The sequence below is a fragment of the Vulpes vulpes genome, chromosome 9 (genome assembly GCF_048418805.1).
Source record: "Vulpes vulpes isolate BD-2025 chromosome 9, VulVul3, whole genome shotgun sequence".
Classification (NCBI taxonomy): Eukaryota; Metazoa; Chordata; class Mammalia; order Carnivora; family Canidae; genus Vulpes; species Vulpes vulpes.
This window is the reverse complement of record NC_132788.1, coordinates 40,491,196-40,779,553: the sequence shown is the minus strand read 5'-3', so window position 1 is coordinate 40,779,553 and position 288,358 is coordinate 40,491,196. Positions and strand designations below refer to the sequence as shown.

General features: G+C 41.3%; 3 protein-coding genes and 1 non-coding gene across 8 annotated transcripts; 2 read left to right on the top strand and 2 right to left on the bottom strand.

Moving 5' to 3' along the window:
• Positions 1-16,179: 16,179 nt before the first annotated feature.
• On the top strand, positions 16,180-16,394 carry LOC112918722 (small nucleolar RNA U3). The gene has a single exon (XR_003234754.1). It is a non-coding gene; the product is annotated as a small nucleolar RNA U3 (small nucleolar RNA).
• Positions 16,395-91,434: 75,040 nt separating this feature from the next.
• On the bottom strand, positions 91,435-136,922 carry LOC112918637 (protein POLR1D-like). 2 transcript variants are annotated; one of them, XM_072719884.1, is made up of 4 exons: positions 136,789-136,880; positions 109,432-109,944; positions 108,014-108,088; positions 91,435-92,508 (listed from the first exon to the last, which is right to left on the bottom strand). In XM_072719884.1, exons 3-4 carry the CDS (start codon positions 108,028-108,030, stop codon positions 92,241-92,243), a joined length of 285 nt encoding a protein of 94 aa, XP_072575985.1. In that variant the 5' UTR covers positions 108,031-108,088; positions 109,432-109,944; positions 136,789-136,880; the 3' UTR covers positions 91,435-92,240. The 2 variants fall into 2 exon arrangements, with proteins under 2 accessions (XP_072575985.1, XP_025852496.1); XM_025996711.2 differs by lacking the exon at positions 109,432-109,944 and having other exon boundaries at positions 136,789-136,922.
• Positions 135,246-136,922, bottom strand: LOC112918636 (DNA-directed RNA polymerases I and III subunit RPAC2). Its single transcript, XM_025996708.2, has 2 exons — positions 136,789-136,922; positions 135,246-135,822 (listed from the first exon to the last, which is right to left on the bottom strand). Exons 1-2 carry the CDS (start codon positions 136,812-136,814, stop codon positions 135,447-135,449), a joined length of 402 nt encoding a protein of 133 aa, XP_025852493.1. The 5' UTR covers positions 136,815-136,922; the 3' UTR covers positions 135,246-135,446.
• Positions 136,923-138,259: 1,337 nt separating this feature from the next.
• LNX2 (ligand of numb-protein X 2) lies at positions 138,260-217,045 on the top strand. Of its 4 annotated transcripts, XM_072719881.1 has the most exons (12): positions 138,260-138,456; positions 170,554-170,631; positions 172,570-172,778; positions 179,677-180,190; positions 192,164-192,411; positions 194,333-194,532; positions 199,532-199,900; positions 203,429-203,569; positions 206,017-206,194; positions 209,039-209,270; positions 212,746-212,904; positions 214,726-217,045. In XM_072719881.1, the coding sequence occupies exons 4-12, from the start codon at positions 179,784-179,786 to the stop codon at positions 214,859-214,861; spliced, it is 2,070 nt and encodes a 689-aa protein (XP_072575982.1). In that variant the 5' UTR covers positions 138,260-138,456; positions 170,554-170,631; positions 172,570-172,778; positions 179,677-179,783; the 3' UTR covers positions 214,862-217,045. The 4 variants fall into 4 exon arrangements, with proteins under 4 accessions (XP_072575982.1, XP_072575980.1, XP_072575983.1 ...); XM_072719879.1 differs by lacking the exon at positions 172,570-172,778; XM_072719880.1 differs by lacking the exons at positions 138,260-138,456; positions 172,570-172,778 and adding an exon at positions 157,181-157,861.
• The last annotated feature ends 71,313 nt before the right edge of the window (positions 217,046-288,358 follow it).

Sequence of the window (288,358 nt, the reverse complement as noted above, 5' to 3'; positions counted from 1 at the left end):
CAAGAAAATGCTGACATTCTGGCTACTGCTACGCTGTCATTATAAGTCCTTTGTCTCAGACCCAGGAGTCTCCTGCCTTCTCCCAGCATCTATGATACTGTGGTGCACTAACTTACTAGCTTGCATGTAGAGTAGACCCTCAGACCCCACAGATATCTTGACAAGTCTCCCCTCACTTCTGTCTTCCAAATATTAAGGAAGTACATTTAATCTCTGGAACCTTATATATAACCTGAACCTTGACTGCAACAGAGTCTGAATCATGTGGGTTTAACTTTCCATACTCTGTAGCACAGAAAAGCACCATGTGGACCACACTTCTCTCTAGGGCCTTGTCATCTAGTTGGGATTTATAATAATAGCTACCATTTACTGGGTTCCCACATCATCTGGGAGCTGTGATGGGGGGTGAGTTACAAAAGTTATTGTGAATCCTCACATCAGCTCTACAAGATGGATATTATTTTACTCCTTTTCTCTATGGAGAAACTTCCACAGGGATTCAGAGATGTGCAGGACCATACAGTTCTAAGTGTCTGAGTCAGATTCAGACTTGGGTCTGCCTGACTCCTCTGCCCAGCTAGCACAGATGGTAAGTACCGGTGCAGTCTTGGTGAAAGTTTTGTTCCAGAAGCGTTCAGAGAAGAGCTCTCACTACCCTGGGGCAGGGAGAAGGAGGGGAGGCTCATCTGGTCTTTCAGGAAGTGTAGGATTTAAGTTAATAGGGTGCAAATGGGTGGATAAGATGAGGAAGAGAGAGAAGCTGGGAAGGGGGCATTGGACAATGCACAAGAGTCCACGTTGGGAAGATACTGAATCTCGGGGGCGGGGGATAGAGGGCTAGTGTAAAGGTCTGGTGTAAAGGCTGGTGAGTTTTAGAATAAGACTTAATCCCTACAGATAGTGGTAGGAATACCAAATTGCCATTACATGTCTCCCATTACCTTCTTTTTGCCACCGACTTGTCTTTCAACCCCTGGGAAAGAGAGCAGCTCCTCATTTCTCTAAGCCAGGCCATTCTGGGAGGGAAAATGGCTGCCGGTTCAGCCACCACTGCAGCCTGTCTCCAAGGCCAGGGAGGCAGCCTCTTGCCCAAATTCTCCAGTGCAGGACCAGCACAGGGAAGGCGTTAGCATAAAATGGAGAGAGAGCATGGAATGTAGCTCACATTAGCAGACAATATTGCTTTGATTGCAGACAACACACATGAATTGAATTGATAAAGGAATCTTCCCATCAAAGCCAGAAATGAGTGGAAATTAACTTTAACAAAGTAAGCAACCGTGCTCAAGAGACAGATAGAAGAAACCTACCGCATTCCTTGTACATGTCAGAGACGTCGAGGAGCAAAGTGTTCAGGCCCATCAGCGAGCGCAAGAGTGATTAATAAACACTTACACGGACATTCATCTGACAGGCGACTGACAAAGCCCCACAATGATGGGGAGAAGGGGCATTTCTTCTTGATAGATGTATCTGAAATGCTCATTTACTCCTTTTTGATGGATTTAAATGTCCAGGTATTCTCTCTCCATAGAAATTGATTCTGAAATGGTGCTGGGTTAAAAATAAGAGCTAGAAATTTAACTACGTCGAGGTGGCTGAAAATGCATTCGTCCTCGTCATCGATGCACAGATTGAAATGTGCTGTGCTTTAATGGAGGTTTGCGGGGGTGAGGTGGGGGAGGGCTGCTTCTCCTTATCCTTTTTTAGAGTATAACGTGAGAGACGAGTACGAAATCGCTTTGCCTAAGATTCTTTGAACAGCTTTAGAGACTACATACTAGTCTTTTTCTCTCCATTCTGCAACACTTTAAAAATTATCTACTGGAAACCAGTTCTCAAAGAATAGGCTTAAATTTGGGCCTGCTAAGATCTGCACTAGGTCTGAATTTAACGTGGTCCCCAGGAAGTAAAGAACCTCATGTCTTCGGGGCCCCCCTCCACTTTCCTCTTCCCAGATAACGAGGCAGGGTTGGGTTTGGCAGATTGTATTTACTCACCACTGATCTCAACGTCCCTTCCTCTTGCCTGTGAAGCCCAGCCCCAAGCAGGCTCCTGGCATTTCCACTTGGAATTCTCTTTTGCCTGCTCGGGCAGACCTTATGGAAGTGTGTGTCTGAGAGGAGTCCTATTTACGTAGCAATTGTGCAGTTTCTACCCACACCAATGGTGTGATGATGCAAAAGGTACTCTCAGGTACAAGTCTCCCTGGAAGTCAGTATGTGTCTCCATCAGTCTCCAAACTCTCTAAGGCAAGAGAAGTCTGGCTTTGGGCTCTATATAGAGCAACGGTAGCTGATTTCGTCATTCCCATTCCCAAAGACTCAGATACCATAATGGTCTCATGAACCTTAAAGTAAAGGAGGCACTCTTAAGGTCCTAAGACTCTATTTTTTGGAATCTATACCTGGGCATCAAAGCACAATTCATGGTCCCTGTCAGCCCCACTCTGTCCCTATAGAGATTAAACAGACTGTAGTGAGCAAGACCGTCTTCCTTTGGGTTTTCATCCCTGAAAGAATCAAAAGAATTTGATAAATTAAGGAATGTTGTCCAGTGCTCTTAGAAAGTGGCACTGTATCTCTTAGGAATTCTCCCAGCTGCAAATGACAGAACATTTGACTAATAGTTCTTTAAATACATAGGACATGATTTCTTTCCTAAAATTTTCTTTTTTTTTTAAGATTTTATTTATTCATGAGAGACACACAGAGAGAGGCAGAGACACAGCAGAGGGAGAAGCAGGCTCCATGCAGGGAGTCCGATGTGGAACTCGATCCCAGGCCCCGGGATCATGACCTGAGCTGAAGGCAGATGCTCAATGATTGAGCCACTCAGGCGTCCCCTACAAAACTTTTTTAAAAAATCAACAAAACAAACAGCTATGCAGCAAAACTCCTAGGAGACTCGGCTTCTCTTATCTTTCCTCTCTGGCATCCCTAGTCTATTGTCTTTTGTCTTTCTGTTCCTCCATGGTAGGTAGAAGGCTGCTATGTTCCAAACTTCCCATGTTCCAGGCAGGAACAGTAGAAGAGAGATGGACAAAGTTGTGGGCCACTACCTGTTCATTAGGAAACACAGCTTCCTGGGAGCTCCAACCCTGTCAATTTCTGCTACATGCCACCCTAGTGGAAGGAAGGGAGCCATGGAAAAGGGGAGAGGGTGAGAATTAGGTCCGCCAATCAATGGTGTCTACAAGTACCAGTAGCAATGACCGCACAAAAGAGAATTAGAGGGCACCTCTGGCATGGAAACTGTGATCAGGGATGTCTTGATCAGCTTGGGGTGCTATAACAACCACCATACACTGGGGAGCTTAAGCAATGTACATTTATTTTCTCACAGTTCTGGAGGCTGGAAGTCCAAGATCAGGGTGCCAACAAACTTGGGTTCTTGGCTAGTGCTCCCTTCCTGGGCATCTTCACATGTCTTCACATGGCATGTCTCTCCCTTGAGTGGAGAGAGAGGGAAAAAGAGCAAGCTCTCTCCTGTCTTTTCTTTTAAGGGCACAAATCTGACCATGAGGGCCTCACCCTCATGACTTGATTACCTCTCAAAGCCCCGCCTCCTATTACTATCACCTTAGAGGTTAGGGATCCTAACCAACATATGAATTTGAGGGATGAGGGGCATAAACATTCAGTCCAGAAAGGGACGATGGGAATTGTGGGACAGGTTGGGTTTTTTTGTTTGTTTGTTTGTTTTGTTTTGTTTTATTTTTAGAGAGAGAGAGTGGCAGGGGCAGGGTAAAAGGGAGGGGGAGAGTGGGAAAATCTCAAGCATACTCCTCAATGAGTGGGGAGCCCAACATGGGGCTCAATCTCACAACCCTGAGATCATGATTTGAGCTGAAACCAAGAATCGAACACTTAATTAAGTAAGCCACCTAGGTGCCCCATGTAGGGTAGGTTTTTAAGTGAGATTGACTCAAGACTTGACACCTCAGGGTCCTGACACTTTGCCGCCTGCCAGGCTCACCTTTTCATTTCATATTTGATTGTAATAGCTTGTCTGCCCATCCCCTCCCAGGAACCATGGGAAGGCCAGTGCCTGCCAAAGTTTCTGGGGATCCCTGCATCCTGCTTCCACTGAAGCCCTCCCCTCCTCCCTGCAGAATGACTCTCATGCTGAACTCCATCCTTCCTCCTTTATTCTCCAATGACACCATTGGGCTCTTGAATGCTTGTGATGTTCTCTTTTCAACTCATCAAAAAACTAGGAGTATGCAAATATCTTTCATTCATTTCAGTTGGCTGGTGTTTACTTATCAATTTTTTGCTAAGAAATTAAATAGTATTTAGGAAAAAATCTTTCTCAAAATGGTGAGTCTGCATTTTTAAAGAATGATTTCTGAAGGATGATTTACCTTTTTTTTCATTTTTGATCTAATTTTCAAGCCTTTTCAGAACAATGTTGTCACCTTGAGATACATTTTTCTTTTCTTTTCCTTTTTTTTTTATAGAGGGGGGAGGGCCAGAGGGAGAGAGAGAGAATCTTTAGCTGGCTCCACACCCCAATGTGGACCTCCACATAAGACTTGATCTCATGACTCTGAGATCATGATCAGAGCTGAAATCAAGAGTTGGACACTTAACCAACTGAGCCACCCAGGTGCCCCAAAGTTTTCTTTTTTTATCAAGTTTTTTTTTTGACTGTTTTTTTTTTTTAATTTAAGATTTTATTTATTCATGAGAGATGGAAAGAGGCAGAGACACAGGCAGATGGAGGAGAAGCAGGCCCCGTGCAAGGAGCCCGATGTGGGACTGAATTCCAGAACTTTAAAATCATGCCCTGAGCTGAAGGCAGATGCTCAACCACTGAGCCACTCAGGTGTCCTGACTGTTGTTTTTATTGTGAACTAAATACATAACTGAGCACTAATTAGTATCACCCATTTTAATGGACTTTATGGTCATTCATTTCCTAAGACCCAACCATCATATTTATTTAAAAAAGAGTGAGAGGAAAAAAGCTGAAGTTGGTTTTTTTGTATGTTTTAAAAAATTTTTTTGCCCCATCACAAATACGAAAATGAACCTATTCTAGTTTCTTTAGTAATAGCTAAGGGCAAAGACCACAAATTAAATTAACCTCCCTCCATTAGGCACAATCAATGGAGATTTAGGTTTTTTTCCCCCTAGTCTAGACTCATATTTGAAAATGAATGTTAGAATGAGGCACATTTCCTGCAAAGGCCTGAGGACAAAGGGACCTGCTGATTGTAGTCCATGTGACTCCGGGAAATGCCAGTCCTGGAGCTCAGGTTTGGGCTCTCTCATGGCCGGAGGCAGTGATGGATGGAGTTCTAGTTTGAAGGTCTGAGCTGCCATGAATGAGACACTCCTGCTGTGCCTGTTGGGGGCCGAGTTTTCTCAACAGCCACATTTGGCTGTCAAACCCTGTGCTGTTTCTATGACAGGCAGAGCTGGGAGCTGCTGCTGATAGCGTGTTGGGTAAACACAGACCCCCACGTCCGAGCACACTGAATTGGTGGAGAGACAGGCAGTTGGAGGATGTTCAAAATCAAGCCATCAGGGATTTGGTAGAGCTCTGAAATGAAGAGGGGACGTAAAGCTGCTTCCCTGGGATGGGTTCCCCCAAGACAGCTGGGACTTATCTTGAGTAGTTTGAAGTACAACCTTGAATGCTGTCACTTCCATGTCTTGCTGTATAGCCCTAGCTTCAGCTGAGCCCCTCCAAAGAGGGAACTTGAAGTTGAGAGCATGTAGCTGCCCTTGGGAGGGGACTCGCCTCTAGGCTAAATCACCTATGTCTGCATCATCCAAGATTGTAGTCATTTGGAGAGGGGGATGAAGGGGAGATGTCTTTTAGTCCCAGGAGCCAGAGGCCTCTCCCAAAGGATGTGGGTGCAGGTGCTTGAGACCCTTTGGAAAGAGAGGGAACAGGGGAGATTGTGGAACCAGAATGGCAGCTGGGGCTGGAAGCTGAGATCCATATGCCCTTGTGTTGGTCATTCATTCTCCCATGGGGAGCTCCTACCAGGGCACAGGCCTCATATGACATTCTCACAATCACTCAGGCTTCCTCCTCAGGGGTCCTGCAGGGCAGTCACAGGCACCTGCTAGAAATTGAGGTCACATAGACATGTCTAAGACACCATCTGTGCTGCCGTGGAGATCTGCACATGTGAAAGAAGGGTGGGACATCACCACACAGTGGGCCCAGGGAGGACATGGGGAATTTGTCAGGGTGGGTGATTCTTGAGCTGAGGTTTGAGCAATGAGAAGGTGGTGTTCAGGTGGACAATGAGGAAATATGTCTCAGGCAGAGGGTGCATGTGAGTGAAGGCACAGAGCAGAAACAACCTGGCCTCTGGGAGAGACGCAGGGAGTTTTATAGGACTGGAGTACAGGGCTAAAGCTGGAGGAAAGGTGAGACCAGAGTCATAAATGGGGTTTAGATCAGTGCTGCCCCATTGAAATATTACATGGGCCACATATGTGATTTTAAATTTCATTGTAGCCATATTTAAAAAGTAAGGAAAAAAACAAGTGAAAATCATTTTAATAATATATATTTTAAATCTAAAATATTATCATTTTAACATGTAATCAGTATAAAATTATTAATGAGATATTTTATATTATTTTTCTAAATCATCAGAATCTGGTGGGTATTTCACACTCACCCGCATTGTAAGAGTTTCATAGTCACGCACGGCTAGTGGTGCCGGTACTGAACGGTGCTCGTCTGTGTGAAGGGCCTATTGGGTAGCCTGGGGAGTGGATGTTGTCCTGAGAGCAAAGAGGGGGTCATTGAAGAAGGGAATAGCGTGGTTACTTTTATGTTCTAGAAAGATCTCTGGCTAGAGTGGGAAGGAGAACCAATTGGGACAGAACTGCAATAGACCAGGCAAAAGGAAATGCCCCAAAATAGAACACTGTGCAAAAATGTGTGTATGTGTGAAAAAGAGGAAAAGTTGAACATGCACATATTTCTTGGGAAATGCACCTAATAGTAGCATTACAAAGCAACATTTCTTGTAATAAATGTGGCTGATTTAACCACGTGTTTTGTTTGTTTGTTTGTTTTTGTTTGTTCGTTTTCCATGCAGAAACTTTCTTGTGTTGGGATAGCAGAACTCCCCGTCCCCCTTGTCCAGGCAGAGGCTTTCTGGCCTCGGGTACGTGGGGCTGCAGGTAAGGGCCCTGAGGTGGGAGCCAGTGTGGGCAGGCAGGAGGTTGGCAGTGCAACCCCGCTTCTCCTTAGGGCACAGAAAGATCCCAGAATCTCAGGACATGTGGAGCTGCATTTTCCTAGCCACTTAGGCTTTGTTCTGTGCACCTTCTTTGAGCCTTGCCTTCCTTATCTCCAAGATGGACATTATAGCTCACCTGACAGGTCTATTTGGAAAAGCACATGGAAAAATAATATAGGAAAATAGCCTGGAACAGAGCCACAGATGGCTGCCACCCAGTGAGCATTTGGGGCCATCTCATTCTGCCACAGGCTCCCATGCATGTCCAGCAACCTTGCTGCCCCTTCTCCTTTTAGTTAGTGAATGGTGGCTGAGAGGTACGAAAGGGACCAGTGTGCAGCCATTAGGCCCTTGATTGCAGGCACTCCATAAGAGGGAATACTCTTCCCCTCTCTTCCCTTCCCCTATCTTTCCTTTCTTTACTTCTCTTTCTCTTCCTTTCCCAGTAGTCTCTCTGCCCTTTCTCCCTGTTTCCAGAATCCAGGCTTCCGACTCTGCTTCTCAGCATATGTGAGCCTCAGTCTTCTCTGCAAGCGTGCATAATTATAGCTGCCTCCTCTAGGGCGATTGTGATGTTCATAAACTCAGGCCTATGAAAGCTCCTTGTTGATTGCATATCACCAGAGAAAATGACTCAGGATTTGTTCTGTCTCACAAGGACATCCAGAGGATGGTGTCTTGTCTCAGCAGTGTTGGTAGTGCTACAGGGTGTGTGTGTGTGTGTGTGTGGCGGGGGGGGGGGGGGGTGGTTAGAAGAGGCTGGAGAGGCTGCAGGTCTCAAGGAGAGAGCCAAGTGTTGGAATGGTAAATACACTTGCATATTTGTGGGTGTTAGTATGTTCTGGGTGATCAGAAAGCTGCTTTGGTATGTGTGTGGTCATCTTCCTTTGTTCTCTCCTTGGGTTGGGTAGAATCAGCAATCATTACCATGCTTGTTGGAAGCATTGTTCGAATCAGGTCTTGGTGCTACACGAGTGCCCCAGACACTGAAGGTAAATGAGAGACCGAGGAAACTTCCTGAATACAAAATCCTGTCCGGAGAAGTCTTGGAAATGGTCTGTTTACATAAGTGCCCATGAGTGTAGGCAGGAAGCAAATTGTAAATCTCCTGCCTCAGCTAGAGCTGCAACACGGAGCCCTTTGGCAGAGCTGGGTCCCTAGTGCAGCCTCAGCCCATACGGGCATCTGCACTAGTCTGTTCTAAGGGGGTAGTCACACCCTCCAGGCTGACCTACTGATACTTGGACACATTTCTGAGAGCCCATCTGGTTGAACAGCAGTTCTGTGTGTGAAGAAACCTAGGGCTTGCAGTCCTTTGGGTCAGGGTCAGGTGCATGTTCCAGGACTATGAACAGTGTGAACTTGAGCAAGTCATTTACCTTCCCTAAGTCTGAGTGTTCTCAATGACAAAGCAAAGCTAAAAATACTTAGTTGCTTTTCTGGTGTAAGACACAAATGAAAGGATGTGAAAAGTGCTTTAGTAAACAAAATCTCTGGGCCAGTGTGTGGTACTATTATTATTATCTGTTCTGTGAGGGACTTCTCAAAATGCCCTGCAGGACCTCTGAGGAGGAAGTCTGAGGTGATTGTGAGAATGTCACATGAGGGCTGTGCCCTGGTAGGGGCTCCCCATGGGTGCGCCGGTGCCCAGAGCACTGTATCTGGGTCATGTGGCACACCTGTCCCTGGTTGATGGCCCATGCATCAATATCAAGCCTCTTGAGACCTCAGGCAAATCCAGGTCACTACAGTCAAGGAGTCTGGACAACTTGGACTTCATCCAACTGTCAGTGGTCTCCAGAGGGCTGCAGGCTGGTGAGTGCAAGTGGTACAAGGTCAAGATGGGAAAGCTGACCAACCCAACTCCCATGGGGTGATTGTCACCCAGGGTGGGCCTACCAATGACCAGGAGCTGGTCCTCTGCCTTGCAGGACTTATATTTTCCTTCAGAGTTAATTACACTTAGTAGTTCAGACTCACCTTCCCAAGCTCACAATAGGCTAAGGCATGAGGCTAGAATACCAATGTACTGGGTTACAGTGAAAACATAGTGGTCCAGTTGACCAGGTCAACTCATGGTTTCCTATTAGATGGGCTATGTAAAAAAGCAGAATTGTCATAATTAACAGTATTCATATCAGATCACCAGATCAGCTTGGAATTGGAGCAAAGGGAGTTGCTTAGATGAATTCAGTAATAATATTAGAACAGATATATTCTTTTTGCTACAAGATAGCCCAGTCAAGGGAATAAGGCAGGATCAAGTTCTTAGTCAAACTGCTCAATTTCCAGACATCAGACGGGCACTGCCAGCATTGGTCTTGGGACTGTACTTTTTCTAACCTTCCATTATCAATCTGTCTGTCTTTTCATTGGCATTTCCTCTTTTCTTTTTTTTTTTTTTTTTAAAGCTAAGGTTCACATCCAGTTAGGTTAGAGTGGGACCTGTGGGCCCGGGATCCATTGATTTTCCAGGTCTCTGCCTGCCTCCACTTTGTGTCAATTGCACAGTTTACCTCTACAGAGCAGTCTTATTCCTTATTTCCAAATGTTTTGAAAAGAGAGGCAGGTGGAGACCAGGCTGGGGTTGGAGGGTGGAGTATAATGATTCCAGGAGGTCTGTCCAACTTGGAGTGAGATGCCCACCTGCAGCTAGTGGACACTGGGCTCAGGGCTTAGCCACTGAAAAGAGCTAATTGATTATGAGGGTGGTGGTCAGGCAAATAGATGGGTCAGACCTCCAGTACAGCAGAGCCACATGACTCACCCAGGAAAGCAAGGCAGAAACCTGGTCCTGAAGCCTGAGCAGGCCGAGGCAGGTAGTGAGAGGAGAAGACAGACAGCACGGTCTTGACTCTCCTGTCTTCCCCCCAGGGCTCACCAGTTACAGAGAGAGCCACAAAGCCTGTACCAGGTGCCCCATGCTGTTGGGGACTGGATTGGGTTGGTTCAGGGACTGGAAGAGGTGGGCCCTGCCTATGGTCTCTGAGAGCCTGATACACTCAGCTGCACGGCACCAAGACTAGCAAAAAAGGTTTGGAAAGAGGGTCATGTTGGCAAATGTGGGGAGAACTAATGTTAACCTCATGGGCCAAGTAAATGTTCTCTGATGTCTTTTAGAAATCTATTTGCCACGTCACAGTGAGATAGCGACCTCCTGGTGATCTTCTCTCTGCCTGAGGCTCACCCCCTAGCAGCTTGCTTTGGGGACAGGCCTGTGTTGCCTTTTCCAGACTTTGAACGACCACTTGCCACTGTTACCCACATCACTGTGTCAAAGATTCTGTGCCAGGGTAAGTGGTTACAAGCACTGACTTTAGAGAGAGATGTGGTTTGAATCCCCGCTCTGCCACCTGCTGGCTGTGGGACATTGTGCAAATCAGTTAACCTCTACACCTCCGCTTCCTCTCCGGTAAGATGGGAGTATTCATTTTTACCTCATCCCTTTGTCATGAGGATTAAGTGCCAGTTCCTGGCCTGAGGAAACTCTCAACCAATCTTTGTTGACTGATAAAGTGAGGTGATGCTTGTGAGGTTCTTAGACAGTGAGTGACGCTTAGGGTAAATATTCAACAATAATAAGCAGTATTAACATTGTCATGTGTGGGACTTCAGAGCTCAGGGCCCAGGCACAATGGGCCACCTGAGCTTCCAGGCATAGCCATTGAGAGGAGAGTGATGGTGTCCATCGAAAGATGAATGGATAAAGAAGCTGTGGTGTATGTACACAATGGAATATTCCTCAGCCATTAGAAACGGCAAACCCACCATTTGCTTCGACGTGGATGGAACTGGAGGGTATTATGCTGAGTGAAGTAAGTCAGTCAGAGACGAACAATCATTATATGGTCTCATTCATTTGGGGAATATAAAAAATAGTGAAAGGGAATAGAAGGGAAGGAAGGAGAAATGTGTGGGAAATATCAGAGAGGGAGACAGAACATGAGAGACTCCTAACTCTGGGAAACGAACAAGGGTGGTGGAAAGGGAGGTGGTCAGGGGGTGGGGGTGACTGGGTAATGGGCACTGAGGGGGGCATTTGATGGGATGAGCACTGGGTGTTATGCTATATGTTGGCAAATCAAACTCCAATAAAATAATATACAAAAAAAAAAAAAAAAAAAGAAAGGAGAGTGAACATTTCCTGGTCCCTGGCCATGTGGCCATAATGCAAAACTCCAATGTGCACAACCAGAGGCAATTTGAAATTATGATAGCTTGTTTAAAGTATGTCTGGTCAGGAACCCACACCCACCCAGGGATGATGTCCTCTTTCGCACCTCCCCTTGAAGGAGCACAAGGGTCCATGGAAGGGGCATGTGCCTTGACTCATTTTTCCCATGCAGTGTCTGAATTTACTCCCTCACAGAGGAAGCCAGAAATGGAGTCCACATTGTTTTTTTTCATGGCTAAAGGATAGAAGCATATGTTCTTCTCTTAATGCTGCACAGATGGCCCTAGGAGCATCTGTGAAACAGCCATTTCATGTTTTGATGAGGCTTCATGTCCTCTAGGCACTGACATGCATGGAATCCACACAGAAGAGCTCCCAAGATAGGGATGCCTGGGTGGCTTCAACTGGTTAAGTGTCTGCCTTTGGCGCAGGCCATGATCCTGGGGTCCTGGGGTGGAGCCCCATGTTGGACTCCCTGCTCAGTGGGGAGTCTACTTCTCCCTCTCCCTCTGCCCTTCCCCCTGCTTGTGCTCTCTCTCTGAGAGGTTTATTTATTTAAATAAATAATTTTTTTATTTAAATAAAATCTTTTTTTTAAAAAAAAAGGAGTTCCCAAGATAAAATAAATGGCAGCTGCTTGCCTTGGGGTTAATTCTATCCAGTGCCATACCCCCACATGGTGCAAGTCCCCACCGTGTCCTCAAATGGCCTTTAGCCTGAGAACCAACACAGCTGGAGAAAGATGCAACTTTGGGATTTTCAGGATCTATGAGATGAAGAAAAAGAGCGCTCAGCCACCCTAGCCCGCTGTTATGTCCCACTCCTCTGCCTGATTAGTCTTCCTCTGTGGGGACCCCCCAGGTCAGGGAAAGATGGCTGTGATCTAGAGAGCTTGGTACCCAAAGGCTGCCTTGTCTGTCCGTATCATGGTGGAAGTCCATCTGTGAATTCAGAGCTTGCTGGCCTCTCCACCTGTGCCCCACTCAGTGTCACACAGTGAGGAGAATCGAGGGACGGCTTCTGGTTGGAAAGCACCCTGCCTCACCTGTTTTAGACCATGAATTTCAGAGAACCTCTTTTTGACATCAGTTGCCCAAGAGGTGGCAGATAGCATTGGAAGAGAGTTCAGGCAGGGCTTTCCTGCCTCACCCTGACTCCCATCTCCAGCCAATAGAGTCAAGAGCATGGCTGAAAGTAGTTTTTTAAAAATTATTAAAAGTTAACTCATCATCAAGCCAGGATGCCAGGCAGGTCCTAAGATCATGACTAGTCTGAAATGTCCAGAAAACAGTGGAGTTTCAACTTCCAGTTACTTCTGAAGCAAGACCTCGAAAATGATTCAGTCATAATTATTTTTCCAACTGCTTTATCAATAGAGTCATTCACTGTTACCCAAGAAACCACATTTCCCACACCTGGCCTTACAGAAGAGGTGGGAAGGAGCCATCACCCTCTCCCCAACCTCACTGCCAGATCAATATTCCACTCCCTTCCAGACCTATGTCAGCATCACCGAGAACAACAGCAATCGTGGTGCCCAATGGGTGTCCACCGTGTGCGGGGCTCCTGCAATCTTCACAACAGCGCTGTGGTTAGCGTTGTTTCCCACTTCACAGGTAAGGAAATTGAGATCCAGAGATTTTTTTTCATCACTGAACTAAGACCTCCTGATTTTCCCCTCTGTCCTCAGTTTCCTTTCAAGAAAATACTGCCAGAAGGAGAACAGGACACAGACTCCTTTCTGTCTACCCTCTCCACTTTCATTCTTCTTGCTTTCCCCTTCAAAAATAAGCATCGTGTACCTACTGGATGTCAGATACAGTCCCAAGCTGTGGGGATTCAAAGAGGAGTAAGAAAGACTGCCTCTGGCCTTAAGGAGCACATCCTTTAGACATCATTCCAATAGAACGTGATCCATGCTCAAATATATATGTACTTGGTGCTTCACAAGGGAGATGACAGATTGAGTCCTTCAAAAATATTTTTAAATTGCTGGAAGTAATAAATATAATAGAAAATATTATTCTACGGCTAGAATATTAAAAAATTTTAAAAGACATGCATTATTCATATTCTTTTTCTTCAAAATATTTTCAAACAGAAGTAGGATCATGCTGTATTGATTTTTGTTTTCTTTAATTGACTTAATAGTTTTTAAAAAATATTTTATTTATTTATTCATGAGAGACACACAGAGAGAGGCAGAGACACAGGCAGAGGGAGAAGCAGGCTCCATGCAGGGAGCCCAGTGTGGGACTTGATCCCTGGTCTCCAGGATCACACCCCAGGCTGCAGGCTGCACTAAACCACTGTGCCACTGGGGCTGCCTAGAAATGGAGTTTCTAGATAAAAGAATACTTATGTTATAGCGCATTTGATATATATTCCTTTCCAGAAAGCTCATAACAGCGTACACTTCTGCCAGCTCTATATGCATGCCTATTTGCTCTCTCCCTCAATCTATACTGATATTTATATGGATTTTGGATTTCTTTGATTACTATAGTGATTGAATACTTTTGTGTGTTTACTGATAATTATTTTTCTTTTTTACTCATTATAGATATTCATCCTTTAGGTACTGAAAACTAACCATTTGTTACAGGAAATCTTTACTACTTTGATTTGCACTAAAGTACTTAATAAAATAAAAAAAATATTAAGAAAAAGACAGAAATGTAGAATATAGATAGTGCAAATCCCCTATATGGAAGGATGGAGTTGTAGTGTCCTTTTCACCTCTTTTCCCCCATTTGGTCATTACTATTAAGGTCACAGTAATTTTGGTATATACCATATCAAAGTTATGCTTTGAGAAGTGGTCAATTTTAGCAAATCCAGAAGGAAGACAAGACCAATCTTTAGTTACCAGAATTGGGATGGGTGGAGAAGTAGAAAGGATCAAGGGGAGGTTGTGTGGAGGAGTTCAGAGATCAAGAGTACAAAGGAAGGAGGGACTGTCAAACGTCCAACTGAGATAAATTCCACATGGACTGAAGGAAAACAGAAAGATGTGTTTGCGTCATCCTCTGTATGCCATGTCTGCCAAGACTGGTTTGACAGCAACCTTGTTTTCTTTCTGATAGCTCTTGACTTTGTGCCCTACCAAACAAAGCAGGTATAATCTCAATGCCACTTCCTAGAGAAAAGTGCCATTAGTGGTTGTGGTAGGCTTACTAATGTCACCACAAAGACATCCACATCCTAGTACCTTGTATGGCAAAAAGAAATTTTGCAGATTGATTACAGATCTTGAGGGGAGAGACTATTCTAGATTATACAGGTGAGCCCAATATGATTGCAAGTGTCCTTATAAGAGAGAGACAAGAATCTGAGTTAGTAGTAGAAGTGAAAGTGGAAGCAAGGAGTTAGAGTGACAGATGGAAGGAATGCAAGAATGCAGGTGGCCACCTGCATTTTTCCACAAACTGGAAAAAATAAGGAAATGGTTTTTCCCCCAGAATCTCCTGAAGGAACCAGCCCTGCCAACACCTTGATGTTAGCCCCAGTGAGAGTTCAGACTTCTGATCTCCAGAACTAAAAGAGTAAATCTGTGTCATCATAAGCCACTAAATTTGTGGTAATTTGTTATAGCAGTGAAAGGAAACTAATAGAATGGTAGACATTTATTCAAGCAGATTGGTTGTATTTTTTTTTCCTTCTACATATATTACTAAATATGAGTGTGTATATGTGTGTATCTTAGATGTGGTCTATTTGTGTGTATGTTTATGTATCGATATCTATAGCTCTCTATGTATCTATATCTACATCTATGACATCTTTCTATGTCTGTGCATATAAATTTACCTAACTTAAAAACAATAAACAGTGTGGTATTCTAATATCTAAATGGAACATACTTTATTCAGCTAATTCTCTCCAGAAGAATTTTTAGGTTGTTTTTAGTTTGCTTTACCACCACAAATAGTCCTATTGCTAATACTCATACATGGATCTGTGTGCACTAGTTTGTGTATTTCTGTAGACTAATAGAAGTTCAACTGCTGAGTCACACATTTTTAAAAAAGATTTTATTTATTTATTTGAGAGAGAGAGAGGAGGAGAAGAGGAGGGGCAGAGGTAGTCAGAGAAACAGACTCCCTGCTGAGCACAGAGCTGACATGGGACTTGTTCTCAGGACCTTGGGATCATGACCTGAGCCGAAGACAGACACTTAACCGACTGAGCCACCCAGGCGCCTCTGAGTCACACATTTTAAACTGTAATAGAAAATACCTGGGTGGCTCAGTCAGTTAAGCATCTGACTCTTGGTTTTAGCTTAGGTCATGATCTCAGTGTCATGGGATTGAGCCCTGCTTGGGCTCTGTGCTCCGAATGGAGTTGTCCTTGGAATCCCTCTTCCTCTGCCCCTCCTGCAGCTTACACATGCTCTCTTTCTTAAATAAACAAACAAACAAACAAACAAACAAATAAATAAATAAATACATAAATAAAATCTTTAATAAAAAAAAACCCCAAGATTTCTTCCAAAAATTTGTTTTAGGCTTTTTACTTTTTAATTCTGGTTCAGGCACTTTTCATATACAGAAGTTTTAAACATTTGTGAAATCAACTGCCACTCCTCTCATTTAACATTTTTACCTTTGCTATTCCACTTAGACATGCTTTATCCATTAGCAAGATCACAGAATTATTCATCTGTACGTTTTATTCTAGTTTTAGGATGGACACTGAAGAATGTCCAAGAGTTTGCTAGGAAGACAAATGGACTAGACTAGAGTGAAACTAGCAATGACTCAGTTAAAATATTCCCTGACTTAAGACTATACTTTTAGGGATCATTTCTATAATTTGTTACTAGAGAATGTTTCTCTAATCATGTCAAGTACCCAAAACCATGAGAAGGAGACGCCATGTTCTCTCCTGAGCATGAAGCTGGCCCTAGGTATTGTTTCTGCAACTGCCTTTTGCCATTGATGATTGTTTTTCTCCTTCTTTGGGGCAGTAAGAGGGAGAGGACACAGTCTGAGTGCTTTCTGTTTTATTTTAAAAAATAGATTTCCTAACTTGACACACTGAGATTATAAAACAGATGAGCCCAGTAGCTGTCACAGCCTATTTTTGTTCTCTGAGGAAGCACCATTAGGGTTCTTCCTCTGTAGATGATATGTTGTGCCCCATATATCACCACCATCTCCCAGCCTCCTGGCCCACTATGTGCCAGCCAATTGATCTGCTTGCAATCTCCAGAACACCTACTTATTCTTTCTCATCACCTGGTTTTCATACATGTCCCTAACTCTGGTTTGGGTGTCATTATTCTCCTGATTATAAACTATTATTTGGGCAGCCCGGGTGGCTCAGTGGTTTAGCGCCGCCTTCATCCCAGGGCCTGATCCTGGAGACCCGGGATCATGTCCCACATCGGGCTCCCTGCATGGAGCCTGCTTCTCCCTCTGCCTGTGTCTCTGCCTCTCTCTCTCTCCCTCTGTGTGTCTGTCATGAATAAATAAATAAAATCTTTAAAAAAAAAACATTAGTTCTGGTCTCAGTGCAAGCATCACTTGCTCCAAGTAACCTTCAGGACTAGCTTCTTTCCTCCCGCCCCCCCCCCCCCACATCCAGTCTGGATTATGTACCCCGTTCTATGTGCTTCCGAAGCACTCTTCACCTACCCACCACAGCACCAGTCTCACTGTATTATATTTTTCTATCAGGGCTGTCTCCCTCAATAGCAGTGACAAAAGGTGAGCCATTTTACCTCCTTATCTCCTTTGACTTACACAGCACCTGGCACACAATAGTTACCCAATAGGTGTTTAAATATCTGTTAAATAGGTGAATGAAAAAAGTAAATGAACCAAGACTGATATAACTGATATTTATAAATTCTTGTGTGAATTACCGTATTCTAGTTAATCTTTTTTCAATAGATAGCACAAAAATAAACTCAAGTTTTGACTCTATGAGAAGTATAAAATCAAAATAAGGTTTTCCTTGGTAAAGGACTACTACAATGGCTATTAAAAAAACACCTTGCATTATTGTTCATCTCTATTTGTTGGACTTATTTTATCATAGACCTGGAGACTTCCACTTCCAGCCAAGATAGAAGAATAGAACCAGACCTACACTCTCAACTAAATTCTTCTGCCTCCATTGCCCAAAATTAAAAGATAAGATATTTGAAACAGTGGTTTTTCAAGATACTGGACATTGGGCAATAAAGGACAGTAATCCTCAAGAGTCAGGAAAAAAATAAGCAACAAGGTGAGCTCTATGGCAGAGTAATCTGCCACAGATTACTACCATGAGAAGATATTGAGACCATGGCCCAGGGAGAGGGAACTCAGGCAGAGCCCTAGGGACCCCTGAGTTGAGCAGATAGACCTGAAAGTCTGGGGAAACCAAGGTTGCAGTGGTTCACATAGAAGAAAATTGCATAGAGGAAAGACCCAGAGATCTGCAGAGGATTCCCTTGAGTATTCAGGAGACTATTGATCAACATATGCATGTAAGGAAACAACATGAAGTTGGGGAAAGAACTATCCAAAAGGATGAGAGGGAACAGCATTGATCTCATTGTACTACATTTTTCAGTACCTACAAAAGGCCAGGAATAGTACTCACTCCCACCAGCAGTACTGGAAGACTCCACAATTCTCTGGGTGATGGGTGCACTATTATGAAGGGTCTTGCTCAGTAGTTGAAAATAATTGCCTTTTGATTAAGGATGACTATGGTCCTGCCTAACAGATCTTAAAGCAAGACTAAAAGAACCTACTTGTAAATAAGTAACTTAACTGCATCCCAAAACAATGCTTGAAAATATGTACATTAATGAAAACATACCCAGCACAGAACAAGGAAAAATTTACAATGTCTGGCATCTGATCAGAGATTACCAGGCATACAGAGAAACAGAAAAATATGACTAATAATGAGGAGGAAAGTCAATTGAAGCAAAACTCACCCAGAATGGGCATAAATAGTAAAATTAGCAGAAAAGAATATTAAAAACAATTATTATAATTGTATTCCATAATTTGAAAAGTTAAGTAGGGACATGTAAGATATAAAAAATATCCAATTCAAAATTCTAGATATGAAAACTTCAATGCCTGAAATGAAAAATATGCTGAAAGGTTAAATGGCAGAAGAGTTAGCTCGGAAGAAAAGGTTAGTGAATTCAAGGACACAGCAATAGAAATCATCTAAAAGGGAACTAAGAAAAATAAAAATTTGGAAAATATGAACAGATTATCAGTGAACTGAAGGACAAATTTAAGTGGCCTGATATACATGTAGTTGGAGTTCCTGAAGGAGAGATACAGAAGAAATATTTGAAGAGACAAAGGCTAAAAATTCTCCAAATTTGCTAGATATAATGATCATCATAAAGTTTGATGAAATACAAGGAAAAGAAACATGAAACAAACTGTGCCATAACGCTTCATATTCAAATTGGTCAAAACCAATGATAATGAGAAAATCTTAAAAGTAACCAGAGAAAGAAGTCATATTACATACAGCTAAAACAAGTATAACAAATTTTCTCATAGAAAATAATGAAAATGAGATGATGAAGCAATGTATTTAAAATATTCAAAGAAAAACATTTTAAAGATTTTATTTTTATTTTCTATTTTTAATTTTTGAAAAAGATTTTATTTATTAATTCATGAGATACACAGAGAGAGGCAGAGACACAGGCAGAAGGAGCAGCAGGCTCCATGTAGGGAGCCTGATGCAGAACTTGATCCAGCATCCTGGGATCACAACCTGGGCCAAAGGTAGATGCTCAACTGCAGAGCCACCCAAGTGTCCCTTATTTTATTTTATTTTTTTAAGATTTTAATTATTTATTTGAGAGCGAGTGAACGAGCCAGAGAGCACAAGGAGAGGGGAAAGGCAGAGGCAGAGGGAGAAGCAGATTCCCAACTGAGCAGGGAGACTGATACAGAATTTGATCCCAGGACCCTGAGATCAGGACCCAGCTGAAGGCAGATTATTAATTGACTGAGCCACCAAGGTGCTCTAAAGATTTTATTTTTTTAAGTAATCTCTGTCCCCAATGTGAGACTCAAACTCACAACTCCAAGATCAAGAGTTACATTCTCTACCAACTGAGCCAGCCAGACACCTCAAGAAAAACATTTTATTTTATTTATTTATTTTTTAAGAAAAACCTTTTAATTTACAATTCTATTCACAGTGAAAAGACCTTTCAGGAATAAAAGTGAAATAAAGACTTTTCAGAGATACAAAAGCTGACAAAGAATTCATTATCAATGTTTGAACAATGTTCAGAAAAGTTCTTTGGTGGGCTGCCCAGGTGGTTCAGCGGTTTAGCACCACCTTCAGCCCAGGGCCTGATCCTGGAGACCGAGGATCGAGTCCCACATCGGGCTCCCTGCATGGAGCCTGCTTCTCCCTCTGCCTGTGTCTCTGCCTCTCTCTCTCTTTCTTTATGTCTATGATGAATAAATAAAATCTTAAAAAAAAAAACCGGAAAAGATAACTACATAAATAAAATAAAAACTCTTTCTTCTTATTTAAATCTCTTTTTAAAGTAGTCCACCATTTTCAACAAATAATAATAACATGCTGTGGGGTTTATAACATAGGTAGAAATAAAATGTGTAGGGCACCTGGGTGGCTCAGTTAGTTAGGTGTCTGCTTTCAGCTCAGGTCATGGGTCTCAGGTCCAGGTTATGGGGCCCCATGTTAGGCTCCCTGTTCAGTGGAGAGTCTGCTTCTCCCTCTCCCTCTGCTTCTCACCTCTCCTCCACCCCTACTTGTGCCCATGTGCATGCTCTCTCTCCCAAATAAATAAATAAAATCTCAAAAAAAAAAAAAAAAAAGACTGAGAGGGGAGAAATGGAAGTATACTATTGTTCTTTATTTTTTTAAGATTTTATTTATTTATTCATGAGAGACAAACACACACAGAGAAAGAATGAGAGAGAGAGAGATAGAGAGAGAGAGAGGCAGTGACAGGCAGAAGGAGAAGCAGACTCCATGCAGGGAGCCCAATGTGGGACTCAATCCCAAGACCTCAGGACCACACCCTGGGCTGAAGGCAGGCACCAAATCGCTGAGCCACCTAGGGAATGCCCAGTATATTTTAGAACAAAGAATAGTACTAGGATAAACACAGTAACTACCTAATCATATAGGAACTGATTCATCCATAGGATGTAACAAATCTAAATGGATGCATCTGATAGCAGACCTTGAAAACACATGGTGCAAAAAATTATAGAGTGCAAGGGGAAATAGAAAAATCCATAATTATGTTTGTAGATAGAAACAAATACACAGAAAATCAGTAAGAATATTGATGCCTTGGGGCACCTGGCAGGCTCAATCAGTAGAGTATGCAGCTCTTGATCTTGGAGTTGTGAGTTTGAGGCCTATGTTGGCTGAAGAGATTACTTAAATAAACTTATTTAAAAAAAAAAAAAAAGACTATAGAAGACTTAACCACCACTATCACCCAGATTGATCTCACTGACGCTAGGACACTCATAAAACAAAGGTAGATTAAACATTCTTTTAAAGTACATGTAAAATAATGACCAAGACAGATCATATTATGAAGCGATAAGTGTCAAAAAATTTAAAGCATTCAAGTAAAACAAAGTATGTTCTTGAACTGCAATAGAATTAAATGAGAAATCAATAATAGGAAGATATCAAGAGAATTTCCAAATACTTGGAAACTAAAAACTACACTTCTAAAAAACATGAGTCAGATAAATTTGAATGTATTTTTGAGATGAATAAAAATGAAAATGCAAAAAAAAATGAAAATGCAACATGAAAGAATTTGTGAGATAATTGTTAAAGCAGTACTTGGGGAAATTTGTAACATGAAACACCTATATTAGAAAAAAGAAAAGTCTCAAATCAATAACTTCAGTTTTCACCTTAGGAAATGAAAAAAGGATGAGCCAATTAAACTTAAAGTAAGCAGAAGAAAGGAAATAATAAGGATCAGAATGGAAATTAATGAAACAGAAAACAAAATAACAATAGAGAAAACTCATTAAACCGGAAGTTGGTTTTTATTTTATTTGGTAGAGGAAAATCCATTTTCTATTGGTTTATTTAATTTGCTGTGTGTGGGGAGAAATCAATAAAATTGATAAACTTCTACCATATTGGTAGAGAAAAAAGAAAATACACAAATTACCACTCTAAAAAATGAGATAGGTGACACCACTACAGAGTCTACAAATATTAGAAAAGATAATAAGAGAATATTATGAACAACAGTATTACCATAAATTTGACAGATTAAGTATTGTTCAGTTTCTGGAAAGTACAAATTGCTAAAACTCACTCAACAAGAAACAGATTACCTGAATATATCTATGAAAGCAATTAAGTTTGTAATTAAAATTCTCCCTCAGAGAAAACTCTAGGCCCAGATGGCTTCACTGGCAAATTCTAGCAAGCAGTTAAGGAAAATATATTACCAATTCTACACAATTTTTAAAAGTCTAAATAAATGATGAGGGAAACAAACAAATAAGGATTTGCTGATGTTTGGAGAGCACTTGAGGGACCTCTTGTCACTTGATGAGCCAGAGGACTTCTCCTCCCTAGTCCTGGAGGAGATAGGAGTCTTATTATCTGAAGCATGTATGGACTGGAGGCAGCAATTTGACTGATAGTCATGAGATGAGATGCCAGAGCACTTGCAGCCAAGATTTGGTCCTCTAGCAGGATATTTGAAAAAAATTTTTCTAGGGACTCCAACACACACATAGACATAAAGATACTGATGTTAGTGGCCCTGCAAACAAAACAGTCTAGCAAAGAAGACTTAGACTGTACAACCCTCAATCTTATGTTGAAAGGTTCTAATGGGCTTTTCAGCTTCTTTAAATGTTAAGCATATATATTTAAATATATGTGAATAGATCTTTCGTGATATAAAAATGTTTTTTAAGCTTCTTGGATGGGTAGATTCGTGGTTTTCCTCAGTTAGGAAACTTTAGGCATCCTTTCTTCAAAAGCATTTTCCCCCTTTCTTTCCTTCTGGAACTCTTTTTGTTTGTTTGTTTATGAGAGCAAGAACAAGCAGGGGAGGGTCAATGGGAGAGGGAGAGAGAATCTCAAGCAGACTCTCCGATGAGCATGGAGACCCACATGGGGCTTGATCTCATGACCCCCAAGATCGTGACCTGAGCTGAAATCAATATTTGAACGCTTAACCAACTGAACCACTCAGGTGCAGAATTCCTGGAATTCTGGAACCACACAGGTGGAAGAAATATTTCTCAAGTTTTCTGAGCCAGAATTCCTTCTGGAATTCTGTGCAAGTTATGCTTGATGGTTTCCCACAGGTCTCCAAGGCTCTGTTCAATTTTCTTTATTCTTTCTGTTTTCCAGATAGGATAATTTCTGTCATCTTATTTTCAAATTCACTGATTCCTTCTTCTGCTCCCTTATATTTTCTGTTGAGGCCTTCATTTTCCAGTTTCAGTTATCTTACTTTTCATGCCCAGATTTACCACTTGTTTCTTTCTCTCTTTCTCTCTCTTTTTTTTTTAATGAGTTCTAGCTCCAGGTTGATATTCTATCTTTGATGAGTCATTGTCATTATACTTTTCTTCAATTCTTTAAACCTGATTTTCTTTAGTTGTTTGAACATATTTATAATAAATGCTTTGAGATCTTTGTGAAAAGTTCAGCATCTGAACCCCCTCAGAGACAGTGTCTATTGACTGCTTTGCTTCCACTGACCCAAATCTTTAAAATTTTTGTTAGAGGGCAGCCCCAGTGGTGCAGCGGTTTAGTGCTGCCTGCAGCCCAGGGTGTGATCCTGGGGACCCGGGATCAAGTCCCACATCGGGCTCCTTGCATGGAGCCTGAGTCTCCCTCTGCCTGTGTCTCTGCCTCTCTCTCTCTGTGTGTCTCTCATGAATAAATAAATAAAATATTAAAAAAATAAAATAAAATTTTTGTTAGAAACTGGATACTATATTACAGCAACTCTAGCCTGAGATTCCACTCCCTACGTAGGCCTTTTAGAAGTTATTGCTGTTGCTGACTGTTTCTTTGGTGACTTGCCTAGACTAATTTAAAGAGCTCTGTTTCTCTTACAGTGTACAGCTCCTGATGTCCCCTGTCCATTTTATTTAAAGTGTCATTTTGATTTTTTAATACTGGTTTCCTAGAGATCATCTCTATCTCAGTGTGATTTAGTGATCAAAGATTGTGCTCACTTAAGATAGTAAGAATTTCCAACCTTGGCTGATAGATCTCTATGGGGTTGGGGAACACACTCAAAGTTCAGGTCATTTACAAGTCTTCCTTGGATTTTGCTTTTCACCAGCTCCCTGTGTGTCTCTCTGTGTGCATGCAAGGCCTGTATTCAGCCAGGGACAGATGGATAGCTAGACCACACTCTAATCTCTCCTGTACATGCACATAGCCTTGGAAATGTGTGTAGCTTTCCAGACTGCCAGGGACATGTAAGAAATGACTGAGACCATTATGGCTATCTCCTTCCATGGGTCTTCCTGCTACATTTCTGTTATTTGGCCCAATATGAGGTTAGCTGCAATGTTGGTCTTTCCTACTTGTTTGTAACTACAAAATTGCTACCATTTCTTTTTTTTTCTTTTTTTTTTTTAGATTTTATTTATTTATGACGCACACACGCAGAGAGAGAGAGGCAGAGACACAGGCAGAGGGAGAAATAGGCTCCATGCAGGGAGTCTAACGTGGGACTCGATCCCGGGACTCTAGGATCACGCCCTGGGCTGAAGGCAGCGCTAAACCACTGAGCCACCTGGGCTGCCCAATTGCTACCATTTCTGACAATGCCCAGGGTATGAGAGGTTTTTCTGCTTCTTCTCCTCATCAAGTCAGCCTTGTCTGGTGAAGCTGCTGGGTTTTTGTGGCCTGCTCTGCCCTGGTGGAACTACCAGACTGGAGCCAGGGGACAGAGAACAGACAGATGGTAATGGGGATCAATCCCAGGCTAAAATGACAGCAGAAAATAAATAAATAAAATGACAGCAGTCCATGGTTCTTACCTGAGGTTCGGTAGTCTTTCTTGAAGAAATATTTCTCAAGTTTTATATGCCTTGGGTTGATTTCCAGCATCCTGAAAATGCTTTTGGCTCTTTTGCTGAGTTTTGTCACTGCTGGTTGAGAAGAGGGCTTGCCAAACTCCCTACTCTACCATTCGGCCTTGTCATAACAATACAAACACTGAGTTCTGTAGCCAAAGCGTCTAAGACATGATATTGAGAGGGTAGAAGAAAAGAGATTGAAACCTTTATATTTTCAAATTAAGGTTCAAATGATAATGCCTAAAGCTGAAAAATTTTAAAGTAGTACCATGAACATATTTTTTTTAGTGATACAAATATACGTATAAGAGAAATCAGTTAAAATAATTTAAAATAGTTACATGGAAGGGGAAAGGGGCAGAGGGGCATAGGATATGCCTTCAGCCTTGAAGAAGTATATTGATTCAATAAATGGTGTCTATATATAACTTTGATAAAAAGTGGAAAAAATTTAAAGCTAACAGGAAAAAAAAATAAACACAAGCCTTTAATGTCAGTCATACCTGAACTTGAATTTGGCTCCACAATGCTAGCTGTGTGACTTTTTCACAAACTTGATACCATCAAGCCTCCATTTTGTCTTGATGAAAACACGTGGATGATGGTTGTTTCTAAGAGTTATAACACTAGCACATACTATGAGCCAGGCAGAAAATATTACAAAGTAGAGAACAGACTTTGTTTCCCTGTCTGCAGGTAGGGCCATATGTCCATCACCCTTCTTGCCAGCCCAGAGCCTGTGTGAATGGATTTTTGTATCTGTCTAGTTAATGGCTAACGTAGGCCAAGCGTGTGAGGTACTGTCTCAGTGACCAGCCTGGCTATATCTGCTTCTGTCCCCCACTAGAATGTAATCTCCAGAAGGGCAGGAACTAGTCTGTCTTCCTCCAGAGTGCCTGACAGTTCGTGGATAACCAATAAAATTTGTTGAATGAATCAATGAATCAGGCAATCTGACAGGGGATTCTATTCTTCAATTAATAATGTTTTCATTACCACAGCACAGGCTGCTCTCCATTGAATCTGTGCCACAGGGCAGCCGGGGTGACTCAGCGGTTTAGCGCTGCCTTTGGCCCAGGGTGTGATCCTGGAGACCCCAGATCAAGTCCCATGTTGGGCTCCCTGCAAGGAGCCTGCTTCTCCCTCTGCCTGTGTCTCTGTCTCTATCTCTCTCTCTCTGTGTGTCTGTCATAAATAAATAAATAAAATCTTTTAAAAAAAAAAAAAGGAATCTGTGCCACATATGGACAAACAACTTAAGGACAAGATAGCTTCCAGGGAACATTCCAGAACATTGTTATCCTTCCCAAGTACAGGATGCTAGCTTTGGCTTTTGCTTTTGTTTTGCCTGGCTTTGTTACTTAACAGAATTCTATTATCTTCTCCTCAAAGGCTTCAGTTTCTCTCCCTGAAACAGTTTTGTCTTTTTTTTTTTTTTTTTTTTTTAATTTTCATGAACCTCATCCTAGTACTTTATATTGATGTCTTGGGTTACAGTCCAGCTTTGAACTCAAGAAACTAACAAATAGTTCGTATTCAATTCAGAGCTTGTGTTCAATCAATTCGATATTCTAAAATACAAGTTTATAAAAACCCTATAAATATAGACAGGAGCACCTTGAAAGGTTCTGAACTTGCAAAAGGAATCATCTATGAATTCTGGTAAAAAACCAACCCACTGATATACTTAACATATCATTCAATTTATAAAATCTTGACATAATCACCTGAGGATATCTAAAGTGAAGTTCATAGGAAGTGGGATGTACTCACATAAATATTTTATGCCACTGTTAGTGTTAGTGAACCAGTGTGGCCACATAACCCTGATTTCAGCTTCTCTTCTTATACAACACTGAAAATTGCCATTTTAACTTTGAGTAGCATTCTGTAGGCTAAAGGAAGAGAGAAAGGAATACAAGATGAATGGTTTGGGCTCAAGTTGGCTTTTTCCAGGCCAAAGTTTATTGTTTACATGAAAATCCCTTCATGTTGGCCAAGAGTTCTCAAAGGCAACTGCCAGGCTGCTGGCACCATCAAAGGACCTATTCCCTGAAGAAGGCCAAAGCATGTGGAATTCCTAAAGGGATGCCTCTCTGGTTGGGCACCAGGGGACAAGCAGATGAGAATCTGGCTTGGATGACAAACCATTGCCTGTACCAGCATCTTGAAGGGGCCAGAAACATTTCTGACTTGCAACTGGGTCAGATGTGCTGGCAAAGAGCCATCTACATGTCCCATTGTCTATAATTTGATGGCACAGGACAATGAGACCCCCTCCCCACCAGCCTGGGTAATCATGGAACAATGCAAAACTTATTGGTCTGGGGTGGGTGGATGAGGAAGGAGTGAAAAGCCCTGATCTTCTTCTAACTTCCACCCAAGAGGAATAATGTGCAGATCAATCCAATAGCCCTAAGACTTACTTGCTCCAGCCACCTGCAAGGTCACGGATCATGGTCTGCCACATAGGCCAGCCTATCTCTTCCAACCCCAGGACTTGAAGAGAATTACTTATCTTCTCTGGTCATCTGTTCCTCTCTGACACTAGAGATAATAATGTCATCCTTTCTGAGGCCTTGTGGCCAATGATACGGGCAGCAGAGCAGCAGAAACTGCTGGCGAGGTCACCTCTGAGCAAGACTATGATTTTCACCGGCCTTTGATACTTTTACTTTTGTGGGCCTCTTCCTTCATGAAAAAAAAATTTCTAATTATACTTTATGACTGTATTATTATAAAGGTGAATATATTAACACATAGTAAAATATTTTTTTTTAACTGTGAAGTTAATTTTTTCTTCTGATGTTAAAAGCAATTAAAATATTTTCATGGGTCCCTAAAAGTACTGTGTTCCCAGACACTATACCTGCTGTGCCCAGTGGAGAAGTTGGCCCTGCCCACGAAGGGACTCTAAGACATGAGATTCCTTTTACTACACATACTGGAGGTCACACCTAAGGGCTGGGACTTGGGGATTTAGATGTAGATTTGTACTGTGGCTCCATACTATAGTGGCTGTAGAGCCTCAGGTATGTTGCCTAACTTCTCTGAGTCTCATTTTTCACCATATTAAAAGGGAGGAAATGACACTTTCTCAGTAGTTTTGATTTAAAGATTAAATACTTAACATAGTGCTCATCAACTGGGAAATGCTCGGTAAATGGATGAGAGCAATGATAAAACACTCCAAATGAGCATTGTTCTTCAAAGTGCAACTCGCCAGGGATTCCTTCTATTCCCTAAAAAGTGGAAGTGGATCTGAATCCACAGTTCAGAGGGTTATGGGGCCATTCCAGAATCTATAAGGAGTGGGAGGGCAGGGAGCAGGAAGACTGTCATAAAAGTCAAGAATTCATCTCCTTCCCCATCTTGCTAAATGCCACCAAAAAAGTGGCCTCATGTAGCCCAACTGTTATTTGGAGATTTTCTCTTCTGGTTCAGGCAAGGATGGAGCAAGGCAGAATGGATCTAGATCTCCCTCAGTCTAGTTCTAGATTTGCCAGGGTCAAGCATGAGGGCTTGTTCGTCTCAACAGTTTGCTTTGCCCAAAGCAGGGCCCAGCATAGTATTAAGCATATGACCATAAGAATAATAATGCGGGTCCAGTGGTTTTAACTAATCCAATGAAGTGATTATAAATGACAAGACCTGACCTTTAATAGGACAGGTTCCAAGTCGATCATGTGGTAAAGAAAAACAAAATATAAAAAAATCTCTGCTTCCCTAGCTCCAAATGCATGTAAACAGAGATTTAGTTCCATGCTTAAGATCCTTTAAAATGCAAATAACTATGGGAGGCTTAGGGGCTATCAATCATTCACATCTTAGACTGAATTATTTTAGTGAGCCTGATTTTTCTTCAACATTTAACTGAGATTCTCATTGCTGCTGAACAGGAGTTTAGATGGGATGAGGAGAAAGAGGAAGAGCATATTTAGTTCCCTGGAAGCACCAGCTAAGTATTGGGACCTGGAGAGGACATGCGCATGGGGTGACTAGGAAAAAGGGAATAGAGAGATGGGGAAGGGAACCTTTCTAACTTGGAATTTAAGCAAAATGGTGAAATCAGGGTCTTTAAGTGTTTTATGAAAGAATAAATTTTCATTTCCTTGGATGCATGGGTTTGAATCTCAGATCTGCTACTACTACTGAGTGCCTCTGAGTCTAGTTTTCTTCAGTCCTAGTTTGTTTTTTGTTTGTTTTTAACTTGTAATAGAGAAAGCAAAAAAAAAAAAAAATACCCACTTCACAGGATGGCTGTGGGGATGGCTTGAGATAAATCCTACAGTGCACATTTAAATCTTGTTAAAATGCAGATTTAGATTTAGTAGGATTGGGGTGGGCCCAAGATTCTACTTTTCTAACAAGCTTCTAGGTAATCGGACCAACTGGTGCTAGACCCAGTACATGTATCCTCTACTTGTTCAGTCCATAGGACAGTTGTACAGTATTTAATATAGTGCCTGGCATTTGGTCAGTCTATCATTTTTGGATAAATGGGAAAATGTATCCTTGATATAGTATAGTTTTATTTCCTATGATGCAAGCTGGGACAACAGTCGATTCTCACCATTGAGGATGTGATCATTGATGGCCCTCCAGAGCTACTGTGGGGAGACAGGTCACTTCAGAGTCAGCCGTGGTCATCCTCCACAGGCTTGCTGGTGAGAGGCAGTCAGGTATATGACAGTAACAGAGCTATGGCCTGGCCTGCTGGGTGGGTCCCTGGGATGGCCTGGGTTGCAGAGAAGCTCAGAGAAGCTGATATGTAATTCTGAAGTCTCATACCATGAGACCATGGGAGACCATGTCCCCACTGAGGGCACAGCAATACTCAGTGGAAATGGAGAAAACATTAACAGGCCTTTATTCTTTCTTCTAGCCAACTTACCTTCTCCTTTTTCTGGGGTAGACATCATGTGAGGCAGCACAGGCTGTGGCAGGTGGCATCAGAGATAAGCCCACAAGGTTGCTAAATGTCTTGTGTGTAGCTCCCACGGGTTTTACTTCTTTGAGGGACATCATTGCCCCACATTTGAACCAGAAAGAGGAAAGGTGTGACCTATGTGTTATGGAGAAGATAGGAAAGTGCATCGGAAGGAATATGGACTCTAGGGTCAGTGAGAAGCTGCTTCCAGGCTCAGTGTTGTGGTAGTGAATACCTGCATGGCTACAGACCTCACAGTGATTATCTGAGCCTCAGTTTTCTGATCTGTGAAATGGGGCTGCCCACACATAACTAGCAGGGTTGTTGGGAGGAATCAAGGAGATGGTGTGTTGTTAGATGGCACCTTAATAAAATGGCACCTTTAAACTATTTTTTAATTTATTTTTTATTTTTAAATATTTTATTTATTTATTCATGAGAGACAGAGAGAGAGAGAGAGAGAGAGAGAGAGAGAGGCAGAGACACAGGCAGAGGGAGAAGCAGGCTCCATGCTGGGAGCCTGACGTGGGACTCGATCCTGGGACTCCAGGATCATGCCTGGGTGGAACGTGGCACTAAACCACTGAGCCACCCAGCCTGCCGTAAACTATTTTTTAAAAAGATTTATTTATTTATTTTAGAGAGAGAGAGAGACAGAGAGAGAGAATGCTGGGGTGGGGGGAGAGGGAGAGAGAGCCGTAAGCAGACTCTCCATTGAGCACAGAGCCCTACAGGGGTCTTGATCTCATGACCCTGAAACCACAACCTGAGCCGAGACCAAGAGTGTGATGCTTAACTGACCCTACCACCCAGGTGCCTCTAAGATAGCACCTTTAATGTTACGGGTTCTGGCTAGTTTCTGGAAGGCAGCATGCACTCAGAGAGATAGGCAAGCTCACTTGGGTTTTCCATCCCATCATAATCTGCAGTCACCCATCAGACACTGTCTGGACTCTCACACCTAACAGTCCTATATTGTGGCCACAGGAAGGTGGCTTGGGCCCGGCTAGCCCTTTCTGGCTTGTTGAAGTCTCCTTGCTCCTGTACAGTTACAAGCCTTACGGGAGTCAGGAACATCTATAGCTAAGCAAGCTGAGCAGATCTGACAGCCATTGTGCACAGTCCTTAAGGATGGTCACTCAACCCTGTTCCACCCATACCCTCCTGTTGGCCAGCAGAAGAGGAAACAAAACGTTTTCATTAACAACCAGGGAAATCTAAGCCAACCTACAAAGTAACCAACCTGCTGAGTTATTAAACTAGCCCTAAAAGAAAACAGAATGTATGAAAAGATTTTAATGAAAATTATTGAATATTAGAACACTTAGCATAGAGACTGTGAGCAAAAGATTAAGATAGTTTCGTAGACTGGTAAAGCACTGCAACAGGTCCAACATTGTTTACTGGTTTAGAAGATGTTTTCTGGAGTGCTAGTGGTCTCCAGCATGCACTGAAGGACACCAACCCATTTACCACATAGAAATCCTTGCACACCGGTACACTGGCTAAATGTTAACCAGAATCTTAAAAAAAAAAAAAAAAAAAAAAGAGCTTCAGCCTTTTCATTCATGTAAAAACATCACTCATCACCCTGATTATTTATGATGCTTGATTTCAAAGCCCTCTCCCTGGCTATAATCCCAACAGGGTCAAAGAGGTAAGGTTTTGACCATGATTTTTCATGGGGCCCGGGGGGGGGGGGGGGGGGGGGGGGCGCGGGGGGGCAACCAGAGAATCACAAATAAAAAATGACTTCTTCTCTCCTCCTGAATTTCATCTCCTCTTCCCTCATTCTCAATTTCCAAAGATCCATGCCCCTTATCTGCAGTGAAGCAGGGTATATCTTCTGCAGACATTTTCTCAAATGATAAAGGAGGAGGGTCACAGTCTTGAGTCCTCCCAGCTTGACAGTGAGCAGATCATTCGGCCCCATGAAGACCCCACAGTTACATGAAGGCTACTGTCATATGTTTTCACATGTGATTAACGGATACAGATAGAGGAGGGACACTGAACTTCAAATGCTTTGAAAAAGGAGAAGGTAAGATCGGGAAACCGTGCACCGGGCCAGCGGTCTCTGCAAAGCCTGTGCCCAGATGAGCAAGCTTTGCACCGACCTTGTGAGCTGTGGCAGGGTACACGGTACCTCCAGATCTGGGAATCTTCCAGACCAGTAGCCTTCTCATAGACCCTACTTCCCAGCATCCGCAGAACTTGACTTTAGGAATTCCTCCCACGCTCACCCCTACCTCTTCCTGCACTGGGTGCCCCTGTGCATTTGGAGGCTGGGGGAGGAGGATGGAGGGATACACACTTGTGAAATAAACATTTTTGGGCAACCTCCAAATTGTTTCAAAATCAGCGGGACACATGAGCCAGCCACAATAGGTTCACTTTCATGTGGATGCTGGAGCAGGCAAGACTTCCAAGTAAAAACTCTGAATGTGAATTTAGCTAGTTTTGGATAAAGACGCCTTTCAGCGTCAATAAACACCATGAATGCAGCCGTGGTGGAGTTACAACTTAATGAGATGAGGGGAAGTGCACCGGGTCAGGCCTCATCTCCCAGCTTCTGTCATGCTAATCAGCTGGGCAGCCGGCAGCTGAAAAACTGCTGGAATTTTTATTTGCATTTCATTTACTTGGAAGGAAATTGACCCAGATGGTCCACAAAGACTCTAGAAGGCTGGCAAGCAGTGTGGGGCTGCACACTTCTCAGAGGGCCTGCACTTGTCTGCCCATCCTTTTTTGAGCCTAGGGCATAAAAGATTAAAACAGCGTAAGGGAATTGATTTCATGATTTTTAGATAATTTCCCCAAGATTTCAGAAAGGACCTCAATAACTAATTTAATCAGCCAGGAGCTCAATAGTAATTAAGAGGAAGAAAAGCCAAGATAATGAAAGAGGTGGTGAGGATTTTTGCTGTTGCTGGTGGGAACCTTTCTTAATTAGGGAAAGTCTAAAATTTAAATGATGTTAATGGAGACAGGCATAGGCCCAGGGAGCCAGCGGCTGGCGCCACAGTCTCCCTGTGATGGATTGCCCACGCAGTTCATCTTCTGCAAAGAGCCCAAACAATTGACCATAGAGGTGCCCTGCTTGGCATTTCCGTGGGTATTTGCCTGAGTCTTGAAGGTTGGGACCTCTGGCAGGGACTTGTCTCCAAGTCCCTTCCAAAGGGGTGGGGGTGGGGGCTCCTTCCCATCAGGTGAGACTCATACCTCATGGCTCTGTGAAAATGTGGGATTTGGGAGTACAGGCTGTTGGATCAGGCTGTCTGTGTCCAAGGCTGGGCTTTGTCAGACGTCAGATGGAGATAATAATAGCTCCCTATAGGGTCCTCGTGCACTGAAATGAATGTAAGGCACGGAACGTGCTTAGCCCAGGGCCACAAACGTAAATATAGCCGAATAAGTGGCAGCTCTCAGTGTCTATGTTACATGGACATTGTCTTCAGGTCTTTAAGTAAAAATATCTCCTGGATAGATGCAAAACGGCTTGATATAAAAGATGATACCCTCCCCATTTTATTTTGGTGGCTATAGACACCTGGCACATAGCAGATAACCAGTAAATGTTGCTTGAATAAATGCATGAAACATCAAGTGTCAAAGAATAAGCACATGCTCTGGATTACACAACAGGGAAGAGGGAAGGAACCAAGGATTTGTTTCGTGGAGCCATGCCTTCAGAATCCACCTACCAGTTCTGGCCCCGCCTTGATTCAGTCTGTATCAAAACTCCCCTCAAATCACAGGAATTCTCTCCAAAGAATGGCTACCAGTCCTTAGCTCAAATGAATCAACTCAGGCTTACCCATGTTCTGATCTGGTCTTCTGACCTGAAAGCAAGTAGAGAAAGGCTACATAAATTAACAAGTCGTGTCTTTGAGGATATTGAATGCATGAACTGAAATAGAGTGTCTGATGGCCAGTGCTGGCATTTGCTTCACTGACTCTATATTTTGGACTGTCTGCCCTGGGTGCTCATTCCTGGGAACTGAGAGCCCTATGCTCGGCGGCTTTTAGATTCACCACCTTCCCTCTGATTCTCACCTTTCTCTGACCTCCATGGTCACCTGCTTTTTCACCTCCACCCTACCTCTACTCCCAGGCTTATAGCAAGACCCCAGTCCTGGTCTCCCGCAGAGCCTTATTTGCTTGTCACCTTTACTCCAGAGATTTTTGCTTCTGCTCTTACCTAAAAGGACAAGAAAGAATACCAGGCCTCAGCTCTCATGGAACGCATCCTGATTTATGTATAAATCTTTATCTTAGGTGTAAATATAAGGGTTTCTGTATAGTGGCAATGAGAAACATTTATTCTACCTGAGTGCCAATAAATGGCACTCTCTTCACTAAAAAGAATGTCTGTAGATTGGCTTTAAGTAACAAACATTATCCCATTGTCTTTCAAACATAAACCAACTTAAACCATCTTACGCAAATTATGAGAGTTTCTTGTGAAGATCCCAGAGTGGGCCAGGCATCCCAGAGACTAGGATGCATCCTGCTCTTGGGGATGTGCTGGGAGTTGGAACTTGAACTTGAGGCCTCTCTCTGTCACTCACAACTGCTCTTCCCTAGGTATTTCTTCATTCTTCTCTTGCACTCTGCACACTGGCTTCTTCTGTTGTTTTGAGTCCAGGGTGGAACATGGCCTACAGGGATGCCAAGTTGATATGTTACAGATCCAGGTACCCAGAAAGAACCCCAATCTCTTGATTCTAATTCCAAATTCAAGGGAAGGGAACCTTGAACAGCTCTTTTGGGGCAAGTACTCACCTCCCCATCTAGGGAAGGGATGAGGTCAAATGGCTGTCAGAGTTAATGAGTTAATATTTGTAAGGTAGCCTTTACTTAGCAGACAATGAGCATCATAACTAGTTGAAAATAGAGGCTCAATTGATTGTAAAGAACCTAGAAGAGAAAGTGTTGCTCCTCACTCTCATTCATCAAGAATGGCGCAGAGAAAGGGTCCAGGCAGACCTTAGAGACTGGGAACCAGCTTCCTTTAGACAGTTAGTGGGGCAGTGGTACCAGGAATTGCTCTCCACTGAAAGTCAATGGAGAAAAGAAAAAATACCCCAAAATTACTCTTCCCTGCCTCCTGAGGATGTGTTCTATAAGTAACCTAGCATTCTAGATCGGAAAGGCAGAATGAGCTGTCCTAAGGGATGGAGGAATTTCCCTCCTGGAAAGCTTGGGTTGGGGGAGGAAGGGTGAGGTGGGGGGAGAGGGTGGGGAATTTAGGTGCTTACTCTCTTGAAAGGGTGACTGGCCAATGATTGAGCTAATTCCCTTGGGCCATCTGAGTTCCCCAAGAATGAGCTTTATAACACAGAGCACAGAGGACAGTGTAGGTTGGAGGGAGCCTGGGCAGGCACTTGTTTCAAAGAGAGTAATATTTCAAAGTGTCTTGGTGAAGACAGGCTTTGCATTAGAGACTTTAATGCCTCAGGAACTGTAGCTCAAAAGCAAGGAGGAAGCTGACAGAATGGGAACCCTAAGGCATTTGCTCTCTACCAAGAGTGATTTTGCCTGCCTCCCCATCCTCACAGGCCTGCAGGAGCCTTTGGCAATGTCTGGCGATATTTTTTGTATGTTACACTGGGATGGGGAATGCTACTGATCTAGTGTGTGGAGTCCAGGGATGCTACCAAACATCCTGCAGTGCCCAGGACATGCTCCCACAACAAAAAATTATCTGGGCCAAATGTGAGTAATCCTAAGGTTGAGGAACCCTGGAGTAGGGAAAGTCTTTCTTATACTTGAAAGATTGTCAGCTTTCAGTCGTAGAGGTGCCTGGTGGTAGTGTTGACAAAGGATGCTGACAAAGATGGTGAAGTTAGCATTGGCTGAGGGGTTGGCCAACGTGGTGGCCATGTTGTTAAAAGCATACAGAACTTGTAGGCAGTCATTTGGATTTTATATCCCACTTTCATTAAATAGTTAGTGACCTTGGGAAAATTATTTAACCTGTGTGAGCATCAGTTTTCTATAAAATGAAAGTGATAGTAATACTATCACACAGGGCTCTTGTGAAGAGTAAATGACATAATGCACGGCAGTGTGTTCACCACAGGGAACCTCTACCTCTGCTCGAATATGCAGTGGGGTTTCCTTCGGGAAGCAATTGCAGGTGGTAGAGCAGCTGGAATTGGGTGCTGAGACTGAGTATAGAAGATGGAACTAACTAGAGTTTGAGAAAGAGATGCTGGAGATACATTCTTTTCCTTGTTGGCCTACAAAACAAGAAATGGGAGAGTGGTAAGAGGACTTAGTCACTGTCCTCCAAAGGATCAAATTGTCCCAGTTGGGTTCGACATCAAGGCTGATCAGTGAAGGCATCATTGTGAGATAGGGACTCATCCAGATATCCAGATAACAGTAAGAAGGGACCATTGGTAGCACTTTACAATCTCCTCTGTGTCTCTCTTGTTCCAAGGAAATTTGAGGTACCTTCCTAGAGCTCCACTGTGCTTCACCTTGCATTGGCCCTGCACTTACCTAGTGAGCCACCTAGATGGTATCTTAAGTGGGGTCTAGATACTTCCTAGTGAGGAGCATCTGGGTGGCTCAGTGGTTGAGTGTCCCTGCCTTTGGCTCAGGTTGTGATCCTGGGGTCCCGGGATCGAGTTCTGCATTGGGCTCTCCACAGGGAGTCTGCTTCTCCCTCTGCCTATGTCTCTGCCTCTTTCTCTGTGTCGCTCATGAATGAATGAATGAATGAATAAATAAATAAATAAATAAATCTTTTTAAAAAAGATACTTCCCAGGCAGGCTGCAGGTGATGTGGCTGGAGCACAACCCTGAAGTAGAAAAGAATGTTGGAATTACTTTTAGAACCACTGACAGAAGCCATTTTTCATTTCTGGTTGCATCAGACACAAAGTCCAGCATGTATGAACAAGAGTGGTGCATGTTTTTCAAGTGGTAGATTGTGGAAACATCCCAAAGAAGATGTTAGAAGTTTTAAAAGGTACTCCATACAACTTTGTATGCATCTTCACATAACACATTTCTAAAGAAAGTGGGATTTTTCTTCAAATAAGAAGAGAAGGTCTATTCAGACTGACAATGTTTGCTGACAGACGCTGCCAGCTCCCACATCTCTGGCAAGAGGCCTTTGGAACAAGGGAGCAAAGGTCCAACTACTCAGCAGAGGTCCCCAGCTCTTGTGGAAACCAGTGCGAGGACAACTCCAGAGAGGAGGATTTGAATTGTGGCTAAAACATGTCTCTGCATCGGTGAACTTTACAAAGTTCCAAGTCATCTGTGCTTTCAAAGTCACCAGTGACCAGCAACTCCAAAAAGGTCCTTGGCAATGCAGAGAGAAGCAGAGACTTTCATATTATAGTTATGAAAATGCACCCAAACACCCACAGAAATGTTGGGGTTAAGAAGCTGCTGAGGTCAAGGGAAGAAGATGCTTAAAGCAGTGAGTCTGGCAAAATAGGCTCAGGTGCAGCAAATAACAGCACATCATTTATATTGAAAAGCTGTTGGGGGGCTCAGACCACATGAGAAACAGGGAGACCTCTTGAACTCTTTCTGTTACTAATGCCAATTTTGGAGAAGGACTAGGAGGAGGAGAAAAAGGAGGTAAAGAAAATGAAGGAGACAGATTTCTACAAGCTTGTAGAAAAATCCAAGGCTGATGACTTAGCAATTAGATCCCCACATCTGGCTTTGGTGGCAGATGCTACTGCACTGAGGCAACTTCTGCTGCCCTTAAGAGATTGGGAATTCCCCGGGTCCCAACTGCCAAACAGTGCCTCTCTGCCAAAGCTGCAGGGGCCAGCAGAGCATGCTTGTCCAGTGTTTTGCTGTGTGCCAGAAGATGGGCTGAGTCTCCAAGGAAGCACAAATCCCAAAAAGCCAAGAGTTTGCAGAAGAAAAGATGGGAAATGACCCTAGGGCTTTATTTTTTTATTTTTTATTAAATTATTTATTAAATTATTTATTTATTTATTTATTTATTTATTCATTCATTCATTCATTCATGAGAGACACACAGAGAGAGGCAGAGACATAGGCAGAGGGAGAATCAGGATCCATGCAGGGACCCTGATGTGGGACCTGATCCCAGGACTCCAGGATCATGCCTTGGGCAGAAGGCAGATGCTCAACCACTGAGCCACCCAGGTGTCCCTTTAAATCGGCTTTTTTTTTTTTTTTTAATTTTTTGACCCTAGAGCTTTAACATGAGCCACTTTATCCTTGTAGAAATCAACTCCACTTAGATGGGCAAACTGATTCTCTTCCCCAGGAGCAGTAAGGGCACCAGACCAATGTGGTGATTGATGTAGAAGGATGACATGCTTTGTGGTCATAAAATATATGAGAACTGGGTCACTAAAGTGCAATCAAGTTTTTTTGTTGTTATCATTTGTTCTACTAGTCAATTTAAGACCTGGAAAGGCCCGCCCCCTGGAGCACAGATGTTTTACGTGGTTCTACAGTAAGCAAGTTAGGTGCTGTTGCTGATAGAATTCCTTAAGAAGACCATGTAAGTGATAGATGAGAAGTATCCTGATCTAGCAGAAACAATGGAGGTGGTGGCCTTTGCAAGAACTGACCTTGTCTCTTACAGGTTCTGTCCCTTTATGGCTGTTAGGAGGCTGTCTAGAACCAGGTAGTTCACTGGGATCCCCATTTGATGGGTCTAGAGACAGAGAAGCAAACACACTCCAGCCCACTTCTCTCTTCCAGGGCTTTACTCCAGGGAACTCCACTGCCTGAGCCCTAATTTTATTTATAGGATCCTCAGTATCTGAGAAGCAGAATAAAGTTTGAAGGAGAGCTCATTGACTAAGGCAAAAGTGTTTTCTTCACATGAGTGGGATGTCCTATTTGTTGATGGCATCATCCTCGAGTTTCTTTATCCTTATGCTTCTCCAGTTATAACACTGAGTATTGGTAGGAATATTTGGTAGGGATAAAAGAAAAAAGTCAAGTTTTGCTTGCTTGTTTTATCAGCTAGGAAGGCTATCCCACGTATACCAGGTGGTGGGTGCATTTCAGTGTCATGGAGGTGGTATTTAGAGCCCAGAGTGCACTAGGGGTTCTTGTGTACCTTTGCCAAGATACTAGATGAGCAGCAGATATGCTTTAAGTCCTAGGCCAACTGGATGGAGCTGGTGTCAAGTCTCTTCCAGACAGCTGGTAATGCTGATGGGTCTCTGTCACTCTGCTCCACGAAGAACATAAATCATGAAGGATCTCAGGAGGGAATAATCATATCTAGAAAAGATAATAAGAGATATTTTTAATTGCTCAAATTTTCTGTTAGCATTCAATTTGTGTTATATCTATCATCCCTCCCAAAACAAGGCATTTTTTTCCTGTTACCAATCATTGTTGAATTTTTCCCATACTATTTAACAAATAAAAATAATCTGTTAAGTTGGGGCCTTCCTGTGGACTGAATGCTTGTGTCCTCCTCCAAATTCATATGTTGAAGCCCTACCCCCCTAAGTGGGATGGTATTAGGAGGTAAAGCCTTTGGGACATAATTAGTGTTAGGTGGGGTCATCTGGGTGGAGATCTCATGAATGGGAATTATGAGAGAGCTTGCTTCCTTTCTGTTCACTGCCATGTGAGGGTATAATGAGACATTGATGGTCTGCAACTGGGAAGAGAGCTTTCACCAGATTCCTACCTTGTTGGCACCCTGATCTTAGACTTCAAGCCTCCAGAGCTATGGGAAATAAATCTCTGTGGTTTATGAGCCACCTTGTCTATGATATTTTTGCTACAGAAGCTTGAAGGGACTAAGACAGGCCTCTCATAGGGGTCTGTAGTGGGGGCCATTGGTCCTCTTAATTTATACTGATAAGCTGAAGGCTTAGAACCCATTGGAACCCATCCTAAATATATCTCTTAACTCTTTGGTCCAGGCCTTCATTTTCTCATGTATAAAATAAGGTTGCATGACCTTATGGGTATATTGTTTTGAAGCTTTAACAAAAAAGATAGGAAAAAAAGAAGCAGAATGGTGTAGCAGAAAGCACTGGTTTCAACGTCAGACCTGAACCTCAATATATATGTTTTCTTCATTCAGTTCTTTTTGTCTGCCTATCTGCCATATAGCCATCTTTCTTGCCTTATTCCCTCTTTCTTTTTCACTCTTCCTTCTATAAATATTTATTGAGCTTCATAATATTAATTAATTGTACTTCCTTCCTCTTCAAATCACTGCTGGTTTCTACTCTTTCTCCCTCAACTTGTTTTATTCTGTCTTGTAGTCAGAAACCTTTGAAGTTCCCAACATAAAACGTAATGGCTCTAATATTCCAGGACCCACCCTGGACAAAGAATACTGAGCCCATGCCAATTGGTAGGACCTTATTATCTGTAGAACTTTCTGCTTTTTACTGACTGGTGGCAGACTACGAGAAAGACAGGAGACAACAGGAATTTTTGTGCCTAAAATGGTCACTTCTCACCTGAAAAAAAAGAAGTTACTCCTCCTCAAATGTGCTTATTCTTTAGAAGAAACCCAAGAATCACACTGGACATGACCATTTTGAAATTAAGGGGGATGTAAATAAATACTTGGGCTTTCCCAATGCCTCTTCAATGTCTCATTGATGTGGTGATCAGACCTCTTCTTGTTTCTTAACCAGTCTCATCAGATCACCCTTCCTGGGGTGTGTACCTAAAGTGGCTCCCTTTTTTTGGGTAAGATTTATTTATTTTAAAGAGAGAGAGTGTATGTACGTGAGCTGGAGGGTGCAGAGGGAGACAGAAAGAGAGTAGAGAGAATCCCCAAGCAGACTCCACCTGAGCATGGAGCCCAATGAAGGGCTCCATCCCAGGACCCTGAGCTGAAATCAGGAGTCAGCCACTTAACCAACTGAGCCACTCAGACCCCTTTTTATACACAAGGTTCAAGGTACTGCCCTTGTATATTCCATGGTGGGTAGTGAACATTGTCAACAGGAAAGGAGCACTGCATTCTCACCTGCTGACAACCAACATTTTGTGGGACTAGTATCATTTCCTCTTAGATACTACTCTTGAGCTGACCGTAAGAGGATGCCTCTGATGCAAAATAAGTAGGATTCAGCAAAGGTGCTCATGCTGTTCTTAAAGGCAAGATGCCTGGATAAAACTGAATAATAATTGTACTGTTAGGCAAATTCACAGCTGCATGAACAACTGTATCTAAAGAGCATTAATTAATGGATCCATTTATTCGTAATTATTTGTGGATGAATATTGTATTAGTTAGGATTCTTTGCTTGCAAGTTAGAGAAACTTACTATGGCTAACTTAGCAAAAGAAGAGTTTATTGGATGACTAGTGAATTAATGAAAGAATAGAAAAGTTAGACCTCAGGTAAGAAAGGAACAGGAAAGTGCCAAAGATTTTGTAGCAGGAACTAAAGGGCATTATCTTCAGGATCTGTCCAGGAAATGACTCTGCTTTAACCATTTTCTGTATTCCTGTTCAAGATTCAAATTCCCCAGGAATAAAGTCTCAGTTGCCAAGCTTAGAATAGGAAGGGGGCAGGGGCAGGGTGATTAATATAGAGGGCTACAGGGAATGAGGAACGATAGTTCTCCAAAGAAAATGTGATGCTGTTACCAAAAGAATAGAGGATATAAAAAAGGCTAGGTAGGTAAAAACAAAGTCCACTTCGAAGGATTTTTTTTCTCTGACAGACCATTAAGTCTCTGTCTTTGACAATGACCTGTTCAACATTTTAAATCAGGGCCTTGGATGGAGACACTAGTGGTAGACCTAGAAAATAGAACATGGGGGCACCTGGGTGGCTCAGTGGTTGAGCATCTGCCTTTGGCTCAGGTCATGATTCTGGGGTCCTGGGATCAAGTCCTGCATCAGGCTCCCCACAGAGAGCCTGCTTCTCCCTCTGCCTATGTCTTTGCCTCTCTCTGTGTGTCTCTCATGAATAAATAAATACAATCTTAAAAAAAAAATGAAAATAGGACATGACCCAAAGCTGAAGGGAGAGCTAATGACATGAATGACTGGGTTGAGTAGTGGAAGATATATAAGCCATGACATATGGAAAAGTCCTAGATTAATGTCAGTTATTCCATGTTCTCTCAAACTCCCCATCAACAGTATCCTTACTGGTGAAACACTGGAGACATTCCCATCAAAACCAAGAATAACAAGCAAAGGCATATTATTATTATTTAACTCTGTTTTGAAATTTCTGGCCAACAACTTTAGAAAATTGGAAACTGCCAATATGCTACATTACACAACTCCAAGGAAAATTATTCGTATTGGTCTATGTGAATGGCACTCTTGGAATTGTGTAATTGTGCCTATTCATGGCAGCCTTGGAAACAAAACTACTGTTGGAAAGGAGAAGGAAAATTATTATATGTAGATAGTATAATTTCTACTTAGCAAATGCAGGAACTGAAAACTATCAAAGTTAATAAAATAATGCACCTAAGGTGGCAGGCATGATATGTTATACATAAAAAAGAAAGTGAGTAGGGGATGGGTGAAATAGATAAAGAGGATTAAAAGTACACTTACTGTGATGAGTGCTAAGTAATGTAATAGAATTGTTGGATCACTATATTGTACACTTGAGGCCAAGGTAGCACTATATATAGGTTAGTTACACTGGAATTTTTAGTTTTAATTATTATTTATTTATTTATTCATAAAAATTTTATTTATTTATTCATGAGAGACACAGAGAGAAAGAGGCAGAGACACAGGCAGAGGGAGAAGCAGGCTCCATGCAGGGATCCCGACGTAGGACTCGATCCTGGGACTCCAGGATCACGCCCTGGGCCAAACGCAAGTGCTAAACAGCTGAGTTACCCAGAGATCCCCTCAAGAGTATTATTAATTTAATTTCTAGGAGTCTGTCTTCAGCAAAACTGGTAATCAGAGATGCAAACAAAATTTTCACTTATGTAGAAGGCTGTTCCAAATAATCCTAAATTGTGGCTTAGATTCTGGCATTCTGCTGAACATCTAGCTATAGTTGGTGTCCTGATCTTTCCCCATATATAGTTTGCACAAGTTGATGTGGTGGGGAGGGGTAGTAATTCTTGAGAGATTGAGTGCTTTGGTGTCTGGGCCAGAGGCTGACAACAGGGAATATGGAAGAAGACATGCTTTCCCTTTCTGCATGAAATGCGTGCCCTGGCATCGCTCACAGTGAAGGGGACCATTGCCATGTCTTGCAATGGATACATTGAGAACTAGTGGCTTTGGCAGGGGTCCCCTTGTCACTTAAGACACCAGCAACGGTGGTCATGCTGATGACTCCCTCTGAGGATTTATGAGTAAACAGTCATCCTTCAGGAAGATAAAAAAGGAGAAAAGTGGCCCCAAGCACATTTACATCACCTCTGGAGTCTCCCAGAAGATGTTAAGATTTTTAAAAGTAATCTCTATACCCAACGTGGGGCTCGAATTTACAACCCCAAGATTAAGAGTTGCATGCTCTACTGAGTGAGCCAGCTGGGTGCCCCTCCCAGACTTTAAGAAGGGTTCATAGCTGAGGATCAAGCTGATAGGGGCTCTGCAGCTTCCAGAATGAGGTTTTGCTATTAGCTAGGGTACTTGTGGCCATAAAGAATAAAAAGCTGGGGATCTCTGGGTGGTGCAGCGGTTTGGTGCCTGCCTTTGGCCCAGGGTGCGATCCTGGAGACCCGGGATCGAATCCCACGTCGGGCTCCCGGTGCATGAAGCCTGCTTCTCCCTCTGCCTATGTCTCTGCCTCTCTCTCTCTCTCTCTCTCTCTCTGTGACTATCATAAATAAATTAAAAAAAAAAAAAAAGAATAGAAAGCTTGTTCTAGCTGGCTCTGACATTAAGGACACCTCAACCCCCAGCCCACCACCCTGAGACCAACCCTGGCTTTTTCCTCTCCCTTTCTCCTCTTGACAATGGGTTAACTTGTTCCTAACTATCTGAAAGCTCCCAGTGACTTATCCAGTAAATCTACATAAGCATAGTGAGGAACGGATCACAGAAGTGGAACCTGCGTATGATATCTCATTAACAAACTATAGGGAAATAAGCAAGTGGCTGCTCCTTTGTCCATCCAGATTAATAATATCTGCCTTTTTGTAGAATGATTTGAGATTACGTGAAAGATGCTTCTATTGAATTTTTAACAAAGTGGAAAAACATTATAATAAAATGCTGAGTGAAAAGTGACACTTTACAAATCCAAGTTATGGTATGATTCCTATTTGTTAGGTAGGTAAATAGATGAGAGGACTCAGAGTGAAGTTTAAAAGTGGCTCAGTCTTCTGGGATTATAACTAATTTTTTTGAAAATTTTATTTATTTATTCATGAGAGATGGGGAGGGAGAGGGACAGAGACACAGGCAGAGGGAGGATCAGGCTCCCCGCAGGGAGCCCGATGCGGGACTCGATTCCAGGTCCCCAGGATCAGGCCCTGGGCCGAAGGCAGACACTCAACCACTGAGCCACCCAGGCGTCCTGATTATAGCTAATTTTTATTTTCTCTGAAATATTTTCCTATATTAAAAATATTTTCTGCAAAAAGTATGTATAACTTTATGATCAGAGTAAATTATTAATATTTTCTTTAAGATTTTTAATTTATTTATTTATTCATGAGACACGCAGAGAAAGAAAGGCAGACCCATAGGCAGAGGGAGAAGCAGGCTCCATGCAGGGAGCCTGATGTAGGACCTGATCCTGGAACTGTGGGATCATGCCCTGAGCCAAATGCAGACGCTCAATTGCTGAGCTACCCAGGCATTCCATAAATTATCAACATTTAAAAAAAATTAACTGCATAAATACTGGTTGGGGATATCCTGCCTTTTAGGCTATAGTACTACAATGTAATTCTAACATTAACCACCGAGAGTTAGTGCAGACTCAAGGGTTCATCAACAAGACTACCCTTGTTTCAGATACCAGTTGCAAGTTTGGAGGTCCCCAGGCCACCCACACTTCTGACCACAACTGGCCCTCAATTTGAGGCTTCTCACAATTTCCTCAGGTTTGAAAATTCTCTAGAATAACTCCCAGAACTTGGGAAAGTCCTATGCTTACAATTACAGTTGTTTTTTTTTTTTTTAAGATTTTATTTATTTATTCATGAGAGACACAGAAAGAGGCAGCGACATAGGCAGAGGAAGAAGAGGATTCCCTGCAGGAAGCCCAATGCAGGGCTGGATCTCAGGATCACGACCTAAGCCAAAAGCAGACACTCAACCACTGAGCCACTCAAGTGCCCTACAATTATAGTTTTCTTATAAAAGACACAAGTCAGGTCCAGTTAAAGGAAGGGTTAAATACAGTGAAGTCTTAGAGGGTTCTGAACACAGAGCTTCCATGTACTTTCCCTGTGGAATTGCCATACATCACCCTCCTAGCACACTGATGTTCACCAACCACAAAACTCACCCAGGTTGCAGTGCACAGTGATTTTATAATGTTCACAGTTTTCATTGGGATTTCATTATGTGAGGCATGATTGATGGACTCATTGACTACAAAATGAATTCAGTCTCTAGGCTCCTTCCCCCAGGAGGCGCAGGTGGCTCAAGATCGGAACCCTCTAGTCATATGACTGATCTTTCTGGCAGCAGCAGTCCCATCCTGACTCACCTCACCAGCATCAATTCAATTGCGGTTGAGGGCCCACCGTGAACAAGATACTTCTGTCACTGAAAAAATTCTAAGATTTAGAGGCTATCTCCTAGGAACCAGGGTTAAAGACCAAATTCTCTATACTACAGTATAAATGCATTATGTAAAAAGTTCTTAGGGTTTTCAGGTTCTCAGTGGGAGTCTGCAGTGTTTTTTGGCAGTCAAAAACAATAAAACCAAAACAAGCTAACATTGGCCTGCAACGTTGGAACCATAGTGTGTTAGTTTGTTGGGGCAGCCATAACAAAGTGCCACAGACAGGGTGGCTTAAACAACGACACTTATTTTCTCACAGTCATGGAGACTATAGGCTGAGATCAAGGTTTTGGCAGAGTTGTTCTCTTCTGGCGCCTCTCCCTGACTTGTAGATGGCCATCTTCTCTCTGTGTCTTCACATGATTTTTTCTGTGTTTGTGTCCAAATTTCCCCTTCTTATAAGGAAACCCATAATATTGGTTTAGGGCCCATCCTAATGACCTCATTTTAGCTAAATCATCTTTTAAAAGATCCTGTATCTGAAATACAGTGATATTCTGTAGTACTAGGGGTTAAGACTTTGACATATGAGTTTGGGGGGAGGGACACAATTTAGTCTAGAACACTCTGCCCTCTAGTCCCTCCAAACTCCCGTCTTTCTCATATGCAAGATATGTCCACTCTGTCCCGACAATCTCAAAAGTCAGCCCATTCCAGCATTAACTCTAAGTCCAAAATCTCACCTCAGTATCATCTAAATCAGGTGTGAGTGAGCCCGGAGAGATACGATTCATCCCGAGGTAAAATTCCTTCTATCTGTGAACCTGTGAAACCAGACAATAAGCTCCCTGCTTCCACAATGCAGTGGGGGATAGGCATGAGATGGATATTTCTCTTCTAAATGAGAAACATCAGAAAAAAGAAAGAGGCCATCATTCCCAAGTAAGCCCAAAACCTAGCAGGGTGAACTCCATTAGATTTTAAGGCTCAAGAACTATCCTGTATGGCTCCATGTTGCATCCTCCAGGCCTACTGGGCTGGTCTTGCTTTGGGGCAGACAAGGGCAGTAGCCTGGCCCCTCTGAACCTGAGGAGATAGTCCTAGATAGTCCTAGATAGTCCTAGCCCTGAGTTTTTTGAATTAACAATTAACAAGAAAGGATGCCAACAAATCCAGAGATTCTCTGTGTTTTCCTTCAGCTGCAGGAAGAGAAGAAACTGCCTTTTTAAACACAAGGTCCTAAGACTGCCCTGGAGAACAATAAACTAAGACTCAGTGTTCTCTAAGCTTCATTCTACGAAAAACTCAAAACTGTTCAAGAAAAAATAGGATCTGTGGGAAAAATATAAAGGCAGGCAGTAACTTTCCAGAGATGTTAAATATCAATATGGTTTTTGTTCTAAGAGGGGATTAAGAGACTACAGTTCTCAGGTAAGCAGAGCTAAACAGGCAGAGTGAGGGAACAGGATGGAAGCCATGATCATGCCCCTCTTGGCTCATCCAGTCCCTTTTGTCCAGTCGTAGGGAACATTCTCTGGGGATAGCATGAAGAAGGGGCATGAGGCACGGGTGTGATTTCTGTGAGGGCGAGCATGGGGTTAACAGTTCACTTTCTTGGGCTACCTTCATGACTTCTACTATTTACCTCTTTCCCCCAGAGATGTATTTTTATTCTATTTTAAAAGCTAGCCTCAGGAAAATATCTCTTATCCTACAACAATAACCCCTAATGAGTGCTTGTGCTTTTGTACCACATGCTCAGCCGCATCTGCAGATTCACAGACCTGGTGATTGGGAGGAGCTTACACAAAATTCCCCTCAGAATGTGGGCTTTGGAATCACACGGATCTGGTTCCATGCCATTCTTTGCTATGTGGCCTTAGAAAGCTACTTGACCTTTGAGTTTCAACTCCTTCACTTATAAATTGAGGATACAGGGGCTACTTTAACAACGATGCTGTATTATTATACTGTCATCGTACCTAGCAACAGTTAGAAGTGAGCTTTCTGGGCACAGATATATTTTTCTATGACTTTGGAGGACTCTGTTCTGGAAGTTTTGAGATTTCTACAAGTATGTTCACTCACTGGTCTTTTTGCATCTTTCTGAGTTTTACATAGAGCCTCTAAGTAACTCTTTTTCATTGGGAAATATGGGAGAAAAATAAGACTAAAAATGAGATCGAGAAAGAGCAGGCTAAGGTGGATGTAGCTAGAAGGCACTTCTCTGGCTTCTTGTTGACGATTCTTCTTTCTCCCTTGCCTCCCTACCCTGTTAAATGAGCACTGTTTGTGACCATTTTTGCCATATAAACACTCACAAGAGAAACACTCACAGACTTTTCAAAGCGGATATTCCTAAATATGTCAATAAGAAAATCCAAGCTTGTTTCAAGTCCAAGAGTGCATATTTGCTAAAAGCACGACATTTCTGAGCAAGAGCAAATCCGCAGCCCAGAGCGATGGGCCAGCCTCAGTGTGCAAGGCTGCTCTGTAAGGTGGACAAAACCACCTCTTGGGAAGAAACCCGAGTTCAAGGGAGTTAACTTCCTTCAACCCCGGCATTTGTTTCATCCTTGCATAAAATTAGAAACAAGCCCCAGTTTTTCTCCAGAAAGCTCGTAGAGCTACAAGCCAGACTTCAACAGCCCTAAAAATGTCCTTTGCCTACACACCAGATAGTTCAAGGAAGCCGAAAAGTGCCCAGGAGAAGATTTTGTATGGGAACGTTAACTTCCCATTCCATTTGACTTTTGGTCTTTAAAATACAGGTCAAATCAATGAATTTAATGAAGGCCGTTTAACACAATGGCTTCGCCTTGCATTTTGACCCACATAAAGGGGAGGCAGTCCAGGTCACAAAGCTTTAGCAGAACTTTAAGTGGTTAGTACACAAATGTGACAGAACGTTTAGAATCTCAGGGACTTGCAAGGCCTATTGACAAGCAGTTAAAAGTATTTGAAATAGCTGCATGAATGAACTTTGATAAGGTAGCACTATTGTCTTCCGCCGCCTCTTTCTCTTCATAAGAAAACTCCCCCAAAAGAACAAGAGTCAATGAATGTGAAATGTAGTGTCAGTTTTACTGGACTCTGGACGCCTTTCAGCGCTGTGGACTTTTTGTGGTGAGTTCATGCTACTTAAAAGTATTCTTCCCTCAGAGTTTCAACTCTTGCAAATGGCGACGTTTCAGTCAGCTACCCACCCAAGTCTTTTCCAACTGTTTTCACACCATGAATAGCTCTCTGAGTTAAAAGAAAAGTGAAGATTAATTTCGGTATTTTTGCCTCTTCTTGACACTTGGATTTTTCGAGAGAGGACGCATCATCGCTCACCCTCTGGCTCAGTGGAAGGGGGGGGTGGGTTAATAAGCCACGGGGGTGGGGGTGGGGGTGGGGGTGGGGGTGGGGTGGGAGGAACAAGCTATGTTCTTCTGCAGCTTAAAGATGATTGATTCCCTCACACCAAGGGCATGGGCAGGAAGCTCCATTTCGGAAAACTGCCCGTCACCTTAAAACTGGGAGAGATGAGGAGACGCAAAATCTGACTGAGTGTTAAATTTTCAAGAAATATGTAGGGAAGTGGTGGGGGAGGTCTTTTCAGCAAAAGTGCCCTAGGACACTGTGGGGCCCAGTCCCTCTATGCCAAGAAAGGCTCCTTTCCAAGGATCCTCTAAACCTGTCTTTATATCTCTCTCTATATATTTATATATATGTATATGTATATATATATTAAAATCAGAAAACATCCGTTTTTCCAAGCTGTGTCTGAAATATCAGTCCCCAGGGGGGCTCCACCATTGTGTGAAAGCCTCCTGGGCCCGTTGGGAAGTTGCATGGAGATAGTGGTAGGATGCGAAAAGTCTACAAAGACCCCGTCTAAAGGGCCATGTGTTGGTTTCACAGGGTTTCATGGTTCTAAGATTGGCTAAATATGCTTTGGGGGGTTTTCTCAGTAAATCTCTATAGATAGATTTTATTGTATTTTACCCTTTTGTCTGTTTTTTTGTGTTTGAAATTTCTCCCTTATTCATTGACCAGTAACTTTCTGTCACCCATCTTTGACTTTTCTCCTTACATCTGCATTTAAGCTGTCATTTACTTCTGCTGTTCCCTCCTCTCAATATCTGACAGCCAAAGCCTTCATGTGCTTTTATCCCTTTGTGTCTGCATTATGACATAACCTGTGCAAAGTGGCCCGGCTCCCCAATTCTTGTATGTAAAATTTGCAACATTTTTTGAGACGGGTCAGTGCCCATTTTTGGGATCCTTTTCTTTATCTGAGTACCGTGTTAAAACTTTTTGCAGATGTGGCCTATTCAGGAGCAGGCCGAGGCTGCATGCAGAGATGGGGAAAAGAAGAAAAGGCCTTCCTATTTTGTGATTGCCATAGTAACTCAAACATTGCCAGTGTGTCTGCTGGTCCGGCGGCCGCAGTCTGCGAACTTGATTTCCTGTGCAATCAAGCCCTCTACTGGAGATCATGGCTCGTGTGACATGGGGCTATGCAGAGGACAGTGTGCTTGTTAGGCCTGAAATTAAGCATTTCACTTTAAAATAATACCCATTTGTATCCATTTTGTTCAACATAACAACAGCTGCTGTCCCTGGAATGACAGACTTGCCTTTTTAACCAAAGCTTCATATGACATTTATGAATGAGGCCGGTTCCATTCACTTGCAGTCTGAATTCACAGTAGTTATTTTTGCTGGGTTTTTTTCCTTGCCCAGCATATGGGTGAAATTCAACATGATTCAAGTAATTATATACACAGTTCACGAGGAGGAAAAAGCCTGCTTTGTTTGTATCATCCCTTTTAAACTAGTTAGTGGGCTTTAGTCCTTTTTTTTTTTTTAAGGCAAAATATAGAAGATGAATTAATGCCAACTTTAAAAGATGTTGATAGCCTCGAAACAGGGAATGATAATGAAAGAAAGGTAATGTTGTCACCGGGTTTTGTTTATTTGTTTTTGGGTAAACAGCTTAAAACATCAGTCTGAGTTTCTCAGTGGGAAAGGGGCAGAGAAATCCTGGGCAGGGCCCTCCTGCTGAAATCATTAAAAAAAAAAAAAAAAAAAGACCGTTCCGAATTCTTGTTTTGCTTGCCAAGTGCTCAGAGTCCAGAAACATGAATAAAACTGCACAAGGCGTTACCCAGGTGAAAATGCCCGGTTTGGCACAAAAGGCCAAATGGCTGTCCTCTTTCAGAATGCTCTACAGTTCCACGGTATCACTGGTATGAAGAAAAATAATCAGCGCTGTCACCGCGTTAACCAGAAAATGCAGTGCGAGGCTGACCCGTGACCAACAGCACTGCCAGTAGGTCCTCTCCTCCCCCGCCCTCTCCCTCTCCGTTTTGATTCACCAGCAGCTGTGGCAGCAGCAGATTTACTAAGTCTGACAGAACACACCGTGCTTCGTATCTTGGCACCAAAGGCTTCCCTTCCCTTCCCTTCCCTTCCCTCTTCCCTTCCCTCTTCCCTTCCCTCTTCCCTTCCCTCTTCCCTTCCCTCTTCCCTTCCCTCTTCCCTTCCCTTCCCTTCCCTTCCCTTCCCTTCCCTTCCCTTCCCTCTCTCAGTTGTCCATGGGCAACTTGACCCTGTGAATTCAGCAGCACCCAGCAGTGCTCCCGAACCTGAAAAGGGCAAGAACCTGAGAGGATGACTTTCCCAGTCGGGGAGTTTCCATTGCTCTTGACACGTACAAACATTTAGAAAATTAAAACACTTGTCTCTGTTGCTCATGGAGCTCGGACAAGTTATTCTAGCCTCCCCCTCCTTACCTCAGTTTGTAGAAGTAACATTGAAAGGCAATAGCAGGTCCAATTTCAGTGGAAACCATCCTCCTGCAGCTCTACCCTGCTTGTATTCCAGCCCTTTCAAAGTTTCCTATTCCACCGAAAAGTCGTTATATGAGTGTAAGCTGTAGGTTCAGGCAGGAAAACTTCTCTTCCTAAACATGATGGGTTTGATTTTTGTGTTGTATATTAATATATATTGATATAGTCAATTGCATATATCAGTTAATTGTATATTAATATATTTTAGCAATGATGAATAATCAAGATTCCACTCATCAGAAGGGGTGTGTGTGTGTGTGCACATGCGCGTGTGCCCGCATGCACACAACATATCCAGCCTATAGTTAGTCAGGTAGAATGTCTGGAGTAGAAAATGTTCTGTATCTGGGACGCCTGGGTGGCTCAGCGGTTTGGCGCCTGCCTTTGGCCCAGGGTGCGATCCCAGAGTCCTGGGATTGAGTCCTGTGTCGCGCTCCCTGCAGGGAGCCTGCTTCTCCCTCTGCCTGCGTCTCTGCCTCTCTCTCTGTCTCTCTGTGTGTGTCTCGTGAATAAATAAATAAAATCTTAAAAAAAAAGAGAAAATGTTCTATATCTAAAGTGCTTAGAGATGAGTTTGGCACATGATAAGCACCATCATCTGCTAGTCACTTTAATTATCCTGGTAATTGTATCCATTCATGTATTCAAAATTCACTTGAAACCAAAATGGATGGGCAACACTTACAAAAAGTAAACTCTCCAATAATTTCCTTATGGAAGAACCAATGGGATTCTGAAATTAATTTTTAATTGCACACACACCCTGATTAATGGATATTTCTTCATTCACTCATTCATGTATGCAGAAACTTTATAGACTAATTGTAGCCCAGTGCTAGGCATTGAGGCCAAAGATAAAAATAGCCCAGAGACTCCCGAAGCCTACCCTTCAGTGAGAAGACAGCTGCACAAGAAGATACTTCACATCAATCTGGCACCAACAAGTGGAGTGTGTTCAAGGGTAGAGGGAGTGTCTGACCGTGAAGACAGGAAGAACATCAGTCATCTACAACTAGAGGGTAAGTGCAGTGTAGGATTTTGATCATCTCAGAGGAAGAGAGGAGGAGCAATGATGAAGGAAATTATTCTAGGTCGATGAAATCAAACAGAAAAACATGGAGATCTAGGTGGGAGGCTTTGTAGAAATAAAGAATTTGGATAGTTGGAATATTCCTTAGTTTCCCCCCAAAGGTTTCTGAGTAAGTAAATCCTTTATTTAATTTGTGTAGCAAAGATTTATTAGATGCCTGTTATAAGCAAGTTACTTTGTTATTGGAATAAAAATATCAGTCAAAGTATCTGCCCTCAAAATGCTCCCAATCTGTCCTTGTAAGTCCAGTAGGGAAAAACAAATGCATCCCAAAACTAGATAGAAAATGTCCATGGAATTTTGGTAGCCTGGCTTCCCTGCACTCATTTAAATGATAGAGGATGAATTATGGTCACTCCTGAACACTGCCTCTCTTTTGCTATCTGCAGTTTGAAAATGTGTTGTGTCCCTGTGAACTGTCCTATCTATGTGTCACTCTGTGACACACTAGCACAACAGCCTGTGTGGCTCTTATGGAAATTATCATTTATTTATTTATTCATTTTTATTTTATTATTTATTTTTGAGAGACAGAGAGTGCCTGTGCACATGCGTGGGGTGGGGAGGGTCAGAGGGAGACAGAGAGGGAGAATCTTAAGCACGCTCCATACTCACTGTGGGACTTGGTCTTACCACCTGGAGATCATGACCTGAGTTGATTTCAAGGGTCGGATGCTCAACCAACTGAGCTACCCAGGACTGCCAGAAATTATCTTTTTTTTTTTTTTTTTTAAGATTTTATTTATTTAGTCATAGAAGACATAGAGAGAGAGAGAGGCAGAGACACAGGCTGAGGGAGAAGCAGGGTCCCTGCAAGGAACCCCAACATGGGAGTCAATCCCGGGTCTCCAGGATCACACCCTGGGCCGAAGGTGGCGCTAAACCAGGCTGCCTAGAAATTATCATTTAAATGATGATTTGTGTCATTGCTTGTATAATCTCTGTGTCCCTTGCTAGAATATAAGGTTTGTTCTTACATTCCATGTTGGAGGACTGTTCCCTGCTCTATCTCCAGGGCTGAGCAAAATGCCAATAAGACAGTAATCGCTCAGCAAATGTTTGTTAAATGGCCAGGTAAAGGCATCCAGCAACATGACTGCTTCAGATTCTCTGGGATCCTCCCAGCAGCAGTAGGGGCACCTCTTACTCCCATTGAGATTGTCTCTAGACATGACAGATGCTTGCCCAGGCCTTTCTTGCACTCCCCAAAATGCCTGCTGTAAGAGAAAGGCAACATCCATATCCATTTCCTATTTGAAGGAGAAAACAATATGGTTTTCCCCACTCTGCATAATTGCTAGACCCCTCTGTGACACTGTTCCCAACTGTCCTAAATGGTGATAGGCCGGTGGCTATGACATATGAGGTCAAAATGCTTTATAAATTTTGACAATTTTGATGCATCTGCATTAGCTCTTACCAGGGGTTCTCAGTCCTGGCAGCACATTAAAATCAACTAGGGGAAATTTAATAAACTCCTAATACCTCAGTTGCACCCCAGGCCAATCAAATCAGAATTTCTGGAGGCTAGACCCAGTACTAAATATTTTTAATGTCCTCTAGATGATTCTAATATGTAGCAAAGTTTGAGAACCTCTTCTCTGGAGGGTTGTCATAAACTCTCCTTACTAGGTTTGAAATTCTAAGAATTCTGTGATCAAAGCCCTCAGTGGATTGGGATGGGAGGGGTCATTGGGTTTGTACCTTTCCTCCCCACCACCTCCCAGAGGAGCCGTGAATTGGGCCTTGTCTCTCTGATTTGGATTGACTTTGGGAAGCAAATGATCATGCCTTGTAAAGAGGGAAACCACTTCTTTGGGATAGTAACTGGAGGTTTCCAAAACCATAGTGGGGGAAGAAGCAAATGAGGAAGGTAGATCCAAAGGGTAAATTTAGAGGGCGTGGGGGATAAAGCCAGAGAGGCAACAAGATAAGCAGCCACAAGAGAAAGGCTTCGTAGGAGACCAAGACACAGCTTGGACCTGCCTGACCTTGGTTGACCAGAGGCAGCTATAATTGTAACCCAGCATACCTGGACTTTGCAGGCTGTGGGTACTAATGAGGTCACTAGAAGAGGAAATGGCTCCTTGCCTCTACTTGCTTTCAGGGATGTTTGGGCACAAGGGTGGGAGAGTCTCACGTGGGCTTACAGGCAAGTCTATCCTTTCTGGGGCACCTGCTCTGTCAGCTACCCCGTCCACCATCCCCCAGGCTGCATGCTGTCCATGGCACCTTCGTCCATATGCTGACCCTTTATGTGTCAGAAGTGCAGGATGCTTACGGCAAAGGCAGGTGTGGGGATCTAGGTTGAGGGTGGTGATTTTCAACTTTGCAGGGGGCCTGAGGGTCCACTGTAGTTTGGGGGAGCGATTGCTGGGGGAGGGCTAACTGAGGAGAACCTCAGCTCTGTGTTCAGCATCTGCTGATTTCACATTTACAGAAGCTTCCTCTGCCAAGCACAGGTTTGTAATCCTGCAGCACCCTTTCCACATAACTGGAGCAAGGTCAGGACACTGACCTTTATTTTAGCTTCCAGGGAAGCCCCCTGCCCCCAAAACTTCCCAGATTCTATTTTCCATCTCTGTGAATTTTACTACTCTAGGCACCTCATCTAAGTAGAATCATAAAGTGTTTGTCCTTTTGTCCCTGGCTATCTCACTTGGCACGATGTCCACAGGGTTCATCCATGTTGTAGCACATCTCAGAGTTTCTTCCCTTTTTAAGGCTGAATAGTATTTGATTGTATGGATAGACCACATTTTATTTCTTCCTTCCTCCGTGGACACTTGGGTTGCTTCCAGCTTTTGGCTAATAGTGTTGCTATGGACCTGGGTGCACCTATGTTTGAAGCTCCACTCTGCACCTGCTCCGTGCAGAAAGACAGCAGCATTTGCTGTGGCCTGACCGACTCCCCAGGCAGGAGGATCCCATAGAATTCACATGTACAAGCAGAGTTTAAAAAAAACTCTAACCCTAAAATGATCATAACTAGATAAGGATGAGAATTCTTTTTTTTTTTTTTCCTCTCTCGCTTTTTCTTCTTTGCTTCTGCAAAAAGCCACAAAAGGGTTAAATACTTTGCCACGAGGTGGGAGAAACTTCTCAAATCTGTGGTGTGCCTGCACTGTGTGAGGGATGCCCCGGCTCCTTTGTTGATTATAATGGCACATCTTCATTATTGTTCTAATACTCGTTTAAAAAAAACCACCCTAATCTTTCTCTGGTGCCAATGACTGCCACAATGCCGGGATGTTTTATTTCTCTCCCCTCTGTCCTTGCCTTCACCCCCTATTGTTGCCATAGTCACGATGGGGTGATAGCGCGGGTGCAAGGCCGTTTCTGTACTGTACCGCCCCGAGCTTATTGTTTAAATCTGTATTATTCCACTGTTCTGAAGATTTACATTTTTAATGGCTCATTTATGTAATCCCATAAATAAAGTAGCAAAAAAAGCATCCCACACAAATGAGTGAATTGGAGTTTGAAAAAGGCTCCTGAGGCAGGTCAGCCAGGGTCTCAGCTGCGGGGCCTTGATTGGTGTGGCCGGTATAGCCAGGGTGGCAGTGGGCTTAAGACCACCCAGTCAGCGCCCAAATGGGGCATTACCAAGGAATAGCAGGATGGTGCTGGAGTTCAATCTCCCCTATTTATCAGAGAACACAGTTCTACTGCAAAATCCATTTTAGTCTGAGACTCATTTACCTTATTGCTTTGACAGCTGCACCTCTCGGCAGAGAAGTTTCTACGATTAGCTTTTTCCCTCCAAGCAGCTGATGCTGTGTGTTTCCACCCCCCCATGTACCCCACCCCCGCCCCTCCTTTCTTCTTCTTAACCAATATATTCCTGGGGCTGCTAAATTCTCTCTAAAGAGCCTGTGAATTCGAGCACCTGCCTCAAGAATGTATTCGACACGCTGAACAGAGATATAGTTTGAACAATTCACTGTTAGGCTTCCCTCCACCAGTTCTCTCTTCGTACTCCCTCCCCTGCCAATGAAAAGCCTTAGTGAACCTTAGCTCCTTTGGGGAAGTTTGTACTAATTAGGCACAAATGAAGAAAATGGCTCAAATGGATCCAGATTAGCACATACCTCACCATCTTCCCAGTCCCTGCCCAGCTTAGATGCAAAACCATAAGGGTGCTGTTGGTGGACATCTTGGCTCTGGAATATGTGTTTTTAACAGCCACTATTTTATGTTGTCGTGTGAAGCATTTTTGCCCTGGGATATGATTGCAAAACATGACCACGAGTTGGGTGCTCTATCTTCAGCTGTCTCTAGCTGCCCTCAGAGGCCACTGCAAAGACTGGGATGTCTGTGTGCAAGTCTGTCACCTGTCCACAGTTTTGTGTCTGGGACTGAGTCCATGTTAAAACAGAGGGACAGTTAAGTGCTCTAAGTGCATACAAATATCACAGTGTCGACAAATTTGGTAAAAATGTAATTGATGAAAACAGTAAAGCAAGAAAGCATTGGAGTCCCATTGTCTTATTTCCCAGCCGTAGCAAAAAGGACTTGTAAACTTTGCAAGGTGAGGATTTTAATCTGAGATCCCCAGTCGGTTGGGTGTCTGTCTTCGGTTTAGGTCGTGGTCCTGGACTCCTGGGATCAAGCCCGGCACTGGGTCCCTCCTGAGCAGAGAGCCTGCTTCTCCCTATGTCCCCCGCTCTCCCCCTGCTCGTGCGTGCTCTCTCTTTCAAATACATAAATAAAAACTTAAAAAAAAAAAATGGGATCCCTGGGTGGCGCAGCGGTTTGGCGCCTGCCTTTGGCCCAGGGCGCGATCCTGGAGACCCGGGATCGAATCCCACATCGGGCTCCCGGTGCATGGAGCCTGCTTCTCCCTCTGCCTGTGTCTCTGCCTCTCTCTCTCTCTCTGTGACTATCATAAATAAATAAAAATTAAAAAAATTAAAAAAATAAGAGCTTTGGGCCAAGCCACACAATTGTGTCACTTTTTAAAACCTTGTATTTATGGAGATCGAATTCATGGTCATGATCTCTTTCCACTAAATTCTGACTACTAGAACTAAAATACCCAACTTGTCCGTACAAGATTAGCATAACCTCAACCTTGCATTTAATAGGTTGGAAAAATGAATCAGTGCATTTATGTTGCTGCTATTCCTGGATAACTTCTCTCTTTAATTAATCATGATGACATAGTGCCAAGCATTTCTTGAGGTTTCTGTGTTGCCAAAGCCACAGATTATTTCACTGTGTTCCTGAGATCACCTTTTCTCCATGAAGATTTCTTGGATGAAGTAAATCTCAGCCTCATTCCACCTAAACAAACCCTCCAGGACATGGGTGTGCCTCATGCTGCCAATACAGCTGTCTGAGCTGAAAAGAGGCATTCTCTACCCTGCATGACTGACCAGATGCCAGGAGCCTTTATGTCACCTCTGTATGGTGTTACTCAATCAGATGCTGAAGCTGTTGCATGAACTTGGGCCCAGGTGAGGGACAAACCCTGAACAAGTAACCAGAGCCTGGGGCTTTAGGACTCAGTTTCCCCTATAATGCCATAGATAATGGCATTAATCCCATCGTGCCTCACTTCCCTTCCTATTTCCAAACCAATCGAGGTCATCCATCACCATGAAGAATCTTATCTCCATAGGGTTCTACAGTCACCTCATGCCATGGCTTTCAAGCTTTTTTCACTTCAACCTGCAATAAAGATTATATTCTATGTCTATATCTAGTACACACACACACATACACTACTCACATACACAATTTTATTAAACAAAAGAATTTACAGAACAGTGCTTATCTAAAGTTTATGAGATAAGCTCTTATATTTTCTATTCTATTATATATCTTCTTTTTCAATTTTGTTAAAGTTTAATCATGCCTCACTAAATTGATTCATAACTGATGAAGTCATCTTCTAGCTGTAACTGAAGCCTGGCTTTCTCCTAAGGACACTGCTTTCACTCTGCCTCTTGAATGGAAACTTTTTCTTCCCACACTCCTTCTTGACCTTGCCAGGCTCTTTCCTCCGTTTTCCCTCCAACTTCCCCGCAGCTTTGACTTGCACACCCTCAGCCTTCGCTTCCACTTGTACCAGAACTCCTCCCCCTCTCGCCTATTAAGGTCTTGGCTCCAGAGCTTCCCTCTTTTCTCTTGTGCATCATCAATTTCTCCTTCTCTCCTGGGCAAGTCCCTTTAACCTACAAATATGCTGTGATATCACCAATCTTAAAAGAAATTATTTGACTCCATGTTTCTTCCAACTATAACCCAATATTTTGGCTTTCCTTTATGGCAGTCCTCAAGTTTTCAAATATTCACTGTCCTTACTTTCTCAGCTTGTATTTTCTCATTAAGCTGCCCCAACCAGGCTTTCATCTTCACCTGTCCACTGACACTGCTCTCATCAAGCTTACCAGTGGCCTCCATCATGCCCAAGTCCATGGTCTAGTCTCCATCCCCTGGAGAACAGGCTTGTCACATAATAGGTACTCAATGATTTTTGTTGACAGACTAACTGAATAAATGACGGAATGACTGAATATACTCCCATCCTGGTAATTACTGGCTTCATGGTTGTACATTACAAAAATAGGTGAAATGTAACTTTTATACCAGGCAACGGAGCTTCTGTGTACTTATTCACTTCTTATAATGTCTTGTAGATGCTTAATCCATGTCAGCTTTTTACATGTAAATTTCTGGAGCTATGATTTCTCAGTCTTGCAAAATTTCAAAAAGCTTTTTTCTTTTTAACTTTTTAACAAAAATGCTCAATTTTTAGGGTGAAGGAATTCTGATTGAACACATATCCACGGGTAATTTTATGTTGGACATCAGGTACACAGACTTGTACTAATCATCATCCAGAGTTCAAGATAGTTGTCATTATCCACCTATGGCCTACTTTAATTAATTAATCAAATTTTAATAATGTAGCAATCATTCATGAACCTGCCACCCAATGTGAAGGTTATTGCATGCTAATTTGACATATAAAATGTACCAGTCATGGATTATAAGAGGATAAGAAAAATGAAGGGAACTAATATTGCCCTGGTACTTGCCTTATACTTTCTATCACACTCTATACTGGGAAACCATCTATTACTTAATCTTTGCAGTAACTCTGAGGGTAACTAAGCATTATCCTTATTTTCCAGATTAGAAAAGTGGCTCAGCAAGATCATTTGTCCAGGTTATCACAGAAAGTACTGGAATTCAGAACTAGGTTTTTCCAGCTCCAAAGTGTAGGCTCTTTCTCTGTTGGCACACTGTTTGGCAGCAAAACACAGAGGATGGTTGACCTGGCATGTCTGGGACTCAATCAGTTCTATATCAAAGCCTTGCTGGGATTTAGTTATCTTAACTCCAAAAATTTAGGAAGATTTTTAAAAGTATACTTTTATAAGGTGTGAATGTAATACAGCACCTAATATGTAGGAAATTAATGTTTTAAAAGTACATACATTTTAGGAAACTTTCGTATTATAAATAATTATTTGAAGAAGTATTGGCTATTTTGCATCAATCAAAATCATTTGGGGATTTCTGGAAATGATAAAAAACTTATGCAAACTTCATATTTTCAATACCATAAAACTCAACAGTACAGTTTACACCAGAAATCCCAATTTAGGGGCGACTGGGTGGCTCAGTTTGTTTAGCATCGAACTCCTTGGTTTTGGCTCAGGTCATGGTCTCCAGGTCGTGGGATGGAGCCCCTGGTTGGGCTCCACACTCAGCTCGGAGTCAGCTTGGGATTCTCCCTCTGCCCCTCCCCTCTGCACTCTATCTCTAAAATAAATGTAAAAGTCTTTTTAAAAAAATTCCAGTTTGCAAGTCACATTCATTTCCTCTACATTGCCCGCTAAAAGAGTTTAGTGCTGTAAGAAAATAAAACACATGAAAATTATGTCGTACTTATGGGAGAATGTTTGTTGATCGCCACGTGGTGTGGTAGCTTCACTCCAGTCTAGACTGTCAGCATCCATGAGCTGGTGGAAGGGGTGATGGGATAGCTCTCTGGAAAACTCCTCTGGTGTCCCGACCTGTGTGTATCTTTTCTTGTCACTTCCCTGCTCAGCCTGTGTTTTGGAGGATCTCTTGTTCAGTACTCCATGCCTTTTCTGTGAAACTCACAGGTTTTTCACTACATGAAATTGCCTCTGACAAAAACAGTTTTTGTTCTGTTCTTTTTGATCTGAGTGCATGTGTTGGAACAGCATTGATTGGGGTCACTGTAACATCATAAGCTGATGCGGTAGACCAGACTCTGAAATTCTCTGAGTTCGAGTCCCTGTATGAAATGCAGATGATAATTTCCAGAATGAATTGCATTTAGTTGTCATGTGTTTCATCTTCTCTAATTGGTAACCATTCCAGCTGATCTTTTTTTTTCATGACACTTTTGAAGATTAGAGGCCAACTATTTTTTAATCTTTAAAAAAATATTTATTTATTTATTTATTTATTTTAGAGATAGAGCATGTGCATGAGCAGGGGGAGGGGCAGAGAGAGAGAGAGAGAGAGAGAGAGGAAGCAGACTCCCTGCTGAGCAGGAGGAAGCCCAACATGGACTCGATATCAGGACCCTGAGATCATGACCTGAGCCAAAGGTAGTGCTTAACCAACTGAGCCACCCAGGGAGCTCCCCTATTTGGATTTTTCTGATGTTTCTTCATGATCAGATTCAGGTTGCACACTTGTGATATGACTATTGCAGAAATTCTGTGTCCTCAGTGTGGGTCCTTGGGGGCACACTATTTTGTTCCCTGATTGGTAATGTTAACTTTAACCTTTAGTGAAGGTGGTGAGGCCAGGTTTATCCACTAGAAATTTAACTGTGTTCCCTTTTGTAATTAAGTATCTCATGGGGATATATTTGTAAGGTGCAAATACAGATCATCCTCGACTTACAGTGGGACTACATCCTGATAAACTCATCATAAGTTGAAAATCTCTAAGTAGAAAATTCATTTAATACACCTGACCTACTGTATATCATACCTAAGCCTAGCTCACCTTAAATGTGTTCAGAACACTTACTTTGGACAAAATCATCAAACACAAAGCTATTTTATAATTTGGTATTGACTATCTTGTGTAATTGATGGAATACTGTACTGCAAGTGAAAAACAGAACAATTGTCTAGGTACAGAGTGGTTGTCAGTGTGTGGGTTGTTGATCCTGGTGATCCTGTGGTTGACTGGGGGCTTCATGGGTTGCTGCTGCTGCCCAGCATTACAGAGAGGATGGTTTACAAATCACTAGCCTGGGAAAGCATCCAAATTCAAAATTCAAAGTATGGTTTCCACTGAATGCATATCACTTTTCCACCATTAAAGTACAAAAAAAAAATCATAATTTGAACCATTATAAGTCAGGGACAGTTTGTGTCTTTTTTTCTCATGTGACTTTTGCCCACAGATTTCAGAATCCATTGATGATTCTTCACCCAAGACAATTATTGCTAAGTAATGATTTTCTAATTCCAGTATTCTTCTTACAGATTTTCTAATTCCTGAAATTTTCCAGAGTCTATAAGTTTTTTTTAACTCAATGTTTAAATGACTGAGTTAGTGGATTATTTTAATTCCTTCTGAATATTTCTGAGTACAACCAGCTCTACCAGCGTCTTAGACACCATTGTACTTGTGAGTCAATTCAGCCACTGAAGGGCTGCCTGAGCCCACCTCTTCCCAAGCCCAACTAAGAAGGACCTTCTCACCTAGTCTCCCAATTGTTTGATATTGTTGTCATCATTTGGGGAAGGGTTGTTGCTGAACAGGAACTACCAAGTTAAAGGAAGACTCCAACCTCATTTAGACTGGGCCAAGTTTTCTTTCTGTAGTCCAAATATAAAACTCAGCCAAAGAATGAAGTCATCACAAAGAATAAACTTAACAGAGTCAATAAATTTATGAAAGGGACAGAATGAAAGGTCTAGAGTTTCTCCTAAGGAAAAAAAAAGTTGGAGTATTTATACTTTAAAGTCAGTCATTTCATATTAATTAGTAAGTCAGTAGGTAGATGTCATTAAAATTTTAAAAAGATGTTTTCCTTTCTGATCTTGCCCTATTCTTTTTCTCTTCATTGCACGCAAAGAGACAATTACAAATACAATCTTGAAAAAAGTTACAAGCGAGGAATCAAATCTACATTTTCTTGCATAAAAGGGTTTCAGATAATGCAATTGTATTTTTGACACATTTTCATTCCTATTCCGGACATTTCTCGTTCATTAAACAAATACTTTTTAAGAGGTTTGCACTGAGAAGTGGCTATTTAGTCTTTCCTCTTTAAAATAGCCAGCCTCCTAAAGCTATTATTTAGCTGACCATGTAGTGAAGTCATTTGAATGATTACTGTAAAACAGGATTTAAGAGGAAAATAAATGAAAGGGGAAAAGTAATTTTGTGATCATTTCAAAGTTCTAAACACACAGGGCTGGGTGCCATGACACAATTATTCTCTCTTGCCTTTAGACACAGGAAAAGTGGATGGATTTCCTTTGAAAAACGAGCTCCTTCTAAATCAACAGTCAGTGGTCAAAGTAAACACCCTGTTGAAGATTATGTTTGAGAAACTGCTTACAAGAACTGGGAAGCATTCACAAAGCAAGGATCAGGGCTGCAGATGCAAAGGGAAGGCATGAAGGAGTGTGTTGACAAAATGTCCTGCTCGTTGCGCCATCAATGGCTGAATCCAGACTCTTCTGCAGGGATGTCCCACACCCTACCTGTTTTGTGGTTCTCCTGAAAAATAATTATTAGGAGCTACTCTGATGGAATAAAATAAGTGCTCTAATCAGTAACTAGCTTGCAGACAAACACACACAAAACAACGATTCTATTTGTTGAGAAAAACGCAACCCCCTCCTGCTACATTATTCCATTGATGGAAAAACATTTACATCTCCTTTGTTAACTAGTTTTCTGTAGAAAGTTTATAATCACTGGGCAACTCTATTTCTCTACTCAGAAGTGAGTCTGAGTGGCCAGACCCATGTTTTTATTCCATGGCCAAAAAGAAAAAATCTTTTTCTGGTTTTTTTTTTTTTTGAAATGTTAGTCTATCATACATCAAACCTGTCAAGCTTTTTCATAAAAGTTCATGGTTTTTAAGTTCATTGTAAATAACTCAAATTGATTTTACAAAAGAGAAAAAAAAGTCTTGCCCTGATGTTGGGCATTACAAACTGTAATAATGTCCCTTGTCAAATAGGATTTCTCAAGTGGCTTTCTAAAGAGGGGGATAAAAGGGGGAGATTTAGCTAGATACAAATAATATGAGATTGAAACCAATGTCCTACTTTGATTGTGGGTTGAATTATTTTATTAAAAAACCAAGATTTTTTGCAAAATACTAAAAGAAAAGCCAGTAGCTATGTTTATCAAGACATTAAATTTCATAGTTCGAGGTCCTGAAAAGTTATTTTGTGGGAGAGAATACCAGTAATAAGAAAGAACCATTTACTTGCTGATAGCTCTGTATATTTGTAACCTAAGCAATCTCTTGGATTTTTTTTCCCAAAGTAATGAAAAAAGGCATCTTTTTTCTTTTAATCAGACATGGTCATTGCAGCAGACTGCTGCATTGCTCAGGGTTCAGTTGGGGAAGCAGAAACATTACAAGTGATATGGAACAAGGGACTTTTGTAGGCATTTGCCTTTTCACACTTGTGAGAGCTGGTGAAGATGTCCATGGAGAAAGCTCTCACCTCTGTTGTCTGATGGTGAGCATAAAGTTGCTGTAAATCAGCAGGGCTGGAAGTCAGGGAAAAAAAAACCCAGATAGAGCAAGACAAACCAGAACCTGTAAGGATAAATCAGAATCCACAAGGACAAATTGGAACGCACATCTGTCTCCATCGCTTCCTGCTTGTCTCGCATAGGTGGCTGATAGAAGAAGCCAGTATTCTTACTGAGGTGCACCTGTGCCTGCCCTGGCACTCAGAATTGCTGTGGAGACCTGGCAGGAGCTGGAGGGCCTATAAGGGGTTGGCACATCAACCATGTGCATAATCTGCAGTGGTACCTGTAACTTGCAATAATCTAGAGTTTAACAAATACTGCTTTATTTTCACCTTTCAAGTCACAAATGTTCCCTGTGGCCAACCCTAACCTGGATTCAAAGGGAATTCTGGGAAACACAGCTCCGGCTCAGCTAAGGTGATTCCTGGGAAACCAGTCCTGCCATTTTTCTCCAATCTTGCCAGTTGCCTAATACCTTTCTTCTCCTTTCTGCGCCCCTCACCCCCAGAAGTTCCTGACGTTGCTTCTGTGTTGGGCTGTCAAGAAGCAGCTTAACGTTGATACAACTGAGGAAATCATCTTGACATTTTTCTTGTAGTAAAATTATTACGATGGGCCCCAAGTTTTAGGGACTTCTGCATTTGAAAGGATACGTGGTCAACCTCCTGTTTATGCTTCCATTGTAAACATTTGAAAAGGCTTAAATTCAAACCCCAGACTAAATATTGATTCCTTTCATTAAACTTTTCCTGCTCTCCATGATCCCTCCCTCTTCTATATATGGACTTTTCTTGCACTTAGCTTATTTTGCTTTCTGTGCATCATTTCTGAAATGTAGGACATTGGGAGCTGGGGCCTTGTCTTAACCATCTTGGTTTCCCTCTACTCACTCCTACCTCCACACCTGATATCATGCCTTTCCATAGTAGATGCTCAACAAATGTTTGCTTAGCCACTAATTAATTCACTGCTGTAACTGACCTTTCTTGTTTCATATTTTACTTTATTTTTTTTTATCTTATTTTATTTAAAATCAATAAATAAATATAGTGTATTAGTTTCAGAGGTAGCATACTTTACTTTCATGTTGGATCCTACTAAGCCAGATGAAGATTATCTCTAGCATGAGTGTATGGCTTCCTTTTATAGGATTCCTATATTTTCACAAATCATCCCAAGGATTCCCATCTTTACCTGGTACTAGGAATTCATTTTTTAAATTAAATTTAATTGATCAAAAATTTTTCTGAGGTGGGTAGGCAAAGGGAGTTGGAGAGAGAGAATCTTAAGCAGGCTCCATGCCCAGTGAAGAGCCTGACATTGGGGCTAGATCTCATGACCCTGAGATCATGACCTGAGCCAAAATCAAGAATTGGACCGAATGAGCCATCCAGGCATCTCAGATTCACCTTTTAAAAAGAATAAACCTGGGCAGCTTTGGTGGCTCAGCAGTTTAAGTGCCTACCTTTGGCCCAGGGCATGATCCTAGTGTTCCGGGATTGAGTCCCACATCGGGCTCCCTGCATGGAGCCTTCTTCTCCCTCTGCCTGTGTCTCTGCCTCTCTCTCTCTCTCTCTCTATCATGAATAAATAAATAAAATATTTTAAAAAATAAAAAGAATAAAAATAAATAAATAAAAAAAATAAAAAGAATAAATCTTTTCTTAATCCTTGGAACCTGTGAGCTTTATTTTATACTATAGGACAGAATTTGTGGATGTGACTATATTAAGAACTTGAGTGGGTTAAGTTATCCTGGATTATCCAGATGGCCCCTAAATATAATCACAAGAGTCCTTATAACAGAGGCAGGAAGAGAGAAGGAGAAGGCAATATGATGGTGGAAGCCAGAAATGGAGTGATGTGCTTCTTTTAGAAGATCAAGAAAATAGACAAAGTTCTAGCCCAGACTGATCAGATAAAAAAGAGAGGAGACATAAATTGCCAAAATCAAGAATGAGAGAAGTGACACATTACAGCTTGTACAGATATTAAAATATCATTTAGGAATATTATAAACAACTTTATGCCAATAAATTCAACAGATTAACAAAGCTCACTCAAGAAGAAATATTTAACCTGAATGTCCCTGTATCTATTAGGTTGAACTCTTAGTTTAAAACCTCCTGGGGTGCCTGGGTGGCTCAGTAGTTGAGTATCTGCCTTTGGCTCAGGTTGTGATCCCAGGGTCCTGCTTCTCCCTCTGCCTATGTCTCTGCCTCTCTCTGTGTCTCTCATGAATAAGTAAAATCTTAAAAAAAAAAATTAAATAATTAAATAAAAACTTCTCACAAGGAAAACTCCAAGTCAAAATGGCTTCATTGATCATTTGAAGAGGAGATAATAACAAGTTCTGTACAAATTCTTTCAGAAAAATTTTTAAAAAGGGACAGCCTTCCTACCCATTCTATGATTCTAGCATTATCTTATTACCCAAGCCAGATAAAGACATTACAAGTAAAGAAAACTACAGACCAATATCCTCCATGAACATGAATGCAAAATAATATAAAAAATTTTTAGCAAATCAAATCCAACAATATATAACAAGGATAAAAATATCAAGACTGAGTGAAGCTTATCCCAGGTATGCTTGGTTGGTTTAGCATGCAACAGTCAATTTCTTTAATCCATCATATTAATAAGCCAAAAAAAGAAAACCATATAATTGTCTCAATAAATGTGGAAAAAGCATTTGAAAAAAATCTAACATCTATTTCAGATTTTTAAAACTCTCGGCAAACTATAAGTAGAAAAAAACTTCCTCAAACTGAAGGCATCTACAAAAAACATAGCTAATGTAATACTTCTGGTGAAATGCCTAATGCTTTCCTAGGGTTAGAAACAAGAAAAGTGTGTGTGTTCCCCCTTCTATTCAACATTATACTGGAGGTTCTGACCAGTGCAATAGGGCAAGAAAAGTGAATAAAAAGCATTTATATAGGAAATAAAGAGTTATAACTGTCTTTATTTGAAGATGACATGATCACCTATGTAGAAAATCCTACTGAAATACAAAACAAAATAAAAAATCCCCTACTAGAACTAGTAAGTGATTTTATTTTAACAAGGTTGTATATAAGACCAATATACAAATCCAGTTGTATTTTTATATTCTAGAAATATAGAATTTCATGGCTAAATCTCATAGCTAACATTAAAAAAGACATATATCAAGTGTTGGTGAAAACGTGGAGTAATGTAGTTCTCATACATTGATGGTGAGACTGTAAAATGGCACAATGATTTTGAACATCAGCTTGGCTATTTCTTAAAAATGTTAGCATACATCTACTGTATGTTAGAGATATATTTACCTAAGGTAAATGTAGGCATATCTTCTCACAAAGACACACATATAATTTCTCATAACAGTTTTATTTATAATAGCCAAAATCTGGAAATAGTCCATATTGCCATCAATAGGTGGCTATAAATAGTTTATGGCATATGCATAGGATCAGATACTACTTAGAAATAAAATTAATGAACTATTATTGCACACAACAACATAGATGAATCTCAAAATAATTATGCTGAGTGAAAAAATCCAGACCAGGAAAAGGAACAGATTATAGGACATTCATATGAAATTCTAAAAATGTGATTTATAGTTATAGTTATGAAAAGTTATTCTATAGTTATAGAAAGGACATTAGTGGTTGCCAGTGGATAGAGTATAAGGAAGGATAGAATGGTGGATTAAAAGGGACATGAGAATAGTTTTATTTGTAATGGATGTGTTCATTATCCTGATTGTGGAGTGAGTTTCACAGGTGTAAACATATGCCAAAGCATATCAAATTCTACATTAAAATATATGTAATTTATTGTATACCAATTATATCTCAATAAAGCTTTTAAATCAATGGAAACAGACTTCCAACTCTAAAATATGTATCTACTAAAAATATTCTTTAAGAATAAAGTTGAAGTAAAGATATTTTCAGATATAGGAGAACTAAGAAAATTCATTAGATTGGATCTACACTATAAGAAATGCCAAAGGAATTTCTTCAGTCTCAGAGAAAATGATACCAAAAGATAACTCTGGGAAAGAGATACAAAATATATGAAGCAAAAATTTACAGAATGAAAAGAAGATAGAGACAGTTTCAAAATCATAGTAGAGGAATTAAATACTCTTCTATGAGAAATTGATAGACCAAGTAGGCAAAAAGTCAAGACACAATCTGATCTATTACTGTTTTACCTAATAATGTATCTCTACTACATATTTGTAGAGTATTATATCCCCAAAGTTGCATGGTATATTTACCAAGATAACCATAGACTGGCTTTTTTGAAAGTCTCAATACATTTACCTGAAGTACTAACAAGAACTTACTATAATACTGCTCTGCCACATATAGATCTGAAAACACCAGTTCTGGGCAAAGAATTAACAAAACAACAGTAGCTTTCTCTGGCTATAGCAACTGAGTTCTCTGCAAACCATCTAACAAGACTACTACAGCAGAATGAATGGTCTATGTCATTTCTAAAAGAGTGTGTACTATATTTTTATTGAATGTTTATTGAAATGTGTTATTTATCTCTTGCCAAAGAATGATTAACACTTGACTCATTTGAAATCCTAAGTGATAGGGCTGCCTGGGTGGCTCAGTTTGTTGAGTGCCTGGCTCTAGATTTTCGCTCAGGTCATGATCTCAGGGTCCTGGGATTGAACCTCATGTTGGGCTCCCAGCTCAGCAGATAGTCTGCTTGTCTCCCTCTCCCTCTGTCCTTCTCCCCACTAACACATTAGCTCTCTCTGAAATAAATATATAAATCTTTGAAAAAATAAAAAATAAAATAAAATACTGAACAATAGACATATATCTCTATGACTAAACAAAATGTCCACAGAATTAGTATATTTTCTCTCTTTTTACTGAAATAATAGAAAATAATAGACTATGTTTTACAACCATATTATGATTAATTGGAAATTGATTAAAAGGCCCAAATATTTGGAAATTAAACAGTACTCTTCTGAGTAGTCCAGAATCAAGGAAGAAACCAAAGAAAAATTAGAAATTATTTTGAACTAAATAATAACAAAAATATAATGTATGAGTTTCTGTTCTGGCATATAAAGAGCTTGGGACTTGTTACTCCTACCTTTATAAAAAGAGGAAAAGCTGAACAAACTAAAAATCAGCAATTCTTAAATTCATTAGAGAACTGAGGTCATGGAGCAAACCATGCCCCCAAAGTTAGAGAGAAAACAGGCAGATACAGAGAGTCTCAACTTACCACAGCAAAAGGCCAGGAGCATAAACTTTCCTTAGGACCAGTAGCAGAGTAGAAAGACTTAATGTGGGGGTACCTGCGTGGCTCAGAGATTGAGTGTCTGCCTTTGGCTTAGGTCGTGATCCCAGTGTCCTGGGATCAAGTCCATCATTGGGCTTCCTGCGAAGAGCCTGCTTCTCCCTCTGTCTGTCTCTGCCTCTCTTTCTGTGTCTCTCATGAATAAATAAATAAAATAAAAAAATAGATAGATAAATAAAATACACTTTAAAAAAGAAAAAAAAACAATGTGCTTTTTTGAAAATTGCTGAAGACTCTATATGGACACTTATGTGAGATTTAAAACTCAAGGAGCCCAGTCGTAGAGGAATGCTCACATTTTTGAGTGTTTACCATCAGGTTCTCACAGTGAAGACTGGAGAAAAATCTCTTTCTACTTCTGCTAGAAGGAGACGAAAAGTAGACCTGAAAAATGCCCAGAGCATTTTGTTCTTCTTAGGAAGACCTGCCACAAGGGGAACTATTTCACCAGAGCCTAACCCAATGGAAGTTTTGCCAAAGCCCAACCAACCTAGGGAAGGGGAAATACTCAACTCTAGACTCCCCAGTCATTCAATGTAACTTTTGAAAACCAATGAGCCAACCAACCAAACAAGCAAACAAAACATAACTGAGTGGCTCTTGTGAATGTCACAGCTCAGGGCACAGGATCACTGAAAGAGTGAAACTTAATCATACAACTATAGAAACTTCCCCTCCCTCTTTAGCTTACTACCACATCAATAGGGTTCCTGTATAACAACAAGAATACAACAGAAAGAACTGCACACTTCAAACTTTATTTAAGGAGTCTCTAGAGAAATTCCAAGATTCTCTAGAGAAATTCCAAGATAACAGAGGAGACAAAAAAAAGCACCAGAGGAAATTTTAGCTCCAGACACCTACAAGTACAACTAATATGAAACACAATCTCACCCCTGGACAGATAAACATAAAACCTCACACTAAAAGCCTCAGTTCCTTTTACCCAGTACATCATGTCTTGCTTTCAACAAAGGATTACAAGGCATATTAAAAGCTTAAAAACATGATTTGGAGAGACAGAGTGAGCATCAGAAAAAGACTCAGTTATGGCAGAGATGTTGGAATAATCAGACTAGAAATTTAAAACAACTCTGATTAATATGCTTAGGATGCCAATGCAAACGGTAAACAGTATTCAAGAATGGATGGTTATTTAAACATAGAGATGGAAACACTAAGAAAGAAATGCTAGAAATAAAAAGAACACCAAAGAGAAATGAAGAATCCCTTTGAAGGGCTCTCATCAGTAGATTGGACACAACCAAGGAAAGAATCAGTGAACTTGAAGAAATGTCAGTAAGGAACTTTCAAAACTGAAATGCAAAGAGCTAAAATCAATCAATCAATCAATCAGTCAATCAGAATATAGAGGAACCGTGGACAATTCCAAAAGGTATTACATACATGTGATGGGAGTACTAGAAGAAGAAGAAAGAGAGAAAGGAATAGAAGAAATATTTGAAGCAGCAAGGACTGAAAATATTCTGAAATTACTAATAGCACCAAAGTGCAGATCCCGGAAACTTTAGAGACACCAAGGAGGATGAACATCAAAAACCCTACATCTAGGCATATCATTTTTAAACTGAAAAAATCAAAGGCAAAAAGAAAACCTTGAAAGAAACCAGAGAAAAACAAAACCTTAGCTATACAGGAGCAAGGATAAGAATTATATCAGACTTCTCTTCAGAAACCATGCAAGCAAGGAGAGAGTAGAGTGAAATACTCAAAGTGTTAAAAGAAAAAAAAAAAACCCACCAACCTAGAACTCTGTATCTAATAAAATTCTCCTTCAAAAGTGAAAGATAAAAACCTTCTCAGACAAACAAAACCTGAGGTAATTTGTCATCAATAGACTTGCCTTACAGGATGTTAAAGGAAGTTCCTCAGAGAGAAGGAAAATGATGTAGCTCAGAAACTTGGATCTACATAAAGAAAGGAAGAATGTTAGAGAAGGAATAAATGCAGTAAAATATATTTTTTTACTCTTAATTGATCTAACAGTATATTCAAAATACTAAAGCAACAATGTATTCAGTAATTGCAGTTTATGGATACAAGAAATAAAAGACAGCAAAGTTATAAGGGATGAAGAGAAATTGAAAATACTTTGTTATAATATATTTGAAGTGATACAATGTTATCTGAAAGTGGATTTAGATTAATTTATATGTGTTTTGCAAATTCTAGGACAAACACATAAAAAGGTAAAAAAAAAAAAAGAATGGCGGGGGAAGACAAAAGTAAAAAATCACTAACATAAGCTTCTGTGTAAGGAAACTAGAAAAAGAAGAGTAAATCAATTTCAAAGTAAGTAGAAGGGAAGAAAAAATGAAAATTGGAACAGAAATCAATGAAATTAAAATCAAGAGATCAATAGAGAAAACTAATAAAACTGAAAGCTTGTTCTTTGAAAAGAATAATAAAATTGATAAACTTCGAATTGGACTGATGAAGAAATAAAGAGAACACATATCACTAATATGAGAGGAAAAATGGATTGTTACTACAAATCCAACAGACATCAAAAGGATAATGAGAGGACATTGTGAACAATTATTCCTATAAATCCAACAACTTGGAGATATATATATATATCCCAAAGTTATCAATTTATATATATATATATATAATATATATTTATAACATATATATTATATATATATTTATAACATATATATTTTTATATATATATGTTTATAACATATAAACATATAACATATATATTTTTTCAGATATTGCATATATATATATATATATATATACCATCTGTGTAGAAAATATGAAGACTAGATAGACTTGCTGGTGAATTTAATAAAAAGTGTATTAAAAATCCAATTTTGTACAAAAAACTTCAGAAAATTGTGGAGGAAGGAACACTTTCCAACACTTTCTGTGAAGCTGATATTATAACTAAGACCAAAACCTAAGGCATTAGGTAAATTAAAAATCGCAGACTAATTTCCTCATGAGCAAAGATATAAATTCTTAAACAAAAGAATTTGGCCACATCCAACAATATATACAAAATCATCTAAGTCAAATCAGGAGACAGAAATTACATATGTGAACAGGGAAGTTAATATATAAGAAATTATTAAGGTAAAATAGGAAAGTAACTATATTATGTAAAGAAAAATTTCAAGGATATCCCAGGAGTGAGGGGGAAATATGCAAGGGCACCTGGGTGGCTCAGTGATTGAGCATCTGCCTTTGGCTCAGGGCATGATCCCAGGATCCTGGGATCGAGTTCCCCATCGGGCTCTCCATGGGGAGCCTGCTTCTCCCTCTGCCTATGTCTCTGCCTTTCTCTGTGGGTCTCTTATGAATAAGTAAATAAAATATTTAAAAAACAAAAACAAAGTTCCTGGGCAAGCAGAAAGTTAGCTTCTTGGGTGAAAGTGAGCTGGGACTGGCAGGTGGGCATACAGAGGGAGTCAGGATACCAGTAGGTGCACAAGGCCGGAATTGTGCAGTATTTACATTGGGAGGCTTTGGGGGCACAGATGAGTTGTCTCCAGCTGGTAGGCTAGCAGAGGGAGTTGGGGTACCACTGCAAATGCAAGGCATGGCGCACATGGTGTCCATGTTGAGACCACTGAGGGACGGTATGCCCCAGTCTAGGCAGGGCCTTCAAAGCACTATGGGACCACATGTGAGCATGCACTTTTTGGGGTTTTTTCACCTTTAAGTTTTGAGAGTTCTCTGTGTAATTCTGATACTAATTTTTTTGGATATGTGGTTTGCAAATATTTTTTCATACTTTTTAGTTTGTCTGTTCAACCTTTTAACATGGTCTTTTGCAGAGTAAAAGTTTTCAATTTTGATGAAGCCTACTTTTCAATTTTTCATTTAATGGATTGTGCTGAAGTATATTTATATGTTAGGGCTTAAGTCTCATGATTATTTTTTTCCATTTGTTCTGGTTTTCATTTCTCTTTGCTTTTTACTACCTCCTTGCAGGTTGTTTGAGCATTTTTTAATTTTAATTTTTTTAAAAAGATTTTATTTATTCATGAGAGACACACAGAGAGAGAGGCAGAGACAGGGAGAAACAGGCTCCATGCAGGAAGCCTGATGTGAGACTTGAACTTAGGACTCTGGAATCATGCCCTGAGCCAAAGGCAGATGCTTAACACTGAGCCACCCAGGTGTCCCATGTTTGAGCAGTTTTTTAAAGTAACATTTTGCTTTATATATTGTATCTCGTTACATAACCTTTTTAGTAGTTGCTCTGGGTGTTGTATTGTGTATATATATATATACACATAACTTACCACAGTCTGCTGATAACATTATTTTACCAGTTCCAGTGAAGTGTCATAACCTTACCTCCTTTACATCCCTTCATTTCCCCCCATTTATAACATATATATTTTTTCAGATATTGCATTCTCTTTCACTCTTCTGAGTGTACTGGATCCAGTGACATTTGCTTAGGATACATGTGGAATATATTGTCTTCAGTTTTCCCCAAAGCAATGATACGGGGGTGGGGGGGGATGGTTTCCCCTCAATGCACAAATGCTATGGTGCAGGGATAGAACCTGTCTATAATATAACTGTTTTAAATATTTATACTACATACCTTTAGAACCAATCAAGCTGTGTTTAAATTTTTGCTTCAGCCATCAAGTATAATTTAGAAAACTCAAGAGGAGAAAGAAAATGTAATGTATTTATCCATAATTTTACTCTGTCCATTGTTCTTTGTTCTTATATTCAAATATTTCTTCTTTCATAATTTCCTTTCTATTTTGACAAGTTGTTTTAGGGTAGATCTGCTAACAACAAATCCTCTTAGTTTTCTCCCCCCTCTGAGAATATCTGATTTTCCCTTCATTCCTGAAGGATATTTTTGCTAGGTATAAGATTCTGGGTTGACTGTTATCCCCTGCCCCCCTCCCCCCCCCCCCCCCCAGTATCTGAAATATGTGATAATACTTGCTTCTGGTCTCCACAGTTTCTGATGAGAAATCCACTATCATTAATTTTTTTTTACCTTTATAGGTGAGGTGTTGTTTCTCTATAGCTGTTTCAAGGTTTTTTTTACTAGTCTTTAGATTTCAGAAGTTTGACTATCATGTGTCTGGGGGGGGGATTTTTTTGTTTTCCTGTTTTGAATTCATTCAGCTTTTTGAATCTATAAGCTTATATCTTTTGCCCAATTTGGAGTGTTTTCAGCCATTATTTCTTCAAGTACCCTTTCACCCCATCATCTTTTTCTTCTCCTTGTGAAATTCCATGGATTCATTAATTAATTCCCTGAGACTGTTCATTTTCTTCAGTGTTTTCTCTTTGTTGTTCAGATTGGGTGATTTATATTGTTTTAGCTTCTGGTTAGCTGACTCTTTCATCTGTCTCCTTCATTCCGCTGTAAAGTCTATCTGTTGAGTTTTTAATTTTTTAAATTTTAAGGTATTTTTAAGAAAGATTTTATTTATTTATTCATGAGAGACACAGAAAGAGAGAGAGATAGAGGCACAGGCAGAGGGAGAAGCAGGCTCCATGCAGGGAGGCTGATGTGGGACTCAATCCTGGACTCCAGGATCACACCCTGGGCTGAAGGCAGGTGCTAAACTGCTGAGCCACCCAGGGATCCCTTGTATTTTTCCATTTGGTTCTTATTTATACTTTTTTTTTTTTTTTTTTTTTTGCTGAGATGTTCTTTTTTTTATTTTTTTGAAAGGGTTTAAAATAGTTTCTTGAAACATTTTTATGATTGCTTTAAAATCTTTAAGATGATTCTAATACCTATGTTATCTTGGAGTTGGCATCTATGGATTGCCTTTTTCACTCAGTTGAGATCTTACTGGTTCTTGGTATAATGAGCATTTTTTTTTAAACTAGAAATTTGTGGTATTATGAGACTCTGGAACTTATTTGAATCTCATATTTCAGCCCAGATTGGTGGTTTCCTGGAGGTGGTGACGTTAAAGTGAGGGACAGAAAAAAAAAAAAAAGTGAGGGACAGATGTACACGGACAAGGGAGAAGGAGGAAATGCTAGGGAGTGATAGATATGTTCATTAATTTAACTGTAGTGATGATTTTATAGATGTATATACAATTAAAACTTACAAAGTTTTACACTTAAATATGTGAAGCTTGTTGTATACCTCAATATAGCTATTTAAAAATGTTATCAGGAAAAAAACTAAAGTAAAGTAGATACCAAACTATTCCTTTTGACATTTCCTGTATACAAATTTTTCTAACAAGGAATTCTAAGGACTGAGACGCCAAGATTTTTCTTAAATATGACTTTTACTGCTTGTTAGAAAATTTTGCATGACAATCAAGGTGATGGGTATATTGCTTGCTTCTAATATTTCTTTATTCTGTCTTGTCTATGTACATCTGTTTCTTATTTTACTATCACCACCCCCAGGAAACCACTGATCTGCTTTCTGTTTCTACAGGTGTTTACAGTTTTTATAATTTTATATACATGGAAGGAAGAATTATGTACTTCTTTTTTGGTTTCACTTCTTTGACTTAGCATAATATTTTGAAATTCATTCATCCATGTGATTCATATTATTATATGAATCAATATTGACTTATTTTAATTATTGAGTATTAGTCCATTGTGTAGATATATCATAATTTGATTATCAGTTCACCTTTTTTTTTTTTTTTTTTGGAGCTCTGTTCACCTTTTGATACACATTTGTATTGTTTCCAGCTTTTGACTATTGCAAACAGAGCTGCTAGGAACATTCATGAATAAGCCTTGAATAGACATATTACTTCATTTCTCTTGGGTAAAATACCTAGGAGTGCAATGATTTGATCATATGGTAAGTCTATGTTTAACTTTTTAACAACATGTCAAACAGTTTTACAGAGTAGCTATACAATTTTATATTCCTATGATCAGTGTGTGGGTGATGCAATTGCTCCACATCCTCACTAATATTTGATATGGTCAATATTTTTAATTTTAGATTTTTAATGTATTGATATCTAATTATTTCATATCTGACCTATTTGTTGAAAAGACTCTCCACTGAATTTGTTTTTAAATTCTTTAGTGAGTTTCATTCACTGTATTTTTAAAGACTTTTCTTTGTAGTTGCTCTAGGGCTTACCATATATATCATAACAGAATCAATTTAGATTTTTACTAACTTAATTCTAATGAGATATAGAAACATCATTACTTTTTTGGGTCTGTCTCTTTCCCCTCACCTTTTGTGGTATTTTAATATAAATATTACATCCATGAATGTTATAATCCCATTGTTAAACTTATTACTTTATGTAATTATGACTTTTAAAGAGCTGAGAGAAGAAAGGAGAACAAGTGTATATTGATGCTTTTGTTATATTAATATTCTCATTTACTATTTCTGTCTCTTTTCATATGTTCTTATGGATTCAAGTTATCATCTATAGTCATTTTTTTGGAGTCACAATATAGCTTAGTTTCCATCTATCTTCTCTGTGCTGTTATTGGGAAAATTATTACATTTCTATGTGTTATGGGCCCAACAATATATTATATACATATTGTCTTAAACAATTACTTTTCAAATAAGAGGAGAAAGGAGAAGAAATATACACTGTTGATTTCATACTTACCTAAATTGTCTTTACCAGTGCTCTTGATTTTTTCATGGAATTTGAATTATCATCTGGGGTCACTTGCTTTCAGCCTGAAAAACTTCCTTTACTATTTCTTGTAAGCTGGATCTGGAGGCAAAAAATTCTCTTGATTTTTGTTTATCAGGTAATGTCTTCATTTGCCCTTCATTTCTGAAAGATAGCTTTGTTACATATAAGATTCTTGATTAACAGTTATTTTTTTCTTTGCACTTTGAATATGTTACTCTACTGTTTTCTAGCTTCCATTGCTTCTGATGAGAAGTAAGTTCATCTTACTGGGGTTTCTTATAAGTGATGAGTTGTTTTTCTCTCGCAACTTTCAAGATTTTCTCCTTTCAACCTTTTAACTATGATGTCTGGTTATGGATTTCTTTGTGTTTATCCTATTGGAATTTATTGAGCTTCTTAGATATGTGGGTTAGTGTTTGTCAATAAACTAGAAAAGTTTTTAGCCATTACTTCTTTAAATATTTTTTCTTTTCCTTTTTCTCTCTTCTTTCCTTCTGGTATTTTTATTACATGTTTGTTGGTTTGCTTAATGTTATCCCACATTTCTCCAAGGCTCCACTCATTTTTCTTCATTCTTTTTTTCTGTTCTTTGGATTGTATAACCTCCATCACTCTATCTTTAAGTTTGTTAATATTTTTTTCTTCCATAAGTTGAGATCCTCTAGTAAATTTTTCTTTTTTAAAAAAATATTTTATTTATTTATTCATAAGATATATGGAGAGAGAGGCAGAGGCATAGGTAGAGACAGAAGCAGGCTCCCTGCAGGGAGCATGATGCAGGAGTCAATCCTAGAACCCAGGGATCAGGAACTGACCCAAAGGCAGATGTTCAACCATTGAGCCACCCAGGCATCCCTCCTCTAGTAAATTTTTCATTTCAATCATTATATTTTTCAACTTCAGAATTTGTATTTGATTCTTTTAAAATAATTTATCTCTAATTCATCTCTTTGTCAAGACTATTTGATGAGACATTATCAGCATACTTTATTTTGTAAATTATGGTTTATTTAGTTCTTTGAACATATGTATAATAGCTACATCGAAATCTTTGTCTGTTAAATCCAATATTTATCTGGTCATTCTCAAAGGCAGTTTCTGTTGCCTGTTTCTATCAGCGTATAAGTTATATTTTCCTATTTTTTTCTATGCCTCACACTCTTGTTGGAAATGGGACATTTTAGATAATTCATAATAGTAACTCTGGGTTCTGGCTATCCCTACCCTTGCCCCTCAGCTCTGATTATTGTTATTTGTTTGCTTGTTTTGTGACTAGCTTTTATTTTAGTGATGTATATTAGCCAACACACACACACACACACACACACACACACACACACACACAGTGTTAAGCCTCTGATGTTGGTGTGCAGCCCCCTGGTGTGCAGGGGATAACAGTTTAAAGTTTAAAGAGACTGCCAGCAGTCTCTTTAGCTATCTCTTCCCCTGACCACACTCAGCTGTTAAGTGCCACAAATTGTGGGATGATTGCTCTATTGTTTTGAACAATGTTCTGGGGCATGAATTGTTCCACAGACTAAACCAATCAAATTCCAGCTTCTTCGAAGGACTGGTTCCTGAGGTATTTGATAAAATAGGAGGGCTACTGCCAGCTATCGTTTCCGGGGGCTCTCTGCTGCAAACTAGCAGTCTTAAGTTTAGCCTATGTTTAACAAATCTACCAGTGTTTTCCCAATTTCCTTTCAACACAATTTCCACTGTTTTTGAGTGCAACTTTACCCTTAAATTTCTCCATGTTTCACTTTGGGAAAAGATTAGGGGCTATCTATTTTATGGTCTGCTACTTCCTGTAGGCAAAATCTCTGAGTCAGGACTTTGGTGTTAGGATGGGGACAATAGTGTTCTTCTCTCTGAGTGACACTTCCACTTTAGGAGCTCAGCATGAGGTAGAAGGGGGAAGAGTAGCCTCAGATCTTCTTGGCTTGCCTCTCCTGGCATAGAACCATGACCTTACGAACCAGCATGAGGGCAATGAGGAACCCAGAATTCTCAGTGGCACTGTGCCCAAGGTAGAGTTTCTGTCTCACCAGTAGGAACTAGATGGGAGAAGGAAGTGCAACCTCTCAGACAATTGGCTCAGTACTTAGTCTTAGCAAAAGGTAGCTGGGACAGGCTGAAAAATGTTGATATCCTATTCCTCCTGAGAAAACAACTCACTTACTGGGAGCTGGAGTCAAAGTCAGCCCTGTGTTTTTGTCTTCTGCATCAGTCTGAAGTGGAGTTTCTGTTTTTCTGAGCTCCAAGGGAGGAAGGAGAGTGTGGTCTTGGTTCAGAAACTACAGGGTCTCACTGGTCTTTACAAATTTTGTTGATTAAAAAAAAATGTTTATTTGCTATTATGCCCTTAAACTATTTCTGGGGACTTTTTAAAAAAAGATTTTTAAAATTTAACCATGAGAGACACTGAGAGTGAGGCAGAGACACAGGCAGAGGGAGAAGCAGGATCCCTATGGGGAGTCCAATGCAGGATTCTATCCTAGGACCCTGGGATCACAACCTGAGCTGAAGGCAGACACCCAACCAACTGAGCCACCCAGATGTCCCTATTTCTGGAGACTTTAAATAGTTATTTATTAAGTAATTTTCACTGGGAAAAATGTGCTAGTTTTTTTTTTTTTTAAATTGGGATTGCATTGGACTTACATACACATTTTGAGAGACTGATATCCTAAAAATTTTGAATCTTCCAATCCATGAACATAGTATATATCTCCATTTATTTAGATCTTCTTTCTCTCAGCCATGGCTTAAACTTTTCAGTGTACATGTCTTGCACATATTTTGTGAGATTTATCCCCATGTATGTCTCTTTTTTGATGTAATTTATATTTTTTGAAATTTTATTTTCTGATAATTTGTTGCTAATATTAGGAATATAATTAATTTTTGTATGCTCATTTTGTTTCCTGCCTCCTTGCTCAACCTACTTAATAGTTCTGGTAGCTGTTTTTAGACACTATAGGATTATCTATGTAGAAAAGCACGTCATTTAAATATCAAGAAAGATTTAATTCTTCCATTCCAATCTGAATACCATATATTTTTTCTTCAGTTATTGCACATGGCTAGGCCCTCTAGGGTACTGTTGAGTAGAACTGATGAAAGTGAGCATCCCTGATCCTACACTACAGATTTTCACATTAAGTAAGGGGAGGGATGCCTGGGTGGCTCAGTGGTAGAGCATCTGCCTTTGACTCAGGGCATGATCTTGGGGTCCAGGATGGAGTCCCACATTGGGCTACTGCAGAGAGCTTGCTTCTCCCTCTCCCTCTGCCTTTGTCTCTGCCTCTCTCTCTCTCTCTCTGTCTCTCATGAATGAATAAATAAAATCTTTTTTTTTTAAAGTAAGAGTAAGGGGAGAGTATAACTTTCTTTTCTTTTTGTGCACTCTCCTAAAAAATAAGCAGTGTATAACTTTTGTAATAAAAAAGTGCCAAAAATGTGTAAAAAAAATCAAAACCATAGTGCCTCATCCTGACCCTGCTTCATTTTTTTCTCTTACATGTGCTCACAAGGGACTCGAGGAGGTGTCAGCTGCAGCAGGGGCCTCTGATTCCATGGTCCTGAAACTCTCTCCTGGAAGACCCAGTGTGCAAAGAAGGGCACGACTGGTGGTTCCCTGACAGAGTGAGGATGAGGGGATTGACAAGGATTTTTCAGTTTTGAAAGATACTTTAACTGGGTAAAGAATTCTAGGTTGACAATTTGTTTTTTTCTTTCTGTATGTTAAAGATGCTTCACTGCCTTCTAGCTTCGTTTCTCCCTGAGATCTGCTTTGGACATTATAATTATTTTTCTGAATGTGCTGTGTCTTTTGGTGTGGGTGGGAAGGCTGCTTCTGACATCATGTGTTCATCACTGGTTTAAAGCAATTTCATTTTAATGTGCTTTGGTGTGGTTTTCTTCCATTTATTTATTTATTTATTTATTTATTTATTATTTTTAAAGATTTTATTTATTTATTCGTGAGAGACAGAGAGAGAGAGAGAGAGAGAGAGGCAGAGACACGGACAGAGGGAGAAGCAGGCTCCACGCAGGGAGCCAGACGTGGGACTCGATCCCGGGTCTCTAGGATCAGGCCCTGGGCTGATGGTGGCACTAAACTGCTGAGCCACCCGGGCTGCCCGGTTTTCTTCCTTTTAAAAAAATTCTTGGAATATGTTGAGTTTTTTGTGTCCATGTGTTTGCAGTTTTCATTATATTTGGACACTTTGTGGACAGTATTTCTTCATGTATGTTTCTCTACCCCTCACCATCTTTTAGGATTCTAATTACAAGTGTACTTGGTCACTTGAGTTTGTCTCAGAGCTGTGTTCACTTTTCAGTCATTTTTCTCTTTGTAATTTCTTTCCTTTTTTAAAAAAAGATTTTATGTATGTATTTATTTATTTATTTATTTATTTATGAGACAGAAAGAGAGCATGTGCACACACAAGCAGGGGGACAAGCAGACTCCTGCTGAGTGTGGAGCCTGATTTGGGGCTTGATCCCACAACCCTGAGATCATGCCCTGAACCAGAATCAAGAGTCAGATGCCTGGGGTGCCTGGGCTTAATTCTTGTTTCTGCTCAGGTCATTATCTCAGGGTCCTGCGATTGAGTCCCCCATGCTCTGTGTGGAGTCTGCTTCAGTTTCTCTATCTCACTCTGCTTCTCCTCTCCACCTTCTCTCTCTGAAATAAAAATAAATACATCTTTTTTTTTTTTTTTAAAAAGAGTCCAACACTTAACCCACTGCACCACCTAGGTACCCCTCTTTGTAGTTTATTTCAAATAGTTTCTATTGTTACATCTTAAAGTTCATTAATCTTTTCATTTATGTCTAATCTGCCATTAATCTCATCCAATGCATTTTTCATCTTAGAAACCAGTTCTAAGGCAGCCCGGATGGCTCAGTGGTTTAGCGCCGCCTTCAGCCCAGGGTGAGTTCCTGGAGACCCGGGATGGAGTCCCACGTCAGGCTCCCAGCATGGAGCCTGCTTCTCCCTCTGCCCGTGTCTCTGCCTCTCTCTCTCTCTTTCTCTCTCTCTCTCTTTCTGTGTCCCTCATGAATAAATAAATAAAATCTTAAAAAAAAAAGATACTAGTTCTATCTCTATTTGAGTTGGGTCTTTTCTGTATCTTCTGTGTCTCTACTTAACATATTCAACCTTTCTTATAGTGTCCTGAACATATTTATTGTCCTTAACTACTAATTCTATCATCTTTGACATCTCTAGGTCATCTTCCATTGATTTATTTTTCTCCTTATGATGGCTTGTGTTTTTCTGCTTCTTTGCCTGTCTTAGTTTTTTATTAGGTGACAGACATTGGAAATTTTGCCTGGTGGTACTATTTATCTTTGTATTCCTATAATTGTTCTTGAACTTTGTCCTGGAATGCTATTAATTTGCTTGGAAACAATTTGATCCTTTTGAGTCTTGCCTTTAAGCTTTGGTGGATTCAGAGCACTATTTGGTCTAGGGCTAATTTTGCTCCAGCAATGAGGCAAAATCCTTTTGAATACTCTCTATCTGATATCCTGTGAATTGTTGGGCTTTCCACTATGGCTAGTCAAAACAGGTACTATTTCTGACTCTGTGAGCTCTGAGGATTGTTCCCTTTAACCGTTTCATGAGGTTCTTTTCCTGGCCTCAGGAAGTTTCCTTAGACACATGAACTGATCAGTATTCAGTTGAGTATTTGAGAGTGGCCCTTTGCTGATCTCCAGACTTATTTTTTTGTCTAGCTCCTTCTGCTTCAGTGCTTTCCACTGTGAACTACAGTTCACTACAGCTGCCTTGTTTTCCCCAGCTTCCCTATCTGTCACCTCAACTCAGGGGAATCTTTAGGTTCTGCCTCATCCCCAACTTCCTGCTCTGCAGCATAGTAACTTTTTCCATGCAGAGGCAATCATAGGTCTCACCTCATTTGCTTTCTCTCACTCAGAGATCACTGTCCTTTGATGCCTGCTGTCCAATGTATTAAAAACTGTTCTCATTCTTTCATGTATTTGGGGCTTTTAAAAAATTGTTTCATGTGTATGGTAAATTCCCTATTATTCCATCTTGCCCAGAGCAGAAGTTCACTTCAGTTCTTAATATATTAATTAATTCTTAATATACTCATTTCACAGCCCTTTTTTACACATGAGTAAGACTCAAGATCCCTATCCCACCTTTCTAAAGGCAAACCAACTCACACTTATATAAACTTACAGTATAAGTTTGGAAAGTATTTGATTGTGTGTTTTTGAAAACAGAGAGAATGATAACAAATCAGATGAAATGTGTTCTTGCAAAAAAAGGGAATGACAATATTCTTTCAAAGTCTTTAGCTTTTAGAATATCTGACATAATTTTTTCCTTCATCATTTTTCTCCCTGCAGATATATCAGTCCATACCCTTATACATCTACATTATTGGCTATAATAATACATTTCCCACACTGTAATTGCCCATCCTCAGTGTGAGAGAAATCTCTGGGAATTAGATGAGGCAAGTGGAAAAAGCAGGATCTTCTTACCAGGCAGCAATGAACTTCAACTGTAGGCAAGAGAAAGACATATATATCTTGCAATTAATATTAGCCAAGTGATTTTCAAGTTCATACAAGTAGTTACAAGATGAGGTTATTTGTCCTGCATCCCCATGCAGTTCTTCAAGATTTAATGTTAGTCTTCACTCACTCATAGATGCCGCTAGGTAACCCCCTTTACCCTTCGTACACGAACACTGCATTTATCTTCCTGCAGGGGAAAGGCTGGAGCCAAGGAGAGAATAGGCAGATTATGACTAAAATGGGGACACAGGCCATTGACATAATAGTTTGCACCCCCTACCACTAAAGAAAAGTCAAAATGCTTGGTGGGCTTCTTTGAATCATGGAGGCAATATACATATCTAGAGTAACTTATTTGTCTGGTACAATCCAAGTTTATGCCTGCTGTCCTGATACAATTTTAAATAGGACTCCTTTCATTTAAAAGTGCCTAGGCTTGGACAATATATTATGTAGTGTCCTACTCGACTATATGTGAATGTGCTTCTCTATTCATTCACTGAGAAATCTGTAAAGCTAGAAAGTCTTTGTGGTGCCAAGGGCAAGAGATGCTTTCTAGCTAGTTTAGGCTGCAAGGCGGCTGTTATCCTTGGGCCCTGTGATCTAGCAGATTCATTGATAGATACTCAATGTGTCTGCAGCAGATGGAGATGCTCTGTGAAGCCTGGGGGAAATCCGTTTGGAAGAATTATAGTTCAGATCATAGTGTTTAAGAGAGAAGCCACACTGTCCCAGGCAAATAGCTAATCTTCTATTGGGAAAAGGCTTCCAGATTGCAACTGGGTCTGGGTAGACACTAAATACCTAGAACACTAAGTGACCATATAACCTGAACTGCCCCTTATGAACTGGATGTCATCCACAAATCACACATTTGGACCTGTGAAGCAGCCCTTCAGTTTCCGGAGTGGGGAGAAAGAGGGAGAAGCAGGCTCCCTGCTGAGCAAGGAGCCCGATGCAGGGCTCTATCCCAGAATCCTGGGATCATGATCTGAGCCAAAGGCAGACGCTCAACCACTGAGCCATCCAGGTGCCCCTCAACTGCAGTATTAATATGAGGTCAGGCTCAAGCAGATCCTGAAGCCTTAGGTAAGATTGTTAGTGGCTTAGACTTCCCATGTGCCTACTCCTGCCTCCCGCCACTCTCCTTCAATTACATGCCTCACTCCTCCCCCCAACTTTCTGGCCCCATGACAAGCTCTCTCTGCTGGTCATAGGGATTCCTGCTGCCCCACTGCACCCTTGTAGCAATACTTTTGACTTCATTGTTGAAGCAGTTTGTCTGACCTACCCAGCCTTGCTCATGTACTCACCCCCGTGGCTGGGGCAGAATCTGTCACAAAGCCAAGACTGCAAAAAAGTACTGAGCAGAGGAAATCATTTCAGTCCTCCTCTGGGTTGGGAGGACACACACACACACAGTTCCAGAAATATCCCAATCTCTCCCAGTGTAACTGCCCTACAAAGCGACCCACTCACTTCTTTACCGGTAGAAGTACCAGCAGTGTCACACCCAATCATTGCTTCTGGAAGCGATGTCATGGGGCCAGCGGGCCCCAGGATCTCCAGGCCTTTTCACTTTACCTCCAGCTCTGTCTTAGTGTTCCATACTTCTGCAGACTCAGGGATAAATCCAACCCCCAACCAAGACACTATATACAATAGGAAGGGAAAGGAAGAAGAAAGAGACAAAACTCATTGAAATCATAAAAAGGAATAGTCTTTGTTTCTTCCTCTGGTCCTTCCTACTGCTCCTTCCATGATCGGGTTGCTTTTAGCCAGCACTGTAGCTGGTCAGGGCTCTTTGTCTAGTGGGATAACCTAAAACTTTGTTCATGGGGTGTCAGAGTCCTTGGCAGGACTGCTGCTTACAACTCTAAGTGACATAACACACACAGGGGAGGGTTTGTGAATGGAGGCAAAATCCAGCTGGCCCTCAGCTCGCCAATACACCATCACAGACATCCAAGATACTTTGCTCTTATTTATGCAGAGGCACTGTACGTACTAGGCATGACCCTAGCCCATGTGCCCATGGCTATTTAAAGCTTTAGTAGTCTTCCACTAACCTTTATGGCTAAGCATGATCACTCACAGATGTACCAGGATCCCTCTTAAACTTCCTTGAGTTCCCAAGATATGGTGCCAATTTGCTTTTAATATTGATGATCAAACTCCCAGTTCAGCAGTTCCATCTAAGAAGAGGCGGAAATTGCATGGGACAGTCTTAACTTCCAATTCAGTGCAATCACTATCATGACCCTGGTAGTACTCTTTCTCCACTGGATCTGAAACAGACTCAGAGATTTAGGGATAGGGAACACATGTCTCTAAGAGTGAATTATTAATCTTGATTTTGAGGTTCGTCACTCCTTCCTCCTCGTTTCCAGACCTGTTGTGTTCTGGCTTTAGGAGAGAAAGAGTAATTTATTGTTTGCTAATTCAGAGCAGATATAACATCCTGCAAAAGAACATCCCAACCTTATAATGAATGGGAAAATGAACATAATTAACAAGCAAGAAAAGAAGATTGTGATTTAATTACATTTTTACATTGATATTATTGCTCTGCTTGTTCATATGGTTCTAAAGCAGCATTATTCAAACCAGGGAAAGAACAAAAAGCCAAGCAATAACTAGATAAGAATATATACTAAATTGAATGCAAAACCTCACTATGTAACTTTTAAAAGCACGATTTCTTTGTTTTTAACAGAGAACATTTCAATGATTCCTGGAAATACTGAGCCATTTTACCCACTTGCTAATTGTTTTCCAAGAGTATGTGTATCACCATACTCTGGTTAGCAGAATTCCCTTCCAAAAAACACCCCCAAATCCAGCAATTTAAAAAAATCATTTTAATTTGCATTTTTTCTTTGCTAGTAAATTGAACATTTTTCATGTTTGTATTTTCTGTGAACATATCATCTATTTGTAAATTTTTTATCTTGTTCTTAGTGTGTTTCTAATAGTTTTACATGATCTAGTTATATATTATATATTGCCTTGTGTTTATTTTTGGGATTCACACAACTATTTTTAAGAATGTGTGATACATAGATACATATGTACATACATACATAGGTACATATATATACATATTTCTAGAACTCATCAAAATGAAAATTTTGACTGTTTTTTTTTTAATTGAAAATGAAAGCACCTGTGCTGTTTTTGTGCTGATGACCACCCACCAACTGCTTCCCAAATATGGAAAACTGCAATATTGCAGGCAGGGCCAAAAAAATATTTGAGAAGTAAACATCCTGCTGGCCAGATACTCTCTACCTTTAAATTTGGCAGACATGAACATGGCTTAAAAGATTCTGAGGCCAGGAGTTCGATTGTTCCAATCTGGGCCCAGCATGGTACCTGTCACATTTGCTTAGCTCTCTTATGGAACAAGTGAGTGAGTGAGTGGATGGCTTGTTCTTCACGTAGGAGATGGGATTAAAAAACAGTTTTGCAGTTTTTTTGTTTGTAAATCGGCACTGAGCTTTGAAAGACTATTCATCAGACTGACAGGTCTGTAACTTGGAGTAAATGGAGGCTTGTAACTGGGCAGTATATACTAGCTTGTCTTGAAGGAACTAAACCTGAGGAATTAATGAGAAAGAACCATTTAGGAAGGATGGTGGACAACCATGGAGGGCGTGCTATATACCTACCTGGTGGAGATAAATGTCTCTCAGGTATTTCATCAGGATGTTATATTTGGAGTTCATGTTGCACATAGGGAGTTTTCATAAGTCAGGAAGAGTAAAGGTGCAAGTTACAGGGCTAGATAGATGGGAGAATAGCTCAACTATTAATGATGCTCCCAAATCTGTTTATTGTTGGTCATTTCATGATAATGCCCAGGGCCTTCTACTGAGATTTATAGCATGGTAATGCAGGTCGAAATTATTTATTTATAAAATTCCTCTGAATTCTGCTTACTATGTTGTATTGGCAGTTTAATGCGGATTAACTAATTTACTTACTTCTTTATGTGTTCACGTGGGTATGAGCGCACACTTCTTAGCAGTCTTTTCAAACCTGAGGATGTTCGTTGCCTGGCTTCTCACTATTGTGCATCGGATGAGGGAAGGGCTTATCCCAGCACCTGTTGACCCACCTTTCGAAGGGGGTCGAGGTGGGGGCAGCGTGCTCTCTGTGGGTCACAGGATGATGTTATTTAATGTACCAGAGAGGTCCTAATGCTAATGCTAGGATTTCTTAACTCCAAAACCTTCTATTCTTGTGGATGGAAAAAAGCAGAGGCTGAATATGAAAATCTTTGCTTCACGTGGGAGTTTAAATTCCCTTAGATATTCCAGCAGCTGCCATTTAACCAGAGAACTGTTAAGAGCTTTCCTCCTGGATTTGGATGGCTAAGCTGGCCCAGGGGAAACACTGCTCCTGGCCCTGTTCCTTGGGTGGGGCTTGCCTAGTCAGGTCTCCAGAAGTACACGGTAACCAATAAAATGCATTAGTTACACAAGTTCTTTAGCCTCTTAACTTGGAAATCCTTGGCTTATTATACACTGAGATATCCTGGTCCTGTGTGTTTTCTTCTTCTTCTTCTTCTTCTTCTTCTTCTTCTTCTTCTTCTTCTTCTTCTTCTTCTTCTTCTTCTTCTTCCTTCTCCTCCTTCTCCTCCTCCTCCTCCTTCCTCTTCCTCTTCATCCTCCTCCTCCTCCTCGTCCTTCTTCTTCTTCTTTCTCTCCTTTTTTTTTTTTTTTAAGATTTTATTTATTTATTCATGAGAGACACAGAGACAGGCAGCAACATAAGGCAGAGGGAGAAGCAGGCTCCCTGCGGGGGGCCTGATGCAGGACTTGATCCCAGGACCCTGCGATCATGACCTGAGCCAAAGGCAGACGCTCAACCCCTGAGCCAACCCAGGTGCCCTCCGGTCCTGTGTTTTGAGGGAGTTGAGTTTGGATCCAGGTTGGCACAAAGTTCTGGAAAGAATATAGGTTTGTAGATTCAGACAGCTTCAGACAGCATTCCTGCCACTTCCCATCGCTGTGACCTTGGGCAAACTGTTTACCCAGTCCTGTTTCCTTATTTATATAATGGGCATAATACTACCTTCTTCATAGGGTTGAGATGACTATATGGACATAGGTGAAGGCCTATCTTAAATATTCTCACTACTCACAAAAATGGTAACTGAGATAATGTGTTAACCTTACCATAATCATTTCACAATATATACTTACATCAAATCACCACATTTTACATCTTAAACTAACACAGTGTTATATGTTAACTGTATCTTAATAAAGCTGAGGAAAAAAGGCCTAACGTGTTTGGCCCATTGATGATACATCTTAAGTGTTATTGTTCACACAGTTTTAGTATAGCCAACTCATCCCTCCCGGTGAGAATACTTACACGTTTAACACTCCTTAAGGGAGTGTGAGGCTTCACTTCATCAGGAATTCACCTCACATAATGTTTATTAAGCAAGCACTGATTGTGGGCCAGATACTCTTCATGATTCAAAGACAATGGCATGACCTCTAAGAGGGATAGGGATTATGTAAATAGAAAAAATGTGAGTGCCATGCTGAGTCACATCGATAATCCATGAAGGAATGATTAATAGTACCAGTAAATTTGAGGCAGACCTGTACCACCTCTTCCACCCCTATCCCCCCACCCCAACCCCGCCCTGGGAGGTGGGGGGTGGGAAGAAAAAACAGGCAAATTCAAAGCTCCACAGCCACCTTCCAGAATTAGATTTGAGGAAGTGTCCTTCAGTGCTCAGCCTACTCTAAGTAAAACCAGCTGCTCGGTCCCTTCCCCATGACCTGTGGGCCATTTGCAAAGACTAACATAACACTAAAAGGTCACTGGCTGAGGGTGGAGGCCATTGCTTTTGGCTTACATTTCTCAGAGACTATGCTTTCTGAAAAGAGGTAAAATGGAAAATGAGTTTTTTCTTTTAAAGATTTTATTTATTTATTCATGAGAGACAGAGAGAGGGAGAGAGAGAGGCAGAGACACAGGCAGAGGGAGAAGCAGGCTCCATGCAGGGAGCCGGACGTGGGACTTGATCCCCGGTCTCCAGGATCATACCCTGGGCCAAAGATGGCGCTAAACCGCTGAGCCCCCTGGGCTGCCCCAGGAAAATGAGTTCTGCTGAGTCACACTTGTGCTCAAGTCTTAGAGCTTTCTAAAGGAAGCCTGAAGAGCAGTTCCTAAAACTGAGGGCTGAGCATTGGTAACTCTATCTCTACTGGCTAAATTAGAGACTCAGTCCAAAGAGTTTGGTTCCTGGATGGGGAAGATGCGTCCAGAGGAGCCACCAGGCAGGGAGCCCCGGAGCCCGCCAACGGCAGAGGTGGGCTCCCATTCAACTTCTCCAACACCTTGCTGGGCTATGGGAGCTCCACAGACATTTATATTGGAGAGCAGCCAGGAGGAGGAGACTGAGGAAGCTCTTGGAGGGGCCTGTTCTCTAAGTGCAGAAGCAGGTGGCAGGTGCATGTGAGATCTCAGGACTAATCACCTCCTCCAACATGTACTGTATAGATGGAGAATCAAAATGGATAATCTTTTTTTTGTTGTTTTGTTTTTACATATATTTAATTGGAGTTCAATTTGCCAACACATAGCATAATACCCAGTGCTCATCCCATCAAGTGCCCCCCTCAGTGCCCGTCACCCAGTCACCCCCACCCCCCACCCACCTCCCTTTCCACCACCCCTTGTTCGTTTCCCTGAGTTAGGAGTCTCTTATGTTCGGTCTCCCTTTCTGATATTTCCCACTAATTTTTTCTCCTTTCCCCTTTATTCCCTTTCACTATTTTTTATATTCTCCAAATGAATGAGACCATATGTTTGTCCTTCTCTGACTGACTTACAAAATGGATAATCTGCTCTTGACATTTATATACAGGAAAACACGGCTGCTCTTGATCAAAATTTTAAAGATTCTTTTTTTTTTTTTAAATTTTAAAGATTCTAAATCAAGTTTTTAGGAATGGAAAAATTCTTTTTTTTTTTTTTTTTTAGTTTTAAAATATTTATTTATTCATGAGAGACACACCACAGGGAGAAAGGGAGAGACACAGGCAGAGAGAGAAGCAGGCTCCATGCAGGGAGCCCGATGTGGGACTTGATCCTGGATCCTAGGATCATGTCCTGAGCCGAAGGCAGACTTGAGCTCAACCGCTGAGCCACCCCAGGCTTCCCAGGAATAATTCCTTTTTAAGAAGAGAGTGATTCTGTAGAACACTCCTTCGTCCTTTAACACAATTAAATAAGAAAGGTTAAGTGTAAGGAGGTACAGAGACTTCCTGTACGTATTAGAATGTGCTCATTATAATAATTTTCTTTTGGGACACTTGGGTGTCACAGCAGTTGGGCATCTGCCTTTGGCCCAGGTCGTGGTCCTGGAGTCCCACATTGGGCTCCCTGCATGGAGCCTGTTTCTCCCTCTACCTGTGTCTCTGCTTCTGTGTCTCTCATGAATAAATAAATAAAAATCTTTAAAAAAAAAGTAATTTTCTTTTAAAGAATAACGAATTTGGCAGTTTGCTCTAAACACAAAGAACATAGACAATTGATACAATCCAACTTTATTTTACTTAATTATAACAAGAATTTTCAAAAACTCAGGACTCTATTTCTAGTATTTAAATACAAAATGTTCCCAATTTAGCACAGTGTAAGCTAATGCATAAATGGATTTGGATAAAGTCATATGAGCCAAACTATTCCTTTTGTACGTCTGAAAGCGAAGTGTCTTGCTATGTCGTTATGAAGTCACAGGGGCCCTGGGGTCTTCGGGAGACGGGTGGGTCTAGTGAGAATGCCTGGGCTTCACTCCTGAGCTTTTAGCTCAGAGCAGACCAAGGGTGTGGCCAGCGGCTTGATGGTCAAAGCCAGTGCTTGGTCTATTACGGTTTCTCTATAAACACCCCGAAGCTAACTTTTCGGATGTGCTCCTTTCTAAACATTAAGAAAGGGCTTTTCTTGGCTGCCAGGAAGCAGGGAGCAGGCTGTGGCGAGTGATTATTTGGGAGCAGCCAGGCATAAGCTTAGATGCTTTGGAAAACTGGGGGTGGTGGTGGTGGTGGGGGGACAGAGAGAGATTCTTCTTCCTTTTGTGGACCAGGGAAGAGGGTACTTGGTGACATTTTCCTGAGTATGAAAGGAAGAATACTGGTTTGAAAGGTTTGTAATTATACATTAAAATCTCCATTAAAATGGAGATACATCAATATTGAAAAAAAACAAAACAACAGAAAACGGTCTTGTAAACACACTTTAATTTAAAATTAAGATTTCTGAAACAACTATACTAAGAGTGGTATTATAGGTCTGCAGCTAAATAAGACATAGTACTAAAGTAATTATGTTAGTTTTAACTTTTGAGGGTTCTTTTAAAAGCACCACTTAAAACTTATATATTCCCAAAAAATTAAATATAGAAAGCTGTTCTACGTCAGGAATGAGTTTGAGAATGCACAAGGAAACAACAGAGCCAATTATTTAGCCTCTGGTTATTGATATGGAACACTGAATTCAAAGCCATCTTGAGAATTTTCTACATGGCTCCCTTAGAGGAAAACAAACCTATCAAAGAGTTTCATGGTAATTTTCTAGCCCTTGAAGGGCTACATCTTTTCCTGACTGTGGTTACTGGCCAGATGACTTTTGAATTTTAAATTCATCTTCCAAAAAGATAACATAGAGGATTTCATTTTCTGAGAAAATCTGAGGACCACAATCGTTAACACGTCGAAAAAACTGGAATTAGTCGTTACAACCTCTGAAAACTTAAGTTTTAGATTTATTTTGAAACCAACTTCCAAACAACAGAGAATGAAAACATGACACGCTATGGGAGGCCACCGCCAGAAAAGCTGGAACTTGCCTGGACACCTGCAGAGCAAGTCCCTTTGCACTCATTTCCTTGTCATAGCAACTAAGGACTGACTGTAAAAGTCACTCCTAGGTGTCTGCTCTCTGGCTGCAGGCCTGTCCTCAAATCCTCGTGGGCACACCCCCTGTCCCAGACGGATCAGCGCAGGTGGCTCCTGCCCATCCTCTTCATCGCCTGTTGGAGCGCTTCCCCGACTTGTCCCGGCCGCTGGGCTTCCGGTGCGGAGAGTGGCCCTCGGGGGCCCGGGCCTGGAAGCTGTGCTTGTAGGGGTGACCTCTGTGCTTCTTCCGCTTTTCTTCTTTCTGGCCCTGGCTTTTTGTGGCTTCCTTGCTGCCCTCCTTTTGCTCAGGGTCTTGCTCTTTATGGGAGGGCAGCGTGTTCTTAATTGTGTTAATTAGGAATCTTTTATTTGTGCCAGCGAGAGGACACTTCATCCTGGGGAGGAGAAAAAGAACAATCTCAAACGAGATCACTGGCTCTGAAGCTGCACCCACTGGTCAGGGTTTGTGCCAGAAGAATTGGGTGTGCACAGAATTAAGTTTCCAAATGTGTTCGGCTTTCCTTGCATGCCACCTAGTGTAAACTCTGAGTACAAGGGGGGAAAAAAGCAAAACACTTGGAATTGCAGACTGCAGACTGGGCCTCTCTGAATACTTCACCCCCTTCCTTTTTGGACTAACTCTTCTACTGCTTGCTGTACATGTGCAGGTATTGGCTAGAACCTGGAAGATGGGAATTGCTTATGTTTTCTGCTTGAATAATAAATGCCTGGTTTGGCTATCATCTGCACTTTGAGCCAAACTGATCATGGCTTGTTTTACTTACCAGAGAGTAAAAAGTTGAGTCCCTCTCTAAGGAAAAAAAAATTATTTTGCTATATCTTGACTACTGGAGCTAAATGCTCTCCTCTAGAAATAAACATTATCCAAAGAATCCATAAAAATGCAATAATCACATTTTCCCTTTATTTTTTTTAAAGAGAGAGAGAGAGACAGAGACATAGGCAGAGGGAGAAGCAGGCTCCATGCAGGGAGCCCGATGTGGGACTCCAGGATCATGCCCCAAGCTGAAGGCAGATGCTTTAACCGCAGTCACACCCAGGCATCCCAACACATTTTTCCTTTAAAAGACTCTCTTACACTTCCGTCTCAGGACTCTAGTCTATGTTCGGAGCACTCCACCCAGGTGCACCCTCTGGGTCAGTTTCTGTGCACTGTATATTAAATCAGCTGGGTATTCAAGTTCACCCAAGAGACAGGATGTAACTAACGCTTAGGTATACACCTAAGCATACATTTGTTTTCTTTTTTAATTACACTAAAGTTTTCGTTTTGGGTAAGAAAACCCCATGCAGGTGAGAACCTGCATGTTTTTCTTGGCTTTCAGCTGTCTGTCCCATGATGGGCTATTTTAGGAGGATGCTGGTCCCCAAAATCATGTTACTCAGAGTGGCTGGTATTAAGCAAAAATGAATGTAGGATTCTATAATCTCTATCTTCAGATCAAACTTTGATAAAAAAGAGAATCCCACACAATACTTCCAAATCAACCCACCAGCACCCCACTGGATTGATTTTATACTCTAGTACTCGATAAGTGAAACATGAGCAGATATAAGCCTAGTGCCACTTATTATAGGGAGGTCAGAGAAGATCAAGCAACTAGAATGGCATTGAATCTAGAAGATAAAGGTGGAGAAAAAATAAAAGAAAATGTCTCCTGCAGCCAATAAGCAGCTCTTGAGCCTACACACGGATGGAGAAAATATCTGAGAATCGAAGGTGGTGTAGGCACTCCATATGCAGTGTATGCTTAATGCTCAGGCCAGGAGAGTTGACAAGGGAAAGAACTAGAACAAGGAGAAAAAGGAATGTAGAGAGAAAGGTGAGTGGAGTGTAGTAGGGCCAGTACTTCTTTTAGGTCATACTCAGAGGTGGAAGCAACACCAGATATTTTGTTTTATTTTTCTTTGCGGCTAGAGTTTTGAAGCCACAGTGAATGAGATGAGGAGCGAAGAAAAAAGGCAGTGACAAAGAGTACAGAAAATCCAGACCTGAAGTACCGGGGGACCGGGGGTACAACACCACGTAGCTGCCTGGAGCCCTGTGGGGCTTCACTGAGCTCCTGGAAAAGGCACAGCAACCAGCATTCTGCTATGTCAGCAGTCAGTCCTAAGGCAGGGCCACCTGCGGGGACATCAGTGGTGTTAGAGGCTCTCAGGACTTCAGGCACCACTTTGGTGAAGAAACTCGAACCCCTGCAAACTCAGCAAAGATTCAGAGGAGTACCTCACACCGATGTCACCAAAGAGCACCATTCAGCTGGTCTGCAGGAGAAGAATGCCCCTCAGTGCAGAGTGTAAGAAGCTGAGAGTGCCCCCCCTCTGCCACCTGTGGCCCAGTGCTTAGTGCACGAGCAGCACCAGAGTACAGAGTACAAGGAAATGTACCACACGTGTGTCCTGGCTCCAGAAGAACCCTGGGCTAGCTACTTTCCTTGGAGGGGGCCAGCTCAGTGCTGGTAAACCTGGTCAGTTCTTCTCTGGATCAGACAAATGAGGAAAGGCGAGGATGGCCCGATGGGACAATAGTCAAAACAAACCCTTTGGTAACTCCTGATGAATTCTGCTCTATTTTGCTATCTTCCACGTAAGATCATCTTTACCCCCATATGCTCGTCAGAGATGAATGAAGCTCTTCTGCTAGAGACACAGGGGTTCCTGCTGAGAGTGGGGACCCTGCTGGAGGGGATGGTTGCTAGCTTCTAGCGGTGGGTGTGAGCCACCGACTCCACAGGCCACCAAAAGAGATGTTCAGAGAGTGAGAGGACTTTCTAGACTCAAGCCACAAGGAAACTGTCCTTTACATCTCTTTTTAACATCAGAGATGTGATTTTTTAAAAAGATTTATTTATTTATTTATTTATTCATGATAGACAGAGAGAGAGAGGCAGAGACACAGGAGGAGGGAAAAGCAGGCTCCATGCCCGGAGCCTGACGCACGACTCGATCCTGGGACTCCAGGATTACGCCCTGGGCCAAAGGCAGGCGCCAAACCGCTGAACCACCCGGGGATCCCCAGAGATGTGATTTTTAATGTTGGCTGTGCCTAAGAGTCTACTCTGGGTACAGAGTTAAGGGCAGCATTTGCCTACCTGGGGTAGGGGGGAGGGGGGAGGGGAGGGAGGAGGAGGGAAAGGGAGAAGGAAGGGGGAGGCTTTGCGAGTGACTTCTCCTGAACGTGCTAGGATATGCTTTAGGTCATGACAGTAAGTGCTCATTTATACCTGTAATAAGTAAGGCAGGGCAATGAGATAGAGGGGTAGTTGCCAGCAGATGTGGAGGCAAATGTAGTAACTGATTCCATATAAAGAAATGACAAAACCTGCAGTGAAAATATCATGGTTTAAGGAGTATAATGATGCTGCTGACCTGTGAGGAAACCCACTAGCCTTCGGTGTGGTAACTCATCTTGTTGAACCTAGAAGCCAGTTGTTTCATTGCTATAAACTCATAGAATGTGGTACTGGCTGAGCACACATGCTCTGAAACCACACCATCAGACTGAACATGTTATATAATCTCCCTGTTGCCTCTTACCTGTTAAATGGAGAATAATAGCAGTGACTATCTTAATGGAATGGTTGCAGATCAAATGAGGGAGTGCTTAGAGTAATGCGAATATGTAACAAGTGTTTGGTGAATGTTAACTCTGCTTTATATCCTAGCTCTACTAATTAGCTGTGCGACCATGGGTAAGTTACTTAACTCCCCTGTGCATTGGTTTTCCCCATTGGTAAACAGGAGTAACAGAAGTATCTACCTACCGGCAGGATTTATTGAGATAATACATAAAGAATTTAGCACAGTACTTGGCACATGGTAAATCTTCAGTGTTACCTATGGGTTTATAATTTCTTCTCTACAATTCTAAAATGTTAAAACCTTTGAAAATCAAGGTCTTTATATGATGTTGAAACTTGTTTGGCAGCAAAACCTGGCCTAACCTGACACTGGGCTATTTATGTCTAGTCTTTATCCCATTTAGTGTAAGCATTCATATGTGTGGGGGCAGAAATAATCATGTGTTGAACAAGTACCCCTGGGGGCGTTCATGGTGTATACTGGACATGCTTATGTACCTTGCTAAAATGTAAAAATATCTCAATTTAGACACTTAGCAGGATTCAAGGGTTTAAACAAGGGACTGTGGACCTATATTAGTATTCACTCTCTTCACAGAAGAAAAAAAAATAAATATATACATATATGTAAGTACATACAGTACTCACATCAGTTAATATAGTAGGGATTTCTCCTTGGTGGCAACTTGTGATAACATCCTAAAGTCCCAAATCACCTGGGATAAGAAGCTAATCAAGAACAGAGCAGGCTATCTGATGTTGCTCAATGAAAAAACAAAAAACAAACAACAACAACAAAAAGCAATTAAAAAGAAAAAATCCTGAGCCATCAAGAAAAAAAATTTTTTTAAAGAAAAAAAAAACCTGAGTTGAGCCAAGAAAAAAAAAAAAAATATATATATATAAAAAGAAAAAAAAAACCCAGAGTCATCAAGAAAAAGTTAATGAGATTTCATAGAAATTTTCATAAAAATGGTTAACATTTAAAAGTGTTGGTACTTCAGGGCACCTGGGTAGCTGAGATGATTAAGTGTCCCATTTTTTGTCTCAGCTCAGGTTCCGATCTCATGGCTGGTGGGATGGAGCCTGCTTGGATATTCTCTCCCTCTGCCCCTTCTTCTACTCATGCGCACGCACGCACATGCTCTCTCAAATCAATCAATCAATCAATCAATCAATCAATCTATCTATCTGAAACAAATAGTTCTGGTATTTCAAATGGTTAAACTTGTAAGTTTCACTTCCCAGGACATTTCAAGCTGCCCCAAAGTATTACCTCTGAGCTTATACTTTGCATTTCCTAATACTGTGAAAGCTCTGGAGATAACTCTTCAGATAGATCACTGAAGGCTGAGGTATATAAGTGGTTTCTGAAGTTCCAGTCTTAAAATTCTCTGCCCGTGTTCTGTATGTTAACCCCTTTCAAAAATTACTCTCCTCTCATTCATCCCATCAGAAAATTCATTTCTGGGGCATCTGGGTGGCTCAGTTGGTTGAGCCAGGGGCTCTTGATTTGGGCTGGGATCATGGTCTCAGGGTTGAGAAAGAGACCTGCATGGGCTCCATGCTTGGTGCTGAGTCTGCTTGAGATTGTTTTTCCCTGTCCGTCCCCCTGCTCAAATAAATAAATAAAATCTTAAAAAAAAAAAAAGAAAAAGAAAACTCATTTCATTGATTTGTCTTGTTTCTCAGCTCTTTATTAGTGCCATTTCCCCCAGTATTTGAGATGATGTGATAAGCTAGCATTAGGAACCAACGATTCCAGAGCTTTTCATATCTGCACTGAGGTAAAACCTGAGCCCTCGAGTGAGGGCAGTCTGCTTGCTCCAGGTGTCTGCACCACCTACGTCCTTGGTTACATCCCAAGACATGCTACTGGGGTTGGAGTGGCTGCTTCCCTCTCTGTTGCTCTGAGCCACACCATGTCAGCTTTTTCAGCCTGGCCAGCTTCTATTTTTGCTTTTAGAAAGGTATACTAGCTCATGTGGGAAGAAATGATTTAAGGTGCTAACAATATAAATGGATATAAAACTCTATATACAATGCAACTGGTTATGACTGCATTGGGAGAGTACCCACGACAGCACTGTCAGACTTAAGATCTGGCATCCTCACCCTGGTACACTTTAAAAGCGAAGTGCTTTACTTCACTTCCAAAACTGTCAGCCCAGAAGCTGTGAGGGCTTCTGTATGCCCCAGGAGAGGTGGATTTCTGAAGAATCTGCCATTCAAGGGACCTATGAACTGATTAGGGGGATTGTAAGCTTTTCATCTCTCTATTATTTTGAGTGGGCATAACGTATAACAGAATTTGTAAAAATAAGGACTTCCTCCTTGCAGTTATCATGCTGGACTTCAGAAAAATAGTAGACTGTAAAACCAACAGAAAATAGAAAGGGGAAAAGATATGTAATTTTTTTTCTGATTTGAATACTTTTTGTCTTCACTGCTTGAAGGATAGAAATAGTTATATCTATCATGCTACAGATTCAGACCTGCCACTTTAAAAAAAAAAAAAGATGTTATTTATTTTAGTATACGTGCTGCCGAAGCGAGCACAGATGTTATTTATTTTAGAGACAGAGGTGAAGAAGGGAGAGAGAGAATCTAAAGTAGATTCTATGCTGAGCTCTGAGCCCAATGAGGGGCTTGATCTCATGACCCTGAGATCACGACCGGAGTTGAAACCAAGAGTCAGATGCTTCACTGACGAAGCCACCCAGGTCCCCCACACCTGCCACTTCTGGATTCTAAAATAGTTCCATGAATATGACCCACTGGACAGTGGCACGCAATCACTAGCCAATTGGGAATAGTAACAGTGCTGACACTGACTTCCATGAAGTAATCACCCCATGCCATCGCATCATTCTATTTCTCCAACCACTGAACACTTTATGGGTGGACAAGAGAAGGAAAACAACTTATTTGAGATCCCAAGTTGGAAAGACTGGAATCAGGGCTATGATGCCAAGGTCTACCCTCCTAACATCATCCCAGATCAGGAAGGAGTAGAGAGAGAGACAAAGACACACTGTGGTGTGACCAGGTGGCCAACTGCCAGAGCAGTTGGGGAAAGAAACCACAGGTGAAGAGCCTGTTGGCACTCTTGCTGGCAAGGCTGCTTCGTCCTGCACAGGCACCAAGAAGCAGATGTGTATGTGGTGTCAAGTGGTGAATCACTAACATGGACAAGGCTGGGACAAAGTCACGGAATTCCCCAAATGCACTTAACTTTGAGATTTGTGAAGTATAACAGGCAATGGGAAATTACATTTCTTATTTTTATGGTTAGGGAAATAGACTCCCTGGAATCATGGGAGCAAGTTTCCATGTGATGCTCTCCAATTCACTCTTTTGTTCTATGGCCACACTCACTCCCACATCAGCAAGCAGCACTTTAACTTCCATTCTGTATATTCCTTTGCCTTACTGTGGATGTGAGTAAAAAAATAACACCCATAGAAAGAAGCACAACTACACCCCAAACACTCCATGAAACATGGGTAAGATTTTTCATCTTGACACTGTGGTTGATTACAGCTCATTTTGTTGTTTGATGCTGCTACAACCACCACAACCACCCACAGTGCTTACAGTTTATAATTTGACAATCAAATGCCTCAGCATGTGGCCACCTGAGAGATTCTTTTATGGTGTTACAATTGCCATTGCTGAATTGTTAATCCTTAATTACTCTGTGGACAACAGTCCTGAGGCCCCAGGTAGGTTTTTGGTGTACTGTGGCCCTGACACTATACCTAAAGGTAATGTGCAACAGTTGACACATATGTACATATATACTTATATTATTAACTGATTCTTAAAGTCTGAGAATATTTCATATGTAAGGCATTAGGCTGGATCCTGCAGCAAAGATAAATCCCAAGCTACCTGTCTATACATTCGTGCTCTTTAGGAGACTACTGAGAGGAACAGAGGATGTGTGAAGATAAAGCTCATAAGCAAATATGTGAATGGTGGTATCCTGGGACAGACGACAGGGCTGTCATCCTTGGCCTCCTGCTCTGTTAGCTGCACACATTATTTTCCATAGCCATATGATCCAGTGGTAACATGTGCAAGGCTCTCCAATTTACTTTCATAACTTGATCTGGAAGGCATGTGGGAAGCCGGGGGCAGGAAGCACTGACATGCCCGCAAGCTATGGGACAATAACAACCAGAAGAGAGCTGGTGTAGCAAGGAGTGTTAGACTAGGGACAAGAAAGCAAATGATCCATTCAATTTGCTAGCTGGGGCCTTCGGGAACCCATTTAGGTCCCACGTTCTTTAGCTATAAAGCCTTTGGATCTCTGTGGCCCTGAAACACTGCCAAGAGCCTCGTTCAAGAGTCACTCTGAAATGGGAGCCCTTCCTTCCCTGCTGGTTGGTTCCAGCATGCTGCTTTGTGTTCACCTGCTCACCTGTCCATATCCACCAGTGGATTAACAACTTTAAGGCCAGGACAGAAAGAGTCTTCTTTACTGCTGCCTAAGCCTGGCCTCTTAATACACCTGCTGGTGCTCAAATGAATAAAAAATAAAATATCTGCATAAAGGTTCGAGAAATAACCAAATATATAATTATATACAATGGAAGAACAATGTGGATGATTTTTCCCCTTATCACCAGAACTGCCACGCCAAATAGAAAAGCACCCCAAAATGCCATTCTCCTTAAAACTGGGTTTAAAAAAAACTGAAGAATCGGGGATGCCTGGGTAGCTCAGTGGTTGAGCGTCTGCCTTCGGCTCAGGACGTGATCCCGGGGTCCTGGGATCGAGTCCCACATCAGGCTCTCTGGGAGGAGCCTGCTTCTCCCTCTGCCTCTCTGTGTCTCTCATGAATAAACAAAATTTTTTAAAAAACCACAAAAAACTGAAGAATCGTTTTCTGTCAAACTCAATCTTTGTTAACTTTTCCTACCAGAATATAAGCCTTTCCAAGTATAAGACTGCAGTTCTGAAGGCACTAGACTCAAAAAATTACATTGGGCTATAGATCAGCTGACGTAAATGTGACTAGAATAAAAACAGCTTTGTGGACAACGTAGCTGGGCAAATTTCTGAAATTTGTGCTTATAAATTCCTTTATGTTGACTAAAAGGAAGTCATATGGGCCCACATTCAGCTTCCTTGAGGCCTCTATAAAGAACAGCCTCTGAAGAGATTCTTTTGCTGAAACACATCCACGGAAATACAGAGCACCAAATGGTCTCTTTCTTTATAAAATAAAAAATGCCATTCCATGGCATTTTCTTAGTTCAGCAATCTCTTTCTGGCAATGGCTCAACTACCTCATTAAGATCTTTTCATGGAATACCCAAGAGGAAAAAAAATGGTACTCTGGTTCTATTTTAAACTTTAAAGCAAATATAAAGGTCTTCTAGATGTTTAGAAAAACAGATCATGGCCCACTAGTAAGCCACAGACTGTCTACTCCTTTAAGATCTGTCCAAGAAGGTCTGCTTGACAGGGATGGATCTTGGGCCTGCCGTGGCTGGGCCTCTGGCTACCCAAGTGCTATGGAGCCGTCTGCCCCTGGGAGAGGTGTGGGAATGCTCTGAATTCTGCAGAGCAGGTTGGTTTTATTCTTTATAATATGTAGGTATTGTGATAGTGGTTTTCAAATTTGTGTGCGCTTTAGAATCACCTGGGTATCTTTTTAAAACCCCAAAGCTCAGGCTATCCAAACTAATAATCTTTGATGGTGGGACACAGACATTAGTATTTTGGGAAGCTTCCCACATGATTTCAAATGTGAGAACCACTGGATTAGTGGTCAGAATTTTTTATTTATATACACGCATGCACGAAAACAGATGGAAAAACAGATGGAAAACCCCAGAAGGAGCATGATGGTGAAGATGTTCTTGTCCCAGCCTCGGGAGCAGAAGCAAGTCATGGCTGTCCTTTAGTCAGACCTGTTTGCACAGCCCAAATGTGTCAGAGTGTGCTGACCCACAGGAAAAGACCTGTATGAATGTTGGAATTGCAAGTGAACCAGCTGGTTCTTCAGATGTGAGTGAGCCTGTCACTTCAAGGAAAAGAGCTCACAGTCCTCACTGGCAATGATAAAACTGGGGTTTTCAAGTGAAAGAAAGTGAGACTTGGAAAACTGTGCGCTTGACAAGTTCCCATCCCAACATTTAGAAGACTTTTCTGATGGGATTAGTGGTGGTATTTACAAATGGATTCTTTTAATATTATATAATGAAATGTGTCAACATTTAGAGGATGACTCTGTGAGCCAACATTTCTGAGATGACCATTGCGTGATGTTACAAAATTACATATGAGAAGACCCAATCAGGGTGCAAGGTAGATGAAGGGATTTTTATCCTAACAGCTTATGAAAAGTCTATGTTATTAAAGAGGATGTTAAAGAAACTACCACTTGTTGAGGTTATCTGCAAAATTTTGATGAAGGGTTATAGAATACCACAATTTTCTGTAAAGGCTATTGAAGTACTTCTTCCTTTTCCAAATATATATTTGTGAGATTGGATTTTCTTCATATAATTCAACCAAAACAACAGACTGTAGGAGCATATATGAAATTTCAGGTGTCTTTTATAAGCCAGACATGAAGGAGGTTTGCAAAAATACTAAGCAATATTGCTTTAACTAAGTATTTTCCCCCACAAATATAGTTATTTTTATAAAGGGTATATAATTTCCTTTAACAGGTAATAGGCTTATTATTATTATTTTTAAATGAATTTAAGAATCCTTTAAAATTGCTTAATTTTAATTTCAAATACAATAAATACTGATAGACATAATCCACATAAGAAAAGCTCTTTGGGGTCATCAATAGTTTTTAAGCGGGTAAAGGACCCAATAACCCAAATGTTGGAGGACCACTATTACAAGACAATTGAGAGAAGGAGCAATGGCAGCAGGAATTCTTGTCTTGTAGGCTAATGGGAACTTGGAAGTTTCATATCCTATTCTCCTAGGATCTGCCCTTACAAGTCTGGAATGCTTGACTTTGCCTGCCATCTTTTATTTTACTCCCTTTCGACATGATTCCCTCCTTCATGGGAAGAGGCTGCCAGGTGTCCCCGGATATCCATTCTTCCTTTCTTTAACAGTAAAAGAACCCCAGATATTTGTCTGGCACGTGGCTTCCTGGGGAGAAAAAAGACTGAAATTCCTGACCTTGTAGCCAGGTGAAGACATGGAAGGAAATTCTGGCCAATGGAGTATATATGGAAATATGTATGGAAATGGTGTATGCAACTTCTGAGCAGTGTCCTTAAAGGAGGGTGCATGCCTTCCTTCTCCTTTTCTTCCCTTCTGTTAACTGAAATCAGGATTGAATGGCTGTCACCCTACTGGACCTTGTGGAAAAGAATCACACCCTATGGCCACAAGATGTAGCACACTGGAAGGGACCTGGGTCGTCGGCAACTTGGTGGAACTGCTGACACTACTTAGATGATGCCCAGTGAGGACATCAGCACTCCCATGAATGTCAGGATGACCTGGGCATGTGGTAACTCTCTGCAGGGGAAACAGAGCTGACACTGATAAACTAGTTCTTCCACTATCAGAAAGTTCGACCAAGCCAGTTAGCGGCAGAAAGATCATCAGGATAAATGTCTTCCCTCTGGAGAGCTGCCTAGATGCAACTGATCTCCTTGAGCACTCCTAACATAGCAGGACCCTGACATTTTCTTATTCACTTGTCAAGCCATCTGCATTCATGATTTAGCTCTATGCCGATTCTCTCACATTCGGTAGTAGCTGACCAGTGGCTATGGTCAACCTGATCCCTGAACACCAAAGCGGCCTGCTCCTAAGCAAGTTTGTACTAATTTGATTCAAATGGGTAGAGGCACCTTCATCTTGGTAAAGGACAGGGAAGGGCTGAAAGGAGATAAGAGCAGATCTAATTAACTCTGACCCACTGCTCCATTCCAGGAACCACATCGAATGTTTTGCATACATCTTATCTCACCTAATTTGTTTAAGTATCCTTCCAGGAGGTGGGTATTTTATTGAATCTAAGATGATTGCATATGTTACATACAGATTGACTCACACCAGATTATTTCATTTTGTATCACTCTATCCATAAATACATCAGAATGAATTTCTGGAAGATAATACCTTTAAAAAATGAAATAACAGCAAAACCATGATCACACCTAAAAAACTAACATTAATTCCTTAGTATCACCAAATACCCCAAATGTTTCATAAACATCTTTCTACAGTTAGTTTGGAAAAGATCCAAATAAAGTATATATTTTATTTGATGTGTCTCAAATCTATTAATTCATAGGATACCCCCTCCTTCTTTTCAATTCATTTGTTAAAGAAACTGGGTTGTTTGTCCTGTTGAATTCCCCACATACTGGATTTTTGTGGTTTTATCCCTATGGTGTCAGTTAAGGTGTTCCTCTGCTCTCTGTATTACCTGCAAACCTGTAGTTCTAACTGGAGATCTAATCAGATCTGGGTTCAATCTTTTGACAAGGATGTCTCAGAAATGGTGGTCTGCTCTACCTACTGCAACTTTTCGCGGCATGAAGATGGGTCAGTGAGTTCAGGTGTGGTCAGCCTGACCTGTCCCAGAATGGTCCCCACCAACTCCTTATCTCAGTTTAGTGGCCACTGACCTTTGCCTGGGTCCCGTGTGTCCTTAGGGATTGCAAATAAGGACATTCTTTTTATTTTAAAATTGGTTTTATGAGGTATAATTCATATAGAGTAAAACTTATCCTTTTTAAGTAAAATAAATGTACCAAGTCATGTAATCACCACACTCATCATGATGTAGACTCCTTCTGTCATCCACAAACATCTGCAGTAAATCCATTCCTTCTGTCCCCATTTCCTGGCAATCAATAATCTGCTTTCTCTCCCTATGGTTCTGTGTTTTCTAAAATGCCACATAAGTGGAATCTTAGAGAGTGTAAGGTTTTGTGTTTGGCTTCTTTTCACTTAGCAGGGCACCCCTGAGATTCTTCCGTGCAGTGTGTCTGTACTTCTTTCCTCTCTACTATTGAGGAGCCCTGCATGTATGGCTAGAACCACAATTTGTTTATCCATTCATCAGGTAGCGGACATTTGGGATGTTTCCAGTTTTGAGCTATAATGTATAAAAGTGCTATGCATATAACTGTACAGATTTTTGTGTGGGCTTACTTTTCAATACTCTGGTAATTGGTTGGAAGAATTCTCTCTGGTGAATGTATATTTATAAGAAACAGCCAACTATTTTTTAAAATGACTATACAATTTTACATTTCTGCCAACAATGTGTGAACATTGAAATTGTTCTATATCCTCATCGTTATTTGGTACTCTCAGTCTTTTTAAGTATTAGATATTTTAGTGTATATATAGTGGTAACTATGTTTTTTTTTTTTTTTTAAAGATTTATTTATTCATGAGACAGAGAGAGAAGAGGCAGACACATAGGCAGAGGGAGAAGCAGGCTTCCCACAGGGAGCCCGATGCAGGACTCCATCCAGGATCCCAGGATCATGCTCTGAGCCAAAGGCAGACGCTCAACTGTTGAGCCACCACCAACTCTGGTTTTATTTTGTATTTCCCTGATAACTAATGATTTCAGCATCTCTTCATATGCTGATTGGCCAATCCTACATCATTTTTAGTGAAGTGTTTGTTCAAATCTTTTGTCCATTTTTAAATTGGATTGTTTGTTTTCATATTGAATTGTTAAGAATTCAAATGATGATCTTATTCTATAGTCCTTGTACATTTACCAGATGCAGTTCTACAAGGAAGTTTCCTTTCATCAATTATTTGGTAATCTTTAGGTATAATTTGCACAGGGAGCAAGATAAATGTTCCTCACTATTTGCCAATTTTATGAATAATGATTTGGTTCTATAGTATTCTCCAAAAGGGACCACTAAGCTTCTTGTGGTATCCTTATGACTTTATGGATTTTAACATGTTTCAGGTATCTCAATCATTACAGCTTTATTCTTCTTGGGGATCAAATTATCCCATCCGGTGGGAGACCTTTCAAGTAGTTTCCTGAGTCTTCCTGACATCACTTTCTTCCTCCTCTTACACATTTCCTGTCTGTGTAGTAAGAGTATGGCCTAACCCATAGAGAGGTCTGGCTTCTGGGAGGTAATCTCAATTCTGGGAGGTAATGCCATATCTGACAGAAATGTCTTTGTTTAGGGTAGATCTTAGGATGGGGCAGGTCCCACTTGATGGTCTTAAAGTGGGAGCTGCCCATGCTAAAAACAAACAAAACCAAAAACCCCAAACATGTGATTTAGGGTGGAAGCTTTGGGTCATGTGGTCTTGGTCAACTTGGAGACTGAGATCAACCATGTGACCAGTCGATCAATCATCCTTAAGTACTGGAATCCCAATAAAAACTTTGAATACTGGCAGCCCGGGTGGCTCAGCGGTTTAGCACCACCTTCAGTCCAGGTTGTGATCCTGGAGACCTGGGACCAAGTCCCATGTCAGGCTTCCTGCATGAAGCCTGCTTCTCTCTCTGCCTGTGTCTCTGCCTCTCTCTCGCTCTGTGTCTCTCATGAATAAATAAATAAAATATTAAAAAAAAAAACTTTGAATATGGAGGCCTGGATGAGCTTCCCTGGTTGACAATATGCCACGCATATTATCACATACTGATGCTGGGTAGGTGATGGGTCCTGACTCCATGGGGAGAGGACAGCAGAAACTTCGTGTCTCAGAGAGATAGCCCTCTCAGACAATGCCTTTTAAGCCTCTTATTGTGGCTGATTTTAATCTGTATCCTTTCCTATAATAAAGTGTAACTGTTCATATCATAGTTTTCTGTGAATTGTAGGAATTTGTCAGTGACTTAAGGAAGCTGAGGGTACTTTTGAGAACTCCCTGAATTTGCAGTTGGTGTAAGAGTGAGGGCAGTCTTGGGGACTGTGACCTCTAATTTGCTGTCTGGTGATCTCCAGGCACTATCTCGGATGTGCAGTCAGTTATTTCTCTAAGGTTTTTGGTCTTTTTTTCAGTGAGAAATGGTATTTATACACCACAATATGATGCCAGGGGCACTCACTGCTACTGAGTGGGTGGTCATCATTTCTAGCACTTTTCTATGAACAGAGCTGGAAAAAGCTTTTCTTTCTTTCTTTCTTTCTTTCTTTCTTTCTTTCTTTCTTTCTTTCTTTCTTTCTTTCTTTCTTAAGAGAAAATCTAGCATGGCTTTGTATTGTTATTTCCAATTCCAATTTAGGATTATAGGTTTTTACTTTGATTTTATATCTGTATCTCTTGGACACTGGAAATCTGGGTGTTTATAGCAAATAAATATTTACTTTGCTTTATCCTGTTATATAATATTTTCAGAAAAACATTAGTATTATTGACAGTTATGATGACTGCAAACAATTTAAGATGATGACTGCAAACAATTTAGTACTTCTGGGAGTTTTTTTGGAAAGAGTGTCAAATTTCAGATCACATGAAGGAGTTCCTTTATGTGCTGCTAAACTGTCCACTAAAAGGCTTTTTAGATCTATTTGTTTTATTTTGCTTGATTTTTAAGGATTGCCTAGTCCTTCTATTTATTTAATTTTGTTTTGTATTTTATGTAAACGATGGTTTACATGGTTCTAAGAATCAAAGCTATAGAATGAGGTATACTCTGAAACCTAGTTTCCACTCCTATCTCACTTTTACATTTTGCTCTTAATCATCCACAACCCTCCATTGTAGTGGATTCTAAATTCTAGATTAAAGATCTAAAGTCAGGATATTTATTGAATGCGTGTGTTATTGCTAAAGTAAAGCTTAATAATGCTTAAGATTAAATTCTTAAGGTTAAATTCTTCCTTTGTTTCGAAACTTTAAGTTTTAAAGCACTGCTTCATATGTAGAAACTGCTAAGGCAAACTTTAGTTCTACACAGCTGTCACAGAATCAAAATACTTCCAAGTAGAATTTTAAAAAGAAATTTCAATTTACTAAGACTATAATTAAAACAGATGCTGAAACAATGGACACTGCTACAATATTCCTCTCAGGTGGTACCTTCGGGAGTCACATCTACATTATCTCCTGGGATCTGTGAACTTAAGGGATGATGACGCCTTAATGGCTCCTCTCCATCCACACCCTCTGCCTAGAGCAGCACTCAGCAGGGCTCCCACTCTCACACTCTCGGCCTCTGGGTGATTTCCTCCACAGCCACGGTTTTCCCTTTCTTTTACCTTCCCTAGTCTGCTAAAGATTTCCATATCCACTTCTCCAGCCAAGAATTCCTCTATACTGTTTTTTGAAGGAAGAGTGCTCTACTTAAGGAAGCACTTACCAACCCATCGGTCCCATTGTTTCTGCTCTTGTTTTCCCACGTTTTGCCTCCTTAAGCAGTTCTTCAATTGCCTTCCTGATGGGGAGAAAAAGAGATTTGAGAGGGAGTCACTCCTTTAAATTCTGAAAAATCAGTTCATTCTGCATATATGATCTTGCAGAATGAACAGCTTTTGAAGCATAAAATTTCAAAATTGGGGAGAAATTTTTAAAATTTAAAAAACACGTTAAATTGTTAAAAACATGTTAAAATGTTAAAATTTAACATTTTGAATGTTAAAAAACATTTGAAAATGTTTTTAAAACAGTTTTTAAAAAGCATTTAAATGTTATTTAAATAACATTAAAAAGAAACTTTTTATATGAAGGGGAAAACACTGAAAATTATAGATGGTCAAATACATTATTATTCTAAGAAATAATAATGAACCCAACAAGGATAAATATGTTTCTGCCCACTACTTAGTGAGAGAGAAATGAATACTCTTTGCTCTACTAATGGGGACTGAAGCTGATATAACATTTCTGGAGGGCAATCTGGCAACATGATAAAGAGCCTTCAAAATAATACATACCTGCTGACCTAAGAATTCCACCTTGTCTTAAGGACCTGGGTACAGTGTGAATTGGATAATTTTTTAAAAAAAAAGATTTTACTTATTTGAGACAGAGAGCACAAGGCAAGGGAGGGCAGAAGGAGAAGGTGAAGCAGAGCCCCAATGTGGGGCTCAATTCCAGGACCCTGGGATTATGACCCGAGCTGAAGGCAGATGCTAACCAACTGAGCCACACAGGTGCCCCTGGATAATTTTTATTTCAAATTTATTTGCATGTATGTATTACATAGGAAAACATTTGGAGGGGTAGTATCAAGATAGTAAGATGAGTTTCTGGGTAGTTAAAAAGGTTTTTTTTTTTTCTTTTCTTTTGCTTTTCTGCATTTTCTATTTTTTCTAGAGTGAATCTGTATTATTTGTGCAACTTTAAGATTGAAAAAAAACCCCAGAAAATGTACTTATCAATCATATTCTGAGATTTTACTATGTCTAAGATACTGTGCAAGGTGCTATGGGTAGTAAAATAGGAAGATGACCATTCCTGTCCTGATTTTAATATTATTTATGACATATAAGTAGTAAAGAAAAGAGAGTTATTAAGTTGGAAACAAATATAATCCAAAGACACAATTATATATCTAATCACAAAATTTTGAAACTGGTAATTATACATTGATTCTATATAAAAACATTTAATCATGTTATTATAGCACTACTCTAGATACAATTTACATAATCCTCAAATGATGTTAACATTCTATGACTATTTTATAATGATTCTTATTTTATCAAAGCACATAGCTTAAAACAGCAAATATTATTTAAAGACTTATAAAAAAAATCTGTTTCTCTTGGTACTCACCTCCATATTTCTATTAGTATGCTGTCAAACTATTTCACCATCCTCTTGATCTTCAATAAATGTATCTGGCTATTTTTGTATCATTTACATATTTTTTAATAAACTCTCATTTTCAAAAAAAAAAAAAAAAAAAAGGTCTTTTCAGCTGACTCAGCAGCTTGACACTTTGTGCTCCATCCCGGAGAGCACACTTGACCAGGTCAGCAAAGAACCAGTGACAAACTTATGTGCCCTCTTACCCTCTGAACTTGTTCAGGCAGACTGTATTTCACAGTCCAGCCTTCTGGCATCAGGAATAGGTGAGTGCATCTACTTACTACTTATCATCTGTCAGGGAGGGAAGAAGACCCTCCTTTACCCTATGTTCCCTCTCGCTGGCCTGGGAACCACACTGACTTAAGACCAATTAACAGGAGAAAATCAAATCCAGTAGCGTTCATAAGGGGAATCCAGGCAGAGAAGAAATTTCAAAGACAGTGAGGCCACGTGAAGCTTCTAAGAGCTGAGGAGGGCCTGAGGATATAGAGGGGAAGGAGACCATTAGTAGATAGGTGAGAGGTGATGTCTGGAAAAACAGTTTCCCTATGATGCAAACCAGTTACCTAAGTAAAGGAGAGTCTCTGAATGACTCTCTTCCCGGTACTGGCTCTTCTTTCCAAAGTAAATTCAGGCAGTTGAGGGGAAGGCAGAGAGCTTTTCCTGCACTGGTTTGATTAACTCAATCTTTATGCAAAGTGGCCCATCTTGGGGCAGCCTGCCCTTCACTCCTACACATTCTTTCTCCCATCTCTTTACAATAATAATAGTAATACATCTGTTTGGATGTGATCTGAGGGCTTTGTCTCATCTAGTATTTCATGAAAAATGTATCCTATCTAGCTCCAAAGATCTTTTTCACTCTCACAGATGTAAGTTAAAAAAATCAAAGGGTAAAAATATTCCAAATACACTTCCCCCTCTTTCCCATTAGTTAAGTGTGGTAGTATCTAAATACAAACAGGTTATCCATCATACTTAGACCCACCCATAATTAGATCTTTCCTCTTGATAACAGAAAGTTAAAAATCTTCAGGGAAAAAGCTTGTTTGGGCAGTTCTCCAATTATGAACAACTGTATATCAAGTCAAAATAAACTAGAATGCATTTGCCCATTAGACCCATATTAAAATGTTTACCTAGCTCTCCTGGACCAGCCCACAAAACCCTATTTGTGTCATAATATTGTTGAAATGCTGTACATCTGCAGACGTACAATACTCAGTCCAAAGAACCTTGCAGAGATTCCGAGCCCATATTCTAGGCACCTTCAAGAGTCTGACATTGATTTTTATATAGTTCTGGTTTCATGTAAAACCGTCTCCAGTACTGTCATTAACTTCATCTGCCACGATTTCAGAGATCTGACTTACAGCCACAATCAAAGAGAAAAGAAGGTACAGGTATGAGAAAGGCTGCTGAGGTAGAAGGAATTCACTTGTGGCTTCAGATGGGGGATACACTCAGTCCCCAGTTAAGTGTGGGAGGCAGGACCCCACTACCAGGGGCTGGGGTGTGACCACGATTGGTATCTGTAATTGGTTTAACACCAGCGAACGCTGTTGTGGAGCTTTACCATTGGCAAAGCGTGGTGGTACAGGAACACGACAACATAGTTCACAGATGAGGAAAGTGAAGTGGTACACTGCCTAGCTTCGCCCAAGACAGCACTGCTAGTGATCTGGAAGAAGAGTAGGGGACAGGGGTCCAGGGAGGGAGAGAGGGGGCAGGGGAGGAGGACAGGAAGTAGGGGAGGGGGGCAAGAATTAGGGGAGTGGGACAGGGAGGTGAGAGGGCAGGGGGGGTAAGGGGGCAGGGAGGGGGACAGGAACAGGGGAGGGGGAGAGGGAACAGGGGAAGGAGAGAAGGGGCAGGGAAGGGGGACAGGAACAGGGGAGGGGGAGGGGGCAGGGGAGGAGATCAGGGAGTAGGGGAGGGGGACAGGGAATAGGGAAGGAGGAGAGGAGACAGGGAGGAGGGAAGAGACAGACAAACAAAAGGACCCCTGCGCATGTTTAAGGCTACATATCCTCTGGTCTTCCGGTTCTACCACCTATCTTCTCCACAAACATTTGCACAAGTCCAGAGGAATCGTTTTCCCTTTATCATAAAAGGCAAAATATAAGATAGAGGGGAAGAGGGAGGCCTAATGGAGCACCCACATGCTCAGCAGCCGCAGCACCCACGGAGAAAGGCAGGACCGCGTACTATTTCATCCTGAGAATGTACAGCATTTGCTGCCTCCTACCCCAAATTCTCCTGCACGAGGTAGCTCGGTCTGCAGGTCATTACTTCCAAGTAGGAAAAGAACAATTCCTAGCAATTGCACATCCTGCCTTGAAATAACACCACCACCCTCAAAATTCAGGGGAGAAGACTAGAAAACCAGGTAGTCTTTAGGGATCTTTACTGTGGCCTCTATCGTTTTTCCTGTAAGTCTGTCTACTGACTCCTGGGTAAGGAAAGAGCAAAGCCAGCTTCTACTGCACATTGTCCCAGAGGTGTAAATCATCAAAGATTATGAAACATCAACCTCAGGATGTTTCAAAACCTCCTTATTTATGGAGCTGCTGAAACGAAGCAAGCGAAGCAAGCGTAAGCTGCATTCAAACACAGGAAAAGCAAACAGCAGGAGAACATCCATGGAAGCTCCAAGTACAGGGAGAACATAGGCAAGTAAATAATTATTCCAGACACAAATTTGGTTCTGAGTAGTTTTTAAACTTGGATTCCTAAACATCTCCTAGGTGTCTTTGTAAAATCAATTTATTATATTAGAATATACAGTTGAGTGCAAACAAGAAGTCCAAGAAAGCCAGCTCACTATGCAGACTGTTTTCTGGGCACAGGAACCCACTAACATCAGTTTTCAAGGATTCACGTGTGTAGGATCGTCTCCACCCATTTTTCCATCCTTTCCGGGCTCCCTGAGGCCTGCCTGTTCATTCCATAAGCCAGCTGGTACATGCTGAAGGAATGTTAACGGATGATAATACCAGCTGAAATAGAACCCAAGTGGGAATGCAAATCTGGTCAAAATCATCTTAAATTCCAGGGTCAAGCAAATTAGTTTGGAGTCATCTGGGTATTATGTTTCTTTAAACTCACTGAAATCAACCGAGAGCTAACTGGCTCCATCAGTATACAGAAAGGGTAGCATGAAAACCAAGGTACCTGAAATCAAACCACAGATTGAAAGTTGGCAAATTAAATAATGGAGAACATGAGAAAATGAGAGCTTTCAAGGAATCAAATCAGAAAAGCTACACATCAAGTAGTTGTACAAAAAAGAGGGGAAAAAAGACAGAGTCTGATGAATTAGTACAAGGCAGCTGCTGTGGTGCTAATGTTCCATTTTGTGATTAAGGTGCTGGTTTCATAGGTACATTCACTTGACTACTTATCAGGCTGCATGTTTAGGATTTGTGCACTATTCTATATGTATAATTATAGTTCAAAAAAAAAAAAAAAAAAAGAAAAGATGGGACACCTGGGTGGCTCAGCGGTTGAGCATTAGCCTTTGGCTCAGGGCATGATCCCGCAGTTTTGGGATCAGTTCCCACATCGGGCTCCCTGTGAGGAGCCTGCTTCTCCCTCTGCCTATGTCTCTGCCTTCTCTCTGTGTCTGTCATGAATAAATAAATAAAATCTTTAAAAAAATTACTAAAAAAAAAGTTACCTTTGACCAACTAAATGTACAGTATCTGTCACATCATGGATGGGAAAAGCGGTTCAAATATGGCAATTAAGTCATGGAAGACAGGCTGAGGGTCTTGTGTTCAAACAAGTATAACTTGGTGACAAGCATGGACTTGGAAATTGGGCACAAAGGAGTGCAATGACAGGCTGCTGCTGACCAGGAGGCCCCTGCCAGACCCAGCGTATCATCATCCATGCTGCAGGCCACCAGTTCATCCCTGAGCCATCCACATACAGCAGGGCACTGGGCAAAATTTAAAAGAAACTCAATGTCTTCCCATGGAGTGGTGTTTTGAAGAAAAAAAAATGGAACAATTTACTTGATCTTAAGTAAGGATTTGATGTCAGACCACAGAACATTCTGATTTAAAAAAAAAAAAAACAGGGACAGATGATTCAGATCACTGCTGGACATCTGCCTACAGGCTCATAACCACTCAGCAGTAATTAGCAGTGGAGTGACCATGTGGATTGGGAGAAACCATATGACAAAGTATGGGTTCTGTATTATTCAGTAATTTGATCATAGACACAGATGAAGAAATTCAGGGCATCTGTATTTCAGAAAACATCAAATTGTCTGGGTTCACCTATCAGCTATACAGAAAGGTAGGAAAATTCAAATTGTGGGAAAGGTTTTTAAAGGTAAAACTCAAGAGTGACATTGAGATCATTTGGGATATGAAAATAATTATTTATAGATAAAAGATGAAAGCACAAGAAGTTAATTCTCAAGATGATGTTAAATTTGGCCAATCTCTCTTACATGCTCTGTATGATGATTTATATGGTGAGCAAGGCCTTTCCCTGGAGAGGCTTATAGTAGACTCTGTATATCAAATAAAGACCTGTATGTATATATTAGAAATAAATATTGAGAGTGCCTGGGTGGCTCAGTCAGTTAAGCGTCTGCCTTAGGCTCAGGTCAGGGGCCCCACTTCTCCCTCTCCCTCTGCCATTCATTCCCCTTGCTTGTGCTCTCTGGCTCCAACTCTCCACTAAAAAAATAAATCTAAAAAAAAAAAAAAGAAGAAGAAGAAGAAAGAAAGGAAAAGAAATATTGGATTACTTAGGGGAATGTAGAGAGGGAGCCTCAATATATCTGACCTAGAGCTCAGTAGTCTGGTCCTCTTCACCCTAGTTTTCTCTATGTCTGGCGCATGGTAGGTCCTCAGTTGAGATCTGGTCAATGAATGGATTCTGGGTGTGAGTAGGACAGGACAACGATGCACAGATTTACAAGTAAAATTGCTGTATCTGTAGCTGGAGGAGGAGATACTGGGAGAGATGGAAGATACAAGACAAGGATGGTGAAGACACAACAGTGAGATCATGTGTCACAGGGCAAAGAAATGCGATGAAATAAGCCAATGGCCCTGGGCAACTTGGGCCATCTTCTGCGGTGGCCAGACAGGAAGGAACAGCAGTGCCCTGGCACCGCAGCCCCGGTAGCATCAAGTATCAGGCCATAAGGGGAAAGCCTAGACACGAACTGAAGACGCCAAGTCAGTGCTAAGAATGAGGGACAGCTGGAATCTGGCCAGTCTGGAGGGAGGTCTTTCATCCTCTAGGGCTGCTTGAAAATCTCAGCAAGCTTTCATATCTAGAAAACACTTTTCTCTTTGTGGATTACCAGAGATAAATGACCTTTGTTCGGCTTCTGGTATCATTCTTTTGAGTCATTATGCGAATGAGTAAAGCCCACTTCACTCTGCTCCTTTCACATTCTCTAAACTCCATCTCTTAGTAGAGATGCTAAGTGCACTCTGAAATAAAAGTACTCAGCGTTAGGAGTCTGAGAATACTAATGGAGACTGCGGCGGTGGCTTACTGGCCTATGTCTGCAAGACCTCACCAGACAATATGTGCCCCATGGGATTACCACATTCTTGGGTCTTAGCTTTTTGCAAGTCCAGGAGCCCAGTTGGGCTAGGTGTCCCCAGCATTCTATCTGCCATTACATGCACAGTGGAGCTCTGGTCAGGTCACATTCTCTGTCTAAACTGCTCTGTAGTCCAGCCACATACTTGTCACCAGACATCCAGATCACGTGTTACCTTCTCTGCAGGACTTTCCTGATTTCCTGTTTGCTCCATATCAATAGATGTTACTACCACTCTTTTCTCTTAGGCCCACCAAAGGACAAATAAAGTCCCACAGACCATATTTCTTAATATTTACAAGTATTAAAATAAGCTAAAAACTATTAAATAAAAAATTCATTCCTCCTACCATGATAAATATACCTTCATTACAATAAAAATAAAAAACATGTGTAAAGCTGTTTTTTAAAATGACTGGAAGTCAGCAAAACACCAGAGGTGACGGTATTAACTTATTGCACACACTGAGAACTGTTTATGAGTTGGTAATATTGATGAATACAGAAAGATACAGAAAGACAAACATTCATATGTATTTATTCCATAAAATTTATTTTCTTGCCTTGATTTCAGCAAAATCATTATACTTTTAAAATAAAGATTTTTACATAAGTTATGTATTTTTAAAAGAATTTATTTGTTTGAGAGGGAGAGAGAGCATGAGAGGAGGAGCCGAGGAGAGGGGCATAGGGAGAAGTAGAATCCCCATTGAGTGGGGAGCCTGACATGGGGCTCTCTCCTAGGACCCCGAGATCATATCCTAGGGCCCTGAGCTGAAGGCAGATGCTCAACCAACTGAGCCACCCAGGCACCCTCATAAATTATGTTCTAATAATCTAAAGTATTAAAAAACAATATGTGATTGCATTTAGTATGGATAAAATTTTAATATATTTGCCAAAAGGTTAATTACCTTAAACATAAAAAATTGAAAACCTAAGTTTCAAATGTTTTAAAATTTCCCTATAAAATAATAAAATGATTATTGAATAAGCATTGAACTTCTTGTATGCTCTCTATAAGCCTACATATTTACATATATACAGTAATAGGATTTAACACTACAAATGTCATTCTGCCTCCACGTAGAACCATTCCTAATAGTGTGCTAAGCCACGAGAACCTCCAGAGCCACGAAGTAAAACTCTAAGACAAGCAGAGAAATGGAAGCTCAGCACTCTTGGGAAATATCTTCTTATGGTACAATCCACTGCATTCACACTGAGATGGCTCAACAAGTTAATCTATCTTTTCTGACCCCTCTGCAGCTCAAATCCTTCCTGTATGCTCAAGTAGTATATGCCTCAAAGTCAACAGTGGTACAACCCAGCGATATCTATTTGAGGATGCAGGTCAAAACATGAGGGGGTGGAGCGCCAGACACCTAGCGACAGAGGGACCTATGTGTGTGTTATGTGGGGCTGCTGTCCTGCGCAGGTCACAGAAAATCTCCTTTGAATACTGATATAATGAGCACTTAATGTGCACCTTTGGGGCTATGATGAAATGTAATAATGGCAACAGTACCTATATACCATGTATCTTATACCTGATCCTTACAACTCCTCTACGTAACGCTAGTTTACTGAGAAAGAGGTAAGGAGAAGAGCCACAAGAGCTAGTAAGTGATGGGGCTAGGATGTGAACTCTGGGGCCTGGGATCTTATTAGCTAACACTACTGTATTACAAGGTATGCTCCCAACCCTCAAGAAGCTCATTCTAGTGAGAGAGAGGCATTTAAGGGAAGGTAGCAATTTTTTACAATAGTGATTTGTATCCATGACAAGAACAGTTCTAGTGAAGGCAATACTCCAGACCCTCTTCCTAGATTCTGACATTCTCAAATCTCCACAGCTTCCATGACAGGTGACTTCTGAGTGTGGGGAGATGATCGCTTCAGTTAGTAGTTAATATGTGGGCTGACTCTTACTAGTTTAGCTCTTAGAGGGAAGACTTATTGCCCAGTTCATAAGATGCTTTGCTGTAGGAATGGCCTCAAAATGAAATGACCTCATTTTCAAAGTAATTAAGTATCTGGATCCCTGGGTGGCGCAGCGGTTTGGCGCCTGCCTTTGGCCCAGGGCACGATCCTGGAGACCCGGGATCGAATCCCACATCGGGCTCCCGGTGCATGGAGCCTACTTCTCCCTCTGCCTATGTCTCTGCCTCTCTCTCTCTCTCTGTGACTATCATAAATAAATAAAAATAAATAAAAAAAGTAATTAAGTATCTTTTTACAAATATTTATTCTTAAATCCTGATTAAGGAGCCACATACAGAAAACACAGGGATCCATTTTCAGTTTATATCATAAGACCTAATTACCTGTGCCATGGTAAATTGTATATATTTCAAGAAAAGCATCTCTACCTTTTAAAAAAATTAATTAACTAATTATTTGAGAGAGAGAGCATGAACATGAACATCAGCAGGAGGGAGGGGGAGAGGCAGAGAGAGAAACAGACTTCCTGCTAAGCAGGGAACTTGACTCTGAGCTCGATCCAGATCCCCATCCCAATCCCAATCCTGGGATCATGAACTGAGCTGAAGGCAGATACTCAGCTGACGGAGCCACCCAGGCGCCCAAGTATCTCTTCCTAAAAAAATTTTGAAGAGGTGGGGTGGGGATAGTGGAAGATGAACTTAGAAAACAGAAAACTCTAAACAGAAAAGCCCATGAATTCTACCATTCCAGTACAGCTGCAAATCTTGTTGGTAGGGCAAATGTTAAGTTAAAACATACATGCATGCTCTCCTGAAATATCAGTGGGGAGAAATAAACCCAGACAAAGAATCTAAGGTCAAGATGATTATTGAGGGATCCCTGGGTGGCTCAGCGGTTCAGTGCCTGCCTTTGGCCCAGGGTGTGATCCTGGAGTCCTAGGATCAAGCCCCACATCAGGCTCCCTGCAGGGAGCCTGCTTCTACCTCTGCCTGTGTCTCTGCCTCTCTCTCTCTCTCTCTGTCTCTCATGAATGAATAAATATTAAAAAAAAATGATTATTGAGCTCTTTTAATCAATGAAAGAATTTTGTTATCTCCTTAAGAAAGCAGATGCTTTGAGAAATAAAACTGATGAAAAAAAAATTGCAAGAAAAAAAGCGTTTAATGCCTAGAAAGATGGCCATGGAAGGGAGTCAATATGAGAGCAAAGAAAAGCTGTAACATGGCAGCTGCTGGAATTTGGTAAATAGGGAAACCTGGCTGAAAGCTTCAAAATGCCAAAATGTAAAATAAAATTAAAACTCTCACCAAATAGTCACTCAAAATGCAAAAAAGAAAAAAAACTGCAACAGCTGTACAAAAGAAGAAATTACAGTATAAAGCCTCTGAAGTGTGCCTGCACAGCTTTTTTCAGTGAGGGCTGAAGTTTGGCATGCTGCCCTTTGATAATACACTGCATACCAGGAAAACCACCTCATCACAAGCGTGGTCTGTAAATCACTGTCTTATCCTAAAGGAGCTTCAGTTCGCGCAAGTGATCTGCAGTTCTCTGCAAGCTGTCCTGGATAATGCTTCCTCAGCAGGAAGTATGGTCAGCCTGTTGAAGCTTTTTCCTTCAGTTAAGTCAGGGCCGCAGGAATCTGCTGGAGAATCAGTTGCCCCCTCCTTGTAGATCTCGGTGTGTGATTCACCACGTGATTATGAACCTACTTAGAGCCAAGAGCCAAGGGATGCAAAAAAATGAAGACAGAAGTTCCAGAATGCATAGGATTTCCAGTCATTTCACGATCTTTAAAAGTATTTCTACTTTTTTTTTTTTTTAACATTTTATTTATTTATTCATGAGAAACACAGGGAGAGCAAGAGGCAGAGACACAGGCAGAGGGAGAAGCAGGCTCCATGCAGGGAGCCTGATGTGGGACTTGATTCAGGGACTCCAAGATCACGCCCTGGGCCAAAGGTAGGCACCAAACTGCTGAGCCTCCCAGGGATCCCCCAGTATTTCCACTTTAAAACACACTTTAGAAACTATTCTCTTGAAGTAGCATTTTAAGATAAAAAATTTTCCTGTCATCAACTGATGTAAGCAATTTTTAGGAGCTGAACAGGAAAAAAACATACTGATACATCGAATTCTCAGAAATCCAGCAATGCACAGTGAATTGAGAAGAGAGTGTGTACTTCAGGGCACCAACACAGCCTCATCTTGACAGCCCCTATTCCCTTATCTTTCACAGTAGGTATCAAAGTGTATTTGAGAGATGTAGTAGTTTCCCCTATAAAACTGGCAGAGAGAGTTTCTGGGGGGAAAAAAGTACATGTACACACAGGTGATATTTTCTACATCAGTAATTAAGTACAAGAATCTACCATACAAATATAATTTACTGAAACCAATCAGTGTGTTCTAGACTCTTTATAAACCCTCCAGGGTTTCAGGTTTCAAGCTGTCTTTCAGGGGCTAATTTATATAACAATGAATTTAAGTAGAACAAGGCGATTTTCAATCCCATTTTCTTTCTTTCTTTCTTTTTTTTTTTTTTAAAGATTTTATTTATTCATGAGAGAGAGAGAGAGAGAGAGAGAGGGAGGCAGAGACATAGGCAGAGGGAGAAGCAGGTTCCATGCAGGGAGCCTGATGTGGGACTCGATCCCAGGACTCCAGGATCACGCCCCGAGCCAAAGGCAGGTGCTCAACTGCTGAGCCACCCAGGTGTTCCTTCAATCCCATTTTCCAATTTAAAAAAATTCTCAGCTAATGTACATACAAGTGCATTGGGGAAAATACTCCATACTTTCATAATATAGTGGTTACTGGAATTAAGCAGGTAGGCACACATATGAGTCTAAGTTTGGGAGTCATGTGCCTCTGAGGAAAACTTTTTAAGTTGTTCAAAGTACTCAACTTAGATGGCTTACCAAACAAGTCAGCCTGAAATGCACACCTGAGCAAATGAGGTTTTACATTTCCTTCTAAAGTCCCCTCTCCCCCAGACTTCCCTCGCAGCTGGCAGAAGGTGCAGAAGTCCCCAGCAATGGCAACGCAAACACTACAGCTGCTGAGATAAATGGCCAGGGACGGGGCATCAGAGAGGCTTCAGGGATGGACCCAACCAGCGCAGGAAGGCTGAATGCTGCAGGAGAAACACCCAAAGCAGGGAAAATTCTATCACCGACGAATCCAACCTTTGGGTTCATATTGTATCATACAATTAGATCAACAGCCAAAAGAAAGAATCCATACAGGGTGATACAACCCATGATTTGGGTAGGAGCTACAAGATACTTAAGAAAGAGTGGACTCTGAAGTAGTATGTCATTATTCAGGCCTACAAAGTACTTATACGTTCGCTCTGGAGTGAATGTTTCAGTACGCATTTTACAAATAAATGTCAAAAACCTTAAAACACAACTAGTCTTGGCCCTTTATTACTACTGTGCTTCTAAGTAGCTGCACCTACTAGAGTCCTGGTGTCTCTTACTGACATATAATCCATCCTTAGGGATGGAGCAGCAGCTGCAATTTCACAGGATGGAGCAATGCTAATGAAGAGTTTAGAACTGTGTTAAAAATGGAATAGGTATCCAATTGAGACTGCAGGGGAAAATTCTAGGAGAGAGAGATCATGCTGATTAACCAAACAGCATAATTTGGCCCACTCCCAAGGTCTGATGTCCTCTTATGCTTACAAAAAAGAGCACCGTGTGTTTTCAATACAAAGGCTCAGAACCTAAATCCACATCTCACTTGAAGAATCAAACCTCCAAATTCACAGTTTTTCCTTAGTATTTGCTTGATAATAATTGGGCCACATACTAAATTTCTACATTACTTTCTAAACAGTTTTTCCAGAGAGGCCAAGTATTTACAGAACTCTTTTTACTGTAATATGGGAGAATGAAACCAAAATGAATTAAAATGCTCAGGTAAAGATCCTTTTCTTGGGAAAATTTAACTCAAAATCATCAGTGTTTCTATCCCTCTGACCCCAACCTAAGATGACATTTCCCCATCTTGGTAGGAACTTTAAGGGGATAGACTATAATTACAATATTTTAGCCCAAGATCATTGCCTTTAGAGACCAGCACTGCAAAGAGCAGTACCAATACCATCCCAGTGCTACAGTGTGTCCACAATCGTTTTCTGAAACACATGCAAGAAGCAAACCCTACCCAGCAATGGCTTATGGGTTCTGGCTAAATTCAGGAGTGGTACAACTGGAACTCACTTGGCCTGGCAAATGTTTCTTAAAGTAATTTACTATGATTGCTTAATCATATAAAAACAAAAACCTACATAAAATTACCTAAGTTAACTTCAAAGCATGATAGATCAAAATCTTTTTTAAAATGCAAACCTATGTTTTATGCTGAAAAACACTGTGGTACAGAGGGAGCCAGCTCCACCAGCCAACTGGGTGTTCCTGGGCAAGTTATGTACCTTCTCTGAGTGTGTTTTCTCTCTATAAAATGAGATTAAGCCCTAGCTCACAGATGCATTGTGAGGAATGAAAAAGATGAGAGGTATAAAGGGCTTTCTTTGCATTGATGTTTCTTGGGAGGGACAATGTAGTTCACTTGCGGATCTGAATTTGGCAAAGCAAAACATTTTTTCATCTCAATATCTCCTTCTTTTATTTATATTCTGCAAAAAAAAAAAAAAAAAAAGCTTCCAGAATGTTCATTTTTATCCCTTGTATTATCCTGTTTTGATGAAAAATGGAAGGATTATATTGGTCCAAATAACACGAAGGAAATTCTTTCTTGCTATATATAGCCAGAGGAAATTTCCTGTGTACAATGTACTTGATATTATAATAATCAGCCTGCTTGACAGAGCTAATCGAGTCCTCTGGGGACACCAAATGAGATTTTAAAGGCTGACATGGAGACGGGCAGAGAACCAGTTGGAAGAGAACTACCTCAAATGGCCAGGACCCATGAAATACATGATCAGAAACAAATCATATGAAAGCCCCCTATCCTATCCTAAGTATAAAAAGAAAGCCAATGGTCCCAGTTCTTTAACTTTTCAAACAGTTCATTGGTTTCATTCTTGAACTAGGCCTGCTCCAGACAATATAGGCAGGTAGGTAACTTCCCAGTGACTGTGTGCAACACAAGAACACAAATTCTGGATAGTTCAAGCTTCAAAGCAGGATTTCTTGCCTGAAAAATCCAGATTGAGTAGTATTTCCAGGTAATTGTTCTATCTTTATACCTTCCCTACTCCATCCATCTCTTGATACTTTTCAGAGAGGGATTATGCAGTTCTTACTTTCTAGATCTGGATCAAGGACATGTTCAAGTCTCCTTAAGAAAATGACAAAGCAGCTACAATAGAGAAGAAGCAATCCTGCCACTTACTAGCTCAGTGATCTTGTGATCTTGGTTACCTTATCTGTAAAATAAGATACTTCCATTGTTCTTTCAGAATTCTTATGGGGATCAAATACAATCATACATAGAATTACTTTGTAACTATAAAGTACTAAATATAAGGTGTTAAGAAATTTAAAAAATGGTTATATAGTATGGAATATTGTATATTTACTAAAACACACAAATATTATATATAATATTTATCATGTGCATAATGATTAACAGCATAATACATTATCTCATTGACCCTGAGAAGAGCCCTTTAAGTTATTAGGCAACTAGTCTTTAGGCAACTAGGGCTGACTTGTCCAAGGTCAACTGGTAAGGGGTACACCTGAATCTCCCCCAGATCTTTCTGACTTCACATCCAGAGCCCTTTCAACTAACATACACATTTACTCAATCTTTTAAGATGTTTTCTACATTTTCAGGATGATAAAGTGCTGCTTTGGTACAGCAGAGATTAAACAGTTAAATTGAATGTACAGATAATGCCGATGAAGTCTAGCAATATGGAAAATGATATTTCTCATGAACCAAGTATTAGTAAATCCATAACTGGTTTCCTAACCAGATACGCTCTAACTCATTGACTCTTTTCATGGTTGAGATATACAGAGTAGCCTCATTTCCATCATGTTTCAGCCTGAACTCTTGGAAATAAACAAGAATTACTGGTCCACAGTTTTGTCTGTGAAATTGAACTCTTCAGAGCATATGCTCTGATAAAGCTTTATCTTCCAATACACCCGAGGGAGGCAACATCATGGACATTAGAGGCTGAGCCTAAGGAGTAGGCTGTCTTGGGTCATACCCACATACTAGCCTTATACCCTTAGTCTGGTTATTTCTCTGGGCCTCAGTTTCCTTTTCTGTAAATGGGAAAAACATTCTCTACCTCGAAGGAGGAGTAAATTGGTTTTCCTATATGGCTAGGCAAATCAGTCATCCTACTTTACAGTCACAGTTATGTGGCTGCTTGGCCATCTGCTTTTGGCTAGGGATAAGCCCAGTTGGCTTCCTCCTGTCCTGGCTTGTTCTGAAACACATTGCTCTCAAATGGGGACCAATTTATTACAACAGGAAAAGGCAAGGGAACCCTTGGCTTGCTTGCTGCAAGTCTGGGCAGCAGGCAGTGACACACCTGTAGGCTGACACTTCAAAAGACAGACATTTTCAGAATAGCATCTAATCAGAAGGCCCTAGAATCTCCAACTTTCTCCATCCATTTAAGAACAAAGTACCATCTTTGCCATGTAAATAAAGAAACAAACAGGATACATTTGTAGAACCAACTTCAGAAGGCTTAGATGATCAGATCTGATGCAGAACATAAGTCCATTGCATTTACTCTGACACACAAAGAACATGATGATTATACTCTTTATTCTTCATTTTCAGGAAATGAAATGATAATTGATACTTACATTTTATATTTTTTTTCTTTTTTTATTTTTCTTACATTTTATATTTTATATTAATCGCTTTTGAATAAAAATCCTGTTAAGTATTCCAAGTCCCAGGATTTATGCATAAGTATGCAGAACAGAATAAGCAAGCAAATCAGGATCTGAAATAACTTTAGCTACGGAATCTCAGTGATGTGTGATGTTTAACTTGAAATCTGAGTTCCTGAAAAAATTGATTCTGAGATCCCATATGTAACTTAGCCAGTATGGTGGTGAGAAATTAACAACTACTCATGAGGATGGAAGGGAAAACTGCAGAGTCCACTCATCTTATTGTGGAGCTAATATGATAAAAACGACACGTCAGATGTCATATTGGAGAATGCTCCATTTATTCTTTGTTTTGGCCTTGTGATATCCTGATTTATAAGAAATATTTAGTCTTTATCCTTCCGGGCACAGAACTCCTAAAACCCTTAGTTTCCTAAATGAAGAGAGCAATAAAGGTGTCTTTTGTTAATGTTGAGGAGCTAACTTTTAGAAAGCCCCTTGGTCACCAAAGATGGGGGCTCGTTGTCCCACCCCCAGACCTCTGGAGCAGGGAGGGGAGCTGGAGATTAAGCTGTCACCAAAGGCCAAGGATTTAATCAATTATGACTAATGAAGTCTCCTCGAATACCCAAAGGACAGGTTTCAGACAGCTTCTGGATTGAACATGTGGAGATCAAGGGAGACAGAGGATATGGAGACTCCACGCCCACCCAACACGCCATACACTACGTACTTCTTCATCTAGCTGTTCTTCTGTGTCCTTTATAATAAACTGATAAACCTAAATAAATGTTTCTCTGAGTTCTGTGAGCTGCTTTAGTAAATTGAGTCGGGGGTTGTAGGGACCTCCAACTTATAACCAGTAGGTCAGAAGCACTGGTAATAACTTGTACTCATGGTTGGCATTGCAAATAGGGTGAGGCAAGGGTGCACAGTCTGTGGGACTAAGTCCCAACCAGTGAAATAAGACGTATTTTCAGGTAAAGACTGTCAAAACGGAACTGAGTTCATTGCTTGGTGGTATTGGGAAACATACACTGGAAGCCTTCATATGCTATCAGGCCATATAGAGACTAAGATCTCTGACACTTTTCCACCATAGCAAGGGAAAGTCCATTTTCAGTGGCAAAATGAAACCTTAGCAACCTTATATTATTTCACTCTATTAGATTTTATTGTCAGGAATATTATTAATCTGTGAACTCTCTAAATCTGAAACCATGCAGTAGGTATATAAGGTAGTGCACGTGCTTGCAAAATGGACAGTGGCTGCATTGGGGGCCAATTCTCACTAATATAAGATGCATTCATTTGTCAATTTGACTTTCCATATCCAAAGCCTTACCTTCTTAGATGTATATAAATAACATGACTGGTTCTTTTTAGCTTAGGTGACCTTTATGGATCTATCAACCACCTGGTAGATCCTCGATAAGATCGGCTTGATTCCCACTGTGCAGGTTACCCCCTTTGGCACTCTATCTTTGCCTGCTCTACTCATGAACATCTTTTGCCTAAATGAATTCCTAGGTTTCTGTCTATCTCCTCTGTGACAATCCCAAAGCTTACGGGATAGTTATTTTAGCCATTCAAATTAAAATTAAGCTTTTAGAATAGTCAATGAAAAAAATACAGAGTCAATCTTCTGTTTATTCATTTGATAAGTATTTTTTTGAGCATCCACTATGGGCCAGTGTCTATAGATACAGCAATGAATGTTCAGACAAAACATCTGCTCTCATGGAGCTTATGTTATAGTGGTGGTGGTTGGAGGAATAGACAACATAGAATATATACAATATAGTGGTGGAGGAATAGACAACATAGAATAGATACAATAAATAGGTAAATTCTGTATATGCTAAAGCATTAAGTGCTATATAAGGAAAATGCTGAGGGTAAGAGTGTTGGAGGAGGGGCCACAATTTTAAACAAGGTGGAAAATTAGAAGAAATGATTACCTTTCTTTCAGGAGTTCAGTAATACATAGCTCAGGAACCAAATGAGGTATGTCTTTGCATCCTGGTATATAGTTGGACTTAAAATAATTGCTGGAAAAAAATTTGTTATTCTGTATTTTGCCAAAGCAATACTATTTGTAATAATGGCATAGATTTATCAGGCAGCCAATCAGAAAATGGATATAATATCTGGTATCCACAAAACAGCATAGCATGGAAGCAAACCCTTTGAGTTCTATCTCACAGTATCCAAAAAAATAATCCTACAACTTTTGGCCCCACTAGAGTTCTGTGGACACAAGATCCCAAGGATAATCAGGACCATTCTTCCAATATTGTTGCTGCTGCAAAATAAAAATGTTCTCTCATCACTTACAAGTGGGAGATATGCTATCTTTTCTTTTAGATCAATAGGAGAAAAGAAAAATGTAGCATGGGATAGAGGTGGTAAGGGATGGTAGTATCAAAGCTCTTGGGGATAAGGAGAAGACATAAATGAAACAGATTATAAAGCACAACCACCATTATTTAGCCTAAGATGTTAATCACCTCAGCTCTTCGTCCCATTGAAACCAAGGACAGGCATGCTTCATCGCCTCACTCAACAATCTATCTAACTTTTCTTCCTTCCTTCCCTCCTTCCTTCCTTTCTTTCACAATCTGTCCGCCTAATGTGGGGCTTGAACCTGGGATCAAGAGTTGCATGTTCTATTGATTGAGCCAGCCAGGTGCCCCAAGAATTTTTTTTTTCTCAAGGCTTGTTACTGCAGTGGCTCTCTGAGTATGCAAGTGTCCACTGATGAGAGTACAAAATAATGTCATTACAAACCCTTAGTTTTTCTCTGCAGTTTTTCCTCCCTGTTATGGCAGGCACATCGACACTGACATACAATCATACATGGTCATTCACTTATTAAATAAATATTAATGGATGTCTATATGTGCCTGAATGATTTCAAGTGCTAGCAATACAAAGGCAAACAAGGACAAAGCTATTTCCCTCAGGGAGCCTACATTCAAGCGGGGTTAGACAATAAGCAGATAAATACATCATACAATGTCTGTTAGCAATGAGTACTATGAAGAATGATGCAAGTCAGGACAGAAAATGATGGAGATTTGTATACAGGTGCACAGGCTATTTTAGAGAAGACAGCCTCTAGAATGCTCCTAAGGATCTCCACCTTCTGATAGTCACTCCCTTGTATAATCCCACCTTCAGTGTTGGCTGGACAGAATTCTAACAAACAGAATTTGGGCAGATATGTGACAGATGTCACTTCTGAGATTAAGGTATAAAAAGACTGTGGCTTCCATCTTGAGTTCTCTATTTGGATAACTTGCTCTGGGGGAATCCAAGTGCCAAGGTAGGAGGCAGTCCCAGGTGAGTGAGTTTGGCAGCAAATCATCCCCCATTCCAGCCTCGAGAACTGCAAGCCCAGATGACACACTGATTGCAGCCTGTGAGTCAGATTCATCCAGCTAGGCTCCAACCAGATTCCTGACCCATGTAAACTCTAAGAAACGTACTTTTTCAACACTCAGTTTTAGGACAATTTGTTATACAGCAATAATACAGTGGTCAATGATGTTCCTCCTGAGTAAACGACCTTGAAAAGAACCAGGCTATGTGAAGATTTCAGGGAAGAAAGTCTAGGTAAGTAAAGGGCAAGTGCCAAGGCTCTGAAAGAGGAACCAGCTAGGCGGATTTGAAAAAAGTAAGGCTAGTGGGGCACAGTCACAGATGATGTGGGAAGACAGGGATCAGTTGGTGCATGCCAGCTTTGAGGTCTCCCACGGATGAGATAGAACCAATACTATGAAGGTCACTATTCTATCACCACTAATTGGCTTAAACAATGACCAATATAACAACAATAGTAATAGTTAATATTTTTTTTTAAAGGAGCTCTTCTTTATTTATTATTTATTTATGATAGTCACAGAGAGAGAGAGGCAGAGACACAGGCAGAGGGAGAAGCAGGCTCCATGCACCGGGAGCCCGACGTGGGATTCGATCCTGGGTCTCCAGGATCGCGCCCTGAGCCAAAGGCAGGCGCTAAGCCGCTGCGCCACCCAGGGATCCCAATAGTTAATATTTAAGTATACTAGGAATTGTGCTAAGTGCTTTTTTTCATTCATTCTTCACAATAACCCAAAAAAGTCGGTATGTTGCAGATAAGGAAACTGAGGGTCAGAAATATTAAGACGCTCCTGTATTCACAAGTTAGAAAATGACAGAGCCGATATTTAACCAGGCCTCTGACTTGAGAGTCCTCATCCTTCACTTCTACATACTACTATCTTGAAAGAGGCCTCTAGAAAGAAAGCCTCTTTGACCCTTGGGAAAAAAAAAAAAAAAAAAAAGAAAAGAAAAAATAATGCCCAAACTCCAAACTGTCACGCCAATGGTGCAGTCTCCAACTGATACATGTTCTAGAAGTCTGATTTTCTTGTGGAACCCTTTTAATAGAATTAGTTGAGGCATTATCTATAATTTTTTTTTTTTGAGGTTTGACCCAAGTCAGCATGGTCAACTTAAAAAAACACATGGGTAGCTTTTCTTTTTGACATATAGCAAATTGTCTTGCCTAACAAATATGGAATCTGAGGATTAGTACAGTATCAATATATTCTATTTCACACAATTTTATGCTTAGCCTTCCTGTCAATATTCATATACCTAGCACCAAACCAAGTGACCATCTCCTACAAAACTTACTTTCCTTCCTGCTTAACCTTTGTCTTGAAGGTTAGGAAAGATTATGAAGGTTCTATCTTGCTAAGAGGAGAAACACTATTTCCCTTTGAATTTTATCTACATTTTGTAAATAGGAATGCTATTTAAAAATATCCCTCTTGGGATGCCTGAATGGCTTGGCGGTTTGGCACCTGCCTTTGGCCCAGGGCGTGATCCTGGAGACCTGAGATTGAGTCCCGCATCAGGCTCCTAGCATGGAGGCTGCTTCTCTCTCTCTGCCTGTGTCTCTGCCTCTCTCTCTGTATCTCTCATGAATAAATAAGTCTTAAAAAAAAAAAAAATATATATATATATATATATATATATATATATATATATATATATATTATCTTGAAAGTAATGGCTCTAGCAGACTGATAACCTTTCATACACGGGGCCCACAAATTTATATTATACTCCTGCCCTGGGCTAGAGGAAACAAAAATAACAGAGGTTCTTTGCTTTCAAGTTTTCACCTGGAAGAAATATGAATGAAACCAGCTTCTTCGATACAGTTCATGATACTACAATAAGACTAATAACTAACTATGGTCCTATTGATTAGGACCATAGTCTATGGACCAGATACTGTCCTAAGCACTTTGAAAATATTATCCGATAGTCATAATATCTCCCTATGACAAGTATTATTGTTACCCCAATTTTACAGATGAGGAAGCTCAGGCACAGAGGTCAAATAGCTTGTCCACGGTCACAGAGCTAAAAAACTTTACAGTCAATACCAAGAGCCAGGCAGTATGATTCCAACACTGTAACCTCTTAACTCATACACACTAAGATATTCAGGATCCCAAATACATCAATTTCTGCTCCAAACATACACTTTTCTTAAGAATATTAAAAAAAAAAAGAGAAAAACAAAGGGAAAAGAAACAAAGGCCCATTAAAATCAACTCCTCTAACATACATACATATATTAGCCAATCTAAAACTTTTACAATAACCAGTTCCAGTAACTCAGTATTTTTTACTAGGATTATTCTTTACTGTATATTATAAACACATATACAGATTAAAGATAAGTAATGTAATTTTAGGCACAGATTAAAAACTAGACACACACAGTGCTGAAAGTTCATTCCTTTAAAAAGGTTCAGAGGGATCCCTGGGTGGCGCAGCGGTTTGGCGCCTGCCTTTGGCCCAGGGCGCGATCCTGGAGACCTGGGATCGAATCCCACATCAGGCTCCCGGTGCATGGAGCCTGCTTCTCCCTCTGCCTGTGTCTCTGCCTCTCTCTCTTTCTCTCTGTATGACTATCATAAATAAATAAAAATAAAATTTAAAAAAAATAAAAAAATAAAAAAAAAATAAAAAGGTTCAGAATCTTGCTTTTTCATTGCTGAATATTTTTACAAAACTCTGGGTATAATCTCATTTATCCTTGGTCTCTTATATCTCTCTCCTCAAATGTTACCTTCTCTGAAAGGACTTTCCTAACTACTCAATCTCTCACCCTTCTTATCCCCATCCTTCTTTTACTTCTCATTTATACCACCACCTTACATCACATCACGTATTTATGTATTTTATGTATCTGCTGTTAGAAAATTAACCACTTGTGGGACAATTTGTTCCCTGCTATATCCTTACTACCTAAACTGTGCCTGTATATAGTATGTGCTCAGTAATATTTATGGAACAAATATGAATGAATGAAATGTTCCCTTTGAGGAGAGCAACGTGGTTGAGGGCAGACAGCAGCAAGATCAAGATCCTGCTCAGGGTCCGGACCTCAATCTTCCCACCTGTAGCCCTGGATTCCCAATCTTTGTTAAAGATGGGAATTCTGACACAGGTGAGGGAAGGAGGGTACTGCACGCTGGGACACCTAGAAGTAAGGACAGGTTGGGGAGGAGAGGAGATGGTCAATCCTGCCATACTGGTTTTGGTTGTGAGGGAGTGGTAGAAAAACAAAGGGGTAAAGGACAGGTATATGGGCCATTTTCAATTCTTCTTTTACCTTTACTACTACACAGAATCTGTCTCCAAGTATTTTAATTCTTATTTAGCAGTTTTCGAGTGTCCATCCTCCTACTTCCATTCCTACACTTATGCCCTCCTCACATTACACCTGGACTGTTAAAATTCCACCTAACGTGCTGTTCTCTTGCAATGTTTCCTTCCACTCACTCTGTGCAGGTAAGGGATGAAAAAAATAAAAACTTTGGGGCATTAACTATCTCAGGAATCTTTACTGGCTCCTTAACACTGGGAAAGAAAAAACGATTTATTCTGGAATACTGTATTTATTTTACAAGTTGGCCAACTTCAGTGCTCCATGACTTACTAGAATGCAGACTATGCCCATATTAGTTGCTCTCTCTAGTGCCTAGGACAGTAGCTGCCAGAGTAGGTGCTCATGGAATAATCCTCATTTCACGAGCATCTCTCACCCATCCTGGTCTGTGTTTAGCACATAATACTCAACACTGCATGTTAGGGCACCTCATTGTAAATACTATTTTTTCTTTTTCAAGTGTATGATTGTTGCCTGCCCTCTCCAAAACCACAGAAGGCTTTTTACAACAGACCCGTATTATATTGTTAATCTCCATTTCTTAGGGTTGTGCCGGTACTAGGTTCATATTTGCTGTACAGAGATCTAATAATCTAGGTATGGAGATAGTCTTTTTTTTTTTTTTTTTGGAGAGAAATCATTTTAAAAAAATCATAGATCAGGGCAGCTTGGGTGGCTCAGCAGTTGAGTGCCTGCCTTTGGCCCAGGGAGTGATCCTGGACACCAGGGATTGAGTCCCATGTCAGGGAGCCTGCCTCTCTCTCTCTGTCTCTCATGAATAAATAAATTTTTAAAAATCTTAAAAAAGAAATCACAGATCACATAGTAATTGTATTAGGACAGTTTATAAAGTTTCAAATAGAGGAGAAAAACAAAAACAAAAACTAAGAATCTCAGGATAAAAGGGCTAGATTTGGGTTCTTTGAAAGTATTTGAAAGCAGACTAGTGGATTTGGGTACACTTCCTAGAGGCCCAGTCTGAGGGATGTTACAAAGATCGTCTCTGACTTTAAATTATGCTAACCAAAAAGATGACTTTTGTCTAGTGATCTGGGGACTATGTACAATCTTAATGTCTCAAGGAAACAAAAAAAGGGTGGGGAATGGTGTGCCATAGAACTTGATATGCTTTCACATTTCTTGTAATGCAAGACACCCTGGTCAGAATGGTACTAGATGGTCCATCTTTTGTGTAGACTTTTTTTTTTTTATCACTACAGAGATTTTGTAGGCACTTGTGTGTTATACCAATTAGAGCACTTACATGTTACAGCTATATGCAATTTATAAATAATTAGTTTGTAAAGTGCTTTGAAAATAGAAAGTGCTGCACAAGTACTCAAATTATTATATATTACAAGCCTTTGGTATGTAATCATTTTATTTAATGATTGGCTCTTTAAAAGGTCTAGTACTTTATAGCTGAACAAGATGTCTAATTTTAAATAATTAATATTAGTTTATTTAGAGTGAAAAGCTATTAGAGAGTAAATCAGAGGTACTGATCAAGTTATTTCTTCACAGTTTATATAAATGCATTTGACTCCTATTTATCTCCCTCATCCTTTTACAGACCAGTTCAAACTTCAGGTTCCACAGACTTCATGTACGGTTTCCTCCCACTTATACATGACTCTTGGTTATCCTGACTGTCCTGCTCAGTTTTTTCCTTCTCATCTGCCTTCTGAAGGTGTTTTGTATGAACCTGTGAGTTTATAGCCACCCTAAGAGATTCAAGGCAGCAAGTCAATTACCAGTGATGATAAATTCTCTTAAGAGCAATGAAGCAATGAGCTGTGGTGGTGGTCACCAATGGGTGCATTTCCCACATGTACTGCTATTATTAATTACTTCGGTTTACTATCATTATCCTACGCCTCTATGTCCACTAATTAAGCTTCTCTTTCATCTCCTGAAGGTCTTGGTTTCTTGGTTCAGAGGTATTCAACATCATTTAAATAATCCTGTTTACCCTCCCCACAGGAATACTCAGAGGCAAAATTATAGATGAGGCAAAGCCATTTTTGATCCTTTCCCACCTATCCCTTTAGGCTTTCCTTATATCTTCAAGTGCTAATTTCCTTCCAATGACACTGGCTTTCCAGCTTTCCAGAATCTCTTTAAAATCATTCTAGAACACTTCCTAGCCTAGTACTAGGACTTTGACCTCCGTCATCCCTGCTCCCACTGACATTTAGCCCTCCAGTGCTGGACAGTATATTTTTTTGATTAGAAAACCCAAACTAAGCCCTTTTTCTATACAATGAGTGCTGATGTTTAGCCTTCTTGGGCACTAAACTAACATGCCCGGAGCTCGACAACCTCCTTGTTAATGCCAATCAATACTTTTCTGTCCTCGTGTGTCCCTTTCAACATTTTTCCCCTCTCTGAAAGCACTGGCTTCCAAAACACCACTTTCTACACCTCACGGGTTGCTACTTTTGTACCCAATCTTTAATGCCGAGCTTCTTCAGGGCTTGGTTTTGGGCCTACTTCTTTGACCATACTCCTTTTAATGGATTTACATCATCTTTATGACAAGAACTCACAAAGTTTCTCTCCAGCTCAGATGTTTTTCATGGCCTCCAACTCACATATTCACCATCTACCACAGTCAAAATGGAACTTTTGATTCGTTACCTTTTCCACTTTCCAACCTATTTTTCCCCGTAAGCCTCCCATTTGGCCCCAAACCGAAGTTGAAGTCCTGTTTCCTCACCTTCCACCACCAGTACCTGAGGACTACCAATTCTGTACCAATTCAGTTTTTTTTTTTTTAAGATTTTATTTATTTATTTATGAGAATACACAGAAAGGAGAGAGGCAGAGACACAGGCAGAGGGAGAAGCAGGCTCCATGCAGGGAGCCCGATGTGGGACTCGATCCCGGGTCTCCAGGAAGACACCCCAGGCTGAAGGCGGCACTAAACCGCTGAGCCACCCGGGCTGCCCCTGTACCAATTCAGTTCTAAAATATATTTCAAATCAACCCTTTTGTCCATCACTAGCTTGCTGCCCTTCTAGGCCAATGACACAGTTCCTCTCGATAATTCATCCCTCCACACTGTCATCAGAGTATTCAGATGTCATTCCCATTGTACTTAAAATCCAAACCCTTACCACCCCAACCCTTCTTCCCACCATATCCATAGCCTAGGCCCTTCTCTTCCTTGCTTACCATGCTGCATATAAGCAATTTTTCAATATCTTTAATTTCTCAGACCACAGGTTTTCAGCTTCAAGACCTTTACAAAGCTATCCTGCCAGAATACTTCCTCTCCTTTGGGCAGTTAGCTCCTTCTCTTCCTGTAATCTCTGGATGAACCTCCCTGACTTTCATACCAAAAGCAATTCCCCTCTCATGTTTTCTTTCTTGATCCTTCCTATGTTTTCAAAGAATTACAACTTTAAAAAAATAACTTCAATCCTATTATAATGTATGTTCTATGAGAACAAGACCCATGTCTCATCCAATAGTGTTCTATCCAGGGCCTGGTATGTACCAGGTGCTCCATAAATACAGAAATGTATTTATCCAAACACGTTGACTGAGTATAGGAAATGTAGGTTCTGTGGCAGAGTAGTAGAAAGAGGTCTGATTGGAGTGAATAAAAGGCTACGGGCCATAACTACCAATATGGATTTAGCCAGTATTTTCTAATTGCCTACTACCCACCAGGCATCGGGTTGCAAGTCAGTATAGTGGGTAGACAACATAAGCACTAACAACAGCATAGTAAATCCAAGACCATGAAACACAGGAGTAAAATGAAAGTACATGCAAGTCCCCAAACCAGGGTGGGAGTCTTGACCACTAAGTTCTCACCTACCCTAGAGTGTAGAAGAGTAAGGGTGTTCCAAGAATATGGAACAGCAAAAACAAAGACCCCAAAGCACAGAGTGCTGGGAGTGAGGTGCTCAGGTCAAAGGTTAACGAGATTTAAGAGACAAGTTGGTGTAGCACAGCTAGCAGACAAGGCTGATGAGACTAACAGGACACCTTGAAGAGGTTCACTAGTATTTTAAGGTCAAAAAAAAAAAAAATCACTTTCCCAACTTGGAAATTTTTTTCTTCATCCTTATTGTAACCCTGGGCTATATACTTAGATACACACCTAAGGACTGAAGATGTTCCCTGATCATCCCAGTTTTCTTCTTTTACAGTATAAACTCTCGACCTACTCAGGTCGTTTCTGACAAAATATTTTATTAGTGTCCTGAAATTAAAGCAGTAAACTGGCATCCATCCTATATATGCAACCACAAAGGTAGAACTAGATCCTAACTCTCCTGTGAATCCAAAATTCTCACAATTCTTTCAAATTATTCCCCACGCTTGAACCCAGCAGTTCATAGTAAAAGATGCAAATTCTCTCATGAATTACTAAAAAATATCTAGCAAGAAGCTAAATCCTCCTCCCACTTCCACCTTTCTTTTTTAAACCCACCACAGTCTGTGCTCACGCTCTATTGCATCTCTCCCTCTTCCCCAATCATAGCCACAAGTGCACATTCTTTTGAATTCTCTTGATCAAAGTCTTTGTCTAGGTCTCTAATATTCTCCTAGCTTTCTTACGTTCACTGTTGGCTCAATTAAAAGAAAAAAAAACAAACCAAATAACCCCCTAAAACAGTCAATCTACCAGATGAAGCAAGAGAAACCACTCAAATTAGTTTAAATAAAAGAGGGAATTTATTAGATGAGTACAAAGGTTCTTGCAGGGATTCCAGCAGCTGTAATGGGTAATAGCTAGAAGCACGCCTTTGTGAAGGGCAGATGGAGTTGTAATCACAAACTTCTACTTCTGGTTTTGCAAGATCACGAAGAGAATATCCTAGAGGATAGTCCTCCCCGTATAGTGCATAAGGGACTAGAATGTGGATTCATTTCTGCTTGCTTTTTGATCCTTATATTCCTTTATGCTGGCCTCAAACTTGTCAAGCACATGTTGGCAGACATTCATGAGCTCATTCAAGCCTCTCTGAAATGGCTCAACAGCTGGAAGAGCACCTCGAGTCTGAATGCGTAAATTAATTTTGCTCTCTGAAGGATGGGTTGTAGTGTAACCACAAAATTCCACTTCCGGGTTCTTCATGATCATGTAACGAAGAGAATTTCCTAGGGTATGGTCCTCTTCGTGCAATACAAATGTCACACAGTGTCTATCTGTTCCAGCTGCCTGGACCATTTCCAGGGCTGTCTTCCTCTCGCCTTCAGCCATTGAGGTCTTCAATCCAGATATTTTTCTACACACATTTTTATAAAAATTTTTATAAAAATGAGATCATACTGAATATGGTTTTGCAACTAGCTTTTTTTTCATTTACTATATCACAATCGCAACACATTACTGCACTCCAATTACACTCAACTATTTTGTATTAACCCCTCATTTTCCTGCCTCCACATACTCTATCAATAAATACTTAATTATTGCCTCCAGTTTCTCCCTACCCCATTTGACACCGTCCACATGGCCACGAGGGCACAAACGTAAATGTTAAATATTTAAAGCTAAAATTTTCTCTTGGTAGAATCACAAGAAAGGAACAGGATTAGAGTAGGGTGGGCTCTGCTGGAGAATGAAAGGGTATTTAAAGGCACACAAAAACACATCTTTTCAAAAATAGAGACTGCAGATTATCATCGTGCAGGCCCCACTATGGTTTCCATTTGCAGGAGATAAACTAGAGAGGAAATTCTGAGAAGTGTCAATCAAGCAGGAGGGAGACCGAGGACTGAGCGCACCAAGGAGCGGCTTCATTAGCTGTCTACACAGAGCTGTAAGTTGGGCCGCAGTCACAGGGGCTTAGGCCTGGCTGGACGCACCAACACGAGCACTCGGCGAACACTGGCCCGGGCGCGGCCTTCCGTTAGTTTTACTTAGTCCTGCTGTTCTCCCTGGGACGGGCGTTGTGGGGACTTAACTCCGGCCTCGTAACTTGCGCTCCCTCCGGGCCGTCTAATTGTACGGGGCGCCTCTATCACACACGTCCGTGTGTCCTCCCCTCCCTTCCCAGCAGGGGCCCTCTCCCCGCTCAGGCGCCCACCTCCCTCTCCACCGCCCTCTCCTCCCGCGTCCTCCCGGCCCGGCCCCCGCTGCCCCCGCTGCCCCCGCTGCCGGCCCGGGCCCCGCAGGCGGACGCCCCTCGGCTCCCCGCTCCCCGCGCAGGGCGCGGCCCGCTCCGCCCACCCGCCTCCTCGGCCGTTACCTCTCCAGCTCCTGGTCCTCTTCCATCGCGGGGACGGCTTCCGGGATCCTCAGGTGGTGCGGGCAGAGCGGAGGCGCTAAGCCATAGCGCGAGGCACGCGGGCGGAGCAGGAAGGAAGGAACGACGGACGGAAGGAGCCGGGGACGGAAGGAGGGAGGAGGAGCCGCAGCGGCGCGGCGCGGAGAGGCCCAGCCGCTGGGCGGGGCGTGTACGTTCCGCCCGCAGGCCCCGCCCACAGGCCCAGCTCCCCGCGCGGGGAGGGCGGCTGCGAGGCCGGGCCCGCTCACCTGGAGCTCCAGGCGCCAGTCCGCCCGCTGCCCTCGCGGGGACAGGGGGGGCGCTCTCCCGTCCCACCTCGAGGGCGAGACCCGCCTGTGGGCGCTCCGGTTCAGCCCTCGGCACCTTCGGCCAGGTGTTGGCGAAGGGGGCGGGGCCTTACCTGCCGCCCCAAGCCACCGTCCTTCTTAGGGCGGAATGGGGCCTCTTTCAGACTTGCTGCTTGACCCGTGGGGCAGGGTGTCACTCCCCGGCGGGACCCCAAGCCTGACGGGGGTGGGGTGATGGTGTTCGGGGGGATGACAGGTGCAAACTACAGGTGCTCAGTACACCTTGATGAATTTCACGACAGACGAGGATGAGTTTAAGGTTGTGTGTGTGTCATCCGGGATCTTGCAGCCGCACACCTCAAACGGGTCAAAAAAAGCCTTCGTTCCTATCTTTAGGGGGAGGAGCGAGAGTTTGCAAGGAAACTGCTCTTCTCCCCCTTGCTCCCCCGTCCTTTCCGTCAGGATCTTTTCTGCACCTGGAATACGTACACCCTCTCTTGCTCCGGATTTCCTTTTCCTTTTCCCCTTTTGGTTCAAACCTCACCGGCGGAACCTCCCTCTCACCTTTGTTCCCAGGTGCCCCTGCCCCCGCCTCGGCAACCTGTCGCCACCCGCACCCGCTCCCCGCCCTTTTCCCTCCGTACCCCTCCTCTCTTCGTCCCCCCTCCTCCCTTCCTCCACCTCCTGCCCTCGTCGCCCTTCTCAGCCCGGTCAGTCCCGGTCCCTCGCACCTTGCCCCAGAGTCCTCTCACCCCAGCACACCTATATTCCTGCCTTCCTGCGCCACCTGTGCTCGTACCCACACCCCGGTTCCCCCAGATGGTCACTGCCTCCCCAGCTGTTCCACTCTGCTCGCGGCGGTCGGCGGTGAGCGCAGATCCACTTTCCTAGCGCGTCTCCAGCGGGGGGATCGGGCGGGCGGGGGCAGCCGAGACCGAGTGGGGGAGGGCAGGCGGCCAGGGGCGGAGTGGGCTCACTCTAACCCGGGAGTGACGGCCCCGGCCTGGCCCGCCCCCCGCGCGCTTCGATAGGCGGAGCCGCGCTCTGGCCCGCCCCCTGCCCGCCCTGCGCCGCAGCCGGTTGGCCCAGCTGCTTGTCGGGTTGGGCTGCTGGGCCCTGGCGCTCGCCCCCGGGAAGGCAGCAGGGGCGGTTGAGAAGTGAAGTCTTGGCCAGAGTTTGCTTCTTGCCAGGAAATCCGCGGTGGCGGCGGCGGCGGCGGCGGTTCCCGGCGGAGCGGAGGCCGGCGGGCTCCCCGCTCTCTCAGCGGGCCGCGGAGAGCGGAGCTGGCGCTTGGCTGCGGCGCCGGGAGCCGGTGCGCGCCCCGGGCGGCCGCGCTTTCCCAGTGAGTAACTTTGCCCCGGCCGCCTGGCCCCGCGCCCTGCCCGGGTGCCGGGCAGCCGCCTCAGGTGCGGGCGTCGGCGGGCTGTGGGGGCAGAGCCGCGCCCGGGGAGGCGGCGACCCCGCGGCTCTGCGCCCGGCTCGCGGCGGCTGTGGGGGACGTGGACCCGCGCCCGCGGTGGGGCTGGGCGCGCCGGTCGGGGGAGCGAGGGAGGGACGCGCCGTCCTGCGCCGGTGCCCGCCGCCCGCCCGGCGCCCGGGGAGGCGCGAGGCCCCCACCCCCGGCTGTTCCCATTTGGTGGTTCCGGCCACGGGGCTGCCGCTCTGCGCGTCGTTTGCTTCTTCCAGGAGGGGAGAGGTGGGGTGAGTTTATTTTCTGTGTGTGTGTGTGTGTGTGTGTGTGTGTGTGTGTTGTAAATGAGTGGCACTAGCTGCCTCACGTCGGGTCTTGTCCTCCAGGGAAGGAATAGGCAGAGACCCACGGCCCCAGCCTGTTGCCCACGAATTCTCCCCTTTCCCTCGAGGCTGGAGAGGTGGGAGATCTCACCTCTGCAAGGGGCTAGTTTCAAAATACGGATCTCCAGGTGGAAGCAGTTGCACACAAAGCACCATTCGGGAAAGACCTCCCTCGCTGTCAAAGCTCTATGCCGTATGTTTCAGACGACGGACTTTTGGCACAGGTGGGGGTTTCTCCTGAAATTTCAGTTTGCAGTGAAGGTCAGGAATCAAGACGTTCTTATCTGCCAGGAGCTACAGCACGCTCAGGCATGAGCTTAACTGTGTAGATGTTTCTGTTTAAATCGCAGAAACCAGAAACGAAGTTGAGTGTGCAGCCGCGGCAGGAGGAACCAGTTGTGAGCTCAGGTTTATAGGAACTGCCTTCACTTTCAGAATTTCGCGTTCTTGCAGCAGTAGTAATATTTATTGTCAATTGGCCTTCCTCCCAGGACAGATTTTTTTTTTTCTTCTTGCATGTAGTGTGACGCATCGCTGATGAAGTGCGATCTCTTAGATAAATTTTATTTTCGTTGATAGATTTGATTCCCATCTCCACAACCTTCTAGCAAATGGACTTTGTTTAATCTAGTATCCTTTTCGGCCTGTCGAAGCTTTGTTGAGCCGTGAAAAACAAAGTTTTGCCTTTTTAGCTTGTCCAAGGCCCACATGGGAGTTTTCCCAGAGGTGTAAAATGTAGGCCAAATCAGAACCAAAGTACAAGAACACTACTTTTAATTTGGCCCACTTGTGTGCTAACGTTCCTAATCCTGCATCTTGTTTCTCCTCATCAAGTTAGAAAATTTTCATTATTTATTTATTCAGCATGCAATAGAGTGCCTACTCCCTGCTGCATGCCAGACATTGATGGCAAGGGTTAGTTCTTTCCCCAAAGGTGATGATGATCATAGTCTTACTTAGAAGCTGATCCATACCTGTTCCCTTAGCTACCTGAAAGTTAATTTGAGCAAAGTGCTGTGGGGACTTAAAAAGGAGCATTTCTGCCTGGGGTTTGCTAAGGAAGACCTAATCTCCAAACTGCTATGGAATTTTGCCCTGTTTATTCTAGGCAAAGGGACTAACATCGACATGTAAAGTGTTGCATTATGAGATCTACATGGAATTACTACTGCTGAGGGGCACAGTTGTTTGGGGTTGGAGTAGTTGGAGTAGTAGTCAGGGGTTGTTGTATTATGTATTTCAGAGTACTTAGCACTTTGCTTTGGTTACATTAGGCACTCAAATACTTGTTGAACTGACGCGAACAGAAAAATGAAGGATTTTGTGTGCCAGATTAAGAAAATTGGACTTTATCTACTTAGTGATACAAAGCTATTAATTCTATTTTTACATTTTTAGAAGATTTTATTTATTTATTTTAGAGAGAGAGAGTGAGTGGGGGGCAGGAGAGGGAGAGAGAATCCCAAGCCAACTCGGAGCAGAGCAGGGAGGCCTGCACCAGGTTAGAAACCATGACGACCCCCCCCCCCCCCCCCGCCAGATCATGACTTGAGCCAAAATCAAGAGCTGGATGCTCAACTGACTTAGCCACTCAGGTGCCCTCAACTGCTAGTTTTAAATAGAATGTCATGGGGGACTTGAGTGGCTCAGTCGGTTAAGAGTTAGATTCTTGGTTTCAGCTCAGGTTATTGATCTCAAAGTTGTGGGATCCTGTCCTGTACCCCGCCCACTGAGTCTGCTTAAGATTTTTTTTTCTCTCCCTCTGCCCTTCCCCTCTGTGCGAGCTTGCGTTCTGTCTCAAATAAATCTTTTTTTTTTTTTTTTTAATTTAAGTTAAAAAAAGAGAACATCATGATAACATTTGCTTTCCAGAAAGATAATCTGCAGTGGAGAATGGTGGGGGTCCAGATGAGAGACAGAGTGTAAGCTGTTATATTGTAGAGGTTAAGTGCTTAGGGATTCTCAATTCACATTGTCTGGGTTTGAATCTGGTTCTTTCACTCAGCTATGTAATCTTTTTCTTTCTTGTGTTTTTCATTTTATAGGGTTTGGGGGATAAAAGTAAAAAAAAATATGTGTATTAAGCCCCCAAATCTGCTAATTTTAGATAGAATGTCATGGGGCGCCTGGCTGGCTCAGTTGGTTAAGCATGGGACTCTCGGTTTCCACTCAGGTCCTAATTCTGGAGCCCTGGGATGGAGCCCTGAATCAGGTTCTGTGCTCAGTGGGGAGTATGCTTGAGGATTCTCTTCTTCTGCGCCTCTCCCAACTAGCTTGTCTACTCTTTCTTTCTCAAATAAATAAATCTTAAAAAAAAATAAAAATAAAACAATAGTGTGTGGCATATAGTGAGGACTTGATAGTTGCTAGTTGTTATTCTGAGTGAAGGCAGTGGAGGTAGAGTTGTTGTGGCATTGAGGAGGTATATTTGGTTGGACTAGGTAAGTGACTAGATATGATTAATGAGAGCAGGATGATTCCTAGGTTTTTTGACGTGAAGCATTGGACAGTACTGATTAAATTGGCTGTAGAGTTAGCACAAAAGTTGAGGTCCATTGCTTACCCGTAGAATTACCATCCTGAGCTTTGGTTTCCTAATATTTGGGAATGATCATAGTACCTGTCTAGTAGGGTTTGAAGATCAAATGAAATTACGTATAAAATGCCCTTTGGTAGAGTACCTAGCATGTTACAAGTGCTCAGTAAATATTAGTTGTTCCCTTAGTAATGATGATATTAATGAGCTAGTAGAATGTTGGAAGATACGAAAAGGAGCCATTAAAAGCAACTAAAGTTAGAAGAGGAAGAGAAGATAATTAGTTTTGTTTTTGTTTTTAAAGATTTTACTTATTTATTCATGAGAGACAGAGAGAGAGAGAGAGAGGCAGAGACAGGCAGAGGGAGAAGCAGGCTCCATGCAGGGAGCCCGACGTGGGACTTGATCCCGGGTCTCCAGGATCAGGCCCTGGACTGAAGGTGGTGCTAAACCACTGAGCCACCTGGGCTGCCCAGGTAATTAGTTTTGGACCAGTCTGATGAACTGCCAATGAATGGTTAAGATGTCTTTGATGAAGACATGGATAGATGTGCTGGGCAGGAGCTAGGAGTTCACATAACGCCTTTGTGAGTGTGGTTAGCTTTTTGGAAGATTTGAGAAATGGGGAGGAAAAAGAGAGATTTATATTATAGCAGTGCCAGGAATGTTGATGTTGAATATGAAGCTAAAATGCATTTTGGCCACCATGACAGGGGAACTCTAGGCTCATATAATCTGATTGGCTCTGTGCCCATCTCCCCCTCTTTCTTTCCTCTCTGACTGCTCCCAAAATTATTTTTTAATATCCAGTGTCGTTTAACTTTTCCAAGCTTATGGGGTTAAAGTTCACTCCAGACCCACCTTCCAATATCAGAATCTAACAAGGTCTTTAGAAGACCTTTTGAAGGTAGAATAGTCAAAGGTCTTGTTTCAAAGGTTCCACCCAGGAAGCAATGTTGGTTGAATCAAAGATGTATGTATGTATGTATGTGTGATATTTATGTATATATACATACACATATATTTTGACATGCAGGGTTTATGTACATATATACATGTGTATATACACATCTTGCATATTGAATTATGGTTGCAGAAGGCTTGGCCAGGCCTCCCTTGACCCTGTTATGGGGCCTGGGAGATTTTCAGTTTTCCTCTCCTATGTCTCTTCCTCAGTGAGTACAAAACAGTAGAAAAATCTGTGATTATGTAAATTTTTTGGTTGGTTAGAGTTAAAAGAAATGGCTATTTTGTATGTTAGTCTAATGAAAATTTGAGGGAAATCTTTTAAAGCAAGTGCTCATACACATCTTAATAATAAATTGTCATCTGATTAGTATGCTTTTAAAGAGGCAGGTGTCATAGGATCTGTTCTTTAGAATGTATGCTTCAGATGAGCAGGGGGGGTTCATATCAGTTTTGCTCACTGGATAGTTCCCAAGTGCTTAGAATCATAAATAGTAATATTTATTGAAATATTACTAATATTTGAATGAATGAAATGGGTCCGTTGGTTTGGATCTCTTGGCTCACAGATTTTTCTAACTCTTTGAAACAATTGTTGGTCAGGGAAAACAAAAGAGAGAATTGAGCCAGCAAGGAAGCTTCAAGCTTTTTGAACCGACAGGAAGATAGAGCAACTATAATAGAACTTAATGGTTCTTCCAACTCAGTCATCGTAGTACCTACTGCTGTAATTATTTACATGATTCCCTCCTTTTTCACATTTTCCGCTGACAGTTGTGAGGGGTGGTAGGAACAGACTTAAGTAGGGTTGTTGCTTTGTTCAGAGTTGAACAGACAATAGCTATGTCATAACTTTGTCTTTTCTTGATTATTAGCAAAACTTTGGAAGTCTTGCTTGATTAGGAAAGCTGAAAAGATAAAAAAAGTCTTGTGGGCAGAGAGAGTTTAAGCATAGCTTACACCTTTATCTTTCCAGCCTTGAGGGATTAGGACTATTACTTCTGACAATCAGAATCCCTCAGTGGAATCCCAGAATTATTTGGGGGAAAAATTATTTTTTTTCTCAAAATTGGACTGGGTAAGAGAAATGAGAAATAGAAAAATTACAGGAAATAGGCAATAAGGAGGTAAAACTATATACAATATACACACAAGTATATATGTGTTTTTTTATATAGAATATACTGTAAATTATGTATCTACTTAAAGAGTATACCATTTCTATAAGTAAAACAAATGAGGTTTTAATTTTTTCTCTTTATTGTAATCTTAGAGTTCTTTTAAATAACAAATTGCCCTAAATTTTTATAAAAAATGTTTATAACCAAGTTATGAGGACTTGTTTCTCACACAAAAATAAGATGTACCTGGCTATAAAAAAGCTAAAGACTCTGTTGGCTATTCCTTTGTTTTATAAATAAAAGTAAAGTAAGTCTGGGAAATATTTATACCCTTTCCTCTACCCTCCCATCCCTCTCCCCCAAAGTGAGAATTCAGCTACCAATCTGAAAAATTAATGCATCATTCAGAATTCTTAATACTCTTCAATCAAACTACATAAACATTGAACAAATAAATGGGAGTCCTTCCCTTATCTCTTACTTCATTATTGTGACCATTGCCACTTTTCTCCCACATGATTTTAATTTTTGAACTTTTACTTTCAGTTGTATTTATGTAAGCATACTTGATGTGATCAACATTGGGCTGTATGGACCATGAAAGATTGTCCCTGCCTTTGTACAGCTTAAAATCTTAAAAGACGTTCAGTCAAGGAGTAGGAGGGTGACTGATGCCTTCCACTGCTAGTATCTTTGCTCACCTCCAGTGATCATCACTTCTATTGTATTTTAATGTTCCTCCAAATTTTCCACATCAGAAATCCTAAATTTATATATCCAGTTCTCTGACCACGCTTCCTATCCTGTCCTTCCAGCTCGCTCACACCAACACTTTATATTACCGTGCCCTTCCTCTTGACAGAGACAGCTTGCCAATCTCTTTATTGTGCCCCCTCTCCTGTTCCCTGTTACATTAACATCTGTTGGCCTGGAGGTCTTCTTCCCCATCCAGTTTGGAAGCCATTGTTAGGCACCTGGAATATGCTTTCACTGGCACCTCTGCCTCTTGAACTTATTTTTGTGCTGTGTCTGCCGGATAATGTCCCTGTTCTGATTAACTCTACTGTCTCTCCCTGAGGTGCTCTGGTAACACCAGTGAAAGACCAGGCCCTCAGTGCAGGTAATTATGTCTCAGACAACCCCTCCTTACCATCCCTTCCAGTCAGTTATGTTAATTTAGCACCTATGGAGTGTGCTCTGGCACTGAGCTAAGAATACTGGGGTATCCTCATAGAGCTTATATATTTCAGGGGAGATAGACATTCATCAAGGAATAGTGCACACTGTAGTGACACTGTAGTGACAAAGTGCTTTGGAGAAATAGAATAGGGCCATGTTGTCCAATACTGTAGTCACACATGTGGCTATTGAAATGAGGCTAGTCTTTTGTTTTTTGGGTTTTTAAAAAAGATTTTATTGATTTATTTTTTAAAGATTTTATTTATTTATGTGAGAGGATAAGAGAGCACAATGGTGGGGAGGGGCAGAGGGAGAGAGAGAAGCAGACTCCCTGCTGAGTGGGGAGCTCATCATGGGACTCCATCTCAGGATGCTAAGAACATGATCTGAGCCACCCAGGTGCCCCTGATTTATTTATTTTATTTTTTTAATTAGTTTATTTATTTGTTTATTTTAAAGATTTTATTTATTCATGAGAGACACAGAGAGAGAGAGGCAGAGACACAGGCAGAGGGAGAAGCAGGCTCCATGTGGGGAGCCCGATGTGGGTCTTGATCCTGGGACTCCAGGATCACGCCCTGGGCCAAAGGCAGGCGGTAAACCTCTGAGCCACCCAGGGATTCCGATTTATTTATTTTAGAGAGAGAATGTGTTCACTCCAAGTGGAGGGAGGGACAGAAGCAGAGGGAGAGGGAAAGCATCTCAAGCAGCCACCTTGCTGAGCCTGGAGCCCTGCTTGGGGCTGGACAGGGCCTTAACTTGGGGCTCAATCCCAGAGACCCATGAGACCATGACCTGAGTAGAAATCAGGAGTCAGATGCTTAACTGACTGAGCCACCTAGGCACTCTGAAATGAGGCTAGTCTGAATTGAGATGTGCTTTAAGTGTGAAGTACACACCAGATTCTAAAGATTTAGTATGAGCATAAGGTGAAATATCTCAATTAATTTTTCTATTTGTTTACATGTTGAAATAAGATGATAAATTCTGGGTATATTGGGTTAAATAGAATATTAAAAATATTCATTTGTTTCTTCTTTCTCTCTTTTTTTAAAATTGTGCCTACAAGAACATTTAAAATGACCTGTGTGGGGGATCCCTGGGTGGCGCAGCGGTTTAGCACCTGCCTTTGGCCCAGGGCACGATCCTGGAGACCCGGGATCGAATCCCACATCGGGCTCCCAGTGCATGGAGCCTGCTTCTCCCTCTGCCTATGTCTCTGCCTCTCTCTCTCTCTCTCTGTGACTATCATAAATAAATAAAAATTAAAAAATAAATAAATAAAATGACCTGTGTGGGGGGGAGGGGGATGCCTGAGTGGTTCAGTGTTGAGCGTCTGCCTTTGGCTTGGGTCCTGGGATCGAATCCTGCATCAGGCTCCCCAGAGGGAGCCTGCTTCTCTCTCTGTCTGTGTCTCTGCCTCTCTCCATGTATCTCTCATGAATAAATAAGATCTTAAAACAAAAAATGACCTGTGTGGCTCATACCATATTTCTATTGGGTAGCATTGGTATAGGATATTGTCTGGAGGTAAGATGAGGGGAACTAGTCTTTGGGGAGCTCGGTGTCCCTGAAACCTTCCCTGAGGAGGTTGTCTTTGAACAGGTACCCGGCTGAGTAGGTATTACACAGATAAACTCCCCTCAGAAGAAGCAGTCAGGTGGATGGCCCTTTGAAGGAGAGTGAGACAGATGAGAGAGCTGCGTGAGAGAGAGGCCTGGGATGAGGCCTGGGAGGAAGGCAGGGCCAGATCACATACGCCTTGTTGGCCCTACGTAAGGACTTTGTTCTTCATCTCTTTTGGGTTATTCCAGACCCTTAGCATTGATAAACCCTTTTGTCCAAGCCCCACTTCTACAGTCTGCAAGTAATCGGCCACTTGGTGATCTGATTTGATTTCTCAGATTTCTGTCCCTGCCTTTCCCTGCTTATGTATGTAAGTTTCAGATCCTTGGAAGGCTAGCTTTTCCACACAGTGCTCTAGATCCCATCCTTCAAAGTCTCTCTCAGGAGAGTTAACTCCCATCTGTGTTTAATCTCTTTCTCCCTGCTGGCTTATCTGTACCAGCCTAAATATGCTCCAGTCTTAAATCTTTAAAACAAAGCTTCACTAACCCTACATTCCCCTGTAGTTATTCTTAAATAATAAAACAATAGTTTTTTGGTTTAATATTAAATTTTATTTAACATGTTAAAAGTGTATTAAAAGTAAGACATTTGACTTTTTTCTTATTAAGTGTTTGAAATCTGGTTATATTTTTACATTTACTATATATCTCATTGCAGACCCTAAATTTTCAATGGGTAAAGTACAAGAAATCTTATCAAAATAATAATACTTTTTTAAATAATAATAATTTAACAAAAGCATTTTATACTGCTTCATTTTTATTGTGGTAAAAAAATATAACATAAAATTTACCATCTTAACCATTTTTAAGTGTACAGTTCAGTAGTGTTAAGTATATGCACATTGTTGTACAGCAGATGTCCAGAACTTTTTCATCTTGCAAAACTAAAACTTTACCAGCTAAACAACAGTTCCTGTTTCCTCTTCCCCTTAGGGCCTGGTTTCTATGGATTTGATTACGTTAGATACCTCGCATAAGTAGAATCATACAGTATTTGTCTTTTTGTAACTGATTTATTTCACTTAGTATAATGACCTAAAGGTTCACCCATGTTCTAGTATGTGACAGGATTTCTTCCTTTTTAAGGCTTAATAATATTCCATTGTATGTATATATACCACATTTTACTTATTCATTCATCTGCTGTTGGGCATTTGGATTGCACCTACCTTTTGGCTGTTACGGATAGTGCTATAGTGAGCATTGGAGGTACAAATATCTTTTTGAGACTCTTTCAATTCTTTTGGATTCTAGTTCTTTAAAATAGCAAAAGTGGTATTGCTGGATCATATGGTTATTCTATTTTTAATTTCTTTTTTTTTTTAAGATTTTATTTATTCATGAAAGACAGAGAGAGAAAGGCAGAGACATAGGCAGAGGGAGAAGCAGGCTCCAGGCAGGGAGCCTGATGTGGGACTCGATCCCGAGACCAAGGATCACACCCTGAGCCAGGGGCAGGTGTTCAACCGCTGAGCCACCTAGGTATCTCTCTATTCTTAATTTCTTTAGAACCTTATACTGTTTTCCATTGAGGCTATACCATTTTACAGTCTCACCAGTGGTTGGTATACAGGGGTTCCAATTTCTCCACATGTTTACCAACATTTGTTACTGTTGTTTTTTTCATTGTAGCTTTTGATTATAGCCATCCTAAGAGGTATGAAGTATTAATTCATTGTGCTTTTTTTAAAAAAAGATTTATTTCTTTATTTATTTATTCATGATAGACACAGAGAAAGAGAGAGAGAGGCAGAGACACAGGAGGAGGGAGAAGCAGGCTCCATGCCAGGAGCCCGACGTGGGACTCGATCCTGGGACTCCAGGATCGTGCCCTGGGCCAAAGCCCTGGGCCAAAGGCAGGCGCCAAACCTCTGAGCCACCCAGGGATCCCCTTCATTGTGCTTTTGATTTGCATTTCTCTGATGATTAGTAATGTTGAGTATTTCTCATTAGGTTTGTTGGCCACTTGTAGATCATCTTTGGAGAAGTCCTTAGCCCGCTTTTTTTTTTATTTAAATTTTTTATTGTTTATTTATGATAGTCATACAGAGAGAGAGAGAGAGAGAGAGGCAGAGACAAGGCAGAGACATAGGTAGAGGGAGAAGCAGGCTCCATGCACCAGGAGCCTGACGTGGGATTCGATCCCGGGTCTCCAGGATCACACCCTGGGCCAAAGGCAGGCGCCAAACCGCTGCGCCACCCAGGGATCCCCTTTAGCCCGCTTTTTAATTGGACTGTTTGATTTTTGTTGTTGAGTAGTAGAAATTCTTTATATGTTCTGGTTATTAACCATTTATCAGGTATATTATTTGCAGATATTTCCCCTGTTCCTTGGGTTGCTTTTTCACTTTGTTAATCGTGCCCTTTGATGTGATAATATGTGATTGTCTGTCCTATTGTCTGTTTTTGTTTTTGTTTCTTATAATTTGGGTGTTGTATTCAAGAAATCCTTGCCAGAAAAAAAAGAAAAGAAGAAGAAAGAAATCCTTGCCAAATCCAATATCATAAAGCTTATCCCCTGTTTTCTTCTAGGAGTTTTATAGTTTCAATTCTTTAATCCACCTAAGTCAGTTTTTGGATATGGCATAAGATAAAGGTCCAAACAAAATATTTTGAACATATTTCTAAGACTTTGCTTATGGAAACAAAAGTAAAAGGTCTGAAATATATGGAATAGTTTTAATTTGGGGGGACTGATGACAGTAATGAAGTTAGGACACAGTTCTCAAATGGTACTTAGTAATCTATTCTAGCATGAATTTTTCTGTCCTTTTTGTTTCTTATAGTTGTGAGACACCAATAAGGAAACAATCAGTAGTTTAGGGCTAGCTGAAGCTAAAACATAAAATGATTGGGAAGAAGCCAAGTATCAGAGTGCAGGTAATTGCTTTCTGTGCCTCTTTTTTATAAATATATAATGCATGTGGTTAGTTGCTGAGCATATTTTTTAAGGCCATTCTGTCAGGGCATTTAGTAAGATTTCAAAAGCATCCATAGCAATTAGATCTCATATGAAATATTTATTAACCTCATTAATTTCTCTAATTTTAGGCTTTGTGCTTTGGTACATTAATTGAGACTTCAATAGACTAATTTCAGTTTGTTAAAAATTAAAAATAATTTTTCTAAGTTTCTAGCCTTTTCTTTTTCCTGGTATATTGAGTACATTTGTCAACACATTTGAATGATTTTTCTACCTTTGAAAGGCATATTATAACATTAAGAAAGCTTTCAAGATTTATTCTGTGAGTCTGGATATTTTTAATAGTATGGTAGCTATTTACAGAAAGTACTAAAAAAATTTCATTGAATCCATTTTGGAGGATACAGAAGGATGATAAAATCTATTAAACGCCAAAATTAACTTTCAACTAATGTATATTGTGTTCATTTTTTTATTATAAAGGGTTTACATGTTATGAAGTTGTTCAGTATGATTTATGTCTTTCTAAATGTGACAGTGTGACTGAATTTTCATTATGCATAGTTTGGGTGCACCAAAGGCAATAAATCAAACTTGGTGCTGGAGAAAGCAGATTATTAAGTAGTTCTTAAAATGTTTATTCATAGTGCAGCATTCTTTATTTCTCCATTAAAAATTACTTTTGGTACTTGAACCTTTTGAAAAGAAAAAAGTTGTTAATAAAAAACAAGTTGTTCTCAAAGTATAGTAGGGTTTATGAAAGGCTGTCTTTCTGGAAGATAAAGTTAATATTCTTAAAAGTAATATTTCTAATTCACTTTTAAAATAGTAATATTTTTTTAAAAAGAATATTTTTCTGATAACTCCTAGGAGGCAAGCAGTACATCTGTTTAATTTGCCTTGTTAAACATCAAGACATGAGGGCATAATTAAATAGTGGTTTTCCTTTTTTCTTTTAACACTGTATTTTTTTTTAAATTATAGAAATGCTAGGTGTAGAAAATTTAGGAAATCCTAATCTATGCAAAGAAAATAGAAAGTGGCAAATAATGCCACCAGTTACCATTCTTTTAAAATCATTTATTCAAATATTTGAATATCTGCTCTGTGCTTGTGTACCATTATAGATATTTGGGTTATGAAAGTGAATTATGAAAGTTCTTGTTCTCAGAAATTGAGACTGGTCAGGTAAGAGTGTTATCACAATTACTGTATTTTGATACAAATATGATATTTAAATAGTAAAACTTAGGCATAGAGGGAGAGTCTTGTGGCAAGGCAATAGTGTAATTATTATTATAATTGTAAAGCATATTCTGAAAAGTAATTTCAGGGGTTTTGTGAGTGTCTAAGAGAGTTAAGTAATGATTATGCATCCCTCCCCCCGACTATTTATTGAATGCCTGTTAGGTGCTAGGTGCTGTTCTAGATGGCCACAATATAGCAGTGAACAAAACAAGTGGGAGCCCTGTTCTTAAGGAGTTTACATGCTGTGGGGGCAGTGAGGAGAGAGAAACAATAAACAGGTAAGCAGATTTATGAAAAGGATGATGACACTCAAGAAAGAAAATAAGATGATATGGTCAGATCTTAATAGTCTGTTGTACTGGTGACTAAAATCTGCAACTGATCCTCACATTTCCATTTGGCCATTAGTTTGTCTTCACCAGGAAAACCTTTAACTAATAACTGCCAAAGAGAAACAAATAGTGGCATCTCTGGTTATTGCCCTTTGCCTTATCCTTTCCTGGAGGTGTCTCAATGAAATTGCTAAACAGCAAAAGTAAAAAGGAATTTAGAAGAGAAGCAAGGCATTTATCTGGCAAATTTTTGTCTTCGCATGAAGCTGAGAGTTTGTTGAGTTTGTACCTGGCAGTATCCCAGCAGAACTTACTATTCGTATGTTTTGTTAACAAAAACAAACCCTGCCAGTTATTAGGAGGAAACAAGGGTAAATGCTTTTATCAATCCTTATGGAATTTTCAGTTTTATTTTAAACGTCTTTCATATCTCTTCAAAAAACTATCATCTCTGTCAGTTTATAAAGAACTCTTGATTTGTAACTTAGCTGATTCACCATTTTTACAATTGGTGTGTAAGACTTTTGTGCCCTGCTTTCTTTGGTACATAAGAATTTGGAGTGTGACTCATGACTCATCAGTTGACGTTGTGGTGCATTTTTAGAAACAAAGAATGCAACAGCAGATTTCCCTTAAGCAGCAGGAGTGGAAGTGAATGCAAGAAAACACAAATATGCCTATCTTTGTGGGTGTTATATGTTAAATTGATTCTTCAAAGTGTGTTACAACACTGGACATTTCAATGATTAGAATACATATAAACTGTATGTGTCTTGCAACAAAATTCTTACTATTTTTATTATGTGGTAACTGCATTTCTCCCATTATTATGGTATGTACTCGCTTTGCAGATAGATACAATACTTAATATTTAGGCTTATTTTTGAAACAGATGAGGCAATGAAGAAAAAGCATCTTGGGCATAACACTTCATTTTTAGTGCTCCATAATACTGTTATTTTTTTTCATAATGTTATTTTTGATGATGATGTCTTGTTTGCTTACTTTGCTTTTTAATTTTAATCATGTATAATCATAGCGAAGCTTGGCTGTATTCTGCTTCTACTTTATTTCCTTTAGTACATGCTCCTGCCATGGTCTGCTTCCATACACATAAAAGTCAATCTGCACAGGGGTACCTGGCTGACTCAATTGGAAGAGCACGCAACTCTTGATCTCGGGTCATGAGTTTTAGCTCTACATTGGGTGTAGAGATTACTTAAAAATAAATAAATGAACTTAAAGTCAGTTTGCACAAATAGATATTTTATGAAAAACAAGCCTCCCAATCCTGTACCCCAGCCATTCAGTTTCTTCAGAGTTGACTACTGTTAGTTTTTTGTATATCCCTCTATTTTGCGCATATAAACTTATGTGTATCTATATGAACTAATATTTTTAAACACATACTGTTCTTGGGGTGCCTGAGTGGCTTAGTTGGTTAGGTGTCTGACTCTTGATTTCAGTTCAGGTCTCAATCTTAGGGTCATGAGTTCAAGGCCGTCTGATTAAAAATAATAAGTATATACGCACATACATACTGTTCTGTACTTGATTTAAATTAGCTAAAAATTTGTTTTAATTTGTTCTTCCTTTTGAAATTCAGTTTTTAATGTGTTTGCTGATCTCACCTGAATTGTATTACCTTAGAAAAAGTGTTTATCTCTTGAAGACCTGTATTACCATGTAGGGATTTACTCAGCTGGTTACATAGATTTTTGTTTAAACCATATAATTGACCAAAGAATAGGTTTCAAGTGTAAAAAAGGTCATAGTCATATTCTAGGACTCATAATGAGATAATTTTTCAAAAGGAACTCAGTAGGATTGTTTTGTTAGAATGCAGTTGAATGATTTTACAGAAATTGTGGTTTTAATTCTAAAACCTGAAAGAACAGCTAATTGCTGGCTTATAAGTGAGATCATACGGTATTTGTGTTTCTCTGACTGGCTTATTTCACTTATTGTAATACCCTCAGGGTCCATCCATGTTGTTGCAAATGGCAAGATTTCATTCTTTTTTATAGTATTCCTGTGTGTGTGTGTGTGTGTGTGTGTGTGTACACGTGCATGCACGTACAGGTGCATTTTTCCATTCATCCTTAAGTAGATACTTAGAATATTTCCACATCTTGTCTATCATAAATAATACTGCATAAACATGGGGTGCATGTGTATTTTCGAGTTAGTGTTTTTGTTTTCTTCAGATAAATATCCAGAGATGGAGTCATTTTTAACGTTACACTTGGCTCCTTTGTCATAAAGTGATTGAACATATATGCATGGTTTATTTCAGAGCCCTCTTTGTTCCATTCATTCACGTGTCTGTTTTATGCCAGTACCATACCATTTTGATTACTGTAACCTTCTAGTATAGTTTGAAATCAGAAAGTGTGGTACCTCCAGCTTTTTCCTTCTTTCTCAAGATTGGTGTGGCTATTCAGGGTTCTTTGTGGTTACACATTTTAGGATTGTTTGTTCTATTCCTGTGAAAAATGGCATTGGAATTTTGATAGAGATTATGTTGAATGAATCCGTATGTTGCTTTGAGTGGTATGGTCATTTTAACAATGTTCTTCCAACCTAAGAGCATTGAATATTTTTTCATTTATTTGCCCAGTAACGGTTTCATCAATGTCTTATAGTTTTAGTTGTGTATGGGTCTTTCATTTCCTGGGTTAAATTTATTCCTAGGTATTTTATTTTTTCTGTTACAATCATAAATGAGATTGTTTTCTTAATGTGTATTAATGTATGGAAACAAAACATTTTTGTGTATTGATTTTTTTATCTTGTCACATTATTGATTTTGCTTATTCTAACAATTTGCTGGTAGAATCTTTGAGGTTTTATATAAGAACTATGTCATCTGCATTCAGTGACAGTTTTACTTCTTCACTTCCAATATGGGTGCCCTTTTTTTTCCTTGCCTAATTAAGTGCTCTGGCTAGGAGTTCAATACTATGTTAGATAAAAGTGGCAAGAATGGGCATCCTTTTTTTGTTTCTGATTTTAGAGGAATATGCTTTTAACTTTTCATGGTTGAGTGTGATATTAGCTGTGGACTCGTCATATATGGCCTTTATTGTGTTGTACATTCACTCTATTATCCCCTTTGTTGAGAGTTTTTATTGTAAATGGATATTAAATTTTGTCACATGCTTTTTCTGTATCTGTTGAGATGATCGGGTGATTTTTACCATTCATTTTGTTTACATGGTCTATCACATTGATTTGTTGAGTGGAACCATCCTCACATACCTGGAATAAATCCCATTTGATCATGATGTATGATTCTTTTAACATATTGTTTAATTTGGTTTGCTAATATTTTGCCGAGGATTTTTGTATCTGTGTTTATTGGGGATATTGTCCTCTAATTTTCTTTTCTTGTGGTATCCTTGTCTGGTTTTGGTATCAGGGTAATACTGGCAATGAAAAGAAACAGATTGCTAATATATACTACAACTTGGATGCTGAGTAAAAGAAGCCTTCCACAATAGAGTACATAATCTATGTTCCCATTTATATGATGTTCTAGAATAAGCGAAACTAATCTGTTGTAAAAAAAAAAAAAAATTGGACCAGTGGTTGGAAAGGGACACAAGGGAACTTTCTGGGGTGTTGATTATGTTCTATATCTTTATTACATAGATGTATGCATTTCTCAGGAATTCAATGAATATATATTTTAATTTAACCAATGCACAAATACTAATTTTACCTCAAAAGGAAAACATAAACAAATATCAAACTTCAGTTAATGATATGCGTGCTGTAATATTTAGAGAGAAATGTGCTGACTTCTGCATTATACTCTGAAGTGCCTGAAAAGCTAAGATGGAGGGAGGGATGGGTAGATATGTGATAAAGCAAATTTAGAAAATGTTAACAGTAGACTTGTAAGATATACATATTCACTGTAAAAAAAAATGTTAAACTTAGAAAATTTTCATATTAAATTGTTGGAAAAATATTGATAATGGAAATTTTACGATGCATGATTTGTTATATAAACTATTTTTTTCTCTTTGCTTTGGTGATATTTATCTATATAGTTAATTATATTAAATCATGTTCTTATTTTAGGAGTCAGGGTACAGAGAAGTACATTCCAGCTCATTAATACACTTGTCTTTCTTTGGGATTGTTTTCACATTTTCCTTTTTTTTTTTTTTTTTTAATACAAAAAGTAGGGGATGATTATGCCTGGGTGGTTGAGTTGGTTAAGAGTCTGACTCTTGGTTTTGGCTTGGTCATGATCTCAGGATTGTGGGATTGAGATCTGCCATGCTGGGCATGGAGCCTTCTTGGAATTCTCTTTCTCCCTTTGCCCCTCCTCCCTCAAAAAAAAAAAATGAGGCAATGTCTTTAGATAATTATAAATTGTGTGGTTTCTCTGGGATTCTACTGCATTTTGCTTATATAATGCTTTTTTGTTTTTTCTTTAATTGCTGGAGAAGAGGGAAGGAGTGGTAAAGTTTCCCAACTTCAGGTACCATGGATCGTGGACTTTGAAACTGGTTGTACCAGGGTTTGAATCCCATTGTGGGCACTTACAGCCTGCTATTATAACCTATCAGATCCTCATTTTTCTTATCCATAAAATGATAGTGGTAAGCACTTCATCTGCTTCAGAAGGTTTGTTAGGAAAAGTAAATGAAATTACATTTGTGAAGCAATTAGTATATAGTGTCTAGCATGTAGTAATAGTAATAGAGTTATGAAGCAATAGTGAAATCCTTGGAAATGGACTTTAAGACTTCTGGGTTGTTTGAGGAGGAAGTAAAGCTGTAAGGTGGTATGCTTAGATGAATATCATTACATGTTTGATTGACTCTGAATGAACACTCGTGACCCAGGAACAATACCAGGGACATCTATGGATAGATTCCTGCCTAAAGACGTTAAATTGGTAGGCTGCTCCCAAATGACCAGTATGATAAGGCTTCAGCATTCAGAGTGGTGCTTGAGAATGAGAAGTTCAAGTAGCACATACTCTTTTTTTTCTATTGGTGCTCAGTGTCCATTCTCCTTACTTCTAGCCACAACCTCTAATTTCCCTTGTTGGGATCTGCTTTTTCTTCACTTCCGTCTATGTGCTTCTGAGAAGTTGACTTAGCGCCTTGTTTCAGGAATATAGCAGATCTGGCCTGTTAAAGGACCACACATCCCTGGCAACCTCAGTTGGTTCAGAATGGGTAGGACCAAAGACTAATAGTCAGAGATAGGAACATGTAATTCGGGGGCTCTCATTGGCAATATCATAGAACTGAACAAGGGCTATGATTTTGCGACCCTAGAACTGCTGGGAACCAGCTGCCACATACAGCCTGTGTGTGAGCCCAGTCCAGAGGAAGCAGAGTGGGAGAGAGTCCTGAGTCCCATCACCAGACTTGTTTTTTCACTTAAGCCAGTTTCAGTCAGATTTTCTATCATTTGCAACTGGAAGAATCCTACACAGAGCTGCTCATTGAGTTTGTATCTATCAGTACTGTTGCTTAGGGGTTTTTTTTACGTAGTGAATGATCCTGTAGTCAGGCTTTTATGTCTCTATGTATGTGTATTTTGCTTGTATAACGGCTGACTGCTGGTTAGATTGGAAGTTCCTTGAGAGAAGAGACTATCATACTCCTGTTAAATACACTTTCCATACTCATATAGATATGTAAACCTCACCTAAATTCTTTCTCTCTTTTATATATCCTGGGTAATTTATCAGTAACTTTGAATTAATGATTGACTTAAAAAATATTGATCTTCTGTGTGCTAGGTGGTATGGTTGGGTGCAAAGGTTGTAATACTGAACAGAACACAGGTCCAGCACTCTCAGAGCTTCCATTCTGGTGGGGGAGATATATTAAATAATGATACAGAATAATAATTACTGTGATCAGTACTAACAGGGAAACACATAGGGTGTTATAAGACCAAGTAATGGGAGATCTGTCCTAGTCTTGGGTGCCTTCTGGAACTTTTTTTCTTTTTTAAGACATCACACTTTATAAAACAAGGAGTTATCTAGAAGAGGATAGTGAGACAGAGTATTACAGGCAGATGGAACATTTGCAAAGGTCTTCAGTCAAAACAGGGCATGACATTTTAAAGGAATGAATAGAAAATTTGTGGAGTAGAGAAATGAAAACGATGAGGACTGTGGGAAGAAATAAAAGTTGGAGAATGAACTCAGGCCAGATTTATGCAGAGTAAAATTGGTAAGACTTTATACAGGGTTAGGTGTAGGAAGTAAGGGAGAGGAATATCAAAGGTTACTTCTGAGTTTCTGGCTTTTGTGCCTGTATGGTGAGTGCACTTTTTTGGGGGGGGGGGGGGGGAACACATGCCTTTTATTGGTCTAAGGAGCATAACTAGTTGATAGGCTTGGGCAGAGCTCCCCTATCTGTATGGCTCCCATCTCCCTCTCCTGGGAGTTTGTGACTCACCCCCAGGGAGAAAAGTGTTCTGGACAGGGGTGGCAGACAGAGCCAGGATAAAAAATACAGAACTGGGGTCTGAAAGGGTATCATGGTGAAGTAGAAAACACAGGGTTATGAGATCATCCAAATAAAAAGTCCACCCGGGCAGAAGAGAAGTTTCTCCACGTGGGCCCCCCAACTGCCCTTGCCAGGAATGGGAGGGGGCAGGAAGCTTCGGCTGGAGATTTCCTATTGTGCCCTTCGTGCCATCAGCATCTCCCGGATGTTGTCCTCAGCTTCCTTCACACTCCGCTCCAGGTAGGATTTTTTCTGTTCTAGTTCTTTAATTTTTTCTTCTGCTATTTTCTGTTTCTCTAACAGCTGACTGTGAATTACCTCCTTGGACTGAAGAATAAACATTCTTCCTACACCTTCATACATGTTAGTCTCATCTACCAAAGTCATAATCTCTGTATCTGTAAGATGTGCGTGCTTTTTCGTTTGTTTCGTTTGAGCCCATTCTCTAGGGGAAGACCAGGTTTTGGTGGAAATGATCTTGGGTTTGATTTTGGACCTGTTATGGTGTCTTTAAAACAACCAGGTATGTATTTTGTTTTATCATGCTATGAAGGATGACACCTGCCCCCAGACAGTTTTCATTTTGTGGCTTCTTATCTTGTAGATATAATATAACGTGGGAGTCTCTTCAGTCTTTAACTACCTGATAATCATTCTCCCTCTATAATGCTAGTGTCTTAATTCAAGTTCTCTTTTTTTCTTAGACTACTCTCAGGCTTTTTAACTGGACTCCCTCCATTCTTCAAACTTCCCCTTAATTCTTGTTTCACAATGTATCCAGAATAAGTTTTTGAAATTATAGATCTCATCTTGTCATTGTCCTTCTTAGAACCCTTCCATTTCTTCTTCTTCTTCTTCTTCTTTTTTTTTTAATAGAACAAACATCCAAATCCTTGACATTGTCCCTAGTACCTTGTGAATTACTCTCACCCCTGCATACTTCCCAACTTTTCTTCAGGCTCACTGATGGCTTTTCAAAAGCTGACCTTCCTCAGATATCAGCTAAAACGTCACATTCTCAGGGAAGCCTTACTTTGAACTTCCTTGTTAGGCTCTTCTAATGATATATCATGTACTCGTGTTGTTTCATATGTATTTGTGTCACTGTCTAATTAAGACCTGTGTACTAGATTAAGATCTGTGAGGGCAAGGGACTATCTGTTTAGCCTTCCTTAGTAATCCTTTCCTTGGCATGTAGCATATGACCATCAAATGTTTGTTGAATGAAATCATGAGCTTTCTAGTGCTTAATTTATGTACCTGTTATGTACCATGTTAGTTAGCTGATAGGGGAAAACAAAATAAAGTGTTTTTTTTTCTTTTTAATACATATGTTTTACTGTTAGGTTTTCTTTATTTGGACTATTTCCATGGGAACAGCAACCAAGATTGTTGGAGATACTATAATACTCTATAGGTGATATTTGCTGCTGCCATTGTTAACCAAGATGCAGAAATTTAAATTTTTAGGTGAAGATTTCTTGAATCTGAGAACCAAGTATAGAAATTTCATTGAAGGGAGAGTTGTTAAATATTTTTTTTCCGGTACTCTTTTGAAGATCTTCCTTTCCATAAAATAGTTTGCTACAGAGCTCCAAGAGTTGGTAAATGATGAGTGCTGTTCTGTTTCTGCTGGATAACTTTGTTTTCATTTTGCTGTCTATCACTTACTGATTTTCTTTCCTAATGAATGCTTTGTTAATAAATATTACTAATAAACCTTTACATAGTTAGGACATAATTATATAGTCTGTAACATAAGTGAACCTCTCTTATTAGGAATCATAAGTTAAGACTGTTGGGGTGCTTGGGTGGCTCAGTCAGTTAAGCATTTGCCTTCAGCTCAGGTCCTGATCCTAGGGTTCTGGGATTGAGCCCTGTGTCAGGTTCCCTGCTCAGCAGAGTCTGTTTTTTCTGTCTCCCTCTTCCTCTGTCCCTCCATCCACTTATGCGATCTCTGTCTCTCCCTCTCTCCCCTATTGTCTTTGAAATAAATAAAATCAAAACAAAAATAAGTTCAGATTCCATTGAGGATGCTAGTAGAGATAGTGGCATTTATATCTAACATTACTTCTATAACTCAGAGCCACTGACAAGAAAAAACAGGTGGGATTCCAGATCTTGAGACATTAATTTATGAGGTAGTAGTTGATGGCCTTGGGTGGACAGCATTGTTGTAATGAAGAAAATAAAGTTTCCTTTTATACCTTAAAGGCCCAGGAAGAAAGCTGTAAGCATGGTTGAAACATTTCTTTATATACCCTTTTATGTATGAAGGTTAAATTCAGAACTTTGAAAAAATTTTGTGCCCTTTGGCATATATGAGTGAATGTTTTCCAAGAAGCTTTTAGAGATTGATGGACAGTTCAAAAATTGAGATGCTATACAGTTTTATGTTCATTTCAAATTGATTTTTAAAAGATTTTATTTATTCATGAGAGACACAGAGAGAGGCAGAGACACAGGCAGAAGGAGAAGCAGGCTCCCTGAGGGGAACCCATGTGGAACTCAACCTGGGGACCCTGGGATATGTTCTGAGATGAAGGCAGATGCTCAACCGCTGAGCCACCCAGGCATCCCTCATTCAAACTGATTTTGATATCTGAATGCAGAAGTAGAAAGTTACTTGGATTTTGTGAATGTAAAAAGGAATGTTGATTTTGAAGGCCCCATTTTATCACAGTTAAAAAAAATGCGAAATTTGGGGAAATAACCTTGAGACTAAAAAAATGAGGTCTCTGTAGTGTTTTGGTTCTTTTTTTTTTTTAAAGTATTTTGGTTCTTATGCAAATAGCAATATCTGTTTTCTTCTGGAAGTTAGCTTCCACAATGCTAACTAACAACAGAAGATAAATAATTTCCCTGCAGGTCTAGCATCCACTTATTTATATGGAGATAGATAGATAGATGATAGATAGATAGATAGATAGATAGATAGATAGATAGAGTGTGTGTGTGTGTATACATGCCTGTATATGAATGTGTGCATGTTTTGGCTTGTGCAACCTCTACATATTTATTTTAAGTGTATGTACTTACAAAATTAAAGCTCTGGAATCAGACTGCCTGATTTGAATTATGTTCAATCAGCTATTGGCTTTGCCATTTTGGGCAAGTTACTTAATGTTTCTTTCTTTCAGCTTCCTCATCTGAAACATGAAGTTGCTGCTGCTAATGATATCAAACTCATGAGGATTAAATCTGTTAATGCCTCATCTCAGTTAATGCCATGCCTGACTGACACATAGTAAACAGTCTGTAAAAATATCAGCTATTATAATTATCTCCTCAGTCATTCCTTTTATATGTCAAAATTGCTGTCATGAGTTAAACCCTGTTTAATTTACACTCTCTTCATGACATCAACCCTGTGGCTGTTGTCTAACAACAAAAATCCTAATATTTTGTACTCTCCCTGTGTTCTTCTTGTTCTTATTTTAGTTGCCTGCCTCCCAATCTTTTTCTGGCTATACTGTGTTTTTAGTTTATTGGGCATTGATACTTCAGACAGGATAGGCCATAGGTGTTGGCCATAGAGGTTTCATGTTTTACTTTTAAACAATGGCGAGACTTCCTTCCTCCAGACTTCCCCCACTCCCTTCCCAATGCTGTGCTAGAATGTTTGAGCTGGAAGAAGCTTTGTTGATTGTCTAACTCAGTGCCTTTGTTGTTCAAAGCAGAAGGTTAGAGCCTGAGACTACAACTCCTTCAGAGGATGGGCAATTTTTGTAAATATGACAGGACATTTTCCTTCTTTTTTTTTTTCTTTTAAGATTTTATTTATTAGAGAGAAAATGAGCAGTGGGGAGGGGCAGAGGGAGAGGGAGAAGCAGACTCACTGCAGGGAGTCTGCACTGGGATGCAGGACTTGATCCCAGGACTGGGAGATGGTGACCTGAGCCAGAGGCAGATGCTTCTTAACCAACTGAGCCACCCAGGGGCCCCAAGACATTTATTTCTTAACAGAAGATAAATTACAGAATAAAATATTAAATGGGTTATTAAATTTGGGCTTTAGGAAATATCTAGAAATTCTTCTATTTATGATTGAGAAACTAATCTTGAATTATAGGGAAAAGTAGTTGTATTTTGGTGGGAAATATGAGGAAAGTTCACTTATAGCTCTTTTTCCTTTGATATATCTCCTGGTTTTGATATAATGACCCCTTACGCTCTTGCATCTCTCTTCTTTTTTATTCAAACATCCTACAGTGTTGCTCAAATCCACCCCTCTTTTAACTATTCCTACTCATTATATTAGTTCAAGTTCTCATTACCATTTTGTTGACCATCACAGGAACTTCCCAGTTTTACCTTCCTGCATTACTCCCCCAACAAGCAGATCTGTTCACATCATTTCCCTCTAGCAATAATCTTTCTAATGATAGGGAATTTTACTATTGATAATGGAAAAAAAAAAAAAAAAACAGGAAGGCTGACAGGAAGCCTGATCATTTTTAAGGGAAAAATGTGTATTTAGTTAGGGGAGGAAGGTCTGAATCAGTCTGTTAGAAACTCTCCTGCCATCAGGTTAAACTTTATAAAGAGGCATCTATCCATGTATTATGATACTGGGAGTATGGGAAAATTTCCTTCTTAGAAGTTAGTTCCACTCATATCTTTCTTTGGCAGTATCTTAAAGATTTGTTCCTTTAATGTTTCATTTTGTCTTCTGTTATATACAGATGTCCTTAGAACAGGTAGTATATTAAATTTCATAAATCGTATATAAATCACTTTACCAAGATTGATTTCCTTAGAGAAATTTTGTTTAAAAAAGAAAAGGCAGGTAAGGGTAGAGAATGTAATATTGAAGTAGAGAAAAGGGAAGAACTTAGATGAGAGAAGAAATTAAGAAAATAAAATTTATGAAATAGCATTGATCTAAGGGCTAGTCCCACATTGAAGTTTAACATCCCTCCAGTGGGTCCTTTCCTTTCACCATCTTTTCTATGAGAATTTGTCTTTAAAAATAAAGTTCATCTAGCTAAATAATGAATCTGTAAACTCTCTGAGCTAGATACTTCACTATTCATGTAGATTAAAAGGCATCCTCACAATTTATAAGTACAAATAAGTATGTAAATCATATTTAGTTGAAAATATTTATTTTTGTGTAATGGATTTCTGACCTGTTTTAAGATTGTTCTCTAGGCCAAAGGATTTCCTTTTATAGGCATTTAACATATGCCTTTATTCTCACATTCCAGTGAAATGAATTAAAATAAAGAGAATGTACGTTGAAAACATTTTATCTGCCAAGAGCCACAAATTAAACTGAATTTTTCTTGTTATTTCCAATTTTGTTCTCTTAAAAACTATTGTGAAATATACAAGTTGAAAATGGAGACATAAATGTGTTCAATTAATAGAATTGTGGATTAGGTACTCCATTTTCTTTTCCCAGTTCCCAGACTAGCACATCCTGGGCCCTCAGTAAATATTTGTGGGATGCAATTTAATATGTTAAAGATTAAAGTAATTAATGTAATTAAAAGTTACACTAAAGGCTACAGTATAATATCTATGACCATGAAATTCTAAATCCATTCAGGAGCAATATCCTGAGATAATATTTTGAAAAGATGAATAAATTTCTTAAAAGCCATAAATTTCCTTGTTTTCTGTATGTTGGTAGAATTATTTAACAATAAAACAGGCAGCCACCATTTTAACACCTCTGAAAATCTGGCTCTCATGCTTAACTGAAGCTCTCAGTAACTTTGTATATATGTGTGTATATTTTATTAATAAGCGTAGTTAAAGAGACAAAATTAGAGGCACCCCTGCTTTTCAAAAGTTTGTGTTCCACCACTTTGCTTTTTCAAAAGACCTACAATAGTACCTGTTTTTACTAACTGAAAGAAATCCAGAGAGGATTTTTGGTTTTCTTATAAAAGCTTTTTTCTTATAAAGGCCTTTATAAGAAAACCAAAAAGCAAAAATAGCATTCAGTGTTTGTTTTGCAGTCAGCAATGAGAGACATCGTAGCACACATCCGGATTGGCTGGAGCAGCCCGACAGCCCTTTCTGGAGAGCTGCGCTCAGCATCTCGCCATCAGGCCACCACAGCTTTGAACTGTGGCTGTGAGCACCTGTGCTTTATCTTGATTTATTTTGTGTATCTGTTGGAAAGATGTGTCCTAAGGTATCAGAAAAGCTTAAGAGAGGTTATTTTTTGTGGTCTGGGAATGCTCAAAAATTTTTCCATATCAATTAATGATGATTGCTTCTTTGCTTTATGCCATTTCAACCTACAAAAGATTTTATTGGAATGCTCTGCTCTCAGATGGTAGGGGAAACCTGTATTTGAGGAGGATTTGGGAGGAAGGATCAAATTATGGGTCATTAGATCTCTGGTGGTGAGCAGATTGGGATGGGCACTAAATGGACTAGTCTGGTCCAAGAATATTAACAGTAGGTGTTTGCAGTTATACCCAAGATGTAAAGAGGCTGAAAGTTAGTTGGTGTATAGGATTATAGGGGCAGAGAATAACAGGGCTTACTTGTTTTGAGTTGATCAAAGACTTTTTGATTTATTAATCTCTTCATTGGTATGGAGAGGGTCAAAATAGGACCCTTTGGTCCTCAGGACTTCTTCACAGATAGAATTACATGGGCTAATAAGCCCCTTTCATGCAAAAAGATCACATACAACTGAATGAACTCTTTTGTACTCTTATGTGTGTTAATCTTAAAAATAAAGCAGTTACTTTAACAGCCAAAATGGGCTTATTCAGGAAGAACAGAGAATTTTAATTTAGGACACAAGGTTTGGCAAAACAATAGGCAAGCCCCACAAAGGAGAGGAATGTTATTTTATGGAGAAGAAGGCGGAAGTTGGGAGGGGTTGTTTTGAACAAAAGTCCGTTGGAGAGAAGTAAGAGTTCAGGGTGATGACAGTTTCTCATTGGTTGAGTAGCAGGAGTAGCTGATTCCTTGTAGGAGATGCAATATCCATCTTTTCCTGTTGTGGCCTGTAACTGAGGAGTCTTTCCTGTTAAGGATTCTTCTGTTGTAGTCTGTAATTGACGGTTCTTCCTGTAATTGACCATTGAGTGGTATGGCTCCTACTTGTAGTCTCCCCCTCTGTTTAGTGAGTTTTCCTAATTTCTACAGGTGTTTGACTGTCTGGGCCTCCACAATTATTTATCTTGGGGGGCATGGAAGGATAGGTCCTGTTCAGATTCACATGCCTGGCTTCATTGGGGTGGTAGTCTCTGAGTGAGTGCATTTTCGTAGGTAGGGAGTTCCCTATAATAGAAGTTGCTGTTTTATTTGATCTCCTTCCTCTGGAATCCTCTTGGTCTAACCAGTCCCCTTTTATCACCTCATTGGGATATGTACTGAAATCTTCCACTTTTAAGAAATTTTAATATAGGCATTTATATTTAGCATATGGAAAGAAATAGTAATGCTAAAGAGATGCTTAAGATCTTTATACTCCACTCTTGTAATGTTCCCACCATTGAATTGTAGGAAACCTACGAACTTGGTAAGAAGCTAGGGACCTATCCTATGCCCCAAGCCTATGTAGGTCCTCTTTTATTTTCTTTCTTTCCCTTCTTCGTTTATCAGTTTCACACACTGTTTTGTTCATTTAAAGAGGATGTGTTACTTCTTAAATAAACAAATGAGCTTGATTTTTATCATACAAGTAGTACATGGCCATTTTAGAAAACTTTGAAAATATAGGTAAGCATAAGAAGAAAGTTGTCACCTGGGATCCCCATCCCAGTTAGTACTGCTTTTAATGTTCTGTATGTTTTAAGTTAAAGAACAAATATATTAAGTCTAAAGTAGCTATTTTTTATTAGACTAGTTGGCCAATGATTTATAATTCACTGATGTAAATTAGTATAATAGATAGCTTAAAATGTTTTAAGTGAATATCTTTAAATGATAAACATATTTAGTCTCAACACCCCCCACCCCTGCCAAAAAAAGAAAGGCAATTGCCTAGGCAGATGGTAGTTAGAAAATGATAGTGTTTGAGAGAAAATATTTTTAAAATCAATAATTAACTTATATTAACTCCTTTTCTATCAGAAGTTAATAGACTCAGTAATATCTTTTTCATTCCTCATTTAACTTTGAAATTTGGTATTAGAAGTCTGGGGCATTTGTAAATTATATGGTATAAAGACTGACTCATCTAACTGCCCTTTTCAATTATTAAGCACACTAAAGCTAATATTTGCTGTTTACATTTGAGTAGTTAATAACATTTCATCTACTTTAAAAATAGTATACCTATCCTTAATATAATTTTATTAAGCCTGACTACAAGTTGTTATATGATTAAATAATATTTTATATATCGTGCATTTCACTCCCACATATATATAATACATATATCACAACACAACACTTTTCATGTGTATTACTGTACTTCTCCAACCACTGCAAAAATATAGATAAAAGGACACGGTCATGGGACACCTGGGTGACTCAGTGGTTGAGCATCTGCCTTCGGCTCAGGACGTGATCCTGCGGTCCTGGGATCGAGTCCCACATCAGGCTTCCTGCATGGAGCCTGCTTCTCCCTCTACCTGTGTCTCTACCTCTCTCTCTGTGTCTCTCATGAATAAGTAAAATCTTTAAAAAAAAAAAAAAAAAGAAGGACACAGTCATCATCCAGAAGAGTAATAACCATATGGTAGTGAACTGTTTATACCATATGTTAAGATGTACTTAATAAGAATTATAAGTATAAGATATTGGTAACTACCTTATAATTGCCTAATTATTCATGTGAATTCATTTAAATTAAAAGGAAAGTATGATTTCAGGTTTCTCTATTTCTTAAGTAAAATAACTAGGAAATAGGGATATTTTTCATATTCCCTAAACTACTTTTCCTATTGGTCAGAACACTATAAGCATGCTTAAAAGTGAAGAAGCATTCCTAAGGTGTTGTGATGAACTCTGAATATATTTAGTACATCAAGGGAAATGATATAAGCCTCCATAATTGTGGAAAAGTTGTTGTTCTGCCTGTTTTGTATTAGCTTGTCGACATCTATCCTGATTTATGGTTTTCCTTTCTGAAAGTGTTAAGATTTATGTATATGTATATGGAATTGTTCATAGATTTCTTCAGATTTAATTAGATAGCTTCTAGAAACAGAATAAGTGGGCAGCCCCGGTGGCGCAGCGGTTTAGTGCCGCCTGCAGCCCAGAGCGTGATCCTGGAGACCCTGGATCGATCCCACGTCGGGCTCTCTGCGTGGAGCCTGCTTCTCCCTCTGCCTGTGTCTCTGCCTCTCTCTCTCTATGTCTCTATGAATAAATAAATAAAATCTTTAAAAAAAAATAGAAACAGAGTAAGTTCTCGTATTGGACTACTAAACAACAGATATTTTAAAGTAAAAAATTCTAACTCCACTGTCAAATAAATTTGAAGAAAGAAGCAACAATATAAAACATTGAAGTAGAAAATGACTATGTCAGATAGGAGTGTGTGTGTGTGTACATACATAATTCTAAATTTTCTAGAGGTTTTTTTTCTACAAGACCATTAAGTGTCTGTGGGTGTGTTACTTAGGACTTGGATATAGGAACCATTCATTATAGATTTTATCCTACAGGACAAAAAAATCACAATATTTAAGAACAAGTTCAAGAACTGTCAGTCTTTGAGAAATTGAGCAAGTATCTACATCCCATATTTAAGAATAGGTGTTCTACAAAAAATGTTCCAGAAGTAAATAACCCTATTCTATAGTATGATTTATGATTTGATTTTTTTTCTTTTCCCCATAATTCCTCTCCATAAATTGTATCTGAAAATGGCAAATCTCATAGGTAAAAAACATTTTTAAATAATTTATTTATTTGAGAGAGAAGGCGTGCAAGTACGGGGAAGGGCAGAGGGAGAGAGAGGGAGAGTCTCAAGCAGACTCCCTGCTGAGCATGGAGCCCCACAGAGAGCTTGAACTCAGAACCCTAAGATCACAACCTGAGCCGAAACCGAGAACCCAACACTTAACCAACTGTGCCACCCAGGCACCCCTCTTAGGTAAAATTTATAGGTAAAACCTGTAAATTTGTAAAGTGTAAAATGTTATAAAGATAAGTTGTGGAGATGCATTGTGATGGCATCGTGGCAAACACCATCAAAGGCTATACATACGTATATATATATATGTATGTATGTGTATATATATATGTATGTATATATATGTATGTATATGTGTGTGTGTGTGTATATGTAGTCCAGAGAAGATATATGTACATGTATATAAAATTCGGAGTGAGAGACTCCCTAAACAAATGAAAATCTGCTCCCTTACACCTGATCGGTTTGGCAGTTATATTTTATATGATACCTTAAAATGGCATTTTGGTTTCTGAATGACCCACTTACATGTTTGGATAGAGTGATTTAGTTCACTGGAACCAACCATTCTTGAGTAAATAAATCCAGTTGAGTTTTTACATTGGCAGAATTATAATGCAGCTCTGGTAACTGTGCTGGGTCACTCTTGAGATTGGCTAGAATCCCTGACCAATCTGAGCACCTTTTACTCCCATCAAGTACGCTCATTTAGAATTTAGAAAGCCACCTTGAATGGTGAAATACCAGACGTGAAAAAGACTAATGAGCACCATAACTATTTGTGTCCAGTTTGCTTCACTTGAGTTCTTCCAAGCCTCACTAAGCCTGGCTCCTGGTTCCAAGTTCCTAATAAATTTGGGTATGTAAATGCCCAGGCTAGAGCAGATTAGCAACAACAAACTATGAGTGTGTGTGTGTGTGTGTGTGTGTGTGTGTGTGTGTGAGAGAGAGAGAGAGAGAGAGAGAGAGAGAAAGAGAGAAACAGATGACAAGCATTAAGGGAGATGGCAGAAAAACTAATAAGTTGACTCAATTGTAATACTTTTATGTGGAAGAATCATGAATATAGAATAATAATCCTTGGATAAAAATTTATGGTTAGTATTTTCTATTTAAGAAGATAAGGAAGTATGTAACAGGGAAGAGATGTAGGAAATTGCTGGGAAGAGTGATGGGAGTGTGATGTTGAGGGTACAGAGAGACAGAGTAGGTGAAAAGAGGGGGAAGTAAGGGAGAAAAAGGGAGGAGAGACCCAGGAAGATACTGTCAGAGGAGAGTGATAAACCAGTCCCTGGAAACCTAGTGGAATGAGGTCTGTCTTCAGTGAGTGGTTTGAAGCAGCATCTGGCTAGAACACAGGGTCTGGAGGCTTGGGGTAGGAATAAGAATCAGACATAACCTGTAAAGATATCAGGTTTTTCTTCTATAAACAGATTTTTTTTTTTTTTCTGGAGGGAAATGGTAGAATCATAGTTGTTTATCATGGCATCATCTTTTGTGATGGTGAGGTGAAACGAGAGACAGGTAATCAAGGAGTAACAGGAACCTGATTTAGAACAGAGGCAGCAGGAATAAAAAGAATCCAGAGAGCTAGAATCCAGATTTGGTGAGGCAGGTGAAAGCAGAGGACTCATTTGTTCATTCATTTTCTCTCTCAGTCTAGAGATTGTTATTAACCACGTGCTGTCTCAGGCATGCTACAAGATGCTGGGCCTCTGAATGTAAGACATGCTACCTGGCTTTTAAGGGATGCCCAGTAGGGAAGACATCCAAGCGAGTGATTTCTCAACTACAGCAGTGAAGGGCATAATGAAATAATAATAAAATGGTGGCTCAAGGGACAGAACGAGTGATTTTTGGGGGGCAGATGAGAAACAGCTTTGTAGCAGAGAGTTCACTTGAGCTGGCCTTTATATGGACAGGGGATCTGCAGATCAAGGTTGGAGATGACATTCCAAGCAAAGGGAATAGCATGCTGAGGTCAGGAAGTTGTAAGTAGGTTGGCATAGCCAAAGGGTGGAATGTGTAGAATTGTGTCAGGAAATGAAACTAAAGGAGCCAGATCTGGAAGGTTTAAGTGCCAGGCTGAAGAATTTGGCTTTCCTTTCGTAAAAGCAATTGGGGACTGCAGAAAAATGTGAAGAAAATAACACCACTGTTCTGAAGATGCTGGTGTTGTACAGGGTAGCTAGGAAAGGAAGAGCATAATGGGAAACCCTTTTGAGTGATGGCTAAAAGAATAGGTGCTACAAATAACTGCAGCCTAATTTGGGAGCAGTGGTGAGATGGAGGTTAGAGGACACACAAGCAACATGTTCTGGAGGGGGAGTCAGTGGGAACTTGGTGACTGGGTGTTGAATATAAGGCAGAGAGTGAGAAAGAAACAGGATTCTCTGGTTCTAGTTACAGGGTGCTGGGAGTCTAGAAGTGCCATTAGGAAGTGCTGTAATAGGATCATTTAGAGGGAAATAATGACATGGTTTTTGAATGTAAGTATGAGTCAGATATATGGGAACTGGGACAATTATCTAATAACTATTGGGAGAAAAAGGTAGATGTTTTCTCATATTACATACTGACCAGAACAATGTGATAATTATTGTATTAAAAACTATACAAATAAAGAAAATGGAGGCGCACATCTTTATCATCCTGTTATAGAAGAGCAGAGTAGTGGAAGAATTTTTGAAGGGACAAATGAATGTATTCATGAAAATGGACAACTTCTTTATGTTGGTGGACACACAGGTACACAGGATGCCTGGGGAAAAATACAATCTGATAAAGATCTTTCATACTTAATATATTAAGCTCATGTCAAGAAAAATGCTGTAATTCAAAGGAAAAAAAAATGAGCCAAGGATATAGAGGCACTCATAAAAGACATAAGGATAGTAATCATATAAAGTTAGAGTCAGATGCAAATTAAAGGAAAAATTTAGTATTACACTTGTGTTTTCAGTGGTCAGGTTTATAAATGTTAAAAAGAATAAAATTAACCAGGATTAGAACCTGGGAGAAGTTAGCATGTATACCCATTGCTTATAGGAGTTAGAATTTTGTTCATCATTTTGGAGGGCATTTTGATGGTGAGTAGGATGAGAACCAGAGTGGGTATAATTTAAGTCCAGGGAGCAAGGAGTTTTAAGGAGAGAAATTAGTTAAGGGCAGGGAAGTAAAACCAGCTGGAACTGAGAAGTGGCCATGAGATTTAGCAGTTAGATACTTCTGGCCATGACAGAACCAACCTGGGGCTGATGAACATGGAAGCCCTTTGGGTAAGGAATTGGAGACTACACCTATGATCTTATATTTCAGAAATAAGGGGGAAAGGGTAATAATTGCAGACAAATCTTTTGTTTTCATTTTTAAAGCTGTCAAGACATGAACTTCATGTGGAGCGGAAAGAGAGGTTGAAGAAATATGAGGAACATGACAGAGGTTGCCAAAAGGTATGGGACACTGAGCCCAGGTCGGGGAGGGGACTCACCTTCATATGGGGAAGGGGGATATTTGTTGGAAGAAGAAAAGAATTAAGGATGCATATAAATACAATAATAAACTTATACATACACACGGAGGTAAAAAGTGTTTTGTTAAAGGGGTGGGGTGCTATCACCTCTGATAGTCTCACTTCTCCCAGAATTCAAGACCTTTTCCATATAGCATAATTTCTCAGAAGAATTGTCTGTGCTCTAATGCCTCTTTTCCAGTTCTCTCTTGAACTCTTTCCAGGAAGCTTTGCTCTCATTTCACCAAAACTCTGTATCAAGGTCACTGGTGAATTCCATGTTGCTGAATCCAAGGCTTATTTCTCAGTCCTAATCTTATTTTACTTGCCTGCAGGATTTGACAGTCAGTTTGTCCCTCCTTCTTGAAGCACTTTATTTGGTTTCTGCACACCGTACTCCTAATTTTCTTCCTACCACAGTGTCTATTCCACCTCAGCTTGCTTCCTCCTTATCTCACACAGACTTTGTAATGTTGGACTGTCCCAAGGCTTGGTCCCCTGACCACTCTTCTGCTTACACTTATCCACTTCCTTTGGTGATTTTTTCCTTTCGACACACTGATGCTTCTTAAATGTATACCACTAGTTCAGTCCTGTCCCTTAAACTGGGATGGGATATGTAGCTGTCTGCAGAGTCTCACTTGGAAATCTGATAAACCATTTTGACCATAAGATGTCCAAACTTGAGCAGAGCCATTAAACCTACTCTCTGATAGATTTTTACATCTCAGTTATGTTAATTCTATTTTTCCAGTTTAAACCAGAAACCATGTGTCATCCATGACTTCCACCTACCCCCTGCTCCCATCAGCCCATGCACACATTTTCCTCAGCAGCGGATCATATTGGTTTGTCTTCAAAATACATCCAGAATTGAATCTCCTCTTGTGATCTCAGCCATATCCACCTGGTTCTTTTCAACTGTCTTCTCTTGCTTAGCCTATTATAGTAGGCTCCTAATTGCTTCTGCCTTTGGCCCCTTCACCGTGTTCTCAGCTCAGCAGCCACAGTGATCCTGTGAAGTACCTTCAGAGTAAAAGCCAAAGTTCTAAAGCCCTGCAAGATTTAGTTAGCCACAGTGACCTGTTCTTTTTTCTCTGCTTTTTCATTTCTTCCACACTGGCCTCTTCTCTGTTTAGTGAACGCACCAGGTACCTTCTCTCCCCTGGGCCTTTATACTTATTGTCCTTGTTTGTAACAAACATTTTTATGCCAGATACCTGTGTGGCTTCCTAGTTACTTACTTTTGGTTTTCACTGAAGTGCCCTTTCGCAGTGAGTGTTTTCCCGTTCACCCCACTTAAAAAGCTGCCTTTCTGCCAGTACTGACTTCCCTGTTGTACTCTCTTTTTCCTTCCAGCTGTGTAATGATTTTAGCTTCACAGTAATCCTTTGTAAGAAAGAAACCATTGTTACACGCAAGAAAGTTGAGACTTATAGGTGTTTAGGTGCCGTGCACATCACGGTGTCACCATTGTTAGTAAGTAGCAGGGCCAAATTTTGAACCCAGGTCTCAAACTCTACAACCACTAACTCCAGGGGCTCTTTCGATGCTTTTCACTCCCTTGGCTAATTGAGAGTTAGTGGAGGAGTTGTGACTCACAATCATTGAAACTAGAGATTTCTGAAAAGGCCTTAAAATTAAGAATTTATCAATCACTTGAGAACAAATGTTTTCTGTTTGCACTGTGCAAGAAGTTAAATGTTTGGAAGTTTTCATCCTTTAGGAGAAAACAGATGATTTAATTTATTAAAATCAGAACCCTTGCCTTTGAATGTAATAAAAGCATTTAAATACTATCCAGCAGGTAAACATCTGCAATAAAACCGAACCAGTGAAAACTGTATTTCCCTCTCACCACCCACCCTGCATCCTTTAGGTGTATGTAACACTTAGAATTTGCGACACTCTTTGAGACATTAAAAATTGCCCCAACTCAGCTGGCTGATGAGGAGTGCTGTTGGGAAGAGCCCACGTGCTGCTGGAGCCTGTCTTTCCTGGAATAAAGTTCTTGCACAGAGGTCTTTAATTATTGGCAGAGGCTTGTCTGGATACTTAGCTGTCTAGACATGTTTAGCATTCCATATGGTATGTTTCTTTTTTGAAATAGTTTTTTATCAATTCTATTTTTAAATTACTCTAAGGTAATATAATTTAGTATGACTTCTAAAAATACAACTTTGTATCACTATCTGAATCTATAAGACATGGGAAGGTAATGCAGTTTGGTTTTTGGCCTTTATCCTTTTGCATTTAAAAAAGTTTTTAATCGTAGTTTAGTGGTTCAAAATTAGGAGGACATTTCAGATTGGTTATTTCTCTGCTCACCAAAATTTAACTTCCATTTTATAGAATATTTAATATCTCGAAGTTAATAAAAAACAATAACAAATGTTGAGACCAACAGGTAAATATGATATATCACACTGAGTATTATCTATAAAAAGACAGAATCATAAGAATTTTAGAGCTACACTTAACTCTGTATGTAAGAGAGAGAGATCAAATAGTATTTAGGCAAACTGATAGTTTATACACAGGAAGCCAAAGAGAATATATATGATATACTAGCATATAGTAGACATTGGATAAGCATTTGATGAATGAAAGGATTAATTGTATAGTGACCTAGTTACCCAGCTGGCTAGAGCTTAGAGCCTAAGTTTCATAGCTTCTAGCATTTTTTGCTTAGCTTACTAATTTTCTAGATTATGAAATATGGTACATGTTACTACAAGTAGCAGCTTAAGAATTTTAAAATGGTTTTTCAAACACCATAAGAAGGAATAGACAAATAGCTAAGTGTGCTGAATTACAGTTTTATGTAGAAAAATGAGAGAATTATGTATGTGGAATTGTTGGAAACTGCTCTTCGGTAGTTTTCTTAGTGACATGCAATAGGAAATAAGTTTTGATTAAGAATAGAATTTATAGGGGATCCCTGGGTGGCGCAGCGGTTTAGCGCCTGCGTTTGGCCCAGGGCGTGATCCTGGAGACCCGGGATCGGGTCCCACGTCGGGCTCCGGGTGCATGGAGCCTGCTTCTCCTCTGCCTGTGTCTCTGCCTCTCTCTCTCTCTCTCTCTCTCTCTCTCTGTGTGTGTGTGTGACTATCATAAATAAATAAAAATTAATTAAAAAAAGCCTTTAAAAAAGAATAGAATTTATATAAGACTGTCATCTAGCATGCTAAGTATTTCTATACAGCTCATAAATACCCGGACATGATTCTTCCAGTAGGAAAAGACTCTGAGGAAAGAACTTTATTCCAGGAAAGACAGACTCCTCCAGTATAGCTCATCTCAACATTTTACCTTTTTTCAGTTTTTGTCTTTTTTAAAAGTAGTGCTGGTTATTGACTGGTACTTCTTGTGAAAAAGGGATATGAGAACCCTTCAGTGCTCTCTATCAGTTGTTCTAAAGTGTGACCCAGCTTCCTTTATTCTCTTCTATTGGGACCACACAGTCAAAACTGTTTCCCCAGTAATCCTAAGACATTATCTGCCTTCTCATTGCCACTCTCTCATGAGTGCCCAGTGGAGTTTCCAGAGAATACATGTGATCTCACAAGATTGAAAACAGAAAGATTTGAAACTCCAGTTTTGCAAAGATGTAAAACAATGGCCTCATCTCACTGTATTTTTTATTTTGGAAATAGAAATGTAATTTTTCATAAAACCCTTAGCATGTGATGGGTTTATTGTTTTACTAACAAATGAATATGTAAACATTTTAATCAATTACATTGTCATTTCAAGAATGTTATCTAAATGGAATAGTGTAGTATGTAGCCTTTTAGGATTGGCTTTTTTTTACTGAGCATAATTCTCTGGAGATTCATCCAGGTTGTTGTGTGCAATAATGATCATTCATTTTTTTTTTTTAAGACTTTCTTTTTTATTTGAGAGAGAAAAAGAGAGCACAGGCAGGAGGGAGGAGCAGGCTCCCCACTGAGCAGGGAGCCTGATGTGGGGTGCAATCCCAGGACCCAGGGATCATGACTTGAGCCACCCAGGCACCCAATCATTCATTCTTTATTGCTAAGTTCTACTCTAGTACAGATATACCATGGTTTGTTTATCCATTCACTTGTTGAAAATCATCTGGGTTGTTTCTAGTTTGGGATCATTGCAAATAAAGCTGTACACATTTAGTGTGACATAAGTTTTCACTTCTCTGGAATATATATCCAGGAGTGCAGTAGCTGAATTTTATGGTAGTTGCTTGTTAATTTTTTAAGAAACTGCCGGACTTGTCCACAGTGGATAAAAGGATCCTTAAGTGTAAAAGTTTGACATCTACTTCTGTATACGAAGGCACTATCCAAAGCTGATGTGTGACATATGCAATAAGAGAGTTTTCTTGTATTGATATCAACAAGTAAAAAAATAACTTTTTCAATTCTCAGACTTTTGAAGACTAGAGGAAGTTATGTCTTACTTTTCGTAATCATAGAGCAGGTTCCAATATATCAACTGCTTTACAGTGCCATAAATTGTAAGGTTTTCTCCTATATGTTTATATAGTGATGTTATACATTTCAGGACACTTAAAACATTTCAGGCTCAAATATGAGCCTGAGAACAAAATTTTTTTAGTGCATAATATCTGCCAAGAACAAGGAATACTAAAAAATAAAGAAGATGCTATCTTTAACCTCAAAGAGCTGAGAAGACAGATAAGCAAGAAGGCACATGTAGTAATTGCTGAGAGGAAGGTATGTGTAAAGAGCAGCAAGAGCATAAGGAAGAGAGATGCATCCAAGAGCAGGAGGGAGGCTGATGAGTTCTACAGAGCAAGTAGAGTTTGAGTAGGAATTTGCTAGGAGGACATGTGAGGAGAAAGTAGCCTGAGACCTGGTATTGATGAATCAAAGGAATCTTAGGGGTTTCCCATCTAACCATACTTTTGTGGGAATCCTTAGCTCATGGTCTTTTTTTCCTGGGCTGGATCTTCAGTGTTAGGAACCATGAGGACTCTTTCAGTCTGAATTAAAAGCAGCCTGAAGAGGGGTGCTTGGGTGGCACAGTTGGTTAAGCAGTCAACTTGGTTTGGGCTCAGGTTATGGTCTTAGGGTGGTGAGATTGAACCCCTAGTCAGGCTCTACATTCAGCAGGGAAGTCTGCTTGAGATTCAGAGTCTCTCACCTTGTCTCTCTGCTCCTCCCTCTGTTTGCTTGCATGTGCCCTCTGTCTCTCTCTATAAAATAAATAAATCTTAAAAAAAAAAACCTCAAGAGAAATGATCTAAATAATATGTAGTTTTGGAGTTTGCAAATTAACTATGAAAAAACATAGCTCTTCCTGAGAGTCTCTATGAACACCAGGATATTCTTGTCTCATAAACCAGGAAGAGCAAGCCTGTTACTCATAACTACAGGTAGGTAGAAAACAGTGTCTTCTTACTCCTTTTCCATTGAATGGGCTGTTTTTCAAGATATTACATAAAATGTGTTGTAAGGGGCACCTGGGTGGCTCAGATGGTTAAGCATCAGGTCATGATTTCTGGGTCCTTGGGATCCAGCCCTGTGACAGGCTTCCTACTCAGCAGGGAGTCTGCGTCTCTCCCTCTGCCTCTCTCCTCCCCCAACCCCCCCCCCCCCCCCCCGCCCAATTTGTGCTTGCTTGCTTACTTGCTTTATCTCCCTCTCAAGTGAATAAATAAAATCTAAAAATAAATAAAAAACAATAAAATATGTTACAATGTTCTTAGCCAATTTAATAGCTTCCATCTCTTTACTATTCCTGGAATATTAGCTAAACAGATAATGTAGCTTGTGAAGATACACATTATATACTACATTTTATCTTTATATTATGAAAAATATTTAAGAATATTATTTAACTTGTATTTTAATATTTCAGATTGTGGTCATAAAAATATCTGAAATCAAAATTATATATAAACATGGACATATCCTACAAGCATAAATGTACTTCTGACCACCTGTATGTAGTAGTAAGAGTGCCCAAGTAAATCGTCACCCATGCAGTCATTCAGCACTTACTGAGCTTCTCTGTGGGAGGTCCAGCTCTTAAGAAGCTCACAGTTTAATATGAGAAATAGTAAGGTGTTGCAGTAGACTTGCACACCAAGAAGGAATGAAATAATTTGCCTGGGTTGGGAATAGAGAGGACAGGATTAGGGGTTGGAGAGACAGGATCGGGTTGCCTTTGTCCTTACAAAATTCATACAACTAAGGCTTTCATGAAATACCTCTCCTCTTTCTTATGATTACTTAATTTACTACTGGGTTATTTTGAAGCAAGAAAGAACTAGATTTATCTTCCTTATCTCTTACCAAGTAATTATAAGTTGTTTGACTTTGTGCAAATCATAACATCTGTCTGAACTTTTGTTTCTTTATCTTTAATAATAATAATAATAGCTAATACTTATAATAGCACCTATTATGTGCCAAGCACTATTTTATACACACATTCATTTATTCTTTATATCAACCCTTTGAAACAGACACTATTATTACCCCATTTTACATATGAGAAGGAAACAGACACAGAGACATTTAGTAAGGTCACAAAGCTAGTAAGTGATGCAGCAAGTATTTGAACCCTCACAGACTGGCTGCAGGGTATGTGCTTTTAACTACTTATGCTATACTTTAATCAGTATTTAAATGCACATGCTAGTGATCTGCACATGATAATTCTTCACTTAATGTTTGTTTCATGGTAAGAGAGGTATTTTGGGGGTGGAAGATAATGCAGTTGTTATTTGGTATTTTAAATGGGAACATGTTATTTTTCCTCATGAAAAGACTTTGTGATAAAATGAAAATAGCTAAAAGTTATTTAGAGATTTAAAAAATAGCTAAAAACATAATAGTCTTAAGAGAAATGCTTTCTTAGTCATTATGTGGGAGGCTAGAATTGCAGCATATTTTCTTGAAGAAAAGAAAAATTAGAATAAACAGAAAGAAGAGCAAAGGATATGTGAGTTTTCTTGCTAATTGAGTAGGGAATAAGAGTCTATTGACATTCTGTATTAAAATACCTTAGTCTGTCTCTCTGGGATAAATGATGTTTCTCTCCTTAATCTCATACTGTGCACTGACGTTTAAAAAGTTATGATGCCCAGGGGTAAAGAACAAGCATCATGACTTACAAAATACAAGAAGCATTTGCTCTCTTAATTTTGGTACTGATAGGAGTTTAGACTGCGGGCCACTGCTGTTGTTATTTTATTAAGTAGTTTTTAAAAACCGTTTATCCAAAGGTCAGCCATCCCATCTGAATCCTGCCCCATCCTGCTCATAATTTATGGCAGTTCTTGTTAACTTTGTTAAAATGTTAATATTGTTTTTCTAACAAATACTCCCAAATAAATAAAAGAATAAATACATCTGTGTGATGAGAGGAGAATATTCTCATTGGATAAGGGAAAGGAAGGAAACTGAGTGGGGGAAAATATAGAGGAAGACAAACCATGAGAGACTGCTAATCTGGGAAACAAACAAAGGGTTGCAGAAGGGGAGGAGAGTGGAGGGATGGGGTAACTGGATGACTTGCACTAAGGAGGGCACTTGATGGGATGAACACTGGGTGTTATATGTTGGCAAATTGAATTTAAATAAAATATTTTTTAAAAAAGAAACAAATATTGGTAGCATTAACATGGTGTCCTACCCTCTCCATTCTTGTGGCAGGGAGACCCAAGTTTGATGATTGCCTCACCCTGAGGACATTGTGCCTTGGATATTTTGACCTGCTGCATACTCCCTGAGTGTGCCATGTGAAGCCGCTGAGACTGGGCAGAGGGGCCCTTGTCTGGTCCCCTCTGGCTGACATGTCATGTCACAACTCAGCAGTCAATGTTTTTCCCCTTTTGAAAGCCTTTGCCACTATAAAGCCAAATTCAAGTTAGATGCCAGTTCTCATCTTTCTCTGTATTCACATAATAGCATCCTGCGTATTGCTTTCTTAGAGTACATTGAATTTTAATGGGTTTTCTTTACTGTCCATTTACTACCTCTCCTGTCTCCTTGTTCAATGTTTAGCACATACTAGAGACTGTTAATATTTACAGGAGAGTGAATATAGACAGCTGCTGCCTTTGGAGTTGATTTTTAACCCCCTGCTACCCCTGGGGGGCCCAGGGGAGCATTCCTTACTAGCCTTGTGCTAAACTGGAGAGGCTGTTTTGAGGGTCTTATGGTTGGAGAGCTGACAGACAAACACACACACAAATTGCACACAATTGCTGCTTCAAGTAAGCAAGAACAGATCAAAGTGTGGAATAATATGAGGTGGAATTGTGATTTATAACACGTCAATTTAATTAAATTACAGTGGGCTTTTTCCTTTAATGGTATAAAATAATATTGCACTTTATGGAATTTGCACAGGTGTTATTTATATATGCTATATAGTTTTATCTTCCTATAATCTATACTATATAGAGAATATCTAAATCATACATATTTTAAAATCCATTTTTTCCAAACATTGTGCAGGGGAGAGGTCATTTTTTAAATAGACATTGAATTATCCTTGAGACAGCATTTCAAAGACAGAGTCTCTGGTATAGCACTGTAATGCATTAAATCAGAAGCAGAGAACCCTGAGTGGGATGACAGATGCAAATGTATTGCATAATATACCTCAATTTGCATTATTAGCATATTATGTAGATTAATTGGCTTTGAAAACCACCATTGAGCAGTGAAGTATTGGAGGATTTCAGGCAGTAAAACAGATTGATTCTTTCTTATGTAACACCATATGTGACATCTTTGCTTTTAATCAAAAGTTCTTTTTTTATAGAGAACTTGGCAAAGTAGCCAAGTAGCTTAGCCAGCTAGCAAATTAATTAATTAATTTATACAGTTTTTATGACTAATTTATCACCTGATCTAAATTTTATTTTATTTTTTACTAAAGGAGAAGTTAACTAGTAATACCGTATTAATAACTTTTAGCCTCTCTTGATTGATATTAATTGCACTTTTGGTTTGTTTTGTTTATCTAGAAAAACATTGGTTTTAGTCAAATACATCACTGTCCATTAAAGGAAACTACACCTGAAGTGTAAGCGTAACATATGAAGATACTAGAAACTGCTTTGGTTGATTAAAAATGGGAACAACAAGTGATGAGATGGTGTCTGTGGAGCAGACCTCCTCCTCCTCCTTCAATCCTCTGTGTTTCGAATGTGGCCAGCAACACTGGACAAGAGAGAACCACTTGTACAATTACCAGAATGAGGTAGATGATGACCTGGTCTGCCATATTTGCCTTCAGCCTCTGTTGCAGCCACTAGACACTCCCTGTGGACACACGTTCTGCTGCAAGTGCCTCAGAAACTTCTTACAGGAGAAGGATTTTTGTCCATTGGACCGGAAAAGACTCCACTTTAAGTTGTGTAAGAAGTCTAGTATTCTAGTTCATAAGCTTCTGGACAAGTTATTAGTGTTATGTCCGTTTTCTTCAGTGTGCCAAGATGTAATGCAACGCTGTGATCTGGAGGCACATCTTAAAAACAGGTAAGCAAAAAATATTAAGGGAAGAGAAGTGATAAGTGAAGTCTAGGTTTTATAAAAAGGTTGATCAAACAAACAAAAACTTCATAAACAGTGCCAAGAAATGGGACACCTGGGTGGCTCAGCGGTTGGATGTCCTCCTTAGGCTCAGGGTGTGATCCCAGGGTCCAGGATCGAGTCCCACATCGGGTTCCTTATAGGGAGCCTGCTTCTCCCTCTACCTGTGTTTCTGCCTCTCTCTCTCTGTCTCTCTCTCTCTGTATCTTTCATGAATAAACAAAAGCTTACAAAAACAGTACCAAGGCATCAATAAGTAAATAACAAATCAAATATAAGAGAGAATAAATAAATTGTGTGGAACGGTATTTAAATTATAATTTATCAAAAACATGGATACAAAAACTAAAATGAAGAAGTACCTATTAATATCTTTGCTGGTATACTATGGAGCTGTTACATTCACATGGGTAGCAGGGTGTATAGTGACAGACTTTGTCCAAGGCTGTTTGGAAATTTGTTTCAAAAACTGTGAATGTAAATACTGCTTTATGTAGCTTACTATCCTAAGGAAATAATCTAAAAGAAGGAAAAATTATGTTTAAAGTTGTGTTCACTGCAGCATTGTACATAGTTCTAATTAACAGTAGAGAAGGGTTAAAATTACTGTAGTACATCAACTCTCTGGGGTATGCAGACGGTACAAAACAGTAATTTTGTTGCAACATGGAAATGAGGGTAGATGATTTTATTTGTTAGGATCTTTTGAAGAATCTGTGTTAGACTGAACCAGAACTAGATTTAGAGCTAGTTAATGGTATAGTTAGGCCTAAACCTCTAGTGTTCTTATTTACCATTCTGATATACCATGCTGACTTTATCACAGGTGAAATCCTGTTTGTTTCCTACCATTATGTGGTAGTAAGTTTCCTATAAACATAAGGATATGTGCTCCTTCTGTTCCTAAATATCAGTGTTATGAAATGAGGATACTCATTAGAAATCATTAAGATATATGAGAAAGAACAAGATGTTATTACAGTATCAGGACCATGAAGATTTATGGAAAAATTGTTTTAAATCTAAGCTATATTGTCTAATAAAAGCTAAGAAGTGGAGGGTAGATATAGAAACTTTTGAAAGAGCATGTAGCCTTAGATTTCCGTGTGTCCTCAGTCACCGGCAGGTATAGGATCTGAACCTGACAGCAGAGACCTTGTGCAATTGACGCCAAACTTTTGAATATGATATTCTGGGTGGGGTCTACTTATGGCTGCAGTTAAGGAATATTTTAGGCTCATTTAATTTATCTCTATTGGGCTATTCTTTTTAGGGGATAGGTTTCTTTTGTGACTCTCTTATGAACATCAGTTATAGGATGTTAGAAGAACTGAACAAAGTCTCAGTTCAGTTACCAGTTATTTTGAGAGCAGTGAGGTAAACATTGCATACATTTTTAGGAATATTCACTTACCTAAAATGCCAACAAGACTTCAATATGTAGTTAAAGTATCAGTATTTTGGATCAAGCAGTTTATGTCGCTGATGTAAAAACTTGGGAATGGCAGACTGTCCTTTCATTTGTAGGTTGATAAAGGCTAAGCAATCATCCAGTTGTAAGTTCCATTTTCCACATAAGCTTGTTAATATTTGAACTACTCATTTAATCATTTCCAAAGCGTCTTAGGCCTGTATAGTGAACGATAATTGAAAAAGGTGAATGATTTGAAAAGGTAAGTGACTTGCTTGATATAAACAGCTGTGATTATTAATTATGGAAAATAGACAAATTATAAAATAAAAATTTTATATCCTATTGGAACAGTTAATGTGTGGAACAGCCTGACCTTTTTCTAGTTTCTCAGTTAAAAATGTCAATGTTAAGTAGTCTCTGCAAGCTGAGAGCAAATTAGAATCTAATGCTGAGTTGTAAAATTGCTTTAAGCCTAGCACCATGTCTTTCTTAGTCTTCAAATTCCGTTGCCCAAAACTGACACTCAGCTGATATTTGTTCAATTAAATTGTTAATCTGTGTTTTGGTTATCGGTTGCTGAGAAACTAACCATCTCAAATATAGTGACATGAAACAAGCATTTGATTCTGCTCATGGATACTGTGAGTCAGTTCAGAAAGGGCACAGCAGGGATGACTTGTCTGTGTTATGTGTTATCTGGGCCACAGCTGGGAAGAACTGAAAGCTAGGGACTGCAGCGTTTGGAACTTCTAAGATGGCTTCTTCATTCACATGCTCAGCACCCTGATGGAGATAACCAGAGGCATCAGCTCAGCTCAGAGAGCCTACAGGTGGCCTCTCCAGCATGGCAGCCTCAGGATATTTAAAACTTTCCTTGGAAAAACAAAACAAAACAAAACAAAACCTTTCCTTGGCACTCAATGTCCCAGTGAATAAGGCAGAAACTGACTTTGTATGAACTAGCATTGAAGTCACATAGTATTCCTTCTGCTATTACTCTGTTTGAAGCAGTCCACTCAGATTCAACAGGAGGAGACGTGGGTCTTCACTTTGTGATAGGCGGAGGACAGACATTTGCATGTTTTAAAACCAACACAGGCAACCGAGTGATACCATGAGTCACAGAATATGATTATTCTGACTGTGGCATCTTTGCACACAGTCTCACTCACTTGATAGGAATTGACAAGTTTCATTAAAATTTATAGGAGTTCAGCATCAGCAACAATGATTCTTTGTATAAAAGCTACATGACTATCACGTGCCATTGTAAGCTTTTTAGGATTTGGAAATGTCTTAATTATTAGTAGAAATATGACATTAAGATTGTGTAATTCTTAGTTTAAGATTACCTGTCCTGTTTGAATGAAATCCTGCTCTTAAGAAATCTGCTTTATAGGTGCCTGGGTGGCTCAGTTAGTTAAGCATCTGAGTTCTGATTTTGGCTCAGGCCATGATCTTACCATCATGAGATCGAGTCCTACATTGGGCTCTGCACTTAGTGTGGAGTCTGCTTGAGATTCTCTCTCTCTCCCTCTGCCCTTCCCACTAATGCTCACCGGCTCTCTCCTCTCTCTAAAATAAACAAATAAATCTTAAAAAAAAAAATCTGCTTCAGTTTGAGAATAGCTAATTACCACTAATAGTAAATATTTACAAAAGGTGAATTTGTTCTTAACTAAAATTACTAGTTATTAACTGATTATATATTAGTAAAACAATAAATTTTTAAAGACATAGGAAAGTGCTCATCTTTGAATAGAGAAATAAAGCTTTTAGGAAATGTTCTCTATTAATCAGATAACATCTGGAATTACTTTGTGCAATTCCACCCAGCAATTTTAACTATAAAACTTTCCTCCTCTCCTTCTCTACTCCTCATCCCTGCCACCTCACCCCCAACAATTTAGCATTTAAACCTGATGGTAATTGTACATGTTAATTTTTTTTGTTGTTAAAGTGAGCGTTCGTGTCCTTGTTTGTGGCAAAGTTCCGAATGCTTTTTGTTTTCCTCTTAAAACTTATAGTTCAACAGTATTATAAAAAGCTACTACAATATAGAGAAAACCTTTAAAGAAGTCTTTTTTTTTCCAGGCTGAGAACTTTTCTAGTTCATCAAACAGTTTCAAAGGCTTTAGGGGTATTGGTAGGCTGAAGCAAGATTGCTCTGTTAAGTTCACAGTTTAGCTTGGAGAGAAGTTCATGTTTGGAACATTCTTACTAGCATTCTTATGTATAATGTAAAAAGCAGATATATATTTGCAAATCATATACCTGATGAGAATATCCAGAATATATAAAGAATTGTTACAACTCAACAAAAAGGAAAGTAATCCACAGTTTTAAATAGACAAAGAATTTGAATGGGTATTTCTTCAAGGAAGATTATTTAAATGTCCGATAAACATGTGAATAAATGCTCAGCATCAGTAGTCCATTTTTATAACGGATTGTTTATCTTTTGTAAAGTTGTAAGCGTCCTGTATATATTCTGGATACCAGACCCTTATTAAATCTATGATTTGTAAATGTTTTCCTTTGGTCTGTTGTTTCACTTTCCTGCGCCCTTTGAAGGACAGAAATGTTTGATATTTATGAAGTCCAGTTGCTGTGTTTTCTTTGTTTGCTTATGCTTTTGGTGTCATAGCCAAGAAATCACTGCTTAATCCAAGGTCACAAAGATTTACACCTGTTTTCTTCTAAGACCTTTATAATCTTTGATCCATTTTTAATTAATTGTGATTGGAGAACATGCTCTGTATAATTCAGTCCTTGAAATTTAATTGAGGCTCTTTTTATGACCTAGCACATGCTCTGCCCTGGAAAATGCTGCATGTATACTAGAGAAGAATGTGCTTCTGCTATTGATATGTGGAGTGTTCTAAGCTGTCAAGTCTGGTTGATTTATAGTATTATTAAAGTCTCTCTTTCCCTGTTCTTATGACAGGTTGTTCAATCCATTATTGCAAGTGTGGTATTGAGGTCCTACACTGTTATTGTTGAATTGTTTATTTTTCATTTAATTCTGTCATTTTTTTTGCTTCATGGACTTTGAGGATCTGTTGTTAGTTATGCTTATAATTGTTATAACTCCTTGATTGATTGAACCTTTCATCACTACAAATTGTTCTTTGTCACTAGAAACAATTTTTGTCTCAAAGTTTATTTTGTCTAAAATTAGTATACTCAAACAGCTCTCTTTAGGTTACTATTTGCATGGTGTATCTCTTTCTCTTTTTTTAATTTTGAATTAAATTCAGAATTCTGTTTCTTTGAATCTGAAATGTGTCTCTTGTAGACAGCATATAGTTGGATCTTTTTTTTTAAAATCCGTTCTGCCGATCACTAACTTTTAATTGGAGTATTTAATTTGTCTATATTTGTTGTAATTACTGAGCAGGCAGGATTTATGTCTACCATTTTGCTGTTTTTGTCATTTTTTTTGTTTGCTCTATTCCTTTTTGTTAATGTGTATTTTCTGGTATTTCCTTTTAATTCCTTTGTCATTTCTGTTCATATATATTTTTTAATTGTTTTCTTAGTGGTTGCCCCAGGGATTACAATTAAATCTTAATTTATAACAGTCTAGTTTAGATTAATACAAACTTAATTTCACTAGAGTACGAAAACTCAGCTCATAGATAGCTCCACGGTCCTTGAGGTTCTAATCTTTTTCTTTTTTTCTTTTTTTCTTTTTTTTTTTTTCATTATTTTTCTTTCTATTCCTCAGGCTGGATAATTTCAGTTGACATTCTCTTCAAGCTCATGGATTTTTTTTTTCTTCTGCCTATTCAGATCTGCTGTGAATTCTTCATCTAATTTATTATACTTTTAAACTCCAGAAATTCTATTTGTTTTTTTACCATAACTTATATTTCTTTATTGACATTTTTATTTGGTGAGACATTATCCTTTACTTCTTTAGGAATGATTTTGTTTGTTCTTTGAACATATTTGTAATACATGATTTAAGTTGTCTGCTAAGGCCAATGTCTAGGCTTCCACAGGGACAGTTTTGCTGGTTTTTTTTTCTATGTACAGGCCATACTTCCTTGTTTCTTTGCATGTGTCTTAATTTTGTATTGAACACTAAACATTTTTAATAAGCTCTCTGAGTATACTGTTCCTACTGAGATTCCACCATTTTCCTTGGATAAATGCACTCCAGATTGCTACAGAACTTTGATTTCCAGAGCTCAGAAATAGTTGGTTCTGATGATTTACAAGGATCCTCATTGCTTTATGGAGGAGAGGCTTTTCAGACATCCTTTTTTTTTCCTTTTTTTTGTGTGTGTGTGTGTGTGTGTTTTTATTGAAATTCTAGTTAGTTAACATGCAGTGTAATAATGGTTTCAGGAGTACAATTTAGTGATTCATCACTTACATATTATACCCGGTGCTCAACACAATAAGTGCCCTCCTTAATCTTCTTCACCTGTCTAGCCCATCCCCCACATATCTCCCTCTATCAACCCTCAGTTTGTTCTTTATGGTTAAGTCTCCTGTGGTTTGCCTCCTTCTCTCTTTTTCCCCTTCCCCTATACTTACCTATTTTGTTTCTTAAATTCCACATATGGGTGAAACCAGATGGTATTTGAATGACTTATTTCACTTAGCATAAATACACTCACTCCAGACATTTTTAATCTACCATTTTATTTTCATTGATAGTACTTGAATTACTTTTTGAATATTTCAATTCATAACAATTTTTATCATTTTTCTTGTTTTTAAGATGATCGTGTTCTTTGAATTTCATTAAGTACCCAGAAATTGTGCTGGCACTTCCCTTAAATCACTTTATTTTCATTCTGCTGCTGCTGCCGCCACCATCACCACCACTACCACCACCAACAATACCACTAATGATATATATAGTATGTACTGTTACACCACATTTCCTAATGTGAATCATTGTTATATCAGGAAATAATGCTTCTATATCTTTTTTTCTTTCTTTTTTTTTTTTTCAATTTAATGCTACTATATCTTAAATCAGTTAGTTCAATGTAATTTTCTTCCATAAGGAGAGCCAGAATAGTGGGAATGGAAGTATAACCATCAGGAGAGGAGAGGAGAAAGAGGGGAAGGGAAGGGAAAGGAAGGCTCTGCTTGCTGTAGGAGCCTTTTGGTTTTCTTTAAGAAAGTTAAAAGACACATCCGAATATAGAGATACCTCCATAGGGAGGTAAAGCCCTCAGCTTAAGGCAATTCAGTGTCCTTTTTAAGGGGCAGCTCACTGTCTCAGAGCTCCCCTTCCACCTGCGTTGTGTCAGCACATTCCTACTCTAATATAATTAAATGTTGCATGCATTTCTTTTCTATTTGTATTCTTTTTTCCCCCCCAAAGCATTCATTTAATCATAAAACAGAGATGGATACAATGGCGTCAAGGAAAAGAGTGTATCAAAACCTTTTTGCTTTTATTAAAGATTTTGACAGTGAGAGTTTTATAAAATGTCATTGCATTCTATTTGTTACATAATAAACCTCTACTTCTAAGTGGGAGATGTATGCCGTTATATAGCAGCCATTTTAATATGTAAAATAATGCTGAATTCTTTCTATAAAAATGTTTGGCTAAACTATGAAACAAACACCTTTGCATCAAAATTGACAATGTAGGGATGCCTGGATGGCTCAGTGGTTGAGTGTCTGCCTTCAGCTCAGGATGTGATCCTGGGGTCCTGGTATCAGGTCCCACATCAGGCTCCCCAGAGGGAGACTGCTTCTTCCTCTGCCTGTGTCTCTGCCTCTCTCTGTGTCCCTTATGAATAAATAAATAAAATTTTTTAAAAAATGGCAATGTAACTTAAGTAAGATTTCAGAAGTGTCCCCTGGTGGGAAAAAATGAGCATGTTTCCTTTTGCCAAATAAACTGAGCAGTTCAAGTTAAGGAGCCATAAATTAGGCAAGACTAGAAGGAACTTCATGTTACTAGAATAGAACAGCATGCAATGTGGACTTTTTCCATGTCAAACTGACAACCACTTAATGATATGACTTCTCATAAGAAAAACAGTATGATCTTCAGAAGGAAATGACATTACAAAGTAATACTTACAAATCTCTTACTGAAGTCTTGAATAGCTTCAGAGAACATTATCACAGAACAGGCAGAGATAATTTATATGACATTAAAAGATTCTTTTCTATTAGATACCCTCTAAAACAGAAACACACATTTAGTATGAACACTTGTAAAACTGATTCTCCTAATGAAACATCTCTCTCTACTACCACACTCAGCTCCTAGCTGCATTTGGATGCAAGGGATTAACTCATGCTGACCTAGACAAACCAAGGTGTGGACTGATCTGGAGTCTTAGCAGACACACCTGCCTCTGGGCTTCTGCCTTTGCTACCGCTTCTACACACTGCTGGTGGGACTCGTCTAGGTTTTTCTGCTTTCTGCTGACAGGCTGAGTATTTGCGATGGTTTCTTATTGGCCTTTCAAAGTATTACACATGGATTTAGGTTCCTTTTCTTTTTTTTTTTCAACTGGGGATTTCATCTTCACTTCCTTTTTTAAGTTTCCTTAACTTTACTCTTTCTCGTGGGGAAATCTTTATCATATATTCACTCTCACTAAAATCAGAATCACCTTCAGACTCTTCACTAGTTGCAGAGTCTAGTTCAGAGTCATCAGCACTGCCACTCTGGATCTTCCTCTGTTGTACCACGGCCTTCCCTGATTGTTTTTCTTTTCCCTGGAACACCATGAAAATTCTCTTCCTCAGTAATCTTACCCAGATCTAAATAATCAGTGGCTACACAGCAGTTGGAGATATGGGGAGACTTAGTCATTATTCTGTTCACTGTTGCCACATTTTCCTTTGTTTTTTTTTTCTTTTTTTTTTCCTTTGTTTTTATCTTGAGCTTCCTCCACATCAATGATGGCTATTAGAGTTACTTCACTCATAAAGCCAGTGTGACTCTTAAGTCTCGCTGACAGAGCTTGTCATCAAAAGCCATCTTTTTCTAGGGGTTTTCTCTTGTAAGGGGAATGTCTTCTTTTCTGGAGACTCTTCCATTTAGGTTTTGGCATTTCTAGTTTTACTCTTCTGGTGGCATTCTGGGCTTCTTATTTCAGAGTGCAGTTGCAGAAACAAAATCATCACTGCTGTCAGAGTTTTCAGACTATGAGTAAGAGACTGGTTTGTTAGGCCATGAGGGCCGAGGCATGGCCTCCTTCAAGCTGGAAATGCACAGCTTTCAAGGTCTTGTTGGCAGTAGCATGGTTTCAATTCCCACCTAAAACCAGACACCGGAGCTCTCCGCTTCCTGCCACCAGCCATCCATTGATTAGCAGCCATTCTGGTTCTATTCATTTTTAATATTTCCTATACCAACCTCCTGCTACATTGACCTACCTACTTGAATAATCCAAGATATACCCCGATGCCAGTTGCGGTTTGTGATGTTATTGTTAAATGCTCCATTTAGAAAGATATATTGGTTTTTGTTGTTTGTGATTTTTGTTTGCTTTTTAATTTTTCACTAAGGTCTCTCTCATTCTAATATTCTCTGTGTTTCTGGATACCACTTTGTGGAACAAATTCACTTTGGCCTAGAAAAAGAACATCATAAGAATGAATTTAGCAAAGGGGAACCTGGGTGGCACAGTTGGTTAAATTTCCAACTCTTGGTTTTGGCTCAGGTCCTAAGCTCAGGGTCCTGGGATTGAGCCCCACATCAGACTCCTCATTCAGTGCAGAAGTCTGCTGGAATTCCACAGTCCCTCCCTCTCTGCCCCTCCTCTGCTCTCTTGTGCATGTGTGCATTCTCTCTCTCAGATAAATAAATCTTTAAAAAAAAAAAAAAGAGGCATGAATTTAGTATGATGTAGTAGAAAGAGCAGATGTCTTTGGCATCAGATCTTTGTTTGGATTTTGACTCTGCAACCTAATAGCTGTGTGATGTTACCTTAGTTAAGTGTCAAGTCTCCCGTCTGTAAAATAGGGATAACAGAGTGGTTGTGAGGATTCAGTGAAATGTGGTATATAGAGGTCTTTCTGCAGTGACTGGCACAGATTAGACACTCAACAACACTCTTTCAGTTCCAAGTGTTTACAGATTTGAGGAACGACAGCTTCGAGCTGTCTATGGTCATGAGCTTTTTATCCAAGCTGCTCTGATTTGCTCATCCCCTAACAGTCTTTAAAAAAAATAGTCCTTTTGAGGTGTTTTTCACCAACCATAAAACTCACCCATTTTTAAGATGTGCGAGTTAGTGGTCTTTAGTATATTCACAGAAGTGTGTAGCCATCATCATGATTGAATTTTTAGAACATTTTCAAAGAGAAAGCCTGTACCCATTAGCAGCCATTCCCCAGATACCCAGGCTTTGTTTTTGTTTTTTTTTTTTAAGATTTTATTTATTCATAGAGACAGAGAGAGAGAGGGGCAGAGACACAGAGGGAGAAGTGGACTCCATCCAGGAAGCCTGACGTGGGACTCGATCCAGGGTCTCCAGGATCACAACCCAAGGCTGCAGGCAGCGCTAAACCGCTGTGCCACTGGGGCTGCCTGACACCCAGGTTTTGAATGGTCTATCTCAATCCTTGTTTTCCCTCAAGCCTGGTGAATTTTAGTGTGCAGTTTTTGTTTTTGTTTTGTTGTTGTTGTTTGGTGTTTTTTTTTTTCCTAGTGTGCAGTTTTTATAGAAGGCATATACTGTGAACAGAAATGGTGGTACTATAGTGGCGGTATTATGAGGGCTTCTGCCCTCAACACCAAAAGTGTTGTAAGTTAGTTGCTATGACCTTTTAACCACCAAATGAAAGTAATGCTTTTTGGTCCTTATTGACCTCTTTCGTGGCATTTTTTTCTCTGTTGACACTCCTGCCTCCCGTGAAGTCTTTCTCTTATGGCCTCCTCCTGGCTAGTCATTCTGTCTCTGTCTGCACAACTGGCCCATCTGTTTAAATGTAGGTATTGCGTAGGTCCTCTGTAACCTTCCTTGAGTGTTGCATAATAGCACGTTAAATACCTTTATTTAATCCCTCTTAACAATTTGCTGTCCCATTGGGATGTAAGTATACCTGTTTCTTTACCTCTCTAACAACTTCAGGTTTCTCTTTTTAAATTTATTCTTGCATAAGATAAGAGGGGCTTTATAGTTAGTTTGTAGGATTTTGAAGTTGTTAGCTAGGCTCTTTCCTAGCTGTGCACATTCTCCTTGTATTTTCTCCCCACTTCCTGTTCCGAGGCCCTTTCCCCATCAAAGACTACCTGTTAAACATGTAGATACCAGTGTGTGATATACATTTGGGGAACTGAATCTTTACCTATATTTCTAGTCTCGGTTTTTTTTTTAAAGATTTTATTTTTTCATGAGAGACACAGAAAGAGAGAGGCAGAGACATAAGCAGAGGGAGAAGCAGGCTCCCTGCAGGGAGCCCAATATGGGACTCGATCCCAGGACTGGGATCATGACCCAAGCCAAAGGCAGACACTCAACCACTGAACCACCCAGGCACCCTTCACATGTTTTTTATTATCCAATTTTTGTTTCTGTTTTTTTTTTATTGAATAATTATTTTTAAAATGCATTTCTTATTAAATCTGCTTACTTGACAAAAATAATTTTTCTCAGTAATGTAATTTTCCAAAGTACTCATGAGGCCCTTACAGGAACATTTGAACATTTCCTAGAGTGCTGCACAACAATGCAGAAAAGAAAATCAGTTGTCCTCTTTTTAAACAAGGTGATGAGAAAACAAGTAATGAGTGAATGTTGAATAAAGAAACTCTATAATGATCTTTTTCAAGAACTTGAAATCCACAACGTATCTTTAATTTGTGAGGGGAAATTTATTACTTTTATAGTTAAAGGATGGCTTTCAGTTTTCATTGAATTTAATTCTATACTTAATTTTTAATGAAATTTTAGGGTCTTAAAAATATTGTCATTGAATGAAGTCTGAAGCCCTGGACGTAAGATCACCACCCACCACCATATACAACCTCTTAGGCCTTTGCTGTGCTTTCCTACAAGTGGCAGAGCTTCAAATGTATTGTTGCTCACTAATAAATGAATGTGTATCCTTGACCATTGGAGTGGAAAGGCAGAATGTCACCCAGGGAAGATTCAAGGCGGGATGCAAGAGCACGTTGTAGGAGAAGACTTCTGTTTCCATTCCTATGGTTAAGCCATTTCACCTGTGATAAAAGGGTTACATAATTAGAATTTCAAAATAATACTTGCAATGTGGCATCAACTGTACTGCTATATTTGTGGCACTAGTATATATCTGAATACAGTTTTATATCGAAATTTTCTTTGAGATGAGATACACACAAAGCCAATGCCTTGTTTTAAGTTTGCTATGCGGTGTGGTAAGGACTTAGTTTGAACGGAGGTTAAAATCAGAATTACGTGCTATTTGTGGATTACCTCTAGGTGAGTTTTGCACAGAAGCATGGCTATTCTCTTATGGCACAAGCTATTAATCATTTTCCTTTCGAATCATCTGGGAACCACCTGATGCTTTCTTTCCAGATGTCCTGGAGCTTCTCATCGGAGACTTGCCCTAGAGAGGAGGAAAACTGGTAAAGCTCAGACAGAGATTGAGAATGAAAATGGAACCACTATAATAGATCTTCCAGGTACTTTATCACCCGAAACGGACTGTTCAGGGACAGGCACAGCACCTGCTGAGCGGAACTTGCCATCAGCATCTCTTCCTGCGTGGACTGAGGAGCCTGGCCTGGACAATCCTGCCTTTGAGGAGAACACAGCCACTGACAGTATGTGCTCTTCACCTTGCTCTTGCTTTTCATCTCTGGTTTCTAATCAGACATTTCCTTTCTTCCCACTACTCCCTGTTACTTTCCTGACATGCATTTTTTTTTCCTCTTCAAAAACTAATTTTATTGAGATACACTTCACATACGACATAAATTTACCATTTAGGTATGTAACTAACAGTTTGCAGTTTAGAAACAGAACACGAATCTTACCCTAAGGCTGGTAATCCTTCCCCACCCCTCTTCTGTTGGAGTTCACGAATTCACTGGTCATTAATAGGCTTCTTGTTTGTTTTGAAGCTTGTTTGCTTCTTTTTTTTTATTTTTTTTATTTTTTTTTTAAATTTTTTTTTAAATTTTTATTTATGTATTATAGTCACAGAGAGAGAGAGAGAGGCAGAGACACAGGCAGAGGGAGAAGCAGGCTCCATGCACCGGGAACCCGATGTGGGATTCGATCCCGAGTCTCTAGGATCGCGCCCTGGGCCAAAGGCAGGCGCCAAACCGCTGCGCCACCCAGGGATCCCAAGCTTGTTGCTTCTTTTTTTTTTTTTTTTTTTTTAATTTTTTTAATTTTTATTTATTTATGATAGTCACAGAGAGAGAGAGAGAGAGAGAGAGAGAGAGGCAGAGACATAGGCAGAGGGAGAAGCAGGCTCCATGCACTGGGAGCCTGATGTGGGATTCGATCCCGGGTCTCCAGGATCACGCCCTGGGCCAAAGGCAAGCGCCAAACCACTGCGCCACCCAGGGATCCCAGCTTGTTGCTTCTTAACTAAGAAATCCACAACATCTCTTGAGAAAAATAAAAATAATACCTTGGCTTAAATGCTTATTCTTTGTGAGGCATTGTGCCAAGCACTTTACATTTATTAACTAATTAAATGCTTGTACCAATATTAGATTGTTTTAATGGTGAGGAACCTGGGTCTTGAGAGATTAATTGGTCAAAGTCTTCCTGGTCAAAGTCCAGGAAGTGGCTGGATATGTATCTGACCCCAAGGCCATGCTTCTGACTATTGCTGTCCTCCAGTAGCAACCACTGATCAGTCTATACAACCCACCAGGAAATAGGCAGAAAGCCTATAGTCATAGATCTTGGGCATATCTTGATAGTTATGTTTTACTTTTTTTTTTTAAAGATTTTATGTATTTATTCATGAGAGACACACAGAGTCAGAGACATAGGTAGAAGGAGAAGCAGGCTCCCCACAGGGAGCCCGATGTGGGACTCCATCTCAGGACGATGGGATCATGACCTGAGCTAAAGACAGATGCTCAACCATTGAGCCACCCACGTGTCCCTATGTTTTACTTTTAAATGTGATTTTCTCTTGTGAAAATTCCAAATTTTGCTACAAATCCAAATTTTCCCAGCCATGGCTAGAATACTATTTTCTTCTCCTAATGCTCAGGTCAAGACCCTCCTCTTAGAGCTTGACATGGTTAACGTGGTTGCTTTCTCACTACTATGGTGATTATACCACAGTTTGTCTTTTTTTTTTTTTTTTACTACCTTGTTTACAGTTGTTTCATGGTTCAAACTTTCTCTGATCAATTAGGACAAGATGACATTGTTTGTATATTTTTTTATCAGATCACTGTGTCATCCCTAGTGATCTGATACATAATAGTTATTTGTTGGTTATTTACTGATTACCTTTAGAAGAGAAAGTGTTCTGGTAATCTTACCAGAGAAGTGTTCTGGTAATCTCTTACCAGAAAGTGTTCTGGTAATCTTAACCTATAGATGTTTTTTTGTCATTCTCTTTTTCTTATCCAGTGGTATTGCTTTGTTATTAATCATCTATTAACATAAGGTGATCGCTAATGATAGATAATAACTTACCAGAAGATAATCAAAATATAAAATGTTTCTCTTTCCATCTATTTTTCTCTCTCTCATTTTTTAACTTGGCAGCTACACAACAGCCACTTAGTTTACCAGAAGGCGAAATTACCACGATTGAAATTCACCGGTCTAATCCTTATATTCAGTTAGGAATTAGCATTGTGGGTGGCAATGAAACGCCACTGATTAACATTGTTATCCAGGAAGTCTATCGGGATGGGATAATCGCCAAAGACGGAAGACTCCTTGCTGGAGACCAGATTCTTCAGGTATCATTTTTAAATTATCTCGTTGACTTGGATCTTTTTGGTTTTGTTCATAAATTTAAAACTTAGAAAATTGTGGTACTGTGGAACCTGAATTATTTAAAGGTAAGTTTTACTGCTTTTTAGATGCAAAACAGATCAGAATTTATCTGCAATTTCTCCTATTTCTCAGTACACTTGGAATATTTTTTTGTCCCTCCCTATCTTAAGTTGGATCCCACTTGTGACTCCGTGCTTGGCTCTTTGGGCTAACTGGATTCTTCCTGGCTGGACCCATGGTTGGCTATTTCAGGACTACCTTCACTGCTGAAATTCTCTTGTCCCATTGGCTTTATCCCTAGTCCAGTGTACTATCCATCAGTTACCTTCATTGTCTGATTTATCCGTCTCTACACTCATTGCTGTAGTCTAGAAAAGACAGATCATGCAGCACAAGTTACTTAAAATTTATACCATGGAGCTTAAGATGGAATACAGAAATCATGGCCATTTCTTGTTCGCTCTCAAATGTGCTTTCCTCCACAAACAACTTGACTGTACTAACCCTTGATGCTACCCTCTCCTCTCTTTAAGGAGAAATAGCTACTCCAATAGAAGAACTAGCTTGGGACAAGATGCTGTTACATTAGAGGGCATGTTGACAGTGAGGGGTTGGGGGGAGGATGGTCAGAATTCTGTACAGGACTGGAGTTTATGTGAATATTGGCCTGGATATGCAACCCATACAAGTGTAAATGATACTTGAAGCTAAAAAAACGGATATTTAGGGGAGAAGGAATAGTCATTAATGAAAAGATGTCTTTAAGGACTCAAGCCCAAGGATTCTTGCCTCCTTGATATCACTGTTTAGTCCTTGACCATCGTCTGGTGGTGTCCACTCCTTACTTCCTCTCTAGTTTGTGTATTCACTGTTTCACATCTAACCCAGTAGAATCAAGACCCTTGCCTCCCCACTCTCTGCTCTGAAACTCGGTGCCACTGTTGCCAGGTTAATACATCTGTGACTCTGCTTTCCTTGGGAAGATTTGGCCTGAGGATCAAGTCCAGACTGACTAATCTAATAATCAGGGTCTTCTGTGGCCTGTTATACAACCTGTCACCTCAACCTTAACCCTTGCTTTTTCTTTCAGGCATAGCCTTGTGTATTACTGAAATTTGTATTTAATAACATAATTGGAATTGGTAATCTAGCAGAAAAGCCAGACCTAGCAGTCTCCTTGCTTCCCTCCAGACAGCTTATTCTCACATTCCAGCCTGACCCCATTATCCACCAACAGCTTATCCACCTTCATCCTGAAAGCCCTGCCCTGCCATTATTACCAGTTCAGGCCTCTCCTTACTTTAAGTGCTGACAGCGTTCCTTGCTTTGCTCTTCACCACTTCACACATAATCAGTCAGAATTATTCAAATGCACTATCTTTCTATGGTGATTGTAGCCACCTTAACTGTACACAATTACAGTACACATCTCTCACAATGCCATGCCTTTGGTAAGTGCCCAGGAAGTACTTGCTGAATCAACAAAAGGTTGGATTTGGATTAATATTCCTATTGGGAATAGCTGTCTCCTTCATTAAAATAAAACTTAGAACCTCTAGGATTTTTAGTTCTTGAAAAGAAGTGTCCTGGGCCACCTGGGGGCTCAGTTGGTTTAACACCTGCCTTCAGCTCAGGTCATGATCCCAGGGTCCTGGGATCGTGCCTCACAGCAAGCTCTCTGTTTACCAGGGAGCCTGCTTCTCCCGCTGCCTGCTTGTGTGTGTGTGTGTGTGTGTGTGTGTGTGTGTGTGTGTCAAATAAATAAAATCTTAAAAAAAAAAATAAACATGAAACGTCAAGTCTACTTGGGGAAAAAAGATAAACTAGGCTCCCAGAGCAACAAGGACTGACCTTTCCATTGGGGGTTCCTGGCTTTGGTTTCCACTCCCATCTGTATGCTGCCTCTTGCAGTATATTATTTCCACTTTAACACTCAGGCCCAAAGCCGCTCCTTCATTGCACTTAGCCTGGCTGACACAGACTGAACTTCCAGTGTTTTGTTTTTTACCAAATCCTAAGAGGAAGTAGGAGAGTACAGGAAGCATAACTAATCCAGCTTATATAAAATCCAGTTTCTGATCCTATCATAGCTAGCTATTTACTGCATTACTGTATTTGATGTCATTTTATGATATTAGTACCCTGGTTGAATGAGGTTGGCACAGCTCTCTGGACACGTTACCTTGTATTCCTTACATCCCAGCTCCTAATCTGATTCTCTGTGGAAGAAATCTTGTAGCTGGTTGCCCAGGTGTATCACTCCTGACATTTTGACACCTAGGTGGTCAAGACCAAAAGAGCCAGATTGTCCTTTTCTACAGCTTACATAGTGTTCTTTTTTTCCCCCCGACTTCTGGCCTTTCTGGCTATAATTAAGTTTACGTTTATTTTTGTTCTTTGCTACCAGCTGTGTGCCAGCATTGAATATTAACATTTTTACACATTTTTCATTCTTTATCTAAATTTTAAAGGTAAAAACAAATGCTTTGTTCTTATTTGCATTTCTTTGAATATAGTTGAGGTTAAATAGCTTTCAGGTTTTATTTGCTAATAATGTATTTCATTTATAGGCTTTTTTTCTTAACCACTCTGCTTTGAAGGACTGTTTAATAACATAACTGAATCTGTATACCTCAAATAAAAATGATTATCTGAAATTATTGGCTATAATTTGGGGCATTAACTCAAAGCTATAAATCTGTATTGTAGAAATTCTAGTGCATTATTATTATTTATGGAGGCATACATATTAATAACTCTAATAATGGCAATCTTAATCCAGTTTATTGATTTCAAGTTGATAAGAAAACTGTGAGCACATAACCTAATGAGTAAATTCACAAATGGGCTTCTGTTGTGAGCCTGACTTCTCATTGACCTTTAGCCGATATACTGGAGCCAATAAATAAAGCCACACCACTTGCCCAAATATGGAGAAGTATTTATGATCTTTCAAAAGGAATCACTTGGAAAGAAGGCTACTTGATATTTTTTTTACTACCTGGTTATCTTCCACTTTGTATAAGCTGCATAAATAATACCGCAAGTCAATTTGAAAATACCTTAGAGTCATTAAGATGGTTTATTTACAAGCCAAAGAGCTAGCTTGCCTGTGCTTTTAGTTTAGCAAACCAGGTGCAATAGCAGTGTCTTTGGTTTTCCCACACTACACACATACATGCACATATATACACACACATATACATACATACATGTTACTCTATTAAATAACTTCTTTGAAAAAGAAAACCATATACCCTCAGGGCCTTTTGCTGTGCAGCATTTTGAGCAGTTTTGAAGAAAAAAATACTGTTAAAAGTTACATCAGTATCACTATTAAAAATAACAAATTTAGAACATTATTAAGAGTAGGTATTTTCAGCATCATTTGAGTCGTCAGCAATTTATTCATATTTGGTTTTGAAGGAAAATGATTGCAGTCATGTGTTGACTGTGTTGGTAGAAAATTCATTTAGCTAAAGATGTGGTAGAGTTTACTACGCTGGTGCTATTTTTACAAAATCTAGAAAACGTATTTTATTTGGTCTCTGCCGTCTCTGGATTTCACTGGCAACCACGCGTCCGTGAAGGAAAAATCTTCTAATTGTAGGATATTCCATAACCCCCATCAGAAAGATGGAATGAGGCTACAAGCTTGCACGTGGCTATCACTGGATTCCAGCCAGATATTTGTCAGTTCATTTGTGAAACATCTGAATTTAAGATGGAAAAAACGTGAACCTAGAGAAAAGTAGCTGAATAACCAGAAATGATTATTTTTGACTAACAAATCCACGTCAGGCTGGTTTTTTAGATTCTGCCTTGAAGTTTGAAGTTCTGTTCTTGACCCTATGTTATTCAACTTTTTAGTCAAGGATTTGGATGGTAACCAAATGCACAGATGTTGCAAACTTGGGAGAATAGCAAGTTTGTGTGTGGTGTCTATATTTGATGCCTGAATTTTAAAAGATGTCAACAGGCCCAAATCAACAAAATTCAAGTTAGTAGTGCTCAAAATTGTCAACCCTAGATGAATAGGAAGGGGGAGGGCCTAGATTCACATGAGTAAGATTGACAGATTTGGATGATCAAAAAAACACCTTGCCCAGAGCCTGCCACATAGCTGATGCTCAGAGAATGTTGATTCCCCACTGGCTGCTATTTCACACAGGTGAAGAAAGGAATTCTAATTGTGATAAATATGAAGAATTGTGCCAACCCCTTCCTCTGGCTAGGTGAATAATTGAAGCTGGGCATATTTTCTTAGTGATGTTACTGTCCAAGGATTGCTCAGTCACTATACTCATTTCGGATCATATACTCGTTTCGGATCATAAAGAGAAATGTTCTGAGTGCACTGAGTTACGCATATTGTGTTAGATAAGCTATTACATTTAATGCTAAACAATTAGAGTGAAACTGTAATTGCCTGCTTTTCTTTGAAGTAAAAAATCACTGATCTGAGATCAGGTTGTATACCTGGAATGTGTCCCTTTCCTTAAAATAAAACTCAGTGTATCTTTTCTAGCTTAAGTGTATTTCATTGGCAAAAGCCACTTCAATCCAGTAGTTCAGTTTCTGTTCTACTAGAACTAGTATTTCATTGGTACTTGCCATATGCTGCTGTTGTCTGCATTCTCTTCCTGGTCCCGTGAAGCAGAGTGAACCCATCTCACTGCTGATAGCACAAGGCAGAACCAAGGACTCTGATTCAACTGTCACTAAAGCTTGTGATCCTAACTGCTGTTCTCTACTTAATGCTAGTCATTGTGAGTGAAGCTTAGAAGCTGTGTATTTTAAGACATCTTTGTAATGCAATTGTAATTTGTAAACTTTCTCTGTAAATAATGACTGTAAATCCTTTTCACAAAGTTAGTTTCTTTTAGAAATGGTACATAAACATTTCTGCAAGTTGAAAAGATAGAAGATTATCACCCTTTGATCCTAATTCTTTTCTTGCAGGTCAACAACTGTAACATCAGCAATGTATCCCACAACTATGCCAGAGCCGTTCTCTCCCAGCCCTGCAGCACACTGCACCTCACTGTGCTGCGAGAGAGGCGCTTTGGGAACCGGACAAACAGCCACTCTGACAGTAGCTCTCCACGGGAAGACATCTTCCACGTGGTCCTTCATAAGCGGGACTCTGGTGAACAGCTCGGCATTAAACTTGTACGAAGGACCGATGAGCCAGGTGTTTTTATTCTTGACTTATTGGAAGGGGGACTGGCTGCACAGGATGGAAGGCTCAGCAGCAATGACCGAGTACTTGCCATCAATGGGCATGACCTGAAGCATGGGACCCCAGAGCTTGCCGCCCAGATCATTCAGGTACGCACCAGGTGTTCGTTTCCAATGCTCAGCCTTTATTACAGTTGATGTTTCTTTTCATAACATGAGAATCTGGGGGATATTTGCTATTTCATGGGGAAATCAAACATGGCTCCTCAAATCCTTCAAAATGCACAGTAGTATAACTTCGTTACAGATAGGATCCTTTCTGGAAAACTGTATCCCTGTGAGTGTTTAGCCTTGCTCTTTATAGAGTGAAGGCCCTGTATTCTCACATGGGTTTCTCATTTGCTCCCTGGGCTCCACCTAGTCCCAGACATAAACACGGGGGCGTCCACATTTAACGGTGAGAAAGGCGTAGCTGGAAGGAGCTGCCATTCCAAGGTTGTGACTTACTGGCTCTTGTAACTCCCCCTCTCTGCTTCAGCTCCATACAAGTGGGGAAAATAATTTTTTATTAAGAATAGCTCTTAATCTCCATAGTGCCTTTGTTTTAAAGCAGTTCAAAGCATTTCAAACACATCATAACTCGTATTCTTACAGTATCCCTATAAAGTAAGTAAAGTTATAATTAGAGAAAAAAAAAACACTTTTTCAGTAAAAGCATTAAAATAAAGTAGAAAATGATCCAGAGCAGAATTTATGGTTCTCTAACCCGCCACAGCATTTAATGATGAGGGTATTTCCTACATTGATAAGGGTGAAACAAAGATGTGTGGCTTTTTCTTTCTTTCTTTTTTTTTTTTTTTTTTTTAGGTAAGCACAAGGAAACACTCTTATATAAAGGAAACCAAACATTAACATAATCAAGCATTAGGGATTAAAAAGTAGGTTAATAGTCACTGAAAAATATGTATAGCAGACAGAATCAAATAACAAGTTTTAAACTACTATGTAAGAAAACCCAAGTTTCAATCCCATTTAACTTTTCACAAATTTTTGGCTCATTACAACCATAAGAACACACGCACACACCAGGTAGCCATATTGCATTAGGAAGGAGGTTCAGGCATTGATCCTGCGTCACAGACTTGAGGTTTAAAAAAATTGGATATGGATACCTTCTAATATATATAATACCAAATATAATATATTGTTCAAGTTTTTTGTGAAAAAAAATTAAATCTTACTGTTTTGGATTATAAAAATAATGTACTCTGTCAATAAAAGGAGACAAAATACAAAAAATAAGGAAGCTAAAGTCACATTCAGTCTAAACCCCTAAGATGTTTTGGAGAACATCATTACAAACATTTTTCTGTACATGCCTGCAGATAAATAGGTACATATTTACATAGATACTTACATGTACACTCATCTTGCAAATTCTGAGTTTGCAGCCCTTTCTTCATGTCAGCAGTATGTTGTGGACTTCTTACCCTGAAAATAGACTCATCATGACATAGCTGTGTAGTAGGCATGTTGTACTAAAACTTATTTTATCATTCCCCTGTTGACAGACTTGAATGTTTTGTTTTCCAGTTTAAGACATTTTGCTAAACTTCCTCTAGAAAGTGTGTGTGTGTGTGTATATATATATATATGTACACACACACACACACACACATATATATAGTATATAAACCAATATATACTCCCAACAGTAGGGCATGCCACTTTTTAATGAAATAGGTATTGTCATTTTGGCATCCTGCATTTTTAAAAATCTTGACTTTAACAGAATTCTTTTGTTGTGTTTGAAACCCTGAAATGTTAGATGTGCCGTCTATTTAAAACTAGCCTAAACCCAAATGTTGGTCCATCGTTTAAACCCACATGCCCACTTCCATCACACACCAAGAATTTGGGCTTTTCAAGATGTCAGGAAAGATCAGGGATTTGTTTCTGTTAATGGGTTTGCATAAACACAGGTCTTTCAGTAAAGCTGAATGATTGTATAGGGTATTTCGTAGTGGTGGTGGTGGTGGTGGGTATTATGTAGTAAAGCAAACCATTCCATATATTGACATGAAATTACAAAGGGGCTTCTCACCCATCACTGTGTGATCTAATAATCTGAAGTGTCAGAATCTCAAATATCAGAATTCTACACATTCTACTTTGACAGTTACCCTTTAGATCAAGTCCCAGACTCTGGCCACCTGGGAAGTGTCACTCTTCATTTATTTTGAAGAATTGTCTGCAACTAGTTTAATGCAATGCTTGAATAAGCAGGTGATTTTTAATAGGGCTCAACTTGGTTATCGTTCATTTCCCAACCTGAGAACTGAAGGTGAAGTGAATTCTTAACATTGTTGACTAATTATGGGGGAGGGTCCTACTTTCCACTGCAGCTTCTTAAAAGCAGGCTATCAGGGAATGCATGGTGGCTCGGTGGTTGAGCGTCTGCCTTTGGCTCAGGGTGTGATCCCGGAGTCCAGGGATCGAGTTCCAAATCGGGCTCCCCGGAGGGAGCCTGCTTCTCCCTCTGCCTATGTCGCCACCTCTCTCTCTGTGTCTCATGAATAAATAAAATCTTTAAAAAAAAAAAAAAAAAAGGTAGGCTGTCAGATTTTCCCGTAGGAATGATAGTAAACTTGGGAACTTATGGTCACAACCAAGAATCAGCATCAAATAGATCAGGCCTGTACATTAAAGGCAAAGATAAAACAGCTTTAAAACGTATAATAGATGTGAATCTCTGTTCAAAATCTAGATCTATAAATAAAGATAATGGACCTCTAAATTCAAGGTGAGAGTTGGAACCTCTACAAAAATTAACCTAATGGGACACCTGGGTGGCTCAGCGTTTGAGTGTCTGCCTTCAGCTCAGGGTGTGATCCTGGGTCTGGGTATCAAATCCTGCATTGGGCTCCCCATAGGGAGCCTGCTTTTCCCTCTGCCTATGTCTCTGCCTCTCTCTGTGTTTCTTTAATGAATAATAAGTAAAATCTCTAAAAAAAATTTACCTAACATTTATGTTTGTGCACATGTGTGACATATATACACATGCAGTGTACAATGTATATAAATACTAATCTTGTTTTATAGGATCTTTGTTATTATTCTTCTCAGGACTATGTAAGCTGATACCGTACTTTGACTCAAACTTGTAACAAGCAGAAACAAAGCTGTATGTAGTTTCATTGATTATCACTCTCAAAATAGTCACCCTGGAATTTATTTCAGAAGTCACAAAGGATTCTAATCCAATTTTGAATCAGTTCTTCCTTTTACCTTCTTTCCTTTGCTCTCTTCCTCTCAGTGCTGAGGCCAGTCTTGCAGGGGAGAGTATGTAAAGAAAGTTACCCTTTAAGAAATCTTGGGAAGATAAGAACCCAGGCAGTTCGACTGCTTTGCCTTGGTTATGTCCTTGGTATTTCCAGGGCTGAAGAAAGGCCTACCCAAGGTCTGTGTGTGGATGTTTTAACTGCAGAAGTTTTAAAATATTAGCTCCTAAAATGAACCCCTCCCCACCCATTTCCCCCCAAGCAGGTACCTGCAGTCACCATGCAGGTGAGGCTCTGGTACAGTGATGATGAACGTGTGGAAAATTACACTGTCTATAATTTTTTAAGTGAGAAGCAATATTAATGACTGGTGGTTATGTATGTGTGTTTTTTCTAGGCTAGTGGAGAGAGGGTGGATTTAACAATTGCTAGACCAGGGAAATCCCAGCCTGGTAACTCTTTCCGAGACACAGGAGCTCAGAGTAGCAGCCAGCATCATGCACAGCCGCTATATCACAACAGACCCAGCTCACATAAGGTGAGGCATTGTGTTTACATACTTTCATTCATCTGCCCTCAAGGGATCATTGTTACAAGCTGGTAAGTTTTAAATGAGGGCCTTTAGTCTGTTGGAAAAGGTGAACACAGGTGTTTGGGGCATGAAATGTGTGTTTGGCTACCTTGAGAGTCACTATGTAGTCTCAGTTCCTCAGCCAGTAGGGATGGTTTCTTGGTAAGAAGGTCTCTATGCCAAGTGATTGATGAGAAATGTTTCATCTTCTAGAAAAACTTCTGTTTGTTTGGTCCTGCTTGAAAGTGGGATTTATCTTGGTTTGCTGATTGAAATGTTGGCTATGTGATTGAGAAAGCATAGTGAAGACAATGATCAACAAGTCCATACTTAACAACTGGGCAGCTTGCCTACAATAACAGAATTTGCTATGTGAATATTAAGCATAAATCATACATTCTGATAGGTACATATATGTATAACATTTTTTTTATGTTATAGCTTATAGGAATACTACCCTAAATCATTTTAAATTCCCATATATTGAGCTTTGTGCTGCATCTTCAATATTTCACTGGTTTTATAATATAAAACCATATAGTGGCTAGGTCACTTATCTGTGCTGGGAATTTCAATGCTGTCTCACTAGTTGTAGAAATAAAAAAAAAAAAAAACGCGATACTTCACTGTATTTTCAGTAGTATTTACTTCACTTGATCTTTCATCTGAACTCAACTTCTAGGCCTACTGGAAGTATAACCACAGACTTGTTCTCATTTTTGAACAAAAAATGAAATGTGTGAAGGAAACCTCTAATTTTGCTTCCACAATGATGGCTATGAAAAGCAGTTACTGTTTCAAAAAGGAATTTTAATAAGAGTCTTTCATATAGCTGGTCTGTGCTTTCTTTATAAGTTACATATATGTACATATTCCTAAAGAATTATGATGTAAGGCAACGGTTGATCATTGAAGTTAACAGATATTAACATAGATTTCATATAGGGTACCACCTTACAAGCTTTTCTAGGAGGTCAAAATTCTAGAAACATTAGCCTATTACTGTAAGTAGTTCCCTTAATTTCAAGAGCATGAATTCCAGGACCAGAGAAGAGCAGATGGACCTGGAGTTCCAGGGCTTGATTAACAGATACGTACCTGTCAGCTCTGAAGTAGGGTCACTAAAGGAAATGTTATAGTTCTATAAATATAATTCATATATTTCCATTGTTGATATTGTTAATCATGTTAATAGTTATCTTATTATGTGCCATATTCTTTTATAGTTGATAAGTGTTAGGAACCTTTTAAGACATTAGCTTCCATTGTTACACTTAATAGTACTCTTGTAGTGTGGGTGCATGTGATCAGTATATATGTAGTGCATCATGCTATAAAAAGCATATACAAAACATGAATGTGTGTATATACATATATATGCATATATGTGTACACACACACACACACACACACATATATATATATATATCTTTACTTGCATCAGTTTAAATCTCAGTGCAGCCACATAGAGCTGTATGATTTAGGGCAAATTACATGACCTTTCTAAGGTTGTTCCCTCATCTGTAAAATGGGGCCAACAATAGTATTTACATTTAGGACCATTGTGAAAATTAAAATGAAATAATGCATGGAAAGCCATTAGCTTAACACATAGTATATCTTCAATAAATGTTAGTTAGTATTGCTATTTTAATATTAATGTTGCATATGTACACCTGGTTTTTTATTGAGTTCTAATTAAAACAGAAGGTGATGTTTTAAATTCTCCTTTTCTAGGAGAATAATAATAAATAGCAATAATGAATGTCAGTAAAACATTGCTTTTTCCTGAGAACAGAGTTTGTTGGGAATTTATTCTCTTCATTAAGTTTTTCAAGAATTCAGTTGTTTCATACCCTTTTAGCTTTCCATGAAGGTTTTGAAGATCAATTTGCACCTGATTCATGATTGAGCATTCTGATAATCCTCATGAGTAAGAAACAGAAGATAAATCTGTAACTTTTTTTCTGACAGTTATCGAAATCCACACTCCTCTTTCATACTACTCTGTCAACATGTCTTTCAAAGAATAGAGAAATGGAAATAAAATTAATTGGCTTGTCTTCAGAATCTAAAGCATTTAAATTCATTGTTTACTTTCATAGAATTGATCATATCTTGGAGCCCAAGATAATTATATAAATGATGGGCTTATTTTATTTTGACTTCTGTATATCAGCAGTCCTGAGTTTTTTCTCTTCCATTAATAGTCATATAAAAATATAGCAGTCCAGAGTTTGGCATTATGATCCCCATTGTGCAGTATTTGTACCATGAAGAACTGTGTATTACTTCTGTAGTAAGTGATTTAAAAAATGGCTGTTATTGCCACAGTGTTTTTCCTTTAGTTTAAGTTGTTTTTACTTCAACTATGCATTATTTATTATCTAATAAATTTTCTTCTCATGTTTTAGGATCTTACCCAGTGTGTAACATGCCAAGAAAAACACATTACTGTAAAGAAAGAACCACATGAGTCTCTTGGGATGACAGTGGCTGGGGGCAGAGGAAGTAAGAGTGGTGAGCTGCCCATCTTTGTGACCAGTGTGCCACCTCATGGCTGCCTTGCTCGGGATGGCCGGATCAAGAGAGGTAAAATAGGATCATGAACAGTTTTACTGCATCTTCTCCCTGTATTCAACTCATGTTTTAAAAAATAACAAATATGGGACACCTGGGTGGCTCAGTGGTTGAGCATCTGCCTTCTACTTGGCATGATTGATCCCAGAGTCCTGGGATCAAGTCCCACATCGGGCTCCCCATGGAAAGCCTGCCTCTCCCTCTGCCTGTGTCTCTACCTCTCTCTGTGTTTTTCATGAATAAATAAATAAATCTTTAAAAATAAATATAACAAATATCCACAAAACTTTCTATTAAACATGGCTTTTTGTAATCCTCTAACATGTCCCTTCCATATGCAAGAGGAATCCTCTCTATAAGGTTAGAAAAATGCCTAATGTAAAGGAAAACTGCTGAAGTTTAATAATGTTCCCATTATTTTCTAACAGTTACTCAGACCTTTGGATTATTTTATGTTGGAAAAGACCCTCTAAAAGATTTAACACTTCTCACATCATGGCACACTGGCTATTATGAAGGACTATCTCACTAAAATGACAAATGTTGGTTATATAATAAAGTTCCTATGTGGGATGGTCTCATGGAAGAGGTAGAGTGGGAGACAATCTTAATAACAAGGCATAGTTGTTTTAGGGATGAACTCATTAATAATTTCACATTCCCTACCACACCCCCCACCAGTACTATGCAATTTGTAGGGGTGGTAGTGGTAAAAAGAGCATTATCCATACACTTGGTTTGTTCATATGGAAAAATGAGTCTTAAAAGCAGTTTTTCCAAGAATAAAGTCAGATCCCTACCTCACATCATATGTAAAAAATTAACTTATAGTGGATCCAAGACCTAAAATAAGAGCTAAGACTTTTAGAAGAATACACAAAGCATAAATCCTCATGACTTTGGATTGAGTAATGTATAGTCACTGGTGTTCTTAGATATGACATCAAAATACAAACAACACAGTAAAGAAAATAAACCGGACTTCATCAAAATTACAAATTTTCATGCTGCCAAGGACACCACCAAGAAAACAAAGATACAATGAAAGTGAATAGATTACCCACAGAATATATTTGCAAATCATATATCTGATGAAAGACTCCTATCTAAGTACATAAAGAACTCTTACAGTTCAGTAATTAAAAAGACAACCCAGTTTTTAAATAAGCAAAGGATCTGAATAGACATTTCTCCAAAGAAGATACACAAATAGCCAAAAGTTATATGAAAAGATGCTCAGTGTCATTAGATATTAGGAAAATGCGTATCAAAACCACTTCATACCCAGTAAGATGAATACAAGAAAAAAGACAGGTGGCAATAAATACTGGCAACAATGTGAGAAATGAAATTTTCAGACATTGCCAGTGGGAATATAAAATGATACAACTGTTTTGGAAAACAGTGTAGTAGTTCCTCAAAAAAGTTAAAAACAGGGTTACCACACAACCCGGCAGTTCCATTTCTAGAGAGATGAAAATGTACATCCCACACAAAAGCTTGTACATGTAGGTTCATAGCAATAATTTTTCATAGTAGTCAAAAAGTAGAAATAATCCAGATGTCCACTACATCATGAATGGATCAACAGAATGTGGTATGTCCATACCGTGGATATTATTTGACCATCAAAGGGTGAAGTATTAAAAAAAAAAAAAAAAGGAATGAAGTATTACTTCAAGCGAACATACGAATCAACCTTGAAAACATTATGCTAAGTGAAAGCAGTCAGTCACAAAAGACCATGTTTGGTTGCATGTATATGAAATGTCGAAAATAGGCAAATCTGTTGAGACATAAAGTAGATAAGGGGTTGCTGGTGGGTAGCAGAGGAGGGAAGTGACTGCTAATGAATACAGGGTTCTTGGGGGAGAGAACCAAAAAGTAATGCGTTATGGTTACTCAACAATATGATTATACTAAAAGCCATAAAATTGTATACTTTAAAATGAGTGGAATGAGCGGTTTGTGAATTATACCTTAATAAGGCTGCTATTTAAAAAAAAAAATATTTGCCCAATTGTAGAATTTGGGGTAATTTTATTTCCTTTTTTATTTTGTTTAAAGATTTTATTTATTTATTCATGAGAGACACAGAGAGAGAGAGGCAGAGACACAGGCAGAGGGAGAAGCAGGCTCCATGCAGGGAGCCCAACGTGGGACTTGATCCCGGGTCTTCAGGATTAGACCCTGGGCTGAAGATGGCGCTAAATGGCTGAGCCACCCAGGCTGCCAATTTTATTTCCTTCTGATTATCTTGTTATATTTTTTAAGTTTCCTACAGTGAGAATATTTTGCTTTATCTCAAGCAAGAAAAGATGTTCAAATCACAAGTTTCATTTCTTTTTGTAGGCCCAAGGATGTCTTCTCTTTAAGTATTCTGATATGTTCACACTGAGCAAACTATGTAGGGCTATCTTTATGTATATAACTATATAACTGTAAAACAGGATATATTAAAAATTCATTTCCAAGAGCAAAGGATCAAATAATTTTTGAGTAGGAAAGAACAATAGAAATCACTGAAGCCCAGAGAACAGAAATGAAGTGCCCAGAGCCTGTACATAGCAAAACTAGGTCTAATGATTTGGACTTCCAGTTGAATCGCAGTGCTTTAAAGCCATACCTTTTCCATATATTATGAAACGGTCTTAAAGTTTTGAGTTGTTTTGGAATGTTTTCCACTAATTGTATTTTCCCTGGGTATCATAAGAATTACAGAGAAGTAAAAAAATGGTCTTTTACCATCTGTTATTGGAACTAACCTTTGTTGATTAATTTACAAATAGCAGGATGTACAGGGAAGATAATTACTTGGTAGCTCATCTCATTTTTCTTGTTTCTTCATTTGAACAGGTGATATATTGCTGAATATCAATGGCATTGATTTGACCAATTTAAGTCACAGTGAGGCTGTTGCTATGCTGAAAGCCAGTGCTGCATCCCCTGCTGTTGTCCTGAAAGCACTTGAGGTCCAGATTGTCGAAGAGGCAACCCAGGCCACGGAAGAGCAGCTGAGCACCTTCAGTGAGAATGAGTATGATGCCAGTTGGTCCCCATCATGGGTCATGTGGCTTGGGCTTCCAAGGTACTGACAGCTTTTTGGTTGTTTTATGGTGAAACAATCATAGTGACAACCTTTCTCAGTGTATAACACCATAAATTCACTCATCCAGTGGGCGGAAAGGTCTTAGATAAAAGTAGACAACAGCATATCAAGTTACAAAAGAAAATGGTATTTTTTTCTTAGGTTATTGTATTTTAAAAGGTAAATATAAGGAGCTCCTGAGTCATTCAGTCAGTTAAGCATCCAACTCTTGATCTCAGCTCAGGTCTTGATATCAGGGTCATGAGTTTTTAAAATAAATGTTTTTTTAATTTTTTAAACATTTTTAAAAATAAGTGAAATAAATAAAATATAAATTTAATAATAAGAACTAGGCTAAAAAGACTTATTGTATCTGTTTGTAAAAACGAATAAAGCCATTCTGTCCATTCCTCTTAAAATTCTCCCAAGTGGACCAGCCAGGAGATTTGGATGTTCAGTCTCTTGCTTTAGAAAAGCTGTTATTAAAAAAAAAAAAAAAAAAAAAAAGAAAAGCTGTTATTTACCACTGTGCATTCTGATACATGCTTAGACTTTGTGTGGATTTTTCACCAGAAATGCCAGGTCAATGTGTCAGGCCTTTCCCTATTCCAGAAGTTTTTCCAAAACCTCTTTCTTAATCCTTTTAACTCTCCCTTAAAAGGCAGAATTAAAATCCAGTTTTTTATTGCACAGGAGAGTCTTTAAGCCAAATCATTAGTGTTCAAGAGTAGGTGCTCCTCACAACCTTGGTGAAGAGCTTGCTGCTTCATGATTGACACCATCCAAGATGTTCTGCAGTTGGTCATTGTCTGGTCATGACAGTGTTTGAAACCTCCTGATGATGGCTATAAAATTCGGTATTGAGATAGGAAGAATGTGTATTACTGTCTTTGTTTCCAGATCACTTTAGATTCTTAATGTGTAGAGGAATGCTAAAACTGAGCTATGATGTAACATTTTGACTCCGGGGCAAATATGAAAATGACTGATTTTTTAAAATAAAAATAAACAATAAGAATGCCAGTTTCTGAGCCATCTAGCTTCATTTGGATGTAATTTGTAATAACTAGCTTTTGTATAATGCTATATGATTGATTTTACTTTTTTGTTGTTTAAAGGTTTTATTTGTTTATTTGACAGAGCACAAGCAGGGGGAGCAGCAGAGGGAGAGGAAGAAGCAGGCTCCCTATTGAGCAAGGAGCCTGACGTGGGGCTCAATCCCAGGACCCCAGGATCATGACCTAAGCTAAAGGCAGATGCTTAACCAATTGAGCTACCCAGGTGCCCCTATATGATTTACTTTTAAAAAGTACTTTCAGGGTCACCTGGGTGGCTCAGTGGTTGAGCGTCTGCCTTTGGCTCAAGTCGTGATCCCTGCGATCCTGGGATCAAGTTCCGCATCAGACTCCCCATGGGGAGCTGCTTCTCCCTCTGTCTATGTCTCTGCCTCTCTCTCTCTCTGTATCTCTCATGAATAAATAAATAAAATCTTTTTTTAAAAAATACTTTCACAAAAAAAAAAATACTTTCACATAAAGAATAGCAGAAAAAGCAAGGATGAGTGAAATTCATTTGTCAATAATCTAACACAGACTTGTCCTCAGGATTGAAAAAAAGCTAAAAAGGCCTGAAACTGTAATACAATTCACATCTCAGGGACATGTAGGGGTAGATTCAAATGGTTGCTATTAAACCACAGACATGCTACCTAATTGTGAAGTGTCAGCCATCAGAGGGAACCTCATTTATCTTGTTAAATACTCAGCCCAATGCATTGACCTGTCATGTGAAACCTATAATGTCAGAAAGGCCCCTTCACACATCAGTGGGTAATATATATATATGGCTATATATATGGCTCCCCTGCCATATAGTGGCCGAGTGGGTCCACACCCACTGGTGGACAGGCAGACACTGGTGCTGTGCTGGAGAGACACTTGTGCTGTGCTCATGCTCCTTTTAGTTTTCATTATCTGTTGTTCAGGCTAGTTTGTGGGTCAGTACTTTACCTCTTGTGTTTAGACCATTTTCAGGTGTACCAGGAAGACTAATGAATATTTCAGATGAAAAATATATATAGGATAATAAAATCTATTTGGGGGTCTACCTGTTTCAAAAGAGTGTCTGTCAATAAAAGGTCTCTGTTCTGTGGAATCTTGGGGGTCTCTGTTGTGTGCAAACCTGTATTCACAACCATGTGTCAGAGGGCCACTACTCTGTGGGTATAGGTGGCTTCTTTAAGCAGGTTTCATCTCACATAGGGCAGCAGCTCTGCTCTTTCTGAAAAGAAAGGTTCTTCCTCCACAGTTTGCTAGGGGTATACCAGACAGCAGCATACCAGATGAAACAAGTATTTGTTTTGTTTTGTATTGTGTTGTTTTGATTGTTTTTTGAGAAATGCAGAATAATGAAAATAACATTTATAAAATACCAGGCTAATGTATGGGACCCTGCTCTATGCCAGAAGCCTTTTTAAAAGCCCTTTCATACTGGTGAGCTAAAAAACTGGGCCAGATTAAAAGTTCTAGCATTTCATATATTGCCTACAGAATTGGCTTTATTAAAAAAATCTTTTTAATAGATTAAAAACAAGAAACCTTGCCTTAGATGACTTTATATTCAATTTCATCTAAAAATGAAAGATACTTAATTCTCATAAAAAGATACTTTTTCTATATCATTTAGATGGGGCTTTTTTCTATTTTTATTTTTTAAATTTTTATTCATAGAGCACGGATGTTTCACATCCTCCAAACTGACAGTGGTATTTTAACTGAAGCATCTCAGTGTCCCTGGTAAAAAAATAAATAAATAAAAGGGGGGGGGGAGAGATGATTTTCATTAGTGTTTTCTAGATTGAGTTCCCGATTTTCTTCATCAGTCTCCCTTAAAATGAGTGCAGTTTTTAAAGATTTTATTTATTTATTCATGAAAGACACACAGAGGGAGGCAGAACAACAACTAATAACAATAGAACAACTCATATAGATTAAAAAGAGAGTTTTCTACCTTTCTTTGGAAGCTTCACAATGCTCACATCTTTCATTTGACTGCTAAGATCAGTGGTACTAGATCCCTTCTGTACCATCTTTTTGTAGATACAAACTCTGTACATACAGATGGATATCCGAATTCAGGATGTCTTTGACAGTGCAGAGAGCAAATATAAGCACAGAACCATTTTATATGCATTTCTGTGGTATAAACTTATAAGCAGGTGTAGTTAGCGCTGTGTGTACACACATATCTTCACACGGGAAAAGAAGATTGAAAAATGTTGAAGAAATTCCAGTCTACGTAGGACTGTGTCTGTGCTAGATGATGGGTTGTCAGGGTAATGTGTTCAGAAGGAAATAAAGTAGCCTGTTCTCGTTTCCCCACAGTGATCAATATAATGTGGTATGGAGTTAGAACAAAGGTGAACACCGATAAAAGCCTCCCCGTTAACTTTTCTGAATCTTTGTGTTTGTTACAGTGCCCTTCATAGCTGCCATGATATAGTTTTACGAAGAAGCTACTTGGGAAGTTGGGGCTTTAGTATTGTTGGTGGATATGAAGAGAACCACACCAATCAGCCCTTCTTCATTAAAACTATCGTCTTGGGGACTCCTGCTTATTATGATGGAAGATTAAAGTGAGTCTTGTGATATCAGATAATATGATTCATGTTGATTGTGATGAACACAATCGTGACCTGGGGTCAGCTCCAGACCCAGCCTGTTGTCCGTTCTTGTAAATAAAGTTTTACTGGGACATGGCTGTTAATACATCCTCCTTGGCTGCCTGTGAGCCACAGTGGCGGTGCTGAGTCATTGTGACAGAGGGCATGTGGTTCACAAAGACTGAAATGTTTGTTTACTAACTGGCCTTTTACAGAAACAATTTGCCATCCCAGATCTAGACTGAAGCATCACTTTTACCATCTTGCCACTGATAAGTCTGCTTTGTTAATCTAATGACAGGGACCAAACCTGAGTCATCTGATTAGACACACTGTGATACATGACAGCTAGCTCTGCACAGTCTCACCTCCCTTGGTCCAGTCCTGTCATTAGATGACTCTGCTTTATTTTTCCTCCACAGCACTTATGTCTACTTAGCATTATATTTATGCAAGTTCCATTGGGGGGGGGGGGGGTGTTGCATTTATTATTATGTTCCTGACCGCTGTAACAGTATATAGTAAGGTCTCAATAAATAGTTGATGAATGAACATGTGATAGCTGCCAGAAACCATGCTAAGTGCTGGGGATTATATTATTGAATCTTCTTAACAGCCCTTTGAGGTAAGTGATGTTGCTATTCCTGTTTGATAAACAAGATAACTAAGTCTCAGAAAGATTAAGAAACTTGCCCACAGCCAAATAGCTGGATATGGTTGATTGGGTTCACACCCCGGACTATCTCTACAGAGCTGGGATTGCTAATTCCTCTGCGGGGCAGGAAGTCCTCAGCCAACTTCGTGCAGCCTTGTTCCTTTATCAAAGCTCAGGCACTGGGAGAAGAACGAGATATTAGATCAAGAGATTCTACAGACTGAGAGGATATGGATTTATGTAGATTCTTAGTGTTTAGTTTTTAAGGGAAGAGCCAATTCTTAAAAAGTAAATGTTGACACACTAGACAGAGTGCTGCACAGATGGAGAATGTATACTGTTCACAAAGAGAAAGTACCATCCAGATCGTCTTGTAAAAAGTGGATCAGGGTCAGTAAGCTCCTGATGAGTCTTATGTTGACCGAGGTGGGTGAAAAAAAATCAGTATTTAAGGCAGAAAGAGTAGGGGGAAAATGAGTTAACCATTCTCTTAGCTAAGTTACTCAACCAGTGTGGGTCTCAGTTAGTTTATAATTTGCATTCCACCTACTTCCAAAAGAATTGAAGGAACTAACAGCAAAATAACATATTAGTATTACAAACTAAAGAGCAAAAATCATAAAGAAGAGAAAGGCCTTCAGATGTATCATCCGTTTGTGATAATCCTCTCAGAAGACAAGCATCAGTAGCTGAAAGAAGAGGAGGTATGGGTCTTATTCTCAATGTAATTAAACCCTCAAATGTATGAGCTCTAAGAATGAACAGAGAAAGAATAGTCAAAATAATAAGCAACCCCCCTCCAAATGCATTATTTAGTATTCCTTCAAGAGACAGCACATTTATTCTCCTAATTATATTTTGCTTATGCTTACATGAAAATTGCTCTGCTTGCCCTCGAAATCACCCAGCAGTTAGAGGAGAGGTCGGCCCATGGGTAACCTTGATTGGCAAGGGAAGGCCAATAGAAGCTTAAAAATTGCCCCAGATGTTTCACAAAGTAGAAAATAGATCCTCACCGTTGACAGCTAATGGTTAAGTGAAACTGTGAATTTCATGCTAAACCAATGTTAGGATAATGTTTTCTAATCCCATGAAAATAGTTAACAGCCCATTTCTTTTGTCTGTTTGTCTTTGTCCAGATGTGGGGATATGATCGTAGCCGTCAACGGCCTGTCAACTGTGGGCATGAGCCATTCTGCACTCGTTCCCATGTTGAAGGAGCAAAGGAACAAAGTCACTCTGACAGTTATCTGCTGGCCTGGAAGCCTGGTGTAGGTTTTGAAATTGGTTTCTAGTCAAACATCTTCCCTTTTTAGACTTTGGAAAGAAATCTCTTTCCTTGTGTTGTGTTTCTGGTTAGGAGTGCCAGACTCAGCTGGTGTTTGCAGGGCCCAGAACCACTCAGATTGTCCTTTTGTTGTTGTTAAAATGGCTTTCTTCGAGTTAGCCACATTTCTTTTAGCTTGGAAACAGTCTTTCATTAACCCTTGTAAGTTCTTATTTTCAAAATCCAGACTCCCCGTTTTCAGAATGTGACCTAAAATAATGAAATAATGAAGATCGTGCAAACTGTGACCTGGCCAGCTGGATGACAGGACCTCAGGCAGTTCTTTATTTCCCCTCACCAAGTCCTAGAATGAGTTCCATGCCCCAGCACTGGTGTCTGTGAAGCCAGTAGCGGTAGCTTCCTCTGCCCCTGCCTCAACCAAGGCCACAAATGGATATGTTTTAAATTTAGCTGTTAGCCCTTCCCCATTTTTTTCCTGTCGGTGCCAACATTTCAAAACTTCATACTGTTTGTAAAAAGTGATTTTTCTGGAGTTAATTTTATTTCTCCTTTATTCTCTTAGTACTTGTAGGTGATGAAGACAGAAGTCTGACACTACTAAAGAGCTTTTGAAAATAATATATCATTAATTAGAATACTAGATAATAAAAAATCACGTTTTCCAGTGACAAAGGTGTTTGGGAGGTGATTACAGTTTAGTGCTGGAGATGGTAAAAGCCACACTTACTTGCACAAGTCCAAAAGCATTTAAAGATTCATTTCCAAAGGAATGATTTGTTATGCAGGGAAATTTTGAAGCAGTTTTTGCTAAAATTCATTTTCTAGAGTTTGTATTGTACTTATCAGCAGTCTTGGCTAGACATGCTTTTTGTGATTTATGCAGTTAAACTAAAGATAAAACTGTGTTGCTATTCAGTACACATTCATATATGTCGCAGCTCAGTGTAGGAGAAGGTATACCTTTTTTATTTCATTCCAAGAAAAGCCTTGAATGTTCTAGAAATCCTAAATTTTTTCCCCATTATTTCTTGTGAACTTAATTATTTTAAGAAAAAGACTGAAAAGTCCTGGATTTTTATCTAAAATACTAGGTTTTAGATATTAATATCTTTCAGTCAGTTCTTGGTCACTAGGCTACTTCTTATTTTTCTGTTTTTGAAAAGTACCACCAACCCCTTTTGTTAGCCCTTCATTCCACTTGGTTGTCCCTTGGAAGAACACATAAAGAAGTAAGATCAAAATATCTTTACCTTATTAATATTATCCATACTTGAAAAAAGTTTCACTTAGAAATCTAGTTCAGAATCTGAGCTCATTTACAACTGACCTCTGTAATAAATGGTATTGATTATCAGAGAATGTATTTCGAAAATATGACAGTATATTATGAAGCATGACCACTTGATTTTCAAACTAGCAATTGCATTGCTAGGGTTTATCGTGTCTATAGCATGTCACTGATTATTCCTGTTAGTTTTTTAGTAATTTTTTTAAGCCTATCTCTTTTGAATAAATAAGAAGCGGCAACAATAATTGCTACTGATTTGTTCAACCCCTTAGCTACACTGTATGATCAACATATAATGAAGATACAGTGGAATGCCCCATACAGTATATTACTGTTATGTGATGATTGGCTTTTGAAGCAATTTGGTATTGAAATGCTTTGATATTCTAATTGACATGGAACAAGTTTTTTTTTTTTCCCCTGCTCCCCAAAAAGAATTTTCTATCCTACTTTGCTATTTTTTTAAACATTTTGTAAGAATGTGTCATTTCTTGGGGAGTGGCCATCCATCAACAAATATCCTAATGGCTACTTTGTTATATATAAAATACTTACATTGAACCTCGGGGTATAATGAGTATTTTGAAAGAAGACACTTTTTTCGACATTATTTTTATCATGGAAATCTCAGACTCAGCCTAAGCTAATTTGGTTTTATTACAAAACATGGTAGCTTTTGGTCAGAACGATATTTGGTGATGGAAACTTGTTCATAATTTATTATTACTGTTGAAATATTTGAATTTTCTCATCTTAAGCATAAATAGTTCAAATATTTTGATTTGTTCTGTGCCTTTGGTTTAAATTATTTCAGGATTTTCAAATGTGTTTAAATAATGGTGTGATAATCAGGATGGAAATAAAAGTCATCCTTTCCATACTAGTGACATTGTCTCTTTTCTTGAGTAGCAGAAGTTGACTCAGTATACGATCTCTGTTTGTTCACGACCCCTCTGTCCTCATTTCAGTGGTCCAAGCTTTGGACCTCAGAATCCTAAGTCCATCTTCTGATCCTTCCTCTTATGTGCATAACACGTGTGATTGTTGGAAGTTTTGCCCATGCACTACCTCTGGACCTGTATTGTCCAACATGTGTGGCCACTGAATACCAGAAATACTACCAGGCTACATGTTGAAGTGATAATACCTTGGATATATAGGCTGATATAAAATATGGTGCTTTTTTTTAATTTTTATTTTTGGTGGATTTCCCGTTAGTCTTTTTCTACGCATTTTTTTTTCCAGTTCTATCGAGAAATAATTGACACACATCACTGTGTAAAATCTGAGGCATAGAGTATGGTGGACTGAATTACCCACATTGTGAAATGGTCACCACAAGAGGTTCAGCTAACATCCACCTTCTCATATAGACACAGTAAAAAGGAAAAAAAAAAAAAGGATCTATTTTAGGATCTACTTTCTTGACAACTTCCCTGTATATCACACAGCAGTGTTCCCCATAATCTGCATGGTGTACATTACATCCCCAGTACTTATTTATGTCATAAGTGGAAGTTTATACATTTTGACCACCTTCCTCCAAATCCCCCTCCCCAACCCTAAAATACATTACTAAAATTAATTTCACCAGTTTTTCACCATTTTAAAGATGTGGTTACCAGGAAATCCAAAATTACATGATGTGGCTTACCTTGTATTCCTATCAAACCTCATGCCGGATGCCTCACCTCTTCACTGGCACAGCATTTACCAAACAGGCAGTCCTGACCTTGTGCTTCCCTGTCTTTCTCAGAGCTTTGAGCATTCTCTGCATTAAATAAAACAAAATTTTAATTGAAGAAAATTCTTCCCAATTTCCTAGCAAATTCAGTTCTGACCAAGGCCTGTGTGGCCTGACCCCCCAAGCAGGTCTTCTGGATGGCTCTGCAGTACCATTTGCCCTCTGTGGCTCCCAACAGTTTGCCCACATCCTCAGGTCCTGCTTCCATCACCCACCTCGCTTCCCCCCCACTCCTTGCCTCATTTAGAACCCATCACGCCTGTGCCTACTGGGGCTGACCTGGCTCAAATGGCATTACCTCTTTTGGGCAAATTTTTACCAACCTCCTGGGGCAAGCACTTTTTTTTCTCTTTTGAAAGATTTTATTGTTATACTTGTAGGGTCATGGATGCGTACTAGGACGAAAAACTTGCCAGATTGGTGCTTGATTACCACTGTAGCAGTTTTTTAAATTGGACATAAAATATCAGAGATTCTATACCTTCTGAAGAGCCCAGGGTATTCTAGAGGGAGAATGTAGGCCGAGTGTCCTTTCTCTGTCCCAAATCCCTTCCAGGATACCATATTACATCTAATTATGCCCCCTCAGACTCCCCTTGACTGTGCCATTTTCTCAGACTTACTTGCTTATGAGGATCTTGACAATATTGAGCACTGGTGTAGGATGCCCTCTCTTGGAATTTGTCTGCTTTTTTCCCTCATGATTAGACTGGGGTTGTGGGTTTGCAGGTGAAATGCCATTGTCTTCATGTTTTAGTGAGGCTGCATTCTCTCAGCATGACCTATAACTTGGTGTTGACCTTGTTCACCTGGCCTGAGTGTTAGGTTTCTCCACAGTAAAGTTGCTTGCTCTTCCCTTTATACTGTAGTCTTTGGACTAGAAGTCACTATGCACAGCCAACACAGGTGTGGGGAATTCTACGCTCCATTTATTTTTGAGCCTGTCAGCGCTATGAGGGGGTCTCTGGTGCTGCTCAAGGAGGCCTTGTGGATGGAAAGAAGGGAATCCAGAGATTTTAGAGGGTTAGTTTTCTCGAGATACTGTGCAATATGAGCAAGTTTTCAAGTAGTGTAGTGGACTACTCACACTCCAAATTAGTTACTGTACTTTCTCACAAGAAGACCATGCAGTCTGCAGATTCTATTGCTGTAACTTCCAAACTTGGTTTCCATTCTTTTGCATATTGAAGTGGGCTGTTTTTATGATTCCTCAAATGTTTGAAACCTTGTATAAGTGGATGGTTTAAATTTAAAGTTAGCGAACCTGAATTTCAGCTTCTAAGGGTACTTCACCTGTTCCTCATCCCTACAGGACCCATGGGACTTTGTCCAGCAAAGTCCCATTAATCCAGACTTAACTTCTTTGGAATTTGAAAGCTTAAATGGAGTTGCAGTTACTTTGGCACTTTATATAAGAAATAAATCAACATTTAAAAGGTGAGAGTGGGTATCTAAGCTTCATGCTGAACTATTACAGGTTCCAAGTTGCCTTAAGCACTTGAATACCCAGGCACATTTCAGTGATTGATAGGTCTTTATCCTTTGTGATCATTTAAACAAGAATCCACCTAGCACCTACTGTATGCATGACTCTCAGGCTCTGGATCACCTCTGAGAACACCTAATTTCATCTTTCATAATTCACACCTTCTTCCATTTGTCCATATTCGGTGATAAAACAGTGTAGGTTACATGGCAGAGTGAACTTGCTGCCCAGTCACAGGCGAGGGAGCTGTAAAGCGAGCTCCTTCTCTGAAGTCTCTCTTCTTTGCCTGCTGAAGGCAAGGTTTCAACTCCTCAGGGTCCTTATTAGAAAGCTCTTGCCATTTTACAGTGTAAATCTACTCCATTGAACTGTGCTAGCTATTAATTTCTATGGCAACACAAAAGCTCTTTAGTAAAGGTGAACATGTAAGCGCAGTGCCTACCAGCTATAAAGCACCAATGGTAAGAGGTGCTGAAATTTAATCACACAAAGGAGTAGAAGACCTAACACCAAAAAAAAAAAAAAAAAAAAAAAATTAAATAAAAAAAAAAAGGGGGGGGATCCCTGGGTGGCGCAGTGGTTTGGCGCTTGCCTTTGGCCCAGGGCGCGATCCTGGAGACCCGGGATCGAATCCCACATCAGGCTCCCGGTGCATGGAGCCTGCTTCTCCCTCTGCCTATGTCTCTGCCTTTCTCTCTGTCTCTCTGTGACTATCATAAATAAATAAATAAAAAAAAATTAAAAAAAAAAATTAAAAAAAAAAAAAAGACCTAACACCTCCCCGCGCACAGCAGAAGGCAGGTCTCCAGCCAGGAGAAGGGTGACTGCATGCCCGTTGCGCCAAGATTTCCATTTGAGCTCTAGTGACTCACCTGCACATCATGCTTTGAAGTTGGGCTGTTTTGCAAACTTCTACCAGTACCCCGCCTTTGTTCCTCAAAAGTTTTCAGTTTTAAGGGTGAATCCAACAACAACCCTTCCTTGAAATGCCCAAAAACTGGCCACTGGTTGAAGACCGGTCATGTTAGAAATATCTATTGTAGAAACATCTACATCTGATGTAGAGAAGTAACACGGTTGTCCAGTGTTGAGGTTTTGAGGGTGGAGGCAACTGTTAAAAATAAAGGACGTCTTTACTGTGCCAAGATTTTATTAGGGAGTCTCCTCTCATCCACAACTCTGCAAGAATGTCTAAGGTCATGGGATGTGTTCAGTCACATACCCATGACTGCAACCCTCCCACCACCAGACATCCTGGGGAAGTGACACCCCAGAACAATTGGGTCGATTTGCCTCCTCCCTTCTGTGGCCATATCCTTTCTCCATGGTGTGAGCCTCTGGGTCTTGCCTGCCCTCTTGACGGCATGGGCTGTCCTCCTGATCCTGGGGTCCCAGCCTGTGCTGATGGAGGTGGTTACTCTGCAGAGAAGTGGGTGCTCACAGCAGCAAAGCTACCCCTGTGGAGAATCACTGAATATTTATATGGAAAATGAGTTCTCATCCCCTCTTACCTTTAAGTCATTCCAAAGGATCCGATGTCCTTGTGTCATGTAAGTCCCCATACTTTAGATAGTTCTTTTTCCCAATGACCCCAATCATAGAACTTAGATGGGAAGTCCTTATCTGTGTTTTTCTGATATAAGAATCACTTCTATAACATGGTCTTCTAGCCCCTGCTTGAATATTTCCATGACAGGGACCTCACTACTCCATCTGTAATTGTAAATGATTGCTCTCAGTAATAGAGCCTTTCTCCCTGGCTGGAATGTAGACACTTGGGAAAGGAAGATATCTTTTTCATTTGTTATCTTAAATGTCTAAATAAATGTCAGGTGTGCACAATACACAAAATACTGATACTTTTTCTCCCTTTTGCTCAGCAAAGGTTTCCTTAGCACCTGCTTACATGCCAGGCACTGTGCTAGGTGTTCAAAATCCACCAGTTACCAAGACAAAGTTGTCAGCTGTTAGCTTACAGTTGAAAGAGGTAAAGCATAAACGCTAAAATGAAATCATATGCTTTTAGGAGGTGATAAATGCAAGGAAGGAAAAAAAGCCAGGTGAACAGAGGGCATGTGGTAGAAACGAGCTGTGTGAGAGAGGCAATCAGGGAAAGCCTCTAAGGAGGCGTCAGGCGGAATACGGGCTCACTGCTGCCATTGGACTGCGCACCATCAGTTGTTTAGAGACCTCCGGATCACGTGGTGGCGATCACTCCTCTTTTCCTGCCCCTGCTCTGCAACAAAAGCACTGATGTGTGCTGAGGTGCACATGATACTAATTTAGGGGGAGGCCAGCTGGGCGACACAGTGCATGGAGCCAAACAGGCTGAGAGGTCTGTGCTTGCACTTACCAGCCTGAGAGACCTGGAGCAAGTCCTTTAATCTCAGCTCCTCCATGTTCTCATCTAGCAAATGAGAAGTTATGTGCTTACTCCGCTAGGTGGGTGCAAGTTTCAGAGATCGTGCCTATAAAGTGGCTGACGCGTTGCGCTAAACAGGCTGTAGTCAATGTGTAGACAGAGACACTGGCTACACATCCCTAGGAGTCACTGAGAAGCACTAGAAGGGAGTTACCTGCTTTCCGAGTTTCCTCTGAACCCCAACTTTTGTTTGCCCTCAGTATTGTGCGTGTTTTGTGCACTCGGCAGGTTCTGTCATGCACCCTGATTACTCAAGTGACTCACTCTCCCAGACGTGGCCGGGCTGCTGCTCGTGCCGCGCCGCCCTCCGGGAGGGCCTGCCGGCCCTGCGGATCCTTCCCGGCCCAGCCCCAAGGCCGTTGGCTGCACAGCGTCCAGCCCTGCTCCTCCAAATTCTCACTCCCGCTGCGCCCCGGGCCCCCTCTGCCCCGTGCCCCTCGGCTGTGCTTGTCCCTCTGACGCTGCCCCCACCCCCCACTGCAGCCCCCCTCAGCAGCTGCAGGCGCCTCGGGTGAGCTCTTCGGCCACCCGCACACCTGGCACTGGGCGTCAGGCGATGCTCAGCAGTGTCAGAGCTGCAGAGAAGCTGAGGCACAGAATGGAGACACATCTCTGGATTGCACCACTGATGACTTTCAAGAGAACAGATTCCGCAGCGGGTGGGGCTGGGGAAGACCACAGGCCAAGGGGTAAGGCGGATGGATGCGGGGCAACTGGGGAGTTTTAGCAACAAGTCTGGCAAAATGTAAATGTACAAGTCTTCGTGGATGAAATAACACGGTGTCTGGGCCTGGCTTGCAAGCACTCCAGCAAACAGAGAAGGAAAAATGGGAGTAAGGGAAAGGGAAAGAAGGGGGCAAGGGACTCTTTGACTTTTCCATAATAGAAACGGCATTGTAGCAAAAAAACAACAACAAAAGCGCTTGGCAGTGAGCAAAAAGCTCGTCGTTAGCCAGACCTCTGTAGTTTGAAATCAGCAAAATGAGTCTGTATGGGAAACACAAGATTGTGATTTATTTCTTTTGGCTTACCTATTTGGGTGTAATGCCGAGGCAGGTTTGCTAGTTCCCCTACGCATGTTCAAGGAGTGCAAGTGACACAAGAACACCACGCATCTGTCTAACTACATCCTAACATCAATGCTTTACTTGCACATGTTTTGCATTCATTACAGATGTTTCATTTCATTCTCATAATAACTTAATGAGACATGTTTGGTGGAGATCATACCCATTTGATAAAAGAAGAAAGCTGGGGTTAGGAATTTACTTATTTGCATGTAACTAACAAGTGGACAAATAGACCCCAGAAGCCAGAACTTGCATCCAAGTGTCCCTGTTGGCTGCCTACGACCGGACTGTACCCCAGGATAGTCCATTTGTGCCCTGATCACACGGCATGTCCCAAAAATAGGGGATAGAGCTGCTTTCCCCCTCTTTTCACATCTGCCCTCCCCAAGAGGAGTGCTAACAGCGAAAATGAGTAGGACAGCTCTGTCCCTTGGGAGGTTTACAGGGATGAGTCAGATGAAAACGGTGAATAATGTCACTGTCCTCTGCCAGAACTTTAGAGAGACCAGGAATTAACTTGGAGGAGCTTTGCAAGGTTGCACACTGTGTTCAGTCTATGTTCTGATTTACTTCTCTCATCCTTGACTTTGAAAAAGACTGACATTCTTGGTTCTTAATGCTAGACCAGCTGACTTCAGCCCATGCTCCTGATCTGAGCTCTGTACTTTCACATTTCCATTTTAATTTCTAAACAGGCAACTTCGTCGGAGGCACCCTCTCAATTCCTTCTCTTGGCTCTCACAGTACCTATCTTGGCAGAAAATCTCAAGTATACTTCAGAATCCAGAGATGGTAGCTTGACAATTTGATGTTGAAATTCAGTAAGAAATTTGGAAACCTCCATAAATACAGCATCTCAACCCAAAAAAATTCCTTTGGTTTCTGTGGTTGAGTGAAATTACAGTAACTAACATTTATTGAAAGTCGACTCTATGCCAAGCATCATTCACACACATTTATGCACTCACTCCTCACAGGCTTTCAAAGTAAACACTGCAGTTATTCCAACTGCACAGCCAGGGGAAGTTGAGGCACGGAGAGTTGGGCTCCCAGGGCAGAGCGTTGGTGGAGTGATGAGTTCTGTCCCATGATGATACGAAGGCCACGCCAGATCCCACACCAGGCCAGGGGACACCTCCTTGGATTTTGTGTGTGAGCACTGACTGGGGATCAGAAATCTACATTCTGACCCTGTCTTTGCTTTTGCCTTCTTGTCTGACATCTATCTGCCTCCCTATTTGTCACATTTCCCTTGTTGCCACCTGACATCTGACGTGGCCGGGCAGCAAGGGGAAGACTGAACTGGTGGCCGGTGAGCCAGACCCTGAGTTGAATCAGCCCATCCCTGGATGGTTCCTGCCCCTGGAAAGAACGTATGATCTGTCCCAGCTACTTGACAATGCAAACTATACTCGCACTATTATTTCCATGTAATTGAATAGATGGGATTTCCAATTATCCAGAAGTAAATGTGAACAAGGGCTTCTTAGAAACATCACATATTGTTGACAAAGATGCCTGTTCTCCAAAGCTGTGACTGGCCTGGCCACCCTCCTCCAGGTCAGGTTGCACCAGGCACGGGACCCACAGGTCTCTAGGAAGCTAGGCTTTCTCCATCAAGGTTCTGGGCTTTTCCTCCAAAAGCAGGAAGACCCTCCTTAGCCCTCGTAGCATGGAGGCTCCAGGTGGCAGTGTCAGAGCCTGTCTTGGTCACTGCCACACTCGCAAGGCCTTGCACAGAGTGGCTTGTGGGTACACAAGAGGACTGACACTGCTCAGGGTAAAAATCCCAAGATCGTGAGAGGAACCCCAGCCTGCTGGCCCTGAGCCTGTCCTGTCTGCCTCTGTTTTGTGCCCATCCCTCATTTCCTTCACTTTGGTCCTCGCTTTCTTTGCTCTGTTTCTTTTTTGCTTCCCCGGCCTGAAAACGACACCGCGTCTAAGCACGCCTGCTTTGGATCTCGGATCTCTTTCCCACAGCTCGCTCCTGTGGCATTTTGGCCAGGCTTTCAAGGTGTCTGTGGCTGGATTTCAAGGGTCTGACGGTGTACTTCCCCCGCGCCCCGGGGACACAGGAGCCCCTGGTTCCTTCATTTCCATGCTTCTCTCTTCTCTTCCCTATCTGATCCCACCAGCCCCCCCGCCCCAGCCCTGTGGGGCCTGCTCACTTTACCCCCCATGCTCCTCTTACACCACCTCCAGTGCCCAGGGAAGGCCCACATTATGCTCCGCCTGAGCTTTGGTTCTTTTTTTCTGTTCTCTTTTATTTATTTGTTTTATAAGATTCTATTTTTTGATTCACGAGAGACACATAGAAAGAGGCAGAGACATAGGCAAAGGGAGAAAGAGGCTCCCTGTGGGGACCTGATGCGGGACTTGATCCCAGGACCTCTGGATCACGCCAGGAGCTGAAGGCAGAGGCTCAACACTGTCAACACTGAGCCACCCAGGCGTCCCTATTTTATTTTTTAATCGTTTTTTTTTTTTTTCAAATCAAGTGTTTTATTTCAAAAAGCTTCATAGTAAGTCAAAAGCGAAAAGGAATGTGTGAAACAACAGAAACATTAGGGGTACCAGCAACAACTGTATAGCCCGTCCTGTGCAGGTACTTTAAGAGAACTTGAAGGCAAAGATATATCATGAACAATACACTTAAAAAAAATTAAAACATTAACTTTACATTATTATAGCTCACTCTTGAAGTTCCTGGAAAATGGAGAAGATTTCCAAGACTTATTTTCTTTCTCAAAAGAATCATCTTCTTGGAAAGCAAACTTCTTCTTACGTGCATGGGATATTAAAGACACTGGATCCCAATGTAAATCTTGTCTTTTCCTCTTATGAATGGGTCTACCTCCAGGTGACCGTTCAATAGCATGAAGCTTAACCTTATTCATGTCCTTTAGAACATCCAACATGTTTGGAACATCTTTTTTTTTCCTGGTTTTTTAAACGACTGTAATTGGTCTTACTGTTGTCACCTGGGTGCTGTTTTTTTCATTTCATTGGCTGAATTATCTGAGTCACGTGTATTTTTCAATCCTGGCTGTGTGAAAGAAGAATACAGAGGCTGTGGAGAAAAAAGCTGAGGGGGCAGTGGAGGAGGAGGCAGAGGAGGAGGGAAAAGCATTGAACTTGAAAATGGATCCAGTTGGGCACCCAGTTCAGCAGTCTCTGGTGATGACTGTTGTCCCAAACTGCTAGGCTCGTCATTCAAGTCAAAGAAGTTCTCATGTACACTGGTTTTGGGTCCCTGCCTCCCCACAGATTGCAGCAATCTGGGTGCAGAGTAAAGTGAGCTCCTCTTCCAGGGCAGCTATCTTTTTAAAGGCAGCTTCTCGGGCAGCCCCGGTGGCTCAGCGGTTTAGCGCCGCCTTCAGCCCAGGGCATGATCCTGGAGACCTGGGATCAAGTCCCACGTCAGGCTTCCTGCAGGGAGCCTGCTTCTCACTCTGCCTGTGTCTCTGCCTCTCTCTGTCTCTGTGTCCCAAATAAATAAAATCTTTTAAAAAATAAAAAATAAAGGCAGCTTCTCCTACAGGCCCATCATTTTTCATTCATTTATTCTTTCTTAGAGAAGGTGACAGTGAATTCCAGACTGGTTGCAAAGAATGGAAAAATTCAGTTTTCTCTTCTTCATGTTTCCATATATTATTTCTCAAAATTAGGCCTGGAACAAGGTTCTAGAGGAAGAATTTTCCCGATGATACGAACAATACTTCAAGCTGATCCATAGTCTTTATTTTCTCTAATCTGCAAAATCTGGTCTATCGAAACATCAAAATATTCCAGCATTTCTCTTAACATATTCAATATGAGCGACCTTCTCACTTGTGGAAGCCTTACCTGGGCACGAGTTCTCTGAGCAATCTAAGGATGGGTGCCAGGGCTTTGCTGTTTCTCAGTCCTCCAAGGTACCTGCCCCAGGGAAGATACAGACAAATGCAGAGCCTCTGCAGGTGATGCGCCAACTGAGAGCAGGGCTTGTGGTCCAGGTCCCCATCTGCAGCCAAGGCCTCCCTCCCTTTCCCACAACTCCCGTGGGCCTCCTTGGCTTTCTATGATGTGCTGAATGGAGGGACGGTAACCACAGACTCATCCCCCTTTGCCATGTGTCCCACTCGCCTTCCTGTCTCTTCCCGGATCATCTCTGTGTCCAGGATGGCCTTCTCCATTCAAACACTTCCAAGGTCCTCCCCAACTGAGAGCGCTCCTCATTGACTCCAGGCAGCATCTGCCTTCGGCCCAGGACGTGATCCTGGAATCCTGGGATTGAGTCCCATGTCGGGCTCTCTGCATGGAGCCTGCTGCTCCCTCTGCCTGTGTCTCTGCCTCTCTCTCTCTGTGTCTCTCATGAATAAATAAATAAAATCTTAAAAAAAAAAAAAAAAGAACACAAAGAGTGAAGGAGACAACCAGGGGCAGGAGTGTCCTACATGGCACTTCTCCGGGAAGGCTGTGCCCTGGGAAGTGGCAGGCCTGCCCAGAGGCGAGATCAGATGAGACAACCATGCTTGCTCATCAAAGCAGTTTTCTTCAGACTTTTAAGATTGCATACCCCCTCAGGAAGGAATCAGGATCACTCACCCCTTCAATATACATACATTAATCTATCAATTATATATATATATATATGACATATATATATATATGACTTGGCTAGTATAGAGACTCATTAGACACAAAATGTGAAAATAGAAGAAAAAGATGAAATAACACTTTTTTTAATATATATTTTTTAATTTTTATTTATTTATGATAGTCACAGAGAGAGAGAGAGAGGCAGAGACATAGGCAGATGGAGAAGCAGGCTCCATGCACCGGGAGCCCGACGTGGGATTCGATCCCGGGTCTCCAGGATCGCGTCCTGGGCCAAAGGCAGGCGCTAAACCGTTGCGCCACCCAGGGATCCCTGAAATAACACGTATATGGTTTTAGTTTATGAAAAATATTTTAAAAATCTTTTCCCTCGCTAAATTATTTTTTAATTTAATTTAATCTTTTTTAATACTCTCTATACCCAGTGTGGGGCTTGAACTCACAACTCCAAGATCAAAAGTCACATGCTCTACCAACTGACCCAAAGTATTTTTTTAAAGATTTTATTTATTTATTCATGAGAGAAACACACAGAGAAAGAGAGAGAGAGAGAGGCACAGACATAGGAGGAGGGAGAAGTAGGCTCCATTCCGTGCAGTGAGTCTGATGTGGGACTCGATCCGGGGTCTCTAGGACCACACCTGTGGGCTGAAGGCGGCGCTAAACTGCTGAGCCACCCAGACTGCCCTGAGCCAAAGTATTTATTATTAAGTTTTAGTGAAAACAATCTGCTTGGATATACATCATTCTTTTTTTAAAAAAACTTCATTTAGTATTTGAGGATACAGTATCAGAAGAACTGGATGATACAGTATCTAGAAAAACTGGTTCTAGAATTTAATTTGCGTTGGTACTTGGCTGTCACACATCTCTGAGACCGGTTTATCTCCATACTCACTTCTGTGTCCATCCACCAATTATACAGTTTGTTGCTTCAATTTAGCTACAAATTTCCATTTTCTCTGATGTCAGTCTATTTTGCATGCTAATTAAAAGCTCTTGCAATTTTACATTTTGAACAAATGGTTTCAAAACACTGTAAGGTAGATTTTTGTGTAATTAGAAAATTCTGTTTCAACCTGAAGTGTGCACATGAGAGTTATTACAGGTTGCAACTACAAATCTAACCTTTCGACAATAAAAATGCCATAATAGTAAGACATTTCCAAATATCTCATTTTCAAAACACTATTCCAATAGCATACGTTTCCTCTAGAGGAAAATTATCTTTAAAAAGAATTATGTTTCCACTTATTGTTACAGCATCTTTTTCTTGAAATGACAGATTTGTTGGCTTTTCTAAAATAAACACTGGTGGCCTGAGACTGCCAGATGGGATGCTTTCTTTGCTGGGTGGTTGATGAGGGCTCTTCCCAGGAGAAGCAGCAGTCTCAGCTGACCCTTGGTGTCTACGTGTGATTTCAAGACTTATATTGTTAGTCTCAGTTTCTTTGCAGTGGTCTTTCTAAAGCCACCTGTCAGTTTTTTTCCAGGCTCAGTATACTTAACATTAAATTATAAAACCCTTAAATCCTCTTAACCAGACACACACAAACTGCAACAAGTCACAACATAATGAAAATGAATGCAGATGTGTGGGTTCCTCCCAACACCCTTCTTTGAGAATCACCTCTTTTTTTAAAAAATACAATTTTTAAATTTGAGTATAGTTGACACACAATGTTACGTTGGTTTCAGGCACACAACATAGTGATTCAACAACTCCATATGTTATGCTATGCTCCCCACAAGGATAGCTGCCATCTCTCACCATACAATGCAATTACAATACCAGTGACTATGTTCCCTATGCTAGGCCTTTTTTCCTTTTGACTATTCATTTCACAACTAGAAGCCAGGACCTCCCATTTCCCTTCATCCATTTTGCCCAATCTCTTCACCCCCTTCCCCTCTGGCAACCATCATTTTGTTCTCTGTGCTTGTAGGTCTGATTCTGCTTTTTGTTTATTTGGGTTTTTTAAGATTCCATATATGAGTGAAATCATATGGTACTTATTTTTCTGTCTGGCTTATTTTTATTTTCTTACTTAAGTTCAATTAACTAACACATAATGTATTATTAGTTTCCGAGGCAGAGGCCAGTGATTCATCAGTCTTATATAATACCCAGTGCTTATTCCATCACGTGCCCTCCTTAATGCCCATCACCCAGTTACCCCGTACCCCCCCCACCTCTCTCCCCTCCAGTGACCCTCAATTTGTTTCCTATGATTAAGAGTCTCTTATGGTTTGTTTCTCTCTCTGATTTCATCTTGTTTTATTTTTTCCTCCATTCCCCCATGATCCTCTGTTTTGTTTCTTATATTCCACATGAGTGAGATCATATGATAATTCTTTCTCTGATTATTTCACTTAGCGTAATACCCTCTAGTTCCATCCATGTCATTACAAATGGTAAGATTTCTTTTTTTGATGGCTGAGTAATATTCCAATGTATATATCTATACCACATCTTCTTTATCCATTCATCTGTTAATGGACATTTGGCTCCTTCCATAGTTTGGCTGTTGTGGACATTGCTGCTATAAACATTGATGTATGGTGCCCCTTCGGATCACTACTTTGTAGCTTTGAGGTAAAATACGCAGTAGTGCAATTGCTGCGTCGTAGGGCAGCTCTATTCTCAACTTTTTGAGAAACCTCCATACTGCTTTCCAGAGTGGCTGCATTAGCTTGCATTCCCATCAACAGTGGAAGAAGGTGCCCCTTTCTCTGCAGAGGGTCACTTCTTGTTAATGACTTTTCTCATCTCCCACATGACGCGTGACTTTAATATGCAGAGTGGATGACGGTGTCAGCACCTATCTGTATTTTAAGTATTTGTTAGTTTTTTTTTTTTTTTTTTAGTTTTTAGGAAAAAGTGAATGAAAATCCAATTTTTCCCCACCATTCAGAGACTGACATGGATGGTCCCCTAGGGACTGTGGGGGAAGCAAGGAGCACCGGAGGAGCATGTGGGTTTGCCTCACTAGCTCCCAGCATTACAGTGGTTAAACTGTCCCCTCTTACCCACCCAGCTGTGATGACAGCAAAGGCTCAGAGTTGGCATCCTACATCAGACATCTGACCCTGTCGCTCTCTATAACCACTTCTGGCTTCTCCTGGCCAACTGAATAAAACCCAGACTCCCTAGTCTGCCTTAAGGCTTACAGGACCCACGGACCACAGCCCCAACCTGCCTCTGAGACCTCACCCAACACCAGCCCCCCACCCCCGCCCAACAGGACTTTTCCTGGTCTTTCATTTGCCCCTGTTATCCCCTGCACCCCTGCACCCTGGGCCTCCTCTCCGCCAAAGCTGGTTCAAGTGCTCACTGCCTCCTGGGACTCCCCGCGCCCCTCGTCCCTGTCCCTGCTTCGTAGCACATTCATCATCGCTCCAGCAGGGTGTCGGCCGGCGCCGCCCTGAAACAGGCTCAGGCGCCTCCCTCCTCTCTGCAGCCCCCTTACTGAGCAGCATGGTCTTCCGTGTTGAATGAAAGCGACATCTGTCCTTCACCTGATCTCCCACAGCCTCCAGCCACCTGTCTGGTGGCGATGTTGTTTAAGTTGCCTTCCGCGGGGTGGGGGGTGGGTGCTGGGGGGGCGAGGCGGCTCTTGATGGCCTCGGTCCCGGTCATTCCCCTTCCCTCTGTTACTGTCCTTCTCCTTGGGGGGGGGAGGGGGCGGAGCTCCATCCTCCTGGGATTGCGACCCACGGGATGACAGCCTTGATCGAGTGCTTGTGACTCCTGGGTAGTCTGGAAGAAGGTAGCAAGTGGAGGAACCGGTTAGTTTTGTTCTGCAAACTGGAGCAGCCGGGCTCCAGAACCCCGGGTGCGGGTGCTGGGTGCTCAGTGCATTGGGAATGCGCTCCGGGGAGACGGTGAACTGTGTCGCCTTCTCACGCCCTCTGGTGGCTGGAGGGACCGCCCACCCTCCCTCGCTCCCCTGGGTGTGCAGCCCCCGGCCTGGTGCAGGTTCTCTGAAGCTCTGAACACCTCGCATGTAGAAGGGGAGCCGGCACACCCCCACCCATGTGGCATGAAGAGCTTGCGGAGCTTGAATAAACTGGAAAACCGAGGTGTGCAAACATTCCCCGTGGGCATTCCTCCATCAGGAGCAACTTAGACGGCCATCCCGCTCGTTCACTGCGTTTGAGTTTAGCATCCATGCTCTTTGAATGTCAATGTTATTGAGGTTTTCATAATTATGTACCTTCAAAAGATGTTCAATGTAATTCTGATCATACTCTTCTAAAAATGCCTCAGATTAAAAGCTTTTGCTGGCTCTTTAGACCGTGGGCCTGCAATTATAGAAAATGAACTGCATTTTAGCTTTCCATTGAAATTAATAACAACGGTTCCCCAGTTGACTCTGTGAATAGTTAATGGAACAAACAGGATACTTCAGTACAATATGGGTTGGAAAGCCATTTGAGCGAGATTCTGGGTTTCAAATGGGAAAATAATTCATACAATGCAAACCTTTCTCATATGCACTATGTGCGGTAGGTGTTTCTCTGAAATAAAAACCGAACCATTTAGCAAATGATTAACCGTACCTCAGTCTGCAGGTTACTCTGGTGAAAACAGAATTCAGGTAAATCATCTGGCACATGGCCTTGAGCACCACAAGAGATCTCACAGGACATGGAGGTGGACATACTCATTTGATACAGAAGGAACACGTTCAGCCAGGTTGCATCCCCTCTGGGGACACCCAGATAGGAAACCAGAGGGAGAAGAGTGGAGTCCGGACTACTGACCCAGAGCAAAGCAAACCCTGCAAAGTGAGTATTATCATTCCCATTTTATAGACGTAGTATTATTAAGTAAAGAAACTTGCCCAGTGTAACTCCTCCAGCCAGGTAGCCTCTCCCTGCTGGGGACACCTGGAGGGAGATACAGGCTCAGGATAGGGGTGTCTCCAACATTTCCCCATCAGTTGGCATTTCCTACCCCTCCTCCTACTTCCGATCCGGTCCTGTAGTTGGGAAGGGACTTTAGGGACACTTTGGCTCAGGGCATTTAGACTCCTTCCCCACCAAGTCCAAATTGCTTGCTTCTGGCGGGGAGGGGAGGGGAGTGGGTACAAATTTCATCTTCATTAGGTGTAGACACTGGGAGAAATTTCAAAATTAGGTTAGTCAGGGCACAGTTGGTTAAACGAAAACTAAAAGGCATAAAGATGAAAAGAGTTTAAGTCATATTAAGGAGGATACATAAGAGGAGAAGACTCTTCTCAGCCTCTCCTCACTCAGAAATCCCACAGTGGAAGGCACAACTGTGTCTCCTTGTGACATTGCATATGCATCTCGTCACACTCACATCTTACTTCATTCACCCATGAAACACTAGGAAGACAGTGTGTGGCATAGAAACATTGCACCTAGAACCCTAGTAGAAGATTCCGGAAAAATTAATGAGAGGTGGTGATGGACATCCCCCAGGCTTGACCGTAGTGAGCATTAGGCTGGGTGCAAACACTTTCGTAAGAAACCTCTGGATCTGTCTGAACTGGGGATACAATGGCATGCACACACAATCTCCATGGCAAAAGTGATTTTTTAAAAAACAAAAGATTTCTGAGATGTGGAATCAATGTTATTACACTCAGAGCTCTTAAGATGTGGTTGAAAAGAGACATTAACTAATTTTCAATGCTTCAGAGTCAACTAAGAAGAGACTGTAACATCAGGTGTTGGATCTCTGTCTTTGGGGTCACCCTGTGTGACTTATCACCTCAGGATGCCACAGAGATACATGGGAGAGCTCATAGGTTAGATGACTGAGTATCAGGACAAGAAAAAAAAAAACCCAATAAGCTGATAGGGAAAGGACAAGCTTTTAAAAGGTAAAGTGCCTCATTTCAGTTCAAATAATTAACTGTGCAAAGACAAGATGGGGGTAAAGTTGGAAATTCTAGACAGCCACAAATCCCATATGAATTAGCACGTCACTTGTGGCTGTGCAGTTTTCAGCTATTTTAACCCAGTCAGAGCAGAGACTCCATAAAGGGAGGGAGTAGCCCCCATCCTTTGTTCCAGGCACATGGTGTCTAGGTTTTGTGGGATCCTGACTGTGTCCAGAAGGGAGCTCTGAAAGCCTGGTCATTTGAGGTATGTTTGAAGAAATAGTAGATGTCTACCCTGGGATCACCAAGAGCAGCCACGTGCTGTCTTCATAAATTTGCAAGGCTGCAGTCTGGAAGAGAGCAAATTCCACCCCTCTCCCCAGGGCTGAGCTGGTTGGTCCACAGGGAGGCGGATTGGGACTGAGGGTGTGGGAAATTCCTTACAATTCCAGGCATTTCAGCTTGTAGCCAGATCTCTGGGAGATTTTGTGTGGAGACCAAGTGGATGTAGGGAGGGGTCCTGCCCTGGGGCAGAAGCTGGACCAGGTGGCCTCTGAGGATGCTTCCAACTCTGAGATCTCTGGTGCCACTGAGATGGAGGGGGAGTTGTCAGGAACCCAGCCACATCCTCCATGCTCCTTTGGGTAGCATTTGGGGCTTGCAGAAGGGTTTCTGGTGGGGAATATTTGAGGAAAAAATGTTGGAGTGCTGTTAGTGCTTGAGGTCATATCAACAAGGGTAAAGTCTTCTCCTCCCACCTCCTTTCTTTCTAGAAGGAGGGTAGCACTGACAGAGAAAAGCATGTATAGAACTGAGTTAGGTCGGGATCCCTGGGTGGTGTAGGGGTTTGGCGCCTGCCTTTGGCCCAGGGCGCGATCCTGGAGACCCGGGATCGAATCCCACGTCGGGCTCCCGGTGCATGGAGCCTGTTTCTCCCTCTGCCTGTGTCTCTGCCTCTCTCTCTCTGTCTCTGTGACTATCATAAATAAAAATTAAAAAAAAAAAAAAAAAGAACCGAGTTAGGTGTTGTAGGGCCCTTCTGGCAGTCAGCTCCAAGCACTATTACTGGGGATGGTTTGGGGACAAGAGAATAGCTCTATTCTACAGAGCAATTTATTGTACTGACAGTCTCTACCATGGGGTCCCTCGCACTTTCTGGGCTGGAGTTGCCTTTATTAGTGGAACTTGGCTCATAGAAAGGGTGTCTTGGGCTGAGAATTCTGCTCCCCAACGAGGGATGGTGGGCAGGATAGGAAGGAGTGGGGAGTTGTGGATCATGGACACATCCTAGTAGGGGATGAAGACCAACCACCAGTTTAGAGGTCAGTAGCTTTCCAGAGTCAGGACCAGGGCCCTGTCTCCCGATCTCAAATCTAGTGCTGTCCCCACATCCTCACTGTACCTGCCAGGATTGTGAGGCCTAAGGGAAAGATGATCCTAGTTAAGACAATTTAAAAAAAAAAAAAGGAGAAGAAGGAGGGAAACCAAGTGTACTTCCTTCTTAGTGGGGAGGCTTCTCCAGCCAGAGCTCTGCTTGTGGCTCCTGTGGGACGGGAAGCATTGCTGGGCTTTCAGAGGACAGCCACCATTCAGGTCATTTCCATCACTGTCCCCTTGCCATGGGGCTGGTTACCTGCCCTCTTTTCCCTACGCTGGGGTTGCTCCTTTGGTGTAAGTATCGCTGCTGTTCAGGAGGGAACGGGAGCAGAGCACCAGCTGGGCCAGCCTGGGGTAGAGCTGGAAAAAGGGAATCTGGAGCCAGATGTGACCCAAGGCAGCCGTTTCCCGCCCTCGGCCTCAGTTTCCTAGCCTGGTATTGGCACCTGCTCGACAGGTCCAGTGTAAGAATCCCATGAGCCAAACAATGATCGTGAAGAGCTCTGTGGCCAAAGGCACAATGGGATTTCCTCCCGGTAGAGGGTCACCTGCTTGGCCTCCTGAGAAAGGCCAGCAAGTGACACCCACAAGCACTCTGGGGATGCCGGCTCCTCTCGGGGAGTCTCCTGGCTGGCTCCCCGCAGCAGGGCCCCCCTCCCTGGCCTGGGGCTTGGGGTAGCCAGCAGCCTGTGCCAGCTCGAGTGAACAAAGAGTCTTGTGACAGGCTGCCAATTACCCTCCGCTTCCGAGCCAGCAAGTCTCCTGTTCCTCCGCCGCCGAGCCCAGGGCCCCCGGAGCCACGCCTCAGTCAAAAGCACACCAAGATGTTCAAGATGTTCAGCGAGTGGGACAGCGGCCCCCGCCAAGGGCAATTTACTCCCCCACTCACACGTTGAGCTCGACTTGCCAGCAAAGTGCTGGAGGAGCGCCCCGGGCCCAGCGGCCCGAGGAGAAGCCCTGGCCCGTAGCATCTGCCGCCCCTGGGGGAACTACTCCCACCAGGCCGGTGCGGGCTGTCCCCAGGGAGTCCCCGCATGCAGAGCTGGCTGCTCCCCAGTTGGCTGGTAGGACCCGGCTCCAGCTCAGCACTGCCTGAGATTAATACTAGTGTCTGCAATCGTTTCTTGGGCAAGATGTTCTCCCAGGAAACATGCGCTCTGGCACTCTCTCATTCTCTGATTTTAAAACATCTGAAGCGTGGTGATTCAGCTAAGTTGTGCACCATAAAATGGCCCCAAGGATCAGAGGGACCTCTGGGACAATGCGTGTCTTAGTAGTACCTGGGTGCGTCAGTGGACAGGGGGTCCGTGTGCAGGAACCTCCTTACTCGTTTCACCTTACAATGGACGTTCACCCAAACTTTAGAGAGTAGATACGAGGGCTTCTGGGACCCTGTTCATATGTCGTTTCTTGATCCTGCACTGGCTCCGTGACAGAATGCCAAGCCTCTTTGCTTTTGCCACTGACTGGGGAGTGTGCCCGTCCCTGAGGGCAGTGAGTGAGGCAGGTGCCAGCTGCCTGCCAGCTCAACCAGGGGAGCCCAGCAGGCCTCAGCACCAGTGAAGGTAGGCCTTGCAGCCAGACCATCCCCCCGATCCAACCTCTTAAGCTTATTTTAAGTTAGAAAGGGGATTGACAATGGAGCATGACGTTTTTACTTATTTTTTATTTTTTTAAAGATTTTTAATTTATTTATTCATGAGAGACACAGAGAGAGAGAGAGAGGCAGAGACACAGGCAGAGGGAGAAGCAGGCTCCATGCAGGGAGCCCTGAGTGGGACTCCATCCAGGGACTCCAAGGATCATGCCCTGGGCTGAAGGCGGTGCTAAACCGCTGAGCCCCCCGGGGTGCCCACATGATGTTTTTATAATGTTTAAAAAATGTAAACATAACATAGATAAATAAAAATGCACAGACCATAAATGTATGACTGGTTGGATTTCACACAGACCACACCCAAAGGCACCTGCCACAACTGATCTTTCTCTTATTTTTGCTGATGCTCTGCTAACGAGGAGTTTGCACGCTTTCCATGCACATATGCACCTTTTCTTCCTGAGCACACAGCTTTCTGAACTAGATGGGTTTTGCTCCCTGAGACTTGTCATTGTGGACACGCTAGGCCAGATGGGACTAACAAGGGAAACTCTGACTCTGGGTTGGGGTGGTCAGAGCATTGCTGTTGGAATGCAAGGTGGCCGAGAGTCCTTCCAGGAGAATGCAGAGCTTCTCCCAGCCTGGAAGGCCCCCTTGGAAATGGTGACCTTGTGCTAAAACCAGGAAAGGATGGAGCGCACGGAGTAGATGACAGTGTGACAGAGAGAGAGCTAGTGAACTAGGTCTAGAGAGAAAGCTCATCTCTCCCCAGCAGGGCTGTAACCTCAGGGAGACACAGCCCACCCACTGAGGACAGCCTGCAGCACGACAAAAGCTTGGCAACTGGGAGCTGATGCAAGTCATGGACATGTCCCTCCACCCCCACCCCCACTTCCTCCTGAAAGCCCTCCGCCTCTGCCCTCCACGCACAATCACGGCTTCCTCCTCTGTAACCTGGATGCAATGCTTCTGATAAATGCTAATTAATCGACCAAACACGGACCAGGCACTGCTGTGGTTCCCATGGTGAACAATACTGACCGCGGAGCTGATAGGGGTATGGGGCGCCCACAGATGCTTATGACCACAGGGAATTGGGGTCCAGGGTTCACAGCATGCTTCTTGGAGGAGACTGCATAGTCTTTCAGTAGGACTCAGTGCAGGGAGAGCAACTGGTAGGAGACAGTCTGGCGAGAGTGTGAAAAAGTCCAGGGAAGGGAGAGCTTGGGCATGTGCCAGGAACAAAGGGACTTCAGTAAGAGAGTCTCCGGGAGAACTGAGGGAGCTTGGCCACCCCGCCCTGGGGCCACAGAGGGCTGGGACCAGAGAAGAGAGGCCCTTGCCCGAAACCAGGTTGAGCTTTATCCCACAGCCAAGGGAAAGTCCTCCGAGGCAGGTAGGCAAAGGGCATGACACGATCTGCTTATGTTCCAAACAGATCATTTTGGGCTCTTTTGGATATGTTCTTAATGCACGAGGTCTGCTGCTCCCTGTAAGCTCTTTGTGGGGATGGCACCAGAGCCTCCCCCCCACCCGGGGCAGCGCTCAGCAGCCTTAGTGGAGGCCCCCTGGGGGCTGCGCAGCATTGCACACGTAACCCACCCACTCACTGACTCTAGGCAACCTATTAAGATCAGCAGTCTTCACTCCATTTTTGGCATAAATTCCAGCTGAGAAGGCATGCGGATGCTTCCCTTGTCTCTTGAAAACCTTAAAAGATTTCATTTTCCTCTAAAAAGACTAGAGTTAAAAAAAAGAAATGTTCTCGGAAATTTTGGAAACATGCTTGCTCTGCCCATTGCTTATTTTTTTTAAACCTATCTTTCAATTTTTTAAAGATTCTGTAACATTTAACAGATACAAAGTAATAGATATAAGATTGAGGCATAATAATAAAATGAACACCATGAACCCACCACAGGGCCTAAGAACAAGACTGTCACCAAGGTCATCAAGAAGGTCACCAGTGTCACCAAGGTCACAAGAACAAGAGTGTCACTCCCTGAATCCATCTGCCTGCCTCTTCCTTAACCCTGGGATAACGACTTTCCTAAATTTTCTCTTTATCAGCTCCTTGCTTTTTTATTTACAGTTTTATAATATGAAATTTAATTTTGAATGATTTGAACTTCATAAAATATCGTACTCCATGTTAGCTTTCCTGAGACTTTTTTGATTCAACATTTCTTCTAAGATTCATCCTTACTTTTGTATGTTGCTAACAGTCATCCATTTTTACTGCTGTATAATATTTCATAGGGTGATCTCATCATGATTTATTTATCTGTTCTCCCATGATGGACATTTCAGTTGTTACTCAGTTTTGTCTATTCTGAACTGTGCTGCTGTGAAAATTCTTCCAGATGCCTCTTGGCACCCTGGCACAAGAGAAAGAGCGATCCTAGAGCATGTACCTAGGAAAAGCTTGCCAAGCCTCCAAATTGTTTGCTAAGTGGCCATACCATTTTACATCCTAGGAGAGTTCACTGGAGGATTGATTGAGATGGAATGGCATTGCGGTACTCATTCAGTGATCTGCTTGGTAGGATGGGATTGTCATCTTATTTGCCACTTATATCTCCTCTGAAGATATTTGTTTGTGACTTTGGCCCATTTTATTGTTGGATGGTATGACTATTTTTTTTAAGGTTTTATCTATTTGAGAGAGAGAGCACGAGAGAGGGTAGAGACAGAGGGTGAGGGAGAAGCAGACTCCCTGCTGAGCAGGGAGCCTGATGTGGGGCTGGATCCCAGGATCCTGAGATCATGACCTGAACAGAAGGCAGACACTTAACCAACTGAGCCACCCAGGTGACCAATATGACTATTTATTGTTGATTTTTTATTGTTCTTTAGAATTACTCCTTTATTAATTACATATATTCTAAAAACCAATTCCCAGCTTGTGAAAAAACTCTCTTTCTGGAATAATATAGATTTACAAAGTTGCAAAGATAGTACAGAGAATTACCATCTACTCTTCACTCAGTTTTCCCTAATGCTCACATTTTATATCACCAAGGGGATTTCTCACAACAAAGAAACACCACAAACATTGGTATATGTTACTGTTAACTAAACTCTTGGCTTTCTTTGAATTTCACCAGTTTTTCCAGCAATGTCTTTTTGCAATTTCAGGAGCCAATGTAGGATACCACTGTGCATTTCATATGTATTGCCTTAATTCCCTTTATGTTGTATTTTGATGAATAGAATTCTTAATTTTAATGCAGTTGCATTTTTCATTTATAATTAGTACTTGGGGGAACTTGTTTAAGATCTTCCTGTGTCTATATCATTATGATGCTCTTCTATATTTAAGTTTTGCCTTTCATATTACAGTCTTTCTTCCATCAGGACTGATCTTTGTGCATGATGTAGCATAGACATCAATTCCATTTTTGACCTATAATAGTAGCTGCATTAAGAGACCTTATATTTAATATGAAAGTCCCTATGCTTTTTTCTTCTTCAAGAATTCTTTGTGTCTTCTAAGTTCTTTACCTTTACATAAAATTTTAGATTCAGCTTGCTAAATTCCTTGGATAAGCCTGCTGCAATTTGGCTTGCAATTGCATTAAGATTATTCAGAGAGCATTGACATCTTCATAATATTCCATTACAATGGCAGTATCTGCTATCCATGAACTTCATGTTTTCTTTAAGATTTTATTTATTTAAAAAAAAGATTTTATTTATTTATTCATAAGAGATACACAGAGAAAGGCAGAGACACACAGAGGCAGAAACAGGCTCCTCGTGGGGAGCCCAATGTGGGACTCAATCCCAGAACCAGGATCACATCCTGAGCCAAAGGCAGATGCTCAACCACTGAGCATGGTGTCCAGGCGTCCCTGAACTTCATGTTTTCTACATTGATTCTGGTCTTTAAAAAATAAATCTCCAGTCCTCCCTTTTGCAATCACTGCTAAAGCACCAGTGGCCAAAAAAGAAGTTCAATTTCTTTGTGACTTCTGACCAGAGTAAGAACCATAAAGGCCATTTCAATGCCCCTTCCCACATTAGCAGCAAGATTTTGTCTCCCCTCTTTCCAAAGAGCTGAGACAAAAGTACAGTGTTGAATCCATACCTATCCGAAGGGACGATGGCATTCAGGTTGTTGCAGGACACCATAAAGGTCAGCAAATTGGCGACATAGTCTAGGTTTATAAGAGCTATGTCATTGGAACATCTGGGTGGCTCAGCGGTTAAGCATCTGCCTTTGGCTCAGGGCGTGATCCCGATCCCAGCATCAAGTCCCACATTAGGCTCACTGCATGGAGCCTGCTTCTCCCTCTGCCTATGTCTCTGCCTCTCTCTCTGTGTGTCTCATGAATAAATAAATAAAATCTTAAAAAAAAAATAAAAAAGAGCTATGTCATCTACACTGAACAAGTGTAGCAGGAGAAGACTAATGGCACAGCTGTCCATGTAGCATTCATCCTAGCAAGGTTGTTAATACTAGACCAAAACCAGACAAAAACCCCCAAAAGATCCTTGAACATAAAGTCAAATCTTGCCAACAGGAAATGAAAAGAGCAAATATAAGGAAGAAACAATTGAGAAGATGCACAAATAAAGTAATCCTGTACTTTCATTAAAAATTGCTAAAATGAAGCACCTGGGTGGCTCAGTCGGTTAAGCAGCTGCTCTCCGCTCAGGTCATGATTTCCGGTCTTGGGATCAAGCCCTGTGTCAGGCTTTCTGCACAGTGCAGAGTCTGCTTCTCTCTATCCTCCTGACCCTCTCCATCTGCCCCTCTCCCCGCTCATGCTTTCTCTCTTTCAAAAATACATAAATAAAATCTCTTTAAAAAATTGCTAAAATGAAGGTCACTTAGGTGGTTCAATTGGTTAAGTGTCTAATTCTCAGTTTCAGCTCAGGTAATGATTACAAGGTTGTGAGCTGAAGCCCCAAGACCCGCTCCATGCTCAGAGGTGAGTCTGCTTCCCCTTTCACTCCTTCTGCCCCTCCTCCACTGGCATATACTCTCTATATAAAATAAATAAATATTTAAAAACACTAAACTGAATAAATAAAATAAATGTTTCAATGTTTTTTACCTTTTTCTCTAAAAGAAAAAATTTGTTTTTGTTAGATTTATTACTACATAGTTGATGCTTTTGCTGATACTGTGAATAATATATTTTTATATTTTCTAAGTTTATTGCTAATGCCTAGAAATCCAACTGTTTTTTTAAATCTTTAAATTGAGAAAATTCACAAATCGTAGAAGTTGTCCTTTTAAAAGTGTACAATCTAGTGTGTTCACAAAGTTGTGCAGCCATTACCACTACCTAATTCCAGAACATTTTCATCTCCTCAAAAAGAACTCCTGTACCTATGAATAATCAATCCCCAATTCTCCTTCCCCAGATAGCAACTAATTTACTTTTTATCTCTATGGATTTGCCTATCCTGGACACTTTGTATAAACGGAATCATATAATATGCAGTCTCGTGTGACTGGCTCTTTGCACTTTATATTTTCAAGGTTCACCTACATTTAGGATGTATCAATATATCATTTCTTTTTACAGTTAAATAATATTCCATTGTATGGATGTCCCATACTTTGTTTATCCGTTCGTCAGCTGATTGGCCTGTAAAGGGTTTCTGCTTTGGCTATTATGAATAATGCTGCTGTGAATCTTCATGTACAAATTTCTGTGACATATGTGTTCAATTTTTCTGGATAAATTCTGAGGAATTGAATTGCTGGGTCATATGGTAACTCCATGTATAACTTTTAAAGGAACCATCAAACTGTTTTTCAAAACAGCGGCACCGTTTTTATATTCCCACAAGAAGTATATTTCTCACATCCTTGTCACCATTTGTTATTGTCTGTCTTTTTAAATTATAGCCAATCTAGTGGGTGTGAAGTGCTATCATTGTGGTTTTGATACACATTACTCTAATGACTAATGCTGTTGAGCACCTTTTCACATGTTTATTGGTCATTTGTATATCTTTTTCAGAGAAATGCGTTTTCATATCCTTTGCCCATTTTTAAATTGGGTTATGTGTCTTTTTATTGTTGAGTTGTGAAAGTTCTTTATATATTCTGGATATAAGTTCTTTATCAGATGTACAATTTTCAAATACCTGCCCTCTATTCTATAGGTTGTCTTTTTACTTTTTGGTAGTGAAGCACAGACGTTTTTAACTGTGATGTAGTTCAATTTATCTGTTTGTTTCTTTTGTCACCTGTGCTTTTTAATGGTGATAGACCAGATGCATCTCCCTTAAAATCAGGAACATGAGTGTATGATTTATTAAGCGCTTCATCTCTCCCTGGGCCAATCATATTGCTCCCACCTCCATTGACTGTAGTGATAGCTTCCAGAAAGGACTTGTGACCCAAGCCAGGTCAATGGGATCTGTCCAACTGAACCTGGGACAGAATAGCCTATTTTTCTCCTGTTTGACTGGAAAAATACAAAAATTCACCAAGAACTAACAACCTCAGGCCCCCCACAGAGTGAAGAAGCCTATTTGCAGGAATGGCAAAATATATTGCTTCTTCTCTCTTCCTTGACCTCTTGAAAATTCAGTTTTCTTGCTGGAAAAATTGGAATAATTCCTACTTCATGGGTTGCTACAAATATTAAATAAAATAACAATTACAAAATTTTTAACCCAGTGACTCACTAAATACTCCCTGTCAGTTTTGTTATTATTAATGTCACAAATAAGATGATTCCACATTTGCACATTTTCCTCCTTTCTCTCACCTGGTTTTCCCACCTCTCTCCCCACTGTGACCCCTCTCGCCCACCTCCACCCGTGGAGATTGTGGAAGGATTGGTTTCCCCTCTAACTTGCTAACTTAAGAAAGGGCAATTATGATCCCTATTCTGCATATCAGGAGATATAAAATGTGCACAATTCAACATTTGTCAGTGACTTTGAGCACTATAGTTTTGAGGACATAGTGTAGATTTCATTTGCACTGACAATTTCCATCTGCTAAGGATTTGTTTTCAGAATGCCAATTCCAGCTTGTATGTTTTGAAAATGTTAGTTTTTAAATTGTGGTAAAAATATACACCAAATTTACCATCCTGGCCATTTTTAAGCACAGCGTTTCCACCAGCAGGAAGTATATTCACATGATTGTGCCATGTGAATCACCACCATCCATGTCCAGAACTTTCCATCTTGCCAAACTGAAACTTTGTCCCCATGAAACACTACCTCCCTATGCCCCTCCCACCACCAGCCCCTGGGCATCATCATTCTATTCTTTGTCTCTATGAACTGACTACTGCAGGTTCCTCATGTAAGTAGAATCATACAGTATTTGTCTTTGGGTGATTGGCTTATTTCACTTAGTGTCATGTCCTCAAGGTTCATCCATGTTGTAGAACATGCCAGAACTTTGCTCCTTTTTAAGGCTAAATAACGTTCCATTGTATGGATAGACCATACTTTGTTCATCTATTCATCTATGGACATTTGAGTTGTTTCCATTCTTGGTTATTGTGAGTAATCCTGCTATAAATGTGAGTTTATAGATATCTCTTGGTGACTCCACTCTCAATTCTTTTGAGTATATACCCAATGGCTCATTTGATTTTTAAGAAAGAAAGAAGTTCTGGAGTTCCAACAGGAGCCCTCTCTAATATTATTACCCCATGTTATTATCGTCAGAAAAGACTGTGGCTCTGGAAAGCTGGCCACTTGCCTGTGTTCCACACAAGTCATGAAAGAAGATGTATCTACAATGTGGCCCATCACCTTCTAAGCCCATGTTCTTTCCACTGTAATGTGCCATCTCCCTTCCCAAGCAGAAAATTATTGGGAATAATCAATGGGTTCCCCAAAATGATGCGCTAAAACATAAACCCACAAAACCCATCACTTTCTAATGCATGAGGGTGACATAGAAAACATAGTGAAAGAGGAAATTCCATTCACAGAAGCTTTGAAAAACATGCTTGGAAATTAATCTGGTGTTGCAATTTTAGGATCTGTTGAAGAAAATTATAAAATTTTCTGGGAGAAATAAAGAATTGAAATTTGGGGTTTGGAACTCTGTTTCAGGTTAGGAAGATTCAGAATGATAAAGATCATAAAGCTCGAGCAGTTCATTACAGAGTTGAAAAATGAATTAAAATGTTCATGACAATTATATTAAAAATCCACCTGGACAAATACATAGGCTAGAGTATTGCACTGGGGGAAGAAAATAGCTCAGGAGAAAGTAGTTCAGGAGAAATCACTTCCTAGATAATTATAAAATATATTATCAAATGACAATAGGGCTATATGACATTGGTTTAAGAACAGGAAAAAAATAGTCAATAAAATAAAGCATAGTTTCCAAGTATATGCCTTAACTTCATGAGAGCTACTCCCAGGATTAACCTGGAATAAGAAAAAAATGGAGAAGAAAGGAAGAAAGTAACTTTGATAAATATCATTGAAGAAACTGGTGACAATAGTATCTAATATGTAATGAGTATTAACTCTGTGCTAGGGGTTATTCTAGGTGGGAGAACTTAACAACTTCATGAAGCAGGTTCTATTATTGTCCCAATTGTATGGATGAAGAAACTGAGTTAACAAAGAGCCTCTATACACCTGCCCAAAGCCACAGAGCAGCTTAAATGGCAGAACCAGGTCAAACAAACAGTCTCAGGTCAGCCCTCCCGATCCCCTGCTGTTGCTCCTCTCAGATTACAAAGCCAGAGCTTTCACCTAATTGCTCAAATACTTATGCTTTAAAAGCCCAGGTTAAAAAAAAAAAAAGAAAACTTTAAAAAATACTTAAATATCTACCTCAAAAGCAGAAGGAAGTAAATACGTTGTCAGTTAAAAAAAAAGAAATGTGATGAATGAATTTTTAAATATCAATATAGAAATAAAATTTTGCTACAAAGAAAAAAATTGAAATTGGATAAGAGATCATGAAAAAGCTATGCTCCATCACCAGGATAACTGAAACCAGATGACTGACAGTACCAAGTGTAGATGAGGGTAGGGAATAACTGGAACCCCCACACATTGTTCAGCGAGAGTGTAAATCTATTCATGCATGTGGAATATGATCCAGCACAGAATGAGCACATAGATCCCTCCTAAAATGTGTCCAAGACACAGCATCTTTATTTGCAGTGGCCAAGAATATTTTCAATAGCTTTAGTTACAATAGTCAAAAAACTAGAATGATCCAAATGTCCATCAACAGAGGAGTGCTCAGTGAACCATGATATATTCATAGGATAGGGTAGTACTCAGGGAGAAAAAGGAAGGAATCACTAACATGCAGCAGCATGGATGACGCTCTAGATATTTAGTTGAGTACAAGAAGTAAGACTCTGAAGAGTAAGTACAGGGTGATTGCCTTTATATGACATGCAAGAAGAGGCAAAGCAATTCAGAGTCTAAAAATAAATCTAAGGGGCAGTCCGGGTGGCTCCGCGGTTTAGCACCGCCTTCCACCCAGGGTGTGATCCTGGAGACCTGGGATCAAGTCCCGCGTTGGGCTCCCTGCATGGAGCCTGCTTCTCTCTCTGCTTATGTCTCCGCCTCTCTCTCTGTGTCTCTCATGAATAAATAAATAAAATCTTTAAAAAAAATGAAAAAGCTGACAGATATTCAGAAAAATCACAGATTAAAAAAAAATAAAAATAATCTAAGGAGTTACTCTGGGGAGTATTTTTTGTTGTTGTAGTTTTAAAGATTTTATTTATTTATTCATGAGAGACATAGAGAGAGAGAGAGGCAGAGACATAGACAGAGGGAGAAGCAGGCTCCCTGAAGGGAGCCCGATGTGGGACTCCATCCGGGGACTCCCGGATCACGCCCTAAGCCAAAGGCAGACGCTCAACAGCTGAGCCACCCAGGTGTCCCAAGGAGTGGGTATTTGGTAGGACACCCAAAGGAACTTTTTAGGGTACTGGAAATGTTCTGTCTTGATCTGGATTATGGTTACACAAGTTTACCTCACAGTTCGCTGAACCGCACACTTAAGACCTGTGCCATTTATGTAAGTTACAGCTCTATAAAAAGTAAAGCCAGTAAACCAACAAAAATGTTAAGCTGAATGTGAGGGACAGAATTTTTTTTAATTCATTCAACAAACGTTTGCAATGTACCTCTTGTGTACTGGCTGCTGAAGACACCTCACTGACTGAATAGGACCACCATCTAGGAGCTTGAATCCTGCAGGGGACACAGACAAGCAAATAAATACAGAACCTCATAAAGCATGATTGAGTTGGGAACAGGTGTCATGGTGCACATAGTATGCATAGGATGCTAAGCTGGTTTGGGGAAATTGGGGGAATTTTGGCAGGAGAGGAGAGGTTTATGCTAAGTCTTAATAGACAAGTAAAACCACTGGGTACATGAGTGGCTCAGTTGGATTGAGCAAAAGACTCTTGGTTTCGGGTCAGGTTATGATCTCAGGGTCGTGGCATTGAGCCCCACATTGGGCTCCATACTCAGTGCAGTCTGCTTGGGATTCTTTCCCTCTTCTTCTCCCTTCTCATCTCCTCCTCCCCTCATGCATTCTCTCTCCAACAAACAAGTAAATAAAATCTTAAAAAAAAAAAAAAAGATGACTAGAACCACAGTCGGATATAACCTTATACCCATTAGGATGGCTGCTGTAAAAGCAAACAAATAAACACTAGAAAATAAAAAGTATTGGTGAGGATGTGAAAAGACCAGAATCCTTGTGTACTCTTGGTGGGAACGTAAAATGGTGCAGCCCTATGGAAAGCCATGGGGAGGTTCCTCAAAGAATTGAAAATAGAAATACAATACAATCCAGCAATTCTCCTTTTGGGTATATAACCAAAAGAATTGAAAGCAGGGTCTTGAAGAGGTATTTGTACAGCTACATTCATAGCAACATGATTCACCACAACCGAGGTGGAAGCAACTCAAGTGTTCACAGATGAACAGCCCAACCAATGGCAGTACAACCATGCAATGCAAAATTATTCGATCGTAAAAAGGAAGGAAATTCCGACACAAGCTACAACGTGAATAAGCCTTGAGGACATCACACTTGGTGAAATGACAAATATTGTATGATTTGTACCTATCTGAGGTGCCTCGAGTAGTCACTGGCACAGAGACAGAAGGCAGAAGGGTGGTTACCAGGGGCTGTTGGGGGAGGGAGGGGGAGTTGTTTTTAAGAGACATGGAATTTCAGGTTCGCAGGATGAAGAGTTCTGGAGATTGGCTACACAACAACAGGAATATACTTAACGCTTTAAAAAAAAAAAAGATTTTACTTATTTGAGAGAGAGAATGAGCAGTGGGGAGGAGCAGAGAGAGAGAGAGAGAGAGAGGGATGCAGACTCCAGCTGAGCAGGAAGCCTGATGCTGGGCTTGATTCCAGGACCTAGAGATCATGACCTGAGCGGAAGGCAGACCCTTAACTGCCTGAGCCACCCAGGCGCCCCCGGGAATGTACTTCGCACTCTTGAACTGTGCATTTAGAAGTCTTCAAGATGGTAAACTATACATTATGTGTATTTCACTACATTGAAAAAAAAAAGGATAATTTCTTGGCAGAAAAGGGCACACGTAAGTTTAAAAACCTGAAAGAGCCTGGTGTCTTCAAGGAACGGTGACATGTTGAATGTGTCCCAAGGACACAAGTGATGGATGGTGGCAGGTGATCCCATGTAACGCAGGTAAGACTAGATCATGAAGGGCCTGGACCATCATGTAAGCAGTTTGGGCTTGAACTGATCAGAACCATCGAGAGCTCCCAGAGGAGACTGTGGCGCAAAGCACTTCTACCTTGTGAAATCCACGGCCATTAACTACGTCTGTCCCTCCCCACCCCACCCCCGCCCGCCCCTGCAGATGGTAAGCTCCCCAAGGGCAGGCCCTCCACCTGCTCCTCTACCACCATGTCTCCAGCACAATAATTGGCACACAGCAGGCGCACAAACATAGGTTTGACAGAGCAAATCATGTATTTGGCATTTTAGAAAACAGAACAAAAGCTGAAGCTGGAGGACACAGACCATTCGGTAGACTTTGCAGCCATCCAGGTTTGGGGAATTCGGGAAGGATGCAAGGGTGCAGTGGCAGAGGGAGGGATGCACATTTCCCAAGTAAGGCTGAAGGCCTTGGCGGTGGATTTGATGTGGAGCGTGCAAGACAGGTGGAAGGTGAGGAGGCTTCCAGACGTTCATCCCATGTGTCCTGGACCAGGTGGCGGCACACAGAAGGAACACACAGGCCTGGAACTAGAGGGGACCCTCCTTCAGTCCTTTGTAGCCAGAGCCAAGAGCAGGACCAGACACATGGCAGGTGCTGAATAAATGTTGGGAGAGGAAAGAGAGGAGGAGGCAAGAAAGGGCTGGAAGGGAGAGCCTCAGGGCAACGGGGTCTGGTCACAGACCTGGAAGTCGTCAGCAGGCAGGTGGCACTTGAAGAGGACAAGGTTGTGGGTGGGGAGCTCGGGGCACTGAGGTCACAGGACAAAGTCCTGAGGAGACCATGTGTTCAGGGGCTGGAGGAGGAGGAAGGGGGATCACTGCGGATGGAGAACCACGGGGCGCAGGGGGGTTGAGGGCCCGGGATCTGGAGGGCAGGTCATCAGCCACCCAGCAAGATGGGATCCTGCAAGTACTGGGCTTACATGGGGTAGAAGGGGACAGAAAGGGAAGGGGTGGGGGCGCAACGACACCGGATTCTCTCTGGAAAGTAGCAGTCTGCGGAGATCAAGCATTTAAGGCAGTAGCTGAGGGACCCACGGAATAGGACGGCTGACGGACTGTGGGACATTTCAGGTGGGACATTTTTAGGACTGGCTGGACCTGCGGCGTTCCAGCTGCCACGCAGGAGCCTGCGGGAGCAGGTACCCACGGGCGGGCGGGAGCCCGCGGGGTCGGGGGTCGGGGGGCAGGAGGACGGAGGACGGAGGCAGCTTGGACCATGAGCCTGTCTCCGTGGAACAGGACCCGCAGACATCCGGAGTCATTCATGGGAGACTCGGGCAAAGGTATCTGTAAAGCCAATACGGGGACAGCAGAGAGGCCGTGCATTCCCCCGGAGAGCTGCCAGCGGGCAGGGCTTGCTCTCTGAAGCCATGCCTTGTCACACACCGGTCCCAGCTGCGTCCCTCCACAGCCTGTGTCCCTCGGGATACCTCAAAAGGCAGGGATTTGCAGGGGAAAGCCTGTCTGGATGCAGGCGGCCAGAACTTTCCTGTTGGCCTGGCTGAGCCAAGCCTGTGTTCTGGGCAGGCAGACCTGAGTTTGAGTCCTACATGTGTCTTCAGTCACCAGCCATTGAATTAGAGCAAATTCCTCAATCCTCTGAAGTCACACTTTCCTTCCCTATAAAACAGGGCCAACGGACGCTCGTTGGCTCAGGTAGTGATCCCGGGGTACCGGGATCAAGTCCAATGTCAGGCTCCCTGCATGGAGCCTGCTTCTCCCTCTGCCTGTGTCTCTGCCTCTCTCTGTATCTCTCATGAATAAATAAAAACTTTAAAAAGAGAGAAATCTTACCTTTAAAAAATATACAAATTAAAAAGAAATAAAACAGGGCCAACATGACAAAATTCAAATGTGTGCGGTGTATGACAAGATGCATATGTGCTTCATGAATGAAAGCTGCAGGACTTTTCTGACTTTCCAGGCAGGGGTGATGACCCTAACTGAGCTGGGCACACTTGTAGTTCACAGCACACTCAGCATATTGCCTCACAATATACGTCATGCCCAGGGCCCTGGGAGTTGGCTGTTATTAACACCATTATTGCTGATAACACGGGTTTCTAAATGTTTAGTCATGCCCAAGATTACCTGGCTAATAAGACGCCGAGCTAGGGGCCAGGTGACTTAGCTTTTCCCTCTATATGTAGTGACACCTTTAACAAAAACCCTTTTTCCTTCCAGCCATAGTGTTCAGGACACAGCTAGATCCTGTTGAATTAAAACAGGAACTCGAATGTTTGTGCAGGTTTTATTGCATACAGATGTGCTTAGACTCCTTGGGTCCTCCTTCAGCATGCTCCCCACACTGGGAACAATCTTCTCATCCAGCATGATGTCCCCACAATACACACAAAGTTCCTCGGGATAGGAGTCAGTGTTCCATCCTCGCATTCCTATCACTTAGCACAGCCTGGCACATGGTAGCTGTTCAATACACACTTGCTGAGTGGAGAAATGCATCCTGCTTTTGTTAATGGTGGCCCAGAAACTTTATCCTCTCCTCATAATGCATCTCCAGAAAGCCGTAGCTATTCTTCTAACCTCGTCTGTCAAGCTGGGGGCCACCTTTGTTTGCAAGTTATCTTCTCTTGTTGCTCATTGGATTCAATAAAGGTCATGGCAATTTGTTTGCTCACTAATCAGGTATTTTTAGGCAGCCACTAATTGTCAGGTACTGTGCTGTGTTGGAGATGTGGCCCTTGAAAGGTGGCTTGAGCAGTTGGGTAGGTTGTATACTGCACAATCTGAGAATGCACCATTCATAGACAGCCTTTCCCTAATGGATTGCTAAGTGCTCCAGGCTTGAGGACAGAGGAGCAGGTCAGACCTCCACCACCAGTCCAGGGAAATGTTTGATTCCATCAAATCTAGTGCTTAGGAGACTTAGTTGGGGGAGGGAGCAGGACTCAAGTCCCTTGTAAATCACCCAACACTAGCTTTTGGGTACCAGGATGCCCCTGGGTAGATTCTTTCCCCTTAGCTCCCCACCAGGCACTAAATTTCAGCACCAGCCAAATTTTCCCAGATGGATTTCTAACCATTGAAATGGAGGTTTCTAATGGAAATCCTTGCAGCCCTTTACTTAGAGCCTCTCCGGTGGGCACTACTCTAATTATTCAATTGCCTAATTCCATTTATCTTTCATGATCCATTATGCACCACTGACAGGCTGCGTCTTCCTTAGCAGATACATAACCTAGTCTAATGGACTCTGGGTGAAACCAACCACATTGACTAAGGGATTTAGCTGGTACCTAATTCCCCTAAACTATTATTTTATAAATGAACAAGGCAGACAGACACATTTTCTGCTTTAGGATAAATATTTTATGAATTGCCCCTCTGCTATATCACATTATTAGTACATTATCCTTCATCCCTCCCCAAGGTTTGAAGGGCCTGGGCATACACTCAGGAGTACATTTGGGTGATTTTATTGAACAGGCTGCTTTTAAAATCTGTTTGTATCAGTGGAAAAAAGAAATACTTTTGTTTCATGAGCAGGAAAAGTTCTTTAAATGTTGATTTGCTATTTCAGTGTGAAAGTCACCATTTGAGGACTTTGGGTTTGACAGAAGTGTTCAGGGTGTCACACACACAAAAAAATGCAGTGCATCTTCTTTCCTTGGCACTCCCAGTACAACCATCAGCACTGGGATAAGTCTTGCACAGCTACAGAAAGGAGCACCTCCCTTACCTTGAGAACGAAACATCATAAGAAAGTCCATTTTTCTTTATGGTTAAGTTCATTTTTCTAAAAAAAGATCCAGTTTTTAATGTAAAAGACTCTTTTGCATGTGGAATCTAAGAAACAAAACAAAGGGGGAGGGGAGATAAAAGAGGGAGAGCAGCAAACCAAGAGACTGACTCTTTACCTATAGAGAACAAACAGATGGTGACCAGAGGGGAGGTGGGCGGGGAGGCTGGGGGAAATAAGTGATGGGGATTAGGAAGGGCACTTGTCCTGATGAGCACTGAGTGATGTAAGGAAGCGTTGCATCACCATCTTGAACACCCAAAAGGAATATTCCAGCATATATGTTAACTAACTGGAATTTGAAGACCAATTTTTACCAAAAAAGCCTATTTTTCTCCATACTTACTTACGTTTTCACCACGCACCACATGGGCCTTATAACCTGGGCTGGTGTTGCTGGCACAGAACGCACGTCTCTGAGCGTTGAGCGTTCACCAGGGTTCTGCCCAAGATTATCAAAAGCAAGCGGCTTTGAGTTTCTGTGTGCTTTCCCTCATCCAGGGTAAACATTGCACACTCTTTCATGCTTGTAAACCAAAGCGTGTACATTGTTAAAATTATAAAAGGCTCTAATCAGTCTCTTCGCTACTTGGTAGGCTTCCTATCACATGAAAGAAGGGGAGCTGTACTTAGGAAAGGCGGAGAGGCAGAAGCGGCTGACTTGGTGGCTTTCCCAATCCCTTGGGCCATACGGACAAGGATCTGGACCTGAAAGTAAATAAACTAAATTCTAGCAGTTTTTCTGATGAAAAGTAGCCTTTATGTCGGTTCCAGGTGTTACGGCGATATACCCACTCGCACAGATGAAATTAATCGTGACAATTCTTAGGGATTAATTAGAATCGAATTGATAGGGAATGTGGCACACAAACCTTTGATAAAATGCCACGTGAGGTTGAAATATGAGTGACACGAAGGGGAGGTTGGGAGCGTGATTAATGCATTTACACCTTCTTAGAGTCTCCCTGGAGTATGTTTTACCTTTGCCATAAAATGAAAACATTTAAATTTCTTTAAAATTACATTTGACTTAATTATACCCAGGCCCTGATACCAGTAAGCCTCCCATTTTGTCTGTTTTTCTGTCATAAATAGCGACCAGGCTCATCATTTCATAAAGAGTTGTTTTCTACAGGATGTTCGCTATGTGCAGAATGTTAATAGCTGGCTGAATATGAATAGGCTCTGTGGCTCCACTTGAAATATAGAAAAATGGCCCAGACATTAAAAAAGATAAAAGGGAAAAGGGCAGTAATGAATTTAGAGGAAAATGAACATTAATGGTACTAGCATTACTCATGCTCCACATAACAAATTATTGGAAATCTGTCAAGCACACCAAATTATCTACTCGTCGGCTGCTGCGGGGCCCTCTGCAGCCATCCAAAACCAGCAAAAGCAAGACAATTTAAGCTAATTTTACTATTTATAACAATAGAACAGGCCATTAAGATAAATTAATGTCATTATCAAGTTTCTATGAAAATGACAAATACCACTATTTCGAGCAGCTTAGAGGCTGTTGACTATAATGAAATCCGCTGCGCAGGTACTAAACAGAAACACTCCAAGTAATTATTTTCTAGTAGCCTGTTTGTTTCCTGACCATTCATTTGCTTTCACCACAATTAGTTCTGTACACAATATGGTGTTAACTAAACAGTCAACACTATGCAGCATTAGGACTAATTGGGCCATTAGGGTGCAGTTTCCAGCCTTTTCCTCCCTGAAGAGAGCTAGGAGTAAACAGACCAGAGGCAACAATGACAGTACCATGCTGGCATGGATTGTCTTAATTTAAAGGCGCTCCAAACAAGATAATAAGCCACACAGGCACACAGGTGAAAAGCTCTGCAGAGGACACCCTCGGACGAGCTGGACAGTCACCGACTGGACAGCACTGGCATGGGCCCCGGTCCCTCCCAAGTAGATGCCTTGCCAGGCAGACTTCCAGGGCTGTGTCTTTGGACCACCTGGAGGTGTTCGGACTACCTTGTCGGGCTGACCCTGGGAGTTCTTCCAGGGCTTGGGTCCGTGATTTCTGAGTTGTTCAAAGCCACACCACGGAAGGCCCCAGTTCCCTGCTGGGGTTGTACCACTGGTGGCCCCCATGGTTAATGGTTTAGGGCCAAATACTCTGAGACTGTCCACAGTGGAGGTCTGACACCAGTGGGAGAGCATTATTCCTGACAATGCAGTGAGTGACTTAGGAAGAAATAATCACATAATCCTGCTCTCGTGAGCTCCTCATTGTGGGGTAGACTCTGCATCTGTCCACAGCCTGGCCGGGAGCTGTGGATGCTTGGTTAATAAGGAGGTGGGGGGATTTATGAGCCTTCTCGGAGTAACGCTCGGGGCTCCCAGGGCCGTGTTGCTCCCTGTTAGGGGAGTGCGAGCAGACTGTTCTGTGGATACCACTCCAAAATGGCCCGTTGGCCAGTCCCAGCTGTCCTTCCCCTCTTCCAGCGGAGACGAGGGTGCTAATATTCAGTACTGCTTCTAGAAGCCTGCAGGTTCTCAGGAGATAGGAGACACATGAACATATGTTGGATCTCCAAAGAACCTGGAGCACATAAGGAGTTCAGGCAACAAAAGAACTACTAAGGAGAGTCAAAAAGGAGGGCCCGCAGGGAACAGGTGCAGTGTGGAAAGCAATGATAGAGGCATCTCAGAGACCTCTTTACACAAGAGCTTTGATTTGTATCAGCCTCATAACGTGATGTCTGCCAAGGTGGGTAAAATACAGAATCAGCCAGAAGGGAACTCAGACATGAGCTCTTCCAATGGCCAGCTGAGATGCAGAGGTGAGGGCCCATCCCTGGTACTTCAATTCTCTCACCCATATCCTTCATATAGGACCTCTTTGCTCCTCCACATCAGTGCAGATATGCACAGGGGCTGTGTGGGCACGTGTGTGTGTGTGTGTGTGTGTGGTCCTGGTTCCCGCTCCCTGTGAGCAACCCTTGGCCTATTACATTCACTAATTGCAAACCTTAGTCATTGGTAGACTTACTCAGCATTGGGGCTGTGAAATCAGGAATCCTTTAAGAAAAGGAGTGACTCTTGCCTTAGGGGGCCACGGAGACCCTAAGAGAAAGACAAGATCTACATTGCAGTCACCATAGTTCCCCTCCCTTCTCTCCTTGCCCCTGGTCCCGTCTTCCACGTCAAATGGTCTTTTCTTCCCCACCCCTCCCCCGCCCCCTGCATCCACAGCCATAATCAGTGCTATGAGAGGCAGAGAGAAGGTCTAATTTCCTTATCTTTTACAGAACCTAGAACAGAGGTCAGCACTCCAAAAATAAATGCTGTTTCAAAGAGCATCGAGGAGGGTTTTCCGGCTGCAGTGACATGAGGGGAAATGCAGGCAAGCCATGGACCTGGGAGGAGGAGACAAGTGGGCTGCCTCTGAATGCTGTGCCATCTGGCATTGACAACTTAGGAAGGGCTACTTTTTGCAGGATCCTTCTTCCATTCTGAGGTCTGTGTTGCTGTGGCATTTGCTGACTCAGGAGTGAAGGACCCTCAAGGAGGTACCCTGTCCCCATTCTGCCCTTGGGAGGCCCAGGATGCCAATCCAGGACCCTCCTGGGCTTACTTCCAGTCACCTGGCTGGCTGCTGAGCAGGATGGAGCCATCCGATTTGTAAAATTACAAATACTGCTTTTCAAAGACATGGTTCTTAGGGAAACTATATGGTGAATTAATTACATCCACTAACCCAGTGATGATCATCATGGTGACAAAACTTAACCCTCAAGAGCTCAAAGCACTCTCAATCATCATATTGCTTTTTCTCAAAGTTTCCCCAAAGGATGGGCTACTTTATGACCTCTAGGTGAGGAAGCAGTGTGACCCAAAAGGCAAAAATCTAGGGAACAGGCTGGAAGCTTCTGCTCCCTCGGCTGTCTGGCTGTAGAGGCGAGGGTGCTTGGGGCCATGCTGAGTCACTGGAGGGCCTGGCAATGAGTCGTGGCAGTGGTACCTCTGCCTTAAGTGCTGCCTCCCTGGGCATTGGTGCTGCCTGGACTTGGGCTGAGCCAGCAGCCTGAAGCTTCTCATCAAACTCATTGGGGGCAGGGAGAAGGCTCCAAGACACTACACTTGATCTTTTTCTTTTTCTTTTTCTTTTTTTTTTTTTAATTTTTATTTATTTATGATAGTCACACAGAGAGAGAGAGAGAGGCAGAGACATAGGCAGAGGGAGAAGCAGGCTCCATGCACCGGGAGCCCGACGTGGGATTCGATCCCGGGTCTCCAGGATCGCGCCCTGGGCCAAAGGCAGGCGCTAAACCGTTGTGCCACCCACGGATCCCCACTTGATCTTTTTCCCTTCAACCGGCCAAGACATGGGCACTGGGTTAAGCATGCTGTGCATTGTGAGTTTTCCCACTGCTCTATGAAGGAAGTCGGACTTAAATTTGAAAAACCGAGGGCACACAAGTCAAGAACCATGCCCAAGACCGTGTGGCTAGTGGACACAGAGGCAGGATTGCAGCCAGGGTCCGTCTGTCCTGCCTGAGACACTCTGTGCTCCCCTGGGCGGCTTTCCCTCTCTGAGGCTCCTTCGCTACTCACGGGAGTTAGCAGCATCCTGGCTCCCCAACTTCCTTCCCCTTTGACCTTGAACAGCCTCAGCCCCCTTATCTGTGACATTGGGCTGATTGTGACCCCATCCGATTTCTGCAAATATTAAGATAAGCTCGCTCACCTTCAATACCAGGCACAGAGCCTCGCTGCCACTCTGGCCCAGCCCAGCCCCCTGTGACCCGGTGTTTGGCTGATTTCAGGGCTTCTGGTGCTGTCAGAGGCGATTACTGGCTGCAACAACCTCATTCTGCAAAAATCACGCTGGCTTTTACAGGTCTTTACAGGAAGGAAATAGGCTAATGCACTGTTTCCCGTATATGTCAGTACAGCCCAATCTCTCTAATGGGCTCAAATTGCAGTTTTAAAACCTAAACTATGAACTTAAACTCTCCTGCAGACATGCACAGGACAGGTGTCCTCTCACTTCTCATGCTTCCAGTGAAAATCCAGGCAGAGAACAGCATGGGTCCTGTCTCCCTCTGAATAGCTGGGCTCACAAGCAGGAGTGAACGTGACCTCCATTGAGCTTGTACTGCATAAAGGTGAGTGAGATGGAAAATCTAGGAAAACTTTCTTATTTCAGAACTCTTAAAAGTTCTCCCTGGATCCCCCACACACCCTTTATCCTCCCACTATCCCTACTTCTCTTCCATAGGGAATGTAAGACGGAGCCTTAGGGTGAGCCTGAGGGTCACAACGGCCACAGATCTAGTGACCTGCATGACCTTTCTGCCTGAGATCAGCCTCACTTTTTGAACTTTGCTGCCATATTTCTATTTCTCCGATAGACTCCCAGACCCTCTACACTGCTTACATGGGTATTATTGTTAATCACATAAACAAAATTGCTCTCAGTAACCTGAGTTTCTGGCCAAGAACTCTTGGCCAGCCCACAGCTAACATTTGCATGAACCAAGTGCTATGCGTGGGCACTGTACACCTGTCTGCGCATCCTTCCACTGGAGGCCTATGGTGGCCCTACCCCGCAGACAATAAACCCAGCTTCACATCTGAGGCAACAGGTTCAGACATGCTTGGCTTACTGGCCTAAGGTCACACAACTGGTAAGTGGCAGGGACAGGACAGGAGCCCAGGCAGTCAGACATCGGAAGCCACACTCTTGGTCTCTCCGCCCCCTGGAGGCTGCGGACGAGCCAGACTCCTGGTCCTGGCCTCAGTCAGACTGACATATCTCTTTAGCACCCAAGAGCCACCATAACAAAGTGGTGGGGTATTGACTAGACAAGTCAAAGGGGACATTAGTTATGTAATTGATCTACGGTGGAGATTATTATTTTACTTGCTCTCTGTCGCTAGACTGCCCTGGTGTATGCAGTGCCTGGCGGGGAGAGGTGGTCAGTTAAAGGTTTCTGGAATGAATGAGTTGCTTAAAAGATGGGCACATCTTTTAAAAAGATGGGCACACCAGCTGGGCACATCACTAGGGTCACGTATAAGGTCTCTGCAATTCCTCTTGTCTTATCTTTTTTTAAAGATTTTATTTATTTATTTGATACAGAGAGAGAGATAAAAAGAGAGAGGGGGAAAGAACACAAGCAGGGGGAGTGAGTGAGGGAGAGGCAGGCTCCCCGCTGAACAGGGAGCCGGATGTGGGACTTGATCCCAGGACTCTGGGATCATGACCTGAGCCAAAGGCAGACACTTACCTGACTGAGCCACCCAGGAGCCCTTTCTTTTCTTTTTAAAAATATTTTTTTAAAGATTTTATTTATTTATTTATTTATTTATTTATTTATTTATTTATGAGATACAGAGAGAGAGAGAGAGAGAGAGAGAGAGAGGCAGAGACACAGGCAAAGGGAGAAGCAGGCTCCTGCAAGAAGCCTGATGCAGGACTCCATCCTCGGACCTGATTATCACGCCCTGAGCGGAAGGTAGACACTCAGCCACTGAGCCACCCAAGCGTCCCTCTTTTTAAAAATATTTAACTAATTAATTTACTTAGAGTAAGTGAGGGGAAGGGCAGAGGGAGAGGGAGAATCCCAAACAGATTCTCCACTGAGTGTGAGCTTGACACAGGGCTGGATCCCATAACCCTGAGGTCATGACCACAGCTGAAACCCAGACACCCAACCGACTGACCCACCTGGGGAACCCCTCCTCTGGCATTTTCAAACTCTGCCCTCAGAGTGGATTAGTAAATGGTCTCCCTCTCAGTGCTCCTGTGGGCCAGTGGGCTTTTAAAAATAGACCATTAAGCAATGACACAGACCCAGCAATGGAGGCCAACTGTCAGTGGTCCTTGCTTTCTCATAGCAGAGACAAAGGGACATGCCTAGTGTCACTTGGAGCCTCTGAACAGGGTCCAGCTGGAGTGAGGAAGTCTCTAGCCCTTCACACACTCTTTCTTCTTCTTCTTCTTCTTCTTCTTCTTCTTCTTCTTCTTCTTCTTCTTCTTGTTTTAAGATTTTATTTAATTATTCTTGAGAGACAGAGAGAGGGGGAGAGAGGCAGAGACACAGGCAGAGGGAGAAGCAGACTCCATGCAGGGAGCCCGATGTGGGACTCGATCCCGGTTCTCCAGGATCATGCCCTGGGCCGAAGGCAGGCGCTAAACCGCTGAGCCACCCAGGCTGCCCCATGCTCTTTCTTCTAACTCTTAGCAAGAATTTTCTAAGCACATTTTAAAAAATTGTCCACGTCTCAATAGCCAATATCACGAAAGGGAGTCATACATGCATTTCTGCATTTCTCTTCCCAGTTTGCTTATAAATTCGGACTGTTGAGGATGTCTGGGTGGCTCAGTTGGTTAAGTGTCCAACTTTTTATTTTGGTTCAGGTAATGACTTCAGGGTTGTAAGATTGAACCCCGTATCAGGCTCTGCGCTCAGCATGGAGTCTGCTAGAGACTTTCTCTTCCTCTCCCACTGTCCCTGCTAAAATAAGTAGATACATCTTTAAAAAAAATTTTTTTAAAGGAGATTTTTCCTTCCTTCCAAGGGTCCATAAATTAGGCCCATGAATTAGGTGGGCATCTCCTGCAGATACCAATTACATCTGGTTGGGCTGCTGTATATCTGGACATGGCAATGATGGTTTCTTGACTTAGCTAAATCTGCTCCACTTGTCTAAATTTAGCAGCCTATTTACTCCAAAGACTAGAATCCAGCCAAGCCTAGAGCAACGATGCCAGTGTATTAATGGCCGGGTCAAAGTGTGCATACTGAAGGGTTGCCAAGAAAAGAGCAAGCAGGCAGATCCTGGCTTCCCCTTCTTTCGAGGCGATGCTTTCAGCTGTAGGATAGGAACTGGGTCCGTGCTTCATTCTGCTCCATGTAGCTGGCTCTGAGCACGTACCGTACCCTTCCAGGACTTGCTCTTCTCATCTGGGCTGTAAACACTCAATAATCCCAAATTCTATCTCAGTTCCTAAAAATCTCCTGTGATTTCAGGGCCATACAGATTCTGTGATTGTATTGGATTTTCATGCTGGATTCAGAATCTATTTATGAGAACATAATGTCCGATTAATTTAGTTTATTACTCATCATGGGTTGAGTGGGGAAGCAATTCTACTCATGAACCTAGTGTCTCTGGAGTGTGGTGGTTTACCTCACCCTCGGGGGATGCCATCCAAAGGTGGGCAGGCTCTATTCTGAGGCTCCTGCTGTCCCTTAGAGTCACCTCTCAAATATCAGCATAGCTTTATGGGGTCCGTGACAGTGATAGAGTCTCCAGTGGAAAATGCCCAGTGAGGGAGGAGTTTGATCCTGTGCAGATAAATGATATTGTCATATATCTCTTTTTCCTAAGCAGTAGCAGTGATCCAGGAGCAGTTTCCCACTTTGATTCTATTTTTTAAAAATAATTATTTATTTTAGAGACAGAGAGAGACAAAGCATACATGTACAAGTTGGGGAAGTGGCAAAGGGAGAGAATCTTCAAGCACACTCCCTGCTGAGGGCAGACCCTGACACAGGGCTCGATTTCATTACCACTGAGACCGTGACCTGACCCGAAACCAAGAGCTGGACATTTAACTGACTGCACCACCCAGCATCTCATTTTGATTCTTAATATGTGGAATCACAGGCCAAGTCGTTTCCATTTAACTGGGCTTTCCAGTTAGTTTGATTCTAGCTAATAGAGAATTTGTTAAACTGAGATTTTATCGTCAAGATAATGGTTGTGATGAATTTTGACTACTTATAATTTTTCAAGTTTATTGATCCAGAACAGTTACATTTTATCGTGCTCTGACTTCCCCATAGGAGTGCACACAAAAGTTTCTGAGAAATCTTGAGGAGAGAGCTGGTTCCGAAAGTCTGGAAATTTGTTTTTGAATTGTAACCCAGGTTCACATGATCTTGAGGTTGGAGGATGAACCCAACCCAGAGGGTTAGTTACAGGAAAAGAGAAACTCATTTTTCTTAGCTCCCTATCAGGGCTGGTGTTTGCCAATGTCATTAACCAGATACTAATTAGCTAATTATTTCTTAAAGAAATGGTGGCTTTGGTACGTCACATTTCCCAGAAGATGATTTCTCTGAGACAGTGTGTTGATCTTGGCTTGACCACATTCTGGCCCTTTCTGGTACTAGAGGTAGGAAAGATAAAGACACAGTGGGCTGGTTTTGAGAGAGAAAGCCTTCAGGAGGGGGGCATCTGGGAGGGAGGGTGGGAGGGAGTTGTCTTCTCACTCAGGACAATAGGAGCAACTAAAAGGACACCATGGAGGTGGGGAAAGATGGGTTCTCAGCCTGGGAGAGATGAATAATACATTGGAAAGCAAACATAAGCATTATTTCTCTTCTAATCAGGATCATGAAGCATTTTACAAATTAACCACTTTCCTCAGACACTTACCATATTGAGTGGCTCTAGGTAGAGCCATCAGAGCGCACTCTGCCATCTGCATTTAGAAAATTGCCTATACATTTATTAAAGTGAAATTCACCCATTAATTAATGCTGTTCTCCCTGAAGACTCTCATTAGCACATTGAGCTAATTACTGAAACCATGGGCCCAAGGGTTGGGTTGGGTTTTTAAATTATTTTTCCTATTACAGTAAAATTTGTTCCTGCCGTACCTTTGTAGGATTTAAAGGGAAAAGACGGCAGCATCAGAATAACCTTTGGACCCAGGGAATTGAATAAACTTTCCTGCTGGCTGCCTTTCCCTTCTCTGTGGGAGGCATCCGCAGCTGCTATTTCAGCAAGAAATCCTTCCAGAATAAGAGAGGCCTGACTGTCTAGCCAACACTGTCGTCTTCTAAGAGCCCAGCTGCTGGGCGGGGGTGAGCGAGGGAATAAATTTGGAATGATACACAAGTCGGTGTCTGTCCAATGGGTCCTCTCAGGCATTCAATTTCTCTTTTCCTCTTCCCCACCGTCTATGGGGCTCCCATGGGTCCTTCCCATCCAGTAGAAAGCAAAGGGCTTGTAGATGACTAAAAAAAAAAAAAAAAATTGGGGGAGGGGAGACCTATTTCTAAGGTCAATTGAAAACATCTTAAACTGTTCTGGCGGTGAGGCATCAGGGCACCAGGGACCCGGGGCCCTGATCTTGACGTTGGGGGAAGAAGTGTGATGCAGCCCCCCCCCCCCCCCCCCCCGCAGGAGCACCTGTTAATCTCAGCAGTTCCCTGGTATTTTACAGAAGTCTGTTACCACACCCTCTTTTGCATGGAAGAATAAGCTAAAATAAGTTCTCGGTTATAGTTACACATACTTTAAAATACATGTTAAGTGAAAAGGGCAGAACAGAAATTATATTAAGTATGCCAGCAATGACGTGATGGTATGTCTGCATTTAGCCAAGGACAGACAGGAGTGAGAAAAGAAGAAAGAATAGTTGTCGATTTGTTCAAAGGGTAGCGGGATGATTTTTCCCTTCTACGCTTTTACAAGTAATATTTTGAAGTTCACATTTTCGAGTGAACCGTTTGCTTGCCATGTTGGCCCTACGAGTGTTAGACCTATTCGCAGGAGATCCTAGTGGAGATGAATAATGGTCCTCCAGATGTTCATGGCCTAAAACCAGGAACATGCAAAGGTCACCTCCACGGCAAAAGGGACCTTGCAGTTGTGACCTCCTTGGAGATCTTGAGATGGGGAGCTTATTCTGGTCTATTTGAAATATAATCACAAACAAGTATCCTGGAAGGGGAAGGGAGGAAGGTCAAAGTCATGGGGTTGGGGAGGGGATGGTACAACGAAACAGAGGCTGGCGTGATGGGCAGAGCCAAGAAGGGCAGGCAGCCTCCAGGACCCAGAAAAGGCAAGGAACAGATTCTTCTCCAGAGCCTCCAGAAGGAACCAGCCCTGCCAACACCTCCAGGATTTCTCCACTGATTTCAAAATTCTGGCCCCTAGAATTGTAACTGAGTAAATCTGTGTTGTTGTCAGCCACTTGGTTTGCGGGGATTTGTTACCACAGCCACGGGAAACAAAGACATGGGTGTCCTCAGGTGGGTGCCTGAGGTACATGTCTCGCCTGTGGGCATGTATGTGGGCCTGATGATGTGCTCAGACCTCCTCGAGTCACACAGGCTGGCAGATACGGGATGGGCTTTGGGCATCCACGGCTGTACTGGGCCGGAGTGATGCAGTTCCCTGGACGCTGCCGAGGGCTTTGACCCCGAGGCATTGGGTGGGTATTAGGTGCGTTGAGTGAATTCGTGCCTGTATTATTTCCATGCAGAACCGGCTCCAAGCCTCTGTCTCCCCATCGGTGCAGCGGGGATATTTATGTAATTCATGAGAGTAAAACAAGATCGTGTACATCAAACCTCAAGCGCATAGCACAGGGTAGACATCCAGTAGGGAATGGGTCCTACCATCTCCAAGAGAGCTTTCCTTCGGCATCCTCGAGGGAGACGTCTCTGTGGCCCCCCTGCTCGAAGTCTGGCCCAGCCCTGGCCAGCAGAGGTTAGGGATGTTCTTCCGGGAATCTAGAAACATCTGTAGGCTTCTCGTGCAAACCACACCGGCGGCCTGGTTCTCAGGCTTCAGCGCATTCATCCGACATCCCGCAATAGCTGAGCCCTGGCCAGCTGCTGGAGGGTTAATGACAAACAAAACCCAAAACAAACAAACAAAAACACCAGGCACAATGCTTGTTCCCACCAGGCAGGCATTTTTCTGAGGAAGATAAGTATTAGTTAAAGCAATAACGACTGCTTGCCTATCTGTAGTGACAGCACCAAGGCATGGGTGCGGGGGAGAGACCTTTGCAACCCCAACTGCATGAAATTCCAAATATACCGCAATCTAAGTTAAAGCAAATACTGCTTCTAGACGAGACCTCCAAGCATCTTTCTGGATAAAAATTCTGAAGCCACCCTTAGTGATGGGAAGTGCAGCGCATGGAGGGAGCACACAGCAGAAGTCTTCGCAGGCTGGGGGAGGAGAAGCTTCCAGGAAGCTCTTTGTCTGCCTCGTTCACTCTCTCGCTCCTCTCAGTAAATACAGACTATTTAATATTCGCGCATTTGCAGCTTTCCACTAAAGACGAACTTTCCAGGTTGGTCTCAGGATGTATTTTTTTCACTTGTGCATGGAGACAATATTACATGCTTTGATTAGAAGGAAGCCACCATCTTCTGTAGCAGATCTGGAAACTTCACTCAAGAGAAATTCATCAAGAAAAGCAAGCAGTTGACAAATGAATCTTTGGCACTGTCCATTTATAAACTGGGTTCTGTTGACAATATATTTGTTTTTTCGAAAAGTTACAGCCTAGGGGCACTTGGGTGGCTCAGTGATTAAGCATCTGCCTTAGGCTCAGGTTGTGATCCTGGGGTCCGGGAACCGAGTCCCATATCAGGCCTCCCATAGGGAGCCTGCTTCTCCCTCTGCCTAAGTCTGCCTCTCTCTGTGTCTCAAGAATAAATAAATAAATAAAACCTTAAAAAAAAAAAAAGAAATGGTTACAGGCTATTACAATGATTGGCTTAATCTGCTGGTTTAACTGTTCTGTGAATTTTTTCATTTGTTCATTCGCCAGACATTGGGGGAGCACCCACTCTAAGCAGGGCTCTGTGCTAGGTGCTGGGCACACAGGGAGAGTGTCCGTCTCTACTTTCAAGGAGTCCAAAGATTATACGTTACTATGACAGAGTTCATGGAGTGATGGGGGGGTCTGCACCTGGGCCTCTGTACAGCGAGCCGGGTGCTTCCAGTTAGAACACCAGGCCCTGCCTCTCATGCCAGAATGCTGCAAAGGGCAGCCAACTAGGCCCTTTCTGGGGAAAAGCCTCAGAATGAGGAGATGCAAACTAAAGACCCAGCTGGAATAAAGGAGATAGGAGATTTCAAGATAAGAAAAAAATTTTAAAACTCAAATTATAAAATAAACAGAATGAAAACAGTGAACCTCATGTTCCTGTCAACCAGCCCCAACAAAGAGTAACATCCTGCTGTTCTGGTTTCATCTCTATGTGTCCACCCTCTCTCCCCTACTCATTGTACATGTTGGACTGCACACAGCTCAGAAGGGCAGTTTTGGGACAAATTGGGCAAATGAGACACCTTGTAATCCACACCTTATCGCAAGATAGAACATCTCCCTTCTCACTGAAAGCTCCCTCCTATCCCTTTGTGGGTAATCCCCATATCCTCAGAGGTAACCACTGATCGAGTTTTCTCGACCTTAATATATTTTTGCTAATCATAGATCTTCATATAAGTGGAATCATGATGTATGAGTCTTTGTGTCTGGCTTCTCTGACTCAACAGCATCTGACATCCAGCCATGCCATTCCATAGGTCAGGAATTTGTCTTTTTTATGGCTGAGTAGTATTCCACAAGAATACACATAGTTTTCTAAAAGACCTCTATTTGGTCTCCCTTCGAATAGATCACTCTAGTGGGCTACAAGAGGAGACAGGAAAGACCCAAAACACAAGACCCCTGCTGCGTGCAGGATGCTTGGTCTTCAGGACCAAAGGGATAAGGACAGGTGCTGCTGGTCACTGCCCTAGGAGCCATTTGTCCTTTTTCTTGTTCACAGAACCCAATTTTGCCCAGTCACGGGGGTTGACTTGTGATTGGCCTCCTACCACTCTAAGGTTAGGCATGTGGCCCGAAGCTGGCAAGGAGGCATATGGAGAGATACTGTGGGGCTTCTCTAAAAAAGAGGAGCCCCATCCTCTTCCTTCATGCTTTGGACATTGTCATGCAAAGTCCATGCTTGTGTCCACAGAGAAAAAGCCCCCCCAATGTACCAAGGATGACAGAAAAGAATATGATCTTTGATGACATTGTGAAGGTGTCATCCTCGTCCTTATGCGGCTCACTGCTTGGCTTCTTGGTAAATAAACAAAATATAAATTCTTCTGGCTTTAGTACAATCAGACAAAGACTTCTAATATTTGCAGCCAAATGCAAACACGGGCGAGGCACGCAGAATGCCTCACGGGTGTATCAGGAAACAGACTTTGAGCTATGGCACAGGCGGCTCTGGAAGCACCTGCTCCCACACTGTGCTGTGTCTCAGTACAAGGAGGAAGCCCAAAGTGGAAATAGAACAAGGGACTTGAGTACCAAACAGCGAAGAGGACCTACCAAGGAGGTGGACCTGGGCAAAGGGAAGACTTTTAACGTTTGGAATTATTATTATTTTTTAAAGATTTTATTTATTTATTCATGAGAGACATTGAGAGAGAGGCAGAGACATAGGCAGAGGGAGAAGCAGGTTCTATGCAGGGAGCCCGATGTGGGACTCAACCCCAGGACCACGGGATCACGACCTGAGCCAAAGGCAGATGCTTAACCACTGAGCCACCCAGGTGCCCTGGAATTTTTTTTAAATATTTTTATTTATTTATTCAGAGAGAGAGAGAGAGAGAGAGAGAGGGTGAGGCACAGGCAGAGAGAGAAGCAGGCTCCACGCAGGGGGCCCAATGCGTGTCTCCAGGATCACATCTCGGGCTGCAGGCGGTGCTAAACCGCTGCGCCACCTGGGCTGCCCTAGAATTGTTTTTAAAAGATCCACACTGACCCAAAAATAAGGAGCTTTGTGGTTTGGCTTGGAATTATTTCTAAAGTATCCACACTCATCCAAAAATACGGAGCTCTGTGGTTTGAGAGCAGTACCAGGGTGTCTTGTCACTCATAGGGTGCACAAAGATGTCCTTGTTTCTGGAGAATCAACTATAGCTTGAAGTGTCACCTCCTGCCTTCTGGTAGGCACCACAGGAAGCACATCACACCACATTACAAAACACTTACAGATGGTCTGCTTATGAAAATACTTATGATCAAAATTAAAATAGGTATTTCACTAAAGCCAAGTTTCCCACCATGGCTGAGGGGTTCCATTTTGCAAGGTTATTAAAGATTCAGCCCCTGAACCCACGCACACATCGGGGAACCTGCTCAATCTTACAACCTTCCTCCTTGCCCAGATTACTCTGTATCTCTCCAGAGCAGAGCATTCCAACCAATATATGCAAATGAGCTCCACATGTGACTGAAAAATTGATCCTGCCAGCCTTTGAGGTGGCCAGATGGGACCTGGGTCCCCTGTGGACCCTGGTCTGTGTGCTCTGGCCATAAGTAGCATTGACCAAGTATTCCTATACACAACACAAGTGTTGCTTTCCATGCATAACACAGTAGGAGATGCTTGGGAAGCACTGCTCTGAAGGCTGAACGTGCGAATAGATGCTCAGGCTTCCAACTGCCTTTGCAGCAAGAGGTAGTCACCTGACACAGCTCTAGCCGATGTCTAGTTGACGTCACTGAGTGCTGACTCTTGTTCTTCCTCCTTCCTCCTAGAACGTAGATGTAGAACAGGGTTCAGGCAAACTGCGGCCTGCCAGCCAAATTCCACCTGGCATCTATTCTTGTAAATCGGGTTTTATTGCAACACAGCTATGCCCGTTTGTTTGCATGTGTCCATGGCTGCTTTTGTGTGATGCTGGCAGAGTTGGGTAGCTGGGACAGAAACCTGTGGCCTGCTAGCCACTCTCTGGCCCCTTCACAAGAAATTTCCTGACCCTCAATGTAGAGGATGCAGAGGGCACTTATAACTATGAGGACAAAGACCACTCACAAGGACAACAGAGTAGGGGAGTCCTTCATAAGCCACCGTACCCATCCTGGACTCCCCACCTCAAGTCTACCTGGTGCATGACAAAAACTTTTTTTTAAGGATTTTATTTATTTATTCATGACAGAAAGGCAGAGACAGAGAGAGAAATAAGGCTCCTCACAGGGAGCCCGATGCAGAACTGGATCCCAGGACCCCAGGGTCATGCCTTGAGCCGAAGCCAGATGCTCAGCCACTGAGCCACCCAGGCATCCCTGGCACAACCTTTTCATGTTTAAGTCACTATAGTTTGGTTTTCTCTGATACTGTTCCCTATGGAAAATCACTATATTGGCTGGGGTTCAAAGATGCAAATAACTGGCGTTTAAAGAGAAAAGGAAAAATAAATAAATAAAGAGAAAAGGGATTTATTAAAGCATTATAAGATAGTTCAAAAGTCTCTGGTAAGGCTAGAACTCCAAAATCCGATTAGGAACACATGATTAGGAACAAAGCCCAGTGACATCACAGGTGCTATTCTAGCAACAACTCTCCTGCCATTTGTTCCTTGATGTATTCGGAGGTAGGTATCAGAATCTTCACCGCAGCCATCTCCCGAAGAAACAGATGCTTCTGCCAGCATGCAGGGTGGCCTCATCTTGCCTCTTAGTCAGCTTGGGTGGTCATACAAAATCCCACCACAGACTGGGAGGCTTTTTTTTTTTAATTTTTATTTATTTATGATAGTCACAGAGAGAGAGAGAGGCAGAGACACAGGCAGAGGGAGGAGCAGGCTCCATGCACCGGGAGCCTGACGTGGGATTCGATCCCGGGTCTCCAGGATCGCGCCCTGGGCCAAAGGCAGGCGCTAAACCGCTGTGCCACCCAGGGATCCCCAGACTGGGAGGCTTAAACAACAGAAAGATATTTCTCATAGTTCCAGAGGTTGGACATCCATGATGGAGGTGTTAACATTGGATTCTCCTGAGATCTCTCCCCTTGGATTGTAGATGACTGCCTTCTCGCTGTGTCCTCACTTGGCTTCTTCTCCAGTCACCAGGCCCTGGTGTCTCTTCCTCTTCCTCTTCCAATAGGATACCTATCCTATTGGATCAGGGTCCCACCCTCATGACCTTATTTGACCTTAATTATCTCCCAGAGGCCCTATCTCCAGACAAGTCATACTGGGGGTGAGGGCTTCGATCTTTGATCTATGAATTTTGGGGGCATACAATCCAGTCCACAGCATCTTGCTTACTACAGAGTCCAGGCCTCATAGGGACTTGCCTGATTGGTGGAGACCAGGCCCTACACCTGGAGCCTGGTTTCAAGGAATTCCTGGAATGTAGATTTTCTGGCTTCCACTTTGGAAAGGCAAGACTCAATATGCGGTAATTCAGTAGGGAGAGGTTGGTCAAAATAGCAAGCAGCCGCGCATGACAAGTGTTGACTCCAGCAGACATGCAGCTCAGTACCAGTCCCAGTCCCGAGTAGTGTTCTAAACCTCTTCTTCACAGGGACGCCTAGGTGGCTCAGCAGTTGAGTGCCTGCCTTCTGCTCAGGGTGTGATCCTGGAGTCTCGGGATCCAGTCTCACATCAGGGTCCCTGCACGGGGCCTGCTTCTCCCTCTTCCTGTGTCTCTGCCTGTCTCTGTGTGTCTCTCACGAATAAATAAAGTCAACCTCTTCACACTGTTTTATAGCTCATTTTACTAACAATTCTGCTTCCAGATCCCGCCTCCTCTGGAGCCCTCTAGGCCCTCTGGCCCAGGGAGCTGTACCCCAGGAAGACATTTGCATACACACCAGCGCAAATGCTGCCCCCTAGTGCTATCACAGGGCAGTACTGTTTCTGGACCCCAAGCCAAGTAGACCCATGGCTTTTCAAGTTTATCTCCTGGTTCTGATTCAAAGATGTCTTTATCTTGTTTTGGGGACGATTATTCAAAAAAATTTTAAGATTTCTCAAAAATTTCTTTTTTTAAAAATATTTATTTATTCGAGAGAGAGAGAGAGAGAGGCAGAGATACAGGCAGAGGGAGAAGCAGGCTCCATGCAGGGAGCCCGACATGGGACTCAATCCCAGGCCTCCAGGATCATGCCCTGGGCTGAAGGCAGGTGCCAAACCGCTGAGCCACCCAGGGATACCCTCAAAATTTTCTGAAAGATGTTTTTGTCTATCATTGGCATGTGTTTGGAGCACAGAAGGAAGTGGAGGGTGGCTTCTATGTGAACCGATTTTTCCACCTTCACAGGTACTAAAACAGCTATGCAATACACAACTTTATTTAAGTTAGCCACTTGTTCAGCCTTTATATCAAAGTAATTTTTCAAATTGACTTTGATTTTTCTCATAGAATATAAGATTAGCTACATCAAAATGGTACTGATAGAAGAGTAAAAGAGCAAAAGAGCCCAGAGACAGACCCAAGTATATACAATAAATATGATATCTATTAATCGGTGATGACAACCTGATTCTCTTTCTTGAACATTTTCTATACATTCAGCTGCTGGGAGACAATTCTCCATGGGTCTCTCACTTTTCTGCATGTCTTGCAGGAGAGGAACTGTCTTTTGTTCCAGACTATCGTTTTAAGGATGGTCATATAGCCAAGAGCCTTGTAACACAGAGGGATCCCTTAGAGTAAAGGGCAGTTATGTTTACTAAGCACTACAGAAGCTTTGGGATCCCTAAGCTCAGGGTTGCCTCTCTGGAATGCAACCCATTGCATATACAGGCAACCCTCTGTGCCTACCCATTCATTGCCATTGGACTTAGGGCCAGGAGATTGAGACAAATATGTGATGTTTCTGTTGCTGCTGAGCCTTGAGTAACAAAATCCTTTGTCGCTGACATGAGAGTCTCGTCTTCTATCAGCATCATTGGAAGCGTGGTAGGTAACTTGTTAGCTGGAAAGCAGGGTTAAGATCTCAGGCTCTTCACAGTTCTTGACAACAGGCCGCTTGTATGGAGTTTTGCATGTGTTATATCATTTTATCATTATGATTCAGTAAAGCGGGTGCTATTATCTCCATTTTACAGGTGATAAAGCCAGTGTTTGGAGAGATTAAGTAACTTGTTCAAGGTCACACAGAAATTTATTCCTGGGCCAGGATTTTAGCTCAGGACTATTTGTTTCAGTGTTTTTACAAGTTATTACTTGTTAAAGTTAAATTCTTATCTCTTAACATTGACTGAAATTCCGCATGGAACACACAGTAAAATAAACATGAGAAAACATACATACCTGATCTCTAAATGGATGAGAATTTATTCAAAGGGGACTGTAATTAACAATATGGTATTATATACTTGAAATTAAGAGTGTAGATCTTCTTTTTTTAATTTTTGAGGGACAGAAAGAGGGAGAGAGTGAAGGAGGGGCAGAGGGGGAAGGAGAGAGAATCCTTAAGCAGGCTCCCCACTGAGCATGGAGCCCCCACATGGGGCTCCATCCCAGGAGCCCAAGATCATGACTCCAGCTGAAACCAAGAGTCAGACGCTTGGGGCAGCCCATGTGGCTCAGGAGTTAGCATTGCCTTCGGCCTAAGTTGTGATCCTGGAGACCTGGGATCGAGTCCCACATCAGGCTCCCTGCATGGAGCCTGCTTCTCCCTCTGCCTGTGTCTCTGCCCACCTCTCTCTCTCTCTCTCTCTCTCTCTCTCTCTGTCTCTCATGAATAAATAAAATCTTAAAAAAAAAAAAAAAAGAGTCAGACGCTTAACCAGCTGAGCTCCCCAGGCACCCCAAGAGAGTAGATCTTAAATGTTATCAACATAAAATTTCAAATGAGAATTATGTGAGGGGACAGTCGTTAACTAACCTTATTGTAGTTATCATTTCACAACACATATGTGTGTCAAATCATCCCTTTGTACATCTTAAACTTATTTATGTTTTATGTCAATAGTATACCAATAAAGCTAAGGGAAAAACTTTTTTCAGCATAAAGTAAGATATTTTAAAAATGGTTTTGAATACTTATCAAAAATCACAATTGAAAAGTAAGCTGAAAACTGGGGAAACACTTGAATTAAGTAGGATAAGGAATTACTGTCTTTAACACACAAAAAGCTCATAAAATCAAAAAGAAAAATACTAAATCTCTATTAGAAAAATCAGTAAATAGGCAAAAAAAAACCCCACCCCACTCTATATATGTTTTGCTGTTTTAAATAAATGGAATCAATAACAAAAAATAAGCACATAGGAAAAACATTTGACTTTATCATCAATGAAATGCTGCCATCAATACTTTTCTGAAAGTTGGTTATGTGTTTAAATTAAAACACGCAGTATTGGTGAAGTCACAATGAAATGGCTATTATACACGTGCTGATGAAAACATACATTGGCACAACCTCTCTGAAAGATAATTTGGCAATATTTTCCAAGACCCTTAAAACTGCTCCTGCCTTTTGGCCTCATTGATAACACTTCAAGAAAACTCTCCTGATGAACTAATCAGAGATACATTCAAAAATTGATGGATACGTCTAAAAACAAAAATTTTCGCAATTTTTAAAGTGAAAATACCTTTAGACTTCTTCACTGAGACAAAAGAAATGCCTATCTTTCTGGTGGGCATGTGTTACTTTTACAATTAACAACCATTGAAAGTCTTTAAAAGAATTTTAAGAGAAAACAAAACAATTTTTGCAGAAATAATGCAGGTTCATTGTAAATAATTATTTAAATATAGAAAAAATGTGTAATGCAGCCTTCCTTCCCTCCCCTAATTGTTGAAAGGGGTTTTTTTATGTCCTATTTCTATTCTAACAAACATAAATGAATATACATTTTCATCAATATCAAGAATTAAAAAATATGTGTAGCTCCCTCAATTTCAAAAAAGATGCAATATTTAGTGTAATATTTAGCATACTCTTACTTTTCTGCCTCCCTTCCCCAGTATTTCAGTTGTAGTCAAAAATCATCTAAAGGTTGGAGTTTAAGCCAATATTAACTACTTATGCCTCTTCTATTTTAAGAATATTTTTTAAAAATCTATGGGACTTAACAATCTTGTTACCAGTAATGATTCAAACTCAACCACAACTTTCATTGTTTATCACTGTTTCTTCTCTTCATCTTTTTTGTGGTATTTACTTTGGTGCATTTTCACTTACTGCCTGGAGGCTCAGTAGTTTCCAGGTTTTAAACCAAGAGCTGGTAACATTGTGGGCACACCTCCTTTTACCCTCACACACCAGGGAGGAGTTGGAGGGACGTGGAATACCAGCTCACAGTTCGTTCTTCTCCTCAAGGGGCCCTGGGAAGGTTGTCCCACTATCTTCCAGCATTTGATGTCATGGGGAAGATGTTCGTTTCACTTCTCTCTCTTTTTCTTTTCATTTGTTCAATTTGCCAACATATAGTATAACGCCTAGGGCTCATCCCATCTCTTCTCTTTTTTTTTAAGAAGGCTCCACACCCAGAGCAGAGTTTCATGAGGCTGAAATCAAGAGTAAGACCCCTAACCGACTGAGCCACCCAGGTACCCCTCTTTGGTTCTCTTCTTAATTGTTCTGGGGTTTTGTGTTATTTTTCTGCCTTGAAGCTTATAAATTTTTCTCTTTGGGGACGCCTGGATGGCTCAGAGGTTGGGTGTCTGCCTTTGGCTCAGGTCATGATCCCAGGATTCTGGGATCAAGTCCCACATCAGGCTCCCCACAGAGAGCCTACTTCTCCCTCTGCCTGTGTCTCTGCCTGTGTCTCTGTGTCTCTCATGAATACGTAAATAAAATCTTTTTTAAAAATGTTCTCTTTGACCTTGGAATTGAGAAATTTCATTAGACAAATGTCTCAGTGTTTTGTTTTATTTTTTCCTACTTGGAGCTCAATGACCCCTTTCTCTCTACTCAGAAAAAAATGTGTTATATATTGTCACTGGTGCTTTTTCTCCTATTCATTCTATTCTCTCCTAATAGAATTCCTATTACTCAGGTATTAGTTACTCTGGATTCATTTTTTTTTTATCTCTTCTTATAATTTCTATCACTTCTCCTCTAATTCACTGATTTAATTTTCAGTTGAGTCACAAGTCAGTGTGCCCATTCAATAGGGTTTTTTTCTTTTTGAGACAGTGTCCATTCATGTTGTTTTTGACATCCTTTTAAAAATTGCTGTGTAATATTCATAGACAAAATACACACTTTTTAAAAATAGTCTTTTTTTTTGAGAGAGAGAGAGAGAGAGAGAAAGAGAATGTGTACAAAATTGGGGCAGAGGAAGGGAATCTTAAGCTGAATCTTAGGCTCACTGAATACAGAGCCTATCCCAGGGCTTGATTTCACAACCCTGAGATCATGACCTGAGCTGAAATCAAGAGTCAAAGCATAACCCACTGAGCCACCTAAGCACCCTTATACACTTTTTAAGTCTATATTTAAACTGCAGCAAATGCATACATGTAGACCATATAACCGCTCAATCAAAATATAAAGCATTTCTAACATCCCAGCAAGTTCCTCACACCTCTTCCCAGTCAGTTCACAACCCCTTGCCAGAAGGCATGAATGATTTCTAAGACCATAGCTTAGCGGTGCCTTTTTTAGAGTTTCATGTACATGAAACCATACTACATGTACTCTTTGGGTCTGGCTTCTTCAGCTCAACTCACTCATGCTGCAATCCCACAATAGTTTTTCCCCTTTTATTGCTTAATAGTATTCCATTGAGTAGATATACCACACATTGTTTCCATTTCAGTTTTTTAATTTCCAAAATCTGTCTTATTATCTAATTGCCCCCTTTCAAGATGCTTGCTCTTGCTTTATTGAAGGGAAATCTACTTGAATATTCAGAGAATATAATCATAGTTTAAAATTTTTTACCTCTGGGATCCCTGGGTGGCTCAGTGGTTTAGAGCCTGCCTTTGGCCCAGGGCGTGATCCTGGAGTCCCAGGATCGAGTCCCACGTCGGGCTCCCTGCGTAGAGCCTGTTTCTCCCTCTGCCTGTGTCTCTGCCTCTCTCTGTGTCTCTTGTGAATAAATAAATAAAATCTTAAAAAAAAATTTTTTTTTACCTCTTGCTTCCTGAATTAACTCCATTAGATATGGACGCAGGCATTTATTTTGAGTGCTTGGAATGCTTCCCTCTCTTCAAGGCACTGATTGTCCACGAATAACCAATGACTTTTTTTTTTTGTTAGTTTCTGTGGATACCATACCATATGGATATCACATACCATGATAAGCAGGTATCAAGAGGACCCTCAGCAACTGTGTCTGATTTCCCCATTGGGATGCCCACTCCCCAACAACTCATATCATGTGCAGCTGCAGGTGGCAGAGAGCAGCTTTTGCCCTGAGCTTTATTCTTAATATGCTTGGAAAGTTCCTATTTACAAGCCTGGAATCCCTCTACTCATCATCAAAATAGTAACTTTCTTTTGCAGTAAAGATGAAACTAACAAAAAATAACTAACATATCCTGAGGTTTATGTGTGCTTTTTTTTTTTTAATCTTTTGAGAGATTTCATTTAGTTATTTGACACAGAGAGAGAGAACACAAGTAGAGGGAGCAGCAGGCAGAGGGAGAGGGAGAAGCAGGCTCCCAACTGAGTAGGGAGCCCGATGCGGGACTCAATCCCAAGACCCTGGGATCATGACCTGAGCCAAAGGCAGACACTTAACCGACTGAGCCACCCAGGTGCACCATTAGATGGTTCAAATAGATAGCTTCCACATGTGATCATTGTAAAATTCCTGCTCAAAAGCATCATCAGTTGGCTGCGTGATGCTGCTACAAAGAATAGAAGGGGTATGTCCTGAAGCAGATCTTTAAACTGCAAAAACCTGTGTCAATGCCATGGTGTCCTATAAACATAGAGCAAGAAGGTATCTCTTTTCCCAAAGAAAGGAAGATACAAAACATTTTGTTTTTCCTAATGACTTCGTAAAATCTAGCATATTCCTTGATCTGCAGAACTACTGGCTGGGGAAGAAGCTAATTGCCTTCTTAGCCCAGGGTTCTCTGGGTGAGTCAACAATTCAACCACTGCTCCCCATAAAGTGAAATGAGCAAGGTCTGTCAGGTACAGAAGGGAGGGCTGAAATCTAGTGGCAGGGAACTGAACAAGACCCTGAGATAAAGTAATCCTGATGGAAGAGAGTCATAGCTCATGTTCCAAGTTCATAGCAGGAGCCAAAGCACTGGTAGAGGAATTGATTTCAGAACAGTACGTGGCTGACCTTGGGAGCGTCTCAAGACCCACAGGTCTTTCTCAGTGCCTGTGTCTCAGAGAACGGTGTTTGGGAATGGGAATGTAAACTCCGAGGGGCTGGACCAAGATGTCCTAGGTGAGGGCGCTGTCCGCCTGCTGGCGTCTACAGGACTACCCTTCAACAGTGACACCTGGTGGCAGTCTCTAGGAACCGCAGGGTGGGCGCGCTGGGTCCCCAGTTTTGTTGGCTGGATCTCGAGAGTCCTTCCTTGTCTTAGGATGAGGAAGGATCAAGTGTTCTTGCAGAACATGGGTGGGAGGTGGGCAGGCAGGGAATATGGAGAGGGATGCAACGGACTTTCTGCTTCAAGGACCTATGGTGCTCTAGCAATTAATTTTAAAAAGAATATGGAAGAGACATGACCATATTTCTATTCTGCAGAGAATAAGTCTTAAAAACTATATCTACATTTCTGAACAACCATTAGATGGACTGCTGTAAACCTATTACTGTAATGTTTTAAAATACTTAAAGATTAAAAATATTTTTGATATGTTAACTTTAAAAAGCAGAATATAAAACTGTCATGATCCCGGGGCCTGGGATCGAGTTCCACATCGGACTCCCTGCATGGAGCCTGCTTCTCCCTCTGCCTATGTCTCTGCCTCTCTGTGTGTGTCTCTCATGAATAAATAAATAAATCTTTTAAAAAACAAAGAAAAAAAGAGCAGAAAATATTTACCTAGCATGGCTCACATGCATCTTGCTAATAGCTGGGGAAGTTGGGGGGGGGGCGCAGATGGCAGCACAGTCCTTCTGGTCCAAGGACAATGTGCTCACCTTGCTCCCCCACCAGGGTCCCTGGGGCTGAAACCACCTGCCTCTGGTTTGGCTGCTTCCAGTGGGGTTGGCTCAGGAAGTACAGGTAGGAGACTAGGAAAAGAAAGACAGAAGCCAGGACTCTCTTCCCTTGCCCTCCATGCCCCTCCAGGGCTCTGAGCCTAGCAAAAAGGCCCAGCTCTCCCAGGGTCACCCGCCCTTGCACTTCCTTTGTCCCTGCTGATGGCTTCCTGCTTGTGCTAATCACTCAGGGCCTTCACAGTCCCCAGTTGGTCCCTCGCTGGTGAAACCAATCTCTTATATTTATTTCCTTCTGTTTTCAAGACTAGGAGATGTTTCCATTTTCCTGTTTGGAAACTTGACAGATAAGAAAGTTAAATTGTCACCTTAAAGCCCAAGAGGGGAGGTATTCCAGGGGCCCAGAACTCTCTGATCTGCCTCAGGGTGTGGCAGACAGCTGTGGCTGACAGACCCAGAAAAACATCAGAAGCAAAGATGTGACATGTCCTCCCTGTCACCACTGCCTCTCCCCCAACCTCAAATACGGGTGTCATGTTCTGTTTCTCTGAGTCCTTGCTCTGAGCTGGCTGTTCCTTGATTGCTCTGAAAATGTTGCCTGATGATTACTTAAGAATTAGCCAGTTTCCAGGGACTATTATAGAGGAATTAAATGGTTTTTTTTTCCTGATGAGTAACAGAGTCTCCTATAGACCTTTCGAAAGAATGTAAAAAGGAAACTAAAAACCAATTATAATTTCAACTCTTCAGAGGTAACTTCTTTTACTACTATGGTGATAGCATGCAGCCTTTTTTTTTAAATCGCATCTGCACACAAGTGTGCGCATGTATTTGTAGCCGTGATTACAGCTTGTATATGGTTCTGCGCCCTCGCTTTCATGACTTGAGAAACAAAGGCTCTTCAAAGCCAGAGAATCCCTACTTCCCACCCCAATGCATGAAATGCACTCAATTTAACACTGATTAAGTGCTCTCCTACATCTCCCTACTAAGTGCTGGGACTGTGTGGGTACAACGAAAGAATGGGTTTGGAGTCTGGCTGACAGGCACCACATGGAGAATCCAAAGGAATGGTCCATGCAAATCAAGTGACAAGCTGCAACCATGGCATTTGGGGAAGTAAGTGGGCAGCAGCAGAATAGGGCTATGAAGGTGCCCACCACCCCATCTGCCTCATTCTTAGCTGGCAGAGAAGTGCAACATGCTCTCCCAGAAGAGAAGGCACTGGTGGAAACCATGCCTCCAGCCTCTCCTACACAGAATAAGTTCTCCATCTGGAGGAGACACGTCCTCGGCCCTAAGTGTCTTTTGCAATGAGCACACTGTCTGCACAATTTAGTTGTGTGTTCTATCTAGCATCTGGCCCATCTCCTGGATAGCAAGCGCAGCTTTGTGTAGAGTGCTCTACAGATAGAATTCAGAACTCCTTTGGGAGTCTGAGGCTTCTTAATCCAGGAGTAGTTAATCTCAGCTTTATTTTGTTTTGTTTTTTTAATTGAAAAAACAAAGCCTCTTACATGTGGATATTGCAAATAGTGATGTACAGCAGCTGGAAGAGACACGAATAAAAATTCCACCTCCTTTACAAAGATGCAGGGATTCCCCTCCCCCCTTGAGAGCTTTTCTTGCCTGGGAAATGTTTCAGAGAGAGGCCAGGGTGATGACCTGGGAGATATTATGTTAATGAAAAGCAGGATAAATGCTCAAAATGATTTGCATAGGAGGAACTCAACCTGCTGATATTTGAAGAGGATGTCCCAGGGGAGATGCCCCACATAATGGGCCTTCCTTTGTCAGCCCTGAATTGGGGGGAAAAGTGTCTAAATCTAGAAAAACAACTTCGCAGTTTCTCCCAGCCAGCCAATGCTCACAAGGCTCCACAGCAGCGTTTGCAGTGGGAGCAAGTGGGCTGCGATTGTCTGTGTGTTTGTGCAAATATTTGCTCTAGCGATGCCAGGGAGCCCCTCCAGGGCCCTGCTCCCCGTGGGGCACAGCCGGCCGAGGACAGCGCAGGGCATAACTGAGAAGGGTGTCGCCAATGGCTGGCTGGCTGGCTAGTCTACAGTCATGTGGAGCCTTCCTGGTGGTGGGAGTAGTTCAAAGCCAAGTTACCAAACTCCAGGGAGGCCTTCCAGCCGCCCTCCCACCCTCTACGTCCGCACTGCCATCCCAGAAGCCATCCCGGCTAAGAAGAGTGTCCAGCCATGGAATTGCTGGTGGAGACCAGGCAGGGGGGTGGGGACTCAAAAAAAGAGGATCTCTGGACCACAGCAGGTGCCCAGAGCCTCAGAACCTTCCCACCACCCTCTCTTTGCGGGAAACCTCATGTTTCATGGGAACCAGGATAACTTGGGATGCTTAAGAAGCAAATGCGTCCTGACCCTCAGACTGGGTTCGTGGTAAGAGAAAGGAAGGGCAGTGCCGCTGCTGAGTGCCTGCTGTGTGCTGGGCAGGTTGCTGGTGCTCAGTTTCCTTCATTTTTGCAACACACCTGCAGGTATGGGAGCTAAAAGTCAGGAAAGCTCAAGGTCAGTCAAGCTGCAATCCAGGTCTGCGTCAGCCTGCTCCCCCGTGCCCCTTCCCACCAGCATTCCTTTATGAAGTTAACATCTGTTGAGCACCTCCCACCTGTCAGGCTTTCCCCCAAGTGCTAGGAATACAGAGGTGAGCAAATCCCTACTTCGAAGTCAGACAGTGGAAACCAGTCTCACACACAGAGCCAGACGTATGGTGACAGGTGTGAACGGTGCCAGGAGGGAACCCGAAGGTGCCCAGAGACAGGAGAGCTGCCCTCCCAGTTTGGATGGGACCCCGAAGGCAGCGCTGAGGCAGGCACTGCAGGATGAATGACCCAGGCCATGAGGGTGGGAACAGCCCCCCAGGCTGAGACCCAGCCAGCACCTGGAGGGACATGAGTTCAGTAGTGCACCCCAGGGGTGGTGTCTCTGGACACAGGGTAGCAAGACAGTTCTGGAAAGGGAGCACAGCCTTGCCAGCTTGTGAAAGAGTTGGCAGCTTATCCCACCTGCAGAAATATAAGCAGATTAGCATTTTTTTTAAAAAAAACATTCTAACACAACCCAAATGCCCACTGATGGATAAATGGATAAGCAAAATGTGGTCTATCCATCCAATGGAATGTTTTTCAGCCTGACAAAGGAAGGCAAATCTGCCACATGCCACGTGAGTGAATTTTGAGGATATGATGCTATAAACCCATTACAGACGGAGAAATAATGGTATGAGGTACCTAGAGAGGAACATCCAGAGACAGAAAGTAGAGTAGTGGCTGGGGGGGGGGGGGGGGCACTGGGGAGAAAAGAGAGCCCTCGTTTAATGCGGACAGGGTTTCAGATGAACAAACTCTGGAGATGGGTAGTGGCCTTGGTCACACAGCAGTGTGAATGCGTCTTTGCACTTAATGGGGTTAAAATGGTAGGTTTTAGTTATGTTTATTTTAACACACACACACACACACACACACACACAAGAACATACCAGCTGCCCAGTGGAGAGCAGATCAGAAGGACAAGACAGGCCATAGAAGAGATATGAAGCTTTTCAGTAGTGCAGGCAAGAGGTGCTACGTCATTAATTCCCCTAGATGGAAACATCTCCACCTAAATAACTCACCAGGGGAGTATTCTTCCTTTTCTGGAATGTCTGGCCGGTGTTTGTCTTGATGAGGACAGTGGTGGGCTCCTATACAGATCCACCAGGGGGCTGCCTGTGGTGTGAAGCCCACAGACATGGAATTTGACTTGTAGACTATTGAGGATGAATGCAGGACTGTGGCCACCATCCCCAGTGGATCACCTGGGGCAGGTCCTTTCTACAGTTTTCAAGCTTTGGCTAGGTAGATATAAAAATGGCCAAATGATGCTACTTGTGGGCAGGACCCAGCACAGAGTGGGCATGTGGGAGATTTGGCTCGCCACCCACCCCCTTCACCCAGTCTTCCTTGGTTTCCTTCCAGGATCAAGATGCCCTCAGGGCAACATGTCTTTTCCTTCCCCCTGAGTTCAGTAGAGGAAGGCATGAGGTGTGTCTTGAGGCTTGCCTTCTCCTGCAACATTTTCACTGAGGAGCGTCCAAGGCTGGCCCCCTGGCAGTGAGGCAGTTATGTAAGGGGGATGAATACATCTAGGAGGTCTGTTCTTATAGAAGAATAATGTTCTGACTCACACAAGTGCGCTTCTGGGTCTTGCTAATTCCCTTCGGAACTGCGCCCCTCCCCATCCAAATAAAACCACAAGGCTCTCTTTGTTTCAGAGATGGATGAACCAGCAGAAAAGCTCAGATTGAGTCTGTGCCTGCCTCTCCATTTCAGAAACCAGAGCATTTGTGTATCAAAGGCCAAGGTCATGAAGAATGCAGGGCTTAATCACCAGATTTTGCTGAAAAGTGAGCCATCAGAGGCAGTTTCCTGGGCTCCCATGGGGGTTAGTGATTGATGTTGCTGAGGAGAGACAGGAGTCTGAGGGCTTGAGTCCCTCACCAACTAGTTCTGTGACCATGGGTAAGTCAAGTCACATTGGGGGACTTGGTTTTTCATCTCTGGCCAGGGATCCTGTACCACCCATTCCAAGCCAGCCAGTTGTCCATAGACCCTGACATTGGAAAACCCTCAACTGAATCATTTCTCCCAGCAGTGACATCCTGAGTCCATCTCCAAAAGGACTTCACTTCCATGTGCCAGACGAATTTGTGTTTCCACATGGATGCTGACTTTGCCAGGAGAGTGTTGGGGTGGTGGGAAAGACCTGGCTGGGAATTGGACAGAGGTGGGCTTAGAATTCTGAGCCAGCCACTTTCAGTTTTGTGACATCTGAGCCCCAGTTCCTCACCTGGAAAATGGAGATAAAAGAATATGTCTTGGGCAGCCCTGGTGGCTCAGCGGTTTAGCGCCGCCTTTGGCCCAAGGTGTGATACTGGAGATCTGAGATCGAGTCCCACATCGGGCTCCCTGCATGGAGCCTGCTTCTCCCTCTGCCTGTGTCTCTGTCTCTCTCTCTCTGTGCGTCTCTCATGAATAAATAAATAAATAAAATATCTAAAAAAAGGAATATGTCTCAGGCCCTCATAAGGATGAGAAAGAACATGGAAAGCACCCAGCGCAGTGCAGACACACACACACAGTAGCCTCAGAGCATAATGGCTAAGAACTCAACCCACAGGGTCAGTCAGACTTGGATTTAAATCCCCTTCCATCACTTCCGGCTGGAGATCATTAGCAAGCACCAAATAAGAATTATTATTATTATTGGCAATTGTTGGGGGAGGGATTTTAGCAATATGGTACATGTTAAGAAGGGCTTCTTGTTTTCAACTGGGTTTTGAGGACTATAGTCATAAATCACAATGCACTACAGAGCTCTGAGTTGCAAAAATAGGGTGCAGGAAACAATCTAAGGGAGCAGATATCACCAGTAGTAGCGATTTTACATAGATAATCCTTCTTCACAGAAGATCGATAGCTCCTTCCACCTGGTAATCTTAGTCTCTTCTCTTGTAAGAAGATTGTTTCATTTCCTGGGTTCTATGCCCACAAAGCCAGGCTTCCCATGTAAGCCCAAGAGCGGCCACTTCAGAAGGAGTGTATTGTTTCCAATAAACAAGGCAGGGTTCATTCACATCTGGGGCCTCCCCACCCCATGGTGTGGCTGTTCCTAGGGACTGGGGTTCCTACAGGGACACCCATATGGTCATCCAGCCCCACAGAGACAGCCACTCTGGAAGGTCAGGTGACTACCATGGAAGGATGTTACTGCCACCTACACCCAAAGGGCTGTGCTTTGCTCCCCAGGAAATTGGGGCAGGCCTGGACCTTCCTCCCAGGACCTCCCAGGTGAGTCCTCAGCAGACTTTCTCACTTCGATGCAGATTCTGATTCTGCAGATCTGGGGCAGAGCCTGAGGCCTCCATTTCCAACAAGCTCCTGGGGCGTGTCAATGCCTCTGGACCCAGAGACCTCATCTGGGGAGACCACCTCTTCCTCGAGAATCCCAGGCGAGTCTGGATAATCCAGACAGAGCAAAGGACCCTGGAGCTACCTCCACTGTCTTGCAGAGACCATGGCAAGAGGCAGCTGGTTTGTCCCCATACCTGTCCTTGCCAGTCATACCTGATATTATAATCACACAATCAAATTAGAGATCACATAAACCATTGAACTATGACTGCAAGAAAGGCAACAAAAAACCAAATTGAAATTCTCAGTAAGAGTGAGTCACTAAAAATAAAGACTCTTGAAATCAATATAGGAGATTACTATAAAAACCTGGGGCGGAGGGGATCTAGATGATTCTGTATTCCTATTGCTCCCTCAGATGTCTTTAATTCCTGAGAGCACAGTGTAGAATGGGTGTGATTTGCACAAGACTACACAGCATTCGAGGCACTGGACTCACATTCAGAAGACTTAGCTCCACAGAAAAAGGCTGGAAAAGAAATGTAACTGTGTATTTTTAAGGTAAAAGTAAATACTGTATTTGAAATATGTGCTTTTTCAAAATCACTGGTTCCAACTGAGTTGCACAGGAGGGATCCCCTTGTATCACTTCCAAAAGCAAGTTAATATCATAATTTAGGACATCATTGATTTTTGCTGTTATTAATGCTCCACTTTATTATTTGTAATTTTTTCAAATCATTCAACAATGAATACTTTTCAGGCATACCATTTTTTGCTTATGGAACAATTTTTTAATGATACTATTAGAAGAATAGGATTTCTGCTTCAAAATGCCTTTCCAGATTTTGGTTAAGTATTACCTTTCTGCTTTCCAAAGGAGGAATGTTTCCACTTCCTTGATATGACTCTAACCCCAATAACTTAGTGGCTTAAAATGACCAGCATTTCAATATTTCTTGTGCTTTTGAGGGTTGACCAGGGCTCAGTTGGACGGTTCTTCTGCTGTTCTCACTTGGGGTCTCTCCTTCAGTCACACAATCGGTGAGCACCCAGGCATGTCCTGATATTTTGGTGTGAAATCTCCAGGTTTCTGGCAAATCACCTGATGAGCTAGGCATGCGGAGGAAGGCTGGGAATTAAGTGTGAGAAGGAAAGATTGCTTTTTTTTTTTTTTTTTTGGAAAGATTGCTTTTAAGATCAAACATTTCAACCTGCATCTTCTCCTTCACCCCCTACCCCAGTCATGTGTGAGGGATGAGGGATAAAGCATGACAGTGCAAGCCGGAGAGGGGACCCAAACCCCAAGATATGGATGAACTTCAGGGGCACAGAAGTCCGTATTGAATCTATTCCAATAACCTTGCTTCAGCTAGAAACAAAGAGGATTCCAGCTTCACCCTGAAGCAGTGGGAGTAGAAGACTATGTGAAAGCTTTTGTTCTGAAGTCATTCTGATCCCCACTTCTGGGTGTGCAGCTAATAATTACTACTTTCTTTTTTAAACACTACTTGGGCAGAGCTGGAGTGTCACCAATATAGGAGGCATGGAGACCAAAATGTATAAATAGCCCCTCTGAAAGCACCACAAAAGCTGGGCTGTGACCTCCAGGGAGGAATCAATATTTCGAATGAGTCTCGGTGCTTCTGGAAACAATTCTGTCTTATTGGCTGGGCCCCATCCCCACCCTCCACTGCTCTGGTCCCTCCACATTCCACATCTCCTCTTCACCAGCGTCCTCCCACTTCCCACCTCCTCCAAACAAAGAAGCAGTACTAGGAAAAGCTCAAATATAATTGCAGAAGGTCTCCAGCGGCACGCCATGTCATGGCTCTCAGATGAGAACTTCTGAAAGAAATGTGGGACTTAGCAGAGGGCTCTGGCATTAGCCCTACATTTAGAAAGTCAGCAGTGGTTTAAGAATGCCATGGGAAGAGTTCCCATGATTAACCAATTAAAAAAATCATCTCACCCCCACGCTGACCTGAAATTCTCCCTACGGGGTAGAAGGGCAGAGAGAAGGTGGAAAAAAATTATGGGTGAGAAGACAGCAGTAAGATTGGGTGAGGATCCAAGGCCCATGTGGCAAGGCCACGTCAGGGACCATCACACCACACAGGGCTGCGCCCCGCCCCCAACCCCAGCCTCAGTCACCTTGGCTGCCATCCTGCTGAAGGCTTTCTTCTTGGTGGGACCCAATGTGAAGGGTTCTGTCATAGTGGTTCCAACATCACCAGCATGTGACACACCCTGGACCTGCCCATCCTCCAGCACTTCATGTAGTATTCTATCATAAAACTGTAATATCAATAAAACTGTTGTATCAAATATATATGTGACATTCTAGCTACATATTAAAATTATTTATCCCCATTTGGCAGAGGAGTTAAGCAAAGACACAGAAGTTCAGCACTGCCAGATATAACAGCGCCCTATCTCCCAGGGTCTAAGCCCAGTTTAACCCACCAGCAACACCCAGGCTCTTTTTCACTTTGCCAAGTGGCCTCTGTTTGGGAAACGTGCCAATCCAGGAGAATGGCTTGGGGTTCCCCTTTCTAAGAAAGCCCTGATCGTATCCCACCATTTGAGTTTGTCCATGTTCCCAGGGGACAGTAGCAGACATTAGTAGTCAATGCAAAGTAAGTGTCACACGAGCCCACTGTCAAAACTGAACTCTCTCTCTTTTTTTTAAAGATTTTATTTATTTATTAATGAGACACAGATAGTGGCAGAGATGTAGGCAGAGGGAGAAGCAGGCTCCCTGCAGGGAGCCTGATGCGGGCCTCAATCCCAGGACCCCAGGATCATGACCTGAGCCAAAGGCAGATGCTCAGCCACTGAGCCACCCAGGTGCCCCAAAACTGAGCTCTCTTGAAGCAGTATTTTAGAAAGAATATTGTTTACCTCATTTTTTTTGACTCTGTGCCCTAGATTCTGGCAGCAATCACCAGAGTCAGATCATCAGTTTTAGGTCCAGACTCTTATCAGCATTCAGCAAGGGTCCCTAGACCTTGCTCTTCCCAGGATCAGAAAGTGTTGGTGAGCATGATTCAGTCTGCACTACGGATTGAGATGTTCTACCCATTACCACGTGGTCTGCTCAAACAGAACTGTATACAGGAAATGCCCATCGAGGGGCGCTTCGCCATTTACTTGTGTTTCTCTTCACAGGGGGGCTGGGCGGTAACAGCCCCTATTTGGCGCCCCTATTTGGCGCCCCTATTGGGCCCGTGAAGAGGCATTGAACAGAATCTTGAAGAATGAAAAGGAGTTCATTGAGAAAAATATTCTTTAAAAATACTAATTGTGTCTTATCCTCCCAACACAGTGACTGGCTCTTTCTAGAGATATTCCCTAAGTATTGAATGAACAAACGAATAAGCCAGTGAATGAATGGATGGATGAATGATAAAACTGTCTGTATTGGTGCTTCTCAAACTTTATTACACATCAAAATCACCTGGAGAACTTGTTTTTTCAAAACCAGGTTGTCAGTCCCCAGGCCCACGGTTTCTGAATCAGTAGATCTGAGAAAGGGCCCTGAAATCCCATTGCTCACAACCTTCCAGATACTGCTCTGCTGCTGGTCCATGGGTCATACTCTGAGTAGCACTGGTCTACATAGTAGACCTCTCCAGTTTATGCCCAGAAGTCAGAAAATACACAGAGATAGTATTTCAAAGGAACTTGGATCAGGGGATGAATAATATCATACATTTGTACATTGCTTGATGCTTTCAAAATATTTTAATGTGTCTTATTTGATCCTTGTAAGGCTGTCTGTGACACTGTTACCCCATTCTACAGAAGAAGAAGCAAGTGTCCCGAGAATCAAAATTAATTGCTCTAGGAACCACAGCAGGTAAAATAGTGAGTTAGGAAATATCTCCAGGTCCCCTGATTCTTGCTATGAAGCTCTCTTCTCCACACTGAACACAGAGAATTTTTAGCATAAAGTAAATAGTAATATAAAGATTATCTCATGGTTTAAGTGATTTCCAGTGTAGCGTTCCTAGCTACACTGTTTTTGAAAAGGAAAGAAAGTTTTGAGATTATTATTCACTTTAAGAAAGACCTAGTCATATATTCAGTTTAATAATAATAATAATAATAATAATATTATTATTATTATTATTATTACTGGGGCACCTGGGTGGCTCAGCGGTTGAGCATCCATCTGTCTTCGGCTCAGGTTGTGATCCTGGGGTCTGGGGATGGAGTCCCGCATCAGGCTCCCTGCCTATGTCTCTGCCTCTCTGTGTGTCTCTCATGAATAAATAAATAAAATCTTTTAAGAAATTACTATTAAATTATTATTACATAAAACATTGCAATATTATTATTTTAGCCATAATTTATGGAACAGTAGCTAAGAGTATGAATTCTGGAGACAGACCTCCTATGTTCTAATCTCAGCTCTGCCATCCACTGCTGTGTGACCTTGGATAGGTTAGTTGACTTCTCTTGCCTCAGTCTCCCATATATGAAAGGTATATAAGAAGAACAATAGCAGTTCTTAACCATAGGACTTTTTATGAGAGCTATATGAGTCAACATATGTCAAGTGCTTGGTGCACATGGTAAGTTATATATATGTGCACATGTGTGTGCATGTTATCACATGTCATTATCACTGACGTGCACTGAGGGCATTTAGCCTTTGGGCCGAGGCCAAGTGGGGCTGCGGAGTCATCATTCAGGTTAGGACTCCCAGTGACAAGGCTCAGTTTTCTGACTCAGAATTCTCTTTCTCCAAAACGAGATAGAATCCCTCCATCCACAAGACTAGAGACAGGCATTCTTGAAAAACAATGTTAAGGAAGAATTTGCAGAGCACCTGGGACCCAGGCGTCTGTCTGGGAGGCAGGAAGAGCCCCAAGGCCCCAGCGATGGGGAGGAAGCAGTTGGGGACAGCCAGAGGAGCAGGATGGGAAATGCCCAGCAGTCTTGCTGGCTGAGCACCCCATCTCCTCATCCTCACCCCCTGCCTCAATGTGTACCCTGGGCTGGGTCATCCGGGTTTGTGGCTCCTACGGTGTCATTTGCAAGAAGGCAGCAAGGCCGACAATGAGGCAGCCGGGGACGCAGCTGAGTGTGCAGTGCTGCCACCGTAGGCCTGCCGCTGGTCTACGGGACAGGTAGGAGACAGGTGCAGCAGGAGCCCAGGTGCCTGGCTCAGAGACGTGCTTCCCAGGGTCCCTTCAAGCCCTCCTGGACTCACGTAGCCCCAGGGCCTTTCCCTCACTGTTAGTGGTGCGCCTGCAAATCCTTCCTGGTCCTCGTCCACGTCCACGTCCACGTCCACGCAGCTCCCGCATGCGTTTCTCCTTTGCAGCTTTTCCAGCAGTTGTGTGTGCTGCCCCCCTCAGGAAACCCAGGGGCCATTGGTCATGGAATTAAGGACAGAATTCACTGCACCATTGGGGTCCTTTCCTCAGGAGCCCGACTCCTGTATTTCTGCCCAGTATTTTCAGGGCAGAAAAATTATTCCATAGCAACATTATTTTGTAAACAAGGCAAGACTTTCTTGAGAGCGTCTGATGACAGGATTGAAATTCTGGAATCTCTAGGACTGTGTTCCAGATACAGCTTCTACGGAACACCTTAGATACTCAGGCACTTTGACTATAAAGAGTCAGCTCTAACTTGGCCTCCTCTCATGAGAATATTTTAGGCAGTTGGTAAAAAAAAGTAAGAAATCTCTATTCTTATTGGAATAATGGAATAATCAGTTTTACTGGGATAATAAGCTTTACTGTTCGTATAAGTCAATTTATAAAAGAAATTCCATTTGTACACAGGCTAAATTTATATCCTGTCACTGAAAGTGATTGATATACACTCTAATGCAAAATGTAGCTGTGTTTTGGTTTTCCTTTTACATAATATTCTATAAGCAGTAACCAAAATCATACCTTAAAGTTATGACAACTTTTAAACATAAGCTTCATAAAAATCCTGTTGTAATTGTATTTTTAAAAAAATTTTTTAGGATTTTATTTACTTATTCATGAGAGACACAGAGAGAGAGGCAGAGACATAGGCAGAAAGAAGCAG

Bases quoted from the DNA above. Each gene is read 5' to 3' on its own strand.
- LOC112918637 (XM_025996711.2), bottom strand. From the start codon at position 136,814: ATGGAAGAGGACCAGGAGCTGGAGAG. The intron at 108,089-136,788 runs GTAACGGCCGAG...TCTCCCCATCAG, and splicing joins GAGGACCAGGAGCTGGAGAG to GAAGGCAATTGAAGAACTGC. The intron at 92,509-108,013 runs GTAAGTGCTTCC...TCTCCTCCCCAG, and splicing joins ACAATGGGACCGATGGGTTG to GATGAAGTGTCCTCTCGCTG.
- LNX2 (XM_072719882.1), top strand. From the start codon at position 179,784: ATGGGAACAACAAGTGATGAGATGGTGTCTGTGGAGCAGACCTCCTCC. The intron at 199,901-203,428 runs GTACGCACCAGG...TGTTTTTTCTAG, and splicing joins TTGCCGCCCAGATCATTCAG to GCTAGTGGAGAGAGGGTGGA. The intron at 203,570-206,016 runs GTGAGGCATTGT...CTCATGTTTTAG, and splicing joins ACAGACCCAGCTCACATAAG to GATCTTACCCAGTGTGTAAC.
- LOC112918636 (XM_025996708.2), bottom strand. From the start codon at position 136,814: ATGGAAGAGGACCAGGAGCTGGAGAG. The intron at 135,823-136,788 runs GTAACGGCCGAG...AAATGTGTGTAG, and splicing joins GAGGACCAGGAGCTGGAGAG to AAAAATATCTGGATTGAAGA.